The 288,358-nt window shown below is 37.4% G+C and overlaps 2 protein-coding genes and 1 non-coding gene across 4 annotated transcripts; 1 reads left to right on the forward strand and 2 right to left on the reverse strand.

Moving 5' to 3' along the window:
- The first annotated feature begins 9,411 nt into the window (after positions 1-9,411).
- SEMA3D (semaphorin 3D) lies at positions 9,412-242,110 on the forward strand. 2 transcript variants are annotated; one of them, XM_015095240.4, is made up of 18 exons: positions 9,412-9,786; positions 95,933-96,123; positions 114,914-115,074; positions 135,137-135,199; positions 145,039-145,158; positions 150,226-150,319; positions 153,909-154,034; positions 177,270-177,412; positions 192,956-193,070; positions 194,268-194,337; positions 199,125-199,269; positions 211,248-211,470; positions 213,362-213,450; positions 215,231-215,272; positions 218,134-218,291; positions 221,836-221,900; positions 230,741-230,877; positions 237,817-242,110. In XM_015095240.4, exons 2-18 carry the CDS (start codon positions 95,973-95,975, stop codon positions 238,240-238,242), a joined length of 2,328 nt encoding a protein of 775 aa, XP_014950726.2. In that variant the 5' UTR covers positions 9,412-9,786; positions 95,933-95,972; the 3' UTR covers positions 238,243-242,110. The 2 variants fall into 2 exon arrangements, with proteins under 2 accessions (XP_014950726.2, XP_060270966.1); XM_060414983.1 differs by lacking the exon at positions 9,412-9,786 and adding an exon at positions 86,022-86,060.
- LOC114114691 (U6 spliceosomal RNA) lies at positions 129,202-129,306 on the reverse strand. The gene has a single exon (XR_003589307.1). It is a non-coding gene; the product is annotated as a U6 spliceosomal RNA (small nuclear RNA).
- Positions 157,346-165,495, reverse strand: LOC132659731 (MLV-related proviral Env polyprotein-like). The gene is given in 3 exon segments (XM_060414984.1): positions 157,346-158,316; positions 158,319-160,404; positions 165,320-165,495. Coding segments are annotated over 2 exon segments (1,863 nt in total). The 5' UTR covers positions 159,607-160,404; positions 165,320-165,495; the 3' UTR covers positions 157,346-157,741.
- Positions 242,111-288,358: the final 46,248 nt, after the last annotated feature.

A 288,358-nucleotide genomic window follows, 5' to 3' on the forward strand; every position in this document is an offset into this window, starting at 1 on the left:
GTATTCATGAATAATCTGCAGGCAGACACTTTAACCTCTGAGCCACCAGGAAGCCTACTGATTAAAGTTAAGGAAACAATAAAATAATTCAGAAAATTAGCAAAATATAAAATTAATATATAGACAGCAATAGCCTCTACATCTGAGGCTTACCTGGTGGTGCTAGTGGTAAAGAACCTGCCTGTCAATGCAGGAGATGTAAGAGACATGGGTTCGATCCCTGAGTCGGGAAGATTCCCCCAGAAGGAGGGCATGGCAACCCACTCCAGTATTCTTGCCTGGAGAATCCCATGGACAGAGGAGCCTGTTGGGCTTACAGTCCATAGGGTCACAAACAGTCAGACATGACTGAAGCAACTCAGCATTCACACAACCTCTGTATCTATTAACAATACCCAGGTAGAAGATATAATGAAAGGAAAACCTAACTTATAATATCAGCAATAATGTAAAACAATGTAACATTAAGAAATATACATGGGAGTTTCCTGGCAATTAATGGTAAAGACTTGGGGCTTTCATGTCCATGAGTTCATCCCTGGTTGGGAAATTAAGATTTTGCAGGCTGAATGGCGCAGCCAAAAAAAAAGAAAAGAAATGTACAAAACAGTTAAGAGAAAAGCTTTAAAACATTATGGAAAGACACTGAAGTAAACTTGAACCAATAAAAGGATGTTGGTTGTTATTGGTTTGGAAAAGTCAAGATCATAAAGAGTCATTCCTCATCTTGCATGACTATTTTTCTATATGAATCTTAAAATCAGTTGGTTTACCTCTGCAAAAAAAGAAATTAACTATGAATCATACTATGTGTGTCTATCTCCTTTCACTAACTATTGGTTTTCTGAAGTTAATGTACATTGCTGGTATAGTTGTAGTTTATTTTTATTGCTCTATAACCTTCCTTTATGTGAACTGTCCACAATATATTATCTTTCCTATTGTTGAGGATAGTGTGCATGGTCTCCAAGTGAGACTATTTCAAATAATTTTGTCATGAACACTATTATATAGTTACTTTGATGAAGATATTCATACATTTTTTCTTGGGCTCAATCTATGCATAGAATTGTTGCCTATAGGGTATGGATACATTTAGGGTTTGGTAGATAATGCTAAAGAGTTTGCCAAAAAGGTTGTAAAAATTTACATTTTCATCCACAATGTATGAGAGTTTGGATTTTCCCATCCTTAGCAACTATTGGTATTTTGTCCTTTAATTTTGGTCATTCTGGTGGATGTGTAATGGAATCACATTGTGGTTTTAATTTGCATTTCCGTGGTAGCTGCCAACATTATTGGCCCTTTAAATACCCTTTTTTATGAAAAGTCTGCTCAAGTCTTTAGACCATTTTATATTACTTTGCCATCTGGCCTTTGGTTAGATTTAGTCAAGAGAAAAGTTTGTAGATGATCAATAGATGAGAAACAGAAAGGCTTTATGCTTCTGGGTCTCAAAGCAAGTTTTGGTAGTTTCTGGTGGCTGCAGGAGAAGAAATAGCAAGGTCAAAGTGTTTCTAACTCCAGCATCACAGAGCTAATATCTTTCATCAGCCCAGTTCTGGTCAAGGCAACACATTTTAGCAGATCCAATAGGACTGGAACACCACACTCAACAGAGACTTGCAGCTTTGGAGAATTAGTAGTATCTAATCTCTCAGGATCATTCTTTTCCTTTTACTCTTCCAGACCCTGTCCTTCTCTCTTTTGTTGCTCTTTCTGACATTTTTCATCTATTTCCCTATACTCTGATTTCCTATCTTAAATGTCTTTGGCTTGACAATTAAATGCTTGGATTGGTTTCTGTGTTCATAACTGGCTCTTAAAGGGCCTGAGAAACAGAAAAATAAAGTGACATATTTCAAGCATGTTCATGAAGTATTCTTAGTGATAACAAAACATTGGAAACAACTCAACTGGCTATCAACCTGAAAATGGATAACTCATGACATCTTCATACAATAATATCATTAAAAGCAATGAAAATGAACAAAACAACAGCATTCACAACAGGGAAGTTTAATTTTAGATACTGCTGAGTAAGTGAGTGAGTGAAAGTCGCTCAGTTGTGTCTAACTTTTTGTGACCCCATGGACTATAGGCCTCCAGGCTCCTCTGTCCATGGGATTCTCCAGGCAAGAATACTGGAATGGGTTGCCATTCCCTTCTCCGAGGATCTTCCCAAACCAGGGATAGAACACAGGTCTCCCACGCTGCAGACAGATTGTTTACCATCTGAGCCACCAGGGTAAAGAAAGTCACAGAAAATTATTATTTTTAGAAAGCTGTTACTATTGATATAAAGTTAACAAGAATAAAGCATCATGTATATTGTTTAGAGCTATAATCATAAGTACAGAAAAATGGCAGAGAAAATAAGCACTAAATTTAGAATATTGTTCATTTTTGTATGGTAGGCAACAGGATGGAATCAGGGAAGAGCACAAAGAAAAGTTGAGAGAATTGTAATTTTCTAACTCTTAGTTTAAGTGGCATATTCTTTACTATGAGTTCTATTTTATTGTGTATACATGTGTGTTTGCTATTTTTTCTATTTCAAATGCCACATAACAAAAGTAATTTTTAGAAAAGGCTTTTTTTGAGAGGGGAATGTGGCTATGCAGCACAGCTTGAGAGATGTGGGATCTTAGTTCCCTGATCGGGGATCAAACCTGCACCTGTGGCAGTGAAAGTGTGCAGTCCTAACCACTGTACTGCCAGGGAATTCCTAAAAAGAAGACAGTTACTATACACTCAAGTTTGGAGGCAGAAAACAAAATTCCCATTATATACATGATTATATATCTAGGTCTATTTTCTAGATTTCTAATTTGTTTTATTTGTTTATCTGATCTTTAACCAATACCTCACTGTTATCAACTGGCTATCAACATGAGAATGGATAACTCCCAATGCATTTAAACAGTAATATCACTAAAAGCAATGAAAATGAACAAAACAACAACATATACAACAGGGATACACAAATATAAGTTTATAATATTTTAATAGTTAATATTAGAAGATCACCATTTTTAATACTGGACATGCTATCAATCATACCATACTTACAATATTAACCTTTGTTAGTGTGGATCACTTATCTTTTATTATTATTCTTAATTAAATACTAATTTCTTGATAATTTTTAAATGGTCATGTTTTTGTCTTTTAAAATTAGCTCTATTCTTATAATTGGATATTTTACATATTGTAAAGTTAGAGATAATTTTTAAAATACATGTATTATCATAGGCTTTTAATGTAGATTCTTTTGGCAAGCACATGAATAAATTTTGGGAAGTAAAACTGCTTGCCATAGGTAAACATAATTTTACTGAAATGTCAAATAGAAAGAGAAGGCAGTTTTTAAATAGTAGTATAGTGGCTTATTATTATTCAGTAAATTAAAGTAAATAAAATTTAAAACAGTCAATTATTTGATGAATGAATGTTCCTTGCAAATGAAAATTCCAGTAAAGTGTGTCTATGCTTCAAGGGTCAGAATGATCACTGAACTAATAAACTTAAGCTATGCTATGCTTATAATTTACAAAAGCAATAACTCCATGTTAAACTGGGCATTTTGGAAAGTTGTATTTATTCTTCAATAAGTGAGATATAATTCAGTCTATTTCAGTAGAGAACTTGCTAAGCTAAGGGTGCAGATTAGGCCCACTCGCCTACTTAACACACAAGCAGATCCAGCCAAATGGAAAATGTGTGATTTAAGTCATTTTTTTTTTTGTATGTAAAATAATAACAATGATGGACTAAAGATTTAGCATTCTGGCCTGTTTTAAACCTTTGACATTCACTTAGTTACTAAGTTATTAAATGATAATGATAGCTGCATGACAGTCATCCTCTTGATCAGCAGAGATAATTTCCCACTAACCCCATCTCGACTGCTGTTTTAGGAAAACATGGCAGGCATTAAAAAAAATTAATACATTTGTTATATTTTCATTTTTGAAGAACAAGTAGGAGAGAAAATATGCAGAGAATGAAAATCAGGATTTTCTTAACTGTTATACATTTTACTTTTTAATGGAAAAATATGCATCATCCCACAGCTAAAGAAATATTAGAGGGATAAACACAGTAGGAAAGGAAATCATGAATTTTCTCCTATTTGTGGAAACTGATGGTTTAAGTTTATTCAACACAAACCTCACTATTTAGGAAAGAAATTCTATCTAATGCATTTATTTGGAAAGTACTTTTATAATATCTGTAAGGATCTGTGGGTTATTTTGGAAATTTTTCCATTTTTTAGGGATACTGATTTCGTTGTGGCTAAGCTACTGTTTAAGACCTTGAACAAAGCAGAAGTCCTGGAATGTCTTCCTGCTGTCTGCAGAGACCTGTTTTCTCCAGTTACCACACAAAGAAATAGTTTAATTCCACTTGGAATATAGGTATGTTTGAGTTTCAGGAAATAATAGAGCACAGTAGGTTAGTTGTGAACTAGAACAAATAAGCCACAAGAGGGCATATTTTTCTTGGTTTCATCACACTTAAATAAATAAGGCTTGCCTCAATTAGGTATCATAGGAATCCCTCCCTTTCTCCCCCTTTCTTAGAATACACTTGTGTCCACAGCATGCTCTAAGGGTGGAGTGGTGGTGGTATGAGGTATTAAGAAAAGCAAACTTAAAGATATTTTTTTCTTATATGATGTATAGGAAAGTTGTTTGCTTTCACTTAAAATATTTCTTTGGGGACGGTTTGTTTATATAAGAACATTGTTAAAAATAAAAAAAAAAAATTAGAAAAAAACAAAAAGTCATTTATTTTATTTTAAACTCCTCCATTCTGCAATAGCTCTGTGGAGTCCTATATCAGACACAGAAAGCCTTTCCAGCTTCTAGTGAATGTTCATAGTCAAGGAGGTTTTCTTTTCTGAGGTCTCAGGACTTGGGCCAAAGGGGTTGGGCTGTGTTTTTATTTTTGTTTTGAAGTGCATTCCTGCTGAATTTAATTATTCACCACACCCCAACCCAGCTAAGTAAATATAACCTTAAGATTCTGACTTAGAAAGGGTTTGAAAAATAACTGATTTTTATTTTTTCCAAAAAAAAAAAAAAAGGGCTATATAGCAGGGTGCTGTTTTGCAGAGGGCATCAAGGCAGCTAGGTGAAGCACAAGAAGCTAGGTGATCACTCCGTCTTCTTGTCTTTCATTTCCTCACGCGTAACATGAAGACTAGAGGACCTTTGAAGTCTCTCCTAACTCTGAATGTTTATGATTATGATGTTACAAGAGTTTAAAACACAAAGACATTACAGTTTCACATTCCAATTAACTAACTATAAACTATCTTCTATCTTTATTTGATGATGAGAAACAGGGATCCATTTACTTCTGAGAGATCTATGCCTATCTAATACTATGTGTAATACTGCATTAAAGGTGAAAGTCAGGTGTGTTCTTTTCCACTACTAAACATAATATAATGATCTTAATATGCTACTACCTAATGATCCAGTGATGAGTGAATTGTCATGATCAAATGAAACAGGTGTGAAAAAATATCTTCAGTTTATAAAGGGAAAGTATCTGATAGAAGATGAGGAGTTGGCTGAGCTGCTTTCAACTCATGTCATCACTTGTTTCAATTAGACATAAACTAACACATACCCCAGTTTTCTCATACGAGTATAACAATATCTTTTATCTGTTGGTACTGATGTGCTAATAGATGGGAAAATATTCATAAAATAGTATTTTAATTTATAAGGCAGAGAGGTTTTGTGTCTGACCAAGGTACGATTAGTTTTCTAGAAAGTGAAATCGCTCAGTCGTGTCTGACTCTTTGCAACCCCATGGACTGTAGCCTACCAGGCTCCTCTGTCCATGAGATTTTCTAGGCAATAGTACTGGAGTGGATTGCCATTTCCTTCTCCAGGGGATCTTCCCAACCCAGGGATCGAACCCGGGTCTTCCACACTGTAGACAGATGCTTAACTATCTGAGCCACCAGAGGAGCACTAAATGGCTTGGGTTTCACCTCCATTTCCTTGTCTCTGTACACAGAACTTTGAAGTCTCTTTTATCTTTTTCCTTTTAATTTACATAGCTTTGTCAACAGAAGATTGTACAGAAAAATACTTTCTGCTGAAAGTATAGTCAAAACCTCTGAGATTCTGCTAGATTTAAACTCTGGAGCCAGTAATTATCTTTCTCCTGTCTCCTGGGCAGAGGTAGCTATATGTGGAACTGGAAAAGCCTAGAATATACCTATTCTATCCTTTTCCATCCCTGCTACCTTCCTTTATGGGTTCTGAAATAGATAACGATTCTTGAAATTCTACAATTAGAATTTTATTCTTTAGCATTATTCAATATCAAAATGTAATCCTTAATAAATACTGTATTTCATATTATCTAATGTATATCTACTACCATAGAGTGAAAATGACTTTGATTCAATCTGTGAGCCCTAAGAAAGATGAGTGGTGTGTCACAGAGGAAGAAACTGGACACTCAAGACAAGTTTACTCATCCAAGCACCTGGAAGGAATTTTGTTTTTCCTTTTTTTCTTTTCTTTTCCCCCTCAGTCTAGAACAGATATAGCAGCACCAGTTAGGTAGTTCTGATGATACACACTGGCTTCCCTGGTGGCTCAGTGGTAAAGAATCTGCCTGCAATGCGGGAGATGTGGGTTCCATCTCTGGGTCAGGAAGATCCTCTGGAAGAGGGCACAGCAACCCACTCCAGTATTCTTGCCTAGAGATTCCCACGGACAGAGGAGCCTGGCTGGCTACAGTCCATAGGATTGCAAAGAGTCAGACACAAGGGACTGAGCACACACACATGATGAAAGACATCTCTTTCAGTGTAATTAGGATCATTTGCTGAGACTCAAAGAGTCACCCTTGAAGATAAGCTAAACTATATAACACACCTTACATTTTAATAAAACTTTCTGTAAATTACTTTTCATGTGTATGTGTGCATGTAAGTGTGTGCGTGCTCAGTCTTTTCCTACTGGATGTTATTTTAAGAATCCAGATTGGGTATTAACCAACACTGCAGGCCAGATTACCAAACTGCTTCAGATAACAGTAAGTTTCAAACTCTTAAAAACAGTTATAAAACCATAGTAGGGATATGTGGGATCCGTACCATGTGGGATCCTGTAGAGTTAGTAGAAATTTCAGAAATAAATTCAGTGACTAATTATTGTCATCACATCCACTGTTTTCATTAACTCATTTAACTCCCAAATATTTGTTAAGCATCCACCATATGCGAAACACCCAGAAGTATCGTGAGGATTACAAAGCCCTAGACACAGCTGAGGCCATTCATCACAACTGAGCTGTGTGGTTGACTCTGCCTGCTGTGTGCTCAGAGTAATTAAAAGGAAAGAAAGCACAGAACCCAGTTTCCAGATGTTGTCTTCTCATGGTATGTTCAGGATGCCCTAGAAAATGCAGTCTAAATTTGAACTCAGGGTACTTCAAACTAAATCAGTTTAATACAAATTCATAGGCATTCATTGTTTTAGGAGCTAGAGAAATAAGAACACAAAACATACATCTTGTATGGGATGCAGACAAATGCATAACTTAGTATGATATAACATGAAAGAGATGTATTTGGTAGTGAAATTAAAGTGCTTTGGAAAAACAGGAGGGAGTGACTATTTCTTTGGGGGTTTTGTGGAAAAGGTTGAGACAGTAGCAAAAGGGAGATGTCATTTAGCTTGAGTATATTAAGCTAGGATTTGAGACAGGAGGGAAAAAGGGGAAATCCAGAGTTAACCACAATTCTAGTTAAATACAACATTCTGGCCAACAAACTGACAAAATATTAGAAAATTAATAGAGTAAAAATCAAAAGCTACTTATCATGAACCCACCATGTGCAAAACTCTAATCTATGCTGGGGGAGACAAAAGTGGCATTTTGTTGTCATAGTGAGCTTGCAATTTGATCTGGGGGCAATGACCTAAACAACTAAAACAACATAAAAATATTTTAAAATGCAGCAAACATGTCAAGCATATGGTTAACTATAAAATGAGTGGTATGACACTGAATAGAAAGCATGAAGCAAAAAACATGGCTATATGTTGGAATAGTCTGTAAATTTTCCTGTATCCAAAGAGGAAAATTATGGGGTTGGTTGGTTGATGGTCAAAACCAAGGTTACAGTGATGGGGCAGTATGAGACACAGGAAAGAACCTTGGTTAGAGTTAGGAAACTTGAGTCCCTCCTAAGCTGGCTCTGCCACCAACCATCTGTAACTTAAAATGACTCATTTAGCTCTGGTGGCCCTCAGCTCCCTGAGCAGAGGAAGGCTGAATGAAGAGTCTCCTCCCCTAGACCAGTTCTTCCATTGTTGCCATTGTCTGCTCATTGCCCCCAAACCAACCTCCCCCCACCCTTGTCATTTGCCAAGGGAGCTCTGAGACCTTACAAGCTGTGCTCTTAAATCAAGCTGACAAATGCAGGACCCCGTGGCTGCTTTTTTTTTTCAGAGGTTCCACCCCAAGTCGGTTTTATGTTTCAGACTAATAAGTGCAAGGTGTGTAACCACGGGCCTAGAGTTCCTATAATAGTCACGTTAGCCAATAAGACCCAAAGTTTCAGGGCTCATCATTTGCACAGCCCTTCTCCATGTCCTTGAGGTCAGCCTGATAACGAATTCATTTCTAAAATCTGTGGAATCAAATCATTACTATTTCTGTATTCGTTTTCTTAAAAAGGATCCCAAATCCTCCAAATCGTGTGAGTTCCAGGCTCCACAAAACATAGATTCAGCCTATTCCTCATGCACTTCCAAGTTTTCTATTGCGTGACCAAGGTGTGTACAAATCTACAAAGGGAAAGTAAGACAGGAGTAAGTGACATAACTCTGTTGGTCTGATATGAGGTAAAGAGGAAAAAGACTTCACTTTCTGTGTGTGTGTGTGTGTGTGTGTTTGTGTGTGTGTGTTGTTTTCCTTCTGCTTGGTGCCAACCCTTTATTGGTGGGCTGATTGCTGTCGCTCATCTTTCAAGGCCACTAACAGGAACAGTAGATCGTAATTTTACAGACTGGAACACAGGTACTCTTTTAAGAGTCCTAGAGTTTCTGAGACAAGGTTTGTCCTGTTTCTTCCGCAGGGAGTCTTTGGAGACTTCATGGTATACAATAAACAGGCCCTAAATTCACGGAGGCGAGGGCTCAAACATCAGAAGTTCCTTTACGTACACAGTGCCCTGACCGGAAAAACATCCCCCAGCGCGGCTGGGGCTACATTTAATCCACGCTGCTGACAGCCCGCGCGCCGACGGGGATGGACTTCTGCACGCTGGGGAGGACTGGCGTGCGCACTGAGAAGGGGGGGCCAAGGGCTAGGGGAGGAGATCGGAAGGGGAGAGGTAATCCCCGGCGTTTTCAGCATCCTCTTTTTAGAAAGACTGAGTCTCTCCCGGGACAGCTGCTGCGGTCACACCACAAACTTAAAAGCCGGCCTCCCGCCCCGAGAGTGCCTTTCCTCGCCACCCTCGCCTCCGCTCAGCTCCAGCTGGTGCCTGGCTCCGCGCCGCTCCGGCAGGGCGCTTGGGGGTCAGCAGCGCCCCCTGCCTCCCGGCCAGTCCTCAGCGGCCGCAGCCTCCTCGCTCCACCAGGGCCGCCCGCGGCTCGGCGGCTCAGCCAGCGCTGCGGCTCAGAGGAGGTCGCACCGGTGTCCCGGGTCGCCGCCTCGCTCGCGCACCGCCTGCATCCCCTTCCTCTCTTCCTGAAGAGACAGCGGGCACCGAGGGAGGGAGAGAAGAGGTCGCGGCAGGTAAGGCAGATTTCGGGTCACCTGCTGCTCCTGTGGGAGGGTTCGCTGGGGACCGGGGCGTTCAGTAGGGGGTGACTGGATTCGGGGGTGGCCGAGGGTCTGAAGTGAGGATGCCGAGTGGCTGGGAGGTACAGAACGTTATGGGACGGATAGAGCTCTCCGGAGCTGACAGGAGTGGGTGCGCCGGGGGCCAGACGGAGAATCCGGCGCTGAGGCGCGGACGGTTCGGGCGCGCGGCACAGGGACAGCGTGGCGGCGGACGCAGCCCCCACACTCGCCACCACCGCCGCAGTCTCCTCAGCCCGAGCCGGGCAAAAGTTTTCTTCCCGGACGCGCCCGGGAACTTCTCTCGTTCTCTCGCTCCCTCCGGGACGCTGGCGGCCGGGAGCGCTTCGGAACGTGCCCCCTGGCTCCGCCGGCTGCAGGTTCATCCGCAGACGCGTCGGTGGGGACCGTCTGAGGAGGACTTGACCTGGGGCGGCTGCGCCCTCGCTCGCTGCTTTCCCGACGGGTCGGGGGAGGGGACGGGGAGACCGTGGCGGTTGTTTGTGTTGTGGTGCTTTTGGGGACGGATGGGCGACGCCTTTTACTCTGTGAGGGAACCGTGACGCTCCTTCTGACGGGAGCTTGCATCTTCCCAGACTCGGAGGGCAAAGTTGGAAGCAGACACCAGCCTCAAAGCTGGCTGACTGGGATAAGCGGTTCTTGCCAAACGCATTCTTGAGGGAGCCGGGCATCCCCCGGTAGCCTCGGCTGTGCTCGCTCAGAAAAGGCCCGGATTCGACTCCTGCCAGGAGTTTAACCCGGCTGATTTAACCCCGCGGTGTGTTCCCCAACCCCTCCCCGCGCGCCCGGAGTTCATGCGCTAATGGCCCGCCCTGGAAGCGCCCGGGCAGTTTTCGGCATCAGCTGATTCTCCTTCCCTCACGACCTAGTTCAACCTCGTGGGCTGAGTTGATTTGCTTGCTTCCCGGCGCGCGGAGGGGACCTGACAGGAGAAGAAGGAGGCGCCGCGCTCCCGCGACCAGGCTGGACTCGAAGGGACTGGACCGGAGCCGCGCGCCCAGCAGCTGCGGCCGCTGAGGTTGCCAATTCTAAGTTACCGAGACTGAAGTTAAATAGGCGAACTTTCCGCTGTTTAGACCCGAGTGAAGCGGTAATGAAAGGCAAATGTCTCTACGAGGACTCTTCTTTCCCCACCAAAGCCCCTCCCATCCTTCCTTAGCCTGTCAGTGCCATTTGCCAGAGAAGGGGCGAGGGGACCGAAAAGTCAGATTTAGCCGGAATGATTCTCCTCCCGTCGGTGTGTGTTGAGGGGGGTGTCCCTAACGGATGAAAAGGGTTGAGGGCGAGGTACACTGGATGAAAACCCCCCTCCGCCGGGGCTGCTATTGTGTAACCATGGCAACCGTCGGGGCAAGAGCGGTCAGAGCCTTCCGGGTTCTGCACGTGGAAAGAAAAATGTGAAGGGTGGGGAAGGGAGAGAATCACATGTCATCACTCCTCTGTTGCCTTCGCTTCTCCTGCTGTTCTGAGCCAGGCAGCTAGGAGGATGAGCAGGAAAGGTCTGGGTTGGGTGTGAGCAGCCCCAGCCAGCAGTTACTTTAACTCTGTCCCGCCTCAGAATCACTGAGGCCTGTACTAGCAGCTAAAGCTGGCCAGAGAAGCTATCGCTGATAGGCTACAAAGTGATGGTTCAGGTCAGGGAGATGGGAAAAGGCCTTGGCCTCTGGAAGAGAAAAGGCCAGGAAGTACAGGAAGGTGATGTGGGAAGAGATAAGAATAGGGTCAAGAGGTAGCTGAGAGACAATAAAAGGGTACTGATCTGGACTGCCAACATTTCAAATGGAATTTGCCCATTTATGAAGTGGAAAGCTTGTGGAAAAGGGAAGGGACAAACACATTGCATCCTAGGTATTTTGTACATTATCACCATTAATATTCTCAACAGCAGTATGTTTCTTTCTTTCTTTTTTTTGTACGCACAGTTTTATTAGGCTTTATATTAGTTTCAGTCAGTAACCTATATTGTGTGACTGCCATTTTCTGAAACCTCAGCAAGGTCTCTTGCCCCTTGATACGGTTACTACGATCGGATTTTTTCTCCCTCACAGCCAGTAACTAAGGGTTCAAGTATTGCATTTAAGGGCTTCCCAAGTGGCGCTAGTGGTAAAGAACCCGCCTGCTAATGCGGGAATTGTGAGAGGAGGGTTCGATCCCTGCGTCTGGAAGATGCCGTGGAGGAGGGCGTGGCAACCCACTCCAGTATTCTTGTCTGAAGAATCCCCATGGACAGAGAAGCCTGGAGGGTTACAGTCCGTAGGGTCGCAAAGAGTCTGACGCACCGAAGCAACTTAGCACGCATTGCATTTAAACTGTAGGTAAAAAATGTGATGCTTTGGAAAGATGCTTCATTAAGCCATGAACTCGCCATGTTTAGTTAGTTTTTCTTTTTAAAGAAAAAAAAAAAACAGTTAAAAATGTGGGGTGTCCCATTTTGGTTTTTTCAATTTTAAGAAAAATTATAATTCTTAAAAATGCTATTGGTGGTTAAGGGAGTAAACAAAGCAATCACTTTCCTTTTAGAGATGGGAATAATGAGATGTGAAGGTGTTAGCTGCTCTGTTCAAATGTAAGCTAGTAAGAGGTGGAGCTGAGACTGGAACTGTTTTACCTGGATGTAGGTCACCTTTTAAGAACTCAGGCAGCTTTCCATGACGCCACTTAAAGGACCTTTCTAAGATCAGTTTGATGCAGTATCTGTATATTATAAGTTACAAGGGAAAAACCCCAAGAATTTAAATGGGATTCAGGGTTGAAGATGGGTATAGGCCACAACAAGTGTGTAGAACAGAAATCTTATGTACATGATATTAATAATTCATATTTACACAGGTCATTGTGCCTTATAGGGAATTATTTAATAATGTTTATATAGGAAAAACAGAATGAAAAGGAACATTTTATCAAATAGTAACCCCTTGGCTGTGTTGAGAAAATTCTGAGGTTAATGAAGTTTTCCTTAGTCTACTCACTGCTTTCATGACCTGATACCTACAAACTTACTTCATATTTTGGCACCACCATTTCACCTTTGTGTCTGTGGCCCATTTACTTGCAAGAAGTAATCATTTGACTCCTGATACCTTCCTGCTGACTCTCTGAGAGGGGAGATTAAGGAAAAATGCCTGGCTATGCAAAATGTTTTGAAATTTTCAGAGAACTATAACCAACACCAGTAGAAACTAAGGGTAAAAGGTAAAGAAATAATTATATCTTTTCTTTTGCCTTTTTGCAGACTTTGTATTTAGTCTTAGATAATTTGCTCTATAATTTTACATGGGAAAATTATACACAAAGCTAAAGAGTGTTTTCAATCTCCTTTGTGTGTGAAGGGAGCTGGTAAGGGTGGGAGTGGGAATTATTTTTGGTGTCAGGGAGGGTCTGGAATATAAACAATTACAAAGGCAGAGGAAGCACATGTACTGTTCCCAGTGACAGGCTAACACATTAAATATAGGTTTGAACTTGAGTCACCAGGCTGAATTGCTCTCACATCTTTTCCAAAAGTAGGAAATATATTGTTTGGAGTTGGAGTTAAATTAAAACTATATGTTTCATGGTGCTCAGGCCTTATTCCTCTTATTGTGGTCTTTTTGCATTACATGGGTATTTGTTAACTATCAAAAGGTTTATCACAGACCTGAAATTATCTGAAAATGTCCTCTGGAATTGGCAGGTATCTCTATTGCCCTCTGTTTTCTGCTTGGACAGAGTTACTGGCTTAAGTCATCCCCATTTTTATTATTTAGAATATCAACTTATCAATCTCAAGGGGAAAACGTTCCAATGGGTGGTAATTTAATGAATACTAGTATGTCTTCAGATTGTTTGTTACAACTTCATTATGGAAAAGAAATGTGACTGAACTTTACTGTTCTGTTTGGGAGACATAATAATTTGGTGATACATGTTTTTTGGATAGAATTCTTGTCAATTAATAAATGATTTATTTAATAAAGATGAGTAACCATAGCTCTGTTTGAAAAGCTATTCTTTTTATATGTACCTGGAGCTATATAGATAACCTAAGTAAAGTATTAATCAATAAATTCAAGACTTGATAACATATTCCTTGAAGGAAAAAGAAACATTCATATTTGTGAAATAAGTAGTAATAACATTAATAATGACTGACCATGGGAAAAATTTGTTAATCCCACACCTTGTTACCTCAAAACTTAGTTAAAAAATACTTCTTTACTCTAGGAAATCTTGGCCAGAATTCCTTTTTATTTTTATATCTTCATCCTGCCTGTTAAGCTAATATTCTGAGTTTTTCAGTCATTTGTTTACTTACAATTTTCTTTATAATTCCTAACTGGATCAAAAGGACCTGGAAGTTAGAATTTGTCTTCTCTAACTTTTTATAACTGTAGGTTAGCACAATGCTAAACATATTTAGATACTTAACAAATATTGAAATCTAATTAATTACCAAGCAGTTAATAGAACGATTTTGAGTCACTTTGTCCCCTATAAAAGGTTTTTGCTTTTATACTTTACTTTCTCTGAGATTTTAGAAAGGAGAGTTTTCTCTTTTATATGAGTTTTAACCTTTCATAGAAAAAAAAGTTTGAGATGTGTAGTGTTTTATCATAATGCATAACATATAAGAGCAATGTAATGATCATATGAAATAGGGTTTATAAAAATACTTAGTAAAAGGTTGCATATTACAAAAAGTTATTTTATTTTTGAATTTATTATATTTTTTAGAAGGATCCAATTAAGAAATGAGAATCTGCATCATCTGTGTCCACCTTATTTCACCTTAACTTTAAGTTGTTGTTGCTGTTTAGTTACTAAGTTGTGTCTGACTCTTAGTGATCCTACGGACTGTAGTCTGCCAGGCTTCTCTGTCCATGGGATTTCCCAGGCAAGAACACTGGAGTGGGTTGCTGTTTCCTTCTCCAGGGCCCTTACTGACTCAGGAATTGAACCCACGTCTCCTGCCTTGGCAGGTGGATTCTTTACTGCTAAACCACCAGGGAAGCCCAAGAAATATAAAGCTAAAGCAAATTCACTGCAAACAAGAAATGCACTGATAAGAAACTGCAACACCTTGAAATTATTTTGAAATTTAAGTAATAATAATGAGGTATACTTAAATTATTAGACATTTACAAATATAAATGATTCAAGACAGTTAAATGTTTCAAAAAGTTGGAATATGTAATAAGATAGATTGTTCATATTTAAATTTTAAACGATTTTGGTGACTTTTAATTTATCATCATTAACATATGATCTTTTATCTCCATGTAAATAATAATGTTTAATTATTTCTAATAGTCATGAACCAGGATTTCGTTAACCAACCTTCTAATCTTTTGCTGGTAAATTTAGACAGTTTGCTCATTCTTTTGCCATGCTCAGTAAGCCACATGTATTACCCTCCTATAAAAATGTATAAAATAAGTAGAATTAAGTGATCAAGTATTCACAGAAGAGTTTGTGTTTCTCTGAATCTGTTATCCATTTAAATATATGGGGTCTTCTGCTTCAGAAATTAGAAATGACGTACTTTATGTCCCTTGTTTCTTCTGTGGGGCATTTAACATAATACTATAACTTCAACATGTTATGTTGTAACTTCAACATCTCAAGTATGTTCTAGTAAATCATAGGAAAATGGGAACACTTGGTGCATTTTTCTAATGAAATAGAATTAAGCATTATTAAATGGGGCCGTAACTACTAAGAACAAAGTCAAGTAAAACAAGTCTAGATTACTGAGCAGAAGAAATATACTATTATTACTTTCAGGGAAAATAAATAAAGTTGTATAGATATAGAGAGGTGATATTATTACTCTACCATCAGATAAATGTCTAATTTATTTTCCTGTATTAATTATGTACTTTTTAAATTATAGTATTGTATTTGGTCCAGAAATATATAGCTGGTCCAGAATCTATATAGCTGGTACCTAGTAACTAAGTTAAATATATGTAGTTTCAAGTATATTTGATTAGCAGAAATTAGACTAATACAATTTCTCAGTAGAAATATTATCTGGAGTTATGTTAGTGAAGAGACAGAGAAATAGTATAGTCTAAGTCTTTAACATCAACATGTGTGAACTGCATAAAATCAATGTCCAGACAAAAAGTACCCTCTTAAGTTAAATAGTCCTATAGAAACCTTTAAGACACATTATATTGACAGCTGAACCTATGCCTAATGACTTCCTAATCTCAAATTATACCTAAATAATTGTTTTCTTTGATGGAATGTATAAAATCAGTGTGAGGCTTTTACTTCTTTTTTGTTTTCTTTCCTTCTAAAGCCCAGTCCATGAATATGACATTCAGGCATTTCTTGCATTTTGGTATTTGCTATTGTTGCTTTCAGATAAATATTTGCTGTTTATATCTGAAATAATTGTTCTATGAAAGAAAGAAATGTGTTCTAAGATAAAAAATGAATTTTATTTTTTTTACTTGGAGGAGCACTCTCAATTTTGAAATGTGACACTTCATTTCAGAGAACTATTTGGAACCCTCAAAATTCTCAGTTTACTTACAGTGCTGAAAACAAGGTCAGTAGAAGTTGACAGTAATTTGCGTTTTCTTATTGAAATGGGGTATACATCTAAAAGAACTTTTATTTTTATATTAATGATTTTCGTTACAGATACACATTCATATCATTACTGAAAAATCAGTAAATAAGATAAGCATAAAGTAAGAAAATGTAATAAAAAGTTATCCATAAATCTGCTACACATAAATATATATGTTAATTCTTAGGTTAAACATGAAATTTATTTTTAAAATAAATGTTATATGTGACAGCTAGGGCCTAGATCTCATTTTCTAGCGTTACTGTCCCATAAAAGGAACCAGGGATTCTCAGAGAAATGACTGATTCTAGGACTGGGGCAGGAAATGTATGTGAGCCTGGATCATCTGGTGCCAAAAAATAAACAAGTGTCCCAAACACACATACTCTCACCATACCAAATATGCACGATGATAGGGGTATGTCAAAGAGATCTAGGAACCAGCTGAAAAAGTTCCCAATGGCCAACAGTAGAATAATTTGAGCAAAAACAAAAAACTATTATTGATTATAACCCAAGGTATAAAATACGTATCCATGGGGCATGCTAATATAAATGAATGATGAATAAATAAAGAACAGACAAATATTCCACCCAGTAGAACTTCAAATAGTTTATGCAAGTATCTGACCCTCAAGGATGGGGAACATATAACTCCTTACTTCTGAAATGAGCTGTGTGTGGTTACTTCCTCCAAAGAGTACTCAGCATGGAAAGGAAGGGAAAGAGTACTTTACAGTAAACAAGGTGAGCAGAGACCATATCAAGGTCAACCTCAACAGTCCTAAAGCATATTGGTAGTATGTGCCTTTGGTATGAAGGATGAAAGGAATACTCCCCCTTTCAACCTCTCTATTATATGTTCTATAACCCCAATAAAACTATGAGAAAAACATCAGACAAATTCCGAAAGAGGGGCAGTCTGCAATATATTTGACCAGCACTCCTCAAACCGGTCAAGATCATAAAAAAACCAAAGTAACTCTGAGAAACTGTTATAAGCAAGAAGTCAGAGAGACACGAACTAAATGTAACGTGGTGTTCTGGGTGAGACCCACAGAAAGAAAAAGAACATTAGATAAACACTAAGAAAATCAGAATAGACTTGGACTTTAGTTAATAACAAAATGTCAATATTGATTTTATTCATTATAACAAATGTCCATTCTATCTATCGTAGATGTAAAAATAATAGGGAAAACTGGATGTGGGTTCTAAGGAAACTTTCTGTACAAACTTTCTCAGTTTTTGTGCATCTAAAACCATTCTGAAAAATAACATCTATTTGTAAAAATTATACTTGAAAGCATATAGATTGACCATGGTGAGAAACTATATAAAAGGTGAACCATTCTCTGGTCAGAAAGGTTAATGTTGTTCAATTAAATGCTTACTTTATTCCCCTAGTTCAAGGTGGAACTATTCCACTGTTTTTTTCCTATTGATGCTAAATATAATAGATCTCATCATAATAAATGCATATTTTGAATGAAGTGTTCTTGTAATTACTTATTTTTCTAAATAAAATGTATTACTTGGATTAATAAAAAATTTTATATCACCATTGTGATCAGATGTCGTGCAAAGAAAGCTATGTATCAGTCATGTTCCATAAATCAGCCTTAAATATTAAAAGAGAAGGCACACTTTTTTCACACTTTCAGTTCAGTTCAGTTCAGTCGCTCAGTCATGTCCAATTCTTTGCGACCCCATGAATCGCAGCACGCCAGGCCTCCCTGTCCATCACCAACTCACACTTTAGTCTTTGCTATTTTATTGATATTGACAAGATCCATATTTTGTGCCAGATGTCTTTAGTTCTACATGATGATTGTGCTTTCAAATTCTTGCCAAAATGGCTCAATGACTATGTTCTTGTTTCTCTTCTTTGAATCTCAAGGACATCTACTACATTAAATATGTTAAAGATTATTCCATATCAAATGTTATAGGTATAATACACATATCATTGCTTATTTTAAAAATTAAAAAGTTACCTAAGGAGGCTTTTATATCCCTTCAAATTCCTAGAAATTGAGACTCATATATGTTCCAGAAATGTAGATATGTGTTGCCATTTCCATTTTTATCTGTGTGTGTGTTTTCAATTCTTTCCCTCACTTTACATATATACTTTCTATTATAAAATTCACATTATTCCTTCTATTCTCTGTGTTACAAATGGTTGCATATGTTTTGAAAGTCCAAGGATTTTTTTTTCCCTTTTAGTAAGTTTTCTTGCTTATGTGCTTAGTCACTCAGTCATGTCTTGACTCTTTATGACCTCATGGACTATAGGCCCCCAGGCTTCTCTGTCCATGGGATATTCCAGGCAAGAATACTGGAGTGGGGTGCTGTTTTCTGCTCCTGAGGATCTTCCCAACCCAGAGATCAAACCTGTGTCTCCTGCATTGGCAGGCTAATTCTTTACCACTGTGCCACCTGGGAAATCTCTTGTTTATAGTTGGACCAAAAGTCCTGTCATTTCACCTTTATACATGCTAATATCTTATTTTTTATCATATTTATAATTATTTAATAATTACCTGACTGTGCTTTGTAGTCAACTTTCTGTTGAATTTGTGCTCTACTGTGACAGTGGTTGAAAAGTTTAAACATGCTTTTTTTATTTGTCTTGTTTTTAGTTTGTATGAATCATAGTACACAAAGAAACACATTTCAAGAAGTTGTTTGGGAAAAATCATGGAATCCAGTCCCAGAATATGTGGCTAAAGAGCCTTTTTTTTTTTTTTTTTTTTGGTGATACCCCCCTGAACTTCCAGAGATTCAGGGACAATGTCTGAAAAAGACCCAGGTCAAATATGACTAGTGTGTTCTGGGCTTCATTGGAATCTTAGGTACAAGGTTTTGATTTTTGTTACATGGAAGGATTGAATGCAATTTTTTAAACGAGAGATCCTGCCTATGGTAATTCAACTCATTCAGAAATAAGAATGCAGAAATACAAATTCTGACCAAAACCTTTAGAAATGGTTTGCATAATTTGCATAATAGAGATGTGAAATTTATGCTTTTGCGTGGACTATCATTGGCTCTTTTTTTACTTCCTATCAATGTATTTTCAAGTAATTGATGACTTATGAATACATAATTATAACTAGGGTACTATTTTCCAAAAATCTTTTCAGATGAAAATAATCATCTCAAATCTCATCAATTGTGAGGTTTGACTCTCCTTATCAGAAGACAGGTTTTTAAAACAGTTGTGAAATTGTATACTTACTAACTTTATCCTTCACGTATATTCTGATTCAAAATTCACTCTTTTGGCCACACTGGCCTCTGTCATAGCTTCAAATATTTCCTTATCATGATCGAATTGAGGTGTTAGGTTGCTTTCCAAGCAGTTTGGTAGAAGGTTGAAGTAGCCAGAGTGTTCTATCTGTAAAAGTATTTGCATGATGAAATAGTGTAAGGTGAGTTATGTATATTTATAAAATGGGAAATTAGTATAAGTCAAGAAATTATTGTATCAACTTATGAAGACTTTTATCACCTGTAAAGCAGCTGTTCAAAAGCATTTGTACTGGATATACAGATGAGAGGATAACATTTCCCTTTCTTTGACTTGATTCACATTTCTCAGCGCCGTGGGGATTGTTGTCTTAGACTACACTGTGATGAGTTTTGGCAGAGAGTCTTCATTGTTCAGGTTTTTAAAAGGGCAAGTTTTTGGCAGAAGTAGCTTACATAGAAGAGAAATGCTGTGCTTACACATGTGCACTCAATAGACCCTTCAGAGAGCTTGGGCTAAGATCCTGGGATTCCTTACTTCACCCTACTCCAAGTCTCTGGATGTTGATTGCTTAGAGCTCTTTTGTTTTGTCATTATCACATAGGCCTTTTCACATTCCAGAAAATGGTGCTTTTGATCCATATTTCAAAACTTTTTAGAGTACAAGAAATTATCATTCATATCCTGTGCACTTTCACTTGAGACATTAAAAATTAGAATTGCATTCAGATCTGCTTTTCCTTAAAATTTATCAAACATCTTCATGATGGTTACCAATCATTCCTTTTATATTTTTGTAACTTTTGGTTATTTCTGATAATCAGAAACGACAATTTTGAATTTCTCTTTTTTCCATTACTTTATTTTATACAAACAGGGTTTAAAAGTATGCTTTATGTGGGTGATATATTAAGATGAGCAAAAGCAAAAATGTCTTGTAAATTCCCTAAATTAATAAAGAGGGCAGACTAGGAACAACCACATAGGCTTACAGTTTCTCTACTCTTTCCTCTTGGGACTTTGTGCTGATTTCTTCTTTCACTTTGATAGGTTTACCTCTTACTGCCATCACTTCTCCTGGCCCTGAACCAGTGCCCACTCCTCTAGGTACCCTCATGTACGGCCATTGAATCTTGCTTGAGAAAGTGCTTTTCACTTAAATTCTGCCCTCCTGTCTGTAAGATCTTTTTCAGTTCCGATAACTATTTCTCTCTTACTTGGACTAAGTTTCTCAAGAATAATGACCAACTAGTTGCTACCTTAACATTTTTCTCCATACTTCCATGCATATCACCAAGTCTTGTATGTAATAAGTACTCACTCAGTCTCTAATACTTGAATATAAATTATTCTATTCAGAACCCCTTTTTTGTTTTTTCCTCTTGTAACTAGTTTAGATGTATAATTTCTCATGAAGTTATTTTCACACACACATTCCTTCATTGTAAAGGTTATTTCACATATTCATATTACTCTTGATGCCTTTCCATCTTGAATTCCCTTTTCATCTTTTCTTTAATTGAAGAAGTATTTAATGAGTGCCTGCTATATGCTGGGCACTATACGAGTCACTGACAAAATACAGATGAGAAACCATGGCTGCAACCCTGAAGTAGGTGACTGTAATTCATTATCATCAAGGGTCAAATCAATCTTATGATATTAAATCCAAAAAACAAAGAGTCCTATTCATAGTCTTGGCCTTTTCTCTCTGCAGCCTTTTTTTAAATGATGTCATCCTCTCACCTTAACCTCTTTTATCTTTATGGAGATTATGCTCAGAGCATTATCTCCATCCCTAACTTCTCTCTCAGGTCCCAGGTACGTCACCACAACACTACGACCCCTGTGGGTTAGTCTTCATTGTTCTGCATTATGTGTAACAAGGAGATCACTCTGGAAACAGAAAGAGTCTTTGATTAGTGGAACTTTAAACTGAGGCTTTCAAGTGTGGGGGGACATGTGGTGCTGTGGTTAAGGTTATGCCCTATGGAAGCAGACAGCTGGGATTCAGATCCTAGTTCTGTCACCTCTGAACTGTGTGATTGACCTTTTTATGTCCATTTCCCATCTTTTAACTGGGGTTCATGAAAGCACTAGTCTCATGGGATTATTGTGAGATATAAATGGGTTAATATAGGACGATCAAATGTTGTAGTATACTGTGTGTTATCTTTCCATTATCCTTACAAGATGATGCAAATTACATATAGATCAGATTTTCACACATCTCCACGCTGTTCTGCTGCCTTGTTCCTTATCTGTTGGATTCCATTAATCTCATTCAGAAAAAGGTCCTTTGGTGACCTCCTTCAGGTATATTCCTGGATAAGAGAATGACATTTTAGGATTGACTGTTACCATGTCCTTCTTCTGCACAATAGTGTGTTTAAAGAAATATCATTTGCAGCATACTGAGACTGACTATGCTATAGGGATGTGAAAGAGAATCCAGGGAAAAGGAACCCTTTAATACTAGCTGTCACAGAAGCAGCAGCTGCTTATAGAAGCTAAACAGCAAGTAATAAAATCCTTTGGTGCCCCATCTAAATTTCCAAGTTTATTTTGTAGCAGTTCACCATTCCTTGGCCATCTACTACTGGATTTATAACACTGCACATTCCTTGAAGTGCTCCATTCCCAAATAAACAACACAGATTTGTTCAACAGCCTTCATATCCCCCTGCCTCTGACTTTTTTTACCCAGTACACAGATATTTCTTTAGCCCTCCAATGTGGGCCTACTGTCATTGTAATCCCCTGCCCTCAGCCTCCTTCCCCTGTTTGATCACTACCTTGTCCCTGCACTCTGCTAACAAGTTATTGCACTTGAAACTTCTTATTAAATGCTCTCACTACTTTGTGGTTTCAGAATATTCTATTTCAGTCCCGTTTATAAGGAGTGAAAGAAAACAGAATGACCTAATTCACTCTCCATCCACTAGAGGATTTGGAAATTGGCCCAGTGACAATCTCTTGTAGTGCAGTCTCATGCCCAAGGACTGGACTTTTTCTAGACTCTGTACTGGTGCTGAACTTGTTGCCATGATCTAGCTACCAAGAGGTCCCTGGATTCTTGCTCTCTAAAGGTTGAGCCTCAGGGGATCTTGAAGGAACCTGCAGTATAGCACTTATGGAAGAAAGTTGCCCAAGCGAAGCATCTTCCAAGGTGTAAGTTTAGGAAGAATCCAGGGACAAATGGGTAGCTCCTGCATCTAGATATAAGCAATCTAATATGCAAGGAAAACCTTTGTCTCAGGTTGACTCATCTTCTTGGCCCTTCTCTGAAATATAACTAGTGGAAGCAGCAAGTATGTTAATCAATGATATTTTCCAGAAATTGAACTTAAAGGTCACTTCAGCTTCTGAGCAAGTGGAAGTGAAACTGAATAATGTTCTAGTTATTTTATGGGAAAATACTTTTCTAATGCCATTTTTGGTATTGTTTCAGATTAGTCTATTCACATAGTTGGCTTGTGAATTTTCATCAATATATTTTATATAATTAATAATTAATAAATTATTTTCTACTATTTAAATTAATTATGAATCTTATATATATCATATTAATAAATATATGTAAGACCCTATTTCTACTTCACAGAAAATGAAATGCTTCAGAGATAGGATAAATAAGATTTACTTAAAATAATTTCTAAATATTTTCTAAATAATTAAAAAGCCTCTCACAGTGCTAATCCCAGGAATGTAAAGTGATTTCCTGTAGTTGCAAATAGATATAAATCAATGTAAAATGTTTCAAATATATATTTATATATATATATATTTTTTAGTGTGTGGCATTTTCTATTCCATGAATCTTAAGGATAATTTTATTAGAGCAAATTAAAAGAAGAAAACAATTTTAGAAGCTAGAACCCAGAGTCAATTTAGTTTGTTTGGTCTGGTTTTATAAATTTACTCTTACTTCTGTTGGCTTTTATTACTTTAGTGAGTAAATATTTATAAATCTCCTGGCTTGTTTTTTGATGAAATTTTAAGTAAGGGAGATAATTTACATTACTTTTCTAAGTATTTTGCTGGGGCAAGGGAGTTCCGTTTTCAAATGATTCCTTTTAGGTGTTTATGAGGACTAGCTAGGCTAATAGTAGTTTTCTGGGTAGTTTCAGGTTCATTAAAAAAGTGAGACCAGGGTGAAAGTAACACTTATTCCAGGTCTGTAGTTCAGGACTGAACACAGAGAAGGTGGAACAATCTAGGGTTTCTCATGTATGTTCTTCTTTGGGGGCCCTATAATTCCTGGGTTGTGTCTGATGACTCTCTCCTCTTGCTCTTTCACTGGTTCCCCTTTCTCTTCCTCCCACTTAACTGCCTTTTGCCCACAGTTCTGTTTTTTTTTTTTTCTGTCTACAGACTTTTCTGTCTACAACTCTCCTCATTTCTGTTATTATTTAGATGAGAAAGAACATAAATTATTAACCCTGACCTCTCTCGTGGTATTGATCCCTCTGCCAGTGCTTTTTTCAGTAGACTCTCCCAATCCCAAAAAAAGGCAACGTGAAAGAATGCTCAAACTACTGCACAATTGCACTCGTCTCACACGCTAGTAAAGTAATGCTCAAAATTCTCCAAGCCAGGCTTCAGCAATACGTGAACCGTGAACTTCTAGATGTTCAAGCTGGTTTTAGAAAAGTCAGAGGAACCAGAGATCAAATTGCCAACATCCGCTGGATCATCAAAAAAGCAAGAGAGTTCCAGAAAAACATCTATTTCTGCTTTATTGACTATGCCAAAGCCTTTGACTATGTGGAACACAATAAACTGTGGAAAATTCTGAAAGAGATGGGAATACCAGACCACTGACCTGCCTCTTGAGAAACCTATATGCAAGTCAGTAAGCAACAGTTCGAACTGAACATGGAACAACAGACTGGTTCCAAATAGGAAAAGGAGTACGTCAAGTCTGCATACTGTCACCCTGCTTATTTAACTTGTGTGCAGAGTACATCATTAGAAACGTTGGGCTGTAGGAAGCACAAGCTGGAATCAAGATTGTCGGGAGAAATATCAATAAGCTCAGATATGCAGATGACATCACTCTTATGGCAGAAAGTGAAGAGAAACTAAAAAGCCTCTTAATGACAGTGAAAGAGGAGAGTGAAAATGTTGGCTTAAAGCTCTACATTCAGAAAACGAAGATCATGGCATCTGGTCCCATCACTCCTTGACAAATAGATGGGGAAACAGTGGAAACTGTGTCAGACTTTATTTTTTGGAACTCCAAAATCACTGCAGATGGTGACTGCAGCCATGAAATTAAAAAACGCTTACTCCTTGGAAGGAAAGTCATGACCAACCTAGATAGCATATTCAAAAGCAGAGACATTACTTTGCCAACTAAGGTCTGTCTAGTCAAGGCTGTTTTTTCCAATGGTCATGTATGGATGTGAGAGTTGGCCTGTGAAGAGGGCAGAGCGCCGAAGAATTGATGCTTTTGAACTGTGGTGTTGGAGAAGATTCTTGAGCGTCCCTTGGACTGCAAGGAGATCCAACCAGTCCATTCTGAAGGAGACCAGCCCTGGGTGTTCTTTGGAAGGAAAGATGCTAAAGCTGAAACTCCGGTACTTTGGCCACCTCATGGGAAGAGTTGACTCATTGGAAAAGACTGATTGCGGAAGGATTGGGAGCAGCAGGAGAAGGGGATGACAGAGTATAAGATGGTGGGATGGTATCACTGACTCGATGGATGTGAGTCTGAGTGAACTCTGGGAGTTGGTGATGGACAGGGAGGCCTGGCGTGCTGCAATTCATGGGGTCACAAAGAGTCGGACACGACTGAGCGACTGAACTGAACTGAACTAGTCTAAGGCAATTAATCATCCATTTAATAAGCAGTTAAAATTCTTACTATGATCTCTTCATGTACTTTCTTCCAATGTAGTTGTGATTTTGTACACACAAATGTTGATCTTGTGATGGAAAGGCAGCACGGTTTGGAGTCACAATTTGTTATCTGGGAACACTTTTTATTTAAGTCTGTCAGTTTTGTTTTGCTCATATATTGAAGTGGGGTAAATGACAGCTCTGTATACAAAACACATGTGAGTATTAATTGAGAAAACATAAGTAAATTTCTCCTAGTATCTGATACCATGGCTATTTAATAAAGCAACACTGATAGTTTTATTTCTTCTCACTAATATACATTAAGCATATTTGACTGGTTACAAAAGCTTTGAAATGCCAGGGTTTCAGACTTTGGGTTTTATACTGGAGGCACATGGGAGCCACTGAAAGTTTTTGAACCATGAAATAACCCAAGAATTAGTATTTTAGGAAGATGAGCCTAGGAATAATTTACAGGGAGACCAACTAAGAGACACTTTGTAGATAAAATAAGGACTGGACTAACACAATGGTGTTGAGAATAGAAATAAGGGTGCTAGAGAAATACAGGGCTATCATATCATACTTTTACTCTGTTATTTGTGTATTTCATGATGTTTCCCTGTTATATAGTCAAAGCATTATTATTATAAAGTGAACTTTGCTCTCAGCCTGACTCAAACTATTTTATATTCCTCTCAGAACATAGATGTGTTAACATCTATGCAAGAAGTAACAGCTTACCACATATAAAGTATGAGGTCAGACTTGATCCCAGCAGGATATAAAATATCTCATGAATTTTTTTCCTGCTAAAGGAAGTTTTAAGTATTTCAGGTTAAGAAAATAATCCTTAGATATAGAGGATGGAGAGACTGTGTAGACAGCAACTTTCAAGCAGATATCACAGAACTGGAAAGAAAAACCAATAGAAATCTTAGCTAAATATTTAGTTTGTAAAATAAAAGTGCTTTCTTATTTTGTTTTCATGTATGTTTAACATTTAGCATCCAGTATTTCTCATGCTGTTTGTCTTTTTATCTTTTTTAAAAAATTCTCTTGATACTTTGCTATATTTCAGAAACTAATGCAAACTCACATTCTTCCTCCAATTAACAATTTAAAAAACATAAATAAGTTCAGTAACTTATTTCCCCATCACACATATTTGTATTTTATAATAAATTATTTTAATTTAAAATTCATATTATACCTCTGGCAAATCACCAGCTCCTAGGGTGAAGATGTATAACCATATTTGGTTCATTCTCCTTGACATCTAGCATAGCAATCGGTCTTTGTGGATCTGTAATTACAAGTGAAAAAATAAAATCAAGAAGAGCTTTGAGAGTTGAAAATAAGATCCTGAGTTAGCATTGGCAAACTGTTATTTTGTTTAAATAAATAATTAAATAGATGCTCTGGTTATTCTTTTTCAGTTTTAGTTAAATCTGGGATCATAGAATGATTATCCTTCTCTCAATCAAAAACATCTAAAATAATTCTTACAGATAGCAGTTGTTATTTAATTTAAAAAATGTTTAAGTGATAGACGAACTTTCTGTACCATTAAGATAATAACCTATGGAAATGGTCCAGGTCCTCTATTTTGCATCCTTACTATCAGTTTATTTTGACTTTAGATTATTTGCATTCAAAAGAATGTTAGGACAAAAATTACTATGTGAAAGTAGCAGACAACCTATTAGTTTAAAAATAGTGCTCCTAAAGTTCAGTTTTACATTCTAAGTAAATATATTGAATTTGTGTTTATCCGATATGGTATTTTGGCATTTCTCTAACATGGGTATATTTTATTAAAACTTATTTAAGAGAACTAGTACCTGAGGACTTTTGTTTTGTTTGTTTGAATTCCAACCTAGGAAATAGAGTGTGAGCCCGATAAATCATCAGTCTTTGGATACTTATTTTGAAATTCCTATTTTTAAAAAAATATAAATAGTAAAACAATTTTTGTTTCATAGACTCGTGACATTTCAGAATTTAAAAAAAAAAAAACCTAATTGAATGTCTAGTCCATCTTCTTAATTTTACAGAAAGGGCTGAAGGTGAAGTAATGTGAGTTCTTCCTTCCCTCCCTCTCTTCCTTCCTTAAACGTGAAAGAACAGCTTCTATATTCACAGATTGGAGCTGAATGTTTGGAGAGAAATGGCCCCAGGCTTGAGTAATTCATGATCCATGTATATAAGACACTAGTTGTAGTGTGTTCATAGGCGCACAATTGAGTCATCACAAAGCTGAGATTATAACTGAAGTCTTGTCCCTCCTAAAAGGGCAGACATGCTACTTTTCACTAATGCGACAGATGATTTAGAAAAATCTAATGCATGCTGTGAGAACTGTTGACACTTATACGCAGGCAAAGTAATGGCTCCTAGTAACATAATAATGACCATTTCTGAAATAATACATTAATTTTCTTATCTGATAATCAAAAACTCTGCTCCGGTTATGATCATTGATGCTAAACAGCTGCTATTGACCTGATCTCTGTCTATTTTAATTATTAAAAAAGGGTACATTTACAAAAGTGTACCTTATATTACTACTATAGAATTTTTAAATTTTTAAATTATAGATCTATGAATACACACTCACATATACATATATATGCATATGTCTGAAGAAGAGAAAATGTGTTATCCTCCAAAAATGCCCTTTTAGCATAAGGGTTATCTCGCTGGTTTTTGCAGAGACAACAGCTGTAGGAGAAGCTTTGAAAATCTTGTAGAGGCTAACCTTTTGTAAAAACAATTAATATTTATAAAGGAAATCTCCATTTGTAAGGGTTTTTGCTACTCTGTAAAAGATGATGCTGTGAAAGTGCTGTACTCAGTATGTCAGCAAATTTGGAAAACTCAGCAGTGGCCACAGGACTGGAAAAAGTCAGTTTTCATTCCAATCCCAAAGAAAGGCAATGCCAAAGAATGCTCAAACTACCGCACAATTGCACTCATCTCACACGCTAGTAAAGTAATGCTCAAAATTCTCCAAGCCAGGCTTCAGCAATACGTGAACCATGAACTTCCAGATGTTCAAGCTGGTTTTAGAAAAGGCAGAGGAACCAGAGATCAAATTGGCAACATCCACTGGATCATGGAAAAAGCAAGAGAGTTCCAGAAAAACATCTATGTCTGCTTTATTGACTATGCCAAAGCCTTTGACTGTGTGGATCACAATAAACTGTGGAAAATTCTGAAAGAGATGGGAATACCAGACCACCTGACCTGCCTCTTGAGAAACCTGTATGCAGGTCAGGAAGCAACAGTTAGAACTGGACTGGTTCCAAATAGGAGAAGGAGTACCTCTAGGCTGTATATTGTCACCCTGCTTATTTAACTGATATGCAGAGTACATCATGAGAAACACTGGGCTGGAGCAAGCACAAGCTGGAATCAAGATTGCCAGGAGAAATAGCAATAACCTCAGATATGCAGATGACACCACCCTTATGGCAGAAAGTGAAGAAGAACTAAAGAGCCTCTTGATGAAAGTGAAAGAGGAGAGTGAAAAAGTTGGCTTAAAGCTCTACATTCAGAAAACGAAGATCATGGCATCTGGTTCCATCACTTCATGGCAAATAGATGAGGAAACAGTGGAAACAGTGGCTGACTTTATTTTTCTGGGCTCCAAAATCACTGGAGATGGTGACTGCAGCCATGAAATTAAAAGACGCTTACTCCTTGAAAGGAAAGTTATGACTAACCTAGACAGCATATTCAAAAGCAGAGACATTACTTTGTCCACAAAGGTCCATCTAGTCAAGGCTATGGTTTTTCTAGTGGTCATGTATGGATGTGAGAGTTGGTCTGTGAAGAAAGCTGAGTGCCGAAGAATAGATGCTTTTGAACTGTGATGTTGGAGAAGACTCTTGAGAGTCCCTTGGATTGCAAGGAGATCCATCCAGTCCATCCTAAAGGAGATCAGTCCTGGGTGTTCATTGGTAGGACAGATGTTGAAGGTGAAACTCCAGTACTTTGGATACCTGATGCGAAGAGCTGACTCATTTGAAAAGACCCTAATGCTGGGAAAGATTGAGGACAGGAGGTGAATGGGACAACAGAGGATGAGATGGTTGGATGGTATCACCGAGTCAATGAATATGGGTTTGGGTGAACTCCAGGAGTTGGTGATGGACAGGGAGGCCTGGCGTGCTGTGTGGTTCATGGGGTCACGAAGAATCCGACACAACTGAGTGAATGAACTGAACTGAACCAGGAAAGATGACTGAATCTCAAACTCATTGCTGGAGAAGGTCCCGACTTAAATCTGTGTAACAATACCTTTGTTTACTGTGCTTTACCTGGTGACCTCCCCATAGATGGCTCCCCAATGCCCTTTATCTTTCTTCTGTCATTAGTTGAAGAAAGTATTTAAGGTGTGACCTTGGCCTGTTCTGTTGAGTTACGTCAATTTTCCTGGATATCCTCCATGTATACAGGAGGCATGCATGTTATTAAACTTGTTTTTCTCCTGTCAGTCTTTTTATTACAGGGGAAGGAGACCATCTCAGCCAAGAACCTAACTGAATAAACTGCACTCCACTATCTGCATTGTCCTTCTGAGTGAGTTTGTTTCCCAGAATGTGTGGCTACAACACTAATACTTACATATTATCATCATGATGAAAACATGGTGATCAAGATAAATTCCTGCCTTCATTCCTGCCTTCATCAATTTCAAGGGAGGAGTGTTACAAAAGGAAAGTTTGAGTTAGCATATGCTTTCATGTTATTTATTGTCATAAAAACTACTTTATACAAGAAAGTAGGATATGCATCTTCTGCCTCAGTGGTCTGATTCTTTCTTATCATGTTTTAAAAAATATATTTAATAAATCCAAAACTTTATTGTCACTTTATATCTTATCTTCTAACATGTTAACCATATATATATGCACATATACACATCAAATTATATTCTATATAGACTATAATGATATATATATACTATAACCAAATATATATATATATATATATAATATACTAAAGGATTAACATGTTGCATGATAGACATACATGCATATATATATACGTATGTATGTATGTATATATATATATATATATATATAAAATAAAAAGACTGACAGGAGAAAAACAAGTTTAATAACATGCATACCTCCTGTATACATGGAAGATATCCAGGAAAACTGAGGTAACTCAACAGAACAGGCCAAGGTCACACCTTAAATACTTTCTTCAACTAATGACAAAAAAAAGATAAAAGGCACTGGGGAGCCATCTATGGGGAGGTCACCAGGTAAAGCCCAAGATAGAGTCCTGCTTTCAAGATGGAGCCTGTTCTGTCTGCTTCCTCCTTCACTCCCCACTCTTGATGCTCTTAACTCATAGTATGAGCATCACTCAAAGGGATATATTGCACCCTGGCTCTCTGACCACCAATCTGGGAGAACAATGCAGACCTTTGGGTTACAAAGTTCATAATACATTGTAAAATGCAGGGTCCACAAAGCAGAACTGTCAAGGCAACTGTAACAATGGAAAATATAGTTTTCCACCAATCACCCTTCACCCAAGATAGGACCAAAGTCCAGAAAGGAATGTTTTCATTTGACATTGCTTTTACCTGATTTTTCATGTTATCTAACACAGCTGATACATTGCCAGATAAATCAGGAATATATACACAACATCCAACCTTGATTATAACACAGTTCCCTTCTTGAGCAGCTGTGAGCATGTCCAAAGCCATTCTATTTTGAATTACCATTTTTTTCATTTGGATTTGTTCTTCATTTCAGGCTTGGATGGCTTTAGCACTATCTAGGAGGCCCTGTTTTGTGAAATTAGCCAAGGCTTCTAATTTAATCATAGTATCTGTTGTCCCTATAGAAGGTGTGAATAAGGCAGCAATATACTCATACCATTGAAACACAGACCTTGTCCACCTAGTATGTAAATAAGGTAGATTTACCAGGGCTTGTTGTAGGTTAGGCTTTTGTTACCTCTATGAAACTGTTGTTTACATCAAACGTAACCCCATGACCCAAGTCTATTGACTGTAGATCTGGCTTACCAAGATAGCAGGAAGAGATTATGATTGACAGGAGAAAGGAAAGTCTCTTTTTGTCATACCAGAAAAGAACAGAGTGGTTTAAAATCTCCTTGGCAGAGCAGTGACACCCACCAAGGAAGTCCATCCATCACAGACAGAGGCATGGCTCCACGTAACCAGCAGTTAGAGGTGTTGTGAAAGTCCGCGTAGGAATGTGCCCATGAGATGAAAACGTCCTGAGTTGAAATGGAAGTTAAATTCAAAATCACGTTGATGAGGCCAAGCAGCAGGAGTTGATTATGCAGCTTCATCCTGAAGGGGCTCGTCCAGGAACTTTTCCTTCTTCTTCTTAAGGATGATCTTAGTCTCTTGAGGGTCATTGGGGTCCCTCTGCACAGTCCACTCAGCGTTTTCTGGGTCTGTGTGGTATGTTCTCTTCATCCTCATGTGGTGGATCTAGGGAGTGAAACCTGCAACTTTAACTGCTGTAGGGGTGGTTAGAACAGTAAATGGACCCTTCCAATGTGGAGCCAAGGAGTCATGTTTCCAGTCCTTGACCCACACCTGATCCCCAGGCACAAATTCATGAATCTGTTCCCCAAGGGGGAGCAGCACCCTTTCTTGTACAAACTTAGTTACTTGATTTATTACCTTACCCAGTTGTTCCATCTGCTGTGAAATCTCATCTCCCCTTACCTGAGGTAAATTTGTTGACACCTGTTTTATTAATGGGGGGGCCTCCCATTCACAATTTCGTATGGAGAAGAGCCATGGTACCGTGGGGTCATCCTGAGTCTGAGCAGAGCCGTTGGAAACAAGTCCACCCAGGAACAGTCAGTCTCTAAGATCCAGTTGGAGGGTGTCTCTTTAAGTTTCTGGTTGGTTCCTTCCACCATCCCAGAACTCTGGGGCCTATATGCTGTATGTAATTTCCACTTGATGTTTGAAGTTTTGGTTACTTATACTGAATCAGCTATGAAAGCCGGGCCATTGTCTGATCCAATGCTGGTAGGAAATCCAAATCTGGAAACTATCTCCCTAAGCAGGCACTGGGCTACTTCTGATGCTCTCCAGTCCAGGTAGGAAAAGCTTCTACCCATCCTGAGAATGTACATACCATGACCAGCAGATAATGGTAATGTCGGTGAGGTTTTATTTCACTGAAGTCCACTTCCAGGTGTTCAAAGGGCAGTGTGCCTTTTAGCTGAATCCTTGGAGATTTCTGTCTGTGCTGAGAGGCAGCATTGACCTGTGAGCAGGGTGTGCAGTTCTGAGATTCTGTCCTGCATAGGGAAGAGAGGCGGGGAACCAAGAAATATTTTTGAATTAGCTCTTCCAGTTTATCATGGCCTAGGAAGGTCACTTGGTGTGTTTGGCTTATCAGAGTGGGTGCCAGCTCCTCCAGTACCAATAATTTGCCACTTGGCAATTCCCACCATCCCTTTTCAGTCTCGATGGCCCCTTCTGCTTTGGCTAGTTGGTTTCAGGCTTCAGGGTATTTTGGAGAGTCCAGCGTTAGCTCAGGAAGCTCCACCAATACGAGAGCTTTAACAGGGGCTTCACTTGTCACCCCCAAGCCCTTGGCTGCCTGTTTAGTGGTCTTATCTGCCAATCTGTTTCCCCGAGCCCAGGGGGTATCCTCTTTTTGATATCCTCAGCAGTGTATTACTGCAACCTTTTCTGATTCCCAGGCATCATCTAATAGGGTCTTAATTTCTTCCTTATTTTTAATATCTTTTTCACTAGCTGTCAAAGGCCTCTCTCCTTATACAGTGCCCTGTAGTGTGGCAAAAGCATACCTGGAGTCTGTGTAAATGTTTGTCTTCTTACCTTTTGACAGCTGGAGGGCCTGGATTAGAGCGTATAGTTTGGCCCGTTGAGCAGAACAGTGTGATGGCAGAGAGCTAGCCTCAGTGATGGTTTCTTCCATGAATACTGCATATTCCGACAGTTGTTGTCCTTGTTTCACCAGGCTGGTGCCGTTGGTGTACAGGACCAAATCTGGGTCCGGGATTGGCTGGTCTCTCAAGTCAGGTCTGCTGGCATATTTCCTTGCAATCATGTGAGGACCCACCTCCTCCCACAGGAAGGAGAGTGGCCTGATTCAGGGCCTGGCAAGGCTCAATAGTAACATGTGGGTTCTCACATAACAGTCCCTGATATTGAGTAATCTGGGATGTTGACAGCCATATATGGGAGTCCCCTCGCAGGAGAGTGTTGACCTCATGTGGGACTTCTATGATCAAATCTTGGCCCAAACTCAGCTTTGTTGCCTCCCGAACCAGTAAGCCAACTGCAGCAACTGTCCGTAAGCATCCAAGCCACCCAGTGGCAACATTGTCCAGCCGTTTCAGGAGATAAGCCATGAGTCTGTCCCATGTCCTGTAGTCTGGGACAACACTCCCATAGGCACCTTGTCCTTTTCAGTCAGGTAAAGAGTAAGCAGCTTATATAGGTCTGGCAGGCCCAAGGTGGGTGCTGATGTAATTGTACTGGGTTTGAGTTCTATTATCAGTGGGATTTGTTTTGCAAGCGGTGTGTGTGTGTTTTGGCTGGGGTGAGGGGGGAGGGGGGGCTTGTCTTCCTCCCAGACCTCAGGGAATTGTTGAGTTAACTCTCTCTCAACTGTTTAGCTAACTCTCTCTCTCTCTCTCATCCGGTTTCCCTTCTGGAAGATCGTGCAACCTCCATTCATCTTGAGGGGTTACTGAGAAGAAGAGTAAATAGGTGGTTGATCCCACTTGAAAAGTGGGTCATTCATTGGAGGGAAAGGTCACTTGTGCCTCCAATTTAGCAAGTCACTTCCCAACAAAGGTACTGGGCATTCAGGGATGTATAAGAATTCATGAGTCACTTGGTGTCCCCCCATCTGACATTTTCAGGGTAAGCTTGAGACACAATGCATTTATCATCATCTGAGACCCAGCAGCCTCTGGCTGGGTCTATTGGCCTATAAAGTCTAAAGGCCTCGCACAGTCTTTCGCAGAATTCAGAGGGTGATTCACTTTCCCTTTGAATCACTTCGGAGGGTTTTATGATACTCATAGCTTTTTGGGTCCCCCTCTTGAGGCCTTGTAAAACAGCTGTCCAATCTCTCTCCAGGTGGCCCCTCCCTTCCTCTGTGTTACAGTCCCAGTTAGGCCTCTTATTGGGGGTGGCTAGTTCTGCCCACCACTGGAGGTTTGCAGCACACTCAGGTGCCATTTCTCTTAACCATTTTCTGAGCTCAGTTAAGATCCTGTGTCTTTCTTCAGTGCTAAAAAGGGAGACTAGTAGTTGGATTATATCATCCCATGTAGGGTGGTGGGTTCAAAAAATAGTCTCCATTAGCCTAATCATGGCTTGTGGCCCCTGAGTATGGTGGAGTGTGTCTCTGCCAGTTTAATATATCTGTAGAGGAAAATGGCTGGTAATACAAGGCTACAGGGGGCTGATGGTAGTGCCTGCATGCGTCCTGAACCAGAGGCTTTTGTAGCTCTCTGAGGGGCATCTGTAGTGGGGTTCTTTCCCCCTGTTCCTTGGCGGAGCACAGCCTCTGTCTAATTGCTGTGTTTTCTTCCCCCTTCCCATCAGTACTCACCAAGAGAGGTGGATACAACCTAGGAGGTCTGGCTGAGATGGAATTCTGGGGGCATTGACCAGAAGTTTCCATCGCTGGGATCGGAGCTTGCTGAAATGGCGGCTCTATGATCTCTGGGAGAGCTGGCGGAAGAGTAGAGAGTGCTGCAGGAACTTCACCTGACCTTGGATTGGGCGTTAAGGTGGCCTCCGGTCCTGGTGGAGCACTGGGAGGCAGGCGTGTCATTATCCAGTATGGGGGAGGGGTCAGGTCATCCCCGTCCAAATCCTATAGAATTTCCTTTTTTTATCAGCAGTCAATTTTTGTGCCATTAATATTTTCCCCTTTCCCTTCTGGAATACAGAACCTTGTCCAAGAAGGAGGGTCTTGAGCTAACCCTAGCCATGAGTCAATATGTGGATTTTGATCCAGGTGTCCTGGCTCTCCTGTGACTACTCTATAGACGGCTTCCACTATTTGTAAGTTCCTGGTGTTCTCTGGTGGCCATCCTACTCCCACAGGGGGCCATTCGACCTCACAGAGTATGTGGAGGTGGTTAGGTGTTATCTTCACCCCATAGTCTCCTCCAAATCCCTTTAAATTTTTAATCATGCACTCCAATACAGTTGCCTTAGATTCACTTCCCCCCATCTTGCTTACCTTCTCAGGCCTTCTTCTACTTTTCCTTTTCATTCTGTTTACGAAGTTCTCGGTACCCTATGTACTTCTGATATTTCCATTCAATGAAACACTTAAATTGCCATTCCACCTCCTTCTTTATTGGGGTGAGAAGAGCCTTACCTGCCTGATCCCAGAGGGGGAAGGCGTGCCTTCACCTGCCGGTCAGCACAGCTGAACCAGAATATCACATGGTCCAAGACTGTTTCTCCCTTAACTTTTAAAGTCTGTTCTGCCTTGGTGGACTTGATCAGGTGCAGATGAAAACTCAGATGGATTAAATATCCCACGTCCTAGGCCATCTCCGAAAAAGCCAATTCATGCTCACTTATGTATCCCACTCCTTCTAGCCTGACTATTCCGAGGGGGTCAAGAATTTCACAGCAGATGGGACACCTCCTGGGGGAGAGTAGAATACAAGCACACAAGGACCAAGTTTCTTCCCTAAAAATCCCCTGGCGATTGCTTTGTAATAATTTTCCCCAAGACGGCGTGGACACCACCTCCTAAATAACCTTCACAAATTTCCTTCCTAAGCTCTAACATACTCGTCAATCTGTGTACCAAGCAATCGCTGCCACCTGCCTATCCTAAAAATCCCCTGGTGATCGCTTGGTAATAATTTTCCCCAAGATGGCGTGGACACCACCTCCTAAGTGACCTTCACAAATTTCGTTCCTAAGCCCTAACACGCTCATTGACGTGTATACCAAGCAATCGATGCCACCTTTCTATTTCAGTCTCCTGTGGCTCTGTGCACCTTCTAGTCCCTCCCAGGGGGCTGATCAGGCCCCCTCTTCCACCCTGCCAGGTGGGTTCCTCCTCACCTGAGCGCTCAGTTCCCCTGCTACCTTTCACTACCTGCTAACATGAAAGGTCCTGGCATTGAGAATCAGAATCCTTCCAGAAGGGCGAGGCACCTTCCCCATTCTAGAAGATATGAGCCGCAAGGCCTCAGAGTAGTCCCAAATGGGACTTGTCTCCTCAAACTGAGGAGTTTCCCGGCCAATGCACCAAATGTTGTAGCCACGGATTCTGGGAAACAAACTCACTTAGAAGGACAATGCAGAAATGGAGTGCAGTTTATTACACCGGCAGGCCCAAGGCAGGGTCTCCTCTTAGCCATGGACCCCGACCAGTTTTTGTGAAAACCTTATATACCCTAAGTATATGAGCTCAAATCCACCTCCCCAAATTCTCTGAAACTAGTCTGAACAAAGGAAAAGAAAGATACAATCAAAGGTGATTCATATGCCTAAAATCCGCGGTTCATATGCCTTAAGCCTAGATATTTAACAGTAGACAATTATCAATAGACCTGTGGTCATACCCCCAATGAGCATAATAGAATTTATGATTCTATTTGGTTACACAGATAATTAGCATATTCTTTTAGGCAATGGAGAGTCTAGGTACGAGCCCTGGAGCTCTTCCATTGGGGGTGGGGTCTGCTTTTCCAGTTGGTATGTCGTTTCCATAGATATTGGGCGTATAGCTCAAAGTCCACAGTCTGGCCCAAGATGAGAGTCCTGCTTTCAAGATGGAGCCTGTTCTGTCTGTTTTCTCCTTCATTAGAGGAAGGAAGAATGATTCTTGTATAGGATGAATGTCTGTGAAGTGTTTGTTGTGATGCTGTCTTTGGTTTACGGCATTCAAGAAGGTTCTTCCAGACCTGGAAGTCTTTGATTTGTTTTCTTTTTCCTTATTCAAGTTTACACTGTGACTTCCATTGTTACCTCTCAATTTTGGAGTAACCTCACCATCCAAGAAACCTAAACCACAGGCTAATTGGAAGGTAACTTGCACTCATGCACATTCTGTAACTCATTTGTAAAGAGAGGCTTTCAATAGTAATTCAGCTATTTTTAAATAAAATAGGTCACTCTTAAACATTGTTACAAGTTATTCAGTATTATTTTCTGTTCATTACTCTGAACAGTTTGTTCTGACCAGCTTATATTGGTAGAAAGGACAAAGCTTTCTGAGGACTAGTGTCTAACTGCACATCTTGCCCTCCAAAATGCTACGTAGTAGGTAAGTTATAGGTCTTTTCCACATTTTTAAACATGAAACTGTTACAAAATGCTGTCAGAACATTCAACAATAGTGTAGACTTTAATCCAAAATAAATGTCCTTATCAAAAGTGTTCATGTTAACGGTATCCTTTGCAGTTACTGGTATATTGTTTATTGTTCTTTGTGGGAGGTAGCCTTATGTAAAATGCTGCCACTTTCCACTCATCATCTGGGTGTGAACAAAGAAAAAGAGATAACACTTTTACACAATATCATACTTTCTTGATGTGGTCACCTTTAATAATAGAAACCAAAAGAAACATTTCCCAATGTATTCATCATAATTCTACCAGGAAGCAGATGTGCAGTCTTCTTTTTCTCTTAATTGTGTATTTATTTATTGCATTACATCTTTCAGTCGTGTATATTTTCCTGTAGAGGGAAATTCCATCCTTCCTGGAATAATAATTTCCTAAGTTTTTTATGTATTTTTTTAAAAAACTGATGAGTTGATGTGAAAATACACTCTCCCTTCTTAAATGTATTGGTCTTTTGAGTGTATCTCTTTACAGATAGAGCTCCAGAGCTTGTAACTCTTCCTGAGGATATTTCTGTGTTATTGGAAACTCCCCCCACCCTCAAAAAAAAAAAAAAAAAAAACTAGTATGGGGAATTTTAGGGGAAAATAATCATATTCCTACTAAAATACAAACAAATGAATCTCCCACAGTATCTTCAAGGAAAATTATAGTATCATCTAAAGATGGAAATTTATAGTAACTCAACCTCCTATAATTCCAGCTCTTTCTTTTGTTCACTTGTGCTGAAATGATTTATGTCTCCATCAGAACATCTCAGCCTTGACTGTCCTCCATCTTTCCAGAATCTCTTGGTTTCACTTATCTATGTATACAGCCTATACCTCCAAACCAGGCATTTCAAAGAAATATTTTCAGCCTGCTATAACATCTCATATGCTGATATAGTTGATATAGTTTCCTATATAATGATGCATATATTTTTTAGACTCTTTGATTTCCACCTGGGTTTCTATTCATCTGAGTCCAGTGAATTATCTTCTGGATCATCAGCCATCTTTGCTGATGTATATTTCTCTGGGCCAAGTAATCTGTGTTGGTCTCAGAACAATGTTCAGACAACTTTGGACAAATTTGGTAATTTATATTCACATTCACAACACCTATTTGTCAAATTGCCAACATCCATTGGACCATCGAAAAAGCAAGAGAGTTCCAGAAAAACATTTACTTCTGCTTTAATGACTACACCAGCCTTTGACTATGTGGATCACAACAAAATGTGGAAAATTCTTAGAGAGAATTCTTAGAGAGATGGGAATACCAGACCACCTTACCTGCCTCCTGAGAAATCTGTATGCAGGTCAAGAAGCAACAGTTAGATCCAGACATGGAACAACAGACTGGGTCTAAATCAAGAAAGGACTATGTCAAGGCTATATATTGCCATCCTACTCATTTAACTTATATGCAGAGTACATCATGTGAAGTGCTGGGCTAGATGAAACACAAACTAGAATTAAGATTGTTGGGAGAAATATCAATAACCTCAGATATGCAGATGATACCACCCTTATGGCAGAAAGCAAAGATGAACTAAAGAGCCTCTTGATGAAAGTGAAAGAAGAGAGTGAAAATGTTGGCTTAAAACTCAACATTCAAAAAATGAAGATTATGGCATCTGGTCCCATCAGTTCATGGCAAATAGATGGGGAAACAATGGAAACGGTGAGAGACTTGAATGAATACCCTGAATATTCATTTGAAGGACCAATGCTGAAGCTGAAACTCTAATACTTTGGCTACCTGGTGTGAAGAACTGACTCATTGGAAAAGGCTCTGATGCTGGAAAAGATTGAAGGAAGGAGGAGGAGAAGGGGACATCAGAGGATGAGATTGTTGGATGGCATCACCGACATGATGGACATGAGATTGAGCAAGCTCCAGGAGTTGGTGATGTACAGGGAAACCTGGCTTGGTACAGTCCATGTGGTTACAAAGTCGGCAACTGATCTGAACTCACAACACCTATAAGCAATCATACATACAATGGTATGATCAGGTGTTTTGGCTGTAGTCTGTTATATGTTATACCCTCCTGTACATAAACCCCAACTCATATTTCTTTCCCTCTATGTCATAAAATGTGTAAAATAAAACAGGGTTTTACTTTCTTAACCTCTTTATTTTTGTTGTCACCAACTACTGACCTCAATTTAATTAACAAGAATCGTGAATAGTCGATGCTCTTGTTTAAAAGGAATGACCAGAAGTGGACTTAAAGGCTGTGAATTTTGAAAAATTGTTATACATATGCATCAAATTACTGAAAAAAATCACAAATGATGAAATCTTTGAGGGTAAGGCACAGTTTTCTCCTGATAATGTTATTCTTTCATCATCAACTGTACTCTCATATCACTATTGTCATTCATATCTTGTCCAGAGTGATGGCAAAATCCAATTCAAATGCCTTCAGTTGGTATGAGCTGGCTTTAATCTAACTTTGCTGCTTAGTTCACACTCATTTTAGCCACACAGAATTATGATATCACCTCTTTTCTCATGCCATATCTTATATGTCTCTTAAAATAATACCCATTCTCAAATTCCAGCTTAAATGATATCCCTACTATGAAATTTTCAGATTCTATCCATTCCCCTTCTATCTCAGTCAAGAAATAATTTTTAACAATTTGGTTCATATTTTATATCTCTTTTATAGCACTTACATTCTGCCTAAATTACAAACAAAATACAGTGGAGTTGGATCTTATACAGGTTATAAGTTCAATATTTAAAATCACATCTTGTCAATGTTGTCCTGAAAAGTCATTAAATTAATACATAAAATGTATTATACAGCATTTGTGTGCCACATTAGGAGCTGACATTCAGTCTGTCAATAATATGTAACACTGAAAGTTTTCCTTCTACATTGGATCAAGTCACTGTGTCTTCACTTCAGCACAGATGAAGTAATTGGCTTGTATTTAGAGTCTGTGTTGTATGAAAAAATCCCATGCCTCTTTAAACATGAAAATCAAATCCAGCTTGATGAGATGTTTAGACTATGAGAACTGAGAATGACAAAGGGGATTTCTTTTTTCTTGCCCTCAAAATTATTTTTAAAAAGCTAAGTTATCCAAAAATTTTTCCTATCATCTCGATTTTCATGACATTTGGTTGCATACTTTCCTGAAAGTTTGGGTCAGTAAGTAGATAGATAGAAAGAAAGAAAGCTAGATAAATGGAGGTTTGGGTAAAAATATACTATTTGGAGACTATGATGGTTTAGTTACTAAGTTGTGTCCGACTCTTGTGACCCCATGGACTGTAGCCAGCCAGGCTTCTCTGTCCATGAGGTTTTCCAGTCAAGAATACTGGAGTGGGTTGCCATTTCCTTCTCCAGGGGATCTTCCAAACCCAGGAATAAAACCTGGGTCTCCTGCCTTGCAGGGGGATTCCTGAATTGCAGATGGATTCTTTACTAACTGAGTTAGGAGAAAAGGACTATGTCATATTTTAAAACTTCTGTACATCAGAACAAACAACAGAGTGAAAAGGAAACCCATGAAAAAGAAGAGATAATTGAAAATAATATATCTGAAAAAGCTTAATATCCAGAATATATAAAGGACTCCTACAACTCAACACAACAAAAAACTAATTGAAAAATGAGCAAGGATTGAATAGATATTTATTCAAAGAATATTTAGAAGTAGCCAATGAGCATATGAAAAGATATTCGGAATCACTAATCATTAGAAAAATACAAATCGAAGCCATTGTGAGTTATCACTTCACATCTTAAGATGGCTACTGTCCAAACAACAGAAATAACATGGGTTGGTAAAGATGTAAAGAAATTGGAATTCTTGTTGCACTGTTGGTGGCAATGTAAAATGATCTAGCCTCTTAGGAAAACAGTACTAAGTTTTCATTAAGAAGCTGAAAATATAATTACCACATCATCTAGCAATCCCACTTCTGGGTATACATCGCAAAAACTCGAAAGCAGGATATCAAAAAACTATTTGCATATGTAAGCTTATTGTGGCATTATCCAAAATAACCATGATGTGGAAACAACCCAAATGTCTGTCACTGGATAAATGGACAGACAAAATGTGGTATGAGAAGGGGGCGACAGAGGATGAGATGGTTGGATGGCATCACCAACTCAATGGACATGAGTTTGAGCAAATTCCGGGAGATGGTGAAAGACAGGGAAGCCTGGCGTTCTGCCATCCACGGGCTCGCCAACTGAGTGACTGAACAACAGCAACAACATTGGAAAGTGATTCAGACTTAAACAAGAAGGAAATCCTGTCACATGGCAAACATGGATAAACCTTAAAGACATTATGCTAAGTGAAATAACCCAGTCACAAAAGACACATGGTATATTGTTGCACTTCAGTGAGGTATCTAAGTAGTCAAACTCACAGAAACCAGAAAGTGGAATGGTGGTTTCAGCTGCTGGGGGCAGGGAGAAATGGGGAGTTGTTCAATGGATGCTGGAGTTTCAGTTTTATAAGATGAAACAGTTCTGGAGATCTGTTTCACAACAGTGTACATATATATAGTAATACTGAGTTTTACACTTAACAATGGTTAAGATAATAAATTTCATGTTACTTTTTTTTTTTTTTACCAAAACTAAAAATGACTAAAGAATACTAACTTAAATAAATAGTTTAAATCTAGGATGCTTGGCATTATATGATGTAGTGGCTCAGTTCATATTATTCTGAAAGGCTTTGCAATAAAAGCATTGTTAAAAGAACAAAATTTTATTCAGATAGACCTTTGTTCAAATCCATGCTCTGCTGCTGACTAAAACTGCTTAATTTTTCTGAGCATCAGTTTCATCACATGCTAATCGGATTAAAAATAGTATCTACCTGCAGAAACTTGAAATGCATTGAAATTCAGCATACTGTAAGCCTTCAAAAAAGATTATTATTACTATTATTGATGGTTCCATTTAAAAAATAATCATTTGTAACTTACAGTGAAAATTCAAGCCTTCTTTGTTAGAAAAGCATCTATGACTTTGCTCATTTCAATTTATACTTGGAAGATAGGCAGTACTTTTTTTTTCCTTCCTACTATTTTTGAAAAGGCATTCAGACATGAAATGCTTGATTATTTACTTGAATGAGGATTGAAACACTTGGCTAGTTGAAGGCAATTCTGGGAATGAGAAAAAGGGCCCCTCTTTGAGTGATTGAAGCTGGATTTCTGAATTGGATCTTTCAAAAATAATGGGATTCTTTGCCCATTTTCCATGAATTTACATTTTTCATAGAAAATTGTCTTGGATCAGATAAATTTTAAGTAACATCTCTTATTTTTTCATTACTTTAAAAAATGCAGCCCTAAATTATCTTAATCTTTCTTACTCTCCTTAATATCCTTTCTGTTGGATATTTGATTCTTTCTATATTTAGTTTTCTATCCTGTGACTATTTTTAAAGTCTGTTTTTTTCAGATTCGGTTTCTTATTTTTCAAGTGTGATAAATATACTCTCATGAATTTTTAGAAATTTAGCTTTGTTTTACTGTTCACTTTCTCACAAGTACTATGTTCTTTGCTTGGCAAGAATTTTCTTACTAAGTTATGATTCTGTTGTGTGGTGAGTGATATTTTCTACTTTACACAGATAAAGAAACTGAGACATAAATTACATAACTTGCCCAAGTTCCCACCCACAAAGTGTGAAGAATGGGACATGGACCCAGGTGGTTTGATTTCAGAGCTCAGGCTCTCCAGAGCTGCACAAGTATCCTCATTTTCTCAAAGATGCACTTTCAAAGCAGCCTCTTTTTTTCCTTTTCTTTATTCTCTATATATTTTACAGTCCTACTCATTTCTTTAAGGAATATCCCCCTTCCCTTGAAAATGCAGATCAACATTTTAGAATGTAATGTGTTCCCTTGTGTGCTCCTACATTTCTTACTGCATCTCTGTTCTCCCAGGTCACTGACTCACTGCTGGGGATGTCCTTGGCCTCTTTGCCCTGTGACATTCAGTTGCTAACTCCATTCTTTTACTTCTGTCTTCCAAGGAGTCTGAACTTTTGAATGTTATTTTCCTTTCATTCAGTTCCAAAATGATGTTTCCCTCTGCTGAGTGTATTTCCTCTAAGCTACTGGAAACTTCTGTTGTGTAGATTGCTCCTTGGTGCATTTGGAATGAAGCTGCCAAAGTTCTTTTTGTACATATGCTTGCTTTTCTGTTCCTGGAAACTCCACAGAGTTTCCTCTCATTTTCTACGTTTTTCTTCTTCAAGTTTCACCTCACTCACCTAGTATACGTCTGCCATATTGTTTTCTCTCCACCCTAGTTCACTTCACAGTATCCTCTTGTTCTGAATGTTTCAATCTACCCAAACCTTCCACTGTCTTTTTATTGTGACAAGAGTTGTATTTTAATCATGCCATGCCATTCTGTGAAAACCAATGGCTACACATTCTGGAAACTTCAGCAACTAAGTTTTTTTCTTTCTTTTTTTTTTTTTTTAACCTGATCTACTTTATCTGTTTCCTTCATTTCTCTCATAAGAATCATGCTTTAATGATTTGCAAGAAGCTCATGATGAGGACCTGGCTTTACACAGTAATCACTCTTAAGTGAACTTTAAGTGCTTATTGGTGCTATGGTTGAGGACACGAATCATATAAGAAATCCAGGGCAACGGAAAGATCGCAGGGCATACAGTGAGAGGATCTGAGTCTTTGCCATTGGTGGTTCTTCTTGTCAACCTGATTTTAGCTTCTACAATATTTCCTCTTACTCTCAGCTTTATTTGTCACGTGAAGGATTAATAATACTTAACTCCAAAGGGGAGATTCAAATGAGACAAAAAGCACACACATATTTTATAATTTGGAAATTGCCATACAACAGGTACAAATTATTATTATATTGGCTTTCAAAGCACAGAGATGAAAGTTTGTCAAGCACATACCAATGTAAATAAAAATGAAAGGCAAATATGACTAGAACTGTATAAGGATTTCATTTATTTATTGTTTTCTCTCTAGCATCAGAAGTTTTCTTAAAATATCGACATCTTCATTTAAGGTTTTATTTAATAAAAGAAAATTTCTACATAGCCTTAAGAATATTTGAGTGTCTGAAGGTAGTAGGCAACATGCTTTGCTGATCTGAATATCATAATCCAAAAATAATACCATGTATGTAGTTCACAATTTCTTCATGTGATAGGATGGCTGTTCCAGTGCAGTTCATAGGGAAAACACAGATGGGTGGCAAGGACATGCATTGGCATGTGTTATTATGGATGAAGTTCCACCTGGAAATCCTTTGCTTTCTTCTGTGAGGAGTCATCTCACTCCCACAGAATTGGTGATTTCAAGGTTTTATATCTACCCACATGTCTAATTATACAAGTGATTAATTTACAGTTTAATCTTTAAAAATAGCATATTGCAAACCAACACATAGACTCACTAGAAGCCATATTAAAAAGATTTATTATCCCATTTTATTCCCTTATGAAAACTACTGAATTATTATATAGCATTTCAAGCCATTAATGAAGACCTTTATATGAATAAAATATGGAGGATAAAACTAAGTTTTTCAGTTCTTTTCAAAATGAGCTTGAACTGTTAACAGGATTCTCTCTCTGTTTTTTTTGTTTGTTTGTTTGTTTGTTTTTAAATTCTGTTGATTGCTTTGTCTTCTAGAATCATGGTAACCAACTGAGTGGTCAAGTTGCTTGTATCTTATGCATACAGACTGATACCAGCAGTTTCCTAGGACGTGCCTCACTCCACATCAGGTGAACAGATTTATCATTTGTATGTTAATACTTCCCTTCCTAATTTTAGGGTTGTCTTCTTTTCTGCCTTCTTGAAATTGTTCTCTGTGAACCTCTCCCCTTGGTTCCAGCTTGAATAATAATGGTTTTCCTCTAGGTTATTTATGTCCTTTGCCTGTTTGTAGATAGCTACCTTGCCCATCCACTTGTTGCTCTGCCAAGAAGTGCTTGTTTACTGCTTTAATCTTTTATCATAAATCATTTTTTTCTATATCTTAATCACTCTTCCATCATGTCTCTGAACTCCTTCCAGCTTCTCTGCACCTTTTGGATAATGAGGTGCCTGGATCTAAGCACCAGTTGCGGTCCTCCCATCAGTCCTGTCTAGGAGGGTTCCATCATATCCAGGATGATGTTTTCTTGTTCCTTTAGGTGCTCATTATGATGCCTGTCTCTACAGGCAGAGTCAAGTGCAGCCTCATCTTCCTTACTCTCCTGCAGCTCTCTTCTGGCTTATCCTTTTCCAGAGTGAAAATCCCAATTTCTCTCCTCTTCTCACTCTCATTTTCTTGCTTCTAGCTCTTACTATAAGTCTGTACATATCATTCTTTACTGTGTTTATTTTACTCATCCTGCCTGCCTCATGATCTAATTAATTTGTTTTATTTCCCTTTTTCTCTCCATTTCTTGGTTAACTCAACATCTTCCCAGTCCCACCATTTTCCAGTTGGTGCTGACAATAAACCATCCACCTCTTAGTCAAATTTACTTCCTTCACTCCTCCATTGTAAAAGATACTCTTATTTCCTTATGGTTATCTAACATCCTACCTTGTCATTTTTAGACAAATCAATCAGTAGCTTGGCATTATTTTACTAGGTTTGAAAATTTAGTTTTATCAGTTCCTCAGAGAATGAAGCTATATATTCTATTTAAGACTACTGTGTGGAATCTAAGAAAATGACATTTAGTTCAGTTTTTAACCCATAAATTGTATATTTTGGGGAAAGATATGATAGATCTCATGACTCTGAAATAGTTACAGTATAAATCATGGTTTGTGTTTCTTCAGTACCTGTTAATCCTTTCTTTCTCCACTGCATTCTTCCCTGTCCTTCCTACTTCCTTCCTTCCCTCACACCATGGTTCCTGAAGTCCTGGCATCTGCAGGATGATGTGAGCAGGAGAATGCTGTGCCTGTGATTCTAGACCCTGTTCTCAGAGTGTTGAACTGTGCAGCCACATCAAATCACTTACCTTGTCACTTGCGTCCTTATAGATAACAAGAGTGAGGTTCCCAAACATGACGACTGAGAATGAAGCAGCATTTTATTCACAAAGTGTAGGAATAGTGAGACAGAAATCCTAAATAAGGTTTAGGGTTGGATTGAGAAGAGCCTCAAAAAATTGTATGTGAAACAACAGAAGGCTTCATGCCAAATGAATTTCATCAAAACCTTCTACAGTATGAATATGTTTGTGTATGAAGGAAGAATTGATGTGAGGGAGGCTAAGAAAAGATGCTAGGGAAATATTTTAACAAACTAGAAATTAGGTAGCAAAAGCAGATAAGGGTTAGAGGTTGGAGGAAAATTTGAATCTGGTATTACGCTTTTGGGAAACAACTTTACAGTCAGTGGCTTGTCAGAGTCTTTCCACCTGGAGTGTTTTCATGGTTAACCAGACTCCTGAATGTCCCTCTGTGACTTGCTGAAAAAGAGTATTTGGAGATGGTGTCATAGAAACTGTAAGTGTTACAATCCCCTGAATTGCTTCATATGCTTATAAGTGGTTACAAAATCTTCAGGTGAAACAGTTGTCATTGTCACTATCAGTTAACTTTAGGGTCTAGTGTTAACAGGAAAAGGAGTACCTGAAGGAGGTTAATGGACCAAGAGATTAGGATCATGGAGGGAAAGACCAGTGGCTATGATGAATAAGTGATGTGGTTAACCAAGCAATAGACACAATAGGTGTGGTTAGTGGGAATGTTTGCAAAAGTTTAATTAAGGAATTCTTGAGAGACCTAGGAATTCTGAACTTCTGCTTTTAGAGGAATAGAAAAACTTCTGAATGATATTGCAAATCAGTGTGCTTACACTGATTTTTAAGCAAAAATTGAGAACAGAATATTGTTAGGGGAAAATATCCAAAGTATATAAATATTTTCTTGTTTTGTTCTCTTTTGTTTTCCCCAAAGACTGATGGCAACGTAAAGCAATAAATCAATGCTTTTCATTTATTTTGGGCTTCCCTGGTGGCTCAGATGGTAAAGAATCTGCCTGCAATGTGGGAAATGCACGTTTGATTCCTAAGAGAGGAAGATTCCCTGGAAAAGGGAATGGCAACCCACTACAGTATTCTTGCCTGGAGAATTCCATGGACAGACGAGCCTGGTGGCTACACTCCATAGGGTTGCAATCAGACACTGTTGAAGTGTCAGAGTACACACACACACACACACACACACACACCCCGGTATTTCAACATTAACTTTAAAATTGTTACCTCATTTGATAGTGATATGATTTATTTACTGCCACATTTTTAGTATTGGCTTATTTCAGCCATCTAATCAAATAAGAATTAATCTTTATTTCATAAAATTTTGTTGTGTTAGTCGCTTAGTCGCGTCTGACTCTTTGCGACCCCATGGACTGTAGCCCACCAGTCTCCTCTGTCCATGGGATTTTCCAGGCAAGAATACTGTAGTGAGTTGCCATTCCCTTCTACAGGAGATCTTCCCGACCCAGGGATTGAACCTAGGTCTCCTACATTGCCAGTAGATTAGTTACTATTTTTTTCTACAGGCAGATTATTTATTTATTATTACCAAATAAATACTGATTATTTGGTCTGAACCACCAAAATCTTCATAAAACGGAGAAAAAAAATCAAAACCCAGATCTTTAAATATATCTTACTTACAAAGTAGGCTTGTGTCAGGGATAATGAGGCTTTCTATATCTCAAAATGGCATTTATTCCTGAAGCATGCCAGCCTCTCAGCACAGTGACTTACTGTGTTTATCTTCATAAAGAAGAAAGTAAACTATTATGCAGACTCACTTCCATTTGGGAACCATAGTGCCAAGTGTTAATAGCATCATTATTTTCAAACAAAATGTGTTAGAAACATTACGTTTTTGTTATGGATTTCATGTGGGAATTTCCGTGAAGGGTTTATATTTGATAGTCTATAATTTAGCCACATGGCATAACTATTTTCTTACAGTACCTATTATGCTAATGATCTGCAGGGTAGACAGATTGGCCCTTTAGTAAAGAAATGTCAATTTCTTAACCTCTGATACCTGTCTTTTTGAATGTATCATTTATACTGATTGAATATGGGTGGTATTTTAGTGATATATTTGGAGGGAAATTTAAACAAACACATGAAGAAATGGAGTTTGCTGTTAAGTTGGTAAACATCTTAAAAATTTTTGGTATTGAATTAGAATGCCAGCAAGACCATAAGAACTAAAGAGAGACTTGATTTTCTTAAGAGAAAAATTTGGAACTTTGTTACATTTGAAAATCCACTTGTTCTTTTAGGTGGTGGAATCAAGTTCTAACATTCTATGAAATACATAAAAGTTGGAGACTGCTTTGCTGAATTAAGACTTCTTTATCTTATGGCATAGTATGAGGTATAAATATAGTAACACCTTATTTTGTCTACATGTAGCATTCCTAAGCTAATATATATAAACTTTATATATGAGAAGTTGATAATTCAAAACTACTAATCTTTAGAAGAAAAATCAATGTGATTGAATAAATTCAAATAAATTTGAACTTAAAAGCATATCAGGTAAAATGTTTGATGAGTTATATTGTTCACTCTTGATTTCAATAGCTCAGCATTAAATTGTTGATTAAGATGCCTCAGTTTTTAAATGAGAAATCAAAGACTGCTTACTTGTTCTCCTATAGATGCAAAAACTACTTTGTTAATGTCAGACTCTTTAATAATTTGCATTCTATTAATATTAAAGAGCTAACCTGCATTATAAATAAATATGAAAATAAAATAAAGCAATAAACCATCAAAATATCTAAAATGGATAACCAACAAGGTCTTACTGTATCACACAGGAAATTCTGCTAAATGTTATGTGGCAGCCTGGATGGCAGGGGAATTTGAGTGAGAATGGATATATGTATATATATGGCTGAGTTCCTTCTCTGTCCACCTGAAACTGTTACAACATTGTTAATCAGCTATACTCTAATATAAAATAAGAAGTTTTAAAAAATAAAACATGAATATCTGTAAATATGGTACACCTAGAAGGTAAAAAAGCTACAATTATATTTTTATGCTGTTTCAAATAATGTTTCACTAAATATATAACTCAATCATTTGCAAAATGTTTTTAACACCATCAGTAGGGGCTGCTTACTTATTTGTCTATAACTAAAGATTCATGTACTCTTTACCTATTGCTCTCTTAGGTTTCAGTATGACTAAGTGTTACCAGAGATTTAATATGCATCCATGGAAAAGAAATAACTAGTTGGCCCATCAGGGAGATTAATATTAACACCATCACCTCATGATTACTGAGCTCTAATGGACAAATTAACTAACCTCCTAGTGATTTAGTGTGCAGTAATAAAAATATTTTATTAGTTATTATTATGTCTTAGCAACATGTTTTTAACTTCTAAGAGAAGTTAAAAGTATTTCTATCATGCTGAATTGTTTAGAGGTGAAGTATATTGATAGCTTCATCTCACATTTAAAAACATCTTTTTAAAAAATCAGGTGGATTAGTAGGATGTGTAGATATGTGATAAAGGTAACATAGAAAACTATTAATCATTGAATGTTGCTTTACACTTTAGGTTTTAGAAATATTTAAAAATTTTTATAACAAAAATTTGGTAAATCATTTGTAACATAGACTATTACATCATTTTTGAAATGCAATCAATGTGATAAAATATGAAGGGAGCTGCCAATAATAACATTATATAATTCCTTATAAGTAGAAAGACAAGCTAGGCTATATTTTAAAATATGAAGTATATTTTTAAAGTAAATCTGAATTTTAGCTAAATTCCTTTCAGATGTATATGTTTCTTGAAAAAGATTTTACTCTTTCTCCAGATTATGTATTTAAACCTAATTGTTTTTTATGGTCATCTATTATTTGGGGCTAACCTAAAGTTATCACTTTGTGTTATATTTTAATCAATGGGCTTATTCACTTTTATAGTTCTCTCTGGTGCATTTATAAAGTGCACTTTATACTTCACTTCTACTTTCCTATAACCAAGGAAACAATATGCACTACTGTATTTCAAGCCATTGCCATCCCAACCATTACTTCATTTGCAATAAAAAGCACAAAAAAACTGGGCAAGTGCATTTCATGCAGGTTTATTTCTAAAGTGTTAATAAGAAAAAATGCCTGATCAGTGTTGGCACAGAAGTGGCAGACCCCCCACATGGCAGTAGGATTTGAGTATCTATCTTTCCATCGCCTCTCATCTATTAGTCCTTCCGGGTTTTGTTCCACTTTTTTTCTTTTTAAATAAAATATTTAACGTAAACTACCACAACATTGTTAATCAGCTATACTCTAAACACACATTAAAAAGTTTAAGTTAAAAAATATTTAACAGTCTGTTTACAGCACATGTTATCAGCCACTATGAATTATTACTATCTGACTTTAATTGGGAGCTTTAATTACTATATATCCTAAGAAAATGGAGTATAGGGAGAGTTTGGAACTTAGAGCTCTGTAACATCTGAACATTCCTCAGTTCAGTAGGCACAGGGGAGATAGGGGTCCAGGTGCTCAGTAGCAAGCTTTAGCGCTGTGTGCTGGAAAGGAGGAGGAGAGAATGGCCTCCTTGGGCTGAGTAGATAGAGGGAAAGGAGAGTGTCTGGGTGACTCTTCGCTACAGCTAGCAGTTTGTGGGTAATATATGGCCATACCACATGGCAGTATTCTTTATAGATATGGTCAGTTCAAAAAGATCTTGGATACAAATGACGATTGAATCTCTGCCATATAATTCTACTGGTATTTTTCACTGAAACAGTTTGAATGTAAAGTAATTATGATGCTTTGGCTCCTACTAATCACCTAACTTTTAATATCATCAAGATTAGAAATTACCTGTCAATAATTAGTTGTCTGTCTCAGAATCAGGGTCACAGCTTTGTGTTAATATACCAGTATGAACAAGTGCAAGTGTCTTAATTTCTGAGGCTACTTGAATTTGATTTCCATGGGCACCAATAGCAAAATATTGACAACTATGATAGGGCTTTCTATTACTTAATTAGGTTTATAGAATAACAAAATTTACCAAGTGCGTAGCAAGCATTTGATCAGTTTATCACCTGAATCAATATTTGTATCTGTTTTCTAAGATTTACTTTCTATAGAACTTACTTTCATAATGAAATTATCAATGTATATTTGAAGCCATATCACTAGTGTCTAATCTTAGAAATGTACTTTTAATATTAAATTATTATTAGCTCTGTAAATGCTCTATTGTTTCACTGTTTTCCAGGTATCATCAATAGCTCTTTCTCTCTTTTTTTTTTTTTTTACTGTACGATGTTTATACACACTGCTGAGATCATTTTCATCCTTGTCAACTTCTCCACAAACACAATACAGGTTTGTGTTGTGCTCATATAGTACTACTAGTCCTCTTTTTAGGCAAAAATACAGATATCTTTTGACAACCAAATTTAATTTGTTCATCTGAGATCAAATTTAGTTGTGAATGTTGAAATCTCTGTCATTTGCTTGTGGTTAGCAATTATCCTTTCATATACAGCTTTGATTTAGTTTAATAATCAGCGAGAGGTCAATAAACTCATTATTTACTTGTACATTTCAGTAAAATTTGTCCCTCAGGTGTTTGAAATAATCAAACCTAAGATCAAAAAGCACCCTCTCTGTAAACAAATAATTAGCTACATCTAAGTGTAGATGTAAAATAAAAAATAAAATGTAAGAAGAAAGAGATCAAAGTGAGGGAAGCAGGAAATTTTAGGGTGATGATATTTTCCTATATTTTATTATCAGGCCATAGCAACCATCCATACTGCACGTTTGATATTGTCAGGTTGTTTTATTTCTCTCCCTCAGTTTTTGTCCCATCACAACAAAAATGTGGAACGATGGACTAAAGGATTTAAAACAACAGACCAGTTCAGTTCAGTTCAGTTCAGTCCCTCAGTCATGTTCGACTTTCTAACCTCATGGGCTTCAGCATGCCAGGCCTCCCTGTCTATCACCAACTCCCAGAGCTTACTCAAACTCATGTCCATAGAGTTGGTGATGCCATCCAGCCATCTCATCCTCTGTTGTCCTCTTCTCCTCCTGCCTTCAATCTTTTCCAGTCTCAGAATCTTTTCCAATGAGTTAGTTCTTCGCATCAGGTCGCCAAAGGATTGGAGTTTCAGCTTCAGCATCAGTCCTTCCAGTGAATATTCAGGACTGATTTCTTTTAGGATGGACTGGTTGAATCTCCTTGCAGTCCAAGGGACTCACAAGAGTCTTCTCCAACACCACAGTTCAAAAGCATCAGTTCTTTGGTGCTCAGCTTTCTTTATAGTCTAACTCTCACATCCATACATGACTACTGGAAAAACCATAGCTTTGACTAGACAGATCTTTGCCAGCAAACTAATATCTCTGCTTTTTAATAAGCTGTCTCAGTTGGTCATAGCTTTTCTTCCAAGGAGCAAGTGTCTTTTAATTTCATGGCTGCAGTCACCATCTGCAGTGATTTTCGAGCCCAGAAAAATGTTTCCCCATATATTTGCCAGGATCATGGAAAAGGCAAGAGAGTTCCAGAAAAACATCTGTTTCTGCTTTGTTGACTATGCCAAAGCCTTTGACTGTGTGGATCACAATAAACTGTGGAAAATTCTGAAAGAGATGGGAATACCAGACCACCTGACCAGCCTCTTGAGAAATCTGTATGCAGGCCAGGAAGCAACAGTTAGACCTGGACATGGAACAACAGACTGGTTCCAAATAGGAAAAGGAGGACGTCAAGGCTGTATACTGTCACCCTGTTTATTTAACTTATATGCAGAGTACATCATGAGAAATGCTGGGCTGGAAGAAGCACAAGCTGGAATCAAGATTGCCGGGAGAAATATCAATAACCTGAGATATGCAGATGACAACACCCTTATGGCAGAAAGTGAAAAGGAACTAAAAAGCCCGTTGATGAAAGTAAAAGAGGAGAGTGAAAAAGTTGGCTTAAAGCTCAACATTCAGAAAATGAAGATCATGGCATCCGATCCCATCACTCCATGGGATATAGATGAGGAAACAGTGGAAACAGTATCAGACTTTATTTTTTTGGGCTCCAAAATCACTGGAGATGGTGACTGCAGCCATGAAATTAAAAGACGCTTACTCCTTGGAAGAAAAGTTATGACCAACCTAGATAGCATTCAAAAGCAGAGACATTACTAAGGTCCGTCTAGTCAAGGCTATGGTTTTTCCAGTGGTCATGTATAGATGTGAGAGTTGAACTGTGAAGAAGGCTGAGTGCTGAAGAATTGATGCTTTTGAACTGTGATGTTGGAGAAGACTCTTGAGAATCCCTTGGACTGCAAGAAGATCCAACCAGTGCATTCTGAAGGAGATCAACCCTGGGATTTCTTTAGAAGGAATGATGCTAAAGCTGAAACTCCAGTACTTTGGCCACCTCATGCGAAGAGTTGACTCATTGGAGAAGACTTTGATGCTGGGAGGGATTGGGGGCAGGAGGAGAAGGGGACGACTGAGGATGAGATGGCTGGATGGCATCACTGACTCGATGGACGTGAGTCTGAGTGAACTCCGGGAGTTGGTGATAGACAGGGAGGCCTGGCGTGCTGCGATTCATGGGGTTGCAAAGAGTCGGACACGACTGAGCGACTGAACTGAACTGAACTGAACTGAACTGATGGGACCAGATGCCATGATCTTTAGCTTTCTGAATGTTGAGTTTTAAGCCAACTTTTTCACACTCCTCTTTCATTTTCATCAAGAGGCTCTTTAGTTCCTCTTCACTTTCTGCCATAAGGGTGGTGTCATCTGCATATCTGAGGTTATTGATATTTCTCCCGGCAATCTTGATTCCAGATTGTGCTTCCTCCACCCCAGCGTTTCTCATGATGTACTCTGCATGTAAGTTAAATAAGCGTGGTGACAATGAACAGCTTTGACGGACTCCTTTCTCAATTTGGAACCAATCTGTTGTTCCATGTCCAGTTCCAAATGTTGCTTCCTGACCTCCCTAGAGATTTCTCAGGAGGCAGGTCAGGTGGTCTGGTATTCCCATCTTTTCAGAATTTTCCACAGTTTGTTGTGATCCACACAGTCCAACACTTTGGTGTAGTCAATAAAGCAGAAGTAGATGTTTTTCTGGAACTCTCTTGCTTTTTTGATGACCCAATGGATGTTGGCAATTTGATCTCTGGTTCCTCTGCCTTTTCTAAATCCAGCTTGAACATCTGGAATTTCATGGTTCACGTACTGTTTAAGCCTGGCTTGGAGAATTTTGAGCATTACTTTGCTAGTTTGTGAGATGAGTGCATTTGTGTGGTAGTTTAAGCATTCTCTGGCATTGCCATTCTTTGGGATTGGAATGAAAACTGACGTTTTCCAGTCCTGCAGCCATTGCTGAGTTTTCCAAATTTGCTGGCATATTGAGTGCAGCACTTTCACACCATCATCTTTTAGGATCCGAAATAGCTCAACTGGAATTCTATCACCCCCACTAGCTTTGTTCGTGGTGATGCTTCCTAAGCCTCACTTGACTTCACATTCCAATATGTCTGGCTTAGATGAATGATCACACCATCGTGATTATTTGGGTTACAATGATCTTTTCTGTACAGTTCTTCTCTTCTGTGTATTCTTGCCATCTCTTCTTAATGTCTTCTGCTTCTGTTAGGTCCATTGCCATGTCTGTCCTTTATTGAGCCTATCTTTGCATGAGATGTTCCCTTGGTATCTGTAATTTTCTTGAAGAGATCTCTAGTCTTTCCCATTCTGTTGTTTTCCTCTCTTTTCATTGATCACTGAGGAAGGCTTTCTTATCTCTTCTTGCTATTCTTTGAAACTCTCCATTCAGGTGGGTATATCTTTCCTTTTCTTGTTTGCCTTTCACTTCTCTTCTTTTCTCAGCTATTTTTAAGGCCTCCTCAGACAATCATTTTGCCTTTTTTTATTTCTTTTTGTTTTTCTTGGAGATAGTCTTGATTACTGCCTCCTGTACAATGTTACAAACCTCAGTTCAGGCATTCTGTCAGATCTAATCCCTTCAATCTATTTGTCACTTCCACTGTATAATCTTAAGGGACTTAATTTAGGTTATACCTGAATGATCTAGTGGTTTTCCCTACTTTCTTCAATTTAAGTCAGAATTTTGAAATAAGGAGTTCATTATTGGTGATTGATACAGAGGCCTGGCATGCTGCAATCCATGGGGTCGCAAAGAGTCAGACACCATTGAGTGACTGAACTGAACTGAACTGATCTGAGCCACAGTCAGCTTCTGGTCTTGTTTTTGCTGACTGTATAGAGCTTCTCCATCTTTGGCTACAAAGAATAATTAAAAAAACACACACACACCAAAACAGACTATTTACAGCTCAGTTAACATCACAGGCAGATGTATCTTTTATTAAACAGACGCTCCTAAGACATGGGACCAGTTTGACCCCAAAGGAGCAGTTCTCCCAGTCCCTTTTGACTTCCTCCTTTTTATACTTCCCATCTTTTCCTTTTGGTTGTGCCCTGCGCAAAATAGGGTTTGCACCCACCACCAATCAAGAAAGGAGATGCAAATGGGCAGCTGCAAGTTATATAATAACAGGCTCTGTTGTGTATGTCTTCCCATAATTCAGTATGCTATAATCAGATGTATTTATGTGTAGAATATTTATGAACCCTTCATGGACTCTTAACTTCCTAAGGTTACTTGAGGAAGCACTTGTAGTTAGTTTGCATCCACTGCGTGCCTAGGGTATGTGTGCAGAAGTTGGAAAGTCTCTGTGGTTATTTTTGTAGCATATCTATAAGCTCTCCTGGGTGTGTCTGGGATGGGGTTTAGAAGTCAGCTTGAATCCATTTTGGCTAGGCCACCCCTTGTTGCTCATGCCTAACATCTTACCTAACTATATAATTAGAAAGTAAATAAAACCATTTGGCACATATTTGTAATGGATTTACTTTGCAAATTAGTTTTCTGAACATTTTCATTGTTTTAATCCAAGTAAGCTAGAAAATTTGACTCTTTTTGGAGAGGTGCCAAAATTTGTCAGTTTATAATTTGAATTACAAGTTATTTAACATCTTTTATGGAGAAGGCAATGGTAAGCCACTCCGGTATCTTGCCTAGAAAATCCCATGGATGGAGCAACCTGGTAGGCTGAAGTGACTTAGCAGCAGCAGCAGCAAAATCTTTTAAGAAAAGTGTATCATGAAACCTCAAGATAGCCTAGTACCTTCAATTCAATATAACTGAATATGAAATGTTAATGCAAAAAGCATTATATGAGATGGTTTGGAGATGTAGAAAGAAGGTGTGCTTAGTCATTCAGTCGTGTCTGCCTCTTTGTGACCCCATGGACAGCCCACCAGGCTCCTTTGTCCATGGATTCTCCAGGCAAGAATACTGGGGTAGGTTGCCATGCCCTCCTCCAAGGATCTTCCCAACTCAGGGATCGAACTTGTGTCTCTTATGTTTCCTGCATTGGCAGGTGGGTTCTTTACCACTAGCACCACCTGAGAAGCCCGTAGAAAAGAATGGTATTCAAATAAAGTATAATAAATAAGTTAAAAACAGCATGCCTGAATGATCATCACACATATGCACAAATTGATAATAAAGCTAGATTTTAAAGCTTGAGCTCGATTTAAAGCTTGATTTCAATATTGAAATATGTTCTACTCTGATTGTTAAATCTTCTGACGAAGACTGTATACTTCCTGGAGTTGATTTTGAAAGTGATCTATTACTGTTTGTTAAGAACATCACACTGTTTTGTTTGTATGTTTGTTTTGTTCAGTTTTGCTTTAGTTTGGGATTACAAGATTTCCAGAAATTGTTTATATACGTGTAAATGTAGAGAAATTTACCTGGTTTTATTGAAGATTTTCAAAGTAAAAAATAAACGAGGGAAAGAGACAGACTATACAGAACTAAGAAGGGGAAGGAGAAAATAAACAAACTTCGTGAATAACCATTTTCTGTATTCAATTTTTACATAGACTTTCTGTGGCAATTTACTTATGTGGCTTTACTTTCCTTTTAGTCTCAATAATATTAGATAACTTCTAATTTCCTAAATGTGTGTTTATTTCTTTATTGTAGGTAATAGTGCTATTTATTTTCATTTGGCGTATGGTTGGTTAACAATGCTGTGTTAGTTTCAGGTGTATAGCAAAGTGATTCAGTTATACAAGTAACTGTATCTGTTCTTTTTCAAATTCTTTCCCCATTTAGGTTATTACATAATATTGAGCAGAGTTTCCTGTGCTATACAGTAGGCCCTTGTTGGTTATCTATTTTAAATATAGCAGTGTGTGCATGTCAGTTCCAGACCCCCAATTTATCCCTTGCTGCTACCTCTCTTCTCTGGTAACTGAATGCTCATTCTCTAAGTCAGTGAGTCTGATTTTGTTTTGTTAGTCACTTCATTTGTATCATTTTAAAAAAACTTCCAGTTTTAAGCAATATCATATGATATTTGGCTTTCTGACTTAGTATGTTAATTTCCAAGTCCATCTATGCTGCTGCAAATGACATTATTTCATTCTTTTTATGGCTGAGAAATCTTGCATTGTATGTATGTACCACATCTTCATCCATTCATCTGTCGACGGACATTTAGGTTGCTTCCATGTCTTGGCTATTGCAAATAGCACTACGATGGAGATTTCTTAAAAAGCTAAAAATGGAGATACCATATAATCCAGCAGTCCCATTCCTGGGCATTATGTGGAGAAAAATATGATTGGAAAGAATACATGCATCCCAATGTTCATTGCAACAGTGCTATTTAAACATTTGTATTGCTTGGCAATTGAAGGAAGTTCAAGTTGATATTAAGTTTTTCAATATATAACTTGGTTAAATTATTTTTTAAGACACTGGAAACATTGTTTTGAAATATTATTTTATCTCACATTTACAATGAAAGGAACTCAACAGGAAACAAACAAGCAAACAAAATAACACTGTCACCATGAAGGGAAGTCAGTGTGAAGAAAGTCAGCTTTGGATTGTCTCCAGCGGGGCTTAATTTGGTACCACAATAAGGACACTGTTGTTATACCAGGCTACTATCTACCTGGTGAACTTAGATATAAACTTGAAAACAACCACATAGAAAAGCTTCATTGACTATAATCTTCTGGCTACAAATCTGGCAAGAGCTAGAAAATACAGAAGAATGAAGGAGATATTAAAATAAAGCTTGAAGAGTCAAGCAGTAAATTGATTTGTATGTCGTATTAGCAAATTCTTCTGCAGATATAACTTGGTGGGTGATGCTACTTGTAGTGATACATTTTTAACTTTCCTAGAAAAGCACTTAGAATGAAAATTTCCAAAGGTTTTCAGTTCATAGTACCTTGGCTCAGTAACATTTCCATGACACCATTAGGCCAACAAATGCACAAAAAGCAAGAGTTCTGTTTATTAAATAGTCACAGTCATACAGCTTATTAGTTCAGGTGACTCAGACAGTAAAGAATCTGCCCTCAGTGCAGGAGACCTGAGTTCGATCCCTGGGTCAGAAGAATCCCCTGGAGATGGCAATGGCAATCCACTCCAGTATTCTTGCCTGGAGAATTCCATGGACAGAGGATCCCGGCAGGCTACAGTCCATGGGGTCACAAAGAGTCGGAAATGACTGAGTGACTAACACAAGCCACTTAACAAGTATTTATGTTCTGACAGCCTAAATTGAAAGAAAAAATAAAATTAATAGTTTCATTCTTAGATAACCATAATCACTTATTGATGGGTGTGTGTGTGTGTGTGTATGTATGTGTGTGTTGGGCACTGCACAACTTCTCAAATCTTGGAAACAAATTGAACACTGTCATCTTCATTACCTGTTCCACATGGATTTTTAGAAGATACTTGCTTTTTAATCACATGACCTGCTGAAAACCCAGCTTTGCACAGCTATGCTGCCCTTGAAAGAAACTGTGAAATACCTGGATTAGTAATTTGTAAGGATACAACATCTGTGTCTGACAGATGTTGAATGCTGTTGTGTTTACCTTGACATTTTAAAATATCACGCAGCACATTCTGTAAGCGCTCTTAGCACTCCAGGATGCCTTGGCACACAGTTTTGGAATCATGTAGACTATTAGATGCTAATGTGAATCATAGGCCCTGAATCTTAAAATTGAGAACTCAGAAAACCTCTGCCAGAGTGAAAGCTAAATGGAAATCACTGTAAAGCAAGCATTTTTTATTCTTTAACTTATATTATTCTTTAATCTCAGTTTTCTAGATTTTTTAGTCTAGTTATTGCAGATATTTCTCAAGATTCACGGTATAATTTTCTGTGACTTTGGAAGTTTGATGTTAGCAAATCAAACGACTGTACCAGCAGTCATTTGGCACAAATGTTGCTTATATATTTTAACAAAATAATATTATCAGAGTCTATTAGGACATTTTAAATTTTGACATGGCATTTTAAGAGATGGCATAAATGTTTTTCAAAGTTTCCAACTGCACATTTTTCTAACTACCTTTACTCAACAGTCTTTGAGATGTATGAGAGGAGACTTTCTATCTTCTCATGTGTGTGTCCTAACTGCAAATAAACCCTGGGGTGCCGTAAGTCAGGGGATTTGAACTAATTTTCCATTTTATCTCATTTTTTCATTTCAGTAACCCAGTTAACTATATAAACATTGTTTCCTTTTAAAAACAAATATCTTATAGAAATGTGTATTTAATCTTAGCTAAGGAACTCAGTGGATCTTACTTGGATTATTAGAAGAAATCAAAATGAGAATTTTTAAACTAGATGATGTTATCTCTTTCCTGAACAATAAACTATGAAAACTATCAGTGTCCCCAACTGAAGGCTCAGAATCAAAAACTAAAGCAAATTATATTAAAGTGAATTATCAAAAATATAGATCAATTTTTAAGTGAAAAGTGAAAAACAAAATATAATAATGTAGAGTTCTTTTTACATGTCTCTCACGGGGTGCTAATACTGACCATTCATGAAGATACCTCATTCCTATCACTGACATACTCATGATTTTGAATTCAAATTTTGAATTATTTTTTTCTCATCTGTTCATTTCTTTTGGTAGATCTAGATTTATTTATTTTTTTAATCCTAATTTCCTACCACCTACTTTGTTAATAAAGTTTCCATACTTGTAAGTAGATTTGCTGCTGCTTCTAAGTCGCTTCAGTCGTGTCCGACTCTATGTGACCCCATAGACGGCAGCCCACCCAGCTCTCCCGTCCCTGGGATTCTCCAGGCAAGAATACTGGAGTGGGTTGCCATTTCCTTCTCCAACACATGAAAGTGAAAGTGAAGTCGTGCCCAACTCCTAGTGATCCCGTGGACTGCAGCCTACCAGGCTCCTCCATCCATGGGACCTTCCCGGCAAGAGTACTGGAGTGGGTTGCCATTGCCTTCTCCGTCCAGTTGCCAACTCATCATAATCTCTGCTATGGTAACAATTAGCTGGAATCATTTCTTTTGGTAGATCTAGATTTTTTTTTTTAAATCCTTATTTCCTACCACCTACTTTGTTAATAACGTTTCCATATCTGTAAGTAGATTTAGTCATCATAATCTCCACTGTGGTAACAATTAGCTGGCTTTTATAGCAGGGATGACTGGTTTAATTTTTATTTAATGACTGAAATCATTTCTTATATACTTGATAATCAGTGTTTGAAGGAATGAAACCCAGAACTGGTGCTGGCAGGCTGGTTTGTCTGGGACCTTGTGAATTCTCTCAGCTAAAAATCTAAAGAGGTAAGTAGCACGGAATTGGTCATGTAAATGAAGTCTGTATGGCTGTATGGAGGGTAGTGGGAAGGGCATTTCACCTGTGTTATATATGCAAGACTGACTCTGGTTGTTCCATATCTAACTATAAGAGCAGAAAGCAATAACAGCCTACATTGTGATTTGCAATATCTAGATAACATCCCAGTTAGCTCAGTGGTAAAGAATCTGCTTGTCAATGCAGGAGACATAGGAAACGCCAGTTCAATCCCTGGATTGGGAAGATCCTCTGGAGGAGGAACTGGCAACCCACTCCAGTATTCTTACTTGGGGTAGTTCCATGGACAGAAGAGTCTGGTGGATGACAGTCTGTGGGGTTGCAAAGAGTCAGACACGACTGAAGTGACTGAGCACGCACACAGTGAAGTGAACTATTAGGAGAAAGTAACAATATGTAAATAATATGGTACTGGAAGAGACAATAATTTAATATTTCTAACTTCATAAAATTCTGTCAGCAAAATGTTAGATACAAGTGTGTGTATCTATATGTGTACATACATATACATACTTATATATGTGTATGTGTGTGCATGTGCTTTACTTATATGTGTGTAGGTGTGTACATGTGTTACCAGATGTTACATCTAAACAGATTGTGGCATTATATTTTTCATGATTGATATTGTATTGCTTTCTAGCTAGGTAACTAGTCACAGGTCTGTAGATAGAGACAGATTTACAGATATTTGGAAGTAGAGTTGTTGGACAGAATCTCTACCCATTTGCCTGCAACTATGAGTGAATAATGTTAACATTGTTGTATGCAGCACAACAAACCCCTCCTTGGAGAAATGAAAATGTTTACTTTCTTCCCTTACTTCATCCTAACTGCTGAATCAAATTGCCTTCTTTTGTACTTTCCATTCCTGAGGCTCTTTCCTTGCGGTTCAGTTCAGTCGCTCAGTAGTGTCCGACTCTTTGCGACCCCATGAATCGCAGCACGCCAGGCCTCCCTGTCCATCACCATCTCCCGGAGTTCACTCAGACTCGCGTCCATTGAGTCAGTGATGCCATCCAGCCATCTCATCCTCGGTCGTCCCCTTCTTCTCCTGCCCCCAGTTGCGGTGTTCATGTTAAATTTGCTACACCTCTGAGTACCCACCCAGATTTGCAACATAGTTTTTTAGCCTGCTTCAAAAGTTTGCTGCCTTATTACCAAAAGTATCTGAAGATTTTGATGTTCATACACACACACACAAATATATAATATATGAAAAGACTGGTTCTTGTCATTTCTCTATTTCTTTTATCTATGAAGTCTGCCACTGTGCTGTTTTTCCTTTTGAAAATATGACTAATTTATTTTTTATAAATATAATGACATGCTATTTTAAATGCAAAATTAAGTAAAGGATTTAAAAATAGTATGTGAAATGTGATGTCATATGTGCAGGTATACCTATATATACTGTAAAATTTTGGAATACAATACAAATATAAGGTAGACTGCATTATCTTTTTATACAAATTAGTTTTTCTTTATGTGTATGTGTTTTGAATCTCTGTTTGTTTTGTATTTGGGTCATTAAAAATAACTTCATTTTGCAAATATACTATAATTTCTCCCCAGTATAGGTCCTTCTCTCCACCAGATATTTTATAATTTTTTGTTATTAAAAAAATATTATCTTGCTCGATGAGATTGAAAGTTTCCTGTTCTTTCATGCAGGTTCTTTCCTATGAGTTGTATTTTCATTACTCCAAGTGTCCAGTAAAGTAGCCAAGTTAGTTTTTCAAATGTCAAGTTTCTCTGATATTTTGGACAGATTGAGATTTACACTGTCTATAAAATGGCAAGGGGAGAGATGTAGTTTCCTAATTTGTCATTCAATTCTTAAATACCTTTAGAATTAAAGATAAACAACAATAATAGCATAACATGCATCAATATTTTCTGATTATATTAGTTTGATTTAAGAAATGTACTTATGTCTACACCCTCCCAAAACAATAATATTTTGTTCAAATCATCACATCTGTGTCAATACTTCACAATTTTTATTTGGCTCCATTCATTCACTTACTTGTGATTTCTTTCATTCTCTATAATAAGTTGAACATGTCTTATATACCAAATATTATGCTAGAATAGGAATAAAATAAAGGATAAAAAGTAGAAGCTTCTAACCTCCTAATTCCTATACTTCAACAGAACCATTCCAGGAAGAGGTTAAAAATCTGGAAGATAGATTGTTGTGACTCTGTCATTTATATTGAACAATTCAGAGCCTTGAAGCATTCTTAATGAGGTTTCAAGGATTATATTTTTCTTCCTTGTCTTATAAACAAATAAATTAAACCAAATTAAACACTAATAAAAGCCAAGCTAGAACTGTGTATATTATCCAGCTGCTCCAGGATTTCCCTCCAAAACTTATTTATTCTCCTTAGTTAAGTACAGTGGTCACCAAAGCCAGGTTGATATGAAATAACAATTTTCCCACCTTTGAGATGGTTAATCAATGGATTGGCATAAAAGTAAGAATCCATGGTGAATCCTAATCAAATCCTATGAGATATTAATATCTGCTTTATGTTAATAATATGTTTCAAAGTAAGTGGTAAAGGGCATAAAGAAGATAAGCACAAACACAACTTTAATTTTGGACTCTAGACTCACATAAAAGTATTGAATATTTGTGTGTGCTTGCATGCATGCTAAGTCACTTCAGTTGTGTCCAGCTCTGTGCAACCCTATGAACCATAGTCCTCCAGGCTCCTCTGTCCATGGGGATTCTCCAGGCAAGAATACTGGAGTGGGTTGCCATGCCCTCCTCCAGGGGATCTTCCCAATCTAGGGATTGAACCTGTGTCTCTTAAGTCTCCTGCATTGGCAGTTGGGTTCTTTACCACTAACTCCACCTGGCAAGCCCGAATATTGCAGAATGACTCAAAAAATTCTATGTATAAATGCTTGGAAATCTTGATAAAGATCCTCACAGAAATTCTGGTGTTTGTGTAAATTGTGTTCATTTTTCTGTCATGTCAGTTCTGAAGTGAAAAATATATCTCTATGCTGGGAATCCCTTCCCCTCTATTTCATAGCAAAGCATGTTTTCCTCATCTGGGGACAAGCATAAAGGGTTCCGATCTCCATGTCTTTTACAGAAGATTCAAAGCTAGCTTTAATTTCACCTTTTATTTATTTAATTAATCTAAATTTTAAAAGGGGTACTCAATTCACCTATTCAAAAACTTTCATTTTTCGAAACAGGGCACATTCAGTTTCCTTTTTCAATTGTAAATTCTGTGAAATCTGAATACAGTCTAAGTATTTCTGATGAAAATTCAACATTCAAATAGAAAAATGCTGAAAGTGTAAAATGTGCAGCTGGTTTGGAAGATGTAGAATGAAAAACATCAAGTGTTTGGTTAATACTTGATCTATTGATTACATGTAAAAATGATATTTTAATATATTGGATTGAATAGAATATAAAAATTGATTTCATCTGTTACTTTTTATTTATGTGTATGTGTGTGTGTGTGAGTTGCCCAGTTGTGTCCAACTCTTTGCAACCCTATAGACTGTGGCCCAATAAGCTCCTCTGTCCATGGAATTCTCCAGGCAAGAATCCTGGAGTGGGTTGCCATGCCCTCTCCAGGGCATCTTCCCAAACTGGAGATTGAACCCAGATCTCCTGCAATGGAAGCAGAACTCACATGGCTGCAAATTTTTTTAAAGTAAATTTCTTGCAGTATATTTTTATTGGATAGAACTAGTATATATTTAGAACTGATTGTATTAAATATAGTATTACATTGTTGTTCAGTCTCTTAAGATGCGTCTGACTCTTTGCGACCCCATGGACTGCAGCACACCCAGCTTCCCTGTCCTTCAGTATCTCCCAGAGTTTGAGCAGACTCGTGTCCATTGAGTTGATGGTGCCATCTAACCATTTCATCCTCTGTCATCCCCTTTTCCTCCTGCCCTCAATCATTCCCAGTATCAGGGTTTTTCCAGTGAGTTGGCTCTTTGCATCAGGTGGCCAAAGTATTGGACCTTCAGCTTCAGCATCATTCCTTTCGATGAGTATTCAGGATTGATTTCCTTTAGTATTGACTGGTTTGATCTCCTTGCAGTCCAAGGGACTCTCAAGAATTCTCCAGCACCACAATTCATTATAATATTACATATACTAACATATTTTATGATATTTTTATCTCTATCTTGAAATTACTGTGATAATAAAACTGTTAACATTAACTTCAGAACTTATATGTCAGGTACTCTGGTAATCACCTTATTTTTATAGCTGACTGTATGAGTGTGCTATGTCATTTCATTTACATACCTAATTGCATGTAGCATTGTGATGGTGTGTAGTAGGTACCCATTATCATTCTCATGAATGAGTAATTTTTAAGATGCTTTTCTTCTAAGTAATTTTTGCTTCATGGATAAAGGTATGAGAGAGAGCTATTGAAAAGAGGGTTAAAAAAAAAGCTTTAACAAGTTGCCTTCTTTTCCTCTTAATGTTACTTTTGCTAATTAAGGTGGCAATATCTTAGCATTTGCTGCTAAAAGAGAAAGTTTTTTCACTTCATGGCTCAAGAGAGAAATATTCAGGAAAAAAATGTGTAAGATGGGTTATATTTATTTTAAGAAACTATCACTCAACCAAAAAGAGAAAAGGTTATTACATTCACATCATATTGCTTGTCTGGGAAACTTTCTAGTGAGAAAATGACCAGAGCCATAAAATTAAAGAAAATATTGACAGGGTTTTTTCAGATATTAAGAAATAGCAGCCCTTCTTTCCTTTCTTATGATGACTCTCTGGGATCTGTGAAACCAAACAAATATCAAAAGGCTTTATTCTTCTTTCTAAAAGTTGTCTACATCCTGTTCCGTGAGATCCATGATGAATGATAATTGGGAAAATGCTGTATTACCATGGAGAACAATTAAATAAAAATAGGACCACCATGAGATAGATTCCTTATTTCCCTGATGTAGTCTGTGTATTTTATAAATAAATTATGACATATTCAGAAAGTTTTTATTGTGGAATTTTAAATAAGGTTGTAATTTCATGTCTTGAAATAAATTTTGACTTTTAAAGTAATAAAATTCACATGGAAGTAACTCTAACTGATATTGAAGTTGTAGTTGAAACTAAACACTTTCTCAACACTTTGCTAGGTATTTTTGGCTCAAACATATGTTATGTTTGTAAAGAAATGACTTTTTAAGCTTTAGGTAAAGCATTGAATAATTAAAAAATTGAGAGACAAACACCCAGCAAATTGTGTTTTTTAGTGATGTTGTCATATCATAGTTTAGAAATTCTTATCTACCCAAACCAACTAAAATTCATTGCCAACTTCCATATAATTCACAGAAACACTGTTGTTGGTTTTTTTTTTTCTTGTTTTGGGGATGGGGTGGCTGTCATATTTATTTATTTATTTATTTATTTTTATTTTTTTATTTTTTTAATTTTAAAATCTTTAATTCTTACATGCGTTCCCAAACATGAACCCCCCTCCCACCTCCCTCCCATAACATCTCTCTGGGTCATCCCCATGCACCATGGCTGTCATATTTAAATGGTACATCAATGTATTAAAGCTCTGTTTAAATGCATTTCTAACTCTTTTCCTATTCTCTGTTTTTGAGTGCAAAGTGCACTGCACACATCATAAATTAATATGAGACCCCCAGTAGGGTCTCTCAGTGGCGACTTTATAAACCAGGCCCTTGTTTATTCTGTGTGTGGCCACTTTGGTTATTAGTAGGAGTTACACTGAATGCCTTTTCCCAGATTTATGAGACTTGGCACAAACCTTGAGAAAACAAAACCTCACTTCTCTCAATAGAAAACATTATTAGATACTAAATAAACATTAATTTAGGTAAACTGGTACTACTCAGTCCAAGAGGAAAATGCTTTTAGTTAGATTTCATTCTGATGGGTGAAAGAATATAAGAGGGGAAACTGCTTTATAGAAGATCACAAAGAAAGGACATTAATTTAAGTGATGGCTAAGATTGTTCTTAGCATACCTTCATGCTCATTCATGAAGGGCAGTGCTCCTCTGCCAGGGAGACATGCATCATCCTCTTGTCCCAGTGGAGAAGGGTCAGGAGAACACACAATCTTTTCAAGATTAGCACAAAATCCCTGATAGCACAATGATTAATTTTCTCTGAATTCCAACAAAGGCTTTGGGAAATAGGCATCCTGTGCAGTTAGTTAACACATGGGTTTTAAATAACTTGATAACATTGAAATTTATGAACAGGTTAAAGCATTTTTAAAAGGATAGCTTGAACCTATTTCTTGTCAACAATTAATGTCATAGAAAAAGGGAGGGATGATCTGCATGCTAGGTTACAAATGAGAGCAACACAGCAACTAGGTAAAGTGTATCACATGGAATTGGATCCCAATTTGGACAAAGTAATTGTAAAGAACAATTTGGGGACAATCCTGAAAATTTTAATAAGGGCTGGATATTAAATAAAATGAAATTTTATTAACAGGAAAATGGAGGTAATTAATTTATAAATACACAGAATATTTGATATGATCACCTTGTGATAAAATACATAGGATAAATGGAAAGATAAGTCAGATTTTTTTAACAGTGGTAATCTCTGAGTGGAGTGTGAATAGAAATAGAGATGTTTTTATTTTCTTCTTTTTGCTTGTCTGTAGTTTAACTATACAGTGTGCAAATATGCAACTTAAGTAATAATTACAATCTGTTATTAATAAAATAATTAACCAGCAGTAAAATTTGCCTTGATACTTATACTAAAATATTGTGTATTGTAAAATGTAAAAAAAACCTAGACATCAGTCATTGCTTTGGGTTATGTTTTTGTTTTGCGGTGTAGAATACCACAGGTCGTTTTAATGATACTAATTTTTTTTCTTGATAATAAACTAGTTTTACAAAGAACAACACTAGAACTTTGCTAAGAAATAATCATCAAGTCTCTTTCTCTACAGTAAGAAGACTAAAACAGGTACGTTCTTCTTTTGAGAATTATAAATGCATTTTCAAGTTTTAGGGTAACAAAACAAATACAAAACAGACTATTGCTCTAATAAAACTTTTTCAAACTCCTTTCACTCCCATCCCTGATCATGTTATGCATTCATTCATTCAGCATGAGGCCATTCCCTCAGGAAAACTTCTTGAAACTTAGATTGAGAAGGCTTGGCTCTTAATAAGGACACTGTGGTAATCAGAACCTGTTAGTATTGTGTTCATGTCTTGCAAGTTGTAGACTATAGATTCTGCAGAGTTAATGACAAAATTAGGAAGTAAATTAGAACTCTGTTGTAACTTATAGCACCAAATTGTATGCTGATGTTTGAAGTAACACCATGATGAAGACTATCTCAATTATTTTCTTTTAATGTAAGTGTCTTTTACGTATTAGAACAGAAAGACACCTTAAAGACCATCTTCACTAATCCCTTCATTTAAAGATGAGGAAACTGAAATTCACAAAGATAAAATAATTTGTCAACAGTCACACTGACATTTATTGACAGAGCTTAAACCAGAACTTAATTTATGTGATTTATACTATTGTGCACTTTTACTCTGTCACATTAAAAAGTTTTCCCTATTTGAGGAAGGGAGGAAAATGAAATTAATATACATTGTAGAAAATCATATTGAAGTTACAAATGAAAGTTTGATATTAAACTGATTTCTCTTGGAGGATCAGATATCTCCCTCTAAAAATTTAAGAACAGTAATCTCAGACACATTAGTTCAATTCTGTTGATGTGGTGTTTTTATTTTAGCCCATTATATAACATGTAGTGTCATATACTATCCTTCAATTTAATTAGTTCTCATGTTCAGGGAACATGTAACTATAGTAAGAATTATGAAGTCCAAGAAGTCATGTCTTACTCATCTCAAGATTGATTGAATATGAGATAAGTTGATTTTATTTTTAATCTGATTTGGATTTCAAGAAGAAATAATTGCATTCTTCAAAAATTTGTTTTGAATTTATCTTTTAAATTTTCATGTCAACTAAGATATTATGGTTTGTAACCACATCATGAAAATGCATTTGGACATTTTTATCATCCCACCTGGTATACTGAGAGAGGAAAAATGCCATGTTAAAAAAAAAAAGGAAGAATGGTCAGAGGCTATTTCTTTACACTAAGAAAATCATTCCCCTTCCTAGTTAAGGTAGAGGAAACGACTTTTTTTCTAACCCTCTATGCCCAGTAAGTACAAATCTCCAAATGAGAATTGTCATTGCTTTGAATGCAGTAACTTTTTTAAGGAATGGAAATGTTTTATTTTCATTAGTTTCTATGCATATTTTGATTTCTTTTTGATTTCTTCTGTGATTTGTTGGTTATAAGGAAATGGAAATGTTTTAAATGTTCACAGTTAAGCCTGCTTAATGTCACTTAAGTTGTCCCATTTAGATGGTAACTTCCCCATCCCAAGTCTTTATCTCTTCTGTTTTTCTCTATAACAGTTTCCACAATGTGACTTATTATATATTTCCTTTGTGTTTATTCCCTATTCTTTTTTCTAAAATACTGGTGCTTGTATTTTAGATACCATTTATCTGATCACCAAGGGTGATATTTTTCTATATTCACTCAGTATCTGGAGTGCCTGGAAAGGTGCTTGACACTTGGGACACTTAGAATGTGCTCAATAAATATTCTCTTGAATGAAAAGGTCAATTAATAGTCATCCACAGTAGTGGTTCAATTATTATTTTAAATCAGATAAAACAGAATATTCATCTCCTTATGTTAACAAATATTTTATATTCATTATATATTATAAATAATATCAGACATTTAATTTTACTAGTATATCAGTAAATATTTTTCATATATGTGCATTAGAATTATATGATACATTAATAGTAGCCTGCAGTAATATTTTAACTGCTCAATAATTTCAGCAGATAAAAAATTAATTGTATCCATTTTGATAATTCTTACTTTTTCTGCTGTGCTGATAATTTAACTCTATGATTTTAACCCTCACCTAGAGAAGAAAAAAAGAAATGATTAAGTTTGTTGTTATTGTTCCATAGTGGGAATAATTGCTTATTCTGCAAAAGCATTTTAAGTTACAGTGTTTATCATTTATCTCATTTTTTATAAAGAAATAGAATGTATGCCTTAGTCTAGCCACAAAATTGAGATAATTCTGTAGCATTTCATGAGTTCTAAGATGAATATTTTTTCCTGTTTTACCATCTCTAAAAACAAGATGGGTCATACAAACAATGGCATATTATAGTTTGACTGGCAACATTTTTTTCTTAATAATTTCGTTTCTCTCATTCATTTCACAATTGTTTAATGTCGTCTAACAGAAAAATGTACCACGTGTGAGCATATGACTTTTCTAGTGTTTTTAATAACTGTTTCTAGATTTCTAACGACTGCTATATTACTAAATTCTGTTGTTCATTTTACTTACAAGTTTATGTAGTGACATTTAATATCAAAAAATAAATGTGTTCACTTGCCATAGGTAAATTTATGGCAAATTTCTCTAACACTCTTGTTTATATTTATAGTATGTTTCAACAAAAGCAGCCTAGATATTTCAAGATGTCTCTTCATTTTCTTTTCTATAAATGTCCAACCATTTCAAATATGATTAGAAGCTATACTGACAATAATAATTATAAAAATGAATTACTCTTTTTGACTTTGCAATCTATAAGCTTTTTTGAGAAAGACAAAAATATTTTCAAAATCCAAGTAGTATGGTTATCTTGTTATATTAGTGTCATGTTATTGTAGCTTTAAATTGCTTGGTGAAGCAAAATTTCAAAACTTTATAGAAAAGCTGTTAATTTGAATAGCAGCTTTTTTGTATTTTATGCATCTATATTGAAACTTTTCCTGGATCTTTGTTCCTGTCTTGGAATTCTTGAATGATTATATCTGTGATACACTTGTATTTTCTTGAGTAAAGCTGATTTTTTAAATCACTCTGAGATGTTTTCACAAAATAATAGTCAATACTATATATACTATATGTATGGATATTGGGATACAATCTAGAAATAAAGGTTAGTGTTCTTATTGCTAATGAAGTTAGCAATGTATGTATGTCTGTTAGCAAATGTTTATATGGCTTTTTAATTTGGGGAAATTGGAAGCAATTCGTCATGACTAGATCTGCCATACTGGAATTTTAGACTTAGAAAATACCTTAAAATTCCAATGGTTCCAGATTCCATGTTTTGAAGAAAAGTATAGACAGACCTAGAGAGGTCTGTCTTCATTTGTTTGAACTGTTGTAACAAAATGCTGCCGACTGGGTAACTTACAAATACCAGAAATTTATTGCTGGCTGTTTTGGAGGCTAGAAGTCCAGGATCAAGGTGTCAGCATGGTTGCCTTCTAGTGAAAGCCCTCTTCCTGGCTCATAGCCAATGGTTTTTTCTTGTGGCCTTTCATGGTGGGAAGAGCTAGGGGGTCTTTCTGGAGCCTCTTTTTTATAAGACACTAATCCCATAAGTGAACTCCGGGAGTTGGTGATGGACAGGGAGGCCTGGCGTGCTGCGGGTCCTGGGGTTGTACAGAGTCGGACACGACTGAGCAATTGAACTGAACTGAACTGAATCTCATTCATAGGCTTCCCTGGTGACTCAGTGGTGAAGAACCTGCCTGCCGATATATGAGACATAGGCTTGATATCTCATCAGGAAGATCCCCTGGAGAAGGAAATGGCAGCCCACACTAGTATTCTTGCCTGGGAAATCCTATGGACAGAGGAGCCTGGTAGGCTACAGTCCATGAGGTTGTGGAAGAGTCAGACACAACTGAATGACTAAACAACAACAGTCATAACCTCACCACCTACGAAAGGCTCCATTTACAAACACCATTATCTTGGAGGTTAAGATTTCAACATATGAATTTTATGGGGGTGGACACATTCAGACCATAGCAAAGTCATATAAATTATCTGAGGAGAAAAAGCTTGCTGGTGGCAGAAACTGGCCTTAATATTGGGAATCCATGATGATATGTCTCTCTTCAAACTGATAGTCAAATATTTATTTACACCGTGATATTTTCCGTTAAAGACCCTTCCATTAAAACAAGAAGATATTGGTCAGCTATGGTTGCTGTTAAAAAGAGTGAAAAATTCTGAGTGTTTGACAATGGAATATCTTGGTTTTGCCTTTTGTGTTGATTGCTCAAAATGTGATTTAAACTAATGGAGTCATTCAAACAACGTAAGTGTTAATATTAGGTTCTAATATAACCTAATTATATTAGATTTGATATTTGTAAATTAACGTATATTTCAATGTTAAATGCTTTAAACACCAGTTTACATATTTAGTCCATATTCTTCATGTATTACATAGATCTTCTAACCTAATGCCATCTGTATAAATAAGTGAACACAAAATGAACAGTACTATAACTGCTGTCATATTTTGGTACAAGAGTGTTGAATGGTAGCATATCCTATAGTTTTAAGAATATGAATATTGTTATCTCAGATTAACTCGTAAACTACCTCCATGATGTACTTTTCTTTTCACTGACTAGAGTTACACTACATTTGTTGTGTTTACAGATACATTGTCTGTCAGCCATGAAATGAAATCATATTTATGTTTGCCCATTCTTTCTTTTTAAACTTCTAATCAATTCCAGGTTGATTGTATTATCAGATTTTTTGATCCACCTTTGTTAACAGTTTATTAACTAGTGCTTAAGGGATAGCATTATGTTTCTTCATCTCAGTAAGTCAGTCAGCTCAGTATCTCAGTCATGTCCAACTCCCTGCGACGCCATGGACTGCAACACTTTAAGCTTCCCTGTCCGTCACCAATTCCCAGAGTTTACTCAAACTCCTGTCCATTGAGTCAGTGATGCCATCCAACCATCTCATCCTCTGTAGTCCCCTTCTCCTCCTGCCTTCAATCTTTTCCAGTATCAAAATCTTTTCCAGTGATTCAGTTCTTTGCATCAGTTGGCCAAAGGATTGGAGTTTCAGCTTCAACATCCGTCCTTCCAATGAATATTCAGTACTTATCTCCTTTAGGATGGACTGGTTGGATCTCCTTGCTATCCAGAGGACCCTCAAAAGTCTTTTCCAACGCCACAGTTCAAGAGCATCAATTCTGCAGCACTCAGCTTTCTTTATAGTCCAACTCTCACATCCATACACGACTACTGGAAAAACCATAGTTTTGACTAGACAGACCTTTGTTAGCCAAGTAATGTCTCTGGTTTTTGATAAGCTGTCTAGGTTGGTCATAACTTTTCTTCCAAGGAGCAAATGTCTTTTAATTTCATGGCTGCAGTCAACATCTGCAGTGATTTTGGAGCCCCCAAGGAATAAAATCTGTCACTTTCCACTGTCTCCCCATCTATTTGCCATGAAGTGATGGGACCAGATGCCATGATCTTAGTTTTCTGAATGTTGAGTTTTAAACCTACTTTTTTACTCTCCTCTTTCACTTTCATCAAGAGACTCTTCAAAAAAAACAAAAAAGAGACTCTTCAGTTCTTCTTTGCTTTCAGCCATAAGGGTGGTATCATCTGCATATCTGAGGTTATTGCTATTTCTCCTGGCAATCTTGATTCCACCTTGTGCTTCTTCTAGCCCAGCATTTCTCATGATGTACTCTGCATAAAAGTTAAATAAGCAGTGTGACAATACACAGCCTTAATGTACTCCTTTCCTTATTTAGAACCAGTCTGTTGTTCCATGTCCAGTTCCAACCATTGCTTCCTGACCTGCATACAGATTTCTCAAGAGGCAGGTCAGATGGTCTGGTATTCCCATCTCTTTCAGAATTTTCCGCAGTTTGTTGTGATCCACACAGCCAAAGGCTTTGGCATAGTCAATAAAGCAGAAATAGATGTTTTTCTGGAACTCTCTTGCTTTTTCCATGGTCCAGCAGATGCTGGCAATTTGATCTCTGGTTCCTCTGCCTTTTCTAAATCCAGCTTGAACATCTGGAAGTTCATGGTTCACATACTATTGAAGCCTGGCTTGCAGAATTTTGAGCATTACTTTGCTACCTTGTGAGGTGAGTGCAATTGTGTGGTTGTTTGAATATCTTTGGCATTGCTTTTCTTTAGGATTGGGATGAAAACTGACCTTTTCCAGTTCTGTGGCCACTGCTGAGTTTTCCAAATTTGCTATCATATTGACTGCAGCACTTTCACAGCATCATCTTTTAGGATTTGAAATAGCTCAACTGGAAACCCATTACCTCCACTAGATTTGTTCATAGTGATGGTTCCTAAGGCCGACTTGACTTTGCATTCCAGGATGTCTGGCTCTAGGTGAGTGATCACACCATCATAGTTATCTGGGTCATGAAGATCTTTTTTATAGTTCTTCTGTGTATTCTTGCCACCTCTTAATATCTTCTGCTTCTGTTAGGTCCATACCATTTCTGTCCTTTATTGTGCCCATGTTTGCATGAAATGTTTTCTTGGTATCTCTAATTTTCTTGAAGAGATCTCTAGTCTTTCCCATTCTATTTTTTTCCTCTATTTCTTTGCATTGATCACTGAGGAAGGTTTTCTTATCTCTCTTTGCTATTCTTTGGAACTCTGCCTTCAAATGGGTACATCTTTTCTTTTTTTCTTCATCTACACCTCGATATTTTATTTTATTTGTAAAACATAACCTATTTCTCTAGTTCCTCATAATACTTAGGTTCTCTCTCACAAATTTACATATGTTTTTAGGTTATTAAAGACTATCATTTATGTTGTAGAAAATTTATAGACCCTTATATCCTCCAAATTCATTTAGTTGTTTGATAAATCAGAAGAGCACTTTTTATGTTTTCCCTTTAATTTGTTCATTTCTAATCAATCTAATAAACATTTATTAGGCTTCTACTTTGAGCCTAGTCAACTTCTATGAGATATTTAAGGTAGATTTGAAAGAATGCACTCTTTTTGTGTTTAAGCACCTTCTAACAGTTTTGGAGCGATAGGAGGTGTATACAGTTTAGGCCATATACAAGATAACTTGATTGTAAGTTAGTGTGTTAGAAGAAAATGTGCCATAGTGATCGTGATAGAGAGTAAATGTTTTGCCTTGGAATTTATCCATAAATGCTTTTTGGATGAGATTGGATCTGGGAGAGCAGGATATCAAACACAGGGAGAAGGAAATGAACATGATTTGGATGGCATGTGTTTCTTGACCGTCTTGCCTGGAACAGGGAGTACACATTGAGGAAGAGAGAGAGTAATTTATGTGAGGAAGGAACTGGGAGAGAGTTTATATTTTAAATTTGAGATGGCATTATAAAAGAAAACACTTTATAAAAACAAACACATCTGGAAATATATGTCACTCTCAAGATTGGAGTCTACAGATGGAATTCAGAATACCAATTGTAGTAACCCAGGCATATAGCAATAGCTACTCAGGGCTCCCTTTTGAACATGGAGTAGAAAAAGTAAATCCTAGACATAAAATAGCTTGTATATCACTAAATGACACAACTAACACTGATGACAGGCTTGTTTGCTAAGTAAAAAACAGACATACCTTTCCCCTTTCTTCCTGTACATATGTTTCTTCTTTACTTGATAAAGAGAAATTAGAATAGATCTCAAAACAGGTTTTCTGGTAACTGACTCTGTCCTAGATATGATTGAATAACACTAATCCTTGAGAAAACAAGATTAAAGTTGAAATAATTAACCTCTTTTAAGAAATACTTTTGTGTATGTTGTCTGTTAATTATTTTTATAATATCTATGTGCACTTTACTAGAACTATATAGTACCCCTGTTAGGTTGAAGACATAATGACACACGATATTTACATAAAAGAACTCTAACACTCTGAGTGGTTAATTAAATTCCTGAAGATAAGATATTCAGCTGGAGACAAAGCCAGGACTTCTGTGAGGCCTTAGGGCTTTATTGCTCTTTCTGCTACAATGTGATTCATCCTTGTTCCTGTTCTTTGTGTCCTTTATAAAATAATAGCTGGAGAAACTGACATACTAAAAAGACAGATTTTAATAGTAAAAGTTATATGGCAGAATTTATAAATAACAAATTATCAAAAATGTTTCTCCCAGTTGAAAATCTCCCAGGTAATGCACATTCATTTTTAGCAACAATAGAGCTTCCCAGGTGGTTCAGTGCAGGAGATACAGGAGACATGGGTTTGAGCACTAAGTTGGGAAGATCCCCTGGAAAAGGAAATGGCAACCCACTCAAGTATTCTTGGTTGGGAAATCCCATTGACTGGGGAACCTGGCAGGCTATAGTCCATGGGTCACAAAGAGTCAGACACAACTACATGACCGAGTGACAGGATGCATGCATGAAGGCATAATTTACCTTTCAATGGTAATGATTTTAGCCCTTTTTATAGTATTTGAAGTTAAAACATGCTTCTAGACACGTGTATACTTTAATTGCTTTAAACTTTATCATAAAATACCATTTATAGATAATAATTTTTCTTAAAATATATGAATTTACCAGTATGCCCTAAGTAGATGGGTGATATATGTGTCTGTTTTAAATGGTTCAGATGCGATATTTGAAAAATGAAAGTTGTGCCTACTTTACACTGATGCTTATCAGAGTCCATGGCTGTTAACCCTTTTTTGGTACTTATTAAACTTAAAATAGTAAGTTACACAGTGACTTTCAAAAAAGAGAGCTCCTTATTAGAGTAATGCAATACAAGAGTTTCATCGAAGAGTGCCTGAAAAACTGATTTTTTGAAGTGCTAAGGATAGGAAGGTATCTTTTTCTCATCATTTTATGATCAAGAATTATTTGTTGTTCTTTGACATTCCAATAGATGCATGCATGCACTATTGCTTTTGAACTTCACATTCTTTCCTGCCCAAGACAGCAATAATCTCTACATCTCCACTTTTTTTTCTGAGAGGTTTACATATTTTACCATTCCTATTCCTTTTTCATCTGGATATGGCTTTACTGAGGAAAATGTTTGTGCTGTGAATGTTTTAGGACTATGGTGGTTGTAAAGACAGAATGAGTATTTAAATATGTGCTTAATTTCTGCCAAGCTCAATTTTGTGCTTTGCCTTCTAGATAAAACAACCGTTAACATAAGGAGACAAGGGGTCAGTATAAAGGTGATAGTAAAAGAATCACATTAAAATAGTATTATCTTATTACAAAAGTTTCTCCACTGAGACCACTTGGGATACGGGGGGAGTGAAACTTAGTAATATTTTCCAAATTGCTAGTGGGCATTCGCTCACTTCCCAGTCATAGGTAGCAGCAGGATTCATTGGCAGACCATACCCCACTGGGGGGAATAGAACTATCCTAATATTCATCATAATGTCTAAGGTTTATTATACACATACTATGTAGAAAGAGAATTTAATGTTTAGTACTTAAAATCAAAGAATATAACAAAAGTTGCCAGTTTTTCCTAAATTTTGAAGAAATTCTTGTCTAGAGAGTAGCAAAATTAGAACTCACACACAGGTCCACCTGACTCCAGATTTCAAACTTTTTACTATTTCATGGTCCGTCTATATGCAGGAGTTTTCTGCGACATTCTCAGAGTGAAGTGAGAAAAATGCGATTCTGAAAATTCTTTGAAAAAAAGATACCCAGAAATACCAAGAATATCCCTGACCTGCTCAGTTATTTCTCTTGTTTTCTAGGTATGAATCTTTGTAGCAGACATGAGGTTCTTCTTGTTCGATCCCAAAGCTTCCATATGTTTCTGATACTGTTAAGTTTGTATAGACTTTTCGATTCTTCATGATATCACACACAGAAATGACATATGGACATTTTGGCTGCTTCATCACCGTGCATCATATAAGCGGGCTGCTAAAGAATAAAGAAAGAGGTTGGCTGCTTCTTTCATTTATTTAACACATTTATGCTCATCTCCTACATACTCCATGCCAGACACTGCGCTTGGCTTTGGGGATACAACTATGTATGTGATTCATGTCTGCCTTCATGTAGCTTAAAAGAAACATGTGTCTGCTGTTGAAAATTACACTTATTCTGCATGGTACAAATGCAGATCCTGTGAGAGGTAGGGAATGGCCTAAATATCATTTGGAAACATTTTTTAAACTGTGATTTTACCATACTATAACAGATTACTGATATGAATACTTTGAAAAACTACAGCAGTTATAATTAAAACTAAAGTTCCTGACATGCAAAAGCTTTCAGAAGTACTTTTAGGTTGATTTATCCTCAAAACTGTTTGTAAGTTCCAAGACCTTTGTCAAACATATTTAGTAACCCCAAACTGAGTCTTTTAAAATAAAAAGCATTTATTTTTCACTTGGCCTTTATTATTATTTTCTAACAATTTCCATATCCAATAAAGCAAGTGTGTTCTTCTGGTTAGGATTTAATTTTGGCAGTGAACATTGTTAGTGCTCAACAAACTGGAAGTTCAGAGAAAATAATGTATTATTATTCCTGTTTTATGGGATCTTACCTAACTGTGCCTGGAAAAAAGCTTACATTGTGGGATGAAAGTTGGGAACTTTAATGCCAAATTACACACATTTGCAAGCTTGACAGGGGAACATGGGAGTTTCCAGGTTTCCTCTTAAGTTTCATCCCCATTTAACATCTTTGGAAAAATAGTTGCTATGATAGTTCATGCAAAAGTGGAGGAACTGTAAGCCAGCCATTTCTGAGAGCTAACTATGTGCCTCACAAGGTCATCAGTACTTTCCATGAATGATCTCATCTTGTTCTTGCAACAACCACATTTAACAGGAACTGATAATCCTATTTTATAGATGAGGAAACTGAGATCGGAGAAATTAAGTTAATTCTTTCCAGGACATAAAGCTGATAAGTAGCAAAATGGATTACAACCCAAACCATCACCAGGCTGTGTTACCCTTGGGAGATTCAAGAAAGTTATAGTTACTGTAACACTTGATAAAAATAAATGAGGTTAGTTATTGAGGATGCTGAGAGATTATATCTAAAGAAAATTCTGTATTTATTTTAAAGTATTTATTTATTTGGATTCCTTGGGTCTTAGTTGTGGCATATGAGATCTTTGTTGTGTCATGTGGCATCTTTTGTTGGGGAGCACAGTCTCTCTAGCTGTGGCATGCAGGCTCCAGAGCATTCGGGCTTCAGTAGTTGTGGGACAAGTGTTCTCTAGTTGTGGCAGTCAGGCTTAGTAGTTGAGACAGGGGCTTAGTTTCCCCCAGAGCATGTGGGATCATAGTTCCCCGACCAGGGATCAAACCCATGTCCCCTGCCTTGCAAGGAAGATTCTTAACCACTGGACCACCAGGGAAGTCCTGTGAATTCTGTATTTTAAAATTCACACTCCAGTGTCCGTTTCACTTGTAAGTCAACCTCAGAGGTAAGAGGTGATATGATATTTTCTCTAAGAGAGAAATATATAAAAAATAAAATGAGTAAATGTCCATCTGTAGCTGGCTGCTCAACTCAGGAATCTCCTGCTTATTCTAATTGAGGCCAAAAAGATTTAGGGTGGTTATTTTTTACTTATTTATTTTTACAGTTATTTGTCTTTTATTTGTGTACAAGCTGCTCTGCCAGTAATTTCTGTGAGATCTCAGGGAATCACCATGATTGGTTACTTAAGCTTGAAAATGAATGTGTTACAAATGAGGAACATTCTACAAAGTAATGAATTAGTATAATTTAAAAAGATCAGTATTGTGTTGGAGACACAGACATAGAAGAACAGACTTGTGGACACAGGAGGGGAAGGAGAGGGTGGGATGAATGGAGAGAGAAGCATGGAAAGATATACGCTAGCACATATAAAACAGATAGATAGTGGAAATGAAGTTAGAGCAACCATGTTTTGCAAGCTGTTATGAATTTTAAAATATGCTTTATAATAAAAGAACAATTTCAGTTCAGTTCAGTTCAGTTCAGTCGCTCAGTCGTGTCCGACTCTTTGCGACCCCATGAATCGCAGCATGCCAGGCCTCCCTGTCCATCACCATCTCCCGGAGTTCACTCAGACTCACGTCCATCGGGTCCGTGATGCCATCCAGCCATCTCATCCTGGGTCATCCCCTTCTCCTCCTGCCCCGAATCCCTCCCAGCATCAGAGTCTTTTCCAATGAGTCAACTCTTCACATGAGGTGGACAAAGTACTGGAGCTTTAGCTTTAGCATCATTCCTTCCAAAGAAATCCCAGGATTGATCTTCAAAATGGACTGGTTGGATCTCCTTGCAGTCCAAGGGACTCTCAAGAGTCTTCTCCAACACCACAGTTCAAACGCATCAATTCTTCCGTGCTCAGCCTTCTTCACAGTCCAACTCTCACATCCATACATGACCACAGGAAAAACCATAGCCTTGACTAGATGGACCTTAGTCGGCAAAGTAATGTCTCTGCTTTTGAATATACTGTCTAGGTTGGTCATAACTTTTCTTCCGAGAAGTAAGCGTCTTTTAATTTCATGGCTGCAGTCACTATCTGCAGTGATTTTGGAGCCCCCCAAAAATAAAGTCTGACACTGTTTCTACTGTTTCCCCATCTATTTCCCATGAAGTGATCGGACCAGATGCCATGATCTTCGTTTTCTGAATGTTGAGTTTTAAGCCAACTTTTTCACTTTCCTCTTTTACTTTCATCAAGAGGCTTTTAGCTCCTCTTCACTTTCTGCCATAAGAGTGGTGTCATAGGTAAGTGAAAAAAAACTTGTAAAATTGATCTTGGATAAAATATAACTTATTTTTAAAATTTATGTTTATTTTACTTTTTTGCCATACCATGTGGCTTGTGGGATCTTAGTTCCTCAACCAGGGATCAAACTCAGGCCCTTGGTAGAGAAAACAGAGTCCTAACCACTAGACTGCCAGGGAATTCCCAAAATACACCTTTTAAAATGACTACTATTTTGTGAAGAAAAATTATTTTAATTAACTACTTAATACTTTATATATGTCAAAGGATGTCAGCATCTTATAAAATATGTAAACTTAAGTGGCATCATAATTAGAGTAATTTTTTTAAAGAAGGTGAAAAGCAAAGGACATTGCTAACAGTTTGTGCAAGATCATTCTATCCATTTTAGAAGCAAAGATGAGGGGTAGAAATGGAAAACAGTACACTGAATTAAATAGGCTAGATGGATAGACATATAAAAATTAAAACATATATGTAACATAGTAAGATCCAATGCAAAGGATTTATTTAATTATAGCATATGTCATTGCTATATTTTGAATATACCATTGCTTATAGTATGTTGTTTACTTCCATGTATCCCACGAGGTTATTTAAATTCTCTGTTTTTTCCTTTGAAACTAGAACTGTTTCTGGAAAAGAGACCAGGAGAAGCCTAATCCTTTTAATCTCTTGTGTGTGCCCATGTCCAACTCCTCACAACCCCGTGAACTATAGTCCACTAGGCTGCTCTCTCCACAGGATTTCCCAGGCAAGAATCGTGGAGTGGGTTGCCATTCTCTTCTCCAGGGGATCTTCCCAACCCAGGGATTGAACCTATGTTCAGGAAGGCAGATTCTTTACTTGCTGAGTCATTGGGGAAGCTCCTGCATTAATTTGGCTGCACTGGGTCTTTGAGGCATGTGAGATCTAGTTCCCTGACCAGGGATCAAACCTGGGCCTCCTGCATTGGGAGCGTGGTGTCTTAACCACTGGATCATCAGGGAAGTCCCTTTAATCTAATCTTTTAGTACAAGTGAAAATCTTAAGGTCAAATGTTATACATATTCACCAATGTTTATTCTATTTTGATTTTAAGGATTTATATGATGCTATTATTTGATTGGATAGTTATATTCTCTTTCTTTAAAAACAACATCATTTAATTTTTTATTGAAATATAGTTGATTTAAACAATGTTGTATAAATTATTGCTATACAGCAAAATGATTCAGTTATTCATATGTGTATGTATGTTTTTAATATTCTATTATAGTTTATCATAGGATATTGAATATAGTTCTCTGTGCTATACAGTAGGAGCTTGTTGTTTATTTATTCTACATATAATAGCTTACATCTGCTAACCCCAGCTTCCCACTCCATTCCTTCACCAGCTCCCTCTGCCTTGGCAGCCGCCAGTCCATTCTTTATGTCCATGATTCTGTTTTTGTTTCATATATAGGTTCATTTGTGTCATATTTTAGATTCCACATTTAAGTGATATCATGTGGTATTTATATTTCTCTTTCTGACTTACTTCACTTAGTGTGATAATCTCTAGTTGCATCCATGTTGCTGAAAATGGCATTATTTTGCTCTTTTTATGCTGTAACTTGTATACATAAACCAAGTCTTCTTTAGTCATTCATCTGTTGGACATTTAGGTTGTTTCCATGCCTTGGCTATTATGAATAGCACTGCAGTGAGCATAGGGTGCATATATCTTTTTGAAGATATATATATAGTTTTGTCTGCCTATGTGCCCAGCGGTGAGATCATTGTATCATATGTTTTTTGATCAACTTCCATATTGTTTTCCGCAGTGGCTTCACCAGCTTACATTCCTGCCAACAGTGTAGGAGGGTTCCCTTTTCTCCACATCCTCTTCCGGTTATTTGTACACTTTTTAATGTTGGCCATTTGCATGCAGAATTCCACGTATACAAGAGCCTGGTGGGTTACAGTCTACGGGGTTGCAAAGAGTCAGACATGACTGAACGATTTTCACATTTTTTTTTTTTTCATTATTACTGGTGTGAAGTGGTGCCTCATTGTCATTTTGTACTTCATTTAATTTAAATGAGTACCTTTGCGAGCACTCGAGACACAATTATATCTCATCCTTATATAACAAAATTCAGACCATACCTGCTTAAGCCATAGAAATGGAGTTTATTTGCTTGCATGGTCATTTGTTTGTTTTGGTGGCACCCTGTGATTTTTTTTTGGTTTGTTTGTCTTCATATTCTTGAAGGTTATACAATAGTTTCCTGAGATCTCTTTATTTTACAGGCCTTATGAACTGTAGGCATATGTTAAGATCGTTACTAAATGTCTTTAGAAAATAATTTGCTTTTATAGTTAAAAATAATTTTAATAGAAAATTAAGACAAATCAAATACAGTAATTGAAAAATGGCTAATATACACTGATGCTTACTATGTACTGGGCATGGTGTACATAACTTAATCCTTAAACAAATGAGTTAAATACTTCTGTAATCTATTTCAGATGTGACAAGTGAGACACAGTGAGATTCAGTAACTTTCCTATCAATAATCAGGAGGCAAGTGGCAGACCTAGGCTTTGCACCTGCGTGTTCAAGCACCATGTCAGTCTACTTCTGGAGGAATTATGGAAGATGTAACTGGGGATGTTTAGAACTGTAGGTAGAAGAAATGTAACAAGCAAGCATGTAAGGATAAAAAAATGAAAATTATAATACTGGCTTATACATACAAGTTATAACATTACTTTAAAATTATTTTTAGTGTTTTAATAGCAGAACTAAACCAAATGGGAAGGCATTGACTGGGTCAGAGTCTTGGGAACTTTTGAATTTCTGGTAGTAGCTGGTAGATCAGCTATGGCAAAATTCAGAGCTCTATTGCAGATAACTGTCTTCAGAGACCCAGCCCTTTTCTGGGCTAGCAGCCCCTACAATGAGCATGTACAGACTTATCTTGTAATATTCACCTAAGAAAAACTTGATAGTCATCAGTTGTTGAACTCAGTTTGCTAAAAATAAATTTTAAAATGTTAGTGAGTTTCACATTTAATTACATTAAAATTGTTATTTCTTTTTAACACAGTTGGGTCAATTATCATGAAATTAAAATCTGATATGAAGACTGAGTTTCTAAATTCTGCGTATGACTCCTAGTTCCTTTCACACACTGCTTATTTTTATTCCCAGATAGTGTTATGTTTATGAAGTTAATTATTTAAACTTTTCTCACTATGCAGGTGGATGCCTTACATTGTTAGAAATGTTTATTTCCCTTAGGCATTTCATTAAATAGTGAAGAAATAAATAAATTGTGTTAAAGTGTTTAGCACATGCTTTTGTTTTTTAAAAAAGTCATTTAACTTGTCTTAAGTGTTTTGATCTCAAAAGTACCTACATTCCTAGAGAATTTATGTGAATATGAAGTTCAGGGTCACATTTTTCCTGCCATATGCTGTTTTTCAGAATAAGAAGTTTGCTTTTAGATATTGATGGCTGCGTGCTAAGTCACTTTGGTCGTGTGCTACTACTCTTTGCAACTTTATGGACGGTAGCCCCCAGGCTCCTCAGTCCATGAGATTCTCCAGAGAAGAATACTGGAGTGGGTTGCCATTCCTTAATCCAGGGGATCTTCCCCACCCAGGGATAGAACCCACATCTCTTACATCTCCTGCATTGGCAGGCAGGTTCTTACCACTAGCGCCACCTGGAAAGCCCATCCTTGCTACAAGTGCTGCTTAAGTAAGCATCAGGAGAATATAAGATACCTCCATTGCTTTGAAAGACAAGGTATTTGAGGTGCACGATTATTTCAGCTGGTACAGAGACCATTGGGCCAATAAGTAAATTAGTTTGTTTATATAAAATTTATGTGTTTTCATTGAAGGGTCAATTTTTTAAAGGTTTAAATCCATTTATTGTCCACATAGCAGAAATAGTAGATCAGTATTGTAAAGTCTGAGAAAATCTTTATTGGGCATATAACTCAATATCTAAGTGAATAAATAAATATGTACATTAGGAAAGAAAGCTAAAACTTTCTATTATTTTTCAAAATATCAGTTTTTGATGCTAATGATATTCTTTAAAGTAATAAAATTGAGGAACCATTCGATAATAAACACATAGATAACTTTTTTAATTTCAAGAAAATATAATTGTTTTGCCTTCTTAATTACAGTAATTTCTACTCTGCTTTATTAAATATTTCATTAATTTAAGAATCCCCTTTTAAACTGCAGGGGGCACATATCAGAATATTTGAGGTGTAGGATGTTAAGTTTGAAACAACATTCAGTTTAAATACTGTACATTTATATTTTGAATACAAAATGCAGACATTTGACAAAATATCCTAGAATTCTCATAAAGTGTATCAGAATTCCAAAGAGTAATGAATCAGATTATCTTGGTCATGAAAAGATGCATGGATCAGAATGCTCTCTGGAAAATGAGAATATGGAAAGGAAAATCTTAAGCCTTTGAATTGAGGATGAATCACATTTAAAGACAAACTGACTGTGATTATGCTTTGTTACTTTTTCTGACCCTACAAATTGATAACCATTAGTACTTTGAATAGCCAGTTAATATGAGATTTAAGGCTAAGAAAGAAGACTAGTAAAGCCATTTACAGTCATATTTTATTAATTTTTTCTGTGTTTATTATTTGAACAGTTTGGACCTTGGAGACACTTGATTTCTTTACAACTTCTTACAGTGTAAGCATGGTTTTGCTGTTACCGTCATGTTCAAGAAAAAATCTAACCCACAATATTAAATCTAACAGGTTACACATGTATGTTCTGAAATCTCACTATTCTATTATTTTTTTTTTTGTTGAGTTGGATTCAACTGGGGTAAGATCCTAGAGGATTTAATCAGGCTTTAAGTGCAAGGCTATATAAGGCATGCAAACTCAAGTAACATGTAACAGTGGTTCTTTGTTGAGCACAGGTTTATTCAACAATATACTTTCAGTGTAGTTTAGAAATAGAAACATTATGTTTAAACCACTGCAAAATATAAGTGGAACTACTATAATTTATTCTTACTGAGTTTAGCATGTAAGTTTCCTTTTTCATTATTTCTGAAAAATCAGGTAATCTGTCATACTCCCTGGAATATATGAATTGATGAGGAATTCATGACATCTGAAGGCAGTTGTTGTTGTTTAGTTGCTCAGTCATGTCCAACTTTTTGCCACCCCACTGTCCATGGAATTTCCCAGGCAAGATTGCTGGAGTGGGTTGCCATTTCCTCCTCCAGGGGATCTTCACGACCCAGGAATCAAACCCAGGTCGCCTACATTGCAGGAAGATTCTTTAACATCTGAGCCACCAGGGACACTCAGGAAGAATAAATAGCTATTTATAAATGAAGAAATCAAGGATTCTTTTCCTCCTTTCCCAAACCTACACATACACACACACACACACACACACACACACACCCCTGAAAAAGAACCCTAAGTTCAGGTTTTTCAGGTATGAAGACTTATATTGTATTTTAATTCTTATCCTAAGTATAGAATCTAGTTTTTCACCATAATTATACATTCTTACCTCAGTGACTTTTGGAACAAATAGATATAAGTAAGACAAATTAATGAAGTTCAAATGTGAAATTTTATATCCCTTGCTCCTCAAATAATATCTTTGACAATTTACCATCCATCTAATAAGTTCTGGACTCTGTATTCCTTTGGGAAATGGCATAAGGCCTTCTTGAGTGTGAGATTATGTATTTGAATCTCTGATTTAGTGGAACAGTGTGTAAAACTCTCTCATAATCAGAACACTCCCTATTGGCTTCACATCTGAAGATCCCCAAGAGTGCTGTTTGTCCCAGTGCACATCTGGAACAGATTACGTGCAGTTAATTGGCTCCAGGTCGAGCTTGTTACAGACAGTAGCGCGCAGTATAACCTATGCAATTCACCAAATCCACCACTTTAGGTTAAATCACACCTACTTCTGTAATTCTTCCCAGATGCGGGATACACACACTTATGGGTACAAAACACACACACACACACATACACACTAACATACACTGGAAGATAGCAAAGTATCGATAGATTAGTGGAGAGGTTGTTGGCAATACATTTAACCCATAAGTGATCTCAATTAAAAGTTTAAAGGACGGTTGGGAGGAGAAAAAAAGAATTAGGAACAGCAGATTATAGATAGTGGCTGTTTTATAGGAGAAACATATATAAAGTTTTAAAAAACATTTCAGGAGGTTCAGAATTTTTGATATTTTGTCCGTCACCCTTAACAAATGTTTCAGCACGTGTGGGCACTTACTGGAATGCCACAGTAGCAAGGAAAGCAGTGCTTTGATTTTTAACTTATTTAACAATATTAATGAGTTAGGTAACAGGGAACAGTATGACTACTGTTCATTGAAAACCAAAACATCAATCTTCTTAACATAGTGTTGGAGGCACAGGGCATGTCTTAGCGATTAATGACCAGTTGGAGGAGTAGATATCTCAATACATAGCTAAGGGCCATTAACCCCAACTGGTCATTAATTCACAGGAAATGTCCTGTACTGAGGTCATTATTGCTAATAAAATGCACACACAGAAAGTTTCCTCTCTTTTGCCTGTGTACATAAACATGCATTCACACTACATGCACAGTTACATGTCATAAAAGAATAGTATTACACATGTCCAGAAGCGCAGGAAAACTAAACCTAATGAGAAATTTCATATACTTAAACTCTTTGTTGCTGTTGCTTAGTCACTAAGTTGTGTTCGACTCTTTTCTGACCCCATGGACTGTAGCCCTCCAGGCTCCTCTGTCCATGGGATTTCCCAGGCAAGAATACTAGAGTGGTTTGCCATTTCATTCTCCAGGGGATCTTCCCCACTCAGGGATCAAACCTGTGTCTACTGCTTTGGTAGTCAGATTCTTTACTACTGAACCACCAGGAAAGCCCTAGTTTAATCCTGACATTCAGCTAACCTTTCAGTCTTTTTGAAGACTGTGGGTAGGTGGGAGTATGCATGTTAGTATGGCAAAGCTGTGGATGTGCTGTGATCAGATACCCATGTTCTGCTAATACGACGATGCTGGGAAAATTGAAAATAACAGGCAAGTGGGATCAAAAAAGCACTGATGAAAATAGATGATAACAGCATTCATGGTCTAAGACTAAAGGCAGTGTGAATAACTGCATCATTTGAGTTCTACTATATTAGATATCAGAACAGGCATGAGGCACATTTAAGTGTTAGGCTGAACTACTCTTCGGTTTCCTCTCTCCTTCACCCACTGAATCATGCTACCTCCCTTACCCGTTGGTTTTGTTTTGTTTTGTTTTTTTTTAATCATGCTTCCAGCTGTTTTGGAACCCTTCACTGTGTATTATTGTCATCTGGAACTGTCTCTCCTTTTTTTTCTCTCCTTTTTTATTTTCTTTCTCTGTGAAACTAGCTTTGCCTTACTTAAACCTATATTAAACTCCTTTGATTGTCTTCCATAGCATCATATCAATATCTTGATATTAGCAGTTATTTCTTGAGAGTTTATTATTTGTATCCAATCAACTGCTCCTTTTAGAAAAGACTCTTATCTTTCTTCTCACCTTAATAAATGTTTAGAGATGAGTTATGGTGTTAGTGACCAGGAATATATATATATAATATATATTGTTGAGTGTATATTCCTTAAAAAATATTTTGTTTGCCAAGAAACACGTTTTTAAGGAGAATCTATAACACAAAGAATGTATCTGTGTTTTACAGGCATAAATGTAAAATTAAAAAGGTGAAGAAATAAATTTTTTAAGACACCAAGTAATTGAAAGCTCATATAATTTAAAACTAATTCTTATAAATTTTTCTGTAGACCAATTAAGTGTTTTGTGCCAACAGTGTATGTGTTGTCCTAATAGTTTTTATATAATATAAAACTTCAGTCTTTTAGAGTTTGTTTTTAAAATGTTATTTACTGAGGGACTTCATTAGTGTTTTATTCTAAAATATATATTTTTACTTAAATTATTAAAGCTAGAATTTTCATTAAGGGCTGCTGATAGTATGGATCTTTTATGTCAGATTGAAATTTCTGTTTTCTCTTAAATTATATCATTCAGTTCAGTTTAGTTGCTCAGTCATGTCTGACTCTTTGCAGCCCCTTGGACTGCAGCCCACTAGGCTTACCTGTCCATCACCAACTCCTGGAGCTTGCTCAAACTCATGTCCACTGATGCCATCAAACCATCTCATCCTCTGTCATCACTTTCTCCTCCCGCCTTCAATCTTTCCCAGGTTTGGGGTCTTTTCTAATGAGTCAGTTCTTCACCATGTGGCCAAAGTATTGGAGCTTCAGCTTTAGCATAATTCCTTCCAATGAATATTCTGGGCTCATTTCCTTTAGGACTGACTGGTTTGATCTCCCTGCAGTCTAAGGGAATCTCAAGAGTCTTCTCCAACACCACAGTTCAAAAGCATCAATTCTTTGGTACTCAACTTTCTTTATGGTCCAATTCTCACATCCATGCATGACTACTGGAAAAACCATATCTTTAACTAGACCCATCTTTGTTGGCAAAAGAATGTCTCTGCTTTTTAATATGCTGTCTAGGTTGGTCATAAATTTTCATGGCTGCAGTCACCATCTGCAGGGATTTTGGAGCCCCAGAAAATAAATCTCTCACTGTTCCCATTGTTTCCCCATCTACCTGCCATGCAGATGCCATTTGATTTTCTGAATGTTAACTTTTAAGCCGTTTTTTCACTCTCCTCATTCAGTTTCATTAATATGCTCTATAGTTTCTCTTCACTGTCTGCCATAAGGGTGGTGTCATCTGCATATCTGAGGTTATTATATTTCTCCCAGCAATCTTGATTCTAGCTTGTGTTTCATCCAGCCTGGAATGTCCCATGGGGTACTCTGCATATAAGTTAAATAAGCAGGGTGACATTATACAGCCTTGACATACTCCTTTCCCAATTTGGAACCAGTCCGTTGTTCCATGTCCGGTTCTAACTGTTGCTTCTTGACCTTCGTACAGATTTCACAGGGGACAGATAAGGTGGTCTGGTATTCCATCTCTTGAAGAATTTTCCACAGTTTGTTAAATCGACAGAGTCTAAGACTTTGGTGTAGTCAATACAGCAAAAATAGATGTTTTTCTGGAATTTCTTGCTTTTTCTATGGTCCAGTGGATGTTGGCAATTAGATATCTGGAAGCATCACAAAATGTCAAGCAAATGTGAAGAATATTTGTGGGGCATATTTGGTACATTATTCTTAAATGAGTATTTAAATCAACTTGATTCTTTTCATTTGTAGTAATCTTCTAAATCAAAGAATTAAATATGCACAGATTACACAAAGATAGAATAGTTTGGTACTTCCTACAGGTAATTAAAGTAACTGAGAAAACATAGTGTATTAAGCATTCATGTTGAACACTTCATGAATAAACAACATATAATCTGTAATGTATTCTTAGAATATTTGTCTTATGTATAAAATTAATACATATATAATTTGTTTTATTTCACCTTCCGAGACTGATTTTGACTTCTGAGATTTAAGATAAACTTAAGGAATCTTTATTCAAAGTCATTCTAATAAAAGCATTTTAATAAAGAGTTGATCTTCCATAAGAAAAATACTCTTAATAGACTTTCTCTTAAAATTAACCATATAGGCATATAGTATTTATTTTGATATTAAATAATTAGATAATTAGTAAAGTATAATATTTTTTCATTATGGCTTAACTTTCAGTGAGGAAGTACAGAAATTATTGATACTTGAAGCAGGTACCACATCTGGAATCCTTCCCAGAAGCAGGCAAAGCATTATTGCTCCTATGAGTTATGTCTTAGAAAATATTGAGGAGAGGGAAGACTTTTCAAGAGTTGAAAATAACTTGATTGTGACATAATGAAAAGCACATAAAATACTTTGGGGCTAAGGAGGCTGATTCTATCTAAAGTCTGGAACAAATGTTTTAATTCATCTTTTATTTGCCATATGACCTTGAGAGAATTATCAGAATGTGTACTTCAGTTTCCTCCTCTGTAAAATGAGGAAAATATATAATTACCTGTCTTTCTTGGATGTCACTAGCATTGATAAAAAATAAATGGAGGCATGTTAAAAATTTTAAGAGTATATTTGAGCAAAAATCAATCTGAATTGTGTGATACCAAACTGAAGTATCAACCACTAATACTGAAGAAGCTGAAGTAGAAAGGTTCTATGAAGCGCTAAAAGACCTTCTAGAACTAACAACAAAAAAGATATCCTTTTCAACATGGGGAATGGAATTCAAAAGTGGAAAGTGAAGAGATAACTGTAGTAACAGACAAGTTTGGCCTGGAGTACAAAATGAAGCAGGGCATAGGCTAACAGAGTTTTGCCAAGAGAATGCACTGATTTTAGCAAACACTCTCTGCCAACGGCACAAGAGATGACTTTACACATGGACATCACCAGATGGTCAATACCAAAATCAGATTGATTATATTATTTGCAGTCAAAGATGGAGAAGCTCTATACAGTCAGCAAAAACAAGACCAGAATCTGACTGTGGCTCAGACATGAACTCTTTATTGCAAAATTCAAACTTTAATTGAAGAAAGTAGGGAAAACCACCAGACCATTCAGGCATGACCTAAATCAAATCCCTCATGACTGTACAGTGGAAGTGAGAAATAGATTCAAGGGACTAGATCTAATAGACAGAGTGCCTGAAGAAGTATGGATGAAGGTTTGTAACATTGTACAGGAGGCTGTGATCAAGACCATTCCCAAGAAGTAGAAATGCAAAAAGCAAAATGGCTGTCTGAGGAGGCCTTCAAATAGCTGAGAAAAGAAGAGATGTAAAAGGCAAAGAAGAAAAGGAAAGATACACCCATTTGATGCAGAGTTCCAAAGAACAGCAAGGAGAGATAAGAAAGTCTTCCTCAGTGAATAATGCAAAGAAATAGAGGAAAACAATAGAACGGGAAAGACTAGAGATCTCTTCCAGAAAATTAGAGATACCACGGGAACTTTTCATACAAAGATGGACACAATAAAGGACAGAAATGGTACAGACTTAACAGAAGCAGCAGATATTAAGAAGAGGTGGTAAGAATTCACAGAAGTTCTTCATGACCCAGATAATGACGATGGTGTGATCACCAACCTAGAGCCAGACATCCTGGAGCCTGAAGTCAAGTGGGCATTAGGAAACATCACTATGATCAAAGCTATTGGATGTGATGGAATTCTGGCTGAACTATTTCAAATCCCAAAAGATGATGCTGTTAAAGTGCTGCACTCAATACGCTAGCAAATTTGGAAACAACCATTTCAACGGACTGGTTCCAAATTGGGAAAGGAGTACATCAAGGCTGTATATTGTCACCCTGCTTATTTAACTTATATGCAGAGTGCATGATGCTGAATGCTGACTGGATGAAACACAAGCTGGAATCAAGATTGCTGGGGGAAATATCAGTAACTTAAGATATGCAGATGACACCACCCTTAGGCAGAAAGTAAAAAGGAACTAAAGAGTCTCTTAATGAAGGTGAAAGAGGAGAGTGAAAATGCTGGCTTAAAAATCAACATTCAAGAAACTAAGATCATGGCATCTGGTCCCATCACTGGATGGCAAATAGATGCGGAAACAATGGAAACAGTGAGAGACTTTTATTTTCTTGGGCTCCAAAATCACTGCAGATGGTGACTGCAGCCCTGAAATTAAAATATGCTTGCTTCTTGGAAGAAAAGCTATGACACACCTAGACAGCATATTAAAGAGCAGAGATGTCAGTTTGCCAACAAACGTTCATCTAGTCAAAGCTATGGTTTTTCCAGTAGTCATGTTTGAATATGAGAGTTGGACCATAAGGAAAGTTGAGTAGCAAATAATTGATGCTTTTGAACTGTGGTGTTGGAGAAGACTCTTGAGATTCCCTTGGAATGCAGGGAGATCAAACCAGTCAATCCTAAAGGAAATGAGCCCTGAATATTCATTGGAAGGACTTATGCTGAAGCTGAAGCTCCAATACTTTGGCCAGCTGGTGAAGAACTGACTCATTAGATAAAGACACCCATGCTGGGAAAGATTGAAGTCTGGACAGAGGATGAGACGGTTTGATGGCATCAGCAACTCAGTGAACATGAGTTTGAGCAAGCTCTGGCATTTGGTGATGGAGATGGAAGCCTGGCATGCTGCAGTCCATGGGGTTGCAAAGAGTCTGACACAACTGAGCAACTAAACTGAACTGAAACTGAAAGTGGTTAAGAGCACTCCACTGATAGATGGATACTAGGGGAAAGATTTACCTAAAGAAACTTTCCAAAACAGGAAGATTATTTGATTGTCTATACCTTAAAGCCTAGTTAACTGTTTGATTGGTTGTTCTTAGTGTTATAAATTTGTACTTTTGAGGCATTTACAGGCTTAGGCTTTGTTCAGTTAGATAGGCTACATGGCACTAGAGAAACCTCAATCTAATGACATACTTGTTTAATTTATCAGCATTAGGTCATTTAATTTATGTAAACCAGCTTTTTTCTTCTCTTTCTTTTTTATTTTCTAAATTATGAAAGTAAGATAACACATTATAGGAGACTTGGAAAATATAGAACAAAGTTACATATAGTTCCTCTATATATTACAATTATTTTTTAAGTAAGTAAATTAAGATTTTTAGTTGGAGTTTCAATATCAAACTCACAAAAATTAATAGAATGAATATACAGAAAAGTAGAAGTATGTAGTAGACATGAAAAGCACCATGAACCAATTCAACGTAATTAAGAATTATCCAATTTTCACAAGATAGCAGGATACAAATTTTGTCCAAGTTTCCATAGAGTATAAACTAGGAGACACTGTAACATATCCAAGAACATAAAGGAAGGTGCAAAAATTTCATGGTTTAAAGCTATTGAAATCATATAGTCTGTTCTCTTGTTACTGTGGAATTATGTTAGAAATCAGTAGCAAAAGATATTTGAAAATTACCCACATAGTTTCAACTACAATGTGACATTTACCAAGGAGATATTTGACTTACCCATTTAAAGCCTCACTAAAGTTAGAAGACTGAAAAAAACACAGAGGGTGATTGTAGAGAAGAAAGTATTTAAATTAGAAATTAATATCAAAATGAGAGTAATATCAAAGATATTTTTAAAACTCCATGTATTTGGAATTTAAATGTCCACTTTTAAATGATGGATATGTTTGAAAAGCCATAACATGGAAGATTAGAAAATATTTGTAACAGAATAAAAATGAAATGGAGAAGGCAATGGCAATCCACTCTAGTACTCTTGCCTAGAAAATCCCATGGACAGAGGGGCCTGGTAGGCTGCAGTCCATGGGGTCATTAGGAGTCAGACATGACTGAGTGACTTCACTTTCACTTTTCACTTTTGTGCATTGGAGAAGAAAATAGCAACCCACTCCAGTATTCTTGCCTCTAGAATCCCAGGGACGAGGGAGCCTGGTGGGCTGCCATCTATGGGGTCGCACAGTGTCGGACATGACTGAAACGACTTAGCAACAACAGCAATAGCAAAAATGAAAAGGGTATTTATCAGAATTTGTTGCATGCAGCTGAACCTGCTCAATGCAATTAAATAAATATGGATTCTTGAATAGGGTAAAAAAACATGCAATGAACAGTAGCATAAGATTTTTACACCACTTTTTTTTTTTTTTTTTTTTTTACTTTTCTGAATGTTGAGTTTTAAGCCAATCTTTTCACTCTCCTCTTTCACTTTCATCAAGAGGCTCTTTAGTTCTTCTCTTTCTGCCATAAGGGAGGTGTCATTTACACCACTTTTTAAAAAGTACCAGTTCATGTAAATACTCAATGAATATTATTTATAATTATTATTACAAGACTTAGTTAGAAATATGTGAGTTTTGATTTATTCCATGTCTTAACAAAGACAACCAAGGCAGCTTGATTGTGGCAACCTATAATAACTATATCCTCTTTAAATTTTTTTCTTCTACAGTATTTTATATTCAGTGCCACCCTGTGTGGAGTAATATAGGTTGCAGGTAAGATTGCCTTGTCCCAGGTCTAAAATCTGTACTGGCGGCCCTGACCAGATCATGTTTAATTGTCCCAATTATAGGTAGACTTGGGAATATTTTTTGGTCAGAAACAAAAGAACTCTCTCAAAATGATAGCTTTTATTCAGTTTTACTTGAGGATCTTTCTCTTTGAGGAAGGGATGAGGCAAGAGTAGGCTTCTACCAGTATTCTTTTCTGACCACGAATCCATCAAGATACAGAAAGAATTGGTTCCTCCTATATTTGCATAAAACAACACAAACATTTTAGTAGAAGAAGGGATGCTAATTAACCTAAGTAGTTGAAGTTTTTGTTTTGCACTCATCTCCATGTCTGAATAAAGCCAGCTGTTTACTTATTACATTTTTATTATTCAGTTCTGATTCATTCCCCCTGCAACAATTTGTAAGAGCAGAACAAGAGAGAAGGAGAAATTATTTTTTTAAAAAACATACATTCAGAAAACTATAATTTACTAAGTACAGAGAAATCTGCAAACTGCTATATTAATAGTTGTTTTCTTCTTTTTAGATTCAGTTAACACTGTTTGAAAGAGAACATTGTTTTCATCATGGTTGTTACTAAAGATGAGAGACCAAAGTCCAGAAGCCACAATTTTCATCTTTTTCATGCCTTGATGATGATAAGCATGACCATGCTGTTTCTTCCAGTCATTAGAACTTCTAAGCAAAATATTCCACGACTCAAGCTAACCTACAAAGGTAAATGTGTCAGTGTTTTCCAGCCTCTCTTCTTTTATTTAGAAACGCATGCTGAGTTCAGTGAAATGTTTGTAATCAGTTAATAATAATATATTGTAGAACAAAAAGCCCAATTATTTATTTTTCTTGGTGAAGAAAATAGATGTAAAAACTGTCCATGTATACTTTCAGTTCTTTATTTACAAGTATTAACTATTGATTAGCATAATTAGGAAATTTTTATCCTCAAGTTGCAGTCAGCTTGTATTAAAACAAATCAGTCCCTAGATATGGTCAGGCCACTCAAGATGGTTTTTCTCTTGCTCTCTGTAAGTCTCCTGCTCAACCAGCACCCGCTTCACCTACATCTGCCAGACTCCTACATGCTTGCTTAGGCTCCAGCTAATGATTGTTCTAACTTTTAGCCACCAAGATAGCCTATCAAAGCGGAGGAAGGGGTTTCTGCTGATTGCCCTGGTAACTGATGAGCCAACCTGCTGTCAATTCTTTCTGTAAATGGTAACATCGCCCCACCTCCCTCCCCGCTACCCCCTAACCCCTGGCCTCTGGGAGTGAAGCCTGCTGCCATGTTCTGCTTTGGGGTCAGTCATAACCTCTGTGGGGTGTTGCTCTAAGATCTTACTTCAGACATGTAAGCTCCCCTTCTGTTAAACCACTGATATTTCTGTCGCTGACCCTGGGCTCGTTCTTTGGTCTTGAAGCTGGGCAAATAGAGGCCTCCTAGGCCTGCAGTGAGCAACCTAACACCCTAAAAATAGAAAAATTGTTAATTCCATACAGCTGCTACTAATTAGTTTACCCTTGGCATTTTTTAAAAACATTAAGATATCTTCAAAATACTAACAAACTAACATATCTTGAATATCTCAAGCATATACATATTTTATTGTTTAAGAAGTGTGAAAGGCTTAAAACATGAGAAAACATTTAATAAGTGAAATCTAATCACTTTTATATTAATTTAAACATTTAAAAGCAAAGTTTATATGCTAGTATTTAACCATCATGTTTATATGTAAGTGTAATATATAAATATATATATATATCGAGAGAGAGAGAGAGAGGATGTGCCGTTTCGTGCTTGAAGATTTTTTTTTCCTGGTATCCCCTTGGCCTCTTTAATACCTTAACTAATGAGAGGAATATAGGGGATTTTCCTTTATTCTGAATTTGGCAGGTAAAAATAATGCTGGCAGTTTTAATCTTTAAGATAAAAAGTTATCTTAGGTAATCTTTTAAAAGATAGCTTTTCAGCTCAAATTAAATATCAATACTAAAGCTAATTTGATGTTTAATGTAAGCATAAGTGGAATTATTTTATTACATACACTACACATTTCATATGTTGGTATTTGTTTTGAAGTTATATCTCATGAACAAACGAGTTAAGCTAGCATCATTATCTTTGAGTTTTTACATTCTTCTCAAATTGCTAGAACCGGTAAAACTAACCTATGGTTTTTAAAAAAATCAAGATATTGCTTTTGCATGGTTGAGGGATGATCATATGGAAAGGAATGTGAGAGGAAACTCCCTTGAATTATGGAAATGTTTTCTATCCTAATAGGGATATGGATACATAATATGGGCTTTTCACAATCCATCATATTGCACATGTCTGATTTGTTTGCCTGTTTTTAAGGCAAATGCCTCTACATTTACCCTAAGTTCCCTGATAACTAAGTTGGTAAAGAATCCTCCTGCAATGCAGGAGATCCTGGTTCAATTCCTGAGTTGGGAGGGTCCGCTGGAGAAGAGATTGACTACCCCACTCTGGTATCCTTGGGCTTCCCTTGTGGCTCAGCTGGTAAAGAATCCACTTGCAAAGGGGGAGACCTGGGTTCGATCCCTGGGTTGGGAAGATCCCCTGGAGACGGGAAAGGTTACCTACTCCAGTATTCTAGCCTGGAGAATTCCGTGGACTACAGTCCCTGGGGTTGCAAAGAGTCAGACACGACTGAGCAACTTTCACTTCACTTCTTCATAGAACAGAAAACAAATAGTAAAAGTCAAATAGTTAAAAAAATGTAGAAAGTTTGAAAATAGATTGAAGGGAAAAAAAAGGAAATATTACCTGGTTTCTGTGATACAGTGAATAATGCCAGAGCATTGTATTGATGAATATAAACATGCAAAATAGACTTGGAAAGAAACTTTAATAATAGTTAATGATTACTCTCTAGGATTCCTCATGAGCAAAGCGTTGGAATAAGGCTTGTGTGTGAATTATGTTATCCTCATCACCACCCTGGGAGGTGGAGATTATTACCATCTTCCTATAAATGAGGATACTGAGGTACTGAGAGATTAAGAAATTAAGGTCTCAAATTAGTTCGTGGCTCAACTCCTGAGCCAGCCTGGTGCTGCTGGGAGCCTGTGTAGCTATTCATATTTCTCACACCCTGGACAAGAGCTTTTCTTCCCTGAGGCACTTACCTACCTGACTGATTGTATGATTTCAGTTGTCACAATCAAATGGGTTGAAGAAAATCACAGTCTCCGTTTAAGATTACTCAGGAGCCAAAAGAGATTTACAGACTTGTGGGATTTCCTCCCCTCTGATAGTCTTACAGGAAGTAAAGATTGCCATTGTGCTAATTTGTAGTCATAATCAAAATTATGTATGATTAATTGTAAAATGTTAACTCAAATGTGGTAACTTGATCATTTGAAAATAATGGATAAGGTTCTAAAAATTAAACAGAATTAAAAACATTAATTTTAGGTAGCTGCTGGTAATTAGCTTATTCTTAATAAGAAAGTTTTGGGGAGCTGAATCTGTTTTTGTACTTGGAATACAAAGTACAAAAGCGTGTAAGAGTTTAAAATCTTGTTTTATTTATCTCTCTATATATTCTATATATTCTCACTTCTCCCAGCACCTAGTACTTATATAAAAGAACTGGTATAAATGTTGGATTCAATGCCATAAGAACTCTTCTTTTTATGGTTCTTATATTTAGTATACTTTATTTTTTAGGTATTTATTTACAAGTAGGTTATCTGCATTTCAAAAGCAGTAGCAAAGATTGAATGCAGTGAAGTAATTTAAAAAACCTCTGAGCTTACCCGTGTTACCCACACACACTCCCTCTCCCCTGCCCCTCCTTCCTCCACCACCCTCCAATAGTGCTCTGTGGCTGCTGTTAGTTATTCACTTCCAGGATATGAGGCTAGAAAATTCAGTTCCAATGAAAAGTTGATTGTAAATTTCAAAAATTATTCATTTTTATGAGCACAAAATCAGCTTTATTTTCCATAACTCAAGCTTCCTTATGTGCAGACCGGAGACACAGCCCATATCAGTAGAGTTAGCTACTTTGAACAGCTGCAAGATTATTTTACGGGATTTCTTAAAGGTCAACAGAAATATAATAACCATTTTATCTAAAGAATGCCCTTTGATAGACTTAGTTTTGAACCTCTGAATCCACAGGAGCTTGTTTGGTTCTTTTGTTGTGTAAAGAGATTCCCTCTCAGTTGAATATTTTGAATTCTTACATATTTATACATGCTAAATCAGTTTCTAGAGTAGTAAGTAAGGAACCTGGAGGTCAGGATGATCTGGGTTTCTGTATTTTGTGTTGTAAGGATAAAATATACATACATATATGGCCTTACAAGGTGGGCTTCTCACAGTGACTTGTATACTTTATACTGCAGATGTATTAGCTATAATTTTTGAAAAATGACCAACTTCAATCTTGAAATTAGTATAAACATTTTGTATATTGTTCTCCTGATGAAGAAACTTACACAAGTTAAGGATATTCATACCCAGGAATCTGTAGTATCTGCAGTGGTGTTTGGAAAACTCCTAAAGATGAAATAGGTAATACAGCTAAAGAGAATGTACAAAAGCTTTGGAAAAGGAAAAGCCGCTCTCTTTTGAATTTCTTTTCCAGATAGGAAGGCAAACACTAAACAGGTAAACAAATGAGTGGAGGTTACTTCAATCATGGGTTGTGCCATCCAGGATATAAGGCAAAAGACTGAATCCAGGATCCTAGTTAGACTTTATCATGTCTAAGTTTTAGGACACTATGAAGAACCTTGTTTTTATACCCATTTTATAGATAAGAAACATGAGGTCAGAGCTTGAAGGCCTTGCCCTAAAGCATGAAGCTGTTAAGTGAAAGAACTAAGTTGTGTGTTTCCATCTCTCTAGTTCAGGTCCCTGTTCTTGCCACTTTATGCCCTTGAAAGAGATATTGCATGTTCAGAAATAGAAATATCAAGATACATAAAAGAAGAAGAAAACAAGGCTTCATTATTACATCTTTGGCAATATGCTCTTTTCAGTAACTACCAAGAGTACTAATTATTTTTGCTCCTGCAAAACTTATATGTGTTTCTGTAGAAAAAAAATGCTTGATGTCACCCTTAAAATTTTCATCTGCTATTATACAAATAAACTTTAGTGTATTTGATAGAATAGTAATTTTGTTGAATTTCCTGAGGAATGAATGGATATCTATATGTTTTTTATTATTTGCAAAGAAATCTGTATAAATGTGAAATGCGGCATGTCTCAAGTAGAGATAACAATTTGAGGCATCTAACTTACTTGATTTGACTAGTCTAATATTGATTCTGTTCCTCTCGATTAAGTATAGCAATGAAGAAGGCAGATTCTGAAGCCAAACTGCTTATGTCTATGAGACATTTGGATGTTTACTTTCTGTATTGCAGTTTTCTAAATGCATTAATGTATTTAATAAGGATATTGTGAAGGTATCTTGATTCATGTAAAGCATGAAAAACAGTGTTTGACATAGTAAGCATTTGTCAGTTATTTTTTGCAAATCATTATTATCTTGCTAGGTATTAATGGTTGTTCCTAGACCACAATTTTCCCTGTGTAAACAAGTTTGAAAAATATTATATAGTTTCCTCCTGGGGATTTACAGCATATATTAAAATTGCCTCTGTTTATTCTCAGAGATTTTCTACTAGAGTTAGTTTCTCTTAGTCCAGTACCACCCACAGACTGTGAATTTATTGAAGGTACTTTCCAGTATTTTTATCTTCATCATATTCTAGTAGTTAACAAGCCTTTGGATCATTATTGACCTTGATAAGAGGAGTGTCTTTGAGTGGTCCGTAACCTTCAGAGTGGGTTAAAAGGAATCATAAAATCATTCAGAAGCTCCTTTCGAAAGTGGACATTTTTGTTGTCAAATCAATGATTTGCTCTGAATTTATCTCCCCTTACGTACATAGTGAACAAGCATAATCAATCTTATAGGAGGAATCCCCATATATACATGTATATATTTTTTCCCCCATGTGGAGCAAGTCATTGATACTTTAATTTCTAATGAACTCACTTGTTTTCCCGGACATATTTTCCCTAAACTGAGGCTGTGTGTGGGATTGGTTTTTGTCTGGCACATTCAAGAATCCTAAAGAAGACAGTTAAAGGAACAACTATTAATACCTAGCAAGATAATAATGTTCACAGAAAATAATAACTGACAGTATGGCTAAAAAGAGATGGAATGGGAGAAATAAGAAAAATGATTAAATCAGAGTTAACAGAAGGGAAGGAGGATCAGATTCTTTCACTGTTGCCATTGTTAAGACATTGGCTTTTAATCTGAATGTTATGGGAGTCCCCTGGAGAATTTTGAACACAGAGGTGACAGGATCTGACTTTCATTATTATAGGATCACTCTGGCTTCTGTATTGTATGCAATAAAAAGGAAAGATCAGGAAACTAGGGAGCTAAGTCTGAGAGGATTGTAATAATCCAGGCGGGAAATGATGGTCTGTGAGTCAGACTCCTTCTGTGGAGGTAGAAGAAGATGGGAAGGTAGAGCCAATACGGTTTGTTGATGGATTAGAAGTGAATGATGGGTTGGATGGGGTGGATATGAAGTAAGAGAAAAATCAAGCCTAACCCCATGGTGTGTGTTTGGTTTTTGATCTAAGGATGGAGTTAATATTAATTGAGATGGTGGAGATTGTGAAAGACTGCTGTGTGGGAAGATCAAATGGACATATATATTTGAGAAGTCTTTTAGATATCTAAGTGAAATGCCAAGAAAGTATCTGAGTGTATAATTTCTGGAGTTTATGGGCAGTGTCAGTTGGAGATATGAATTTGGCAGTTAGCATATATAAATTTTAATTCCTTAAGTCAGAGAATTAGAGAAAGAAGGAATGAGCATCAACATGAAGTAAAAGAAGTGCTCAGGTGTGGAGGAGCAAAATCAGAAGTTGTGGTGTAGAGGAAGTTATATGAAGAAAGTAAGAAGAGGACTCATCAGCAGTGCCCTGTTTAGCTCTGTCATGAAAGATAAGTAAAAATCAACATTAAATTTAACAACAAAAGTCTATTGTTGACCTTGATAAGAATAGTATCTTCAAGAATGGGAGCCAGAACACAAGCATGCATTCTGGGCTCAGGAACTGGAGATAAGTGTAGATAATTCTTTCAAGGGGTTTTCCTATAATGGAGACATGGGCAGTAGTAGCTGAAAGGACAATGAGATCAATAGAATGTTTTTTTTTCTCTTTTATGAGTAAAACAGCAACATATTTTTGTGTTAATTGAAATAATCTAGGTGAGGAATAATTAATGATTCAGGAGCAATATGGAATAATCCATACCCTATTGAAGAAAATAATGATAAGACTCAATTTTTTTTCTCTAAAATCAGGTTCCTTTTAGAACATAAGTTAATAAAAATGGCTTATTTTGCATAATAAACTATTACCTGGTTCATTATCAGTGTCAAATGTTGTCTAGGTGGAAAGAGATTAAATAGATATGAAAATATATTCAGTTTGATATAATGACACAGGTTGTAAATACTACATATGTTTAGAAAATTTATATGTAAGGATTTGGAAATAACTCAAAGATTAAATGATAACATCAGAATCACATAAGTAGATAATTAAAAAACTGATCTGTCTCCTGCATTTCAGTTCAATAATGTCTGTATTACAACTTGCCTGAAATCTAAAAGATTTATTTAGTAATAATTAAAATCTATTTTCTGGAGTAGGAAATGACAGCCCACTCCAGTATTCTTGCCTGGGAAATCCCATAGACAGAGGAGCCTGGCAGGCTACAATCCAATGGGTCGCAAAGAGTCAGGCACTAATGAACACACACACACACAAAATCTATTTAATAATATATGTAAAGCAGTTTTCTAAATGTAATTGATCTGTACAGGTTCACAGAGTGGTAGAAGTTACTAATATTACCATACAAAGGTATCATATAAAAAGTGTCCTGGAATTAAGAACAAATGTGAATCATTGAAGTCTGCACAGTCATGAGTGTCATCCCCACAGCAGGGTGGGGTGAAGGAGAGCTATATTATGAGACACTTTGATTGTGTCCTGCTTATGCATAAATATGGGAGGAACTTACAAGAGTATAACTTAAGTAAAGGCAAATTTTTCTGGTATTAAACCTGTTTTTTTGGTTAAAATAGATTTTTTTTTCTTTTAAATAGTGGGTTTACTATCTATAAATTATTGAGGAGATAAAAGTTTTTATATGCAATTGCTTTTTGTATGACTTCAATAACCTAAAATTTGGCTCTATTAAGGACTTCTTACAGTGAGGGTCTTTCAATATATGTGTAAAATATAAATTTATGGATACTTTAAAAATGAATGTCATTGGGTCTTTTTAACAAAATTTGATGAATGCCTCTCAAGAACTTGTAATATACCTTTTGCATCTTCCTAAGAGTCCTTTAAACATGCTGTTTTAATCCTATTAATTAAAAAGAGGCATAAATTAAAACTAAAGTGCTTTTTACTTAGAAAGATACTCATAAAGAGGTTTATTTCACTAAAGCCACAGTGAGCCAGATACAGTCTAGAAAATAAGACAAATATTTCAGTAATCCCAATGGAATGGTGAAGTGGGGGAAGTGATAGAAGTGTACTCAGTGATCTTAAAATATAAAATATAGCTGTAGTGGGTGATCGGGCTTAGAGTTAGAAGACCTAGATATGTTTTTACTCTCTCTTTGGCATGTACTGTTCTTACACCATTAAAATAGTTGGTTGCTCTTTCTGAGTCTAGGTTTTCTTATCTGAAAATTATAGATAATCCTTCTGGCTCTCCTTAAGGATCAAATTAAATACTAGAGGAGAAGCTCCTTAGATGTAATAAAGCACAAAATGGATATTATGATAGGCTTCAGAGAGAAACCAAATATATTATTGAATTAATTGAAGTAAGGTGGGAAGAAAATTCAAGGCCTTTAAAAATATATTTAGGTATCGTGGATATAATTTCTTCTGCCACAAATAATAGGAAGTTCACTTAAGTCGATAATAAATCATAACTTGTCTTTACATTTTCCTTCCAGGTTAATGGATATTAAATGGATTACTTCTCTTCTTTGTATGAGAAAACTGAGGGGGAAAAGTTTTATATGTCATTGGTTGAAACTAAGTAGGTCATTTATCACTTATAGCAATTAAGCTAGTTGTAAGTTAATCACATTGATCAAATCTGTTCATCCCTAACTTATTCTAACACTGTAGTATTGTACAGGAACAATAATAATTTGGCTATTTTGCGTAAATTAATACACCATCATTTAAGGGTTTGAGAGAAGCTCTAGTGTGGGGAAGAAAGAGTCCAGCACTTCAGAGCAATGGGCCCATGGTTTTCTTTAGAGTTTCTACTCCAACTGCAGTGTAAGTACCAGCAGTACCAGCATAAGTGAGGAACTCGTTAGAAATGCAGAATTTTAGGGCCTCTCTCAGATGCCTCAGTGAGAATCCATTATTTTAGCAAGAATCTGAGCTGATTTGAATGCATGTTAATGCTGAGAAGCACTGCTTTACAGTGCTTTATTTCTGAAACCACCCCCTGACACACACACAAACAGGAATACTTGGATGTCACAACAGGAATCTCTCATGATTACAGAGCACTAGAGCCACAGTGGGGTCTCCAAATGGCACATTAACCTCTCTGAATTATTAATAAGCTTACAATAAATTCTGATTTAAATGGAAGGTAGAAAAATCAACACAAACATGAATCACTCCTTTGAAAAAATCAGTTAAATGTTTATTAGACTTATGTGAAAAAAAGAGGTGATGAATTGCAGTGATGATTAAGACTTATTTTTATCTGCAAGGGCTTCTAATCTTTTTAAAGGATGGAATAACTGCAAAAAGATTGATGCCATAGTATTATGGTAAATAAATCAAAACACTTAAAAGAACTTCAGAGGAGGTTGGGTGTGAAATTGAACTTGGAAAATTGGAAGAAATTTAGTTTATTGAATTTAACTGTTTGTTGGCATTAGATAATTTGATCATGAAATTCTGACAATTCTAATTAGAGGAAAAAACAGAATATATAACTTCATGTGGATTGGAGAGGGATTGGCGAGGGATGGGAGCAGAGAACAAAGTTGTTTAGGAACCTGTTGCAGCAGTTTTGAGAAGTAGTAACATGGCTGTTTGCCTAGCTGACAATAGGGATAAATGTTTGAGGAAGAAGAATGAAAGATTTACATGAGAAAATCTATAAGGCTTTAAATTTACCTGGATGTTGATGCGAGGGAAATGCAATAGACTTAGAGGTATCAATTATTTATATAGGGGAATAAAAGAGTAAGGGAATAAGGAAGAAGAACTAAAAACGATTCTGCTATCCTGAGCCTGAGAATTCAGTCATGTCGTTAAAGTCATTGTAATTGGTAGGATGAGGTGGCTGAGGGGAAAATGACAATATCAAGCTAGCTGTTGGAAATTCTGAACTATGACTTGGGCGATGCAGTGGGGTTTTAGGTGTATGTTTTGAAATCATCAGTAGAGAACTAACACTTCATGAGAAAATGGTTATAGGAAACTAAATGGAAAAGCTTATTTCATTGTTTATGCCCTACTGCCTGAATTAAGGGGGCTTCCCAGGTAGCGCTAGTGGTAAAAAGCCTGCCTGCCAATACAGGAGACATAAAAGACACAAGTTTGATCCCTGGGTTGGGAAGTTCCCCTAGAGTAGGAAACGGCAGCTCACTCCAGTATTCTTGCCTGGAGCATCCCATAGACATAGAAGCCTACATAGGCAGGATACAGTCCATAGGGATGCAAAGAGTCAGACACCACTGAAGTGACTTAGCATGCACGCATGTTTAAATTAAGGAGGACATTATTCTATGACTATATTTTGAATCTCCCTCTTGCAATTCCATAAGCATATTCTGATTCAAATTCCATGCACATCTCTATAGAATTATCTTCCTTAGGTAAGAGAGAGGACCCTTTCTGGACAAATCCTAGAGAAAAGTTCCATGGATAACTGACATCTGTTTGTTCTAAATGAAAAACCAAGTGGACATTTCCCTGAATCAATGGAAATTAATTTTCAAATCAGATGTCATGCTGAATGCCCAGCATAATAAATGAAAAACAAAAAAGACATATTCAGGCCAATCATTTTAAATTTTATAATAGCAGAGTGAGGAGGGAAAAAAGAAAGAAAAAATAGAAAACAGAAGACAGTCAAAACCTTGGGGCACTGATGACCTGAGACTTCTAAACTGTGACTTTGGATATATGGAAAATTTCAAAAATCTAAGTCACAGACACTTCTGGAGATGTGCTCACCAAAATAAGAAAAGAAATCAAAGAATGAAGACATGAGATCCAGGAAAGATTGGAGTCATAGCAGGAGGGAAGTTGAAAAAAGTCTGAGAAAGTATTACTCAGGCCAGAGAACAGACAGTTCAGATTGGAGCAGGAGGAAGAAAGAGTCTAGGAGTGGGTATTCCTGGAGAGAAACAAAAACATATGACAATTTCACTGAAAATGTTATGGACACAGTTTTCAGAAGGTATGGAAAGGTTTGACCATGATCTTAATGAAGTCAAAGCAAATGTCACAATTGAGAAATTGTTAACAAAACCAACATATTGTTCAAGAAAGTAAGGATCATTAAAGAACAGTTTTTCTAAGTAGGGAAGAATATTTACCTTGTACTAATAATGGAATGATTAAATATAGCTTTCATAAAAATGGATATTCTATAATGTTAGGGACTTGGTTGGAGGGAAAGAGTTGGCATAAGAAATCTAAAATTCTCAGTTTCTGTAAATAATAATTCAATAGAAATGTCTGAGTGATTGAAAGAATAGTAGTGCATATATATTATTTGTAAATATGAAAATAAATAGAAAATAAACTAGTAAATATGTCAATAGATTCTAGATTGGAGGTGGACAGAGAATTGGAGATGACAGATGGGCTTATATATGCTTCTTACCATTACTTTTATATATGTGTGTATATATATATGCTTAACTTTGACTAGTGTAATTTAAAATTATTATTATAAAATATTATAAGTTAGTCTCATAACTCTGCTCTGTAAATTAACTTGTATGTGTCTTTGCTTGAGGAATTATTTGCTGTTGTCATATTTGTCTTGCTATTTGGAATCAATAATAAGCGATGTATTATAAAATAAAATGTATTGACATTTTTGAGTTTTTTTAAATTAAATTCACATTCTAAATTGAAAACAAATTTATTCTCACTTGTGACATGGTGTTCGATGTTAAGTATTCCTTGAAACTTGAGAAGGAATACATTCTCGATACCTTAAAGTGAATTAAGAAAGTAATTGTCAAAGTAGAATGTATCTTTCCTAAAATTATCCTGTCAAGTATTTCTGAGGCAGTTTATTCTGTCATTGCATTGTTCTTCTGGAAATGTATCAGTTATTTATAATGTTAGCCTTTTTTATAGGTCAGTAGCAAAGTTTATTATGGCCAAGCTTTTGAGAATTTAAAACTATTCATTCTTACTCAAAGAATTTAAAAGGAATCCATAATCATAAATTATGAATCTCACATGTGATGGATTATAAAAGGCATCTATTGTTGAAAGCTGGCCAAATAAGAATAAACCTGTGATTTAAAAGCATGGATGTAGATGAAAATGTGATGGTGTAAAATTACCACACTCCTATTCCACATCTTGTCCTGGAAAGAATGTAGCTCTGATGGTATAATAGACTTTACTTGTTCCTAGTGTATGTTTCCCTATGTGGTGTCACCTGATTTATTATTGATATAGATAATGATCTGTCTGAGACCTAATGAACAAAACGGTTTCCAACATTCCATTGCAGATGAGCAAATGAGAATTTGATTTCTTTTTCTTTCTGATTTGAACTTGCATTATTTTGCAAGGTAGAGTTAGACTTTTCATCTAGGAAAATAGAACAGTAATATATTCTTATAATTTAGTCTTTTTGTTGGGATTTTAAGTTTGAATAATATTCTTTTATATTTTGAGCAGTTAGCTATGGAGACTTAAGCTTCATACATAGAGAATAAGCAGTATGTTTGATAGGTGAAGGTAAGCGATCTTGGTCACCAAAATCTTTTCATATAGTCTCAGGCCTCAGAAAACCAATTGAAAGTCAGGTGGGGCCAGTTTAAGATGAGCTCTCTTTCCAAAGGTTAAATCCAAGAAAGAATTTTTGCCTTGCCTTGGACAAAAAGCAGGAGAAATAAATACAGGTTCATAGAGGGCCAAAGAGACTCAGTGAGTCACAAAATTAGGGACTAATTTTCATTTTGAAATGAACAGTTTGCTCTGTTTACTCAACTCCTGACGCAAACAGAGAACAGGCTTTGGGGAGGTTGTGAGATTTGAAGTTTGTAGTGAGGTTGGTTTGACAGCCAGAACATTTCTGGAAACTGTGGGATCAAGAGGTTCCATAGAAGGAGTCTTGGGAGACTGGCAGTCATGGAAACCCAGGGAATTCAGAAGTCAAGAGGTAGAAGCTGAATTTATGGAGAAGGCAGAAATGAAGACACCTTTATGTCTTTATTTAAATGATGTTGCAGAGAACACACTAGAGATGTGACTGTGTTCAAGAAACGTCAGAATAGCCCTAACAATATAATGGTTATTTCTTTGAAGAAAAAGATGAGCAAGTCGGGTAAGAATTTGTACTTTTCTGCTGAATATACTGAATGGTAGGGAAAAGTAACAGAGTTGTGTATATGTGTGTGTTTGTCTTTCTTTGATTCTTTTTTTTTGTTTTTTTTTTCTGGCAAGTGCCGAGTCCTAACCAAGGACCACCAGGAAATCCCCAGGGTGACAGGGTTTTGATCTGGATTCATTTTGGCTATAAGCTTTTTCTGCTGAGGAATTTGACTGGAAACTGACTTTGCTCAAAGGTGATTTTATTTTTACCCCATGAAAATCTGCCCTTAATAACTTTGATTTTCTTCTTAAAAAAAAAGGCTTCCTGTTAAGTGTTCTTTAAAGGATGTGGGAAGCCATTTTTTAACTATGTAGTCTTCTCAAGAGAGAGATTGTCAGCTCCACCCAGTTTAGAATTTCTGGCAATAAATGCAGGATTTCAAGGGTTTGGGATTTTGTTCATTTAATAGTGAACATTGAGGAAGTCTGTGTTGCCTAATCCTAAATTTGTTAGATTCCACATGACTGACCACTCCTTTCCTTTCTGGGGTGAAGAGGAAGAATGTAGAACATCAGGTCAAATATTTCTTCAGGCTGAAAGAACAATTATATGAAGGGACACTACAGGGAGATATAGACTCCTTTATAGAACAAGCTGTTGTTTCAAATAGGAGCAGGAACTGTGAGATCTTCCACCTTCCCCTCACATAGAGGGGCATGTGGCTGTGAGTCAGGGGGTTCATTGCTACCCTATTCCACCATGAAGAGCAAATTGGTTTTGTGAAGCCCACTTAACCATCCTGAACCTCATTGAATTGGTAATATAGAATTCAAACAGCATTATCAAGATCTCCCTTTAGCTCTAATTACGTTATACTGTATTTCTGTTTTTTCCCAAAGGTTAGAGACTACCTGCTCCAGGGAATAGAGCAATGGCCTGGAGTAAACAGATGAATGAGTTACTTGATATGTGTCCATTTAAGTTTGTTATTTGATATGTGTCTGTTTTAACAGAGTTCAATGTACGGTTCTAATGCCATAGAACTTCAGTGTTGGAAGGTGATCAGAGACCATTTGGTTTCTCTATCCACCATATTGGCAAGAGCTGTGTTATTTGGCTTGCTAATGAAGACAGAGAGGAAGCTCTTTCTATTTTACTGTTAAAAGTATTTAACAATCTACTACTGTGGTACCATTGTCCTTTGTCACAAGTACATTCTCAAGACTTCCCTGGTGGTCCAGTGATTAAGACTCCATACTTCCAATGCCAGGGGCATGGATTCGATCCCTGCTTGGGGAACTAAGATTGTATATGCCCTGTGGTGCAGCCAAAATAAATAAGGTCTTCAGCTACTAGAAGTTAAAAAAAAAAGATATATTCTCATTTTTTTGTTGTGGATGAGCATTTTCTCTGCACTAGGCTGTGAGGTCTGTAAGAGTGGAACTTGTTAGCAGAGTTTTTACAGCATATGCAGAGAACCTGGTGATCTTAGATGAGTCAGTTGTTTGCCTTCAGAAATCTAGTTTTATGAGGGTAGAGACTGACTTGTGTTAGAAGTGAGAAATTATTTTAAGTATGCTATTAACTCTATGTGGGAGACATACAATTTATCTGTGCCTTTGGTAAGATAACAGGAGATGTTGATGAACTCTGGATATACTCTTAAGCAATGCAGACATACATACAAGGGGACTGCCTGATGGTGTTAGTGGTAAAGAACCCACCTGCCAATGCAGGGGATCTGAGAGACTTGCAGGTTCAATCCCTGGGTCGGGAAGATCTTCTGGATAAGTGCATGGCAACCCACTCCAGTATTCTTGTCTGGAGAATCCCATGGACAGAGGAACCTGCTGGGCTACAGTCCATCAGGTTGCCAAGAATCGAATACGACTGAAGTAACTTAACATGCAGGAACATGAATACAAATATAGGAAAATACTGTGCTCTTTATAGGAGTTTTGAACCACAGAACCATCCTGTTGCTCTGTAATGGTTTCTTGATTATGGATTGTGAACATCTTGTCTGTGTCATCATTCAATTAAAATCCGTCCTGTGCAGGATTTTCATAGTTAAACTAGTAAATGATTAATCATAACTTTGATGTATTTATTTCAGAAATAATCAACTGTAGATTTTTCAAGAATCTATTGATAGAACAAGAATGGGAATTTGAGGCCCTGGTTGATTGAGTGAGATTACAAACTGAGAACAAGGTGATAGGAAAATGAACTGCTAAAAGAACAGGAGTGATTATGGTGGCTTAGGTCAAAGGTTTAGGTAGGAAGAACAAAGAATGTATTTAGGACCTAGAGGTCTGCAGAAAGGTGGGGCTGGTTAAGTAAGTACAGAGCAGACCCCCTCTGAATGGCTTTTATGAAGCAACCCATTCAATCCACCACCAAAGTTGGGGGAGGGGGAAAACAAGATGATGTCTCTGTTTAAAAGAACTATAAACTGTGGACAATTTAAAAAATTATATGCCTAAGACTTGCTGGTTTAAGGAAAGAAAAAATAAAGCTTGGAAATATATTGCCAAATTATTAGTCTTTAACTTGCATGAGTTTTCAGCCGCAGAGCCAGCATTCATATCTGATTCCTAAAATCCTGAGAGTATATCAGTTTTAGGTGTTAAGATACAGACTCTGGATTTAACTTTTTTTTTTCCTAGGCTTTTGTTGATGATCCCGTGGAAACAAAAGTGAATTTGCTTGGTTTGGCAGAAATGCGAGAAAGATAAGCTGCTTGGGGGAGAGGGAACCTGTTCCATTCCCTGTCCCAAGATCTTTTCAAAATGTGTCAACCTGAGAAATTTTCATATGTAATGTCTGAATCTAATTATTTACTTTGGCTACTAAGCAACGGTAAAGCATGCTCTAATCGGTTTGATGCTAACATTGTCACAAGGCAACATTAAATCATTTTGAAATGATAATACTTAAGGTTAGTCAATATTTTTGCAGCTGTTTTTTCCTAAAACTAAACCCGATAAAATTGGTTATGGTAAAAGAAAATAAAGCAAATGATGATGTCCTTTATTTTCCTCATTTAAGTAGACAGAAAATGAGATGCAATATCCTAAACATCTTCCTCCTCCCCTTAGTACCACCATAATTCAGGGACTTACCATCTTTTAGAAACTTTTGGATAGTCTCTCTGCCCCCGTGTTTCCTGATTCTCATCCATCCTGAACACAGCAGCTAGACTTATGTTTGTAACGCTAAGCTATACTCTTTATCACTTTCTCTGCATAAAATATTTTATTGGCTTTCAGTTACATATATAATACCTAAGCTCTGCAGCCTAACGGCTTACACAGTGACTACTTTGAGACAGCCTAATTTTTTTACTGCCCCTACCTCTTCTCTCTGTTCCAGCATACTGAACTACTGCAGGTCCACACATATTTATTAAGTTCTCAATTTGTCTCAGACTCTGAGCTGTGTGCTGGGGGTTCTAAGATAAGTAAGACCTGGTCTTTGACCTGAAGGAACTCATACTCCATAGTAGGAAATGCATTAAACATGCAATATGTAAGCATAATATAAGATGGTATATACCCTGGTACAGTCCATTCGAGTGGTCCTCTACTTGGAGTAAAATGTTTTTTATATTTTTCCTATAAAGCTTCTGTCTACCCTTCAGGAATGTTTGTAAATATCACCTCCTTCTGTAATTAACTGATAATTAATTGCTTGAAAGATCTGTTAACATTTTGTGTATACTTCTATTAGAATTTATTTTGCTTGTATTGTATTGTCTATGCCTATCTATTTGTATATGGATCCTTGAGCCCCTAACAGCGAGGCTCAGCCATCCCACAACCTTGTTTACATGCTTAATACTTAATACTTTCTAAGCTTATAAGTATTTGTAGACAAAATAGCTTTTTAATGTTATTTCAAAATCATTTTAAAAAACACAGAGATGTTCTAATCTTCATGAGTCAGATTTAATGGAAGATGAGATGATACTCCTTAATAGAACTCATTTGGTCCAAACCAGAGTTTAATATTCAAAGTAACACTATTTATTGAACTTCTCCTATCTTCAGGACATTGTTCTAAGAACTTCATAAAGTTACCTCCTTTAATCGTGGGAATTATGAGTTGGGAACTATGACTTCCTTTTTATAGATTATAAATCATTATTATAATAGCTAATAGTTACACAGCACTGCCAGGCACTATTCTAATGCTGGTCATATGTTTACTCATTATTCTTCACACTTTCATGATTTATTACATTGTTTCTATCCATCATTATTCCCATTTTATAGATGAGAAAACGAAGGCAGAGAGGTTAACTTTCTTGCCCTAGATCATATAGCCAGAATTGCAAAGTCCAGTAAAATGTAATGGACTTTAATAAGTGACAAGTGATGTTATTTTTTTCATGTTATTTAATAGTCTAGGGTTGCAGAAAATGAGAAGGCATGATTAGTACTTGGAGAAAAAAATATTGAAAAGATTTGGGTTCCTGTAAACTCAGAACTGAATTTAAATTTATTTCCTTTTTTGTTTGTTTTGTTTGGCCATATCACATGGCTTACGGATAGTTCTCTTAGTTCTCTGACCAGGGATTGAACCTAGGCCCTCAGAAGTGAGGCCCTCATCCTAACAATAGGCTTCAGACCTAAATTTGAATAGAAATGTGTCTATATCACAATCATAACTGAAAGACTTAGGCCTTGTAACAGCCCCAAAATAAATGGATACTGGGACTGAGGTTATATTATCAACTTTGCCACTGTTGTTTTGTGACTTTAGGGCATGTGACTTCATCTTGATGGAATTAAACACCTTCATTTATAAAATCATGAATTGTCATAAATTAAGTTTTAAGGTCCCTTCTCATTTTGTAATTCTGATTCTATCACTGGTTCAGGATCACATCTCCTTCAGGTCTCCTTCAGACTTCCCTGGTGGCTCAGACGGTAAAGCGTCTGTCTACAATGCGGGAGACCTGGGTTCGATCCCTGGGTCGGGAAGATCCCCTGGAGAAGGAAATGGCAATCCACTCCAGTACTATTGCCTGAAAAATCCCATGGACAGAGGAGCCTGGTAGGCTATAGTCCATGGGGTCGCAAAGAGTTGGACCTGACTGAGCGACTTCACTTTCACTTTCACTTTCAGAATTCATTACTTCTATGTTTACATCTTCCTGTATATGTGAACTTTGTGTGTGCATGCTCAGTCATGTCCAACTCTTTGTAGTCCTATGGACTGTAGCCTGTCAGCCTCCCTGTTCATGGAATTCTCCAGGCAATAATACTGGAGTGGGTTGCCATGCCCTCCTCCAGGTATCTTTCTGACCCCGAGGATCTTTATGACCCAGGGATCGAACCAGTGTCTCCTGCATTTCCTGCATTGCAGGTGGATTCTTTAACACTGAGCCACTGGGAACTAGGCAGTGTGTAATCTTCCAAACATGGATATCATAAAAAGTAGAAGGGGGGAAAAAATGTCTGAGATTTATCATATATTTAGTTGGCTGCTCCCTTTGTGTATATTGATCATTTGATCAGTTTGCAAATCTTACTGTAGCTGGATGCATTAATTTATAACTTAAGAAGGCAAACAGGATTGTGAAAAATTTTGTATTTATTGCTTTTCTTCTAACATGTTTTATATTTATTTTGATAATAATATAAACACATCAATAAAATAGAAGTATAAGTTGAATCTTTCTAAACAAGTGTGTGCTAAAATCTGTCTGTGGTTTGCATATATATAAATTGGAATTTTCATGATGTATATATGCATTTACAAAGTGGAATGGTGTGTATATGGAAGCAAATAAATATTTTGCTTAATAAGAATTTTTTTTTTCTATCCTTTTTATTTTCCCATAGACTTGCTGCTTTCAAATAGCTGTATTCCCTTTTTGGGCTCATCAGAAGGACTGGATTTCCAAACTATTATGTTAGATGAGGAGAGGGGCAGGCTGCTCCTGGGAGCCAAGGATCACATCTTCTTGCTCAGTCTGGTTGACTTAAACAAAAATTTTAAGAAGGTCAGTTTATTTCTGTCTAGTTGATTGGATGCACTTATTTTCATCTATGCTCCTTTCCATCTCTTCCGTTTTAAGTGATTCAGCATCAAATGCAGTAGGTCACGTGCATGTCAAAAAAGAACATATTAAAAGAACGTATTGCCTCTGATACATATTTCTGGATTTTATGGATTTAAACACATATGCATGCTTTTTGTTAACACTGAGTGTAATACTAAAACCTTTGAAAATATGAATGAAAGGTATGAAAAGTTAATAATGGATGCTAACAGAAATGCAAAGTTTTAGATTTAAAAACTGGAAATGAGTTATTCATGAAGTATTAACATTTATATCTGTAGCAATTATTATAAATTTTTAAATTAATTTTCAATGAACATATAAGCATACTTTAAAATAATAGTATGACTCCGGTAGCATGTTAAACCACGCTGTCTTCTCCACATTCTAATTTTACATTTAAACAGGTTTCTTCTATGAATTACTCACATTCAGATAGTAAGGATGAACAATGCCTCAATTATGGGCTCATTAACAACAATCTTACCACTTAAAGAAATATATACTCAAAACTCAAAAGCAATTACTATTGTATTCTACATTTTCAGCTAGCATTGTGATACGCAAAGCAAGGATGGCCACACTGTCTTAATTATTATTAACTAGTATTGTAACTTAGTAAATATCAATATCTATGCAAACAAAAATGGATATCAAGACTAGAGGAGTTGAATGACTCATGATAAGACATACGATCATTCTGCATCTGTAAGGTATACTTGGTTGTTTTTTCTTTCTCTTCTTTTCTATTGCAAAAGAAATACTAGGAACCATTGCAAGGTTTCAGGTCAGTAGTTCCCAATACTGTATTCTTGCCTGGAGAAGTCCATGGACAGGGGAGCCTGGTGGGCTACCGTCCACAGGGATGCAAAGAGTTGGACACAACTGAAGCGACTTAGCATGTACACACTGAGTTAATAGAGACTTCATCCCATTCAGAAAGAGTTATTTATAGGTCACTCTTGGACTTTGAAGCTTCACATAGCTTTCACCTACAATGACCACTTTAACTTAACCCTCTAATTATGAGGCACTTTTAATAACTAAATAACAGTTGTTCCACTATTTGAATATTATCAGCACCAAGAGTTTTAGTCTACATAGGCAAAATATTTGTCACCATATGCGTTACTATTGCTTAATGAGCACGTGCATTAGAAATATTGTTTTTGCTCTTGTAATCATTTAATTTTTAAGTAGTACTTCCACACATTTTGAGGCCCACCAAAGGAAAAGGAATACTTTTTTAATAAATGCTCAGGTATGGTAAAGAAATAATCTTTGAATGCAAATGTATATGTGTGCCTTTTGTGTAATCTGTGTTTCTAGAAGAATGAGCACTACAGTATTGCCTGTAGTTCTTGACTTGTGTCAGTCCAAACACACAAACTCATAAGGTTATCTTATTTTTTAAGATGAGTATTATTCTATAGCCTAGATATTGTTTATAGTAAGATAAAATAAACAGTTGTGTGGTAGAATTTGAAAAAACTTACCTTTCATTCTGCCATTAAAGCTTCATTCCATTTATTCCTTTTTAAAAAATATGTTTATTTATTTGGCTGTCTGGTCTTAGCTGTGGCACATGTAATCTTTAGTTGTGGTGTATGAACTCTTAGTTGTGACATGTGGGATCTAATTCCCCAACATTGGGATTGAACCTGGACCTCCTGCATTGATAGCATGGAGTCTTAGCTCTATGCTATGGAAATTCCCTTATATAATAACTGGGAAGTCCCCCAGTTCTTCTTAAGGGTGTATTTTTTCCCTTAGGAGTATGAGTACTTAAAATAATTCCTAGGAGAGGCTATAGATAATATCAACTAGTATCTCAACATCAGTAAATATCTTTATGGCTCTTCTTACGAAAGAGGCCAAAGGAAATCTTCAACTTTGTGGTTTTGCTTTAAAAGACACTACATAGCTAACAAAGCATTTTTCCAAATATGTCTCAGTCTTAGAATAATAACAAAAAGCGATTCATACTTTTAAGGGAATTTGTTCTGGTGCTGTTCTCTGCCTTCAGAGATTGGAAAGGGTTGGAAGAATAAGTCCATTTATCTGAACTGAGTGTATTAGATCATTGCTTAAAATAAATTCTGATAGCTAACTTCCTCCTCTGGCTATTTTAAGTAAATCTCTCTTTGGCTATATTCCATGCTTGAAATGTGCTAATATCTAATAAAATAAATGTTTATGAAATATTGATTTCCCTTATGATGTTATTGAAATAAATGGTCATTTGAACATACTATAAAAGTAGAGTCTATACTAGAGACTTTCTGTTTAACTGACATTTATCTTTGTAAAATGAACAATTCATAAAGAGGTTAGGTATGCAAAGGTAAGAATTTATGTTTTTATAGGTATCCACCTTTAAAATTTATATAAATCATGTCAATTCTAAAAGGTTCTTACTCCACAGTAGCAAGTAAGTGTCAAGATGTAGTAGTTGAGCAGTGTTTAGACCTACGTGGTTTGCGTTGGCTCAGTGCCCCTCAGCAAAAATCCAGACTCCTCTGTGGAAGAAACCACACATGCTGGGACTCTGTGGGGCTGAAGGATTTCCTTTGTATTCTTTATAGAGTAAAGCAATCTACAACACATAATTGAGCTGTGAGTGACTGGTTGGGAATTTTTTCCTCTGGGAAGTTTAAAAAGAAATTGTGTAGAAAGTATCCAGTTGGAGTATCAAAATTTAGGATATCTGTTTATTTGAAGTTTTTGTACAAACAAGGCTGTGCCTACTGAAATATCAGCCATTGTCATTTCATATTTGCCATAAGAATTTAGAGTGGAATCACTAAAAGTAGTAGCAAAAAGTCATTTCATCATAAATATTTAATAATATTCTTCTTATGATCTCAACTCTGTTCAGACTAGATTTTTGAGTCTTTTATAATAAATGAGGCAGGTATATGAATGGGGCAGGTATATGATCAATAACGTTTGAGAAAATAGCCGTAGGAGGAGAAAGTCGAAATTAGACCTTTCAGGGCATTTTCTCTATCTAGAAAGTCAAAATTAAGTAGACCGAATTTTTTTTTCAAATTCTGGCATTTAGATAAGAGGGTTAAGCAATGCTTTTTTTTTTTTTTTTTTTTTAATTTCTACAGAGACATAATAGACTTAAAGGCAAGTATAAGCATTACCAGGGACATGATATCCCAGAGTTTAAGGAGGCTTTTCCTACAGTTGATCTGTTGTTTAGTCGCTAAGTTGTGTCTGACTCTTTGCAACCCCATGGACTAGCTCACCAGGCTCCTCTGTCCATGGGAATTGCCAGGCAAAGAATACTGGAATGGGTTGCCATTTCCTTCTCTAGAGGATCTTCCTGACCCAGGGATTGAACCCACATCTCCTTCATTGGTAGGTGGCTTCTTTACCATTGAGCCACCAGGGAAGCCTGTAGAGTTGGTCCATTGGTCCTCTATTTAGTTCAGAAATGTGAATTTCTGTGAATTTCTCTCAGAAGGTTTGAAACAGATAATGCACATTGATTTGATATTCCCTTCCCTCAACCCTAGATCAAAATGGAGCAATCAGATCCATTCAGAAGGGATCCCATTCCAAGGGCGGAGATCTGGATCTATATTTAATCACTCCCACTAGTTTTGTTGTAAGTTGAGTTCCCCCAGAAGCCAACTGTGAGATGAAAATTAGCTTATAGAGTATTTGCAAGGGAGGGTTTCTTGGGATCAACACACATGAGGGTATCACTAAGGAAGTAGCATTAAACAAAGGGAGAAACAAGCTCTGTTGCAGTTTGAACAAAAGCCTCAGCTGACAGACCATGCTGATAAGGTAGCAAACATTTCAATATTTTCATCTAGTGTAAGTGATAATACCATTTTTCAGCTTAATTTATCTAGTAAAAGAGAATATCCATTCTCTCCCCATCTCATCCATTCACCATGACCATTTATGTTATCGCTTAGAAAAATAAGAATCTGATCATATTTCTTCTCTGTTTATAGACTTCTGGCAGTTCTCAATTTCCAAAGAACTTGCATAAACTACAGGATTCTGTTGACTTCTAAGTCCTTCCCATCCATTTCTACCCTGTTTGGTCTCCGTTTAACCCACTCTTCCTTGTTCTCTCACTAGCATTTTACTTTGTTTGCCTCTTTCTCTTTCTTTTATTCTAACTGCCATGTTAGTTCCTTCCAAAATAATTCCAGTTTTGTACTTTGCTACAATTTCCTGAAATTGCCATTCACTTGCTTGCTCATCTCACTCTTCATTTTTGAAGGCATTTATCTAATTTTACTCTTTTACTGCATCCTGTTCTCCAAGGGTTCCTCATCCTCAGGAGACATAACTATCTTTGTGTTTACTAGAACATTTTATATATTTGTTGTTTAGTCGCTCAATCATGTCCAGCTCTTTGCAGCCCCATGGACTGCAGCATGCCAGGCTTCCCTGTCCTTCACCATCTCCTGGTGCTTGCTCAAACTCATGTCCATTTAGTTGGTGATGCCATCCAACCATCTCTTCCAAGGAGCAAGCATCTTTTAATTTCATGATTGTAGTCGCCATCTGTAGTGATTTTGCAGTCCAAGAAAATGAAGTCTGTCACTGTTTCCATTGTTTCCCCATCTATTTGCCATGAAGTGATGAGACCAGATACCATGATCTTAGTTTATCAAATGTTAAGTTTTAAGCCAGCTTTTTAACTCTCCTCTTTCATCTTCATTAAGAGACTCTTTTGTTCCTCTTCACTTTCTGTCATTAGGATGGTGTCATCTGCATATCTGAGGTTATTGATGTTTCTCCCAAGCAATCTTGATACCAGCTTATGCTTCATCCAGCCTGGCATGTCCCATGATGTACTCTGCACATAATTTAGATAGGCAGAGTGACAATATACAGCCTTGACGTACTCCTTTCCCAATTTTGAACCAATCTGTTTTTCCATGTCCAGTTCTAACTGTTGGTTTTTTACCTGCATAAAGGTTTTGCAAGAGGCAGGTAGGGTGATATGGAATTCCTATCTCCTTAAAAATTCTCCTAAGTTTGTTGTGATCCACACAGTGTCAAATGTCCTATCTGATAGTTATTATCATCCATTTGTATAAATATATCCCGCTTTTAATAATACACTTCTTGAGTGGGGGAACTATTTTACATGCACTTTTGATTCTCCTTTAAACATTGTACAGTGTCTTAGCCATAAAGAATACTTAATAGTGTTTCCTCATTTTTTTGAGTTGGTAATTTTGTTATCTTCTTTTGAGTATGAGACCAATATATTACTCTTTAATCAAATAGTGTGCTTTCCACTTAAAAGTCACCTTACTTGGGCTGGTTTAAAAAAAAAAAAAGACATTAAACTATAGAATAAGAGTGTCCAGAGTTTGAGTGGCTATATAAAAGATAATATCATCTGCTTAGCAATAATATGAATGATCTGGTTCTTTCTGTGTCTTCTGTCTGCCATCACTGATGTTGGCATTACCCTAAGGTTTGTAGAAAGGTGGCTGTAGCAGTTTCATGGGCCACATCCAGACAAGGGAATACAAAAGAATAAAAAAAACATTACTTACTATGTCTCATTCTTAGGATCAAGGAAACCTTTTAAAGAATTCTGCCTTGCACCTTGGCCTAAGCATGTCAATTCTAAATCTTATACTTGAAAGAGAGTGGGGGAAACTATGATTTGCTTACATCAGCCAGCTGCTTTAGAAGGAAGACGTGTTCACAAATCGGTCACTTTGCAGACATGGAGGAGAAAGCAAGTTTTCTGAAAAAAATAATTTTCTTAGGGGAATTTTTCTTATTATTAACATAGATTTCCATAGGCAAACATGAAAGTTTTCTCAGATAATCAAAGACTGTGTATTTTCTCTTTGGAGGAAGTTATAAAGATTAGCTAGTTCTACAAGGAAATTATCTGGAAGAATTTATTTTTCTTTCAGGAGATATCTTGGAAAATATTCACTGCAAGTAAAAATCCTTGAAATAATTTATTTTTCTGCACACTGTATGGTAAAAAATGAAAAACCTGCTAACCTTTACAAATACTTCTCTTGCTTATGTAAGAGTTCATTTGCCTCTATAAAACTTCTCTATGATTATTTAATCTAAGCTTTTAAAATCTAATCTGCTGTAGCTTTTTTTCAAATCTGCTGATATCCTGTAAGCTTTTTCCCTACAATATTGTTAACTGTTGTTTGGGTGATACAGTCAGTAGGGAATACATTACAATTTAACTCAGAGAATTAAAGGCTATATCATGATTGTGTAGTACTAAATTTTCACATTATATGCTAAATATTTAATGTACAGATAACATATTTTTTTTAACAAATCAAGTAAGTAGACTTAAGAATCCTTGGGAATATTACCTGACAGAATTATATCTAAAGTAATTTTGGCTTGAATGATCTAGTGTTGAAACCTATTTATGTATTTGTAGAACTAAAACTTTGAATAATTTTTAGCAACTGAACTTTGAATAATTTTTTCTTTTGGCCTTCTACCTAAGTCAGTTTTTTAAAATCTTTTTCATAGAAAACTTTGAGTGTCTATTATTGATGCTAAGAACGTGGTGTGAGTGCATGCTAAGTTGCTTCTGTCGTGTCTGACTCTTTGCAACCCTATGGACTATAGCCATAGCATGGGAAAAACTTGTTTGAGAAATGGGGTAGAAAAAAATCATTTCTCCCCTCCACATGTAAATTTCTCATGTGTGCATGCTAAGTTGCTCCAGTCATGCCAGACTCTGTGATCCTATGGACTGTAGCCCACCAGGCTCCTCTGTCCATGGGGTTCTCTAGGCAAGAATACTGGAGTCGGTTGCCATGCCCTCTTCCTGGGGGTCTTTCCAACCCAGGAATCAAACCTTCCTCTCTTAACATATGCATTGGCAGCTGGGTTCTTTACAACTAGCGCCACCTGTGGCCTCAGTTGAACTAGATTTCTCTGCCCTAATCCTTAACCTATCCCATCTCTAGAGTCAGAGGAATTTTAATATAGTTCTTGAAAAAGGTGGTCAACTGTAGACAGACATTTATATCCATTTATCATTCATTTATAAGTGATGCGTGAGAAACCTGTTCAGTGTAGGCATCATAATAATGAAAGTGTTTGACAGTTGTACTGTATGGTTTAAGGACCTGTGGCTTCTAAACAAATTATCCTGAACTACACAGTATCTGTCACTTTGACTACAAATGAACATTTTCCACCTCAGCCAGCCTTAAGTAGTCCTAGCAATAATTCATGTAAAATCCAGAGCTCTCTCTATGTAAACTTTAGCAGTAATATATACAAGCTAAAAGTCTCTCACTCTCTCTTCTCACTCTTTCTTTTTAATGGAATCATAGTTGACAGTAAAAAAAAAAAAAAAAAATCCAATACTCTGTTTGGTTATGTTATTTAGTTGGCTTAATTTAATGAATTGTTGGGATCCTTCTATCTGAAAATGTAACTCATTTTGGAAGCAGTTCAAACCATGCTTGGGCGGAGTTAGTCTCTAAACCAGCATGCAAGCAAAAAGGTCACAAAGGGAATGATTTATTAAGCTAAGTATGGCCTTTGTATCTATTAATGAAGCATTTTTTTCTTGGTTTTCTTTTGTTTTCTCTCGTTTTTTTCAAGTAGGCTATAGAGGCTGATGAATAGACCAATGAGAAACAAGCTTACTCTGAAACTACAGTTATTATTTATTTCACCTGCTAATCTAACAGCAACCGTTATGTCAACTCATGGAGCATAATAATAAACAACTTTATTTTACCTCCCACAGTTCATTTCAATCTACTCTGTGGGACTCTGTTATCTCCCTGGACCCGTCTGACTTCAGCAGACCCCATCACTTTCCAGGTCACTCTTGGGTAGTATACAATTGTTACCCAGCAGTTAAAAGGTCCATTCTCATATAACAGAGCATTCAACCTCATTTAAAATTCTCCCTGTTTGGGCATGCCATGGGAGGGAGGGCAGGCTCTCAAGTAGGGAGAAATTTAGAGGCTTCTTCACTCCTGACTCTGCTTAGCGCACCTCCTCTTTTGTGAGCTGTTATACTCAGTGTCTGACCCTCTAATGTCATATCAGGAGGAGGGGAGAGAAAAGGGGTTCAGGGAAGTACCTTTTGCCATCACCAGAGAGACCCCACTTCTCATCCGTCTGGCCTTGTCAGACGTTAAAGGGTGACTTTTCTTTCATAAGCACCATTGTGAGTTTCTGGAATGTCCTCTTTCTGGAGTTTCTTCTCTTGCAGTTCTCTGGATACAAGTGACTGTATTTCTGCTCTACCAGTGTGTTCTGATTCTCTATCCTGAAGCAGGTTGCAGTCCCATCAAATGTTAACTTCTAAAGTCTTTTCAATCTATAGTCTTAAATAGGATCAAGGGGACTTCATGCCCTCCCATTTTTGCATGAGCATGGCTCCCACCTGTCCCCTAGGAAACTGTCATGTGTATTTTCCTGGACACACTCTGGAATTTCAGGTTGATATCAGTATGTCCCCTGAGCCTGGCCTCTGCTTTTGCTGCAACCTGTCAGTCTCTCTCTTATTCTTTATGCATTCATTCACAATGTCCCACAGCAGCGTGTTTAACAGCTAGTGCATCTTCAGTTGTGTTCAACTCTTTGTGACCCTATGGACTGTAACCTGCTAGTCTCTTCTGTCCATGGGATTCTTCAGGCAAGAATACTGCAGTGGCTTGCCATTTCCTCCTCCAGGGGGTCTTCCAGACCCAAGGATTGAACCTGTGTCTCTTATATCTCCTGCATTGACTGGTGGATTCTGCACCATTAGTGCCACCTGGGAAGCCCCCAGGTACATCTTGAGGTGCCATCAAAGCTGATTCCCTGGCATCTACTCCTCACCCTAGGGCTTGTAAGACACATGATACAACTATCTCGGAGAAAATATCCTTCTCAAGGGAAAAGAAAAAGCGGATCCAACTATTTTATAGCTTGAACATAGATGTTCTATATGATTCTTGGCCACCTACTTTGAAGATTTTTTGCATCCTGAGCTAACATGTCATTTTCAATTTTTTATCACCTAAAATTTATTTTTTAATACCTTGCTCTACTGTCTAAGTCATAAAATGAGCTTTTATTTTTTTTTCTTTTTTAAATATAAATTTATTTATTTTAATTGGAGGCTAATTACTTTACAATGTTGTATTGGTTTTGCCACACATCAACATGAATCTGCCACGGGTGTACACGTGTTCCCCATCCTGAACCCCCCTCCCACCTCCCTCCCCATAACATCTCTCTGGGTCATCCCCATGCACCAGCCCCAAGCATGCTGTATCCTGCGTCAGACATAGACTGGCGATTCAATTCTTACATGATATTATACATGTTTCAATGTCATTCTCCCAAATCATCCCACCCTCGCCCTTTCCCTCTGAGTCCAAAAGTCCATTATACACATCTGTGTCTTTTTTCCTGTCTTGCATACAGGGTCGTCATTGCCATCTTTCTAAATTCCATATATATGTGTTAGTATACTGTATTGGTGTTTTTCTTTCTGGCTTACTTCACTCTGTATAATCGGCTCCAGTTTCATCCATCTCATCAGAACTGAAATGAGCTTTTAAAAGAATGTTGCTTTACCTCCAAATGAAACAGGCAAGCTCATTGTATATCATTCCTGATGTATACACTCTAGAATTATAGGAATAATGGAGAATGTCAGTATCCTTATTATAATTTACATTTTGGATAGTAATAGCCTTATTCAAAACATTTGCTGTTTTACATCTTGTTTCCCATGTTTTTCGACAGTATTTCTGTGGGGTTCTAGCAAAGCTAAGTCATAACTGAGAAGCTAATAAATGAGAATGCAGGACATGCAGTGATTCACTTTTAAATAATCTAAACATTAATCTTCAAATAGTTTAATTTCACTTTGAGGCAGTGCTTATCTTTTTCCCTTGTTATTTATTTAATTAAAAATATTTTATCTTGAAACTGACATGTGTCAAAATTAAATGCTGTACATAAAATGTTCGAAGAATTGCTATGTTATCTAATCAAAAGTGAAGACTGTTAACCGGGCCCCAACAGAAACCTGTTAGCTAAATTTACAGGGTTTAAGGCAGAAGCAGTTTAATACTTAAAAATTTTTTATGTTCAAGATAGTTGAACATAATTTTTTAGTTCAAGGTATGTTGATGTTTGTTTTTAATGTAAAAAGCACTAAATATGTTTCTGGCAGAACCAAAGGAACTTTGCCTATGGGTTTTAAAATGAGAAAGCAATATATCAAAGCAATATAAATTTTATAGCCTACCTAAGAGGATTCCATATTTTTATGGAATAACTTGAGACAGTTTCATTTCACCTTGCTAAAGTTAGATCCCCACAGTTATGAACTTTAGATTCTTTCAGTTATTTAACCAAAAAATAATCAAAACTATTTAAAAGGAAACATTGGATAAAGATAAAACCCTTAAAAGCTAGAACTCAGACACTCTAAGCAGCTTGACTTTCTTTTTTACCTTATTGTTCATAGTCATTCCATGTTTATAAATGTGACAGTTTTTTTCTTCTTCCTAACAACCATAATGTAATTTTGTATTATTTTTTTCCTTATTTAACGTGAAAACAAGGTATGTAATTACGAAAATTAGATTACTTGAAATTTATCAAATTATGCTTCTGTTTTTAAGCACTTTGACTAGAAAAATTATAATTAGTTTCTAATTTTAACTACAATAATTTTCAGTGGAATATTTAAACACCCTTTTTTTGTATAGCATGAAAGGAATTTATTTTCCTTTCCTTAGGGAAGCCTAAAACAGGAGGGTTTCTCATACATGGGGATCCTGTACTTGCTTGCTTTATATTGAGTATAAGCAGAAATGCTTTTATAAATCAGAGTGACCTTCTGACTATTTCATTAACTCATTTCATGGCTGAATAAGACATTCTCATCTAATGTGTGACCCTGGAAGTCTATTATTTGGGGGGAAAGACTCAGAATAAATAACTTTTCAATTAAAATCAAGTTATTGATGAAAGAAAATTGCCACTCTTTTCTTAGTTAATACTTGAAATAAAGAAAATATAAACCCTTGGAAACCATGTGGACATCCCAATAAATTAAGTTTTGGTATAAGGCGCCCTGCTTAGTTTCATGGTGATTAATCTGCTCCTATTGCCTGCAGAACACATGCTGTCTAGTCATCAGAGGTGGAACAATTGCCTCGTTCATGGATGGGCTGGCTCCCCCGCCCGGGTGCTGATGTGCAGGTCCCATCTGGTCACTGTAATGGACTGTCAGGATGTTGTCAGACTGCTCAGGCCTCTGCCAGAACTCTGACAAGAACTCTTTCTCTGTCTCCAGTTTTACAGGAAACTGTAGATCACGTTTCAATAATTTTCAAGTACTTATTCTATATGCGAAGCTGTGCCAGGTGCTAAAGAGGGTAGAAAGGAAAAGTGATGTCCCTGGTCACTCAGTATCAGTGGTTACTTAACTTTAATGAGTCATATACTTGTTGAAGAAGATAATGGAGTCTGTGACTTGTATTCCTTACAAAATTTTGGAATCTATCCACAGTAGTAATTGCACCACAAATTCAAAATTACCAGCCTATCTGTGGATGTCTTAAATTTCCTTTTGATTTGTATAATACAAAAGCTAATTCTGCAGATAATGCTAAGATAACAGTTGAAAGCGCAGCATTAGCTGCTAACAAGTGATGCAGTAGAGACTTGAACTCCTGTCTTGGGAGTCCACCGCAGTTCATTGCTCTTTATGCCAGGCAAAAGTCCCAAGCTTAATCTGCTTGCAGAAAGAAAGGGGCAGATGGATGTGATAAGCATGAGTGTATCGGAATTCAGAAGTAGGCAGTAGAAGAAAACTAAATGTATTGGTAAAAGAGGCTTTGAGACGAGTCCTAAAACAAGAAAGGGAAAGACAGTTCTTACCCAAGACTTACTTCATGAGGAAAGCTATGTGCCCAGATTAGACCCAAAACTTAAGAATTTAAACTTCCCCTTCTGTAACAGTTTCTATCCTAGCCAGTTTGAGATCTATGAGCTTCACCGCTGGCCCTCCTGTCTTTATTTCCAGCACTTTGTTCTTTCAGCTTAGGTCTCCTACCTCTCTTATGTCCTGGGAACCCAGACTCTGGAGTAGTCACTGCTCCCTCAATTGTTCATATCCTTGTGTCATACAGCATTTAGAACAGCATTTTCCCAACTTTTTTTACAACCATTCAAAAACTTGGCTCCTGTTCTTTAACAGAGATGGCCACTTGAATTTTTAAGACTGAAATTTTGTCTTTAATTAGATTTTATGGACAAGTTGTAACTTCCTCTTGGTATTCCATTCAGCTGTTTTGACATCTCTAAATTAGGGCAAAGGGCATTTGACTGACCTTGCACTTGCTAACTTGAGTCAATTAAATTGCTTCTCCAAAGATGAAACAAACAGCAGATATAATTAGCATTTCCTTAGGATGTTGTTATAAGGCCTTATCATTATTTGAATGTTTCTGTAACTTGCCTACGATTAACTAATTAAAAATAAAGTGCCTGACATTTCACCTTACTAAGTGATAACTCTTAATAAGTTATATAGCTTATAAATGAAACTGTAATTGTTAGAGACATTGCAGCATTTTACTGTGAGCTCCTCCTGCCTATTTGTATTCAAAGTGAAGTAAATATGCTTCAAAAAAAAAAGGCAAATCATTTTGGATTTTGGAAAGAGATAAGCAAATATAGTCTGCTTATGATTGTGTACAATTGTGCTCATTTCGCATGCTAGCAAGGTAATACTCAAAATCCTTCAAGCTAGGCTTCAGCAGTACATGAACCATGAACTTCCAGATGTACAAGGTGGATTTAGAAAAGGTAGAAGAAACAGAGATCAAATTGCCAACATCTGTTGGATCATATAAAAAGCAAGGGAATTCCAGAAAAACTTCTTCTACTTCTGCTTCATTGACTACACTAAAGCCTTTGACTGTGGATCACAACAAACTGTGGAAAATTCTTAAACAGATAGGAATACCAGACCACTTTACCAGACCACATTACCTGCCTGGGAAACCTGTATACAGGACAAGAAGCAACAGTTAGAACCAGACATGGAACATGGATTGGTTCAAAATTGGGAAAGGAATTTATCAAAGATGTATATTCTGATCCTGCTTGTTTAACATGTATGCAGAGTACATCATGCTAAATGAAAGGCTGGATGAATCACAAACTGGAATCAAGATTGCAGGGAGAAATATCAACAACCGTCAGATATGCAGATAATACCCTTCTAATGGCAGAAAGCAAAGAGGAGTTAAAGAGCCTCTTGATGAGAGTGAAAGAAGAGAGTGGAAAAGCTGGCCTAAAACTGAACATTCGAAAACTAATATCATGGTATCCAGTCCCATCACTTCATGGCAAATAGATGGTGGAAAAGTAGAAACAGTGGCAGATTTTATTTTCTTGAGTTCCAAAATCACTGTGGACAGAAACTGCAGCCACAAAATTAAAAGACACTTGCTCCTTGGAAGAAAAGCTGTGAGAAACCTAGACAGCATATTAAGAATTAGAGACAACACTTTGCTGACAAAGGTTCTACTACTCAAAGCTATGGTTTTTCCAGTAGTTGTGTATGGATGTGAGAGTTGGACCATAAAGAAGGCTGAGTGCCAAAGAATTGATGCTTTTGACCTGTAGTGTTGGAAAAGACTCTTGAGATTCCCTTGAACAGCAAGGAGATCAAACCAGTCAATCCTAAAGGAAATCAACCCTAAATATTCATTGGAAGGGCTAATGCTGGGAGAGATTGAGAGCAGGAGGAAAAGGGGGTAACAGGAGATAAGATAGTTGCATGGCATCACTGACTCAATGGAGATGAGTTTGAACAAACTGTGGGAGATAGTGAAGGACAGGAAGAGAGGGAAGCCTGGCATGCTGGAGTCTGTGGAATTGCAAAGAGTCGGACACAACTCTGTGAATGAACAACAAAGCAAATAAAATCAACATAAGGTTAATAGATCATAGGTTCTATTGTCTCTCTTCAGAGTAGTAATCTACATTCTGTAAATCTGAAAGAAACAGGTATATACCTTTGTACTTGTTTTTTAAAGAAATATGTAGCCCTTCACAAAGTTACATGTCATCCTCGTGTAGGGAGCATACTAGTCTTTTCTGTATACTTCCAATTTTAGTATTTCAGTGTCAGGTGAACAACAAAGGGGCTCAGTCATACATATGCATGTATTCATCTGCTCCTCATCTCCTAACAACTCAATTATTTTCCTTCCTTAGTAAAAATTCTTAAGTCACTGCATAGCCTCTGTGCTGAATTGCTCAGTCATGTCCAACTCTGCAACCCCATGGATCGAGGCTCTTCTGTCCATAGGATTTTCCAGGCAAGAATACTGGAATAGGTTGACATGGTGCTGACAAAGTGAGCACTACATATATCTATTTAGAAGTTAGTATCCGATCCTTTCAAGTGTTACAGGCAGAGATGAATCTTTTGGAAGTGATCTATTTCAATTATGAAATACTTTGAAGACAACATAAGCATACTAACATGGTAAGTCAGTAAATTGTTGAATATGGAAACTAACTTATCAGACATACTTGTTTTAAAACATTAACTCATAAATTACCATTTTCAAGTGGAGACATTTTATACAGTTATTTACTTCTCTTCTTTCCCATGTAGTTTTCTGTTATTGGCTTGATCTCTAAGATTAGCACTCAAATTAAAACCAATTTGCAACCCCTAATTATTTTGTAGTGGTTTAATTAGTAGTTTCACCCTAGGTAATTACGTTGAGAAAAATTCTTGGGCTCATCTGGATCCACAGAAAAGATCTGTTTGATTTCTGATGTCTGCCCTGCACACGGATGGCAAGATCAGCTTTGTACATATTTGAGATCCTTCATGTCTAGGCTCCAAGGTCTGGAAGAGTACTCCCACCAAAATGAGAGCCTTAAGATCTGTGTCTGGTACATCATACAATGTTAGTTAAAAACTAGTGTTCTGTGGGAATATTTCAGGACAACTGAAATAAGGCAGTTATGCAAGTAACATCTCAGCTTCTGGTATGCCTCATATTGATAAGTGAAAGAAAAATGTCTATGGTTAATTTTCTAAAGGAGTAATGACAACTGCATCAACTTTTAGAAATAGAGTATGTGTTTTGTTTGCCTTGCACATGCAGCTCTTAATATGGTATGATGCTGGATAGGCAAAGCTCCAAAGTGCAAGAGAATGTGTATGTCATTTTACTGTTAATAAATTCAGTGAAGGCAGTGAGAGTATTAATAATCACTGCTGTAAAACTTTCCCATTACCTAATGATCAAGAAAGCCTTTTATAGAGATTGTGGACTTTGTATCTTTAAGTATGAGGTGTGATTTTTGTCTGAGCATGAGGTAGTTTCAAAGTATACTACCTGGGCTATTGAAATAATCTCAAGATCTCAGGTACTTCCTGGGCTTTTGTGTAAACCATGTTGATACTTGAAACTATATGTGAAATACTGTATCTCCAATCAGAATTAAAATCTCTGTCTCTGTCTGTAGCTCTTTTTTTCTTACAGTTTTGTCCACTCTGTACCTCTCTACACACACGTACACACACAAACATACTCAATTTCTCATATTATATACGTCACTTCAAAAGATAATTAAAAAACAAATACGTTACTTGAACATATTTCTGCCAAATCTATGTAAGTATGTGTGGAAATTTTGTTTCTTTGGCTTTGTTTTTATATTGAATTGCATGAAATTTTGCTGCTTTGTGCTGGAGGCGGTCACGGCAACCCACTCCAGTATTCTTGCCTGGAGAATCCCCATGGACAGAGGAGCCTGGCGGACTACATACCACCCATGGGGTTGCAAAGAGTAGGACATGACTGAGCAACTGAGCACAGCACAGCACATTGTTTATCAACAAAGGGATCAAAGTGAATATTAAAAAAATAAATAAATAAACCTTATTCTAATGACTAGGTAGCAAGTAAAAGAAAATTTCACCATAAATGATAATTAAAATGATTGCTTTTAAATACTGGCACAACTTCAGTGATTTTTTTTCCCCCTTTTAAGTAAATGTTTAGAGTCTGAAAGATAATCAGATATCTTCTAGATTGTTATTCTTAAGATAATTCTATTTGTGATTCCTAAATTCTTGACAGCAATATGTCAAAATAAGCCAATATAATTTCAACAACTTTATTTTTATGGCTTGAATGTTTTCTTAAGAAGTAAAATTGTCTTTATGATACTATCTTAGAATTCCTGTGGAATAACAATAATGACCTAGGGATAATTTCTGTTTTTTAACAAGTTTTAGGCTTTATGGAATTGAAGGAGAATCATGAAAAGTGAGATAACATTTTGGGGAAAAATTCTGCTTTGTAAACAGACATTAGAAGATTTATTAATATTGGCTTTTGAAGTCCAACAAATTTTCAGTGCTTGAATATCTTTGTATAGCATTTACCCACTAATCAGAAACTCAGTTCTTGGAAGCTTGTCATTTTAGTATTAATTGCTTCATTTACTAGGGTGACATAATTCAGTTTAAAATTGTATGACTTAAAGTTAATAACTGAAAATGTACAATTAAACCATTTAAACATCTTTTAAAATTTGTGCCCCTTTACAAAGAGAAAACAGAATCTTCAATTACTATTTTACTGTCAAGTCTTTAAGACACAATTAGAGCTGAAACTATTCAACTAAACTGTTATATTAGAGTTGAAACTATAAGATCAAGTAATTTAAAATAACGGCTCAGAAGTCAAGACTGGTAGGGACTTTTTTTCCACATAGTGCTTCTAGGGCTCCCTGAGCATCCTGGCCCCATCCTCTGTGCTCCCTTCTCCCTAGGTTTATATGTCTGGTGGAAATGCCATTACCCTGTTTACAGAACTGTCTTCTGACTCATATTGTAGACCTCAGTGCCACACCTTATCAGGTAATACAGAAGCCCTTTCATAGTTATGTGTTTAATGAACAAATAAGTAATGAACAGTAAGTAATCTGTGCTAACCTTGGAACTTTGATTTAGACTTCAAAAATGATAAAAAAAGAGATGGCTTTTATATTTTATCAATCTTTAGATAACTCCTTTTTGAAGCTCTTATAAATATATTAAAAATCAATTTTAGAAACATCATTTATCTCATAATTTACTTCAACTCAAGCACTGAGTACATTGGTTTAAGGTAAAAGAAAGAACCCAGTGATATTCTTTGTCTTTTTTTTTTTTAAGTCACACTTACTATGAAAACAGTCCTGTATTTCCTTTTTTTTTTTTTTTTTTTTGAATAGTACTAATACCAGTAAGCTATTCAGGTCTGAACAAATCTACAAATATTTATTCTAAATTTATCTCTGAAATATGATTAAATCTGACCATCATATAAAAACAGAAAAGAGCAAGATCTGACATACTGAAAGGATTCAAAGAAATATTAATCTAGATTAGAGACCAAAAAAAATGAGCTAGTGATTAAACAAGTTGACACATTGTGGATATGCATTCTGTGTACCATTTATTTTTATTCCAATGATACAAAGTTATCCTTTGTAAAATCACTGTTGCGCAAAAGAATCAGCAAATGTAGCTTTGCAGTATTGCAAGATGAAAGAATTCTTGAGATTGTACAAAGTGCATATATGTAACAATACTGAACTATATGCTTAAAATAAGGCGATACATTTGATGTTATGCATATTTTATCACAATTAAGAATAATAATAAATAATCAGCAAGATAAAAGATGATATCTTGAGCTTATAAGTTCAAATATGAAACAAAGATTCCATAAATTCAAGATTCCATAACTTTAAGGTGTTATTCAAGGTGTTATTTTTAAAGGGACAAGAAGTATACTCAGTTCAGTGTTTTTGCTGCCAGTGACTAAAAATAAAAATAAACAATAAAATAAAACAACTCGAAGAAACTCTCAAATTTCCTGATAGCTAAGCTACAGTGTTTTATTTTTGCTCTTTTTTATATTATATTTGCTCTTTTGTATATTAATTGATTTAGGACTTCTTAATTTCAGATTGATGACAGACTGTTGTTTGTCATCTGGTTTATGCATGGCCCATTTTGATTCATTTACTAATTTACATAATTAAAAACAGCTACGAAATAAACATCTGAAAACACACCATCCAGAACAAAAGCTAAAATCTGTAATATCCTGGTCTTTTTTTTACTGGTAATCTTTTTATTCTTACTAGTCTTGTATAATCATCTGTCTGAATCCTGTATTCATCACTCTTCTGCTTTCTTTTTATTTATTTATCGTATGTACATACATACATAAAAAGTGCCTTTTATTTTAGTTGTTTTTAACATTATTCTAAGGAGATTATGCTATTGGTCATTTTGAGGAATATACTTTTTTCACTAATAATGAAATTTCTGAGGTCCATTCATACTGCTTTTCATTGCGATAGTCCATTCATATTTTATTGCTGGCTGTTATTCAAAACGTCAGACATGCAGATGATACCACTCTAATGGCAGAAAATGAAGAGGAACTAAAGAGCCTCTTGATGAGGGTGAAGTAGGAGAGTGAAAAAAAAAACCAGCTTAAAACTAAATAAAAAAATTAAGATCATGTCATCTGGCACCATTACTTCATGGCAAACAGAAGGGGGGAAGGGCTTTCAATGCAGAGGGCTTGGGTTCAATCCATTGTCAGGGAACTAAGATCCCACATGCCATCCGATGTGGCCAGAATTTTTTTTTTAATTCTCTAAACGAACAACCTTGCTTTATTTAAAAATCACAGTAATTACATCATATACATCTATTCAAAGAATATAAGTGCTATTCTATGTTCTCTTTGTTCAGAAATATAAAACCCTGATATCTGACTATGAATATAATATCATATAAACATTAGTGACTTCTAAATCATTTGTTCAATTCCAGGTTTAACAAGACTCTTTCAGTGTATTCCCTCAGGATATTTTCCTTTTCCCTCACCTATTAAAATATTTTTTGCTAACATTGATGAGAAACATAATGAAAGTTTGTCAGGAACTCTTGGAACATATAAGCTACTCAGAGCTTGACTTTCTTGTTTCTTCTTGCCTATAGCTTAACAAAGAGCAATTCTTTCTGTAAGCTAATGGAGTATTACAACAGTTTTAGGCTTTATTTTGAAAAACTTCCTGGAAGAACTTCTAAAGTTCATTAAAAACAAGACAAATTATTTGTGGTAAATTCAGGACTGTTCAAGCTGATTAAAAGTGATCAATCAAGGAGCCTACTGCCTTTGTCTGTATGCATTTCCTCAAATGATATTTATTATGTAGTGCTTGAGACCACCCCCCCGCCCCTCCCAGTTCAAGGCACAGACTTTGGGTCATGCTTTGGCTCTGTTGCAAACCAGTCTGATGGCCCTCGACTTGTTGTTTAATGACTATATGAAGAAATTTTCTGACCCCAAAATGGTGAGAATAAGCATAGCTATTTTAAAGGTCACTGAAAGATTTAAATAAGATAATGCTTATCATCCTATTTTAATGTTTAACTAAATGAAAGATGTGTCTCAGTTTTATATGTGTTAAATATTATGAACAATTTGACACTGGTCTTTGACTTGAAGTGATAAATTATGCTTCTGATAGAGAGCCGTTTCTTATACCTCACTGAATGTTTATAGTGCACTACTGCTCTGAGCAAACAGAGAAAAAGCAGGCTAAAAAGAATCTCTTAACTATAGCAAATGCTAACCTGAAGTTCTGTTGAAGTCACAATAAGAAGTTATACCACATGATTTATCTATTATTAAATACATTTCAGAAGAAATTATAATATTGACAGATAGAAATGAATGTTTCTGACAGTTTTTTCTTATAATCTTTTTAGAATGATTTTAGAAAATATTTAAATCTCAAAATTCTTAAATCATAGCTAACAATATGCTTTTGGCTTGATACTCACTCTTTAATTTCACATCCTTTCCTAATTAGAATTGTAGGGTGTTTTAAATATTCAGATTCTAACACACCTTGAAATGTTTTACAGATTTATTGGCCTGCTGCAAAGGAACGGGTGGAATTGTGTAAATTAGCTGGGAAAGATGCCAATGTAAGTATGAGACTTTAAAAAATATCTTTGTTAAACTGGTACTGATATGATAGCAAATATTTATATTAAATTTTATTGAATGAATGGCATTAGTGTATTATTTTTACAACCACACTAATAGTCTGTGTAAAGATTAATATGATATAAAATATTTCTACTTTGCCAAAATGAATGACATTATTCTCAGAAATTTAGAAATACTACACTTTCTAAATTGTTAATTCTGATTGTATTTTCTTCACAAAAAAATACCAAAAATACATTTTAAATATTTAAAAATAAACTATCAGGAAATACTATATTTCTAGAATTGTGTATTTTTATTTAATCCATGTATTTTGTGAATGCACACAAAATCATCAGTTGTTGTAGCATTACAAACACACACTTGATATTTAATTTTGGGTGAAATTAAACTTATAACTACAAGAATTCTTTCAAAAGTAGGCATTATAGAGATACTAAGAAAGATCGATTGTCTTGCTTGCTCCGTCCAATTGTGTTGCCTGTTTAAGCTCCTGAGATGCTAAGGCTTTGACCACCTCTTCTCATCTGAAAGTTCTGATTCAGGTCAAATTCTCTGGATTCTGCCCTGACTTCTTGCATTGTAATGATAGGGAGCATTGCTCTTCTTTGGAAAAATAAGTCACCCCCTGAATATAACTCGAGATGACAAAGTTCCAACTTTGGGCAAAAGCATGGACATCGTGAGGCTTCCTTTGCATCATCCTGGAATGTTTCCCCTCACCACTATAACCCAAAAATATTAAGCTGAGAAGTACCCTTTTATTTAATAACAGCAAATAGTGTGTGTTGTATGATGGCATAACTAGATTAAAAATGTCTCACTTTAATATTGTGATAAAGGTAAAGCAACATGACATGTTGCTTAATAAATTTAAGGGGAAGCTTAGAAGCCTACCAATCCAAAGTGAAAAATGAAAGTGAAAGTCGCTCAGTTGTGTCTGGACTGTAGCCCACCAGGCTTCTCTGTCTGTGAAATTCTCCAGGCAAGAATACTGGAGTGGGTTGCCATTTCCTTCTCCAGGGGATCTTTCCAACCCAGGGACTGAACCTAGGTCTCCTACACTGGAGGCAGATTCTTTACCATCTGAGCCAGCAGGGAAGCCTCATAACAACTGACTTATTCACTCATTTGTTCATTCATTTACTCAACAAGTATTAAGAGCCTAAATATGTATAGTTATATTATTGAGTTATATTGATCCATATATCCGATTATGGATCAAAAATATTTCAAAAAAGAAATTCCAGACAGTTTCAAAAAAATAAACTTGAATTTACTGCCTTCTGGCAACTTTTATATAGTATTTACATTGTATTTACAATTGTTTATATTGTATTTATAATTGTTTATGTATCATTACATAGTACTAAGTATTATAAGTAATCTAGACATAAAGTATATGGGAAAAAGTATATGAGATAAAGTATATAGAGGTTTTTCTGCCATTTTATATAAAGGACTTGAGCATCTTCAGATTCTTATATCTGTTAGGGTTTTGGAGCCAATTCCCTGAGGATACTGAGGGACGATTGTCCTACAAAACAAAATAATCAAAATGAAAGAAACTTTTGGTTATGCCTGATTTTGTATTCAATCAGTGTTAAATGTGATCTTTTCGGGCACCTAATATTAGCAGAAATATATCAGGGAGTGTTTGTTTCAAATGCAACAGGAAAACATTTTTATATTTATTTTACTAGAAATGAAAGATTAAACTAATTTAGAATATATTCTTCCTTTCATGTCTCTAATTTCTTCACCCTGTTCAGTGTCAGGTACCCTGGGAGCAGGTGCCCAGGTCTGAAAAAGCCACAGTACTTTTTTTTAACTCATGGGGAAAATAGATGCTTTGGTTATGGTTTTTCAAAATCATTTCGTTACATAACAATAGAAGCTTATCATAAACAGTGTGAACATTTCAATGGTTTGTATTTCACTAGTATTGAGTGTCTGATGAAGAGGCAAGAAGGAAAAGGCTATTTTAAATGTGCTACAATGAAATAGTGTCAGTTTTCCCATGGAATAGATGAGGGATAAGCTCTCAAGGTCAGACAATCAGTGAAGGTGTTAATTGTGTCCGTGTTCTCATTTCAGTATGTTCACTAATTCCAGTTATATAGTAACTCAGTTGCCCCTCTTATTAAGTTAAAGAGTGATAAACTTTTTTGATGGTAGTGTCCTAGATAGCACATAAGAACCAGTATATGGAATCTATTCTTCCAATTCAATTGTATTTGAGAGCTGATAATCACCTCTAACACCTACTGTTAACCTAGGATTAGAGGTTTGGGGAGCTTTTCTGTTTTTACTGAAGTCAGTAAAGTTTACTGTTGAAGTATGTAGGAATAATAAAAGTGTCTGTCTCCTTTTTTAATTTGTCCCTTTAAAATAATATTATATTTTAGAGTTAATAAGAATAGGTAACATATTTATAGTACTTACCATGTTCCAGGAACTGCTTTCAATGCTTTTATACCTATAATCTTGATTAATCCTGAAGACAATATATTAGATTTTATTATTATTCCTCATTTTCCATATGAGAAGACTGACACCAGAACAATTAACTGACTTGCCCTATATTATGTATTCAGTAAATAGTGAAGCCAGGAATTAAATCAAGAAGGCTTGCCCCACAATCTGTGCTCTTATGAAATACTATAATCTACACATGAAGATTTGAGTTTTATATGTAAGGTCTACAAACTGAATCCCTCAAATCATTTCTTTCTTCACTATCACCATAACACAGATCCTCATTTTACATCATTACATAGATTTTGGTCAACAGAAAACTGAGACTAGTATGTGGTTTTATTATCATCTCTTACTACCTTTGGCGTTACCCTCTCTCTCCCTTCTCTAGTAATTTTTACCTATTTCCCAAGAGTGTATTGAGAATTAACAAGTGTTTAGAAAGACTGTCCCTTTACACAAAGGTACTATATAACTGAAAAATAGTGAATTATTTACCATAATGAAAGTTAGCTAGTTGGTGTGCAGAGGGGGTGGAAGAACAGGATACAAAAGAGAACTAGTCTTCTTGCTTGAGTACAGTCCACAGTTTTAATCCAGGGAAGGAAGAGGCGACAGACACTATTTGGTCTATTTTGTTTCTGTTTAGAATATTATTCAACAGAAAGTCACTAGAGAAATGGCTGGTCCGGCAAAGAAAAGTGGGGTAAACAACTCAGTCCTGGCAAAAGAATGGATGGGGTGTGGGCAGCCGGGGCTGTTCGTCAGCTTAACTATCAGGGCACACAACCTTGTCAATAGAGACACTGCATAGAGTTAAAGGATCTTCCGTCTCTAACGTTCTCTGATTACATTTACTTTCCATTTTAAAGAACATCTAAAAGTAAAACAAAGTGTTCATTGCAGAAAGTTTGAAAACTATATAGATTCACTGTAAATATTTCTTTCCCCATGAACATTACCCAGAGATAGCTGGTGACATTTTGATGTTTATTCTTCTATCTTATCTGTTTACTGTTTTTCAGAATGAAATCATTGTATACATAGTCCCTTAAACATTTTTTTTTCACTTCACAGACTGCCATGAGCATTTTCCCATGTCATTAAATTCCTTTTTATAACACTACTTTTAATAGCTGCACTGCATTCCTTTATATATTATTTCATCAATCCCCTATTGTTAGAATTTTGATATATATCCAGTTTTTACTATTGTAAATGATGCCACACATGAAAAACCTTATATATAAATATTGTGAACATCTTTGGTTATTGGGTAGAATTACTGGTCAAAGGATATAAAATATTTTATGCATTGTAAAATGGCCCTCCAGAAAGTTTAAGCTTCTTATACCTAAATTAGCAATACCTGCTCTTAAGAGGGTATATTTCCCAATACCCTTGCTAATATTGTATACAACATATACTTAATGCTTAACATTTCATTCATTAATACATTAATGAATGAAATAAATATATTTAATTTTTGCCAACAAAAACAAAATTATTTTTATTGCTTTTAGCTTGAAGTTCGTTCGTTACTATAAGCACTAAATATCTTATCTATTTGTAAAATTAAGATTTATATTCATGTATGATTACTTTGTGTCACACTCATGTAAAAAACGTCCTTTCCTAGTTTTCCTATTAGGTGTTTAGACTTTTATAGGCACATCTCTCAATTTTTTTCCTTTAATTATTTTTTTTCCCTTTCTACCATAGGTGGTAAAAATCTGTTAGATTTTTTGTTGTTGTTGTTAAATCACTTTTGAGAGAAATGTGATATCTGGATTTTCATATACTTATTCTGAAGTGTTAACAACATATTAAAATTTTTTAATATTATAAGACCGAAACATCTTTGCAGACTGAATTTTAACAGAGGTCTACCTGACAAACCTAAGATGTACCACAATGATAGTTCAGTTCAGTTCAGTTACTCAGTCATGTCCGACTCTTTGCGACCCCATGAATCACAGCACACCAGGCCTACCTGTCTATCACCAACTCCTGGAGTTCACCCAAACTCATGTGCATCAAATCAGTGATGCCATCTAGCCATCTCATCCTCGGTCGTCCCCTTCTCCTCCTGCCCCCAATCCCTCCTAGCATCAAGGTCTCTTCCAATGAGTCATCCCTTTGCACCAGGTGGCCAAAGTATTGGAGTTTCAGCCTCAGCATTAGTCCTTCCAATGAATACCCAGGACTGATCTTTAGGATGGACTGGTGGTTAGATCTCCTTGCAGTCCAAGGGACTCTCAAAAGTCTTCTCCAACACCACAGTTCAAAAGCAACAATTCTTTAGCGCTCAGCTTTCTTCAGAGTCCAACTCTCACATCCATACATGACCACTGGAAAAACCATAGCCTTGACTAGATGTACCTTTGTTGGCAAAGTAATGTCTCTGCTTTTAAATATGTTATCTAGGTTGGTCATAACTTTCCTTCCAAGGAGTAAGCGTCTTTTAATTTCATGGCTGCAATCACCATCTGCAGTGATTTTGGAGCCCCCCAAAATAAAGTCTGGCACTGTTTCCACTGTTTCCCCATCTATTTCCCATGAAGTGATCGGACCAGATGCCATGATCTTCGTTCTCTGACTGTTGAGCTTTAAGTCAACTTTTTCACTCTCCTCTTTCTCTTTCATCAAGAGGCTTTTTAGTTCCTCTTCACTTTCTGCCATAAGGGTGGTGTCTTCTGCATATCTGAGGTTATTGATATTTCTCCTGGCAATCTTGATTCCAGCTTGTGCTTCTTCCAGCCCAGCGTTTCTCATGATGTACTCTGCATATAAGTTAAATAAGCAGGGTGACAATATACAGCCTTGACGTACTCCTTTTCATATTTAGAACCAGTCTGTTATTCCATGTCCAGTTCTAACTGTTGCTTACTGACCTGCATATAGGTTTCTTAAGAGGCAAGTCAAGTGGTCTGGTATTCCCATCTCTTTGAGAATTGTCCACAGTTTATTGTGATCCACACAGTCAAAGGTTTTGGCATAGTCAATAAAGCAGAAATAGATGTTTTCCTGCAACTCTCTAGCTTTTTTGATGGTCCAGCAGATGTTGGCAATGATGTTGCCAATGGATGTTTCCAGCAGATGTGGGTGGATGTTGATTTCTGGTTCCTCTGCCTTTTCTAAAACCAGCTTGAACATCTGGAGGTTCACGGTTCACGTATTGCTGAAGACTGGCTTGGAGAATTTTGAGCGTTACTTTACTAGCATGTGAGATGAGTGCAGTTGTACAGTAGGTTGAGCATTCTTTGGCATTGCCTTTCTTTGGGATTGGAATGAAAATGGACCTTTTCCAGTCCTGTGGCCACTGTTGAGTTTTCCAAATTTGCTGGCATATTGAGTGCAGCACTTTCACAGCATCATCTTTCAGGATTTGAAATAGCTCAACTGGAATTCCGTCGCCTCCACTAGCTTTGTTCATAGTGATGCTTTCTAAGGCCCACTTGACTTCACATTCCAAGATGTCTGGCTCTAGGTGAGTGATCACACCATTGTGATTATCTTGGTCATGAAGATCTTTTTGTACAGTTCTTCTGTGTATTCTTGCCACAATGATAGGCATGTGGCAAATGATCAAAAAAACTGAGGATCACAGTATTCTGCAAAATATACTAAACACAAAGACTGACCAGATTCTTAATCATAAGTGTCTTTTCGTGTAGCACCTAAATAAATTAATATAAATGATTACAATTCAGTTATCAGAAACACATATAAAGCTGTATTGGATTTAATTGAATTACATATAAGATTAGGGACTTACAAGTACTTCCGTTTTGCTAATATTTTTCCAAGTATTAAGGGGAAACAAGTTATAGATGTTAATACATAGACTAATAGGTATTTGTCTTTTCTCTAAGTATTAAGTTTTATATTTGTTTCATTTATTTAGCTAAATATCTATTTATATATGTGTGTAAGGATGTGTATGGGGCTTCACTAGTGGCTTAGTCATAAAGAATCCACCTGCCAATGCAGGAGACACGGGTTCAATCCCTGGGTTGGAAAGATCCCTGGGAGAAGGAAATGGTAACCCACTCCAGTATTCTTGCCATGGAACTCTTATGGTGTAAGAAGCCTGGCAGGCTACAGTCCATGGGGTCACAAAGAGTTAGATAGGACTTAGCGACTGAATGAATAGCAACAACAGAAAGAAATGTGTATAAGGGTAGATGTTGAAATGAGTAATATTACTTGAAAAAATCAGCAAGCCGGTGTGTGTGTGTGCGCATGCTAAGTTGCTTCAGTCGTGTCCAACTCTGTGCAACGCTATGGACTGTAGCCTCCAGTTTACCCAAAAGTCAGTTCTGCCCAAAGTTTTCTGATTCATTGGAAAAAACCCTAATGCAATTTCCCAGCCAAGAATACTGAAGTGGGTTGCCATTTCCTTCTCCATCGGATCTTCCCAACCCATTTATCCAACCTGGGACTCCTGCATTAGCAGGCAGATTCTTTCACCGCTGAGCCATTACTACTATGTGTGCATGTGTGCTAAGTCGCTTCAGTCCTGTCCGACTCTGTGCGACCCCATGGACTGTGGCCCTCCAGGCTCCTCTGTTCATGGGATTCTCCAGGCAAGAATACTGGAGTGGGTTGCTGTGCCCTTCTCCAGGGGATCTTTCCGAATTCTCTTAAGTCTCCTGCATTAGCAGGTGTTTTCTTTACCACTAGTGCCACCTGGGAAGCCCAGAAGATTGGTACTTGTTTTTAATTCTGTCTTTTTCAGTCTGTCTTATAGTGGAGAGTTGAGGAGGTAGGAAAGAGAGTAGGTAAAAAGCATAGTAAGGAAAGAGAAATTCAATTTTCCTCCAAGGTTGAATATATCACTCACTGAGTTGAATTGTTTGATCATGTGCAACAACCCTTACCATTGTGGCAATAGCTATAAATTAGTCAGCTTTCAGGGAAAATTAAAAAAGCTGCCTCTCAGAGTTTTCTTTCTTCATGCCTCACAGAATTACACCACTCTTAGTAGCTATGCAGGTTGCTAAGTGAATTAAATCAAGTTAATTATTGCTCGTGCTTTTTAAGCAAAACTTAATGAAACTTGTGCACAAAAAGAAAACACAGAATCTTTGAGCCTTAAAAAATGTTATAAATTAAAAGAGAAAGACTTTTGTTTCACTTGAGGCACTAGTGTTTGGCTGAAATGACCACCCTAGGCAAACTTTGAAATAAGAGACTTTATCTTTTAGAATCTCTTCCCACATTTCTTTCCTTCAGGCAACCAATGTCTTTTCATTGCCTCCAGTTTTCTTAGAGAACTGCCTGCCATCAACTTCATCGACTATTGTGTCTGACTATTTGTGACCCCATGGACTGCAGCACACGAGGATTGCCTGTCCCTCACCATCTCCTGTTTTCCCAAGTCCCTCACCATCTCCTGTTTTCCCAAGTTCATGTTCGTTATATCTGTGGTACAATCCAACTATCTCATCCTCCATCTCCCTCTTCTCCTTCTGCCTTCAATCTTTCCCAGCATTAGGGTTTTTTCCAATGAATCAGAAAACTTTGGGCAGAACTGACTTTTGGGTAAACTGAGTCAGAAAATTCAGGATTGTCCCTACAGTGTTCTATTCCATGGCAGTCCAGTCTGAGAGAAGGGAGGAATTTCATAAACAAATCCTTGGTAATATCTCACCAAGTCAGGAACTAGCATAATGGGTTACTTTCCAGGGCTGGCTGCATCTTAATAAAGTACTCCCAGAAAAGTTAAAGGATGTGGAATGTTTTAGGTGTGATTAAGAGGTTTCTCTTTATCATCACTCAAATTATATCTCCTTTGTGTGTGATGTTTCACTCTGGGCCTTATTTGCCTTTTTAAACAGTGCTGTGTCTCACAGTCTCTAATCTCTTAGACTTTATAATTTATAATCTGGAAAGGCAGTTGTTTTATTTCTTTATACAAATATTTATTTCAAACTCTTGTAAAATTACTGTGTTAGTCGGCTTGAGCTACCATAACAAAATACCATAAACTAGGCTGCTTTAACAACAGCCATTTATTTCTGACAATTCTGGAGCCTGGGAAGTCCAAGATCAAAGTGCAGGCCGACTTCGTTTCTAGGGAAAATTCTCTTCTTGGCTCATAGGTGGCCGTCATCCGGTGGTTTCTGCACAGGACAGAGAGAGTAAGAGCAAGTGCCCTGGTCTTTTCTTATAAAGGCCTGAATCCTATCAGGAGGATTCTAACCTCCTGACCTCTTCTAAGGCTATTGCAATTGTTCAGTTGCCAAGTTGTGTCTGACTATTTGTGACCCCATGGACTGCAGCACACAAGGCTTGCCTGTCCCTCACCATCTCCTGGAGTTTTCCCAAGTTCATGTTCATTATATCTGTGGTACCATCCAACCATCTCATCCTCCATCTCCCTCTTCGGTTTCTGCCTTCAGTCTTTCCCAGCATTAGGGTTTTTTCCAATGAAGTGACTTAGCAAAGCAAAGCAAAAAATATTTATGGAAGAAACAGAAGTTCTTGGAATAAGCTGGACTTAAGCTAAATCTTAAAGGCTCAGTTGCTGCTGCTAAGTCGCTTCAGTCGTGTCCGACTCTGTGCGACCCCAGAGACAGCAGCCCACCAGGCTCCCCCGTCCCTCGGATTCTCTAGGCAAGAGCACTAGAGTGGGTTGCCATTTCCTTCTCCAATGCATGAAGGTGAAAAGTCGAAAGTGAAGTCCCTCAGTCGTGTCCGACTCTTAGCGACCTCATGGACTGCAGCCTACCAGGCTCCTCCATCCATGGGATTTTCCAGCCAAGAGTACTGGAGTGGGGTGCCATTGCCTTCTCCATAAAGGCTCTGTAACATTGAAAAAAATGGAAATAAAGTGGCAGGGCATTCTGGAAAATAAGAATGGAATAATATATAGGAAGACATCTGTGTTAAGTGTTATGTTTACTGTAGCTGATTCAGTTGAAACTGCACACAGTAAGATCTATATGGGACAGAAAATGAAGGAACATCAGAACATAATATTTGGTTTGGGTTTGGTTCTGTAGGTAATTCTTGAAAGTAAGTACGGATACCTCTTTCATACTCTGTATATATTCATTCTGTAGGTCCCACTGAGTCCTACTGTAGAAATGTGCATTCTAGTACTCTGGTTACTTCAAAGCCATAAAACTTCAAAGAAAGCTTCAAGTCATAGTTTCTAATTTGTTTTGTCTCCTTTGCTAAGTCAGGTGTTAAGCATTTCTCATAAATCTTATTTTTATTTTAGCACTTATTTTTGATGATTAATCTACTTGGAAAGTAGGTGGTATGAATGATACCTTGAAATACCTGAATTATATGCTAATGCTTTTATGTTTTTTATGCCCAATAGACAGAATGTGCAAATTTCATCAGAGTACTTCAACCCTATAACAAAACTCACGTTTATGTGTGCGGAACTGGAGCGTTTCATCCAATATGTGGATATATTGATCTTGGAATCTACAAGGAGGTAATATTGTGAAATAGCGTGAAAACAATTTACTATAATAGCTTATTACTTACTGCCTATGACATAAAATAAGTAGATTTAAATATAAAAATTGAATCATTTTCTGTATGAACTAAGAACTTATGTTTCCAACCACTTAATAGATTATCACCATTTTGATTATCTGCTTTATCCACCTAATAAAAACTTCTTCTATTAAAAGTTTTCTAGTGACATGATGAAAATTAATAGTGTAAAATGTTGAAAGTACTTGTTTTCTAGGCTCTATGTACAGCTTTATTTCCTCTTGAGCTTCCTATATAACTAGATCTATTTATGATGTTGCTGTTGGTAAAGATTTGTTTCCTGTAAGACCTTGTGACAGAATGGTATCTTCTAAATAACTTAATTTTTCCCATCCGACAAATTTGACCTGTTGCATATGTTTACAATAGCAGACACTAAATATAGATAATTTTAATGATTTTCTTAAAATTGTATAGTTAGTTGTTATCATACTTGTTATCATACTGGACTTATTTCTGCCAGACCAAATTTGCATAGTGGAAATGTAGGAAGTATTAATTAGAAGTAATGCATTCCATCTATCAATGAGCATTTCCATAAATGAGAAACATACATATTGCAATAGTTTAATCAACATTAATTTGTTAGAGTACTTTCTTTGTGTCATGGACTGTGCCAGGCATTTTACATGGATTGTTTCTGGAATTTCACAACACTCTTAATGAAGTTTGTATCTTTATAACTCCCATTCGCAAATTAGTGAAAATAGAATCTCAGTGGAATGAAATAACATGCATAAGATTACCCAGCTGATAAATGGCCTAGCAAGGAATTGAACCCAAGTAGTCTATCTCAGGAGAAGGAAATGGCAACCCACTCCAGTACTACTGCCTGGAAAATCCGATGGACAGAGGAGCCTGGTAGGCTACAATCCACTGGGTCGCAAAGAGTCAGACACAACTGAGCGACTTCACTTTCACTTTTCAAGGGAGGAAGAGGAGAAGGCAATGGTAACCCACTCCAGTACTCTTGCCTGGAAAATCCCATGATCAGAGGAGACTGGTAGGCTGCAGTCATGGGGTCGCGAATAGTCAGACACAACTGAGCGACTTCACTTTCACTTTTCACCTTCATGCATTGGAGAAGGAAATGGCAACCCACTCCGGTGTTCTTGCCTGGAGAATCCCAGGGACGGGGGAGCCTGGTGGGCTGCCGTCTATGGGATCGCACAGAGTCGGACACGACTGAAGTGACTTAGCAGCAGCAGCAGCAGTCTATCTCTAGAGCAAGCATGCCCATCTGAGCTTTAGAATCTGTACTCTAAAGCATTGCTTTGTATAGCTTGATGGGTTACACTGTCATCCTTATGTTTATGTATATACTTCTTGTTACTAACCACACATATTTTAAGGAAATTTGGATGTGTGTTTGAAAGTAAAGTCTGGGCTCATAGTACAGGTTTCTTTGCATTGATTTAACTGATTCAAGCAGAGATTAAACCCATAACTGTGGCTGGATAAATTTTTCTCTTTAACCAACTTGTCTAACCAGCCCAGACTCAATGGTTTGACAGTAAAGCAACCCTGATAGTTAAATCTCTGAACCACTAGGAGACTTGGCAACTTGAATCCATCATTCTTTGTTGCTGGTGTAATGTTCTCTTGCCTGGCTTTGATGAAGGGTAATATATAACAGTGGCTCATAGCATAGGGTGTAATTATATGAGATAGCCCCACAGCTTGAATGTATTTTGAGGCCTGGGGCTAAAGGCCAAACTCCCAACCTGCTGAGGGATGCAAATAATGTTCTTTAACTTCTAAAACTCACAAGTACTAAAAGGGAATTTAGAAGGAGCTAATTACTTAGCTTGAAACTGTCAAAAAGCCCTGGGGCTATCAAACTTAGAGGTTCTGTGAATGAGAAAGTTATGTGAACAGGGGTATTAAGCCTTGTGAGTTTTTCACTAGTCAGGAAGACAGGTAATTGTATGGCAACACTGCCTGAAGACTGTCCACTTATGAAATGAGTTATTAGTCCCAGGATTCACTGTCCAGCTCAGAGGGAAGGCATGACATTCTCAAATAGATAAGGTTGCTTCTAAGATGACTTAGAAGGGGGAACAGTAATACAGAGATGGAGGAGAGAAGGGTGTAGAGTCCCCCTTCTTGGGGGACACTCTTTTGTGTTGGGGGCAACGAGAAGAAAGAGGAAGCAGCTGAAATGAATCCCAGATTTCTATCTTTGGCAATGAGCTGGAGAATAGTGTTATTTATTGAGGTGAGACAAGTAACAAATTTGTGGGGAAAATGGTGAGTTAGTTTTATACATTCTGCTTTTGAGAAATGCTCTTTAGGTCATGCCAAGTGGGCAGTTGGATCTGAATTTCAGGACAGAAGTCAGGGCTGTTGACAACTACTGAGAATTTGAACATGGGGAGCCAGAGTTTGAATTATGGCCCCTGTCATTTACCAGCTCCATGGCCTTCTGCATATACTTTCTAAGCTTCTGTTTATTCAGCAGAAGGATGATGATAATAATAGTAACTCACAGAGTTATTTTAAGAATAAAATAAGAAAATGATTGCGTGGGCTTTGGCATATCACTTGCTCCATTCTGGTCACTTAATATTCAGCTGTATTAGGCAACAAGAACACAGAAAGGTAAAAAGGCAAGTATTTCCAAAGTATGTATATAAACTTTATTTAAAAATAATGTCTGCCATCTATCTGTCTACTCTGTAATACTGGGGGTGCCTGATAGGTTTTTAATAGTTAGCTTGGAAACATGTTCTTTCCTTTGGAATCTCCCTTTGCTACTGCAAACCTCATATTTAAATATTAATAGTATTCATAATTAATATCATATTAACAACTTTGCCTAGTTGTTGTGATGATGAAAATTTCCATTCTTATCTTCTTCTGTCTGTATTTCAACAGTATTTCTCTGTGTGTAGTTGGGACAGGTGCTTTTTGTGTAATGAATTAGGTGGGACCAATCTTATAAAATTAAAATTGTCTCAAAAGTTAAAATGTCATGTAATTCAGTTTATCTCAGGAAGTCCATTGTATCAGCCTTTATTTCTGACATCATTTTCCTGTTGGTGTCCTTGACTCTGGCTTAAGGAAACCTGCTTTCCTGCTCTCTCCTTTCTCCAGGAGATTATAAGGGAGACCTTGTCCTTAGCTTCCACAGATAACAATTTTATGGGCTTATCTTGAGAATTTTATGAAATATTACATTTTGACAACAGGAGTCTGTACAATTATAAGGATTTATCTAGGACTTTGCATCAACTATGACATTGTCCCAGATACTTTCTTGGGTTTTCTTTTTTAGCTTTTTACGATAATCTTCTGGCACACCAGAATTCAGTTTACTTTTTCCCTTTACAACATCCCATTATAGGCTTTAGAGTCAACAGTTCTGTTTGACCTGTGGAGAATAATGTGCCCTTAATGATATTTAAACATTCTTAAGGGCTGTGTTCTGTAGGTGTTTTTTCCTGACATATCTCTAGCCCCATCCACAGTTGGGAAACATTCCCTAAAAGTGTTCTCATTGGACTTTTTTCATGCCTAGGCGCCACTATCACAACTTATCATTAGCTGAACTGTTCTAACTAAACATACTTGAGCTTGATCATGTTACATGGTCATGGTGAGTCTATAAATTAATTTCAGCACATTTTTAAATCCATGAATTTGAAATCCTGAGGTTAGATTTGTTAAGAGCATGAACTTTGGAGACAGCCCCGAGTTCAAGCTCTTCCTCTGCCTCTTATTCATTATGTGATACTGAACAAGATCCTTCTCCCTTTTACTCTCAATATTCCTTTTGTAAAGCTGGAATTCATAAAGTAGCCACGTCTTTACATTTATGGTGAAAATGCAGTGAGATAATGTACATGAAATTCCTGCTCATGGTTAGTATGTATTAACATTAAATACAATTAAGGTATTAAAGCTTATTTTCTTAAAACTATTAAATAGCAATCATTATTCATGCTATTTAAATTAGTATTGCTATTTTTTAAATAAGGCAGTAGTTACTGTTAGTATTGTTTAAAAGAAAAAGACGTGAAATGTCACATCATACAAAAATAATAATCCAAATAATCAATTTTTTTTCTCTCCCTTTTGCTTCTTTGCTTACTTTCTAGATAAGTGGCACTGGATGATCCCTTTTAATTGCATGTGTGTTCTGATATAATTCTGTAGATATGCCTTCTAGAGAGAATGTCAGAAATGCTGAATTTTGCTAGTGCGTTTGTAGGCTGAATCATCAGTCTTTTTGCTGGATGGTAGTGTTGTTGTTGTTATGAAACACTCAAACTCATGGGGCCATATTCATTATACATTCATATTTTTCTTGGAAAGTTCAACCTAAGATTTTTTTTCCCCTGACTATTAAAAGTCTGGCAATGCCATTCTGTCTGTGGCCACTATTATAAAAATAAATGTTTCTGCCAAAATAACTGTGTGGCTTTAATGTGCATAGTGTTTTCATAATAGTGAAAATACTACATTGGAATTTTTTTTGCCCACATGTATCAGTAGCTCTGAAAATGAATTGCCTGCCTTACAACACTTTTATGTCACTAAAATTACAAAGTATCATAAGGCTTAAGTAATGTGGTATAGTTGCAGATGCTTAGGTAGATAGACCATCATAGTCCTGAAAGTATGATTATTAAATTTATTTCTTAGAGGAGGAAACTGGCTTATTAGACTCAATATTAGTTATTAGACTTAAGAAATAGGATTGCTTGATAGTGATCTTGATGATGATAGTGGTCCAGGCTCAATGAATTGATGAAGGCATTGAAAAATTCATTCATTATTATAATTACTACTTAGGGCAAATGGAGATCAAAACATGGGGAATTGAGTCTCGACAGAAATAATATGTGTGGAAGAGTTAAGAAGCACAGTTTGATGTGCATGCTATATGTTCAGTTTTTGTTGAATTAATGAGTTAGAATTTAGTTCTTATCTCCTACGTTCTTGATGATTCTGATATTTTTTTAAAAAATCACACTTGTGTTAATATTTCTCTTAACAGGAAGTTATTTTCAAACTAGACACACACAATTTGGAGTCTGGCAGACTGAAATGTCCCTTTGATCCTCAGCAGCCTTTTGCTTCAGTAATGACAGGTAAGAGCAGCAAAGGATACTTCTTGCTTTTAGGTGTTTTTCTAAAAAGATGTGTGTAGATTCAACCACACTGTCTTAGTGAGTTAAAGATTATTTTGGATTAATCATCCACTGACTGTTTGGTGGTAGTTTTTTAGTGTCACGTCTCTCTGTATTTAGCTCCTTACCCATAAAATGAGTCTCCATTAATCCTTAATGTCTGCACAGTTACATTTGAAATGAACTTCAGATTGAAAAGGCTGAAATGTATTTAATGCAAAAGACATTCATGTGTGCTATAATTTTACATATAGATAACTCAGATTTTCTTATATTTAGCTTATATATCCCTATTTGGTTCATTATGGCAGTTAAATTTAGCAGTTCCTTGAACATAATATATTATAAAATATATTGAATATTTGAGTGGGAGAAGTAATAATAAGATGTAAGTGGATAAATTAATAAGACAAATAAATCAAACTATAGAGCACAGACAATAGAATGTTATAACTCCTCAATTTCACCATAACCTGATTGTATTAATAGAAATGTGAAATTTTTGCTGGCACATTCAGTTTTCTCTTGCTTTGCATACATCATAAATTCTCTTATGGGGGGAACATCATGTTTAAAGAAGGTGGTACTGTGTGGTCTGAAGTCTTTTCTGAAGACTATCAGCATGACCTCTGACCTCTAAGTTTCGGCCATTATAAGGACTACTTTTGTCTTGGTTTTGTTCATGACTTTAGTCTTTTTATTTAGCTTGTCCATCAGGTGTTTGAATAGACTATCAAGAGTGACACACCATGACATTTTAATTTTCACTTTGTGAGAACCAGTGCTCTTCTTTGAAGTGAAAGTGTGTGTGTTTTGAAAATTATGTGACTAATGTTCAGTCATTATCCTCAGAAAGTGAGGTCGATGATTTGTGACTGATCTGCTAAATGGAGTTGACACACCTTTAACAATAGACTGTAGACATTGGTGACCCCTGAACCTCTAAGTAGTTTAAGTACAAAGAAGACGGTTTTAAAACCTGGATATAAAGGTCCAACTTTTATGTTGAAATATACTTTATTTTTTCCTGGCAAAATAAATGTTTGCAGTTTTATATTTCAAATTAATGGTGTATTTCCTTTATGTCTCTACTGATGATGATGTTTGGTTCTTCTATTTTTAAAAATTTTCCCCACAATTAAATATTGTCTTGCACTATATTTTTTAAGAGATGGAATCAGTACCATGTCTACATTTACTTTATATAACTGGGAACTTCCCTGGTGGTCCAGTGGTTACCACTCTGCCTTTCTATTGCAGAGGGCACAGGTTCAATTCCTGGTCAAAGAATAAGATCCCACATGTTGCACTGTGTGCCCCACCCCCCCAGAAAAAATAGTTGTAGTCTACATAACTGAGTTTATCTCTTTTATGTTTATGTGTGTGTGTATCTCCCCGCCCCCCCATCTTTGGAAACTGACGATTGTTATGAATAGTTAGATTGGTTGTCTCACATAGTTCACTAAAAGTCTTATTTCAGTGGATGTAATTGGAAGATTTTGAAAATATCTGAATCACTTATGCAAAGGCAGAATTTTAAAGATATGTTTCTGAGAGAATTGAGTTTTAGTGATTGTAGTTGTTCTTATATTGGCTTTAAAAAATCTAAATGCTCTGTAGAGATTTAGCTATTTTTTTAAAATTTTAGTCTGTTAAGTGTAAACCAAAGTAGTTGAATATAAAGATTTATTGAAACAGAAGCTTAGCTTCTAAAGGGACAACATGTTCTACTATGGGGACTGCATTCTTCCTGCCATACCCCATCCCCAACAACGTGCTAACTTGCATCAGGAACATGGACCACCATTCCCATTTCCCCTCTCTTGCCCTTGCAAACTTTTCTTTCCCCTTCTCCCACCTGTCTCCCTTCTGTCCTTTCTTCCACTCCTCTCCCTCATCTTAAACTCCTCTGCCCTCTCTTCCTCATTCTTTCCACTCTCCATCTCCTTCCCCATCTCTCTCTGCCTCTGGCACCCCTCCTTCTCTTCTCTTCTCTATCCCCTGTCTCTGGTAAGACATGGATATCCACTTTACACAAATAACAGGACAAAGAAGTTTGGTATATTTAACTTATATGCAGAGTACATCATGAAAAACGCTGGGCTGGAAGAAGCACAAGCTGGAATCAAGATTGCCAGGAGAAATATCAATAAGCTCAGATATGCAGATGACACCACCATTATTGCAGAAAGTGAGGAGGAACTAAAACGCCTCTTGATGAAAGTGAAAGAGGAGAGTGAAAAAGTTTGCTTAAAGCTCAACATTCAGAAAATGAAGATCATGGCATCTGGTCCCATCACTTCATGGGAAATAGATGGGGAAACAGTGGAAACTGTGTCAGATTTTATTTTGCGGGGCTCCAAAATCATTGCAGATGGTGACTGCAGCCATGAAATTAAAAGACGCTTACTCCTTGGAAGGAAAGCTATAACTAACCTAGATAGCATATTGAAAAGCAGAGATATTACTTTGCCAACAAAGGTCCATCTAGTCAAGGCTATGATTTTTCCAGTGGTCATGTATGGATGTGAGAGTTGGACTGTGGAGAAAGCTGAGTGCCGAAGAATTGATGCTTTTGAACTGTGGTGTTGGAGAAGACTCTTGAGAGTCCCTTGGACTGCAAGGAGATCCACCAGTCCATTCTAAAGGAGATCAGCCCTGGGATTTCTTTGGAAGGAATGATGCTAAAGCTGAAACTCCAGTACTTTGACCACCTCATGCAAAGAGTTGACTCATTGAAAAGACCCTGATGCTGGGAGGGATTGGGGGCAGGAGGAAAAGGGGACAACAGAGGATGAGATGGCTGGATGGCATCACCGACTCAATGGATGTGAGTTTGAGTGAACTCCAGGAATTGGTGACGGACAGAGAGGCCCAGCGTGCTGCGATTCATGGGGTCGCAAAGAGTCGGACATGACTGAGAGTCAGACACGACTGAGCGACTGATCTGAACTGAAGTGAATGGCCACATCTTTCCCTTTTCAGAAATTCCTTTTTATCAGAACTATTAGAAACATGATTAGCTACAAGGAATGCAACATGTTATAATTACAAAGTATGACTTCAGTGCTGAAAGCTCCCTTTCAGCAGAGGTTAGGCAAAGAAAAGTTGTGGTCACTGAGGCTATGTCGGTTAAGTAAATACTAATTACACAATCCATTCCTCATTATGGTGTTTACTTTTTAAATTTGTGTGTGTGTGTTGTTACAAAGAGCAACTCCTAATTATGACATATCTTTGAATTATTTGTGAGGAGAGGGAAAGAAGAGGAGCTCCTCCATAACAGAAGCTAAATGCATGTGTAATTATTAATTCAGGAGACTTTGGCCTTTTTTATATTTAAGTATTTGGAATCAGCTTACCAAAGTTTATTGAGTTATCTTTTCTTCAGCTGAGCAGATTTTTCAAAATCTGAAGGGGAAATTTATAAAACAATACATTCTGATGTAAGCAGTAAGCATCTTTGGTTTCATGTTGTGAAATTGGTCTGTTTCAGTAGTGTCTGCTGGTAAACTCTTAGAAGTCCTGTGTATTCTTTTCTCCCTTGCAGATGAGTACCTCTACTCTGGAACAGCTTCTGATTTCCTTGGCAAGGATACTGCATTCACGCGGTCCCTTGGGCCTACTCATGACCATTACATCAGAACTGACATTTCAGAACACTACTGGCTCAATGGTTAGTGATTTTTGCACTTTTGATTTTTTTGCCTTTGCTTTTGAGTAGATAAGAAACTCTGGATTGTTCGTTCAGATTTGTTTTGGAAGTTATGTAGCTCAATATATAAAATACATTTGAAAGAGTTCATCACTGTGTTAGACAGATCTCTAGGACTTATTGCGTATATAATAATAATAATAGCTGACATTTATTGTGCTGTGGTCCTTGACATTATTCCATGCTCTACTTGATTTTTAAAAATATTCACAATGTTTTAATGTGAGGGATGTGTTATTATTGTTATGTGCTTTTTAAAGATAAATAAACTGAGGTAGAGAGAAGTTGAGTAATTTGGTCAAGGTCTTAGAACTTGCCAGTTGCTGAGCTGGAGTTCAAGTTGGCAGTCTTTCTCCTATAGCCTATTTTTTAATGACTAAGCCAAATACTAATACTGTCTATGAACATAATAGAAAGGGGTTAGATTGTAATGCTAACTTCTTTTGCTGAAAAAAATAGTTTTTATTTTGGTTAAAATATGTCTCTCCAAAATTTTAAGCATATTGATATTAGTTTGATTATTTTTGTGTTTAAGGTCATACAGCATTTAGAGTTTCTAACAACAAAAAAGACCTCCTGAATGAATTTATTTAATGGAAGGAATGGTGAAAGCCTTTTTTTTTCTTTTTCCTTTTGCCCTGCTGCCTTCCAACAGGTCAGGTTTTTATCATGATTTTCTACAGTTTTCCAGTTAACATAGGAACTTACTTCACCATATGGCAGAATAACTTAACACTGCTATTTAAGCAGGCACACAGCATTTCCCATTCCCACTAAAACCCATAAATATTAGGTTTTAGTGGAGGAGGCCTGGATAGAGATTTCCTTGGGGCTATCTATGTATCTCTCAGTATCATTCAAGCAGTGACAACATAAACAAAAGGGAAAAACACTTTTAAAACATTTCTTTAGTCAAAACCTCCAGATCCATTTGTTTACACAACAGTGTGATCCATTGACCAAGAGAGAACCCTATTAATAGAGTAAACAAACTTAGAATATCCCCAACTAAGTGATTACTGTTAACTTCTTAACACTTGTGCAAGGCAGGACCATATCCTTGAATATTGTGAGGTTTTTGTGGCAATAACTTGGTTTGAGAATGACTCCATAGATTTTACCAGCAGAAAAGCTTAGTTATCTGTTCAGGTAACAAAATAGTATGGCTTTAAAGTCAAGTATAAATTGTATTTCCCAGTCTTGGGATGGCAAATGTCATCATATTGCCACTCATTTAAGAGATTATTCTATTTTTTCCTTACCGGTGGAATGTTCAGAAGAAATCAGCAGTATTGCTAAGACAATAAATGTGAGAAATATGTATTCAGCTTTTATTTGTCTAGCATGCTGTTCTTAGTGCTATGAGAAGAGATTTACAAAGTAGGAAACGTGTTGGTTTAACTTGTTACTGATGAGCAGCTTTTAGGTCCTATGATATACTGAATGCTGTTCTGCCCATTGGGCCTGCAGGGATTATAGGGGAGGGTCGCCGACCTCCTGGATGATGAATGCCCAGAACATCAGAAGAGATGGTTGATGGGACTGAAAAGCTGTGAATGTTTCCTGAAACTATTTTGAAGTTATCTATTATTTAATTTTTTATTTCAGTTTTTTATTTTATTGAAGTATAATTGATTTACAATGTTGTATTAATTTATGCTATATAGCAAAGTGAATCAGATATATTCAATATAGCTATTGAATATAGCTCTCTGTGCTATACAGTTGGAATTTGTTGTTTATCCATCCTGTATATACTGGTTTGCATCTCCTAATCCCAGACTCCCAGTCCTTTCATCTCCCACCCCTCTTGCCCTTGGCAACCTGTTCTCTATGTCTGTGAATCTGTTTCTTTTTCACAGATTTGTTCATTTGTGTAGTATTTTAGGTTCCACATTTTGCTTCATATAATAATCTGTAGTTCCATCCATAATGCTGCAAATGACATTATTTCATTTTTTTTAATGGCTGAGTATTATCCCATTGTGTATAAATATACCACATCTTCTTTACCTTCTTTATCCATTCATCTGTTGACGGGTTTAATTCTTTTGTTGTGTGTCTTTTTTTTAAGGTATAATTGATAAATAACATTTCACCAGTTTCAGGTGTACAACATAATAGTTGATACTTGTGTATATTGTGAAATGATCACCATAATAAGTCTAGCTAACTTCTGTCAATACCTATAGAGAATTTTCCTTCTTGTGATGAAAACTTAAGGTTTACTCTTAGCAACTTTCAAATATTCAACAAACTGTTATTAATTATAGTCATCATGATGTACATTGCATCTCCAAAAGTTACTTATTTTATAACTGGAAAGTTGTATCTTTTGGACTCCTTTTACTAATTCCCTAATCTTAACCAGAGAATCATATCTTTGTTTTTTATAGAGATAAGTGATAATAATAGGAAGGGAAGTAAGGAGGAGGACAAAGAGAGAAGGGCCATTACACCAAAGATAGTAAAATCAGGTTCAATTCAGTTCATTCGCTCAGTCATGTCCGACTCTTTGTAACCCCACGAATTGCAGCACGCCAGGCCTCCCTGTCCATCATCAACTACAGAACAAAAGTGGTGGCAGTGGAGGTGGATGTGGGACTATACAGCAACAAATAATTAAAATAGAAGATATTGTTTGGGAATAGAGAAAACCAAGGATATGAGCAAGAATGCAAGGATATGAGCAAGAGAAGATTTGGGGTACTAAGAAAACTTTGCAATTATGGAAGTCAGTGGAAAGGAAGTAATTGGAGGGAGAAAGTAGAAGTCTCACTGAATTGAATGCAGGAAACTGATGAAGAATTAGAATTATCATTTATACTTGTAGAATGTTTAAGGCAGATTCCTTTGTCCTTGTTGTTCAGTTGCTCGGCTGGGACAGATTCTTTGTGACCCCATGCACCGTGACACGCCAGGCTTCCCTCTCCTTCACCATCTCCCTGAGCTTGCCCAAACTAGTCCATTGAGTCAGTGTTGCCATCTAACCATCTCATCCTCCGTTGTCCCCTTCTCTCCTGCCTTCGATCTTTCCCAGCATCAAGGTCTTTTCAAATGAGTCAGTTTTTCGTATCACCTGGCCTAAATATTGGAGTTTCAGCTTCAGCATCAGCCCTTCCAATGAATATTCAGGGTCATTTCCTTTAGAAGTGACTGGTTTGATCTCCTTGCTGTCCAAGGGACCCTCAAGAGTCTTCTCCAGCACTGCAATTAGAAAGCATCAGTTCTTTGTGTAAGAAATGCCATGGGAAGAAAGAGCCACCTCTATGGACCGTTGGTGAAGGCCTTTATTGGGCGGTCGCTCTCGGGCAGAACTCCCGGGGGCAGGTGAGCAAGGAGACAAAGGGAGTCTGCAAGGTAGGAGAGGTGAGGAAAGGTTTTATAGCTAGGGCCGGGTTCCCATATAAGGAAGAAAGCGCGGGTTTCAGCGGTGTCTAAGGGCTCCGTGTCAGCTTCCTGATTGGATGGCTTGGTTCTCGGCCCGCCTCCTGGGCTTGTCTGCGGCTCTCTGCCAGGGCATGTCTCGACATGTCCGACCTTGCCCTTACCTTTCATCCCGGCCTTTTTGATATAGGACAAGGGGCGCCGATTCTCTCTGGCTACTTCCTGCTGAACGGGGGCAACGAGGGGTAGGGTATGGCCGGGATGACAGGGGGCGTCCGCCGTTAATCTTGCGACGGAGTGCTTGTTGGGAGCCCTTGGTACTGCTGTCGCAGCACCATCAGCTGGACCGTGTTGAGCCGTTGTTTGATGAAGGCCAAAAGCTTATTTAGGATACAGGGCCCGAAAGTCAGGAGCAGCAGGAGAATGATGATCGGTCCCATCAGGGAGGATAGCAAAGTTGTCAGCCAAGGGGCTCTCTGGAACCAGGACTCGAACCAGCCCTGCTGAGCTTCCCTCTCTCTCCTCCTGCGCTCCAATCCCTCTCTTACTTTAGCCATGGACTCTCGAACCACCGCAGTATGGTCAGCGTAGAAACAGCATTCTTCCCTGAGGGCTGCACAGAGGCCCCCCTGCTGCAAAAAGACCAGGTCTCGTCCCCTGCGGTTTTGTAATACCGCTTCAGAAAGGGAAGTCAGGGACTTTTCTAGGGCCATCATGGACTTTTCTATGCGGGCGATGTCTTCGTCAATTGCGGCCCTCAGGGTGATGAAGCCCTGATGTTGTGTGGTCAGGGAAGCAATGCCCGTGCCCGTTCCAGCTGCCCCCAGGGCGAACAGCATTGCCAAAGTAATAGCTGTAAGGGCTCCCTCTTATGTCTAGGAGCTGGGGTGTCTCGGTCCCAAAAGTTGTAGAGGACCTCTTCTGGATGGTATGTAATCTTGGGCACTACCGCTACCATGACACAGAATTCCCTGCTCTGGTTGAAGACAGCCAAGTGGAGGCAGGGCGTTAGTCCAGTCTGTGAGCATACCCACCACCCCCCGGTTTCGGGTATGACATAGGTCTTATTGGTGAAGTTGGTATCATCACCAGTCTGGGCGCATAAGGTTTGTTTATCTGTAGGAACCGTGCCTAAGCAGGTTCCCGAACCCCATACTTCTTTCATGGTAAGGCCCACCTTGCGGTCTTTCCAAGAGCACTGCGGTGGGTAGGAGAGAATGGATAAGTTGTAGGTAGCATTTAAGCCCACGGCCTCGTAGTAAGGTGGATGTAGGGTGTAGCAAAGCCAGCAGGATTGGGTCACGTTAGGATTGGAGCGGTTGAGGGCCTTGTAAGTTTCTTTGACCAAGGCCCACAGGGGTTCCTGGGTCTCTGATGGGTCAGTCCGGGTCAGCTGAAGGGAGGGTGTATGGGTAGATGAGGTCACAACACCCGTGGCGTTTGTCCCCTGTGGTGAGGGGCTGGGAGGTGCAATGACCTGGTTGGGCCCCACAGCATGTGTCTGAACAGGTTCTATTGTCTGACTAACAACCAGAATTCCCCCTGGCTTTGCTTCAAACCACTCAGCATAGAGTTGGAAGCCCCATGATAGCCCGGATACCCAAGACCTCTCCAGTTTGGCCACTTTCTGGTTGAACATTACTTTCACCTGAGCAATTGGGCTCCAATGCGGCCCCCAATGCCGCCCGGTATAATCTCCGAGCAGACTTTGGTAACCTTGGTCCCAGGGCCCGCGATAGGGCTGGACAAATGAGAAATTGACTAGGTCCCGGTTCCCGACCTCCCATTTCCATCTCCCATCGTTGGAGGTCACACAGCTCCAGGACCAACAGAAATAATGTTGCAGCCCCCCACAAGTTTCCCACTTATGTGTCTTTAGGTGTCCAGGACATGCCCAGAATCCAAAGTTTCTGGTCTGGGCTGCTGTCCAAGTAGTCTTTATAAGGTCTTTGAGGTTGAAGTACAGATCTGGCCACCACGTATTAGGGGGGTGGATTCCGGTGGTCAAATTGAGTACCTCGCGAGTCAGTCCATTCCGGAGTGTCCAAGTGATCTGAAAGGACTGGTGGGGGTTTTGACTGGTGTGTCCCCCTCTTTCCAGGACCCCCAGTACCCCCAGAGCAACCCAGAATAGAGAGCCCTGCATTGTTCCTAGGCTGGGGTGAAAGGGGTGAGGCGGACAACCAGCCTCAGGGGTCCCATAAGTATGGAGCTGGTAAGGGTGTCCCAAGGGAATAGCACCCCTGGAGTAGGACAGAGCTGCAATCGTCAGTTATTCGGGAATCGACGACAGAGGGGTTCGGGTGATGGTCAGTTTGGTTGGCCCTGTGAGGATGGAGCGGTAGGAGTGATCGGGAGAAGGGGTCAGGGCCGGGGCCACCCCTGTCTCTGGGAGACCCGGGGGAGCTCGTTTGAGTCGGGCCAGGTGATACCAGGGCTCGTGTCCCAGGAGTTTGGCTGCCGTAGGGGTGGTGAGGATGACAGTGTGGGGCCCCGTCCAGCGGGGCTGTAGTGGGCGGGGACTCAGGGTTTTTAGCAGTACCTGATCTCCTGGGGCCAGAGGCGAGGTGGGCCCCACGTCGTCTGTCGGTTGCGGCAGGACCCGGTCTGCATGTTCCCTCAGCAAGAATCGTAGGAGGGAGAAGAGGGGGAGGTACCCTGCGAGTGGGGGAGCCTCTCCCTCAGGGAGATGAGCCAGGAGATAGGGCCTGCCGTAGAGCAGTTCAAAAGGGGTCAAACCTGTCTTGGAGTGTGGTGTGATGCGAATGCGAGTGAGCGCCAGAGGAAGGAGGTCGACCCAGGACAGCCGCAGTTCTGAGGCAAGCTTGGTCAGATGTGTCTTGATGATGCCATTCACCCGCTCTACCTTGCCTGACGATTGGGGCCGGTAGAGGATGTGGAGATGCCAGTCAATACCCAGGGCCGCAGCCACCTGCTGAGAGATCTGCGAGATAAATGCAGGCCCATTGTCAGACTGGAGAGAGTTTGGCAGCCCAAATCTGGGAATGAGATGGGCCGTCAAGACCTCTGCCACTGCTGCTGCCATCTCCCGGGCTGTGGGGAAGGCCTCGACCCATCCTGAAAAGGTGTCCACCAAGACCAGCAGATAGCGGTAGGTTCGATGTCTGGGCATGTGGGTGAAGTCTATCTGCCAATCCTGCCCGGGCATATGTCCCCTCAACTGGTGAGTCCCCTGTGGGGGTCAGAGTCCTCCCTGGGAAGAGGTAGAGGCACATGTCAGGCAGGAGCAATGGACAGCATGTATGGTCTGTCTGAGATGTAGGGGGGAAAAGACAGGGCTGAGAAAGGAAAAGAGAGCCCTTGGTCCGATGTGGAGGGGTATTGTGGATTTGGGATATTATGGCCTTAGCCTGGCGCTCAGGGAGCACCGGTTTATTATGGAGTAATATCCATCCCGACGGGTGCCTCTGAGCCCCTTCTTGCGCCAGCAAGGCTTTGGCTTCCTCGCTGGAATAATCTGGGTTGAGGGTGGATCTCAAAGGCAGCAGAGGCTCAGGGGCTTGTTGTAAGGTAATTTGTTGAGCCACTTGATCTGCCATATTATTACCCAGAGCGACAGTGTCATGGGTATTTTGGTGTCCCTTGCAGTGTATGATAGCGACCTCTTTGGGCAGGGATTGGGCATCCAACAGTCGAGTAATGTGGGGGGCATTACAGATGGGGGATCCTTTAGTGGTCAGGAAGCCCCGTTCTTTCCAGATTGCCGCGTGAGAATGGGCAATCAAGAAGGCATACTTGGAGTCTGTGTAAATATTGGCCTTCTTTCCTTCTGCCAGGTGTAAGGCTCTAGTTAGGGCTGTTAGTTCAGCCTTCTGAGAAGTCGTCCCGGGTGGCAAGGGCTGAGCCTCCAGGAATTCCCGGGTGGTTACCACAGCATAGGCCGCCCTTCGGTTTCTATTGGGATCTTGCTTTGAGCTCCCATCGACAAACAAAGTTAGCTCCGGATTTGGTAGAGGTTTGGAAAACAGGTTGTGGGGTGGTTGCATGAGGGACTCAAGGACCTCCGAGCATGAGTGGGTTGGGGGTTCTGAGGAGAGAGAGAGTGAGGGTAGTGAGGAAAGCGGGTTTAATTGTGGGGAGCGGCCCACGGAAACCTGAGGATTGTCCAGAAATATCAGGTGAAATTGTTGGAGCCTGGACTCGCTGAGTTCAGAAAGAAATCTAGAGGCTAAAAGGTCACCGAGACGGTGAGGTGAGAAGATGGTCAGGGGTTGGCCATGAATCAGCTTTTTAGCATCGGCGTACAACGTTGTCGCCGCCGCTAGTGCCCGCAGGCAGGGGAACCATCCTCTGGCTGTGGGGTCAAGTTGTTTGGATATGTAAGCAATAGGCAGCAATTCGGGGCCAATCGGTTGCACCAAGGCTCCAAAGGCTATCCCTCCCTTTTCATCAGTGTATAGATGGTGCGGATAGTTGGGATTTGGGAGAAAGAGAGGGGGTGCAGCCAATAGGGTTGAGCGTAAGGCGTGGAAGGCCTGAGTCACTTCGGTGGGGGGAAGACAGCGGCCCTGTGGGAGTCTCTTTAGCTGCCGCATATAGAGGTTTAGCCAGGGTAGCTAATTTGGGACCCAGTGTCGGAAGAATCCTGTCAGGCCTAAGAAGGACAATATCTGGTCTCCGTCGGTTGTGGGGCAGATGGACCTGAGGAGGCTACACCGGTCTGCTGTCAAGGCTTTAGTGGTCGGAGTGATTTGGAGGCCCAGATAGACGACAGAAGTCTGAGTCAGTTGGGCTTTGGATTGTGAGGCTCTGTAACCCTGGGAACCAAGGAAATTGAGGAGAGTTGTAGTATGTTGTCGGGAGGTCTCCTCTGAGGGGCTGCAAAGGAGCAAGTCGTCTACGTATTGGAGGAGGGTGCTAGGGCGAAGCGGGCATCTGGCCAAGTCCCGGGATAGAGCCTGCCCGAAGTAGTGGGGACTGTCTCTGAACCCCTGAGGGAGTACGGTCCATGTGAGTTGTGTGGTCAGCTGGGTGTCAGGGTCAGTCCAGGTGAAAGCAAAAAAGAATTGGCAGTCGGGGTGGAGTGGGATGGTAAAAAAGGCGTCCTTGAGGTCAATAACGGTGAAATGAGAAGTCTGAGGAGGTATGGAAGAAAGGAGGATGTAGGGATTAGGGACAAGTGGATGGGCAGGGATTACCACCGCGTTGATCAGGTGGAGATCCTGCACTAGCCGGTAGCCTCCTGAAGCCTTCCGAACAGGGAGGATAGGCGTGTTACAAGGGGAGGTCGTGGGGATCAGGAGACCCTGTCCCATGAGACAGTCGATGATGGGCTTTAGCCCTCTGAGGTTGCGAGTGGATAAAGGAAACTGGGACCGGGCTGGGAAACAGGTGGGGTCCCTTAGCTGGATGAGGACTGGAGGGTGGTGCCGAGCCACCACCGGTACTCGGGTGTCCCAGACCTCAGGATTAACAGAAGGGGTTGGAGGGTCAACAAGTAGCATTAGGAAGGCCCCTGACGTGGGAGCCGATGCTGGAGCTAGCTGAAGAGTGGCCTTCAGTTTAGCCAGTATATCTCTTCCCAAGAGAGGAGTAGGGCAGGAGGGGATAACCAGAAAGGAGTGGGTAAATAGACAGGATAGTGGCTGGGTTTGGAGCGGACACGAGGGTTGGCCATCAATGCCCATAACCGAAACCTGGGAAGGACGTAAAGTGCCTCCGAAAGAGGGAAGGACCGAATAGGTAGCCCCTGTATCAACCAGAAAATTGATGGACTTACCCGCTACCTGGAGTGTTACCCTGGGCTCAGCTTGGGTTATTGGGGTCCCCGAGTCTGGGCGGCATCAGTCATCGTTGAAGCTCAGCAGCTCCAAAGCCGGAGGAGGGCAAGAGGTCTCCCTGGGGTGCTCTGGTCCCCGGCCCCTAGAGGTCGAGGCCCAAGAGGCCTGGGGACAGTCACTAGCCCAGTGTCCTCGTTGTTTGCACAACGGGCACGGCTTGGAAGGAGGTTGCGGATTGGGGCACATCCTGGCCCAGTGCCCTTCTTGGCCGCACTTGAAGCAGGCCCCCGGAGGGGGGTTTTGGGACCCCGAGCCCGCTGCCGGCCGCAGGGCCGCTACCAAGGCCTGGGTTTGCTGGTTTAGGAGGCTTGCCTGAAATTCAGCCTTTTGCTTGAGCCTTGCCTTTCAGCTGGCCTCAGCAGTTTCCTCACGGGCATTGTAGACCCTAAAAGCCATCTTTACCAGGTCTCGAATAGGGGTCTGAGGGCCGTCCTCAGCCTTGGCCAACTTTTTTCGGATATCGGGGGCAGACTGGGAGATAAAACGATTGGCCAAGGTGGCCGCCCCGGTGGGGGACTCAGGTGACAGCCTGGTGTATTGGACGAGGGCCTCGGTCAGCCGATTAAGGAACATGGCTGGGTTTTCGTCGGGCCCCTGGGTCACCTCATCTAGTTTGAGGAGGTTTACAACCTTATGAGAGGACGTTTCCATCCCATAGAGGATACACTCTATCATATAGAGTACTTGCAGCTGGCCATCACCCCCTTCCTGGTAGTTCCAATCAGGGTCAGTGTCAGGAACCGCCTGAGCCCCCGGGGGGCGCTCGGGGGAGGGGTTGGCATAGTGCCTCTGGTTGGCCTGAGCCTTGGCTGCCATCCAGATGGCCTGCCTCTCTTCGGGGGTGGTGGTAGACCCCAGGATGACATATATGTCCTGCCATGTCAAGGCGTAGGCGCGGGTCAGACCAGTTAACTGCTTAATGTACTGAGTGGGGTTGGAGGAGAAGGAACCCAGTTTGGCCTCAATCTGTGCTGTCTTGGAGGGAGAAGGGGACATGGACTTGAGCTAGACCCTCAGCTCCAGCTACTTGTCGAAGAGGGAGTAGCGGGGCTGGGGGAGGGAGAAGGGAGGCTCCCGGAGGGTTGCTGTGGGAGCGAGTGTGGGAGCTAACCAGAGAAGGGGAGGGAGTGCCGGGGGAAGAGGAGGATACAAGATAGGGCTAAGGGCCGGAGGATCTGGGGCCAGTGGTGGAGTCTCGGGGGCGGGAGCGGAGGTAGGAGAGTCCGGAGTGGAGGGAGAGGGGGCAGGAACCGGAGTGGAAGGGGTAGGGGCCGTGGGAGAGGTATAGGGAGGAGGGGCCACCAGATCTTCCGGGGGAACAGAGAAGGCCGAGGACTCAGAGATGGGAGGAGCTGGTTTGGCCCGGGAGGGTGGAGTCGGGGGAGCCATGGTGAGTAGGATTTGGCTGGGAGCGCATGTGGTGCACAGGGTGGGGCGGGAGCGCAACACCCAAAAGGCCTGAACATAGGGGACCTCAGACCATTTTCCCGTTCTCCGGCAGTAATTATCCAAATCACGGAGGACGTCAAAGTCAAATGTCCCTGTGGCTGGCCACTGTGAGCCATTATCTAGGGGATACTGAGGCCAGGCTTGTGAACACAGAAAAGTGAGCTGCTTGGAGCAGATATCTCCCTTTAGTTTTAGGGTCCGCAGGTTAGCCAGCAGGCACTCTAAGGGGGTGGAATATTGGGGATCGGGTTTGGAGGCCATCGATCCCATGGCGACCACCAAACGGAGACTAACCCTCGCTGCCCGAACGTCTTCGGGTGCCAAGGGAAGCCGGGGATCCACACAGCCGTTCGGAACATCTTCCTCCCGTACTGAGGGACGGAGGAAGGCCGAAGCCGGAGGGTCCGTACAGCCGTTCGGGACGTCTCCCTCCCGAGCTGGGGACCGAGGAAGGCCGAAGCCGGAGGCCGAAGCTGGAGGTCTACACAGCCGTTCAGGACGTCTCCCTCACGAGCTAGTGACCGGGAGGACCCAGTACGTGGCCACTGGTTACAAGGTCCTAGGAAGTGGTCGCCAGGGAGGGCGGGCTCCAAAGCCGAAGGGACTTACCCCGTATCCTGCTGTCCGGGGGGTTGGTCAGCCGCCTGGGTCCGGGGGGCTACCGCGGCGGTGGAGCTCGAGGGGGCCTCAACGGCGAGTGCCGGAAGCCCTCACCTCAAGCCCCACGTTGGGCGCCAGATGTAAGAAATGCTGCAGGAAGAAAGAGCCACCTCTATGGACCGTTGGTGAAGGCCTTTATTGGGCGGTCGCTCTCGGGCAGAACTCCCGGGGGCAGGTGAGCAAGGAGACAAAGGGAGTCTGCGAGGTAGGAGAGGTGAGGAAAGGTTTTATAGCTAGGGCCGGGTTCCCATATAAGGAAGAAAGCGCGGGTTTCAGCAGTGTCTAAGGGCTCCGTGTCAGCTTCCTGATTGGATGGCTTGGTTGTCGGCCCGCCTCCTGGGCTTGTCTGCGGCTCTCTGCCAGGGCATGTCCGGACATGTCCGACCTTGCCCTTACCTTTCACTTTGGTGCTTAGCCTTTTTATGGTCCAACTTGCACAACTGTACGTGACTTCTAGAAAAACAATAGCTTTGACCACATGGACCTTTGTTGGCAAAGTAATGTCTGTGCTTTTTCATATGCTGTCTAGGTTTGTCACAGCTTTTCTTCCAAGGAGCAATCATCTTTTAATTTCAAGCATCTTTTAATTTTCATAATAAGAGGGATGGTATAACCTGGTCTGCCTTGGACATTTTCAGTTTACCTTTGCTGTTCTTTAACTCTGAGGTGTCCAAATTTAGACATAAATTACAGCTCTGTTTCTGTGTAACTTTATTACCTAAGTTTAAATAATCACCATCATTTCTTTGTGACTTTAGTCAAACTTTTCTGAGCATTTAAATTTTTTGTCTAAAAATTTGGCATAAATTCTCTGGGGAATTCTCTGGCAGCTCAGTGCTTTCACTGCTGAGGGCCCAAATTCAATCCCTGGCCAGGAAACTAAGATCTCACATGCTGCGTAGTGCAGCCAAAATAAATCAATAACACATTTAAAAAATAAAAATAACAATTTGGCATAATAATAGTATCTGTTCTCAGGGTGTTACAAGACTTAAATTGTATAGGGAAGTCTGATGAAAGACAATTGTAAAAGCAATTCAGTGTCAATATTGTCATCACCCTCATTGTCATTATTCCTGAAGGTGAGAGAGGCAGCAGGTGGGACTAAAGACCTGGGTGCTCTGATTCTCTGACATCTGTTTAATACTTAGCATTTTTAGATAGTAATCATCTGTTCTTCCTCTGTCTCTGTAATTCTGTGATCTTATCTATTCTAATAGCTTTAAATGTTTTCTCTGTTTTAGTGTTTTCTCAAACTTTATTTTCAACCTTTTCCTGTAACTGTGCTGTGCTGAATTGCTTATTCATGTCCCACTCTTTTTGACCCCATGGACTGTAGCCCGCCAGGCTCCTCTCTGTTCAGGGGGATTCTCCAGGCAAGAACACTGGAGTGGATTGTCATGCCCTCCTCCAGGGGATCTTCCCACCCAGGGATTTAATGCAGGTTTCCTGCATTGCAGGCGGATGCTTTACCATCTGAGCTACCAGTGAAAGTGAAAGTGAAGTCACTCAGTTGTATCCGACTCTTTGCAACCCATGGACTGTAGCCCACCAAGCTCCTCTGTCCATGGGATTCTCCAGGCAAGAATACTGGAGTGGGGTACCATTTCCTTCTCCAGAAGATTTTCCAACCCAGGAACCAAACTGGGGTCTCCTGCATGACAGGCGGATTCTTTACCAGCTGAACTACCAGGGAAGCCCCTTCTTTTAACTAAGTTCTCTTAAAAATATTTATTTGAATGTCTTACATTTTCATCTCAGTTTAAACAAAAGGAACTAGTTGCTAAATATGGGAATAAGATACCTAAGCCTTGGCCTTGATTGTGCCATTAAAATCATTTGAGATTTATACAAGTTGTTTAGTGACCTTTTGCTTGAGTTTCTTTGAATAGTAAATAGATGCAGAAAACAATAATAGGATTTAAAATCTAAAAGCCTGGGAATCTAGTTCAAAATTTTCTTGTTTTCACTTTCTAAACTGCCCTCACCTATTTCCTGATTTTAATCTATCTTAACATTCTTAATTTCATCCACCACGTAACCTTGAAGTTATCTTTAATTTCTTCCTCTCCTTTATCTCCCTTTATCTAATCTATCACTAAGAGCCTTTACTTCCTTCAAAATATTGGTTGACCTTGTTTTTTCCATGGCCTCCATCTTTCTTTAGGTCTCCATCACCTTGTCTCTGTTTTATTGCCACTATTTTGTTTGTTAACCCATTTCCCTATATCTGGTCTCTTATGCTTCAAATTAATTTTATATAGCTTCCATCCTAGTCATTGTTATTAGGCACTTTTAAAGTATTATCTCAGTTAGTGGTATAATTTTGAGAGAATTACTATTTCCATTTTACAGTTGGGGGTAGATTAGAAATCAGATTAATAGTCTGTGGTGAGACAGTTATTGTGTGATTGAAACTCAAGTAGGTGTCTCTAGCTCTAGACACTTTATTCTTTCTATTGTACGATACAGTCCACCAATCTAAATTCTCACCTTGTGGTTGCCCATCTGCTGCTCTTGCAGCCTCATTACAATCAGGGTCCATATCTCCATGCCATGTTGAGCAACAGCAAACTGAAGATGTGCTTGTGGAGACCATAGCAAATAGAGAACATGTGGGTTAGGCAAGCAATGTGGAAGCCCTACACAGTTTAGCCAATATTGTGAACATTTGCTAAGGGATAGTCTGGAGAGATGGAGAAGGCAATGGCACCCCACTCCAGCACTCCTACCTGGAAAATCCCATGGATGGAGGAGCCTGGTAGGCTGCAGTCCATGGGGTCGCTAAGAGTCGGACATGACTGAGCGACTTCCCTTGCACTTTTCACTTTCATGCATTGGAGAAGGAAATGGCAACCCACTCCAATGTTCTTGCCTGGAAAATCTCAGGGACGGGAGAGCCTGGTGGGCTGCCATCTATGGGGTCGCACAGAGTCGGATACGACTGAAGCGACTTGCAGCAGCAGCAGCTGGACAGAATCAGAAGAGCACAATGTCTCAGTAGACTCAGTCTGTCAGAAGCTTCCTGGTGCAAGGAAACTATGGCAGAGCAAGCGAAAAATGACAAAAACTATATGAGATTCTTGTAAAGACAAGCTAAGGGAAAAGATTGACTTTGTTGGGGGGACATTTCTATTCTCCATTTTCAGAAGTGGCCATTTTCCAGATACAGTCAGCCTAGTATCCAAAGATAGAGGTCAGAGGAGTCATCTGGATAGTGTCAGGAATATAGGGAGACAAAAAAGCAATGGTTGTTAAAGGAGCTGTGTTTGGGGGTTAGACATTATCTTATTCAAACTTTACATTACACAAATTGAGACTCAGTGTGAAGAAGGGATGTGTTCAGGTCTCCAACTGCTCGGTCCATCCTTCCCTTACAATATCAAACTTCTGACAAAAGTATCATATCATGTCTCCTGAATTTGGGTGGCAGTTATGGAGATAAAAACTGTTTCCTCTTTAAACTGGACCTGACACAGCCAAGTTGCTGATCCAGGCTACTTGCTCCAAAGCTGTTCTGTCCAATATGGTAGACAGTAGCCACTCATGGCTATTTAAATGTAAACTAATTAAAATTAAATAAAATTTAGTTTCTTAGTTACTCAAATCATATTTCAAGAATAGCCCTGTGGGCTGGAGGCTACTTTATTGGACAGCACAAATATAAAATATTTCCATCATCACAGAAATTTCTATTGGACAGCACTGGTCTAAAGTGTCAGTCAGTAAGTCAGTTCAGTCGCTCAATCGTGTCCAACTCTTTGCGATCCCATGAATCGCAGCACACCAGGCATCCCTGTCCATCACCAATTCCCGGACTTCACTCAAACTCATGTACATCGAGTCGGTGATGCCATCCAGCCATCTCATCCTCAGTCATCCCCTTCTCCTCCTGCCCCCAATCCCTCCCAGCATCAGAGTCTTTTCAAATGAGTCAACTCTTCACATGAGGTGGCCAAAGTATTGGAGTTTCAGCTTTAACATCAGTCCTTCCAATGAATACCCAGGACTGATCTCCTTTAGAATGGACTGATTGGGTTTCCTTGTAGTCCAAGGGACTCTCAAGAGTCTTCTCCAACACCACGGTTCAAAAACATCAATTCTTCAGCGCTCAGCTTTCTTCACAGTCCAACTCTCACATTCGTACATGACCACTGGAAAAACCATAGCCTTGACTAGATGGAAAGTAATGTCTAATTGGCAAAGTAATGTCTCTGCTTTTTAATATGCTATCTAGGTTGGTCTAAAGTGTACTTTTTATTAATTATATACATAGCATAATCAGATAGTGTAATGTCACATATCACAGTGCAATCCACAATCATATAATACAATGTGTAAATTTTCTTGACTACTTATTTAGCATGTAGATGTGAAACTCACTCTGGGGTTTTGTTCAATTACTAAGAACTGACAGGTACTTGATATTTCAAATAATGGGGCCAGTGTCAATGTCTAACTACTTTCCTTTATATATTATTGCATCATTCATTACTTTGTCTAATCCAATGCCAGAAGACATAAGAAGTATGACTGCTGATTCCTTCTTTGAGAAATGAATCCATCTATTAAATCCCTCACCAGGAGGCTGCAAACTTGTGAAGGTGAACCCTATGGCTGTTCTAGACAAAGTCTTAGATACTTCCACACTTTTCTTTATCAACTTAATCTTAGAACATTTAAGGAAAGCTACAAGTCAGAGGGTTACTCAAACACATTAGACGTTTTTCATGAGAATTTTGAGATAAAAGTAAGAAGTATGACCATTCGGATAATGAAAACAAACAATGACGCCTCAGTTGCATATGTTTCTGTTTTCTTTCCTGGAGTAGATGAGAACTTTTGTTTTAAAATTTTTATTTCCAACATGTGGAGACAGTTTTCATTTGAAGTTTCTCTTGGAGTACTCTTGTCTATAAATTGTTTTTCCACACAGAAGGATAACATTTTTCAAAAGTGGTAGGAAAAAGACACTACAAGAAGAAATAAAGGAAAATAAGGAACTCACTATGTCTTAAGTCCTGTTGTAGGTGTACTCATCTGGGTGAAACAATGTTCATAAGGAGAAATGAAAGTGATGTGCTTTCATCAGGCCATATGGATTTATGCCATTTTCATTTGGCAGGGTCTCTTGATGTCATGCTAAAAGTTAGGTTGTGAAAATGCACGATTTCAAACTCCATCACTATTAAGACATGTGTTTCAAATGCCAAATGGGAGAAATGTACTCTAATAAAGCAGAGGTGTCTCTTGGTATGAATTTAAATTATTTAATCCAACTATGCATGTCATATACTGGTGAAATGATATCTATTTTTACATAAACTTGGCAACAAGTCAGAAAAGAGTTTCTATCATAAAATACTAACATCAATATTCTAAGACATAGGACCTCAATTGAATCTGTGAGAAAGAAAATTCTCTTTCTTAAAACTGGTATTTATTTTTAACTCAAAATTACTTATTATTTAAATCACAGAATAGTGTACTGTTGGATACTAATGCTTTTTTTTCATAATTAGATTTCTTCACATAATAATAAATATTTGGCTTAAATACTTCCACCATTTAATTTGTTTACAGTACTCCCAAAATAATTTTCTTACAGTAATAATCTTTTACATGTAAAAGAACCAATACTTAAGAATCCAATATCAATCCAAAACCACAGTCACTGAATAAACACAGTAAGATCATCTATGTTATATATTAGTTGAAATTTAAAAGAAATATAACTTGGAAAAACATGTACTCTATTTTGCCTCACTAATATTATAAAGAAATTTCTGGAATGGGGACTAGTGTCATACTTTAACTTTTGACCTTTTCAAATGGCAATACCTAGCAACAACACCTGGATAATGTTTTGCATAGCCAAAGAGGCTCTTCTGTGCATTTCTACAATAGAATATGAATTAACATGTTTATTTGTATTGCTTTCAGGCAGAGTACATTCCATTCTGTTGTAGAGCTGTGTTTTGTTTGTTGAATTCAGCAAATAAGAGAACACCAATCAGCCCATATAACTGCTGCTTCCATCTGTGTGTCTGAGGAAAGTTTTACAAACAACTCTTTCTCTCACAGTAAAAATCCTTTTTACTTGTAATGATTTTCTGTTTTAAATCACTGAGATCTCTTTTTCTCTCTGAAGAGAGAAGACTGCAAATTTTGTACCACTGTTATTTTTAAAACTATAAATTTAGCTCAATCATGAGCTTCCATGGTGGCTCAGACAGTAAAGAATCTGCCTGTAATGTGGAAGACCCGGGTTTGATCCCTGGGTTGGGAAGATCCCCTGGAGAAAGGAATGGCAACCCACTCCAGTATTCTTGCCTGGAGAATTCCATGGATAGAAGAGCGTGTACAATCCATGGGGTCGCAAAGAGTTGGACCTGACTGAGTGACTAACACTTACTGTGTTATTTTTAAAAGTATAAATTCAACTCAATCATGGCAGTAGTTCTGATACTAAAATTACAAAGGGTCATCAGGCTGCATGGAGATAACTTCTACTTAAGTTCTTTTAAGCACTATGATAAATTCTACTTGTGTCGTCTCCATTTTAAGCTTATGTATTTGTTGAGATAAAACAAGCCAATTGTATTCCTATAATTTCTATATCAGTTCTGAAATCCTAGCTGTCCAAGGGACTCAAGAGTCTTCTCCAACACCACAGTTCAAAAGAATCAATTCTTTGGCCCTCAGCTTTCTTTATAGTCCAACTCTCATATCCATACATGACTACTGGAAGAACAATAACTTTGACCAGATGGATCTTTGTTGGCAAAGTAATGCTTTTTAAGGTTGGTCATAACTTTTCTTAGGTTATGCCTAAGCTTGGTCATAACTTTTCTTCCAAGGAGTAAGTGTCTTTTAATTTCATGGCTGCAATCACCATCTGCAGTGACTTTGGAGCCCCCCAAAATAAAGTCTGTCGCTGTTTCCCCATCTGTTTGCTGTGAAGTGATGGGATCACATGCTATGATCTTAGTTTTATGAATGTTGAGCTTTAAGCCAACTTTTTCACTCTCCTCATTCACTTTCATCAAGAGGCTCTTTACTTCTTCTTCACTTTCTGCTTTAAGGGTAGTATCATCTGCATATTCAAAGTTATTAATATTTCTCCCAGCAATCTTGATTCCAGCTTGTGCTTCATCCAGCCTGGCGTTTCTCATGATTTACTCAAGTTAAATAAGCAGGGTAACAATATACAGCCTTGATGTATTCCTTTCCCTATTTGGAGCCAGTCTGTTGTTCCATGTCCAGTTCTAACTATTGCTTTCTGACCTACATACAGATTTCTAAAGAGGCAGGTCAGGTGGTCTGGTATTCCCATCTCTTTCAGAATTTTCCACAGTTTGCTGTGTTCCACACAGTCAAAGGCCTTGGCATAGTCAATAAAGCAGAAATAGATGTTTTTCTGGAATTCTCTTGCTTTTTTGATAATCCAGTGAATGTTGGTAATTTGATCTCTCATTCCTCTACCTTTTCTAAATCCAGCTTGAACATCTGGAAGTTCGCAGTTCACACACTGCTGAAGCCTGGCTTGGAGAATTTTAAGCATTACTTTACTAGCATGTGAGATGAGTGCACTTGTGTGGTAGTTTGAGCATTCTTTGGCATTGCCTTTCTTTGGGATTGGAATGAAAACTGACCTTTTCCAGTCCTGTGGCCACTGCTGAGTTTTCCAAATTTGCTGGCATATTGAGTGCAGCACTTTCATAGCATCATCTTTTAGGATTTGAAATAACTCACCTGGAATTCCATCACCTCCACTAGCTTTGTTCGTAGTGATGCTTCCTAAGGCCCACTTGACTCTGCATTCCAGGATGTCTGGCTCTAGGTGAGTGATCATACCATCATGATTATCTGGGTCATGATCTTTTTTGTATAGTTCTTCTCTGTATTCCTGCCACCTCTTCTTAATATCTTCTGCTTCTGTTAAGTCCATACCATTTCTGTCCTTTATCGAGCCCATCTTTGCATGAAATGTTCCCTTGGTATCTCTAATTTTCTTGAAGAGATCTCTAGTCTTTCCCGTTCTTTTTGTTTTCCTTCATTTCTTTGCACTGATCACTGAGAAAGGCTTTCTTATCTCTCTTTCTGTTCTTTGGAACTCTGCATTCAAATGGGTATACCTTTCCTTTTCACTTCTCTTCTTTTCACAGCTATTTGTAAGGCCTCTTCAGACAGCCATTTTGCTTTTTTGCATTTACTTTTCTTGGGGATGGTCTTGATCCCTGTCTCCTGTATAATCTCACAAACCTCCATCCATAGTTCTTCAGGCATTCTGTCTATCAGATCTAATCCCTTGAATCTATTTGTCACTTCCACGGTATAATCCTAAGGGATTTGATTTTGGTCATACCTGAATGGTCTAGTGGTTTTCCCTATTTTCTTCAGTTTTACTCTGAATTTGGCAATAAGGAGTTCATGATCTGAGCCACAGTCAGCTCCTGGTCTTGTTTTTGCTAGCCGTATAGAACTTCTCCATCTTTGACTGTAAAGAATATAATCAATCTGATTTCGGTATTGACCATCTTTCTGGTGATGTCCATGTGTAGAGTCTTCTCTTGTGTTGTTGGAAGAGGGTGTTTGCTATGACCAGTGCATTCTCTTGGCAAAACTTTATCAGCCTTTGCCCTGCTTCATTCTCTACTCCAAGGCCAAAGTTGCCTGTTACTCCAGGGGTTTCTTGACTTCCTACTTTCGCATTCCAGTCCCCTTTATGAAAATGACATCTTTTTTGGTTGTTAGTTCTAAAAGGTCTGTGGGTCTTCACAGAACCATTTTAGCTTCTTCAGCATTACTGGTCGTTGCATAGACTTGAATTACCATGATGTCAAATGGTTTGCCTTGGAAACAAACAGAGATCATTCTGTCATTTTTGAGATTGCATCCAAGTACTGCATTTTGGAGTCTTTTGTGACTATGGTGGCCACTTCATTTCTTCTGAGAGATTCTTGTCCATAGTAGTAGGTATAATGGTCATCTGAATTAAATTCACCCATTCCAGTCGACTTTAGTTTGCTGATTCCTAAAATGTCAACATTTACTCTTGCCATCTCTTGTTTGACCACTTTCAATTTGCCTTGATTCATGGACCTGGCATTCCAGGTTCCTATGCAATATTGCTCTTTACAGCATTGGACTTTGCTTCTATCACCAGTCACATCCACAACTGGGTGCTGTTTTTGCTTTGTCTCCATCTCTGCATTCTTTCTGGAGTTATTTCTCCACTGATCTCCAGTAGCATATTGGGCACCTACCAATCTGGGGAGATCATCTTTCTGTATAGTTTCCATTTTATTCTTTTTTTGTCCCTGTCTAATTATGAATACTTTGTATTAAAGTCTTCACTCCTCCTGTCCATCCATGCATCCGCATGACTGACCTAGGGTTAATGAGTCCTGTCTATGTTCTTTTCCTGTATATGAAATGGTAATCTATGGCAGTGACTCTTAAACAAGAATTTTTACAAATCCTTGTAAAAATCACCTATGGGGTTTTATTTATTTCATTTATATATTTTAAAAATATACATGCCAGTGCAGTAGGAGATTTGTATCCAGATCAGCTGCATTGAATTGAGGCATCTGTAAATTCAAAAAGGTGCTATATATTATTATCAATACCTGATCTGTGCCTGTGGAAACCCACAATTGGTTGTCCTTTTCTCTACTCATTGTTCCAATCTTTTCAAGTCATTGGAAACATCAAGACTGGCCCTTCTTCTTAGCCATATCTTGGCCTTCTGTCAGTATTTTCTTTATCCAGATTGTAACTGAACAAAGAGTCAATTTTTGCTCACTTTGTGTTCTTTGATCCTAGAAGTTTTTCTTGTTCCAAGTGCCTTTGCATATAGTAGTAATCAAATATATCATTACTTTTCATGAATATGCTGAAATCCTAATGCTACATTTGTAAGAAATTTTATTTGCACAGAAAAATTTTTTTAAAGAAAACATGATAAATTTAAATCAAAAATTAATTTGTGACTAAAAAGAATTTTAACTTTGCTCAGATATTCAAAACTATTTGTGATGTATCAACAATTTAAAAGCAGGGCTGGAGGGAAAAACAAAAAGCCTTCTGTAGAATTGTTAATGGAACTTGCTAACTTAAGATTAATTAAAAAAGAAAATTTTTTAAATGCTATGTGATTTTCTATAAATTTTTTTGTGTAATTTAGAACCATATCAAAGTGAGATTATTGAGAACATAAAAATCCACTGGAGTTCTAAGTTCCAGGGAAAGAACAAGGAAATGACAAAAAATAAAAGGGAGAAAGTTCATGCAGATTCTTCCCACCCACCCACCCCAGTCTTTTCCTCTTAAGGTTTCACATTTAAGCAGAGAAGAGACTGGATGGGAGACCCAGGGTTGACCCAGAGAGGCTGGGATGATAAAGACTGAACTACTCATCACTTAGAATCAAACTTTAACTTTTGTCTGTTGAAGGAGTCTTTTGTGAAGTCTTGTTTGCTGGGCTATTGATCAACTGTTGTATATTTGCAGGGGCATGGTTTTTAATACCATGGGGTACCCGGCAATCAGGGCCCTGATCAAAACAAAAGCAATGTTACTTTTTCACCTCCTACTTATTATATTTATTTTTTGGGAAACTTTGTTTTCTCTCATTCCTGCTTCTACTTCCTAAAGAGTGCTCATTGCTTTCTTCCAGGCATCTTGTATATTCTGCTTAATTGAAGTCCTTTATTCCTCATTAACCAATTTTTGTCTTTCCTCTAATCAAATGATTTTTATTAATCAAAATGTTTATTTCTGAACTAGTATCATCCAATAACAGATCTGTTACTCCCAGATCTGTATGTTGACCATATAAATGGTTAACTCTCATTTATATAAAACTAAGACTTAAAAGGCCAAGTACTTTTTAAACAAGGCATTAGTAACCCAAATTGACTTGTCACTGATGCAACTGCAAAGGAGTTAATTGTATTTCCATCATTTTTTTTGCTTGATATGCATCATGGACAATTTTCCCTGCCAGTACATTTAGAACTGCTTCATTTTTAATAACTACATGTTATACTATTGATAACAATTGTGTGAAAATGCTCAATTTTCCATCATTCTCTTGTTTGTGGCCCTAATAATCATTATTATTATCATCCCAGTCATTTTAATAATGAATAACATTTATTAAATCCTTATTATGTGGCAGACACTACTGGATAGTAAATGCTTTACATGTATTAATTTACTTGATTATCATATTAGTGACCCTAGATATGATGATATTGGTAACCTCATATTAGGTATGAGAAAATTGAGGAATAGAGAAGTAAAAGATTTTTTGTGTAAGGTCACCTTTCCAGTAAGTGGCAGAGACAGGATATAAACTTGGAAAGAGTGTCCTCAGAGCCAACACTGAAGTCAACCCAAGCATTTTACTGGTTGGTTGAGTTTTTTTGGCAGTTACACAAGCTTCAGCAAATAACATCATAATATATCAAAATCTGAGATATGTTTATAGTTTTTCCTGACCTCTTCATAATGGAAACTGATTGAAAAACCGATCATAAGAAAGGAAAATATAAAAGTCCAATCATAAACAAGGAAAGTATAAAATCATTGACTCTCTAGGTTTGAAAAAAGGACTTTATGTGTAATTCAGTTGAACTGAGATAATTGTGAATCTCAGCCAGTCATGTTCTCCCCTGGTCTCTGGAGTCCTAAAGAAATTGTTCAAAACTTCTTTGTGCGAATACCTGGTCCTACTTTGTGTCGTGTTTATTTGTGTATATGCCTCACTTCCACATTTCATTCATGTTTTTTATTCTGCTGCTAATTGTTTTACATACAAAAGATACCAGTATTATTGTGGCTGAATTATTTCAGTATTTTAATGTAGAGCTTCTTTTCTTCCAAACAGGAGCAAAATTTATTGGAACTTTCCCCATCCCAGACACCTATAATCCAGATGATGATAAAATATATTTCTTTTTCCGTGAATCATCTCAAGAAGGGAGTACTTCTGATAAGACCATCATTTCTCGAGTTGGAAGAGTTTGTAAGGTATGATATATTTATTTTACTTTAGTCATATGTGTATATGTATGAATAATTAACCATGTAATTTTGAAGTTAATCCCATTATTCATAAATGGCAGAGTAAATTCATGTTATCCTATACATATAATTTTTGAGATCCAAAAGGGAAAAGAATTAAAAATTTTCCAATGTTAAAAATTATTGTTTCCAATCCCTGAGCTGTTTGCAGGTTTGAGTTAGCTCTGCTTGGCAGTTTGCTCCTTTTTATTGGTGGGCTATACCTCTGCCAGCTATCACTATTGCCAGTAAGACCACTGCATTGTCCTGATCCGTGGACATTAAAATATTTTGTACATTAAATAATCTTATTTTTAAATAGATAGTAGCAGCATCACTAGCAGAATCATATCCCATATTTTTTAATCAAAACACATCATATATAAAATTATATATTTTTACATAATAAGTTGAAAATGTAGTTATAATATTACTATTTATTTTCTAGAGCATTAATCTAGATTAGGTTCTGAGAGAAAAACATGATAAGAAGGAAATACAAATAAACCAAAGAGGAAAACATTTATTTTGAAGAAAACTGAAATTTTTAATACTGCCATTTTGTGGAAATTACAAGAAAACAGAAACTCTATGAAACACTTCCATTTTGTGCCATCAAAGCTGTCATGTAACTACAAGCTTTATAGAATAAAAATACTACTGCGATCATACTTTACAGCATATTCTTTTGTTAGTGTGGATTCATCTTCACTAAAATCACTTTTCTTAAATATCCAGACACCTTCGGCATTAACTCAGTTATTAAGAGGAAGAGCTGTTAACTTAATAAATACTCTCAGTGGGAAGGTTTCTTTGGTCTTGTACAAACTTTTCATTTTCTTCCATCTGAGCCTATCACTTTTTTTTCTCAACCTGTGCCCTCAGGCTTTTGAACACTTCCAGGGACAGAAATACAAACCTTCATTGCCCTTAAGAGTGCTAATGAAAACACAGTTTTTGAAAGAGACCAAACTTGTGAGTGCAGATCATTCTTTATCTAGTGTCCTAGCCAGTAATGCTGTCTCCCATTGATCCCTTCACCCCCAGGGGACAGTCTCTGAAAAGCATCCTCATTCTTTCAGAGTCTTAAGAATTCACAGTCATTTCTCTTGAAGTCTCTCTCCTGGAGATGAATGGCCATTGCTTGGAGTAGTCATAGTATGTGAGTGTACTGAAGCATGCCTTAGCACAACAGTACCCCAGCCCGGAGGCTGTGCTGTGGATGGACATCATTTGTATACATGAACCATGATAAGTATGTCACGAGAGATTTACAACAGTTAGATGTATTTTAAGAGTCACTTTGTGATGAACACATATAACAAGTATTAGCTTTGCGAACCAGTCCAATACTTATTTCTTGATAGGTCGATTCTATTTAATAGAAATTTGTTTATAACAAAGTCATGTTTTTACCCTCATATTAAATATACTGAAAGTTAACTTTAGAAGTGAAGAAATACACAGGTTGCCCCATTTATACATTTGTATTATAAAAATATAATCTAGACTTTAAGTATCAGCATGGGTTATTTTATTTATGAACAAACTCCAATAGAACTGAAAAAACAGAGACTGAAATATGAGTCTTTCTATCACAAAAAACTTCTGAGACCACACAGCAAGATTTTGCCATGCTATTACGTTTGGGTAAAAAAGCTAACAAATTGTGAGATCAAATAAGAATGTGAGATGGACGAATTTCCTTCAAAAAAATGAAATAGAGGTTATTCTTAAATTGCTGCATCTCTTTACTCAATCCCTGTCTTCAGTTAGCACCGTCTTCAAAATTTCCTGCTACACGTATGATCCACTGGTCAATGTTTGCAATATTTGGTTCTAAATGCATCTTTGTAATTTCTTAATTTCTGTCCTGCCTTGTCCAAGTTTCTAACTTACCTAATAATTTAGGATTAGCTTAGTAAAAAGTGAGCACTCCTAAGATTTCACTGGCAAGATTAAAAATGATTTGAAATCTTAAAAAAAAGTCCTGCAAAAGAATAACAAGTTTAATTTTAAAAAATAGCTATTGAGCATCATCATGGTTGCTATTATACATTATTTTCACACACAAAATATTTTTGTGACACTTTTGGGAATATATTTATTCCTCTGTTTCATTTTTTTTAATCCAAAAGGTTATTATAATACTGTTTTTCTGTTTTCAACAAATAGTAACATAATGTATGTCTATGCTGTGAAACAAAATGATGTTCAATTAAAAAAGATTTAAGAAGGAAGAGAGCATGCTAGAGAGAGTTAAGACTAACTGTGTCCACTGTACTAAATTTACAAAGCTTTTCAGTAACATGAGCTTTTCCTGAGTATAAAGCTTTTCCTTTATACTATTTGTTCCACCAGGATATCCTTATTCCACAAGGATATTTTTTAGGAAATACTAAGATTTTGTTGTTCTTGTTGTTATTGTTTTGTTTTCTTTTGGGGAGGCTTCCTTGGTAGCTCAGCTGGTCAAGAATCTGCCTGCAATGCAGGAAACCCCAGTTCAATTCCTGGGTTGGAAAGATCTGCTGCAGAAGGGATAGGCTACCTATCCAGTATTCTTGGGCTTCCCTGGTGGCTCAGGTGGTAAAGAATCTGCCCACACTGCTGGGGACCTGGGTTCAATCCCTGGATTGGGAAGATTCCCCTGAAAAAGGGAATGGCTACCCACTCCAATATTCTGGCCTAGATAATTCCATGGACTATACAGGTCACAAAGAGTCAGACACGACCGACAGACTTTCATTTTCAGTTTTACCTGAGAACCTTCAGCCCAGTAAAAAACTGTTGACATTTTAAGAGCTCCCTACCTCTACAGCTACTAAAGTAAAAGTTGTTTTATTGACCTGACAAAGGAATTACTATTAATGACTAATGACTAACCACTAATGACTGAGTGGTAGAGGGACCAGATATCAAATTGCCAACATCTGCTGGATCACTGAAAAAGCAAGAGAGTTCCAGAAAAACATCTATTTCTGCTTTATTGACTATGCCAAAGCCTTTGACTGTGTGGATCACAATAAACTGTGGAAAATTCTGAAACAGATGGAAATACCAGACCACCTTACCTGCTTCTTGAGAAACCTATATGCAGATCAGGAAGCAACAGTTAGAACTGGACATGGAACAACAAACAGACTGGTTCCAAATAGGAAAAGGAGTACGTCAAGGCTGTATATTGTCACCCTGCTTAATTAACTTATATTCAGGGTACATCATGAGACATGCTGGGCTGGATGAAGCACAAGCTGGAATCAAGATTGCTGGGAGAAATATCAATAACCTCAGATATGCAGATAACACCACCTTTATGGCAGAAAGTGAAGAACTAAAGAGCCTCTTGATGAAAGTGAAAGCGAGTGAAAAATTTGGCTTAAAGCTCAACATTCAGAAAACTAAGATCATGGCATCCAGCCCCATCACTTCATGGCACATAGATGGGGAAACAGTGGAAACAGTGTCAGACTTTATTTTGGGGGGCTCCAAAACCACCGCAGATGGTGATTGCAGCCATGAAATTAAAAGACGCTTACTCCTTGGAAGAAAAGTTTTGACCAAACTAGACTGCATGGTAAAAAGCAGAGACATTACTTTGTCAGCAAAAGTCTGTCTAGTCAAGGCTATAGTTTTTCCAGTAGTCATGTATGGATGTGAGAGGTGGACTATAAAGCGAGCTGAGTGCAGAATAATTGATGCTTTTGAACTGTGGTGTTGGAGAAGACTCTTGAGAGTCCCTTGGACTGCAAGGCGATCCAACCAGTCCATCCTAAAGGAGATCAGTTCTGGGTGTTCACTGGAAGGATTGATTTGAAACTGAAACTCCAATACTTTGGCCACTTGAGGCAAAGAGCTGACTCATTTGAAAAGACCCTGATGCTGAGAAAGATTGAGGGCGGGAAGAGAAGGAGACCACAGAGGATGAGATGGTTGGATGGTATCATCGACTCAATGGACATGAGTTTGGTTAGACTCCGGGAGTTGGTGATGGACAGGGAGGCCTGGCGTGCTGCAGTTCACGGGGTCACAAAGAGTCGGACATGACTGAGCAACTTAACTGACTGACTGGTATATTTTGATTGGCAGGGAAGAGGTTTTGGAAATAGGCAAAAATTACACCAAAATGAACAAAGAACTGTTTACATGATAAGGGTGAATCTTTTTGTAACCAATTCCTTTATTATTTTATCATTTCATTATTTCAATAACAAAACGTAAGTTCAGTGCAAACTGCAGTACACTATATGCTGGGTGATAAGTAAATTACTGTCTATCTTCTTTAACACCTTACAATACAGGTGAGGGTAATTGAGATACAAACAAATAATCACAGTGTAATGTGGTCAAGGTCAGACTGAGAACTCTGTGCACTCCATGAAGCCTAATAATTGAGAGGTAGGAGGACTACACCAAGGGCAGGAAAGGAGGATAGGCATTTCAGGTAGCCTTGTGACAAAATACATTTTGTTTACAGAACAGTGATATCTTGTTGTCAGTGGAAACTGAGAGATGGTGGGGAGCAATGTTATCTCTTAAATTGTGGTTAATTGGAAGATAAACAGTATTATGTTCATATTAAGGAGTTTCAATTCTATCATTCAGACAATGAGAAGTTATAAATGTTTTTAGGAAGAGAGGTGACCTCTAGGTATTTAGCAGTTCTTTGAGGAATGCATCTGCATTGAGAAATATTTGTGACTGAGAGACCTGTTAGGTAGTTTCCCAAAGAAAGTAGGAATGAAGAGATATGGGTAAGTTCAAGAGATATTTTTAAAATAGAATGTTTGTTAGTTTCTAAAAGGTCCTAAATTTGCTACCACTCTTATTAATTGCCTGGTGTAGAAAAGGATTGTCCAATAGAACTTTCTGCAATGATGGGAATGTTCTATATCTAAACTCTACATCATAGTAGCCATGTGGCTATTAGTGATCACATATGCCTAATATGACTAATATAGCTAAGGAGCTTAATTTTTGGTGTTATTTAATTTTAATTAATTGCAATTTAAATAGCCTTGTATGGCTAGTGGCTACAATATAATATAGACTATCAATACATTCATTTACTTAACACATTTATTGGTAACCAGCCCTCTACAGGGCATTTCTAAGCAACAGTTTGATAGAAGTTTTTAAAAAATCACACTTGGGCTCACTGAGCTTATAACCTAGTGCATGATATCTGAATGAAACAAGAAAGCACATAGATTAACACATAATTAGAAGGTATGATAAATGCTATAATGGAAAAATCACAGGGTGCAATTGGAAAAATAAGTAAACTTAAGATTGGAATGGAGGGTCTTTCTGAGAAATTTACTTTTGAATCAGATGATAAAAATAATTAGGAAGTTGCAGAGCAAAGGTGATAGGGATGATGAAGAACATCACAGGCAGAAGGAAAAGCGCATGTGAAATCTCAGAGGTAGGAAAAAACACTTAAGAAATAAAAAGGTTTACTGTGATTGGAGCAAAACAGATGCATTGAAAATTAGCAGGATAGAGGTCATTTCCTTTTAAACCATGTATAAAATTTCACCAGTCTTCAGAAGTCTTATTTCCCCGACCACAATTAGAATTGACTAATACTGCAGGTATTGACTCCATGATGTTATATGAAAGGCTGCAACAACTTCCTGTCTTACTAGATCCTCTATGCATTTTAATTCTCCCTTACTGCTGTTCCAGAGACCTTGATACTAGTCATGTAGACAAGAGACTCCTATACTCTTAGTAACTGTGGTTTCCAGAAGATAAGGCACATATTAGGAAAATGCACAAAGAGATACATCCTGATATTTAAGATAAGAAACACCAAGAAAAGTTTATGGGCATAAATTTTATATTCGGCCATATTGAACTTGATGTTCTCAGTTATGCTGCCATAATAACCAGTTGAAAATATAAAACCTGAGACTCAGTAATGTCTAGATTCATGAATGTGGAAATCACCAGTGTATTGGTAGTTCTTGAAGTCATGGAAATGTCTGAAATTGCCCAGGAAGATTTGTACTACAAGATCAAAGGGCAAGGACAAAATCCTGAGGGACAATAACATTTGAGAAAGAGCAGAGTGAAATGTCCACAAAGGCACTGAGAAGAAATAGTTTGATAGCAGATAGAGAACTGGACAAGAATGTTGTCACAAGTCAGGGATAGAAACTGTCTGAAAGAAGAAAGCAGTTGTCAGTAATGTTAGATACCAACATGTCTGACATTGTCAGGTATAATTATGACTAAAATTCAGGTACTAGTTTTGGCAGTAAGAATATAATCAGTAACTTTTGCCCAAATGATACAAATAATTTGCCCAATTTAAAGTGAAATCTAGGCTTACATCTCTGCTGTACTTTTTTTCTAGCTCAGTTTCTTGGCCTAGATAATGAGGACAGTCAATTCTTCCCTGACTGGTTTACCACACAAATGAAAGGCTTGAATGGGATCACATGAACTTGGATATGACAGATACAGAGAAAAGTACTAGAAAACAAAGGCTACTTATACAGTGTTCAAGCAGTTAACCATCTAAGATATTGACATGTAAATAATGTGAGTACATGATCATACTGTCTTAAGTTACATGTCAAAAATCATGTATGCACACATGTCATATGTACACACTTTTGGAGTCATATCAATTAACTGCTTAGAAGTGTAAGATAATAGTGTGTGTATATTGTGGGGGGTTTGGTGGTGCTGAGAAGCAGATTAGTTACTGAGAAGAGATGGTATTTTACTTGTTTTAAATGTTTAAATTACTATTATTACTTTCCCATCATTTTTAGCAATATTTGTGCTTTGAGGATGGATCTTATTTCTGCATAGAGTCAAAGAATTTGCAGACATCTCCTGGTAGCTCAGATGGTAAAGAATCTACCTGCAATGCAGTAAACCTGGGTTCAAGCCTTGGGTTGGGAAGTTCCCCTGGAGAAGGGAATGGCAACCTGCTCCAGTATTCTTGCCTGGAAAATCTCATAGACAGAGGAGCCTGGTGGAGTACAGTCCATGGGATCACAAAGAGTCAAACATGACTGAGCAACTAATACCCACTGGTGAAAATTATGTGAACAATTTAAACAGTGCAAATTTTAGATAAGAAATAGGAATGAGAGATTCACTAAATAGTAAAGAAACTCACCTAGAAGATAATTTCATAGGGTGCTGTTGATCAATAACAGCCTCAAGGAGAGTAAGTACCTTCATTCAAAGAATCTCTTCAAACAGAGTATGATTATCATTATAAATGGCAATAAATCTAATGAATTGTTTTCTAGTAGTGTCACTACTTTCTAGTCAAACTACTTATTCAGTTTTCTCAAATTTAAAATAAGGTGTTTAGTCTAGAGTGTTTTCTAAAGTCTTTACCAGGCTCTATAATTCTTGGATTTGAACAGTCAGTATTTTCAAGTACTAAATGGTGCACCTTGTACCCTGGACTGCTCACATGATGGTAAATTACACAAATCTTTGCGGTGAGGTAATAAATGCTAACTGAAAGAATAGGTGAAACTGCATGAAATAAACCTTCTGAAAAGATTTATGTCTATTTACTTTGCAAGCTAGTCCTTTCTGATGTGATGTTTATTACTGTGTGTTTGTGTGTCTGTCTGTCTGTCTGTGTTTCTTTTCAAAACCCACCCTGTAACATGTGGAAATACCAGTCACGTTAGTGGATCTTGCTCGCAACTTTCTGCCTCAAGTTTGTTTTGCATTATTTTTGGATTCTATTCATTTAGCTTACTTATGCTAGCCCACTCCAGATTCCAGCTGCAGGTTGTGCCAGCTCACTTTTTGTCCTGCGGTATTTCCTTTTGTCCACGCCAGGAATTCAGCTTGGATGGACCTTTCACATAACTTGCCTGGGGGTCTAATTAATAGCCCTTTTGCTTCGATTCTACTTGCATTGTCTATTTTGATATATGGTCCTATTTGGACAATTACTGCCTTTGAAGATTTGTGTTTTTAGGCTGATGACACTTTCGTATGTATTGATCTCCCTCTTGTGTGTGTGTGTGTGTGTATGTGTTTTGCTTACTTACAGCTTGTCGCTTACAACCTAATGAGAGATTTAGAGCCCAGAGATACAGATGTGCTTTTGCATCACTTCCATCTGTTTTCCTGTCAGAAATTCCTAGGCAAGGGTTTATATTGTTGGCTATAGCTTTTTTTACTTTTTTTTAATTTAATGAACTCTGATCCTACCTGAAAAAGACTGCTGAATGTGCCTAGATATACCTAAATTTAATCTGTTAAATCTTCTTAGACAGTGATTTTTTGAAAACAGTGTATTACCCGAGTCCTGCATTTCTAATAATCTTTTTGAAGTAGTTAGAAAAACATGTTCTCCATTTTGTTTCTCCAACGACAAATCAAAAACGATCATCTCTAAACACTAGAGTTCTTTTCAGAAAAAAAAAAAAAAAAGAAATTTTTGTCTTGAAAGCCTGTTCACAAGTTATCCCTTAAAAACCACTGTGTTCAATACCTGCCATCCAAGTTTTTGTTTGTTTTTTCTACTCCCCTTTGAGATATTCAAGTTTCCCTAGTTTTGCTTCTTTTACTACCAAGGTATTTCAAGATTATTAGTAGATAAATAGAAGACTCATTATTATTTTCCTTCTCTGCTTTTATTTTTAGTGGTCATAACTTGTTTTGCATCTCTATGAAATAGTTAAAGGAAACACAGTTAGGACATATTTTTGAAGAAGTCATATGCTGAAAAGGAAAGTAAAACATAGTTCTCTCATTTGATTCAGTGGGTTTCACATCACTATTTTCCATGAGTTCTTTAATGTATTAGAATATCCTTATTTAAGCTCTTCCTTGCAGTATAACAGTGTATTTTAATATATATGGTATGTCTTTCCAATTAGTCTCCTGGGAATCTTGTGCTGGTTTTGACTTTTTATTTCTACCACAGGATGATCATAGTTTCAAGCTTCTAAATAGGCCATCCTGCATTTGGATTACCCGTATCGTTGACATATATAGCCTATACAGATCATCTATATTAAGTTTACAGAGTTTCTAAATTTTGTCCCTAGAATAATTCAGTGAAGAGTGAGGCACCCAGAGAGAAATACATTAAACAATTGCTCTGAAATGTTAGTTACTATGATTTTATCTCCAGAATTTCCTCGTGCAAATGGGTGATTTGAAGCTATATCTCAACACAAGATTATTTAAAACCTGCAAGGTATAACAGTTATTATAAATGACAAATCAGATACAGAATATGAGTGATGTTTTAAAATATTATTCAACAGGCATTAAAGACACAGAAGTATTAACTTGCCTAAATATTTTTGAATTTGTAAAAAGGATCAATAGAAAGCCTGTATGTTTGTCTCAATGTGATAGTGTCAGTTATAGAAAAACAAATGTTTTGTATTTTAATATTTAGATCGTACTTCAGAAGAAAGTGGGTAGTGTTAGTTCAAGATAAAATCTCTGAGTATAAATGTTATCGACAGCTAGAATGGTGGAGAGGGGTTCACAAACATGCATAGATTACGGTTTTTAAAGTGCTTCAGGGAATTGCATTCTCTTGTCTGCACAAAGAAGCAGGAGAGTTCCATTAGGCAAAATCACTTTTAAGGAAAGGAGAATTTATAACCTCTGACTTAACCATCAAACTGTTTTTAAGATGTTTATTTATTTGAAAAATCTGGTGTCCTTCAAATTTAACTAATTAATATGGTTACAGATTTCTGAATGCACATCTGTATTTTAATTGAATACACTGTGTTCAATGTTCACAAATGTCTTGAAGAGTTCATTGATTTACAGAATCTTGAGGATTTAAGAGCATAGGAGATGAACAGCAGTTAATACACTAAGAGCTTCTGTTTCTCAGTATAAAGGTGAACCTGACAATATTTATAAAGTGTTGAGAGATCCTTGGAGAGGGTGTTATACAGAGATAAAATCATGTTTAACAGATGAACCCAGCATAGTTACCTAAAGGTCAAAAGATACACTCAATAAAAGTTCATGTGTGACAGCTTGTAGCTACTCTATGTGTCCATGTAAGATTTATATGGACTTGAGTTTGCTGTGACAGAAGAAGGAAAATGGAATCACTATTAACCTGCCTCCTGGCTGATCTCCCCATTAGGAGATTCCAGGATTAGAAGATCATAGTATTTTATAATATGCAGCTATTACCCAATCAAATGATTCAGAGATACTCTATTTTAAACTGCACAAAGATTGTGAATTGTTTTTCATTTAAAAAATTTTTGGTTTTGATTAATCACTTTAAAATTAAGAAATATGGCAAGCATGTAAAAAAAAACTATAGAGAATGAAAAAACAGGCACCTTCTACACTCACTACCCACATTGTACACATGTGGTTGGGCTTGTTTACATTTAATTTCATTGCTGCTTTCATCTGCATCTTTGTGGAGAGGATGGCAAGGCTCTTGGCAGTCTGACCACAAAGAAGCTGTGGAGTGGAAACACACAGAACTGACCAATGACTAAAAGCTGCTGATTTTGACATCTCAATAATAAAGCTACAGTGTTAGTGAGATAGTTGTGTTCTTTAGAACCTCACAAAAGTAAGCAAGGAGGTGACAGTTTAGTACAAAAGTGGTTACTTCCCTTTCAGCCCTCTTCTGGGCTTAAAGTTCTCAGGGGGGATTTTGTGGATTTGCAAACAAATCCAGAGACTGAGAGCTGGCCCACAAAATCAGTCAACTGACACTTCTCTGCAGGAGAAATACAACTCCTTGTGAACTGAACTTTGCCATCCCAGGTCATGCTTCTGGATGTCTGTAAGAGTTACTATCCAGTCATTAAATGCTTATAATCCATTCCTGAGAGCTATTATCCCAGAAACTATACTTGTTTTCCCATTGACAGCAGGTGGCTTTCATCTTTGACCTGGATTTTTGTGTTTGTTTTTGTGTGTGTGTGTGTGTTTGTTTTTATCTTTTTATTCCTTGAGAGGCCACGCATGGCGGCTCAATTGGTAGGCAAGAACCTTTAAAGATTCTTTTGCTCAAAGTACTGCAGTTTCTATTTGTCAGATTGAAAAAAAAATATTCAGGTACAGCATAAATCTCTTTTCTTTTCAACAAATTTGGAACTAAGAGAATAGGTAGAGTTTTTGATGGTTTGTCTTAAAATATGGGTGATAACTGCAAATATAAAGGGGACAGTGTTTGAAAATGAGCCATTTCTTGTCACTTTTATCTCATAGTATGTTGAAAAGAGAATGTGATTGCCCATTGTTACGATGAAATAGTAATGTGTACAGTGTTAAAGTAATGTCATGGAGCAAATACTTGATACTATCTGCTCATTCACTTAGAGAAATCATTTGGATAACTGCTAGGGGTAAAGCAGTGAACCAAACATGATCCCTAGTATTGTAGTTATGATAGTCAATCTGTTTCTTCATGCACGTTGAATCAATACTATTTTTAGTATTTATTACTGGCTCCCAAAATTTACAAATATAAGTGATGATAATTTTATAAATATTATAAATATGTAAGAAGAATGCATTAAAATAGACCTTAGAGTTCTGCTTAGTATAACCTAGGCTCTGCTAAAATAAAGCAAAGGCTAGGTGTGAGAATTTAAAAAGACTAAAGGTCATTAAAAAATGAGGAGATAACATATGTTTAAATTTATTTAAAATCTTTCTTTCTGAATAATTACAGATAACATATTTTTTTTCCCCCACAGCAGTATACTGTGCATTATACAGAATTCATTATTACCTTAGGAGGAAGCATTAATATTACGGAGAAGGCGATGGCACCCCACTCCAGTACTCTTGCCTGGAAAATCCCATGGACGGAGGAGCCTGGTGGGCTGCAGTCCATGGGGTCACTGGGAGTCGGACTTGAAGCATTAATATTAACATCTGGGTTTATATTAAGTGATCTGAGGATATTAGCAGTATAAGTAAAAACTATGTCTAGGAAAATCTGCCTTTGTATCTGCAGACACTGGAAATCATTTAATAGCTAGCTGAAATATTTTTATTTTTGAGCAGTGATACTCAAATGATAGATGTGGGTTCTATCCCTGTGTCAGGAAGATCCCCTGGAGAAGGAAATGGTAACCCACTCCAGTATTCTTGCCTGGGAAATCTCATGGACAAAGGAGCCTAGTGGGCTACAGTCCATGAGGTCACAAAGAGTTAGATACAACTTAGCAACTAAACAACAGCAGTTCAAGTAATAGAGGCACAGTATACAAAATATAAATTTAAGAGCAATTACAGTCATGTTTGCTTCTAGAGGGTTATTATATAAAATATGTATTCATTTTCTTTCACATCTTTGCTAATTATTAAATCTTTTAGTAATTCTTTATTATGTACTAAATTATATACAGACACTTTGGTCTGGTATCAAAGCCTTCCTTGATTTTACCCCAGTTTACTTTGTAATATTTTCCTCTATTTCAGTTTATCCCAGTCTTCATCTAAACCAGATTTGTCCTGGTTCACCTTACCCATCTCTGTTTCTCCAATTGTTCTTTGCTCCTCGTTTCCAGCATCTAGAATGTTTCCGAACCAATCTCTGAATGTGTGAATCCACCTGTAATCTTAGACAATATTAAATCTTAGTAGTTCTGTCCTCATTTTCCTAACAAATTTCAGAGGAGGCTCAGATTTTTTTGGCATTTATCTCTATTTTTATCTGTACTTTTTCTAAAGAGTTCTGTCAATTTTATCTTGTATTTTTATTCACTAATTATTCAATATATTTTAATAAATACCTGACAGTCAGGATGTTAGTGGTATATTTGGAGTAGATGCTGGATAAAAGAATAAGAATACATTTTCTAATTAGAATTTAAAACTCTCAGAAAAATCAGCTAGAAGTTACTTTGCTTTTTATTATTGCCATGTGTTAGTGGTTCTATATAGTGTCAGTGGCAGAATATTATTGCCAGAAGAATCTTTTGTTTGTCCAAGTTCTAAACAATTGCTGTGGTTACCATTGTGTTTCTATTACGTATATTTACATGTATATGTATAATCAGCCTCCAACACACATGAACTCAGCTACACACATTTCAAGGGTAAGCTCACATTGAGGGAATGCCCTGGTGGTCCAGTGGTTAAGACTCCACACTTCTACTGCTGTGGGCCGAGGTAAGGACCTAAGATGCCACAAGTTTCACCATGAGGCCAAAAATAAAAAGGAAAGGGTAGGTTCACACTCACTTGGAGTTATTTAAAACTTATAACATTGAGACAATGTAAGCTGTGAGGTGTGACATTTTGTTCATTAAGTGCAAACTTGAGTTCATACTGCTTATTGATTTTGAATGTATTTAAAATTTTAAATTATTTTTTAAGTAGTTTGTTAAAAACCTAAAGAATTCAAGCAAATAATAATTACTCATCTATATGGAGCTATACTTGAACTACTTCTGCTGTTTAGCAGAGATGGATGTGAAACACCATTCACTTACTCTGGGTGTCACAGTACACCCTTGGTGTTGGATTTAAAGACAGCTCTGGTCTCCAGTCTCAGGGACCTTGCTTGCCCTGTTAGCTCTGCCACAGATCCTTTAGCCTTCTGAGATTTGCTCTGGTCTATTAGGACGTCATCTGAGAATCTAGATTTCCATATTACCCGTGTTAAAACTCAAAGTGATCTCTTTCTCCTGCCCTCCCTTTCCTTTCCTCCTCTCCTTTTCTTTCATCAAAAAAAGCAACTATTTGTTGTGTATGACTTTGAATTCTCCTGTTTGGAGTTGTCATTTAGATGCTTTTCTCTAAATTAATTTTCAGAGATTAAAGAACCACAGAGAAATTAGTTCTAGCTATTCAGACCCGAAATTTGATAGTGAACTATTTATTAACTTCATAGTAACATAGCATGAAGGACAAATTTTTTTATATAATTTATCTTTACATGGAAATATAGTAATGGAAATTATGGCTTCATAATTTTTGAAAGTCAAAATTAAGTACTGAATGCATTTATACCATGAAAGTCTTATTTATTTATTATAAGCATAGCAGATTTAGTTGAGCCAAATAAAAAATCATATTAATTTAGTGTTCACAGAGACATATTAAATTAAAAATAAGAAAAATATCTTTTTATGGTGAATTATTGAACAGCATAACCCTGTTTATTCTCCCTAATTGATTTAAATGCCTACATCTTGCTAAATGTCTAAAGAAATATATTTTTTCAATTTTTTACTGAGGTATAATTGGCATACAACATTAGTCACAGGTATATAACATAATGATTTCATATTTGTATATACTGTAAAAGGATCACCACAGTAAGTCTACTTAATGTCCATTATCATATATAGTTGCAATGTTTTTTACTCTTATCAACTTTCAAATATGAAATACAGAATTATTTATACTCACCATGCTGTATGGTATATCTCCACATCTTATTTTATAATGGGAAGTTGGTACCTTTTGACCTCCTTCCCCATTTCACTCACCTACCACTAAAGAACATGGTTAATGAAATATTTCAGAATAAAACAGTCTGGAAAAACATCAGTTAGTATTTAAAACAAGATTGCTTTTGTATGTATGCTATTATGTGTATGTTATTTTGTCTTGCATTTAATTAGTGAAGTCGCCCAGTCATGTCCAACTCTTTGCGACCCCATGGGCTGTAGCCTACCAGGCTCTTCCGTCTGTGGGATTTTCCAGGCAAGAGTACTGGAGTGGGCTGCCATTTCCTTCTCCAGGAGATCTTCCCCACCCAGGGATCGAACCCAGGTCTCCTGCATTGCAGGCAGACACTTTAACATCTGAGCCACCAGGGAAGCACGCATTTAATTAGTAGAGTACTAAATTGTACCTTAGTCATATGATTTAGATGAATAATTTGCATCCTTTAGAAGTACGCTTTGGTATGACCTAAAAATAGCCTTTTCCAAATTTAGTACTCTACTAATCAAATTTAGTAGTCTATGCATTTAATTAGTAGAGTACTAAATTTGGAAAAGGCTATTTTTAGGTCATACCAAAACATATTTCTAAAGGATGCAAATGATTCGTCTAAATCATATGACTAATGCACAAATCAGTGCTAACATTTATTGAATACAAGTTGTCTGGCCTTTGCTAAGCACTTGACAAAATTTTTTCCATTTAATCATTGAAATAATGATATCTCAAGGCATTTATCATATTTTGTCAATGAGAAAACAGAGACTTGGAGAATTAAATTGCCTTTTGTAAGTCATAGAGAGAAAATTGGCAGAGATGGGAGTTGATTCCAAGCCTGTATTATTTACTGTTGGCTTGCACGCATCTGCTCATTCAGCAGAGCTATGGTGTTTACACTGTACATTTAACTGTGAAAAAAGCATTTAATGTTGAAGGACAAAACTGCCTTTTCCCTCCTTAGAAAATTCGAGGAGGTAAGCTCTTGAATTGCTTACAAAGAAAGTAAGCAATGACATCAATAAGACACTACCTATAGTAACCACCAGTTTTAGTTGGTGATAAAATCATGTTGGTAAATCTGTATCTTATTTTTTCTTTTTTCAGAATGATGTAGGAGGACAACGCAGCCTGATAAACAAATGGACCACTTTTCTCAAGGCCAGATTGATTTGCTCAATTCCTGGAAGCGATGGGGCAGATACTCATTTTGATGAGCTTCGTAAGTCACATGTTTCTTTTCTCTTAAAAAAAAAAAAAAAAAAAAAAAAGAGTCTTACTGCCTAATTAAGAAATTTAGCATATATTTTATTTTAGCCCCAAATACCTGATTATAAAGCCCAAGACAGCTTGCCGGAGTGGTACTTATTACATTCCCACACACAAAAGAACATGGGTGCACATCATAGTGAAGCAGTTCCCTTCTTTGTAAGTGTCCTTAAAGTTATGATGGAAACTAAACTGTGGTCAGAAATGGACACTTATGAGCTCTGGGATCCCACAGTCGATCCATTCTTCATGCAGTCTTTTATCTGGAAGGAGCCACCAGCTGTAGGTAGCAAGAATGTGGGCTCCTCGTTCTATAGATGCCCTCTGCTGGAGATGCCCTGAAGATCTGGTGAACTCTGTCCCTTCTGACTTTCTAGTAAAAAGAATATGCCAAGAAGCATTAGATTCTTCTCTTTCATTTCCCTTCTCTACTCCTCTGAGTGTGATGCTAGAAGGAATTTGTCAGTTGGATATAAAGTTAGTATTAGCTTTTACCTTTTGATTTTTTTTGTGGTTTTGTCATGCAATGTAAAAATGATATCACTGAATAATTTTTGTCAGATTGCATTTAAAATATTAAAGTCTATGTTCAATATTCATGGATGATTTCTCATGATATATATAAGCATGCACACCTCTTAAATAATATTTTAAGGGATATTATTTACACTGCTTTAATAGCAGTGTTGAACAAGTAATTACACTAGTAATACTGCACAAGAAATTCACTGCTCCAGCTGTTTTCATAGTTAACAAATAGGTAATTGAATTACTAACAAGCTGGGGCAGTTACAAGAAAACACCTTGCTTTAACACTGGAGGGTAAAAATAACCCATTTTTACTTTCAATTCTCCATCAAGTCACATACACTTAATAGGAAACAGACATGGAGCTTATCAAGTGAACCATCGCATCTACAGGTGATTGAAGTAAACAACTCGGAGGTTAAATGTTCAACACAATGCCAGATAGCTAGTGAGAACTGGACCTTTCCCCTTAATTTCTTTTGTCATAAAGTAATGACTGTCACTGTTATCTTAATTTTACATACTATTTAGAGTCTCAGAAATATTGCATTATTAAGGAAAAAGCAAACGTGATATTGAGAAATACAAATTACAGTGAATCGTTATTTTTTCCCATTAATAGAAGACATTTACTTACTCCCCACGAGAGATGAAAGAAATCCTGTAGTATATGGAGTCTTTACCACAACCAGGTAAGTTAAAAAAAGTACTGTAATCTTTCCAGAGAATTGATATATGTATGTAAGAAAATAGTTGTATGTTCTCTTTGACCCTTTCTTTTGTATAAAAAAATACACATTTTTTTCATTTTACTTTTTCATATAGTGTTTCCTAGATATCAATACATAAAATGTCTCTGTTCTCTTTACACCTGCAGAGCATCCCCTATACTGACTACCACAGTTTATTTAATCAGTCCCCTGTACAGACATTTCCATCATTTCCAGTCCCATGCTAATATGCATAATAGTTCGGGGACTAACTTTGTACATGTGCTATTCCCTGTAGGAGCAAGTATATCTCTGTGAGCTAAATTCCTAGACTAAAGTTACTGGATACAAGGGCACATGCATATATTAATCATAATAAATTGGTCGAGCTGCATGACATAGCGGTAACACTAACAAAATACAAAATACTGTCCAGGCTCTAATCAGGAGATGACACTCTTGACTTTTAAAATGTCTTCACATGGACTTACTTGCACTTCCCCTTTACAAAGATGGGAGAGTGGCTGTTACTATCAACACATCATCATTGCTCTACTAACTTAAGCAGAGGAAGTTGGTATTAAATGTGTTTGACTGAAGAAGAGTAAGTAATTGCTAGGACAAGAACTGAAGTTGTTTTCCTAACTTCTGCACGTGTATTCTTATCTTCCTTCTGCTTAATGCTATCCTATATTGTCACTGAGGCTCTGTGACTTCCTTAAAAGTTCTCCTAGCAGCCATGATCTGAGCCACAGTCAGCTCCCGGCCTTGTTTTTGTTGACTGTTGCCAAATTCAGACTTAAATTGAAGAAAGTAGGGAAAACCACTAGACCATTCAGGTATGACCTAAATCAAATCCCTTATGAATATACAGTGGAAGTGAGAAATAGATTTAAGGGTCTAGATCTGATAGATAGAGTGCCTGATGAACTATGGAATGAGTTTCGTTACATTGTACAGGAGACCGGGATCAAGACCATCCCCATGGAAAAGAAATGCAAAAAAGCACAATGGCTGTCTGGGGAGGCCTTACAAATAGCTGAGAAAAGAAGAGAGGCAAAAAGCAAAGGAGAAAAGGAAAGATATAAGCATCTGAATGGAGAGTTCCAAAAAATAGCAAGAACAGATAAGAAAGCCTTCTTCAGCGATCAGTGCAAAGAAATAGAGGAAAACAACAGAATGGGAAAGACTAGAGATCTCTTCAAGAAAATTAGAGATACCAAGGGAACATTTCATGCAAAGATGGGCTCGATAAAGGACAGAAATGGTATGGACCTAACAGAAGCAGAAGATATTAAGAAGAGGTGGCAAAAATACATGGAAGAACTGTACAAAAAAGATGTTCACAACCCAGATAATCATGATGATGTGATCACTAATCTAGAGCCAGACATCTTGGAATGTGAAGTCAAGTGGGCCTTAGAAAGCATCAGTACGAACAAAGCTAGTGGAGGTGATGGAATTCCAGTTGAGCTGTTTCAAATCCTGAAAGATGATGCTGTGAAGGTGCTGCACTCAATATGCCAGCAAGTTTGGAAAACTCAGCAGTGGCCACAGGACTAGAAAAGGTCTGTTTTCATTCCAATTCCAAAGAAAGGCAATGCAAAAGAATGCTCAAACTACCACACAATTGCACTCATCTCACATGCTAGTAAAGTAATGCTTAAAATTCTCCAAGCCAGGCTTCAGCCTTATGTGAACTGTGAACTCCCTGATGTTCAAGCTGATTTTAGAAAAGGCAGAGGAACCAGAGATCAAATTGCCAACATCCGCTGGATCATGGAAAAAGCAAGAGAGTTCCAGAAAAACATCTATTTCTGCTTTATTGACTCTGCCAAAGCCTTTGACTGTGTGGATCACAATAAACTGCGGAAAATTCTGAAAGTGATGGGAATACCAGACCACCTAACCTGCCTCTTAAGAAATCTGTATGCAGGTCGGGAAGCAACAGTTAGAACTGGACATGGAACAACAGACTGGTTCCAAATAGGAAAAGGAGTACATCAAGGCTGGATATTGTCACCCTGCCTATTTAACTGATATGCAGAGTACATCATGAGAAATGCTGGACTGGAAGAAGCACAAGCTGGAATCAAGATTGCAGGGAGAAATATCAAGGACACCACCCTTATTATGGCAGAAAGTGAAGAGGAGCAAAAAAGCCTTTTAATGAAAGTGAAAGAGGAGAGTGAAAAAGTTGGCCTAAAGCTCAACATTCAGAAAACGAAGATCATGGCCTCTGGTCCCTCCACTTCATGGGAAATAGATGGGGAAACAGTGGAAACAATGTCAGACTTTATTTTTTGGGGCTCCAAAATCACTGCAGATGGTGACTGGAGCCATGAAATTAAAAGACGCTTACTCCTTGGAAGAAAAGTTATGACCAACCTAGAGAGTATATTCAAAAGCAGAGACATTACTTTGCCGACTAAGGTCCGTCTAGTCAAGGCTATGGTTTTTCCCGTGGTCATGTATGGATGTGAGAGTTGGACTGTAAAGAAGGCTGAGCGCCGAAGAATTGATGCGTTGGAACTGTGGTGTTGGAGAAGACTCTTGAGAGTCCCTTGGACTGCAAGGAGATTCAACCAGTCCATTCTGAAGGAGATCAGCCCTGGGATTTCTTTGGAAGAAATGATGCTAAAGCTCCAGTACTTTGGCCACCTCATGCGAAGATTGGAAAAGACTCTGATGCTGGGAGGGATTGGGGCCAGGAGAAGAAGGGGACGACCGAGGATGAGATGGCTGGATGGCATCACGGACTCGATGGACATGAGTCTGAGGGAACTCTGGGAGATGGTGATGGACAGGGAGGCCTGGCGTGCTGCGATTCATGGGGTCACAAAGAGTCGGACACGACTGAGCGACTCAACTGAACTGAACTAGCAGCCATGAAGCATTCTCAAAGAATATTTAGACCTCACTTGATCTTATTTAATGATAACTTTATTTAACTCAGTAACTTAGTAACTTACCTTTGACTCCATTCCAAATGCCTTTTATTCTCGTTACTTATTACTGCCTATATTACAGTCTTTGAAATACTTTTCACTTTTTCCATTGTGCTGCTGTCAATCATTATGAATGTATATTGATTGCAGTATTGGAGGAATTGTCAGTGTTGGCATTAGCATATGGACAAGTGGTATTCCTGCCTCCTTTTGAATAAATTATTAAAATATTTTGTAGGCAACTTACGTTTTCTGAGAATTTACTGTCATTTAGTTCACAATACTTTAAGTATAAACTTAAATGGACTTTTGGCTCAGAATATATCAGAAAACAAAACACTACTTAGTTAATTATAAAATATAGGGTGGAAATATTTAAATACAAGAATAGAGAGGATATGCTTGGAAGCTGCTATTTTGAACTCCATTTTTCTGCTATTATAATAATTTATATCTTAACTAAAAAGGTGCAGGAAGAGCACGTGCCTATACTTATTCAAGTATTTGAGCCCTGGTTCTCTTGACATCTTTTCATTCACAGAACTTTCTTTAAAGTCACTGTGCATTTCACACACAAGGCATAGACATGTGCCCGGGAAATACAGCCCCAAGATAGTTCTCTTTTTCTACTCTCAAGTTTTTGCCCTCCCAGAGTGTGAAGTTACAAGTCAGCTCTTTGTTCTTGGTGTACTTGATTATTTTATTTTTAATGCTGCCATGACGAGTGAGGTAATGTCGGGATGCAAGTCACATCCTTGATCCAATGACAAGATATAGTTAATCTGCAATAACACCAATACCATTAAGCATAATTCCTTTAAAGTATCAAAGACAGATCATGTGATCATTAGGGGGTCATCATTTCCCTTCGTAGCAGCTAGTTTTCTCCCAGCTGCCTGTTCACCATCAGATCCCAATGCTTCCCATTAATGTCATTCCAAGAATTATTAATGATTGAGTTACTCATGTTAGAGAATCCTAAACTCATTTGTGTACTGCCAAGCTGAGCCTCTTAGAGTGTAAATGGTGATCTTATTTTTAAGAACACAAATCACTATAAGTTTTAGATTCAGAGAAATGTTTTTTAATTTCTAGAAATAAAACAAAAATGAAATGTCTGCCAGTGCTAACAATTTTCATCATCAGTTTGAGACAATGTGTTGAATTCCCATGGAGCTTTTCTGCTCCTGAATTGGACATGTCCCCTTCCTGTGTAATCGTGATGAATTTTAAGCATCAGATAAATTACGTAAACTCAGAAATCCAAAAAGGGATGAAAGAGATTATTTCAGTTTTAATTAATAAAAATTATATGAGGAAATTATTAATAGCCAGTATTTATGGACATTCATTTTAAGAAAGCAGATAGACAAGATATTTCCATACCTAAATATTCCTTTTTATAAAAGTAGGTAATTGTAACTCTTAATTTTGTAAGTTCCTTAGAAGGCATTATGCTATAATAACTTCAAATAAAATTCGAGAGTATGTGAATAAATGATACTATTTCTTACATAGTCCTGTCTATCCTCAAGTTTTTCTAGGTGATTCCTATTGTCCATCAGATATCAATATAGATGCTGTCCACTCTCTGAAAACTTACTAGAGACCTTGAACTGGGTACCCATCTGTGTGTATAGTTTACTATAATTACTATAGTTATACTATAGTTTACTATAATTACCTGTAATATAACTGTTATCAAACATTATTCAGGATTATTTGGCTATAAGCTCCTTTAAGACATAGGCTCATTTTGTCTGCAGCACCTGTCGGATAGAATGGACCAACAAATGACTGGATCCTGTTGCTTTCTTTCAGCTCCATCTTCAAAGGCTCTGCCGTGTGTATGTATAGCATGGCTGACATCAGAGCAGTTTTTAATGGTCCCTATGCTCATAAGGAAAGTGCAGACCATTGCTGGGTGCAGTATGATGGAAGGATTCCTTATCCCCGACCTGGCACAGTATGTATTGAACTTAATAATCAAAATATTATTTTAGGTCCATGTTCTCTTCCTAATTCTAATAAACTACGTTATTCACCACAGCAAAATGCACGGTGGTTTTAAAATAACTAATTATTTACAGTGATGTGTTAAAAAGTCTGACCTTTACTGGAACTTAACATTTTTCTTTTGAGTAAGAATTGTAAGTACTACAGCAAATAATGGGCTGTATGGTAAGGAGCAAACTACCCTGGGAATATAGTATTTATCCTCAAATTGTCAATAGAATTGTCAAAATGATTTAATATCTAGAATGACAAATATTCCAAGTTAGGAGGAAGTGCCAAATAAGTATTTATTCCTCACATACAACTCTGCATGTAGCTAGAGTCTTCTAGTCCTTACTTCTATTTTAAAAAGACTATACATCACTTATAATTGTTCTTTTAACTTATATTTTCTCTTATTCTGCATTCATTTTTATTATGTTGCACTTTAGAATTTGTTTTAGATGTGGAAAATACCTAGGAAACACTTGGGTCCAAAATTTTATTCAAACAGCATAAATTATGTTTGGAACAGAGGTGAAAAAAGTAGAAATGTGATTTAGAGTTTATGCATCTGTTTAAAAAAAAACCTTTGTAGTTAAAATCTGTATGTACATGAAAAATGGAAGGCTTTTGTTTCGTTGATGTGATTAAAACAGTTATGTTACTATTTTAGGACTGGTTAATTGATCTAATAGAAAGGGAAAATGCCTTTTAAAAAAGATTAATTCATTATAAATATTTCTACGAAGAGCACTAAAATAATCATCAAAATCTCAGAAAAGTTACTGATTTAACCCATCTAATTCTAATGAGTTTTATCTTTTCATATGTTTGTTCTTAAAGAGGAAACATCTGGTAGCCAGCTTTCTGAGTTCTCTTTTCATCTTCCTGTTATATAATCTAATTAAATTGGGAAAACATAGTTTACCGCCATGTCTATTTTCCCTTTCAAAATTCCTCAACATAAATTTATTTCATGGATGTTTTCTGGACTGATAAGGAGTAATCACAACTTTGGAAATGAAGTTTTGCATGTAACATTATGGTTTTCAGTGTTCACTTTTTAATTTTCTTTGAATATCAGAGCTGTACTTGTTCTTTTTTTTTTAGACAGTAACATAGGGTGTAGGCACTCAGGGTGTGCAGGTTCTCTTCTAAAGGCTTTACAAGTCTTTACAATATCATCTTTATGATGACTCTGTAAAGCAAGTTCTGTTGTTATTAATGTCATTTTACAGATGAGCTATATCAGACACAGGTAGGTGCAGTAACTTGCCCGAGGTCACGAAGTTTGTGAGTGTGCAGCTGAGTTTTAAACTCAGATAAACCTGTCGGCAGAATCCAAGCTCTTAGTCCTTGTACTCTGACACTATATTAAAAACTTGTTATGTTAAATTATATCTATTTTCCTCTTGCATGGGAGATCTTTTACTGGATATACATGCTATATATATGTATAGATAGAGATAGGGCTTCCCAGGTGGCCCAGTGGTAAAGAATCTATGTGCCAGTGCAGGAGACAAGAGACATGGAGACAGAAAGAGTCGGACACGACTGAGTGACTACACACAGACACATATATAAAGCCCTGTATGTATAGGGCTTCCTTTGTGGATCAGATGGTAAAGAATCCACCTGCAACGCAGGAGATCTGGGTTCAATCCCTGGGTGGGGAAGATCCCCTGGAGGAGGGAATGGCTACTCAGTCCAGTATTCTTGTTTGAGAAATCCCATGGACAGAGGAGCCTGATGGGCTACATCCATGAAGTTTGAAGGTTTTATTTATTTACTTTGAGGAGGATAGTTAAACTAAATTTCCTCTAGCTGAGAAAATCTTATGACATATGCTCATGGTCTCATAGTTTGTGAAGTGAGACTAGGATTAAATTTACATTCACATAATTCTAAATCAAATATCATTAACCTCCATGCCATTCTGCCTTCAAAGTGATAAAATCAAACAACACAACAGAACCTTACATTGTTTCTCCAGGGATCAATCTGTTCTCTACAAAAATAATGAAGTGTTGAAGCCTATTGCACTTGTCATTTCTTTTATTGTAATTCAGGGAACACGGCTTACTTTAATCAAAAGCATGGCTGAATAATTTGCTTTCTAGGAAATGTCAGGAAAGTGGCTTACTGAAAGCCACTTTTCACTTAAGTTAAAAATTTTAAATAGAGTATTTTTAAAACTGCCTTTGCAACTTATATTTTCTCAACCATGTTGCTATTAAGATTGAATTCTAAGTTCTCTCAGCAGTGCCTTCTGTTGACATTATCACTCCAGTAAATACACACGGGAACTTTCTGTGTGCCGTAACTACTTATTTTTCTTAGTTTAACAGACTTTTGTACTTCCTGTGATAAAAAGTCAAACCTAAACTCGTAGCCTTATGGTGATATCACTGCTCTACAATGTTAATGAGCCTGGCAACTCAAGAATGCACAAGACTCGCTAATGGAATTCCTGTACTTCAAGTGATTCTTCTGCCCTCTGGTGTCCAAACAAAATCTCTGAACAAATTATATTTTGTTCAAATGGGCCTTTTCAACCATTATTGAACTACTGGGTCTTGATAATAAGTTCAAAGTGAAATACAGTATGAAAGAATCCACCAGTGAGTGATAATAGGTCAGATATAGAAACCAGATTGAGATCAAGCCAGGAAATAGCAGAATCTGGGAAAGATTTGTAATAGCAGGAGATTTTGTTTCTTACATTTATTATTAAAATTTTACTCTGTAGTTTTATTCTGTGTGATGTTTTTATGTGTTGTGTGTGTGTGTGTGTGTGTGTGTGTGTGTGTGTGCGCGCGTGTGCTCGGTTGCTCAGCTACGTCTGACTCTTTGTGGTCCCATGGACTGTAACCTGCCTAACTTCTCTGTCCATGGAAAATTCCAGGCAAGAATACTGGAGTGTGATTTCCTGCTCCAGGGGATCTTCCCAACTCTGGGGTGGAACTTGCGTCTCTAATGTCTATTGCACTAGCGCTGCCTGGGAAGCCTCAATGATTTATGCATAAATGTTAACAATACGTGTTTATTTCAATGTGAGCTTCAGTTTTTAAAACAGTCTCTTAACAAAAAGGTGAGAAGAAAGGATTTTTGAAAACAATTTACTGTGGTCAGAACACTTCTTACCAGATTTCTAAGTGTACAATACTGTATTGTTATCTACAGGCTGTAATGTCGTAGAGCAGCTCTCTAGATTTTACCCTGTGTAACTGAAATTGTATACCCACTAATTGGTGACTTACCATTCTTCACTTCCCCAAACCCCTGGAAACCACTGTTCTGTTCTCTGCTTCTATGCTTTTGACTATGTTATGGGGCTTCCCCAGTGGCTCAATGGTAAAGAATCTACCTGCAATGCAGGAGCCATCCCTGGGTCAGGAAGATCCCCTGCAGGAGAGCATGACAACAGTATTCTTGCTTGGAGAATCCCATGGACAGAGGAGCCTGGTGGGCTATAGTCCATAGGGTTGCAAAGAGTCGGACACAACTGAAGCGAGTTAGCACTCATGAACATGTATATATATATATGGAATTAAGCAATTTTTGTCCTTTATGACTGACTTATTTCACTTAGTGTAATGTTCTCCAAGTTTATCTACAAGTGGTAGGGTTTCCTTCCCTTTAACACTGAATAATATTCTGCCCTATATATGTACCACTTTAAAAAATCCATTCATCAGTTAATAAACATTAGGTTGTTTTCGCATAAGATCTGAAGGGTTGCCAAAAAATTAAAAAGTAAAACTAACACACGATCCAGCAACCCCACTTCTGGATATTTATCCGAAAGAATTAGAATTGGAATCTTAAACAGAGATTAGCACTCCCATGTTCATTTGCAGCATTATTCACAATAACCGAAATGTAAAAAGTTTTTGAACTTAAAACATGTAAGGACTATATGTTTCACTACTTTTGAAACATTCTCCCATGGTTTTTAAACAATTTCTAAACCTCTATTTTTGTAAAAATAACAATTCATTTTTAAATTACATTTTCTCCTAAATAGTTACCATTTTTATTGTTAAATGTCTCAGCTTTAATTTTAAAGATCAAACTTACATGTGAATTTCCCAACTAAGGCTTCAGTTTTTGGTGGGGAGCAATAAGATGTACTTATCCATATTGCCTTTTAATTTCATAACTTATTTTTATTATGTGAATATTGGTGAATGAGAAATACATTAAAATTCCCATGAATAGCTTACACATCAGCAAAACCCATTCTTTCTTTGTGTATAAATACTAGAAAGAGGTGATGCAAATGTTAACTCTGAAAATATCTGAATTCCTTGTTTCAAGGAGATATTGTTATCATATAGTAGGATAATAATACATAATGACAATAATTCAGTTTTTAGAGCAGACAGGCTATATGCATTGGTGCTTCACTTATTATTAAAATGCTTGCTGAGAAATTCCAACTTTTACATTGGTCCATGTCCTTAACAGCATGGGTTTGAAATAAAACATGGAATTCATGAGTTCCAAAACTCACCCTATTTTCTCTTCCTGATCTACCTAAAATATTTGGCCTGAGCAATGACATATTTCTGCAAAACATTGTTTTTATAGAGCTGATGATTCTTAGAATTGTATATCTTCACAAATTTCCTAAATTAGATGTCTTCATGAATTTCCTAGGTGAAGGCGATGGCACCCCACTCCATTACTCTTGCCTGGAAAATCCCATGGACAGAGGAGCTTGGTAGGCTGCGGTCCATGGGGTCACGAAGAGTCAGACACGACTGAGCGACTTCCCTTTCACTTTTCACTTTCATGCATTGCAGAAGGGAATGGCAACCCACTCCAGTGTTCTTGCCTGGAGAATCCCAGGGACGGGGGAGCCTGGTGGGCTGTCGTCTATGGGGTCACACAGAGTCGGACACGACTGAAGTAACGCAGCAGCAGCAGCACCATGAATCTCCCAAATTAGATCTATGTAACTTAGACTAGCCCCATTAAGTAAGGATTTTCTGATTATCTGCAGAGAAAAAAGGGTTTTAAGATTGATTCAAACATAAGGGTACAAAAAGAAAAATACTTCAAAAAAGTATCCTAAACTTCCTTTCTATATTAGACTTTGAGTGCATGTACGCTTAGTTGCTCAGTCATGTCCATGCCCGACTCCTTGTGACCGTTTGGACTGTAGCCTGCCAGGCTTCTCTATCCATTTGATTTCCCAGGCAAGAATACGGCAGTGGATTGCCATTTCCTTCTCCTGGGGATCTTCCCTACCCAGGAGTTGAACTTGAATCTTCTGTGTTTCCCAAGTCTCCTCCACTGCAGGCCAATTCTTTACCACTTAAACTACCAGGAAAACCATAGACTTTGAATCTTACCAAATGAGATGAAAAAAGTAATGGAAGAATCCCCTCACAGTGTTGCCCTATCTTTTCATTTATGCATCTGATAAATGTCTAAAACTTGGTTGCCTTTCCTTTGTTTTAAGCTTTCCTAATTAATTTAAAGTATGTGGAAATCTTTGGGGAAATTAATTTTGTGTGTCACTACCTCATAGATGCCTCTCTATCATGTTAAATTCACAGTTGCATTTTTTTCCCCAATATTTGTTCACAGTATGGTTTTCCACTTACTGGATAACAAACTGTTACTCTATTACCACTTCTAAATTACCAAGAATATCTTTAATTCTAATCCTTCTAGGTTTTTTATTCTGGAAGGGAGAAGCAGAAGCAGAACTAGAACCTGGGCCTCCTGACTCCTGGTTCCTTAATCTGATACACTGAGGCGAGCATATGACAAAACATCTCTCTTTTCCCTTTAACTGTATATAGGACATGTTTCTCTGACAGGGTCAGATTCTAACAAGTCAATCTTTCCAACTGGCTTTCAGCCTTCTTTTCCAAAGGGCCAGCATTCGCTTTTAAAATAAGATTCTCCAAATCCCAAACTATTGACTGTGTTCAATCAAGTTTTTTTTTTTTTTTTTTTTGTATAGAAATCTAAAAGACAACCTTCAAAAACAAGAGATTTACCTGTCTCTACCTCTGGCTCTTCTAACTCTTAAATTGAATATAGCATCTTTCTTGCTCAAATATGTTATAAACTAACTCTCAGAGTAATAAAGGGGCTAGGATGGCACCTATTAAATTTGCATGTTTTACTTTATAAATAAAAATCAGACTGCTTTACACATTTAGCTTATTTTTCCCATTTTGCAAAAAATGAAAGCCCAGTTCAGTTGTTCCCCATGCCATGTTTTCCCTTGCACTGGGTCATCCCTCTGGTTTGTTTAAAAGGAAATTGCAACCTGCAGACAAAAGGTTTAAGCAGCAGGGGGAGAAAACTTGTAACAGCTGTCTGGGGCCCACCAGGGGGCCAAGTTCTCTCATTGGATAAAACCCATTTTTTCTCCTCTTATCCATTGCTTCCCACTGCACGATTGAAAGCCCTCTACAAACATGCAGATGTGCCAAGCATAACATGATCACACCTAGTCCGGGTGGCAGCCTGCCAGGGAAGATAGGCGTGGAACCAGGGTTCACTAATGCGGGGTTTACTCTTTCATCTCAGAGCCGCCTACCAGTTCCTTTTCTCCTCTGCACTTGTGCTGGTATTGTTTCCAGCAAGATACGGACATTTGAGAGTTTTGAGACTAGCTCTCTGCCTATTTTTTACCCTTCAAATTTTAAACTTAGAGTTTTTCTAAACAGTAGGTGGAGACACAGATAAGTTCCTTGATTTATTTCTTACAATTACAGGAGCTAAAGTGATGGGGGTCAGGCAAATATTAGAAAGCTGGGGGCAAAAATAAATTGCCCTCTACAGTATATTCAGATGGACTGAGTCAACAGGTAGAACTTAAAGTACATACGTACAGAGAAAACTTGGCTAGATTGTGAATACCTGGGATGTGTGGTTGCAAACGGAAAATCTTCTAGGACTTGTGGAAGGAAGATAATTGAAGATGGTTATTTAGATGGAGCATTTCCCCACACATTATCTTTCTCTTTTATGGAATTCTTCACTAGTTTCTATTTACCTGCATAAGATGCTTGGCATCTCAAGTTATTTTTAGATCTCTGTGTGATACAGGTATATGATATCAAAGGGGAACATTCCCCTGGTTTTTAACATACTAAAATAACAATATTTGGTTCAAACTGTACTGTCTTAAACCTCAGGGAGTATCTCTACCAAATCACTTTCATTTGTGAAAGCAGAGTGGAGACACAGACCAGAGAGATCACACACAGCAACTTATAGGGTAAAGATCTTATCCAAACACTGGCTGCATGCCATGAGGAAAAGCTGCCATATGAAAAAAATACATTTTCGAAGATCATTTTATAATAGGCAATAGAAACCAGATTTCCTTTTATTTTTTTCTTAGATTTTAATATACTTAAACCTTTTTGTCAGAAGGTGAGCAAGAAGGAAGATTTATACTTGTTTTTTGATAAATGGTCATAGCTTCATTTGCCTCTACTTTCTCACAGTAAAATTTCTTATAATTTGAATATTTGACATAAAATCTGGCTTGAACAGTACAACATATCTTTTGAAATATTGGCTACTCTGTGATTGTAGCTACTCAGTCAAAAGAGCTGATTTTCTTAAGTTAGAGAGCTGTTTTAAAGATGTAATGCAGTCAGAAATCTTGCATTTGCTTTGATTTTAATGATAGACCCACCAGATAGCACCACAGGAGTTTTAAGCTATAAGCCCACTATGAATGGCCTTTGACTGAAACATGCAGCCTATAATTGGGCAAGAGCTTTGTATCATTTGAGCTCCATATCCACTTTGACTTACAGCTTAATCTGCTTAATACAGGGTTTCTTCCATTATCTAGTTGACAGATTTCACTTGGCTAGGAGCAAAGTGCTAGAAACAGTGACTAAAGATACATTTATAGATTCAGACCACCAACCAGCTAAAAGTATGCTCAGTAAGTAACAAATGGCTAACATTCTAGGACATTTCTAACCTCTTTAGTGCAGATCTGGGACAAGACAATAAAACTAATCAAGAGAAGATCAGTTTCTTTTCACATCCAAGATTTTTATGACAGATAAATATATTCTTAAGTTATTTATGGAAAATCATTAACAGATTTTTTTTAATTACAAGTTCTTTGATATTTCTTATAATTTGGTGAGCTTTTACGATTTTATTGCTGTAAATTTAAGGTCAAGGTCATTTATTGTGACTAACTCTAGTATGTTTAGTTCCATAGAATGACCCTGGTGAATGCTTTGACTGAGAAATACAAATTCAGCCTTGACAAGATTCTAATTAGTGTAGTGATAGTGAAGTCGCTCAGTTGTGTCCGACTCTTTGCGACCCCTTGGACTGTACCAGGCTTCTCCATCCATGGGATTCTCCAGGCAAGAATACTGGAGTGGGTTACCATTTCCTTCTCCAGGGGATCTTCCCAACGGAGGGATCGAACCCGGATCTCCCGCATTGGAGGCAGACGCTTTAACCTCTGAGCCACCAGGGAAGTGCTGGATATAAATAACTCGGTTCAGTGCAGATTATGATTCCAATTTGTTGAAGAGCTAAAATATGGAGAAAGCAGGACTCTCTTATAAACTTTCCTAATATTGCTCATTTTCTTTTCAATGCTTTCATCACATAGCTAAATTTTTTCATTCCCCAAAGAAAGGTATTAGCCTATTAAGAATTCAAGTGTAATAACAGCATTGTTCTGAGATAAATTCCTAAACTAATAAAATAAAGTAGGTTAGTTTGTGGGAGGGGAGATATTTGATGAAAAAAAGTCAAATATGAAGCAATTCCCTTTTCATATTTTTGGATAGAGGCACATCGAATTCATTTAATTTGTAAAATTTTTACTTTTACCACCAGGGGTCAGTGTACACTAACTATTGAATTAGTGGATGCCAAAAGGCACACATGAAGAGATGTTAGACAAGTGAAAAATTCCCTGAGGGTTTCTCCACAGATCGTTTAGGGGAAGAGCTGTTGAATTGCTGAATTGTTCACAGTAAATTTTCACACCAGTTATGAAAAGCTAAATGATTATAATGTCAAACTATTAAAGCTGTTTTACAAGTAATTTTATGACATGTTGATTTGTTACATTTTTATTTTTTAACAATCATGGTTTTAATTTAAAACTGAAATTTTACATTAATTAAAGGAAGTTGAAAATAATGGTGTTTATAAATCACTTTCTTTCAACTCAAATTTCATGTACCTTTGTAAAAACTAGAGCTCATTTTGGAAACGTTAGAAAATACAGATAAATGGATAGAATTTAGACATTTCTTTCGAACGTTAATAAGCAGGATACTTTGTTTTGTAAGGATCTCTTTGATGACCATTAGCCATTCCACCTGCCAACAAGTTAAGACAGTTGTCTTTTGACTTTTGAAGTTAATTCAAGAAGAGACCAGTGTAAAAGACAATAGAAATATCTATCGTGGTGGTTTTATAGTCAGTTTTCTGAAGTTATACTTCTTGGAAGAAAAGATATGGATGGGAATTACCAATTTTCACCTATGCTAACACAACCAAAAAAGACTGTTTCAAAAACTGGAGCCCAAATGGACATGGGTAAAAAATTTAAAATGTGTGCACTATTAATGTTTCATTGAGGTATAATTGACATATAGCATATTAGTTTCATGTGTATAACATAATTTGATATTTGTATACACTGAAAGAAATAGTATGGACCTAACAGAAGCAGAAGATATTAAGAAGAGGTGGCAAGAATACACAGAACTGTACAAAAAAGATATTCACGACACAGATAATCACGATGGTGTGATCACTCACACTCACCTAGAGCCAGATATCCTGGAATGTGAAGTCAACTGGACCTTGGGAAGCATCACAATGAACAAAGCTAATGGAGGTGATGGAATTCCAGTTGAGCTGTTTCAAATCCTGACAGATGATGCTGTGAAAGTGCTGCACTCAATATGCCAGCAAATTTGGAAAACTCAGCAGTGGCCACAGGACTGGAAAAGGTCAGTTTTCATTCTAATCCCAAAGAAGGCAATGACAAAGAATGCTCAAACTACCGCACAACTGCACTCATCTCACACACTAGTAAAGTAATGCTCAAAATTCTCCAAGCCAGGCTTCAGCAATATGTGAACCATGAACTTCCAGATGTTCAAGCTGGTTTTAGAAAAGACAGAGGAACCAGAGATCAAATTGCCAACATCTGCTGGATCATGGGAAAAGGAAGAGAGTTCCAGAAAAACATCTATTTCTGCTTTATTGACTATGCCAAAGCCTTTGACTATGTGGATCACAATAAACTGTGTAACATTCTGAAAGAGATAGGAATACCAGACCACCTAACCCGCCTCTTGAGAAACCTGTATGCAGGTCAGGAAGCAACAGTTAGAACTGGACATGGAACAACAGACTGGTTCCAAATAGGAAAAGGAGTACGTCAAGGCTGGATATTGTCACCCTGCTTATGTAACTTATATGCAGAGTACATCATGAGAAACGCTGGGCTGGAGAAAGCACAAGCTGGAATCAGGATTGCCGGGAGAAATATCAATAACCTCAGATATGCAGATAACACCATTTTTATGGCAGAAAGTGAAGAAGAACTAAAGAGCCTCTTGATGAAGGTGAAAGAGGAGAGTGAAAAAGTTGGCTTAAAGCTCAACATTCAGAAAACTAAGATCATGGCGTCCGGCCCCATCACTTCATGGCAAATAGATGGGGAAACAGTGGAAACAATGGCTGATTTTATTTTGGGGGGCTCCAAAATCACTGCAGATGGTGATTGCAGCCATGAAATTAAAAGACACTTACTCCTTGGAAGGAAAGTTATGACCAACCTAGACTGCATATTAAAAAGCAGAGGCATTGTCAACAAAGGTCTGTCTAGTCAAGGCTATGGTTTTTCCAGTAGTCATGTATGGATGTCAGAGTTGGACTATAAGGAAAGCTGAGCATCGAAGAATTGATGCTTTTGAACTGTGGTGTTGGAGAAGACTTTTGAGAGTCCCTTGGACTGCAAGAAGATCCAACCTGTCCATCCTAAAAGAGATCAGTCCTGGGTGTTCATTGGAAGGACTGATGTTGAATCTGAAACCAATACTTTGGCCACCTGATGCGAAGAGCTGACTCATTTGAAAAGACCCTGATGCTGGGAAAGATTGAGGGCAAGAGGAGAAGGGGACGACAGAGGATGAGATGGTTGGATGGCATCACCGACTCAATGGACATGGCTTTGGGTAGACTCCGGCAGTTAGTTATGGACAGGGAGGCCTGGTGTGCTGCAGTTCATGGGGTTGCAAAGAGTCAGACACCACTGAGTGACTGAATTGAACTGAAAGATGATCACAATAGGTCTAGTTAGCATCAGTAGCCATCCATAGTTATTTTTTTCTCTCTTGATTAGAACTTTTAAAATTTATTTTCTTAGCAACTTTCAAATATGTAATACAGCCTGTAACTAATAGCCACCATACATCACCAGGACTTATTTTATAGCTAGAGGTTTATACCTTTTGAGCCCTTCACCCATTTTGCCCATCCCTCACCTCCAACTTCTGGCAGCCACCAATCTGTTCTCTGTATCAACGAGCTCTTCTGTTTGTCCCATTGTTTAGATTACACATATATGGGATCATACAGTATTTATGTTTCTTTCTTTGACTTATTTCACTTAGCATAATGCCCTCAAGGTCCATCTATGTTGTTGCAAAAGGCAAGATTTCGTTTTTTGTGTGGCTGAATAATATTTCTTTATAATATTTTAGAATATTTTTGAAAGCAAAAACTTGATTTAAATACACTCACGGTGAACTGTATTTATTTATATCTCAATGTGACTTCATGTTGATCCTACTGACCATTCATTTAATATTACCAGTAATAAGCTCTAAAAACTTTGAAAGTAAATGAAAATTTCTCAGGTGCATGAATAATGTCTTTACTCCCTGCCTCGTTTCTTTTCAGTGTCCAAGCAAAACCTATGACCCACTGGTCAAATCCACCCGAGATTTTCCAGATGATGTCATCAGTTTCATAAAGCGGCACCCTGTGATGTATAAATCAGTATATCCAGTTTTGGGACGACCATCATTCAAGCAAATCAATGTGGATTACAGACTGACACAGATCGTGGTGGATCACGTCGTTGCAGAAGATGGCCAGTATGATGTGATGTTTCTTGGAACAGGTATGCTAGGACCAGGTTATACTTTCTTTCACATGAATTTTTCATTAGACAAACAAAAAATTCAGAAAAGTCTACTGATCAAAATCAAAGTGAGTAATTAGTTCATACCTACTCAATGTTTTTTTAACTTGCATAACAAGTGGTTTTAATTGACCATCATACCTATCTCCCAGCCTCCATTAGAGTTACGTGAGATTTCAAAACATATTTCTATAATACAACTGCAGTGTGCCTGCTATAGATGAGGTGCTCAATACATATTTGCTGAATAACTGTGGACTAAAACAAGTAGGCAAAGAAAAGTATCTCTATCTTCAAACTTCACATTTCCTTCTTTCTACAGAGATATTTGACAAATCTACCCCAAAGGATCCCTTCACCCAGTTTTGAGAATCCCTAACTTAGTTGACATAAGATGGCTTTTCAAAAAAGTTAATTATTAATTTGTAAAGAATTTAAAGTAAAAACTTCTTGGTAATTATTTTTCCTGCCCTTGAATTTTGTGGATTAATTATTCATTATTAGAACTCATTTAATTTACTTTTTGATTGACAACTCATTAAAATGATTACTTTTTCTAGGAAAAGAAATATTATTTATTTGGTGCATTTCAAAAAAGTAATATCTAATAATGTACTGTGAATTCTAATGGCAATGAAAATAGCATGTATTTTTAAAACAAAAGCACTGCATCCTGGATAATGTTGTATAATTTGATGGATCAAGCATTGCATTAAAAAAATAGAAATTTGATGAGTTTTGAAGAAATTGACACTTTTACTGAAAAAGGTTTTAGGACTACAAAACAATTTTAGGCTAACTTTATTTCTAAAAGTGTATTGGTTTTACAAAAGTTAGGTATATTAGGAAGCATCTGTGTGACAGACTCAAAGGACTTTCAAGCACTCCAGTTGTCAAACCTGATTATGCTGCAGATGGTGGTACCAAGGCCCAGGGAAGAAAAGTGGCGTTTTCCCTACTACTGAAGCATCAAAACCTGAAATAATTAGTTTGTGATTAATTCTAATGAGTTTACCTCTGAATTGCATGGCCCACCCAAAGCTCATTCCTAGCTCTTCAACATTTCTGAGTCAGAAAAGCCATTTAGCCACTAGGTGGTACTACCTAACTTTTATTGAGAAAATTATAAGGATACGGAGGTAGACTGATTTCCAAATATGGTATTTGGAAAATGTATATTTAATATTTTTCAAAGATTCTAGAATCATTTAAAAACAATTCACGCTCTTTTGTACAAACTGGATTATTACCATACATGTTTATATATTCCAACCACAGTGCTCAGAAGTTTATAAGCAACTATTTTTAATTTATTTTTATATAGGTCAGTCTAGACATTAATCTCCAAATGGAAATTTTTTTCTTTTTCTAAAATGTTATTTTGATCATCTTTCTGTAATTACATGCCACCTTGTGGAACTGCAATGTATTATTAATCTTGTGATAATTTAAAATTCTAAAATAATTTTAGATAAAAACTTTACTTTCTAACCCATTAATGTTTCTGTCAGTTAAATACATTTGATTAGTAATGGCCACTTTTCTCATATAGATACCTCTATGATGTTTCTATTTATCATTTCAACTAAGTTTTAAAGGAGACATAGATATTCCTGTGCTAGGAATACACTCCAAGTATGTGTCTTTTAATATTTTCTTTATAAACATATGTTCTATGAGCTGAAAGCTATAATATTTCAGAAGAGAATCATATATTAATACATTAAGCTTTATTTCTTGCATGCTTTATTTAACCTGATTTCTTGAAAGGCATTGAGAAAAAAAATGAGGGGAACAATGTGACGGTTGGTAATAAATGTTTAAACATTGAAGTAGAAACATAAGGATCATGGGTAATGTATTTTTTCAGACATTGGAACAGTCCTAAAAGTTGTCAGCATTTCAAAGGAGAAGTGGAATATAGAAGAGGTAGTACTGGAGGAGTTACAGATATTCAAGGTAAGACTTAGGCCAGAGTTCTGGGAGAAGAGACGGTGAACCCAAGCAGTTCTTATATGGGATGTGTTTGTCTCAATATATCATCACTTTTTCTGGAGAAGTCTCTGCAGTTAACTCCTTTATTTTTTTGTTCCCTTAAGTGAAGGAAAAATGTTTAAAAAGCAACCAAGAGTTGGACTCATTTTCCCCTGTAGAATATAACTGAGCTTGGTACTCCTGGGACTACCCCTTATGACTGAGTTTTCCAAGCTTATGCTCATTCAAATCACTACAGTAGATGAAAGCCTGGGATCTGTTTTACTATCCAGATGCTTTTCTGCTTTATAAATTTTACTTTTCAGTTTTTCCTCAGTTGAATTTGAGAAAACTGAAAAGTGTATAAATCATGTTTCCCAGTATTTCTATAAGAAAAATTTTTTTAAGTTGCATGATAGTAAATCTTATGTATGCTAAGTTCCTGTCAATCACCCAAAAACTTAGTAGATCTAAAATAATAGTTCTCCAGATTTGGGGAATATCCTTAGACTTTTAACAGTAAATCTGAATTGTGGCATTCTTTGTAGATGTTCAGTGAGATTCAGTTCAAAGTTATTTTCTAAAAATGAAATTAGAAATAAAATTGCATTTCTTAGAAGAGCTTTTGAAAAATATGCTGGGTCTTTTGTAACATTTTTGTTGAGATAGCTATATTAAAATATACTGTTTCCATGTGAACATCTATTGTCATAAAAGAGAGTAGACCCTCCACTGTGAGGGGCTCAAGTTAATTAACATGCCGGGTTCCATTGGTTCCTGTTTACAAGATGATACTAGTGGTCCAGGAGTTAACAAAAACAAGACCTGCTGTCTGCCATCTACTGAAAACAAAGCTTTGGATAGTTCCTGAGGGAAAAGTCAATGTCAAATATACGTGTGAACCTAGAGGCCAAAAATAAAGCCCCCACAACACATGTAGGCATGTTAGACTGAGTCTATTCAGTGGCTGTTAGTTTCAAGAGGAATTGTTTGGATGGATTCCACTCTTAAGATTAAATAATGAACCTGTCTGCTTAATTCATTTTAAAAAGGTATTTGATAGAACTTCCTCATTTAACATTTTTCTTTTCATTTCTTTCATATATTTCCTTAAATTTTTTATATCTATTTTGAGAAATTAATATATAGAGAAAGACTGATGATAGATGAAAAGAATTTTAATCATCCCATCATTCTTAGTTTGGGAACTTTTCTGTTCATATATTAAATTTAATATTGCTTGCATAGAGATGTATTTCCTACAAATAAAACTTTCCTCCCATGAAATTATACACATCATGTTGTGTAGGGTTCTATAAAGCATATGCTCATTCACAAGGAGCACTATAACTCTTTAGAATTCTGCTACTTGAACAAGTTTTGAACTACTGATCTAAGTGAGAGCAGAAAAAGGCAATAAATAATTATGGAGATGTTCTTGTCAACACTAGTTTGAATTATATGGAAGCAGTTAAGATAAGCAAAGTCAGAAGAGGGAGAAACCTTATGGGTAACTGGGAACAATTTGCAATGCAGAATGCCTTCACATATATTTAGGTAATTTTTCTTTAATAAGAAACTATTTTGATAATTTTCATTAAGGTTGAATCACTGTACATGGGAAGGAAATAGCAGACATTAAGATCTTTTTCTCTTCTATATCACAGAGCCTTGAAGTTTACTCCAATTATCTTTGGTACAAGATAAAATATTGGCTACTATAAAAGACTGTTCATGATTATTAACAGTTAATTTCTATTTTCAGCATTCATCAATCATCTTGAACATGGAGTTGTCTCTGAAGCAGGTACTTTCTAACTTTTGTGTAAAAATTAGCCACAAAAGGAAGACTGTTTGGATCAAAGTTTGTTTTAGGGAAAATCCACTGAGGCAGGAAGTTAAATTATAAATCTATAAAAAGCTTTAGATTGTTTCTTTTATAACTGATTATTGGGCATTGTTTCAGCCTTGCCTTAGGAGACATGGAACCCAATTTCATTAATTGAATAATACATTCTCCCTTTCTTTGGCTCTTGAAAATTGAGCTCACTTTCCCAGTCTCATGAGAATGCCATTCTGTCAAGGCTGTAAAGTAATTCATGTAACAATAGAATACTAGCACTAAACATTAAAAATGGTTTTTAATCAGGGAGTGTAGGAGTTAGACTACAGTGGCAAACAGCCCAATAGTTAACCTCCAACCTTCCATTTAATATCTTACTCCAGGAGTCAATTTCCTCAACAGTAAAGTTAGAAGAATAATATCTACCTCCTAATAAATTGGATGTTGTACGCAAAATTCTAGACAGAGAGCTGGTACTTTCTAAGTGTAAAATAGATGGTAGCTAATGATAACAATAATAATATTTAATATGATGTCACAGTTCTTGGATATGATAACCCAAACCCCAGTTGATTCTACAGGTTCAGATTTGCATTACCATTCCTATACATACTCTTGATATATAAGTAAAACACATGATAGATAATATGTTCAACATTAAGTTGCTGCAAAAATTGTCTTAATCCATAGAATAAGTATACTTAGTATAATACAAGGATTATTAGGAAAATATCCAAGTAGATTTCTTCTTCAGTCTTTTCTGTTAGTTTGTTCATTCATTCAACATTTAGTTCCTGAAGGCCTGCTACTGTCCTTGGAGGGTACAGAAATGGATGAATGGCATAAGTCTTCATCTCTAGAAGCTCTTGTGGAGCGGACAGGCAAAGGCACATGCAAACACAGTAGTGCAAAAATGGAACCATGTACTAGGGAGACGGAAAAGAGAAGAGCTGGTGGAAAAGAGGATCAGGGGAGCAGGGGGAGGAAGCTAAGAGAAAGACAACTTGAGCTATGAAAGCTCTTGCAGTTAATCAGATAGAAAGAAGGATGAGATGGACAAGCCAAGTAGAAGTGGGGAACATTTGAAAAGGTATAAAGAGTGAAAGATTGTAACTTATCCTGGTAAATTTGTGTACAGTTGGAGCAAAGAACATACCTATCCTTATGGAGCAAGGAGGCTAGAAAGGAACCTGGGAAAGTAAAACAGCAGAAGAGTAGACACATCTTTGCATGGATGCCCTCCTGAGAAGATTAACATGTTTATCCAAGACAGTGAAAACCTTGAAAGATTTTAAGCAGGAGGGTGTCATGGTAAGATTTTCCTCTTAGAGAGAGCAATCTGGTGTGGCAGTGTGGAAGATGGATTGAGTCCTGGGGTAATAGTAGGACACTTACAAGTGATCCTGGAAAGAGATGATAAGGACTTGAGACAAAGGCAGTGGAGAGGGAGGAGGAAATAGATTAAGAGTTCTGTATGAGAGAATGGAGAGATAAGGTGGCAGATGGAATGAGAGTGAAGGACGATTCAGAGACAACTCCCAGATTTGCGCCTTGGGTGACTGGGATGCTGTCTCTTGGTCAGCTAGGGTAGGAAGTGACTTCCCTGGTGGTGCAGTGGCTAAGACTCCATGCTTCCACTTCAAGGGGCACAGGTTCCATCCCTGGTTGGGGAACTAAGAATTCCACATGCCACACAGCTAAAAGAAAAAGAAAGGTAGGGTAGGAAGCATAGATTTTAGGAATCAGTATGTGCATATTTATGTTGTTTTCAAGATACCACTGAGTCTTTGTACAGGAAGAAGAGTAAAGAAGAGAACTGAAAAGAAGGAAACCCAACATTCACTGCAGAGAAAGGAGTCATCAAACGAAACAGAAATCTTAGACAGAAATAAAGAGGGAGAACAGGAGAAAAGGAAGAGTTTCAAGGACATTATAGAAAATTATATAGTAAAATAAGTACTAAACAATATATGCATTTAGCCTCTTGGAGGTCTTAACTGGCAGATTAGTGGCTGGTAAGGATATAAGACAGATTGCTATAGGTAGAGTACACATCTGTTATTTGTGCCAGTATCTATTTCTAGATTTTTTCCCCCTCCATTTAAAGTTTGGTATGTCCTCTAGACTTGACCACATGTCATTTGAAGGCACAGATAATGGCTTGTTGACTTGTATGATCCCTCCCCTCTGCCACCACCACATGTCCTCAAATAAATTCATGTAAGGATGTGAGGATGTGGTCCCTTATTTTCAAAATGTAATTTTATTTGCTGAGTTGTCAGTATCCTGCAGGCTTTTACGTATGATACAGCATCCCACAAGCCTCCTTAATACTTTCTTCGCAATGATACCAAATACTTTCTCTCTCATTTATAACTCATTTTCCTTCAGGGATCCATACTTCATTAGCAAATGAAATGGTTAGTTAAAACCACAGAAAAAGTTCTAGAAACTTCCTTTTGGTCATTTCTTATGGCAGGAGAAGACCGATGGTGTTGCCTATAGCATCTGTGCTTGATATAGTCTACCAAAGTATATTTTCAACTATTGAGAAAGAATTTGACATCTTAATTCCTCAGTCTAGCAGCTGGTTTTTGACCTTCTTAAATTACTGCCAAGGTTACTCCAGCTCTGTAGAATGCTATCCAATTCAGGATCAACACCTTCAGATCACCATCCAGCCAGACTGAAGACTGACTTATCTTATTCTTCCTGTGGCAACCGAGGAGACAGATTTAGATCTGTGACATGGTATTCAAGAAAGGGAAGTTCTTAAGACTAGACTGAAAGATGCTTCTAATGGATTTGTTTTGCCTGATTTGCAGCAACAATTGTATGTTGGTTCCCGAGATGGATTGGTTCAGCTTTCCTTGCACAGATGCAACACTTATGGGAAAGCATGTGCAGACTGTTGTCTTGCCCGAGACCCCTACTGTGCCTGGGATGGACATGCATGCTCTCAATATGTGCCCACTTCAAAAAGGTGAGCAGCACCTCACATTAAGAGGAAGCCTTCCATTTTACATGATGAACAGTTCATGTGAAGTTGTGAGTAAAAGTTGGCCAATTTCTCTTGTAGTTAGTTTAAAGACAAAACATACAGGAAACATGGTCTGTGGTAGGGATATTATAACCTAAGTGTTTTATAGTTTTTCATAAAGCTAAATTTAAGGAGGATAAAATTCAATGTTCTGAAGTCTAGAAATGTGAAGGTTTTACCAAACCAGGTTTGTCCAACACACAGCAAGCCAGTTGTGGATATGCCAAGGTTTGCAGCAGAGAACGGGGTTTATTCATGAGGCAGTCAAGCGAGAAGACAGGAAACAAGTCTCAAATCCACCTACCCAAAGGTGAGGGACCCAGGATGTGTATGAGATAAACCTGAGACCTGGGGAGCCTGGGAAAGGTAATTGGAGATAGAAAAGGTGAGGTAAGCAATGGCCTGTGCAGATGGAACTAAGCTACAGGCTTCTTCTTGGGATGCATGCTCAGAGGGTGGATTTTGGCCTCTGATATCAAAAGGTAACTGGACACCCTCACATGCCCAGAGGGAAGGCAAATGTCTTAACTGGCTAGAGCTCAAACAGGACACAACCAATTCCAACAACTTGGGCAAAAAGTTCATTGTTCAGGTTACCTGAGGCTTGGAGATATGCACCTTTTTGTAGCAACAATTAAAGCAAGCTTGATCAATGAAGCCAGTTACAGGTTTAATGGATATAACTGATAACTCTTGATTTCACAGCTTTAAAAAATTCTGATAATTGTTTATATCTTTTGCCTTCCTCTTTGTCAGAAAGCACAAAAAGTTTGCTTTCTTTGCTATTCTAGCCTTTGTACATTCTTCCTTTCTTCCCTTGTTTATAAGTATGCATATACTCATAGTTCAGTTCAGTTCAGTCGCTCAGTCATGTCCGACTCTTTGTGACCCCATGAATCACAGCACGCCAGGCCTCCCTGTCCATCACCAACTCCCAGAGTTCACTCAAACTCACATCCATCGAGTCAGTGATGCCATCCAGCCATCTCATCCTCTGTTGTCCCCTTCTCCTCCTGCCCCCAATCCCTCCCCGCATCAGAGTCTTTTCCAATGAGTCAACTCTTCGCATGAGGTGGCCAAAGTACTGGAGTTTCAGCTTTAGCATCATTCCTTCCAAAGAACACACAGGGCTGATCTCCTTCAGAATGGACTGGTTGGATCTCCTTGCAGTCCAAGGGACCCTCAAGAGTCTTCTCCAAGACCACGGTTCAAAAGCATCAATTCTTCGGCACTCAGCCTTCTTCACAGTCTAACTCTCACATCCATACATGACTACTGTAAAAACCATAGCCTTGACTAGATGGACCTTTGTTGGCAAAGTAATGTCTCTGCTTTTGAATATACTATCAAAGTTGGTCATAACTTTCCTTCCAAGGAGTAAGCATCTTTTAATTTCATGGCTGCAGTCACCATCTGCAGTGATTTTGGAGCCCCCCAAAATAAAGTCTGACACTGCTTCCACTGTTTCCCCATCTATTTCCCATGAAGTGATGGGACCAGATGCCATGATCTTCATTTTCTGAATGTTGAGCTTTAAGCCAACTTTTTCACTCTCCTCTTTCACATTCATCAAGAGGCTTTTAAGTTCCTCTTCACTTTCTGCGATAAGGATGGTGTCATCTGCATATCTGAGGTTATTGATATTTCTTCCAATAATCTTGATTCCAGCTTGCACTTAATGTATGTTTTTGTAATACTGTAGATTATATACAGCCCACAGTACATACCAGTGATTATGTTGAATTTTGCTTTTACTCCAACTTAGCCAATTTCTGCCACCCAGATATGCTTAAATATCAAACTATGTCCCACTGTTTGTAACTTATTGCTTTATGTACTCTTAAAAGTAATGTCATTATAGGCCAACAGTACCCAGGCTAGGAATTTATTTACAGACACACAGGCAAAAAAGTACCGCAAATTATATGTTTGTTCATTTCAGCACTGTTTTCAATAGCAAAATTATTGGAAACAACCTAGTGCCTATTAATATGAGTTATGGTGGCTGATATATTAAAATATCATTATTTTAAAATGTGGTTTACAGTAATACTATTTATTAAAGTATCACTCAAATTATATTTTGTTCCAGGTTAAATGTCAGCAAACTATATATATATTTTTTTTTAATCTGTAGGTCTTAACAAGATAGCAGGTGAGCATACAATAGTCCTACTACTATATATGCACTTCTATTTTTTGAAAGTTAACTGATCTGTTAAATTGTAAATTCTAGTATCTCAGATTGAATGTATAGTACAAAAACAGACACAATGCCAAGACCTTTTTATATTCCCTGAAATCTCTGAATTGAATTTAAGTTTAAAGTAAAAAGTCACAACATTTTTGTTAGTTTTTCACAAAGAATATACTCATCCTAGGTAATCTTTGGACCATGCTTTTCTTTTCTAGAAGCTAAAAAACAAGAATGCTCATTAGTTGGTAATGAACCTTCAGTTTGATGAATTGATCCTGTTTCTTATGAATCCAAGATTTAAAAGCATTCTTGACCTTATGTACCTTATACCATCATATTTTTTTCTTTTTGTATTTCCCAGGACTGTATCTCTGATCTTGCAGACATGCCACTGTGATGTTCTCCCTTACCTAACATAATGTTTGTGTGAGCCAAAAAATGTGTATGATAGATGAATCTTCCACAAGACTGTCATCCAGTCAACGTTTCCCTTAAGGAACACTCTAGTATCACAGAATGTTCATTGTGACATCTGTGATCTCTGATGTGGCAACATAAAATAGCCAAAGCAAATGAAACTGCACACTGAGTGTAAGATTTATTTATCTTAGATGTAGCAGATTTTTTACTATACAATAGTTATTATTTTCTCTTCAGGAAAACATGTGACAATAATGTACAAGGCCATTATTTTATTATTACTATCATTAGCACCACTATGAGAGAAACATTGTGAATTGTGTGTGTCAGTAGATAGAAATAACATCTAGCCATTCATGCCATTTCAAACTTGTACTTATGTTTCAAATAATATTTATCTTGTTGTTTAATCACATAAATAATGAATCTTCATATGATAAAGCATTTTATACTTGTGTGTACTTTCTTACCCACTGACTAAAGCTCTTTTATATCTTATTTCTTTCCACTGACTGACTGAAAAAAAGAAGATACAAATAGTTACCCCTCATTGGCTGTAAATAAAAACTGGAGTACATTTGTTTTCAACCTGTTGTACTGAATAATTTGTCAAAACCAAAGAAACATTGTGATGGCTAAATAAAATTCAGATCATCTTATTGCTAAAACAAGATCCATTCTGTTAGGACTCTACCTAACTAGTAGTACTTGGATTAATGTTGCAGTGATTGGAATACTGACCTGCATATAAGTTAAGCAGTGAAACAAGTACAGTTCTGCTTCTGCTACTGTTATTAGTATTAGATGTAGACTTTTTATATTCCAGATATCATGCTTGAAGTTCTAAACCGCTTAATCCCTTTTCTATAGGCGAGCTAGACGCCAAGATGTGAAGTATGGGGACCCAATCACCCAGTGCTGGGACATAGAAGACAGTAAGTATAGGTCTGCTATTCTTTACTCCCATTGAAAACTGTAAGCCTAATCTTTGTGTGTCTTTTTTATTATATGACTTAAAACATCTTTTGTGTAGGAAGATCCCATTTTGTGTAACGCTTGAGCTCTGGAAAAGCAATAGAAAGTTTTATAAATCAGCCCCCTGTTCACGTGCCTAAGTGAATATAAATCTTTGTTATATTGTTATTTGTTTCATATGGCTTTTAAAATTCCTATACCTTTTCCCTCCTTTTTTACTTCCTTGTCCATCCTTGTAAAGTTTGAAACTGCCATTAGAGATAAAGCAGAATATAGTCCAAAACATATGGACATTTAGACCGTCCCAGAAGAGACCCTCCAAGAAAAGTTTGATAAAAGGGCTGGACTCATTGGAAAGAAACTTTAGGTAGCCTGTGCATTATTTGTATTCACTTATTAATTCAGGTACCATGCAATCAGTAAATATTTATTGAGTTCCATGTGCATATAATTGACCTGGTCATACTTTGAGACAAAGAGACTCCTTAGATAACTTACACTTCTTTGGGGAGATGTCATAAGGTACAAATCGTGATGTGGGAGTTTAGGGAAAAAAAAAGACCAGTCACCAGAGGCTGTATTATTCAGAGAAAATGTCATAGAAAGGAGGATCTTGAAAGTCTGAGTGTGAGAAGGGAGGAGTAGAAAATTGAGAGAAAGTCTGTTGAGTGACTCTGGTAACAGAGAATACAATCTGTAAATGTATATATTCCAGAGCTTTAGTTACTTTCCACTCTCAAGCTCTGCCTTCAGGTAGAAAATATATGCACACAGGAGCATGCACACACACAAACATACATGCAACTGGAGGAAGAACGGAACTGCCTTCCTGTCCTCACATTGTTAGTAATCACCCACCACTGAATAAACAACCCACATTTCATAGTCTGTGACTGGTGGTCTGGCAGAGTTTTCTTAATTTAAAAACAAAGCAATTGTTTATAATTTAAAATATCATTCTTCGGAAAAACAAGTTCTAGTCCAGAATAGGACATTTGTTTTCTTGTTCCAGTGTGCAGGTGACTCACTGTAACAGCCTGTGTTTTATTTAGCAATCATTACTGCGTACTGTGCATACATTTTATCACATGTGCATATGAGATTAGCAGGGACTGTCTTAGGTATGATGGATACGCTCAGGAGTAAAGAATCCTCCTGCCAATGCAGGAGATGCGGGTTCCATCCCTCAGTCAGGAAGATTCCCTAGAGAAGGAAATGGCAACCCACTCCAGTGTTCTTGCCTGGGAAATCCCATGGATAGAGGAGCCTGGCAGGGCCACAGTCCACAGGTCACAAAAGAATTGAAAACAACTTAGCGACTAAATGACAACAAATGAACAAAAAAGAAAACAACCTGCACATTCAGGGATTTTAAATTTAAGTGTGTGTTAGGGGAGGGAGCGAGCAACAAACATAAAAACAAGTGAAATATATGCCATGTTATAAGGCCTAAGGCACTCACAATCTCTGTCTTCGCTTCATCACATCCCCTTCTTGTTATGCTCCATTGTACGTTGCCTTTTCTAAGCACCATCACCACTCTAAGTCCAGTTTTTGTCAAGATCACCAAGTGATTTCCTCCCTTGCCAAATCCAATGCACACTTTTTAGCACTCATTATTACTTACTCTCTAGCTCCCTTCTCCCTGAAACACTTTCTTCACTTGGCTTCCATGCAGTGGTGCAGTGATATGCTGGAGCCAGTTCTTATGGCCCCATGAGAGCTGATTGTTTATTATGTAGGAGATTTTTGAGCTGGTTTTAAACCATTGGTACCTTGAATCAGCCATGGTGGGAGTTCTTATACTAGAAAAATCAGCAAGCACTACAAATCAGGGCCTTGCATTTACAGAGATGGTCTCCCAGCACATGTATGCTTCATGGCACCACATGGAAAACTTCTGGTTTTTCTTTTACCATATAGGCTTCTCCTTCTGAATGTTCTTAACTTTCCTTTTCATTCTACTACCTAAACATTCCGTCTCTGTCTATTCATTCCTTAACACCATCCATTTCAATACTATCAGAGGCTTTTTTTTTAATTGAAGTATAGTTGATTTACAGTGTTGTGTTAGTTTCTGGTGTACAGCAAAGTGATTTAGTTATTTTGTTGTTGTTCAGTTACTAAGTTATGTCAGACTCTCTATGGCTCCATGGACTGTAGACTGCCAAGTTTCTCTGTCCATGAGATTTTCCAGGCAAGAACACTTAAGTGGGTTGCCATTTCCTTCTCCAGGGAACCTTCCCAACCCAGGGTCGAACCTGCATCTCCTGCATTGGCAGGCTGATTCTTGACTACCTGAGCCATCAGGGAAGCCGTATATATTTATTCTTCTTCATATTCTTTTCCATTATGGTTTAACAGGATATTGAGTATAGTTTCCTGTGAAATACAGTAGTTGTTGTTGTTCAGTCACCCAGTCATGTCTGGATCTTTGTAACCCCATAGACTGTGGCACTCCAGGTCTCCCAGTCCCTCACCATTTCCTGGAGTTTGCCCAAGTTCATGTCCAGTGCATTGGTGATGCCATCGAGTCATCTCATCATCTCACGCCCTCCTCTCCTTCTGCCCTCAATCTTTCCCAGCATCAGGGACTTTTCCAGTGAGTCAGCTGTTCCCATCAAGTGACCAAAATACTGGAGCTTCAGCATCAGTTCCTCCAATTAAGGGTTGATTTCCCTTAAGATTGATTGGTTTGATCTCCTTGCAGTCCAAGAGACTCTCAGGAATCTTCTCCAGCACCACAGCTGGAAGACATCAATTCTCTCTGGTGCTCTGCCTTCTTTACGGTCCAGCTCTCACAACCTTATGTGACCACGGGGAAGACCATAGCCTTGACTATACAGACCTTTGTCAGCAGTATAACATTTATGCTTTTCAACACACCGTCTAAGTTTGTCATAGCTTTCCTGCTGAGAAGCGATCATCTTCTATAGAGTAGAACCTTTTTTTCTTAATCCGTTCTAATATATAATAATTTGTATCCACTATTCCCACAACCTCAATCCATCACTTCCTTATCCCCTTCCCCCTTGGCAACCCTTAGTCTTTTTTCTGTGTGAGTGAATCCGTTTCAAAGATAAGTTCATTTGTGTATTATTTTAAATTCCACATATAAGTGACATGTGGTATATGTCTTTTTCTTTCTGACCTACTTAGTATGATAATCTCTAGGATCATCCATGCAGCTGCATATGTCATTGCTTCATTTCTGTTTATGGCTATGTACTAGTCTATTATATATACACGTGTGTGCATGAACATTGTGAACATCTTCTTTACCCATTCATCTGTTGATGGACATTTAGGTTGCTTCCATGTCTTAACTGTTGTAAATATTGCTGCTGTAAACATTTAGAGTATGTATGCGTGTGTGCTAAGTTGCTTCAGTCGTGTCAGACTCTTTGGGTTGGACTGTAGCCCACCAGGCTCCTCTGTCCATGGGATTCTCCAAGCAAGAATACTGGAGTGGGTTGCCATGCCCTTCTCCAGGAGATTTTCCTGACCCATGGATTGAACCTGCGTCTCTTATGTTTTCTTCATTGGCAGGTGGGTTCTTTACCATTAGTGCCACCTGGGAAGCCCATGATCTTTTGAAATTAGTTTCTGAAAAGCACTAGTCTGGCTCCTATCTCAGCCCTGTCTGCATTTGTTTCCTCTGTACCTGAAGAAATCTTTACTTCAGGTGTCCACATGGCTCTATCCTCATATCATTTTATTCTGTGATTGAAATGTTAGTATCAGTGTTAATTTCTTAGAGACACCCTTTCTGACCAACCTACCTGAAATACCTTTTTTCCCTATGCCAGCAAATTTGGAAAACTCAGCAGTGGCCACAGGACTGGAAAAGGTCAGTTTTCATTCCAATCCCTAAGAAAGGCAATGCCAAAGAATGCTCAAACTACCACACAATTGCACTCATCTCACACGCTAGTAAAGAAATGCTCAAAATTCTCCAAGCCAGGCTTCAGCAATACATGAACCGTGAAGTCCCTGATATTCAAGCTGGTTTTAGAAAAGGCAGAGGAACCAGAGATCAAATTGCCAACATCCGCTGGATCATGGAAAAAGCAAGAGAGTTCCAGAAAAACATCTATTTCTGCTTTATTGACTATGCCAAAGCCTTTGACTGTGTGGATCACAATAAACTGTGGAAAATTCTGAAAGAGATGGGAATACCAGACCACCTATCCTGCCTCTTGAGAAATCTGTATGCAGGCCAGGAAGCAACAGTTAGAATTGGACATGGAACAACAGACTGGTTCCAAATAGGAAAAGGAGTACATCAAGGCTGTATGTTGTCACCCTGCTTATTTAACTGATATGCAGAGTACATCATGAGAAACGCTGGACTGGAAGAAACACAAGCTGGAATCAAGATTGCTGGGAGAAATATCGATCACCTCAGATATGCAGATGACACCAGCCTTATCGCAGAAAGTGAAGAGGAACTCAAAAGCCTCTGGATGGAAGTGAAAGAGGAGAGTGAAAAAGTTGGCTTAAAGCTCAACATTCAGAAAATGAAGATCATGGCATCCGGTCCCATCACTCCATGGGAAATAGATGGGGAAACAGTAGAAACAGTGTCAGACTTTATTTTGGGGGCCTCCAAAATCACTGCAGATGGTGATTGCAGCCATGAAATTAAAAGACGCTTACTCCTTGGAAGAAAAGTCATGACCAACCTGGATAGCATATTCAAAAGCAGAAACATTACTTTGCCAACTAAGGTCCGTCTAGTCAAGGCTATGGTTTTTCCAGTAGTCATGTATGGACGTGAGAGTTGGACTGTGAAGAAGGTTGAGCACCGAAGATTGATGCTTTTGAACTGTGATGTTGGAGAAGACTCTTGAGAGTCCCTTGGACTGCAAGGAGATCCAACCAGTCCATTCTAAAGGAGATCAACCCTGGGATTTCTTTGGAAGGAATGATGCTAAAGCTGAAACTCCAGTACTTTGGCCACCTCATGCGAAGAGTTGACTCATTGGAAAAGACTCTGATGCGGGGAGGGATTGGGGGCAGGAGGAGAAGGGGACGACCCGGGATGAGATGGCTAGATGGCATCACAGACTCGATGGCCGTGAGTCTTAGTGAACTTCGGGAGTTGGTGATGGACAGGGAGGCCTGGCGTGCTGCGATTCATGGGGTTGCAAAGAGTTGGACGTTACTGAGCAACTGAACTGAACTGAACTGATCCCTATTATTCCCTAATCTGCTATTTTTACTTGTACTGCATAACACAGCCAGATACTATATTATCTATTCATTCACTTGATTACTTTGTTTCTGTCACTGGAATATAAAGGTGGTGAATTTGCCTGCCATAATCACTAATATATTCCCTACATTGAAAGTAATGCCAGTGTGGTAGGGAAAAAATAGTAAGTCTGCACCATACTTAGGTGAAGCGAGGGATATTCAGAGGGATAGCCCTTGAGCTGTTCCGTAAAGAAACAATCACACTTTCCTAAGTAGATTAAGTAACAAGTATTAAAATCAGAAAGGACTCACATAGGTTTGGTTAAGTTCGTGACCGTCCCTATGTTATTCTACGGAGTTTGTGTTTACCCTGTAAGTGATAAAGAACTGTTTTATATTACTAAGAAAAGTTGTTTTTAAATAAAAGTCATTTATTTTGGTAGTTTGGTGATTGATCGGAATAGGAGAAGTCAGTGATAGAGAATCAATTGTGGAAATTAAAGTAGAAATTAAGAGGGTATTTTCAAACTAAGGGTTTTCAATCTCAAAGAAGAGAAAGGGTCAGATTTGAACAATTGTTTTAGGTAAAAAAGAGAGGAGACGAGTTACTTATAACCCACCATAAATATGCGTTGCATTGACCTGGTAATCAAGTTTTGAATAACTGGCAAATAGATGTTTCCTTTCTTCCTTCTTTTGTTCATCAATTGTTATATACTATGATATTGCACGGTTATTAATGATAGTGTTAAAACAATGTTAACTATTTATAATCTTGCTACACTGACATCAGTGACATGTCCTAAGTGTATTATGAAGAAACATTCCAGATATTTCTCTATGAAAAAAAAGATTTTTTGCCTCCAATCTGAAAGATTAAAATATTCTTTAAAATTATTTTACACTTAAATGAAAGAGACATATTCCACTCTTTAAAAACATTATTGCATGCAAATTTTTCACCTTTAAAAATGGATAGTAATGAAACACTTGTGAAAGTGCTGCACTTCATATGCCAGCAAATGTGGAAAACTCAGCAGTGGCCATAGGACTGGAAAAGATCAGTTTTCATTCCAATCCCTAAGAAAGGCAATGCCAAAGAATGCTCAAACTACCACACAATTGCACTCATCTCACACACTAGTAAAGAAATGCTCAAAATTCTCCAAGCCAACCTTCAGTAATTCATAAACTGTGAAATTCCAGATGTTCAAGCTGGATTTAGAAAAGGCAGAGGAACCAGAGATCAAATTGCCAACATCTGTTGGATCATCGAAAAAGCAATAGAGTTCCAGAAAAACATCTACTTCTGCTTTACTGACTATACCAAAGCCTTTGACAGTGTGGACCACAACAAACTGTGGAAAATTCTGAAAGAGATGGGAATACCAGACCACCTGACCTGCCTCCTGGGAAATCTGTATGCAAGTCAGGAGCAACAGTTAGAACTGAACTTGGAAAAACAGACTGGTTCCAAATAGGAAAAGGAGTACATCAAGGCTCTATACTGTCTCCCTGCTTATTTAACTTATATTCAGAGTACATCATGAGAAACTCTGGGCTGGATGAAGCACAAGCTGGAATCAAGATTGCTGGAAGAAATACCAATAACCTCAGATATGCAGATGACATCACCCTTATGGCAGAAAGTGAAGAAGAACTAAAGAGCCTCTTGATGAAAGTGAAAGAGGAGAGTGAAAAAGTTGGGTTAGAACTCAACATTCAGAAAACTAAGATCATGGCATCTGGTTCCATCCCTTCATGGCAAATAGATGGGGAAACAGTGAGAGACTTTATTTTTGGGGGCTCCAAAATCATTGCAGATGGTGACTGCAGCCATGAAATTAAAAGATGCTTGCTCCTTGAAAGAAAAGTTATGACCAACCTAGACAGCATATTAAAAAGCAGAGACTTGACTTTGCCAAGAAAAGTCCATCTAGTCAAAGCTATGGTTTTTCCAGTAGTCATGTATGGATGTAAGAGTTGGACTGTAAAGACAGCTGAGTGCTGAAGAATTGATGCTTTTGAACACACACACACATATATGTTTAAATTTACAAATAGAAAAATTTAAACTCAGAGATAAACATTATTGGAATATTCAGTAAATTAATTTGTAGCAAAACTGATGTGGTGATGACTTTGTGTCAAAGGGTCACTTTCTGCTGATTTGAAGATGGATTTCATATAATCAGCTCACTATTTCGCTTTTCCAGTTGATTTCACTAATTTAATGTTTACTTAATTGACTAGTTCTTTGGTTGAATCCATCTAATTGAATTTCTCCCAAGCCCTTGCCCTGTCACCTAGCAATCAGCCTGCATCCTCTCTGCTTTGTTCATGAACTCCCTTTGCTCAAGAATACAGTCTCTGTTACTGTGAAATGATGCATTTCTTTCTTCTCTGTGATGGGCACTGGTGATCTTCCTGTGCATTAGGAATTTATTATCTGAAAATCGTGGCTATAATCTGTTGAATTGGCAGAGAGAGAGTGGATAGACTACAGATTTCAAGTGGAATTCATGCATTTTGATGGTTAGATAAGGTTAATTCATAATAGGGTCAGCATGCTTGACTTAATCTTTGCTGGTAAAACACAAATAAGCTCAAAAGAAGTTTTGAAAAGAAACCTAACAATTGGATGCATGTGCATTCATGCCATTTGCTGATAATTCAGTGTGCTTAGATTGAAGATTCACTTAGGTCCCTTAAGCCTTACTCTGGTTTATGCCTAAAATGCTAAGTGGCCCCATCTGCAGAATTGAGACATCTGAATATACGTTGAAAAAGTGCATGTTTGGGCCAGGCTGAGAAGCCGTCATTTTTTATTTGATCAAATTTGATCTACAGATCTTAGATCACACATGGGACACAGCCTTTGGGTACTCTGGATGGAATGTATTTCAGATGGTGCAGTTGATTTACGAGAAGAAGGTGTCTGAGACACTGATCCTTTAGCCTCCCATTAACTGTCTTATTGCAGATGCATGTGGGGCTATAATATCCCTCTTTGAATAAAAGAGAACCTTTTGGGGGTAAATAATATCCTGATTCAGAGTATTAGAATATCCAATGTATTAGTGTCATCATAGAATTTCATCAAGTATAGAGAAGTACACTTACTTTTCTGATACTGAAATGTCATATGGTCATAACATACGGTTTGTGGTCAGCCCTGTGGACCAGTTCATAATGAATTTCTCTTTAAAGGTGAAATAAATTGCTCTTGCAGAACTATCTACAAAATTGGTTCTATTTTCTACAAATTAAAAGGTTTAAAGTTAAAAGATGTTGAAGTTTATTCAGTGCAACTCAAAGAGGCTCAATGTTAGTTATATCTTGTGAATTCTTATTTTAAAAAAGAAACTTCAAAAGTTAATATATTGATGAAAGAATAAAAACTGAAATGCTAGGATAGAGTTTAAAAATCAATCTATTTGTATTTTACTCATAGGTAGCAAATACTATGCTATGAATTTCATTTCTCTTTAATAATGTATATGAATCTTTCCCTCATGGCATCTGTTCTAAATCAGTCTATTTTCCCATTGCTTTTAAAATCAGGTCAAGGTTAATCTCCTATTCCATGTTTGCTTTCCAGGCATTAGTGAAGCTGCTGATGAAAAGGTGATTTTTGGCATTGAATTTAATTCAACCTTTCTGGAATGTATACCTAAATCCCAGCAAGCATCTATTAAGTGGTATATCCAGCGGTCAGGAGATGAACATCGAGAGGAGGTAAGTTATAGTCATCAAAGAAAGATCACCTTGAGGGAAAGAGTGTAAAACTTACATCAAATTTAGGTTGTGAGAGAAAATGTTCAACTTTTAGTGCCAAATGCAGTTCTTATCCCTACTTGATAATAAGGAAAGTAAAATTTTATACTCTGGTATCCAAGGTAACAATGCCTTTGAGAGACAAATAGCCCAATTTAATGCAAATGTGTTAATGAAATACATTTAGAAGCAGACAAACAAATGTACATGATTCTTCCTCAACTTTTTGTTTTTCATAGATTCTTTATATTTTAGAACAATTCTCGATCAAGAATGAGACTTTCTCTCACAGTAGCACAATGACTAAATTCTAACTCACATTGTATTCAGTTTAGACTATAAAATGAAACATGTCAAATTTGTACAAAACTGGAAATATATATCGTATCAGATTGTCACATGAATAAGTTGTATAAGTATCTACCTTTTCACTCTAGTGTCTTAAAATTAAATCAACAGAGAGGGAAAAGTAAATATGGCTGCTCTACTTTTGACTTTTCCCTGTTTCAGTTTTTCTAACACATATATGTGTTTAAAACATATTACAAAGATTTTGTGAGATAGGTAAGTTATACATGTTACTGAATTTAATGAGATGAGTTTGGGTCGTCTGAGAAATTGTATATTAATATTATTTGAACATCGTGAAACAGGTTAAATGACAGAATATGAGAAACCAGTGATAATCTAGAATTCTAAAAGTACCAGTATTAAATTAAGGATAATGTAATTGTAATGGAATGAACACAGGGTCAGAATTAGATGAGTTGAGTAATGACTCTTTGGTAATATTACTGAAGTCCCATGGGCCAAGATTTTCTAAGGTAAATAAAAAACACAAAAGTTCCTGTCAAAATAAAATGAAAAAAAAAAACAAACACATATGAGAATGTGAATTTCAAAGCAGAGGATTACTCACAAGTGTAAAATAATTCATATAACATTGCAGACACTCTCTGTCTGGAAGGATGTGTAAAATAGGAAGTAGCACTAATGATGTGTTCACCCTGACTGCTGAGGGTTTCCGAGCAGGTGGTGACTTCTTTAACACTCAGTTTCTCTGCCATATGAGTAGGAGGACCAGATGTCCTCTAAAATATCAGCCTTCTTGGTAACTCTATAAAACATTTAAATAGGATATGTAATCTGCCAAACATTACTGTGGAATTATGGTTCTCAACTTCAGGCTGTTTTGCTCCCAAAGTATTCATATTTTTGGCTGTTGTCACTGCATGAGGGGAGGATGCTACTGGCGACTACTAGGTAGAGGTCAAGGATGATGCTAATCTTGGTGCAATGCTCAGTCCCTCACAATAAATAACCATCCAGTCCCACCCAAATATCAGTAGTGCTGAGGCTGAGAAAACTTGGAGTCAAAGAGCCAACTTTTATGGTATGGTCCACTGTTAAACTAAGAAGCTGTTATTCTCTTCATCTAAGAATAATTTCTCTATCAAAGTATTGACCCTTCACATATTTAATACTAAGGGAATAATTGTCTCATGTCCTTATGTCATAATTGTCCTTGTGTCAAATACGACAAACAATTGTCCTTATGTCAGATTCTCTAATAAAACTTGATTCTTGTTGTTATATCCAGAAGTTTTAACAATATGACACATCCATAGTTATACTAAGTGTTTAAGAGTCTCATTGTTTACCAATATATAGTAAAGTTTTATCTGATGTAAAAATGATATAAATTTGAAATATAAAGCATTTATTATTTATCCATGAAATATTGGAAGGACATTAATCTGAATTTTTTAACATTCAGGTGTTCTTTTAGTTACACTACAGTATTTTATTTTTGAATATCTCAAATGACTATTTTTAGTTTTAGTCAATAATGTTTGATGATTTGTTTTCAGTTAAATATAAAATTTTAATAACAATTTTATTCCTCCATGACAGATTTAATCCAACTTTTAAAAAACGTTGAACTCTTCCTGGGGTGCCCTGCCAGTTTTAGATACATACATTTGCCTATGCATGTTTGCATTCATATAGTTTATATTTCCAGAAAAAGCTGTGCATTATTTTAATGCACATTTCAACAGTTTATCATACAATCATGGTGGTACCGAGCTCCATAAATTTCAATGGAGCAGAAATAATGTATTTATTGAATTATACTTAAAATATTTTAGCTGTAATGTTTCAACTGATATTTTCATCTATCTTTGTAAATAGGCAGTTATTCACTGTCCAGGATATGCAATACTGCTTCCTGAGCTGAGGAAAGGGACAAAATCCAGACTAGATTTGAAGCATTTTTCCCAGCAGGATACCCTCTGCTCTTTACCAAGAAGGTCACAGTTTGAAATCTTTCCTCCACTCAAAAAAAAAAAAAAAAAAACAAAAAACAAAAAAAAAAACAAAGCCTGAGGGAAGGCCCAGGATCCCCTGTGGCACAGAGGCTGTCACCAGGTTATTCTCTGCCAGGAGGAGAACGTTTCCTTGCCGAGTTGTTTCACAGTTGGGTGCTGTTGGGAAGGTCATGAGTCAGTTGTCTGCTGACTTTCTTATAGAGCTGTTCTTGAAATTGATGATGTTTATGCTATAACCAGCAAGTTAATTGACAGTCCCCAAGCTTCTATTGAGCTTTTGAGATCTGAATAAATAATACACCATTTGTGATAGTAATTTTTTCCGTGGATTTTTAAAATATTTTTAAAACACCTTCAAATGTTTGTATGTTTCTATCTGTAGGTCTTTATTTTTATTGCTTTTATCATAAAAGCAATATAAATGGTTTTGAAAATACAGTAACATATAAAAGACTATGAGATCACAAAGTGTAGATAATCACACATATATTTTGATCTCTATTTCAGGTTTTTTTCCTACTAACCATTACACTATCAGCAATTTCCCCTGCCATTCAATTGTAATACACAATTCCTGTCCCACACCCTTGCCAGCCTGATGCCACAATCATCCAGTCACGTTCCATGTTTTATTTAAATAGCTTGTGTTACCTCTTAAAGTAATCAATTTTTCTTTAGCTAAATCTTTCTCTACTTGTTTGTTTTCTTAGGACAGATTCTTAAATGTAAAATAAGTGAGTTAAAGACTTTAATATTCTTACAGCTTTGGATAAACAACTGTATATTGCTAATTTCTCATCAAAATCACCATATTGGCAAACTGCCTTACCTATTACTTGCTTGGTTTATGTTGATACAGTCATTTAAAAACTTTAATAAACCCTTTATATATTTAAATAGTAACATTTAACATTATGCATAAGTAACTTTTTATTATGTTTTATATCTCTGAAATTCTTTTGTGTGTTCAAATCACACACATTTGGACACTTCTATTGATTTATATGATTTCTCTTTGTGCTTAGAAGTTCCTTCCCCAATAAAAACATGTACATATTTTCTCATCATCTTATGATTTTACTTTTACAATTGCAATTTTTTTTTTTTTTTTGGATTTTTTTTGGCCCTACTGCATGGCATGTAGGATCTCAGTTCCCCAACCAGGGATAAACCCGTGCCTCCTGAAATGGAAGCACAGAGTCTTAACTACTGGACTGCCATGGAAGTCCCTACAATTACAGTTTATATTTTATATTTACATTTACTCCAAGATATTAATCAAGAATGAGTTATGTATTCATTTGATTTTTCTCTCTTTTAAATAATGAGCCAGTTGCCTCAGCACTATTTTTAATAAGTCTTCATCTATGTTTGTTGAAGGGAAATACTCTTGAAGCCTTAGTCACTTCGAAGACACATGCTTTAGCTATGAAAGACCTGACAGGTGAATTATCTGCAAAGGAATTACCATTAGGTTGCTATTATCAGAGAATCAAGTCCCTGACCTTTACCTGATGCTTAATACCTAACTGTCCTTTGTCCCATTCCATGTTTCTCTTTTCATTTTAAATGAATTGCCCTTCACTGAAGATGTACATTTAATAATGCCAAATATATTATCCTTGTTCACATTAGGCAAATGGATAGTCGACCCGAGTTCAAGCGTGGTTTTGATTTGTAAGGCTGAGCAGCTTTTACATATCACTAGAATGGAGAAAATTCTATGAGTTTAAATCAGTGGCCAGAGATTACATTATCTCTTTGTAGAGGAGCTGAATTTTCTAAATTGACTGTGCTGACATTTCACTGTCGAGATACAGTCTGCATAATGCATCCTATTTCAGCATGGAATGAAAGCATTACAGAGAATGAGAATGTGAAGGAGGCAAATGTTAATCAACCACTTAATTTCTGGGTCACAGATTTCTATCTCTAGATTACAAAAATCCTATGAAAATATATCAATTAAAAATGTTTTGTTAGAGATACCATTTCATTAAAGACATATTTTTGAAATTTTAGGAAGACAAAAAAAATCCCTTAAATTATCTCATAGAATTTAGATAAATCCAAAAAGAAATTCATTAAGGCAAACTTTTTATCTGTAGGTCAAAAACCAAAGAAAATGTAAGCATTCCATCAAAGAAAGGAAAAGTGAAGGACCCCGATGGGGTAATGAAATGCCAGGTGTTTATGAAACCCTGAATCCTGTAGGGACTGGAAAGGAGGGAAGGGGGCAAGACTTCAGAGTAAAATAACATAAACAGGACATAAAACAAGAATAGCAAAAATAATGATAAAATGTTGTGTAATATGTGTGAAATCACAAAGTCATCATTCCTTCCTGTCAGAAGGTTGAAAAGAAAAAGTAAAAGTATTGAGTCAGAGCTGTAACAATCTCTAAGAGTCACATTAAATGCAGTTTAGCAAGACAGGATGGACGGGACACATGTATACCTATGACCGATTTATATTGATGTATGGCAAAAACCATCATAATATTGTAAAGCAATTATCCTCCAGTTAAAACAGATAAATTAGAAAAAAAATTAGCAAGAATACCAGCTAGAAAAGAAAATCCAAAGGTGAACTGTAACTGAAGTCATCCACTTTGATCATCTTGCTATTAATAATAGCCACAGGCCATTTTCCATTAAATCACAGAAGTAAAGCTTCAGAACATCACCTCTCTAGCAGTATAGCAGTAGTCTATGATGCTTCTAATAATACTTCACATTTAACCTTCAAAGAGCTTTACTTTTAACCCCCCCCCCCCCAAATACACCATATGCTGTGTCACCAACTTGATAAATGGGAGACCAATCAGGGAAGATAAATGAATACTCATAGGAAGTAGAGCAGAAAGGAACCAGAACCTAGGCTATGGAGTCAGAATTTCAGTTTCTTGATCTAAGATGTATTTAAATTAAAAAATAATTCCTACAATAAAATTATTTAAAACAAAAAATATATAGTACAACTTAAATTTGAGATTATTATTTTTGTTTAATCTTTTAGAGCTCTACCAATTCAAATTCAACTTTTACCCTAGGCAGGAGGTTTCTATAGTTTCTAAGAATATAAATGAATTCAACATGAGTTTTATTACAGTAGCATTTTAAAATGTCTGGGCCTTTAGAATAAATCCATTAGAAAAAAAAAAGAAAAAAGAAACTACACACCAACTCAACCAAATAGGCAAAGTAAGGGTAACAAGCAAACCCCTGATGGTGTGGATTCAGTGTAGAGCAAAGGCAGGGCTGGAGACCATTCGGCCTCATTAACCAGGGATCTGAGCTGTGACCTGCCTTTGGCCTCGTGTGGTACCCCGCCAGCTGCACTTCTCTGGCACAGAGGGTGGTTGGCCATATACTTGTGAGTTAACTGGGCTGGTAGCCAGAGATGTTTCTTTTCCTTTTCTCATATTTCCAGAATAGGGGGATTTTTTTCCTACATATTTTTCACATAAAAATGCAAAGTATAGTCCACCCACTGTGAATAAATTTAATTTAGCCGTCTTTATGCCTCTTTGATTTCCATCAGCTCAAAGTCCACAATACAGGGGCAGATGTGTAAACTGGGAAATCTTCCAGACTTCTTTGTTGTTGTTGTCGTTATTCTACTTAGTGCCGAGCCCACTCAACAATACTCCACATTAAACAGGGCTCTTGTGTTGGTAAACATGCCTCTAGTTTATTGAAGATAGGTTCACTATTCACACCAGACTGGGGGCCAGGCAAGCTTAAACATCTGAATTGTCTTTCTGTACTATTGCTTCAAAGAGCAAAGAGCATCACATTCCAGGGGAGTGTCTTTTTTGTTCATTGAGCTTTCTCACACTCAAAGTCACATCACAGTGTTATAGTATACTGAGGTATCAGAAGTATTTTCACAGATGACATAGTCTAAACTATCATACAGACACACAGTATCAACATTCAATTCATAGTAAAAAGAGAAATTCAGCTTTAAATGTTTCTAACCTTCTGACTATATGGTCTTACTTAGTTACAGCTCTAACATCCCAAAGGCTGTGTCCTCCATGCCTTTCCACTTGACTTTTAACAAGTCACCACTTATAGTTTCCATATGCTATTCAGCTCATTTATTTGGCAGTATCTAGAAAAAAGAGTAAATTCCTTTCAGAATCATTCTTTTCTACATGATAGGTAGTAGTGTGCACTATAAGCTCTTTTTCTACAGAGTGACTGCCAATGTTACATTCTAGTTCTAAAATTCAGATACAAATCAGTGTTCTTGGAATACCAATTAGTATGTGGAATTTCTTGTAAAGATGGTCAGTTTATAGTTTCCAGGTTTACTTCATTTTCATGATTTTTTATTCCTATCTGTAGATTGGTAGGAAAAACTAATTATATTCCAAAGATTCAGTTAGATATGATCAGATGCAACTATACATTTCTGGGGGCAGCTACTTGAGCTGAATTTTTCACTCTCTTCCACGATGGCTGACAGTATTATGCTTAACGACAGAGAGATGGGGACTAGATAGATCTTTTAGATTCATCTCTGGCTCTCATTTATTACCTACCTTTTTTCAACTCTGCAGGTAAAACCTGATGAAAGGATCATCAAAACAGAATATGGGCTACTGATTCGAAGTCTGCAGAAGAAGGACTCTGGGCTGTATTACTGCAAAGCACAGGAGCACACTTTTACCCACACCGTAGTGAAGCTGACTTTGAATATCATTGAGAATGAACAGATGGAAAACACCCAGAGGGCAGAGCATGAGGAGGGGCCGGTCAAGGATCTGTTGGCTGAGTCAAGGTTGAGATATAAAGACTACATCCAAATCCTTAGCAGTCCAAATTTCAGCCTAGACCAGTACTGCGAACAGATGTGGCACAGGGAGAAGCGGAGACAGCGGAACAAGGGCAGCCCAAAGTGGAAGCACATGCAGGAAATGAAGAAGAAACGAAATCGAAGACATCACAGAGACCTGGAAGAACTTCCTAGAGCTATGGCCACATAGTTTTCTATTTAATTTAAAGAAAAGAACTCTTTACCTGCAAAAACACTGTTGTCTGTTTTATTCATCCTTACACGAACTCATAAGAGCTTTCCATGGAGTTTTGCTAAAGCACAAGAACAGTAATCTGAATAAGACTATATGGTGGATATGGCATTAGTAAGAGTGAATCATTCATCTGAACCAGTTTTCCAAGAACTAAAACTTATACCTGCAAAGTATCAGAATTATGCTTTACACTTGTAAATGTAAAACAGGGGCTTTACACTTGTAAATGTTTTATATTCTGAGTTTTTGAATTTATTATGTAAATAACTGACATAAGAAAGCATCAGATTTGACATTGAAATAAGGTGCTTTATATCCTTTGCATGGCCTTTAAGCATGGAGTTTACCATGCAGTTGTTGCTTTATGTTCTTATGAATGGATATGTCATTCCACTTTAGAACTGGCTGCCTGGTGGTAGAATTGGAGGGAAGATGCAAAATACAGCTCACAGTATCAACAGGAACTTTCCCAGTGAGCCATTTGCTCTTGGTGTATGGTTTGGAGATTTGGAGAGGTGCATTACTCCTTTCAGACCCCAGGGGTTACAATTTAGTGTCCTGCAGCATTGATTTACTGAAGGGCATAAATGTTCCTCCCAGAATTCCTTGTGACTTGTCAGGATAACAGGTTCACAGAGAGAACTTGGTGCTCAGTTATGTGTTTTTAGAATATATGCTGAGCTTTATAGGGACAGAATGCTTAATAAATATTTTAATAGGGTATGGGAAAGCATTTTAATAAAAGAAAACATCACTAAGTATACTGCATCCTATTGGGGGTGGGGGCACGCAGATGGGATTTGTTAAGAGAAAGAAAGACAGCCATAAATTCTGGCTTTGGGGAAAACTCCCCATAAAAAGGAAGAACAATCACAAATACAGTGGATGAAAGGTAATGTGGCTTTATGCACTGGAGTATAAGTAGCTGCCAATTTGTAATTCATCTGTTAAAAAAAAAAAAAAAAAACTCTAGATTGTAAGAAACTGCAAGCAAAAGCCTGAGGAAAAGTTACATTTTCTCAAGGATCATGGGAAGAAAGAACACAAATTTATATACAACCAATGGATTTCAGTGTATACTGCCTCTCTTTCTTCTAAAAATTTCATCATACTCTATAAATTATTTCTATTTAGTGTCTTTATTCTCTCCTAAATAATGGATTATTAGATTTTATTTGAGTGAATAGGAAAAGACAATATATACATATATATAGAGAGAGAATTAGATAGACAACAGTCGTGGGGAGTGGGAATACTATGTATTTGTTAAATAATGAAATGCAAAAATTTTTACAACGGAAAGGGTTAAATTAACTCTTTGACATCTTTTTCTTCACAAACTTTTTTGCATTTCTGAGATTATATGATGTATAATCTCATTGTTTTAGTAATTTAATAATAAATAAGTCTACTGCATGTAAAGAAAACAAACTCACATTAACATTTTTCACGTTTTGTTAGTGCTTTCAAATGTTTCCAATTTGACCTTCCCTCTCAATATGTATGGTATGTTTCCTGCCTGTTTAAGAAGGACTCACCTTTCCTTCATACAATTCAAAACCCTTAGCCTTCTTCTGTTTTGCCTTTCACGCCCTTTTTAGTGTGAAATGAAAAATTAGTCACTTCCTCACACAGAAGGCAGCTTTTCAGAAAACTAAATAGCAGACATTGCTCGTTTCTCATGCATTGTACGTGTCTTGAAAGTAAAAGCCTCTGAGAAGGCAACATATTACAGAGTTCAGTATCATGTCTGTTCCTGGATTTATGCTCAAAATGTTCTATCTTACACTCATTGTACTTGCGTTGCTTACTTACTCAAAGAAGTCACACTGATCTATGATGTTAAGTCACCTTTTGATAGGATACTCATAAACATTTGTAGATGTTTTACTATAAGGAAAACTTAAGGAAGATGGTTTTTTTAAGTGAACCAGAACAAATCACTCTATTAAAAAGTAATCCATAAGAATAGTTCGAGCAAGATCAGACTGCTAACAAGAGTGTTTGAAACTATTGATTTGCTGGCTTAAAAACTTCCCAGAACTCATAATAAGCTCAAAGCATATGAGTATGTTTTTTAAAAAGATCTCCAAATATGTGTATATTAGACAGTAATGATCAAATTACAGATTGCTTTGAGAGAATTATATGAAACTCAAGTGTTAGGATTGACTTGTGAAAAAAAATTTGGTTTTCATCAAGATATGAATGTCCAAGCCATTTTTTAATTAATTCTTTCTTAGTTATTCAGAAAAAAGTTAGGAATTTTAATGGACAGCTAAATTTTAATGGCTGGTTTGGATCTAAATCTATTAATTTATGATAATTACTTAAATATGTTTGAAATATTGTTAGTAAAAAAGTCATGTAATAAAAATTTTATTGGCAAAGATTTATGTATATTTATATGAACAAGACATGTAAGCTGCTACATTTAATTCTTTAATCTTTTTTTGCCTAGAACACTTAGGGGAACAGTGTGAATATATTAAGTCTAGAGATAAGACACAGTGTATACTTCCTCACCACTGAAAGTTTTTACCAAGTTTTCTTTGAAATAATGAAAAATAAAATTATAGTTAATAGTTTCAAATTTGCTAAAAACTCAGCTTTTTACAGAGAGGTCTTAAAATGTCTGTGTTTAGCCTTAATTTTATGGGTTTTTCCCCCCATGTTTTGAATACATGTCTCTGACTGATATTCATCATTTGAATTTCATTCCAGCTAAATCTGAATTTCATGCTGCTGAATCCTAACTGTGCATTCATTTACATTCAATGTATTGGGAATTTTAAGTTTGTTTAGAAATTGATAGTCTAAATAATTAGTGTAGAACCTATTATTCCACAGAAAGCTCAAAACACCACGTTCACATTATTTTAAAAAAAATTTTGAAAATCGACCAAATTATTTAAGAAATGGAAAATAGAGAAAATTAGAAATGTGCAAAAGCCACAACAGTAGTGAAAGATTTATAACTCACACCATACCTCACAAATCCATTAGCTAAATACTACTTACCTACAATATGCTGCCTGCAAAATGGGTTTACTCTTGAATTGTTCTTTTGGTCTTTGTTTCAGTTCTTTATATGCTATTAACTTTTGTTTCTGCTGAATTGTATAAACTCAAACAAAAAATACGTTTACAGTTGCCAGTGCCTGTTTTTCCACATTGTATTGAAAATTAAAATTTCAAGGACAATTAGACAGCCTCCAAATGTCAACAAAATGTTAAACTGAACAAAAGCATTAAACACTGATATTTTAAAACTTAAATATATCTCATGAAATATAAATAAAAGTGGAAATGAAAGCTGAAACAGCTTCCCTTTATAATTTGTTTTGGACAAAATGTTGGAATTCATTAGCCTTATTGGGAATGGAGAATTTAGAAAACAGAGATATTTAAAATGTTTTTATAGAAATATTTTTCTCACAGTAAATGACAATATTTAAATAATTTAATTTGCATTTGAGGTTAAAAAAAGATCTAAAATTCCAAGATTGGACACATTAACAGTGCAAAGACAGGAACATATACATGACTTATACCTCTCATTTAAATATTTTGTCATATTAAAGTATTTATGGTATGTTTGAAATAGGTGATTTGGGGGGGAAGGGCAAAAAATCTGTCAGTTAATTATGTAATTTAATTCTTAATAATTGTAAGTGGTTAGCAATCTACATTGAATTTATAGTTTTGCTATTCTAAAAGAAACGTAGTCTTGTAATCTAAAATAATTGCAAATTGCTAAATGTATATTTTGGTTGTATTATAATAAAATACAAACATTAGTGTTTTATGATTATAAACAGAATATTGGTTTGTGTGCAAGTTTTGTTTTCAGACCCTAAACATGATAACCAGATTATACACATAGAATCACAGTGACTCAAATACAAAGGAAAATATCTCCTACAAATTTTTAGTAGATATATTTTACACTGTAAGTATGCAATAATTTCCCTTATGAAAAAAAAATAATTTTCTCTTCCCAATCATTATAATTATATACTTAAGCTTTACTGTGATTTAATTTAGACTTGAGTACACTGAATTAATATTACTACTCAAGTAACAAATTTTATTTCCAATTACCATTCTATGAAAATTAAAAATAGTTATCTGTATGCTTAGCTGTATGAATTTAAATTTTTAAAGGCATAAGTTGAGGTTTCTGATTTTGTTTTATAAAGAATGTACTTGAGTTTCTTTTAGAGACAATTACATTTCTTATTGATTTGGTACACCCATATAGGATATTTTATATTTGCAAATAGATAATATTATAATATCCCAAACCTGTAATGAAATAACTTGTAGGGATGTTGTATAAAGAAATGTCAAGTTTTCTGAGTGCTTTGACAAGCTTCAAACATGAGAATTTATGGTAATGTGTATATATAAAATTTTTAAAAGATAAAAAAATTATATAAGGTCCTCTTAAAGAGCATGGCCAAGCTGTTACTATAAGTAAAAATACAACCTAAGATTTAAAACTGAAAAAATTCCACGTGTATTTGTTTAACTATAGTAAGACATGGGAGTGATCCTGAATAAAAAGGAGACAGAAGTTTAGCATTTGAGAATCAAAAATGTCTCTAACCACACAACTTGTTATCTGCATTAGTACGATTTGCTAGTCCAGGAAACTCATGCCTAGGATGATGAAAATGTAAACAACTATTTTTTGCTTCCAAAGCTCATATACTTTTCACTTGTGTATATATTAGTACAAACAAATCTTGGAAGAGGGATTTGACAATACTCAGTTCAGTTCAGTCTCTAGTTGTGTCGACTCTTTGTGACCCCATGGACTGCAGCACACCAGGCCTCCCTGTCCATCACCAACTCCCAGAGTTTATGCAAACTCATGTTCATTGAGTCAGTGATGCCACCCAATCATCTCATCCTCTGTCATCCCCTTCTCCCACCTTCAATCTTGCCCAGCACAGGGTCTTTTCAAATGAGTCAGTTCTTCACATCAGGTGGCCAAACTTCACAGTTTCAGCTTCAGCATCAGTCCTTCCAATGAATATTAGGACGAATTTCCTTTAGGATGGACTGGTTGGATCTCCTTGCAGTCCAAGGGACTCTCAAGAGTCTTCTCCAACACCACAGTTCAAAAGCATCAGTTCTTTGGCGCTCAGCTTTCTTTACTGTCCAACTCTCACAAACATACATCACTACTGGAAAAACCATAGCTTTGACTAGATGGATCTTTGTTGGTAAAGCAATGTCTCTTCATTTTAATATGGCTGTCTAGGTTGTTCATATAACTTTTCTTCCAAGGAGCAAGAGTCTTTTAATTTCATGGATACAGTCACCATCTGCAGGGATTTTGGAGCCCCCAAAAATAAAGTTTGCCACTGTTTCCACTGTTTCCCCATCTATTTGCCATGAAGTGATGGGACTGGATGTCATGATCTTAGTTTTCTGAACACTGAATTCTAAGCCAACTTTTTCACTTTCCTCTTTCACTTCCATCAAGAGGCTCTTTGGTTCTTCTTCAATTTCTGCCATGATGGTGGTGTCATCTGCATATCTGAGGTGATTGATATTTCTCCTGGTAATCTTGATTCCAGAGTGTGCTTCATCCAGCCCAGTATTCTCATGATATACTCTGCATATAAGTTAAATAAGCAGGGTGACAATATACAGCCTTGACATACTCCTTTCCCAATTTGGAACCCGTCTGTTCTTCCCTGTCCAGTTCTAACTGTTGCTTCTTGACCTGAATACAGATTTCTCAAGAGGCAGTCCAGGTGGTCTCGTATCCCCATCTCTTTCAGAATTTCCACAGGTTGTTGTGATCCACACAGTCAAAGGCTTTGGCATAGTCTATAAAGCAGAAGTAGATGTTTTTCTGGAATTCTCACTTTTTCAATGATCCAACAGATGTCAGCAATTTGATCTCTGATTCCTCTGCCTTTCCTAAACCCAGCTTGAACATCTGGAAGTTCACGGTTCCTGAACTGTTGAATCCTGGCTTGGAGAATTTTGAGCATTACTTTGCTAGTGTGTGAGATGAGTGCAATTGCGCTAAGGTTGAACATGCTTTGGCATTGCCTTTCTTTGGGGTTGGAATGAAAACTGAACTTTTCCAGTCCTGTGGCCACTGCTGAGTTTTCCACATTTGCTGGCACACTGAGTGAGTGCAGCACTTTCACAACATCATCTTTTAGGATTTGAAATAGTTAACTGAAATTCTATCACCTCCACTAGCTTTGTTCATAGTGATGCTTTCTTAAGGCCCACCTGACTTCGCATTCCAGGATGTCTGGCTCTAGGTGAGTGATTATACCATTGTGATTATCTGGGTCATGAAGAACTTTTTTTATAGTTCATCTGCGTATTCTTGCCACCTCTTCTTAATATCTTCTGCTTCTGTTAGGTCCATACCATTTCTGTCCTTTATTGTGCCCATCTTTACATGAAATGTTCCCTTGGTATCTCTAATTTCCTTAAAGAGATCTCTAGTCTTTCCCATGCTATTGTTTTCCTCTCTTCTTTGCATTGATCACTGAGGAAGGCTTTCTTATCTCTTCTTGCTATTCTTTGGAACTCTGCATTCAAATGGGTATATCTTTCCTTTTCTCCCTTGCCTTTTGCTTCGTTTCTTTTCACAGCTATTTGTAAGGGCTCCTCAGACCACCTTTTGTCTTTTTGCACTTCTTTTTTCTTGGGGATGGACTTGATCCCTGCCTTCTGTACAATGTCATGAACCTCTGTCCATAGTTCTTCAGGCACTCTGTCTCTCAGATCTAATCCAATGAATCTATTTCTCATTTCCACCGTATAATCATAAGGGATCTGATTTAGGCCATACCTGAATGGTCTAGTGGTTTTCCCTACTTTCTTTAATTTGAGTCTGAATTTGGTAATAAGGAGTTCATGATCTGAGCCACAGTCAGCTCCTGGTCTTACTTTTGCTCACTGTATATAGAGCTTCTCCATCTTTGGCTGCAAAGAATATAATTAATCTAATTTTGGCATTGACAATCTGGTGAAGTGCAAATGCTGAGTCTTCTCTTGTTGTTGGAATAGGGTGTGTGCTATGGCCAGTGCATTTTCTTGGCAAAACTCTATTAGCCTTTGCTCTGCTTCATTCTGTACTCCAAAGCCAAAATTTCCTGATACTCAGGTATTTCTTGACTTCCTACTTTTGCATTTCAGTCCCCTATAATGAAAGGGACATCTTTTTTTGCATGTTATTTCTAGAAGGTCTTGTAGCTCTTCATAGAATCATTCAGCTTCAGCTTCTTCAGCATTACTGGTGAGTGCATAGACTTGGATTACTGTGATATTGAATGGTTTGCCTTGGAAACGAACAGAGATCATTTTGTTGTTTTTGAGATTGCATCCAAGTACTGCATTTTGGACTCTTTTTCTGTCTATGATGGCTACTCCATTTCTTCTAAGGAATTTTTGCCTACAGTAGTAGATACAATGGTCATCTGAGTTAATTTCACCCATTCCAGCCCATTTCAGTTCACTGATTCCTAAACTGTTGACGTTTACCCTTGCCATCTCTTGTTTGACCACTTCCAACTTGCCTTGACTCTTGGACCTAACATTCCAGGTTCCTATGCAATATTGCTCTTTACAGCATCAGACTTTGTTTCTATCACTAGTCACGTCCACAAGTGTGTGTTGTTTTTGCTTTCTGTCTCTTTATTCTTTCTGGAGTTCTTTCTCCACTGATCTCCATTAGCATATTGGGCACCTACCGACCTGGGGAGTTCATATTTCAGTGTCCTATCTTATTTCCTTTTCATACTGTTCATGGGGTTCTCAAAGCAACTGTACTGAAGTGGTTTGCCATTCCTTTCTCCAGTGGACCATGTTTTGCCAGAACTCTCCACCATGACCCTCTGTCTTGGGTAGCCCTATACGGCATGGGTCATAGTTCATTGTTTTAGACAAGGCTGTGGTCCATGTGATCTGATTGGTTAATTTTCTGTGATTGTGGTTTTTAGTCTATCTGCCCTCTGATGGAGAAGGATAAGAGGCTTATGGAAGCTTCCTGATCAGAGAATTTTACTGAGGGGGTAACTGGGTAAAACTGTGTCTTGACAATACTTGAAATTTAAAATGCATGTACACCAAGATCCAGTTTTTCACAATTAAGTATATTCTTGAGAACCTTCTCCACATGTGCAGTAATAGACATTTTAAAAAATACTTATTGTAAGATTAAATATAATAGAAAAAAGAGAACAATGTCTATGTTCTACAAAAGTGACTGAAGTATAGTCACTAGATGGATACAGAAGTTTAAATGGGGGGAGGGGGAGAGCTGCATGCATCTATAAAGAAAAATTTAAAAAACAGTGTTAAAGAAACAGAATCCCAAAGTATAGGAACACAAAAAGAATTATACTGGATTTTCAAGTTGAAAGAAGCAAATGATACTGCTTATGGATACATACATTCATATGTAAGCAGTAAATATTTCTGGAAAACTTAAACACTATATTCAGAATATATTTTCCTCTAAGAAATAAGAGAACGAGGACCCAGGGACGTATGGCTATTTCAATAAAGTATTATTTCTCTAAAAAAATATAAACTCCATATTATATGCTGCATATATTTGCTGTAACTAGTAAATTTAAGCATTAGCATTTCACAAAGTTGTGTGTTAGATTTATAATTTAAATATATTGTTCAACATAATTCTACATGCTTGAAATATTTCATAACAAAAATAGATGAAAGATTTAAATTGCAGTAAAAGAACAAAGTACTCAATAGTAAAATCTAAAAAGAGATGGAAAGAGAAAAGAATAACATATAGAAATACTAGATATGGAGCCATCATAATAGATGCAACCTTCCAGTTCCACTGACTTACATTATGGACTTTCTTGGACACCCTGATTATTTTAAAAATGTGACAGTGAGGACCTTGTTTGGCCTCAGGGACCCTGGAATAATGTCTATTTTCAAAGCAATACCTTATTGTTATGGAAATGCCTAAGGCATCTAGGATATCAAACCCTGTGTTTAATGTGCCAAAGGACTCCAAACAGCTGAGTTGGCCTTTCTTAGAATGAACACTGTTTAAGGTTGATATTTAAAATATAGAGTTTCTGGCTTACATATCAAATTTATAAACCAACTCATGCTTTTTAGGTAACCTGAAGAAATATTTATATCTTGTTAAAGGCCTTTAAATGATCCCACAAATCATTATCTTGTTTAGGAAAATTTCTACATTAATATAACATACATTTTTAATCTACTGTTGATGTTTTGCTCATGTGTAGAGAAAGGCAAAAATTTAGCCCAACATTTTTGCCCTTTGCAAATTTCTCAGTTTTAATGGACCCTGTTAATGAGGGGCTAGTATATTTACATATGCACTGTAGGAGTAGAAGGGGGCATAGTGGAGAGTATTAAATTAAAGTACATAAACTTGAATAAGAAGAAAATGAGACCAATTTACCAGGTAGGAAGTTATCATTTAGCATCAGGAAAGGGGTTGTTTCATGGGCCATATCCCTCTAAGCTTTTAATATATTGAAACAAATTACTATTGGGCAATTATCTCCAATTATCGAGTTTAGTTATAATTACAGCCCTTTCCCACAGGTCATTTTTACTACTGAAAAACAAATAAAAATGTTGAATCTCCCATGGCAATTTGTGTCATTGTAGTTAGTTTTTAGAAACATTTGGAAGCAGTCTTAGGTTTCAATGCTCACAGGCCAAGTTAAGCATGAGAATAACCATATCTTAGGTGTGGAAATTATAGAAAGCTGACCACGAAGGCAAAGTTCTGATTGTTAGAAACTTTATGATTCAGACTAGATAAAGATCTAATCCTGGAGACAGGGAATGACATTTTGGTGTTTTTAACCAGACATGATATAATAATATTTTCATCAAATTAGCATTTGAGAAAAAAAAAGTGAAAAATTACCCCTAAATTTCCATGTTTTGCAACTGGATAGATGATAGCTAAAAGCAAAACAAAACCAGGAATTATAGTGAGGAAAGGAGGTTTAGATGGGAAGATCACAGTTTCAGCACTGAACACTGAATTTGGATGATTTGAGGAGTGCATGGTAGAGTTTGATATATGGGCTTGATGCTCAGGAAAAATGAAAGCTGAAGTTATTTGTGGCTATTGGTACAGATGAAAATAGTGTAGTAGGGAATGCAGTGAATATAAGTGAGCTAGTGGTCAACTTAGCCTAAGTTAGTGTGTATCCTGGTGTGAGTTATCATTAATTTCTCTAATGAGATGAGATATCCTAAGGCATCAAACAGCTTAAAAATTTATGAGTTTTTCTTATATCTTCCACAGGAAACTTAATTTCTGGAAGACAAAGTCTCTATTCTTCATATCTAGTGCAGTCTCTAGCAACTTGTGAAACAACTTTTCTGTAAAATTTTCATGATTCATTACTGGAAGCATTTTCTAAAATTCCTACCCCATGTACTTCTTTTAGCTCCTCTCGGCCATGCTCTGTGTGCTGCCGGTCTGTTGCGATGGCGAACAGAGCACGGCCGAGAGGAGCTACCCCACATCCAAGGTCAGGGGTAGAAGCTGGGAGGACCCCATGCCCGACGGGCAGCAGCCAAGAGGAGTTACCCCATGTCCGAGGTCAGGGGCAGCGGCTGAGAGTCCCAGGTTGCGACAGTGCAGGAACGGCCAAGAGGAGCTACCCCAGTCTGAGGTCAGGGGTGGCAGGCAAAAGAGTTACCCCATGCCGGAGGCCAGGGGCAGCGGCCAGGAGGAGCTACACTGTGTCCGGGATCAGGGGCAGCAGTTGAAAGGAGCAGCCGAGAGGAGCAGCCAAGAGGAGCTACCCCAAGTCAGAGGCCAGGGGCGGTGGCCGAGCGGAGCAACCCCATGTCCAAGGAGCAGTGGCTGCATAGGCGCAGGAGGGCCTAGAGGAGCTATTCTACCTTCAAGGTCAGGAGGGGTGGCGGTGAGGAGATACCCCTCATCCAAGGTAAGCATAAGCAGGGGCACTTTGCTGGAGCAGCCATGAAGAGATACCCCATGCCCAAGGTAAGAGAAACCCAAGTAAGATGGTAGGTGTTGCAAGAGGGCATCAGAGGGCAGACACACTGAAATCATATTCACGAAAACTAGTCAGTCTAATCACACCAGGACCACAGCCTTGTCTAATTCAATGAAACTAAGCCATGCTCATGGGGCCACCCAAGATGGGCAGGTCATGGTGGAGAGGTCTGACAGAATGTGGTCCAGTGGAGAACGTAATGGCAAACCACTTCAGCATTCTTGCCTTGAGAACCCCATGAACAGTATGAAAAGGCAAAATGATAGGATACCGAAACAGGAACTCCCCAGGGCAGTAGGTGCCCAATATGCTACTGGAGATCAGTGGAGAAATAACTCCAGAAAGAATGAAGGGATGGAGCCAAAGCAAAAACAATACCCAGCTGTGGATGTGACTGGTGATAGAAGCAAGGTCCGATGCTATAAAGAGCAGTATTGCATAGGAACCTGGAATGTCAGGTCCATGAATCAAGGCAAATTGGAAGTGGTCAAACAAGAGATGGCAAGGGTGAACGTCGACATTCTAGGAATCAGCGAACTAAAATGGACTGGAATGGGTGAATTTAACTCAGATGACCATTATATCTACTACTGTGGTCAGGAATCCCTCAGAAGAAATGGAGTAGCCATCATGGTCAACAAGAGTCCGAAATGTAGTACTTGGATGCAATTTCAAAAACGACAGAATGATCTATGTTCATTTCCAAGGCAAACCATTCAATACCATGGTAATCCAAGCCTATGCCCCAACCAGTAACGTTGAAGAAGCTGAAGTTGAATGGTTCTATGAAGACCTACAAGACCTTTTAGAACTAATACCCAAAAAAGATGTCCTTTTCATTATAGGGGACTGGAATGCAAAGGTAGGAGGTCAAGAAACACCTGGAGTAACAGGCAAATTTCACCTTGGAATACAGAATGAATCAGGGTGAAGACTAATAGAGTTTTGCCCAAGAAAATGCACTGGTCATAGCAAACACCCTCTTCCAACAACACAAGGGAAAACTTGACGCATGGACATCATCAGATGGTCAATACTGAAATCAGATTGATTATATTCTTTGCAGCCAAAGATGGAGAAGCTCTATACAGTCAACAAAAACAAGACCAGGAGCTGACTGTGGCTCAGATCATGAACTCCTTATTATCAAATTCAGACTCAAATTGAAGAAAATAGGAAACACTGCTAGACCATTCAGGTATAACCTAAATCAAATCTCTTATGATTATACAGTGGAAGTGAGAAATAGATTTAAGGGCCTAGATCTGATAGATAGAGTGCCTGATGAATTATGGATGGAGGTTCATGACATTGTACAGGAGACAAGGATCAAGACCATCCCCATGGAAAAGAAATACAAAAAAGCAAAATGGCTGTCTGGGGAGGCTTTACAAATAACTGTGAAAAGGAGATAAGTGAAAAGCAAAGGAGAAAAGGAAAGATATAAGCATCTGAATGCAGAGTTCCAAAGAATAGCAAGAAGAGATAAGAAAGCCTTCCTTAGCGATCAATGCAAAGAAATAGAGGAAAACAACAGAATGGGAAAGACTAGAGATCTCTTCAAGAAAATTAGAGATACCAAGGGAACACTTCATGCAAAGATGGGCTCGATAAAGGACAGAAATGGTATGGACCCAACAGAAGCAGAAGATATTAAGAAGAGGTGGCAAGAATACACGGAAGAATTGTACAAAAAAGATCTTCATGACCAAGATAATCATGATGGTGTGATCACTCACCTAGAGCAAGACATCCTGGAATGTGAAGTCAAGTGGGCCTTAGAAAGCATCACTATGAACAAAGCTAGTGGAGGTGATGGAATTCCAGTGGAGCTATTGCAAATCCTGAAAGATGATGCTGCGAAGGTGCTGCACTCAATATGTCAGCAAATTGGGAAAACTCAGCAGTGGCCACAGGACTAGAAAAGTTCAGTTTTCATTCCAATCCCAAAGAAAGGCAATGCCAAAGAATGCTCAAACTATCGCACAACTGCACTCATCTGATAAGCTAGTAAAGTAACGCTCAAAATTCTCCAACCCAGGCTTCAGCAATATGTGAACAGTGAACTTCCAGATGTTCAAGCTGGTTTTAGAAAAGGCAGAGGAACCAGAGATCAAATTGCCAACATCTGCTGGATCATGGAAAAAGCAAGAGAGTTCCAGAAAAACATCTATTTCTGCTTTATTGACTATGCCGAAGCCTTTGACTGTGTGGATCACAATAAACTGTGGATAATTCTGAAAGAGATGGGAATACAGACCACCTGACCTGCCTCTTGAAAAACCTAAATGCAGGTCAGGAAGCAACAGTTATAACTGGACATGGAACAACAGACTGGTTCCAAATAGGAGAAGAAGGACGTCAAGGCTGTATATTGTCACCCTGATTATTTAACTTATATGCAGAGCACATCATGAGAAACGCTGGGCTGGAAGAAACACAAGCTGGAATCAAGATTGCCGGGAGAAATATCAGTAACCTCAGATATACAGATGACACCACCCTTACGGCAGAAAGTGAAGAGGAACTCAAAAGCCTCTGGATGAAAGTGAAAGAGGAGAGTGAAAAAGTTGGCTTAAAACTCAACATTCAGAAAACGAAGATCATGGCATCTAATCCCATCATTTCATGGGAAATAGATGGGGAAACAGTGAGACTTTATTTTTGGGGGCTCCAAAATCACTGCAGATAGTGACTGCAGCCATGAAATTAAAAGACACTTACTCCTTGGAAGGAAAGTTATGACCAACCTAGATAGCATATTCAAAAGCAGAGACATTACTTTGCCAACTAAGGTCCGTCTAGTCAAGGCTGTGGTTTTTCCAGTGGTGAAGTATGGATGTGAGAGTTGGACTGTGAAGAACTCAGAGCACCGAAGAATTGATGCTTTTGAACTGTTGTCTTGGAGAAGACTCTTGAGAGTCCCTTGGACTGCAAGGAGATCCTACTTGCCCATTCTGAAGGAGATCAGCCCTGGGATTTCTTTGGAAGGAATGATGCTAAAGCTGAAGCTCCAGTACTTTGGCCACCTCATGCGAAGAGTTGACTCATTGGAAAAGACTCTGATGCTGAGAGGGATTGGGGGCAGGAGGAGAAGAGGATGACAGAGGATGAGATGGCTGGATGGTATCACAGACTCAATGGACTTGAGTGCGAGTGAACTCCGGGAGATGGTGATGGACAGGGAGGCCTGGCATGCTGTGATTCATGGGGTGGCAAAGAATCAGTCACAACTGAGTGACTGAACTGAAGTGTACTTCTTTTAAAATCAAATTGGTAAATTGAAGAAGGTCTATTTTCATTTTTGAATGTTCATCTATTTTAAACAAAACCATTAGAATCCAGAGTTGTGGGTTTTTTTTTTTTTCCTTTGATTCAGGTGGACTCAGTGCCATAATTTACAAGGTTTAAACTGGTAGAAAGAAGGTCCATATAATTTGTAATAAATGGTTTGTTTAAACACAAGGACTTTTAAAAGGTCATTGAAGAAATCTTTATAGATTTAAATTAATAGCAGAATCAAAATAATGGTAAATCAAATAGATTTACCTGACAGATATTGTTTGATAATCATACCTTAAATTATTTTATTTATGCCATAGCATTTCCCTGTACTGTTTACATTAAAGAACACATAAGTCCTAAGTGAAATCTTCTTGGAAAATCGTTCTACTAGAACTTTACAGCCCAGCATTAAATGAGAGTCAACCAAATTTATAACCCTGTTTATCCATTTTCAATCCTGTTTATATTTTCTCAAAAATATAGTTTAATTAGGCATATTCATTACATTTACACATTTTATCAAAAAGCAAAAATTTCTTTGACTTAGAACTATTAAGATGTATTGCTCAAGATGCATCATACATATATTTTTTAAAAGTGAATTACTGGCTGAGTAATACTCCACTGTGTATAGGTACCACAGCTTTCTTATCCATTCATCTGCTGATGGACATCTAGGTTGTTTCCATGTCCTGGCTATTATACACAGTGCTGCGATGAACATTGGGGTACATGTGTCTCTTTCTATTCTGGTTTCCTCAGTGTGTATGCCTAGCAGTGGGATTGCTGGGTCATAAGGCAGTTCTATTTGCAATTTTTTAAGGAATCTCCACACTGTTCTCCATAGTGGCTGTACTAGTTTGCATTCCCACCAACAGTGTAAGAGGGTTCCCTTTTCTCCGCACCCTCTCCAGCATTTATTGCTTGTAGACTTTTGGATCACAGCCATTCTGACTGGTGTGAAGTGGTACCTCATTGTGGTTTTGATTTGCATTTCTCTGATAATGAGTGATGTTGAGCATCTTTTCATGTGTTTGTTAGTCATCCGTATGTCTTCTTTGGATAAATGTCTATTTAGTTCTTTGGCCCATTTTTTGATTGGGTCATTTATTTTTCTGGAATTGAGCTGCAGTGGTACATATACACAATGGAGTATTACTCAGCCATTAAAAAGAATACATTTGAATTAGCTCTAATGAGATGGATGAAACTGCAGCCGATTATACAGAGTGAAGTAAGCCAGAAAAAAAAAAAAAAAACACCAATACAGTATACTAACACATATATATGGAATTTAGAAAGATGGTAATGATAACCCTGTATGCGAGACAGCAAAAGAGACACAGATGTGTAGAGAGGACTTTTGGACTCTGAGAGAGAGGGAGAGGGTGGGATGATTTGGGAGAATGGCACTGAAACATGTATACTATCAAGTAAGAAATGAATCGCCAGTCTATGTTCGATGTAGGATACAGGATGCTTGGGGCTGGTGCATGGGGATGATCCAGAGAAATGATATAGGGTGGGAGTTGGGAGGGGGGGTTCATGTTTGGGAACTCACGTACACCCATGGTGGATTCATGTCAATGTATGGCAAAACCAATACAGTATTGTAAAGTAAAATAAAGTAAAAATAAAAATTTAATAAAAAAATAAATTAAAAAAGTGAATTACTGACATATGATTTTCATTTGGACCCAGGATAATATATGTAAGTAGAGCAGAAACCAACAGAAAACCAGCAGAAAAACAAGCATTGGCTCTGGCAAAACTTGGAACTACTTGCTCTCTTTGACTATATAAAAACAGAAGCAAGCAACAATCCTTTCTTATGGACACTTAATATTCATTAATGCTATTCATAAATGCATTTACAGAGCAGTATTTTACATTTCTAGTGAAGAAATCTAATTAAAAATAATTATTTCTGAGTATGTAAAAAGTTGTTTGAAATTTTATATGATGCAGACGTATATCTGGGGAATCTCAGTAGGAAACCCACACCAAACACATTTAGAAATTTTCCTTTGTTTTCCACTTAATCTCACCAAGGGAATGACTGATATGAAGTGGTTTGTTGCATCTCTTGAAAGATGACAAGTTGGTTAAGGTTTGATTCATGCTTTTCAATGTTAATATTATGGTGTGAGGGATGGAAAGGACCAAAAGGAAATAAAAATGTGCTCACTTCTTGTATTACTGGTAGAAAATGAAGATATTGATAGAGTAAGGAATCAGTAAGAGTGAATTAATTGGCATATGGCTTAAGGATAACTTCCATAAATATTAAAAAAGAGAGAGAGAGAGAGAAAGAACTGGGCTCCATTCAAGTTCAACATAAAGAAGTGGGAATTTATAGCCAAGAAACAAGAGAGTTGGGCTCAGTGGATAGAAAACTACTAAGACAAACCAGTGGCTAAACTGACCTGGCAGGATCTTTGCTAAAACTGGGTGACACAGATCCAACAAAGATGGACACTGAGGTCCAAGATTAAATCAGTTCAGAAGAGGCCTTCAAGAAGCCTGACTAAGGTTTGATTAAGGAAAGCGGTTTTTTGTTGTTGTTGTTGTTGTTAGTGTGGCATCCCCAAGGCTAGGATACGGGGTAGTGAAGGAGGACGGAATACACATGTGTACCCTGTGGCAATCACATACATCTGCTTGAGGTTCCCTGAAATTCAGGAAGCAGACAGAATCATGGGCCTGAGGCCTCCATTTATACTCTTGCCCCAACCCAGCAAATATAATTGGGCTTCCCAGATGGCAAAAGTGGTAAAGAACCTGCCTCCCAGTGTAGGAGACATAAGAGATGCGGGTTTGATCCCTATGTTGGGAAGATCCCCGTATCCTTGCCTCGAGAATCCCATGGACAGAGGAGCCTGGCAGGCTACAGTTTATAGGGTCACAAAGAGTCGGACATGACTGGAGCAACTTAGCATGCACAGCCTAGATATGGGGATAAAATAAACAAGCGAGTAAGCAAAGAGAAAGAATTTGAATGAGCCAATGATAATAATGTGGATGCACTATGCACTGTGACCCACTCAAGCCTCTGTCGCTGAACACACGAGAGAGAAAGAGGGTTGCATTTGTGCAGACCAAGAGAACACAGTCACTTGCCTACTGGTCCATAGGAACATCTACTGCTTCATGGACAAGAACACCCTTCCATGAATGTAACTGGAAGAAGAGGGCTGCCTCCGGTGAAGGCACTCATGGTCCCGATTCCTCAGAGAGTTCTTAAGATTGCTATGTTTTCATTGGAATATGGCTTTTGTTTTAGTTAATCTGTTATGTTTTGTTTTTACTTAATCTTTGAAATATACATATATATATATATATATTTTAACCTAGATTTTTCCAAAATACTGGTCACAACCTAAAATATAGTATTTTTGGGGAAAAGGTGATTTGAGTTTCAAACTGTGGAACCCAATAAATATGAAAGTTACTAATACCCAGCAATTACTGAATGCACACAGAGTGCCAGCTACTTTACAAACATGGTCTCAGTTAATGTTCACAACAAAACTTAGATGCAAGAATTATTATTCACATTTTTCAAAAGAAGAAGCTGACAGTAGCAGAAAATAGTGATGTGATTTGATGTCATTATAGATATTACAAAGCTGGTACGTGACAGAACCAAGATTTACATCCATTCTGTCTGATTCTAAATTCCAAGTTGTTAACAGTAACAGTCATGTCTCTTAACCCATTTCCAAATTGAAAATGTCTATAATAAGTATTCTCATTACTGCTACATGGAGATTTAATTTTGTTTCTATTTATTGCTGCTAAGTTGCTTCAGTCATGTCCGACTCTGTGCGACCCCATAGACGGCAGCCCACCAGGCTCCCCCGTCCCTGGGATTCTCCAGGCAAGAACACTGGAGTGGGTTGCCATTTACTTCTCCAATGAGAAGGAAATTTCTATTTATTAACAGCTAATAATTATAGAAGCTAATATTTATTTAATGCAATCTTCATTAAATTCTCTTAACAATATAATGAAGTAAATACTATTTTACCTTTATTAATGAAAAAACTAAGAATTCCAGAGATTAAGTTTTCCAATGATATTTTCGTTATTTTACACATAATTATATAGACACAGTCGGTACTAGTTAAAAGGAATTTAGAAATACTAATTTGTTTAATTCCCACAACCTCATGTGAAATAGGATTATTTTCATCTAGATTTTACAGATAAGGAAACTTAAGGCACAGAGAGGTGATATAACTTGTCAAAGCCACATTGGGTGGATTGGGTCTAAATCATTCTGTGTTCCCTTGCAGCTGCAAGGTGATAAAAGCAAGCAAACCATGATGCTAAAGCCCAACTCCTAAACTATGTTCTGAGAACATCTGTATTACATTATTTCAGTGAAGAAATTATACTTAGGATAACTTAGGTAACAAAAATTAAACAGTTATACTAATTTTAATGTTGCAGTGTAAGAATTCTTATTAATTGAATTTGTTTTTTCTTTTCTTCTGAGACAATGTCCATCCTTCTCATTCTTTGGATTAATCTCAAAGATTTGGAAAATGCCTTCATGGAGTTAGGAAATAGCACTGAATAAACTGGGTAGTAGCTGGGACACAGGTTAAAACATTCATGTTCATAAATTCTATTAGTAGTGTTACAGTTATTTATTCATATTTGGAAAATTAAAGCCTTCCTTTTTATAAATAGTTACTTTTGTGTTTTAACATTACCCTTTCAACTAAGATCAACTGTGGTTTTTAGAGTGAGTATCAAATAAATATCAAACGAAGATTCCTTTTTACATCTGAGAGAGTCTGTTGGTCAAAAGTTAACACTTTTCTGCTTAGAAGTAGAACTTAAGTGAATTATGGCTCCATTTTAGGAGGGATATTAGACAGAAAACCTTTGCTAGAAGCTCAGAGGATTTCAATCCATTTTTCCTTTTGGCATAGATTGCTTTTTCTCCAGGGAGCCAAGTCTGTAATCAGGATATATGTCAAGTAACACTATCAGCCGGAGCAGGCTGTGCTTTTCTGCAGAACAGCATTTGTATACATTCTGTGCTGACCAAGGTGCAGGACTGGTTGCACCCAAACCATTGCACACAGGAGAGTGGAGTGAATTCCAAAAGAAAGTTGCAGGCAATTACTATAATGAGTATTTATAAAGAAAATGAACTAGAGAGAACACCTTGTCCTAAAATTTTGACTGACTAGGAGCAAATATAGAAAAAAATAAAAGATAAGGGAGGGGTGAATAATAATGTTCTAAACTGTAAGTTTCTGGTGAGTGAAAGCCTGACAGTTTTCCACCAATATTTTGTTTTTTTTTTTTAATTTCAAATTGTCCTCCGTCATTTTAACACATTGTGAATTAATATGTACTACATAATCATCCAGTATTATAAAGAAAGAGTGAAGTAACACAGTTTTATTAACTGTGTTTTATTACCGCAGTTCTGTTTGTATCTTTACTTTCCCCTTGGACCTTACTTTTGAACTGGAGATATCCCTAAAGCAATGGGATTAGACACAGTTCATCAGGAAAAAATCTCCTAAGAAACGGAATCTAAACTTCTCAGGGGTGTGTGTGTGTGTGTGTGTGTGTGTGTGTGTGTGTGTGTGTGTGTAGGGAATCTTTACTCATTATTCTGACTTATTGTGTTTCAAAGATGTGTGAGGGAAGAAAGAAATCTGGCCATGGAAAAGAAAGCAAAAAGTGCATGAAAATGTCAATGCTTTTCTAAGAGGACCTTAATATGCTAGGATGTTAACAGATACCTCTCTCTTCCTCTTTCTGAAATCATCTCCCATATGATTTTCATAGTTTTTTCTAGCCTTGTAAAACCCTACAATATCCTTCCTGGTGATGGGTCCACAGTTTAGCCAGTCACAAATGTTCAACCACATATTTATTTGACTAAGTAGACATAAAGACATGCACTGAGTGGTAGGTATCAAGTTATGTTAGGTTGCATATTACACTCATTTATATATACGTAAAACATGCCCACATCTAATAGATGTTATGAGATTTTGACATAAAAAGAATTAAAAGAAGTCTAGTGATCAGAGAAGGGCAATGGAATAAGATAGAAAGGAAGATGGAATTGATGAGACAAATAGTAGAGATTATGGCTAGAAAATTAACATGGAATAAAACCTGGATGAGAAGCCAAGTGTAAGTAAGACCAGAAAGTGTCTCATTATATGGCCCTCAAGTTCTGAGATTGATTTGGAAGTGACGCAAACACCAGAATCTGGGGTTGTACATGTGAGATAGGGAGAATTACATTACCTAAACTGTAGCAGAGTTGAGCTTCACTGGTGCTCAGATGGTAAAAATTCTGCTTGCATTGCAGGAGGTGTGGGTTTGATCCCTGGGTTGGGAAGAGCCCCTGGAGGAGGACATGGAAACCCACTCCAGTATTCTTGCCTGGAGAATCTCCATGGACAGCAGAGCCTGGTGGGCTACTGTCCATGGGGTTGTAAAGAGTTGGACACGACTAAAGGGCTAAGCACACAGTGGAGTTGAGTGAGCAAACACTTCTTTCTTCTCCAGGAAGAGAAGTAATCCTCAGCTGGAAGGATCCCAGGGATGAAAAATAATATGTAAATTAAATAATGGTACCTCTTACCTCCAGGGGACAGGCCTGGAGCGACTGTGCCAAAGGTGAGAAAGAAGGAAGGATGGGGCTACAGCCATGGAGATGACAGAGATCCTAAGTTCTCGCCTTCATCACCGTTAGATTCAGACTCAGGTTTTCCAGGAAAACCAATTGAAACATCTCTAGAACGTTTGCCTAGCATTAATTCTTTCTCCTGCAAAATAACCAGGTCTAGTCAAGTTTCCACTCATTTCCAGGTGTACTTAATGGTCTTGACAATGTGATATGGAGTTGTTAGAAACTCTCCTCTGACAATAGAACAATTCCTGTCTTTCATCCACTACGATGTCTGACACTTCTGTTTTTAGAAATACGAAGGGTTTTCCAAGGATAAATAGTTCTATCTCTTTTTAAATTAAAATATGTTTAATTTATTTCTCAAAGGAAAAGAGACTCAGCTACAAATTTGTTCAACCTCCCCTTATCTATATTACACCTGTACCTATTCTTATCCATTTAAACTGTATTTTAAAATTTGAAGCTAATCTGTCCACTTATGCTCTTGACCTCGTCCACTTCTGTCTTCATCAAGAAATTCAGTCAGTTCAGTCACTCAGTTGAGTCCAAACTCTTTAAGACCCCATGGACTTCAGCATGTCAGGACTCCCTGTCCGTCACCAGCTTTAGGAGTTTACTCAAACTCATGTCCATTGAGTCAGAGATGCCATGCAACTGTCTCGTCCACTGTTGTCCCCATCTCCTTCTGCCTTCAATCTTTCACAGCATCAGGGTCTTTTCCAGTGAATCAGTTCTTCACATCAGGTGGCCAAGGTATTGGAATTTTCAGCTTCAGCATCAGTCCTTCCAATGAACATTCAGGGCTGATTTCATTTAGGATGGACTAAATGAAATTTAGGATGGCTGTCCTTGCAATCCAAGGGACTCTCAAGAATCTTCTCCAACACCACAGTTCAAAAGCATCAATTCTTCGGCGCTCACTTTCTTCACAGTCCAACTCTCACATCCATACATGACTACTGGGAAAACCATAGCTTGATTAGATGGACCTTTGTTGGTAAAGTAATGTCTCTGATTTTTACTAAGCTATCTAGGTTGGTCATAATATTTCTTCCAAGGAGCAGGCGTCTTTTAATTTCATGGCTGCAGTCACCATCTGCAGTGATTTTGGAGCCCCAAAACATAGAGTCTCTCACTGTTTCCATTATTTCCCCATCTATTTGCTGTGAAGTGATGGGACCAGATGCCATGATTTTAGTTATCTGAATGTTGAGATTTAAGCCAACTTTTTCACTTTCTTCATTCACTTTCATTAAGAAGTTCTTTAGTTCTTCTTCACTCTCTGCCATAAGGGTGGTGTCATCTTCATATCTCAAGTTATTGATATTTCTCCCAGCAATCTTGATTCCAGTTTGTGCTTCATCCAGCCCAGCACTTCTCATGATACACTTTTGCATATAAGTTAAATATGCCTGGTGACAATATACAGCCTTGACATACTCCTTTCCTGATTTGGAACCAGTCTGTTGTTGCATGTCCAGTTCTAACTGTTGCTTCCTGACCTGCATACAGACTTCTCAGGAGGCAGGTCAGGTGGCCTGGTATTTCCATCTCTTTCAGAATTTTCCACAGTTTGTTGTGATCCAAACTGTCAAAGGCTTTGGTGTAGTCAATAAAGCAGAAATAGATGTTTTTCTGGAACTCCCTCACTTTTTCGATGATCCAACAGTAGTTGGCAATTTGACCTCTGGTTCCCTGCCTTTTCTAAATCCAGCTTAAACATCTGGAAGTTCACGGTTCATGCACTGTTGAGCCTGGTTTGGAGACTTTTGAGCATAACTTTGCTAGCACATGAGATGAGTGCAATTGTGAGGTAGGTTAAACATTCTTTGGCATTACCTTTGTTTGCAGTTGGAATGAAAACTGACCTTTTCCAGTCCTGTGGCCACTGCTGAGTTTTCCACATTTGCTGGTATATTGAGTGCAGCACTTTCACAGCATCATCTTTTAAGAATTGGACTACTCAACTGTAATTCCATCCCCTCCACTAGCTTTGTTTGTAGTGATGCTTCCTAAAGCCCACTTGACTTTGCATTCCAGGATGTCTGGCTCTAGCTGAGTGATCACATCATCATGATTATCTAGGTTGTGAAGATCTTTTTTGTACAATTCTTTTAAGTATTTTTGCCTCCTCTTCTTAACATCTCCTGCTTCTGTTAGGTCCATACCATTTCTGTCCTTTATTTTGCCTGTCTTTGCATAAAAAGTTCACTTGGTATCTCTAATTATCTTGAAGAGATCTCTTGTCTTTCCCATTCTATTGTTTTCCTCTATTTCTTTGCGTTGATCACTGAGGAAGACTTTCTTATCTCTCCTTGCTATTCTTTGGAATTCTGCATTCAAATCGGTTTATCTTTCCTTTTCTCCTTTGCCTTTTGCTTCTCTTCTTATCACAGTTTTTTGTAAGGCCTCCTCAAACAACCATTTTGCCCTTTTCATTTCTTTTTCTTGGGGATGGTCTTGATCCTGCTTCCTGTACAATGTCACAACCCTCCGTTCATACTTATTCAGGCACTCTACCTATCAGATCTAATCCCTTGAATCCATTTCTCACTTTTACTGTATAATCATATGGGATTTGATTTAGGTCATCCTTGAATGGTCTAGTGGTCTCCCATACTTTATTCAATTTAAGTCTGAATTTGGCAATAGGGAGTTCATGATCTGAGCCACAGCCAGCTCCCAGTCTTGCTTTTGCTGACTGTATAGAGCTTCTCCATCATGGCTGTAAAGAATATAATGAATCTGATTTCAGTATTGACCATCTGGTGATGTCCATGTATAGAGTCTTCTCTTGTGTCGTTGGAAGAGGGTGCTTGCTATGACCAGTGCATTTTCTTGGCAAAACTGTTAGCCTTTGCCCTGATTCATTTTGTACGCCAAGGCCAAATTTGCCTGTTGCTCAGGTATTTCTTGACTTCCTACTTTTGCATTCCAGTCACCAGAACTTACTGCATCAAATTTCAACATTACTTCTTTCTTGACTATAGTCTCTGGTTATATCTCTTCAAGTCTCCTTTCTTTTACAGGGTTCAAGATGATGTTGCTATAATTGCTGTACATATTTCTTCCATTTCCTCGTATTCCTCAAATCACTCAGTTTTCCTATGATAACCTGTAATGTAAGAGGTGATAATTCCAACATACACTTATTATTTTTTATTATTTACTCTTTCTACCAACTCTGACACTGATGATTAATAGTGAATTCTTCTTGAATTAATTTCAGATTGGTGTGAAATTCTGAATTTTGAATTTGAAATTTGAAATAGTGAATTCCTAAAATAGTGAATTCTTAAAATAGTGAATTCTTCAATTAATTTCAGATTGATTTCTTTCACTTAGTAATATGCATTTAAGTTTCTTTGATTTTTTTTATGGCTTTATAGCTCATTTGTTTTACTGTTGAATAATATTTGACTGCTTGGAAGTAGTATAGCTTATTTATCCATTCACCTACTTAAGGACATCTAGGGGGCTTCTACATTCTAGCGATTATGAATAAAGGTGCTATAAACACCTGTATTCAGATTTTTGTGTGGACTTAAGTTTTAAACTCTTTTGTTTTGGGTCCGTACCAAGGAGTGTGACTGCTGGATGATGTGGTAAAAATATATTTAGTTTTGTAAGAAACTGCCAAACTGTTTTCCAAAGTGGCTGTACCATTTTATATTCCCACCAGCAATGAGTAAGATTCCCTGTTTCTTCACATTTTCACCAGCGTTTGGTGTCACTGTTGCACAGTTTGGCCATCCTAATCAGTGGGCAGTGCTGGCTCATTGTGGGATTCTTCATAGGACTGAATAACTAGACAGTCCAGAGAAAAAGATCGTGTAAAGGCTGGAACTGGTTTTACATTGTATTTACATGGGAGTTAGGTAGGAACTTGAAGAAAGATTTTGACTATATAGAAAGGAGAAGCATGCTAAGGAGCAACATACATGGAGAAAGCTGGGAGGAAGCTTCTGTTTCTTTATACCACATGTTATCGGGTTTCTTGAAGACCCAGAAATCCATGTGTCACAATCAAAGCAAGAAAAATAAATAGGTTTCTTTTATGTACACTAGAATTTGATAAATTTATCTATAGTGTTTGTGATACTGAAATAAACACTTTTTTATAACAAATAATCATGAAGCATTCCCTGTGAAAGCACTACAACAATGCAATTATTGCACAAGATGATTAAATTAATCCAAATTTTATCTTGATTTGAAAAAATAATTTTCTGTAATGGAAATAATCAGATTTTCAAGCATATTTTACTTTCTGAGTTATTACCAATTTGGTAAAAGTTCACTTACTATTCAATGTACCACATAGTTTAAAAGCCTTTAGAATAAAGTTTCAAAAAGTCTTTGCATAAAAACAGCGTTAATTTTTTCCTGAATCAGTCTTTAACAGTTACAATCATACCTAGTTCTGTTTAATGAGTTAGGTGCTCTCATAATGGTTTACCACCAATCCTTTGCTCCAAGAAACTAATATAGTCTGTATATTATTGGAATGTAAAATTTGATTAATAGCAAAACTACTTATTTATAAAAAGGACTTCAGTCAATGCTTTATTCTGAGTAGGCAGTAGATATATAAACATTGGACTCAGATTAAATGCACAGTTGTGGGAATGAAGAGAAACATGTTATAGACTAACAAGAGCTTTTTGACCATATTTTGCTGACTATAATCAAAGATTTAAACAAAATCATTCAACTTATATTGATTCCTATCACTTGCATCATTTAGTTTATGCTAAAAGAGAGTCAAATATAAACAAAGCTGCTGAATAAAACAGCAGCTTTGGCAATTTTGGACTCTTTACTTGATTGGAAGTTCATTAGACAATGAAACAACTCTTTAATAAATTAGAAAATAGTAAAGATACAATATAATTCTATATAGATACGTGTGTTCAACAATACTTATCTAGTGTTGGTATGTGTACATCTTTGAAGTGTGTGATGTGGTGGAAAAATTAGGCTGGAAATCATGATCCTGGGTGCTATTCTGGGAATTGACTCTAATAGAAGAATTCTATCAGATGTCTTTCAGAAAAATGAGAATGTGTGGATAAATAGAGTATTCTTCTAGAAAATATTAACAGGTATGAAACTGAATATAAGTTTAGGAAATACTGTATTTTATATCAGGTCTTAAAAATCCACAGTGTATATTTATAAATGAGACTCTAAAAAAAGGCTGCAATTTAACTTTCAGGGGGACATGTGTTTAACAAGTTTAGTTGAACATGAAACACATTTTTTATGTTATTTTTAGACCCATTTATAAGCCAGATGACTTTCAAAGTTTTTCCTCATTTTTTTTAAAGTACATGATTGTCTTTCTGAGAGCACTTAGATAACACACCAGTTAAAAGATATCTGTCTTTATCAATGGCATCTAAATTCATGAGAAATGACAAGAATAGAAATGATTTTAAGATATTTTGCTTTGATCAGGCACTGATGGATATGGAAATTGTGGACTCCCTATTTTACTTGTAAACCGTGTTTTTCTGAGCATGTCACGGAAATGCCTACATTCTTTTAATAACATTCACTGGGATCAAGGACAAGTGATTAGGATTTTCAGGATTGGAGGAGGGAGGAAGTTTGAAGCATTAGTCAGCTCAGTGGCTCAGTCATGTCTACTCTTCTGAGACCCCATGGACTGCTTCCATGTCCATCACCAACTCCGGGAGCTTGCTCAAACTCATATTCATCGAGTCGGTGATGCTATCCAAACATCTCATCCTCTGTCGTCTTCTTCTCCTCCTGCCTTCAATCTTTCCCAGCATCAGGGTCTTTTCAAATGAGTCAGTTCTTCACATCAGGTGGCCAAAGTATTGCAGTTCCAGCTGCAGCATCAGTCCTTCCAATGAATATTCAGGACTGATTTCCTTTAGGATGGACTGGTTGAATCTCCTTCCAGTCCAAGGGACTCTCAAGTATCTTCTCCAATACCTCACTTCAAAAGCATCAATTCTTTGGCACTCAGCTTTCTTTATAGTCCAACTCTCACATCCATACATGACTACTGGAAAAAATATAGCTTTGACTAGATGGACCTTTGTTGGCAAAGTAATGTCTCTGCTTTTTAATATGCTGTCTAGGTTGGTCACAGCTTTTCTTCCAAAGAATAAGCATCTTTTAATTTTATGGCTACCATCTGTACCTTCTTGGGCCCCCCCAAAATAAAGTCTCTCACTGTTTCCATTGTTTTCCCATCTATTTGCCATGAACGATGGGACTGGATGCCATGATCTCTGTTTTTTGAATGTTGAATTTTAAGCCAGCTTTTCACTCTCCTCTTTCACTTTCATCATGAGGCTCTTTAGTTCTTCTTCATTTCTGTCGTAAGGGTGGAGTCATCTGTGTATCTGAGGTTATTGACATTTCTCCCCACAATCTTGATTCCAGCTTGTGCTTCACCCAGCCCAGCATTTTGCACGATGTCCTCTGCATGTAAGCTAAACAAGCAGGGTGACAATATACAGCCTTCATATACTTCTTTCCCTATTTGGAACCAGTCTGTTGTTCCATGTTCAGTTCTAACTGTTGCTTCTTGACCTGCATACAAATTTCTCAGGTGGCAGATAAAGTGTTCTGGTATTCCCATCTCTTGAAAAATTTTCCACAGTTTGTTTTGATCTACACAGTCAAATGCTTTAGAGTAGTCAATAAAGCAGAAGTAGATGCGTTTCTGGTATTCTCTTGCTTTTCTGATGATCCAACGAATGTTGGCAATTTAACTTTAACTTGATTTAGCTTCTATTGATTAAAGTCAGGTCAGCAGGTTTAAAAGTTGGCTGTCATTAGATAAGTGTATGTTGGAATGCTGGGCTCCATGGCAGGACACCTGAGGCTTCCCTTAGGGTACTGAGATCATTTTTAAGTCTATATACTACAATCGGTTCATATCCTATTTCAAAAGGGAAATTTGCCTGAGAAGTTTGGGTGATGAAATTTTGCAGCAAGTACATTTGCATGTGGAAAAAAAAATACTCCTGGAAGATATATCTTTTCTCTTTCATTCTCTAGAAATCACAAACATTTCTCCAGATAACAGAGTGAAATGACTATCTCCTGAAGCAACTATTCTCTCCCCACCAGCTCCCATTGAAATTACCAATAGAATATAAATACATCAGTGTAGAAAGCTAAAGAAGTCTATTACAGAAGACCTCCCAGAAATTTCAGAAACTGTTATATCTAGACAGATGGGATAAGTTTAAAGGAAAGTATGGTAAAAACACTTGGAATTTTCCCTTTATTATTACAAACTCCATTAATATCACCTATACATAACAGAAACAACAAGGGCAATTTAACGTGGGAAGGATTATCAATCCAAAAATTAGATAGTTGGGGGCTACCCTTGATTTGTGCAACCAAGCCAGACTGCAGACCCTACAAGGCTCATTTATGCCACAGGACAGGATAGCTTCATAGGAGATTCCATGCTGTGACTTCTCTGACTCTTGACTCTGTCTTCATTCCCCAAGTGAGAGCTCTGACATTACAAAGTAAAATCACAGTAGCTCTGTTTTCCTTCTCGCTTTAGATAGATCTGAAGATTTCAGGAAGAGACCCATCAATATCTGACAGGACTTTCTCATCTTCCGGCTTGAGTGTGAATCAGTAGTCTCCATAGAAAAGGCTTAAAGGGAGAAGCAAACAATAACAGGAGAACATGAACTATAACCCTATGAATAAAAGGATTCTGCACTGAAACAGTTGGAGGTCTGGCAGTCGTAAGCTGGTAGCCGGACCTAATGTTTCCAACCGTGCATAAATGATGCTTGCAGAATACTACTATACCTCATTTTATTATGATTCACTTTATTGCCTTCAGCAGATATTGCATTTTTTTACAAACTGAAATTTCATGACAATTAAGCAAGTCTACTAAGAGCCACGTTTCTAACAACATTTGCTCACTTTGTCATATTCTGCTCTCTGTGTCACATTCTGTCAATTGTCACATTTCAAACTTTTTTGTTGTTACCATATTTGTTATGGTGATCTGTGATCAGTGATATTTGATGTTACTACCTGACTTGCTAAAGGCTTGGATGATGATTAGCAACAACATATTTTTCAATTAAAGGTACAGACATACTTTTTTTAAACAATGTTATTCCACACTTCATTGACTACAGTCCAGTGCAAACATCCCTTTTATATTCACTGAAAAACTAGAAACTGCATATGATTCATTTTATTGCAATATTCACTTTGTTGCTGTGGTCTGGAAAGGAACCTGAAATATCTCAAAGGTATGTCTGTATAAACAATACTCAAACCGGCCACCTGGTGACTATGGGGAAAAAGACAGATGAGGCCACTCAGTGATTATGCCTGAAACAAGACAGAGACAAGGATACCCAGAACTATAAAAATAACAGCCCTTCTGCTAATTATCACAAGGGACAACGGCTTCTTTATCAATGACAACTTTAGCTTGACTTTAATCCTTTCTCTTTCCAGATAAAAATGACTGAGACAACTGTAACTGAACGGCTGTTTCCTGAGAGTAATCACTCCAAAATGGACCTCCATTTTCTCCATCCCTTTGTGGAATCACATAGTTCAAACTCTAATATTACAATAAGCATCGCCCACCCCCCTAAACTTCTCCAGAAAATCCACATGTTGATAGCAAGGCAAATAAAGTGTGTTTTTGGAAGTCATGCCTGATGGGCTTTGATCCCAGTTTGACTCATCAGAGGCTGTGATTCTATATGAATTAGTTGGACAAAAAAAAAAAAAAAAATCAAAACAAAAATGGCAACACTAAGGATAATGGGGAAGAGAAAATTTCAGATTTTTTTTTATTTTTTTCCTTTTCAAGTTTATTCAAGAGAATATAGAACTCTGAAACCTGAGCCAATTGATAAAGAGAAATATGAACCAAAAGGAGATTTCATGAAGACAAGAAGCAGAATCCATAAATTTAAAAGTAAAAGGTGGTCAGTGACCGCTAGATTGGAGATTGCCTAAAATTAGCTGAGTGAAAGAGGACAGTGGAATGCTGAGCAGACATAATGATATAAAGCACACAGTGGAGGAATGAGCAGGGATGGAATCCAGCACCTGAAACCTGTGCCAAGCAGCAGGTTTTACGAAGCTGGATCCACCTAAAGAAGGGAAGCATTTTTACCATCCCCCTCTTCAAAGCACCATCTGTACAGAATACAGAAAGGTTAGAATATGTAAATGACAGACCTGAAGAAAAGTATATTTCAGGCATATTTCATGATTTAGGTTAGTGCTTCCCATGCAATGGGCCACAACACAGGCAGGTTGTCAGAAAATCAACTGCTCATCCTCTGGGCACCCCTAGGATCTGGAGTATGCTGGAACCCTGAAAGTCAATCCTCTCCAGCTGCAAGTAACCACATCTATTCATCCCTCCTTGCCATACATTTTATGAGCCTACTGTGACATGAAAAATTATGGAATCATTGGCCTTGAACAATTCACTTTTCAGTCAAGCAGTACTGATCATGGTGTGCTTAGTTCTGTAGAACAACTGGACAAAAACACTAAGAACCCTACAATTTTTCCAGTTTTATCGTCTCTCCTGCCTGTGAGTTCAGTTGCTTCATTCGTGACTGACTCTTTGTGAGCCTATGGGCTGTGGCCCACCAGGCTCCCCCTGTCCATGGGATTCTCTCCAGGCAAGAGTCCTGGAATGGGCTGCCATGCCCTCCTTCAGGGGACCTTCCCAACCCAGGGACTGAAGCCGCATCTCTACACTGAAGGCAAATTCTTTACTGCTGAGCCACCAGGAAAGCCCTATTATTTGCCCTACTACCACGCAGCTCTTGTCTTCTATCTTTCTCTCCCTCCTCTTGAGGAATCTTGTTAGGTACTGAACCTAGACTCTTTATAAATATAATTTTGTTTATTTATTTAATTTTGTCTGTGTTGGGTCTTTGTTGCTGTGCATGGACTTTTTCTAGTTGTGGAGAGGGTGCTATTCTTCATTGCAGTAAACAGCCTTCTCATTGCAGTGGCTTCTCTTGTTGCAGAGTACAGATTCTGGGTACATGAGCTTCAGCAGCTTTATAGTGCAAGCTCAGTAAAATGGCATACAGGCTTAGTTACACCTTGGTATGTGGGATCTTTGTTTCCTGGATCAGGGATCAAATCTGTGTCTCCTGCATTGGCAGGCAGATTCTTTACCGTTGAGCCATTCTTTACCATTGAGCCATCAGGGAAGCCCTGGACTCTTTCTTTAGCAGCCTTCACTTCGATTCCTTAAAAGGATTGTATTAAGATACATGGATCAACAGCCCACAAAATTCCTAAAATTGTTACTGGCAAGCAAGCATCATCTCATGGCGGCAAAGAAGAGAAACACTGTGCATAACTTCAGCAAAAAAGGAATGAGTGAACTGTAAGCAAATTCAGATCGATGAAGCTTAGTAAATTGCCTTAAAGTAGGAGAAGGGCTGTTTGGCCCTATTTAAATTTTTGTAGTTGGATGTAGAGTTCTATTGTGCCCTGTGGCTTCCCAGGTGGCCCTAGTGGTAAAGGTTCTCCCTGCCAATGCAGGAGACACAATGAGATGTGGGTCCAATCCCAAATCAGGAAGGTCCCCACTCCAGTATTCTTGCCTGAAAATTCCTTGTACAAAGGAGCCTGGCGGGCTATAATCCAGTGGGTCACAAAGAGCTGGCCATAACTAAGCACACACATATACACACAGTGTGTCCTATTTAGAGATTTTCTGAAATAGAAGTTGTGTTCTAGAAGTTCAGATGTTCTTAGAAAATTCCAGATATAAATTCCTTATTTCAATGTTGCTCTCTCCTATTCTACTCTTTCTGTTCTAGCTCCTTTTAATGGGATGTTACTGCGATTGGCCATTTTCCTGTTTATGATGTGCTCAATACAGTGTCTGACACATAATAGATGATAAATTAAGGTGAGTTTCACTTTTCTTAAATTTTCTGCTTGAGTAGATCTATCCCCAAGGTTCTTCTCTCCTATCTAGTCTACCAAAAATTTTTCCTGGACCTTTTCTCACACTTCCTTCTGTATATAATCTGGGCTGACATTGTTCACAATTCTGGACTTCATCACATTTGTAATTTAATGGCACTGCCAACTTCAACTATGCTTTTAAAATACTAAAGGCCCAGTGATTACATTTCAAAACAAATATGTTAGGCCCATTGTTTGGAAAAGTTATCAAATCCATAGTTCTTTTTCTGGATATAATGTTATTCTAATATTCACCCTTCATGGAAGTCGTTCCAAATAATTAGACCCAGAGTCTTTTCCTTTTACACATCTCTTCACTTAGCCACTTGTCCAAATCCTATATTAGGAAAGTCAACAAAGGGAAGAGATAAAAACCCATTTCTAAGCTTTTAAAGTTTTGCCCTGAGTTCTCTTGTGAACTAGGATTCAAAACCATATAGATGCTGCTCCCTTTAAGATAAAAAGAGATACTGTTACCCCACATGGAGAGTAAATCAAAATAAATCTAAGACCCAGAACAAGATGAGCATTAGCAAGAGACCAGAGAGCAAGTTTGGAGAATCTGAGGATTAGCCAATTGCTCCCTAATGTCAAACCAAGACCCAGTAGAAATAATCATTCTGACATCTGACAGAAGTCAAAGGTCAAGATTTAATGTCACCATAGTCTGATTCCCCAACTTCACTGAGCAGGTGCTTAATAAGACAAGATTATTTGTTATGTTTAAAGAGCTCAGAGCAAAGTAAGATGTAGAATCACAAGAGAGAATGATTCCTGGCTCTTTTATTCTGGTGAGAACACTGTAACCTTTTTGTTAATGACAGTTATGTTAAGGTCATTACTTTGTCATAGTTGATTTCTCTGCCTAAGGAAAATACGGAATGAAAACATATTATATTACACGGAACTAGTAATGTCACTGATGAGTCTTCAACGATTATGAAGGATAAGAAAGAATTTAGGGTCAGCAGAAAGAGCTCTGGGTGATCAGAGATAAAAATGCATTTAACTGAAATTTCTAAGTGAAAAGTTTGCATAAAGCAAGCAGAAATTTTCACACAACCATCACAATTTATCCATGAAAAGAGAATAAGAGCAAGAAGGAGATAGAAGAGAGAGTTAGATCTTTCCACCACAAATGTAAATAATGCTGTGACCATAAGAAGTTTCAGTTAATGAGAACTTCTTTAAGCATAACATCAAGGACTTAAAATATTTCTTAGTAGGACTAAATTTTTGTCCTTAAAAGTTATTTATATAAACAAGTTTAACACTGAAACAATTGACAAAATGGGCAGGGGCTCAGGAATCCAAAGTGCCTGGGTTTGTAGCCCATGTTCCCCACTTACTGAAGAACCCTTGCTTGAGCATGTTTCTTAAATTCTGTATCTTTAAAGTAACAGTACACGATTATGAGAATTAATAGTGACAACCCTCATGAAATAAATACCTTGTTGAAAACTGAACCAACACTCAAGAACACTAGTCTCCAAGTCTCTTCAAATTTATGCCCTTGTGTATTTTCCTTCCATCTTGAATCTGCTGGCTCCATGATTCGCATTAAATAACAGTTATCTTTAAACAGCTGCTGTCTATGGGGTCGCACAGAGTCAGACACAACTGAAGCGACTTAGCAGCAGCAGCAGCAGCATTGAAATAGTACAGAAGTGACACTGTGCCTAGTCTTACATCTAATCCTTAAGAGGGTCTGGAAGTTTCTATGTTGAGCTCTGGGGAGCCCTGAACCACAGATATATTAAATCTGGCCATCTTACTGGAGAGACCAGAAGCAGAGATCCTGAGGCTTCAGGGCAGGAGAGAGAGGCCTCGTTCAGCCTGGTCTTCCAGCTCTCCCGGCCAAAGAGCCAGACCTGTGATAAGGCCATTTTGGATATTCCAGCCCCAGTGGTTCTGTAACACCATCAGCATGAGAGACACAAAGCAAGAATAGAAAATTATTGCAAGGTCAACTCAAAGCATTATGTGATATAATAAGCTATTGTTATTTTAAGGCAATAATTTGGGGGGAAGGGGTAGTTTGTTATACAGTAGACCATAGAAACCAACAACAAGGAAAACATTTGGAGTTATCCTGTTCAGCGAGGTTAAGCACTTGAAATGTAGCTTGCAAGCCTGAGAAATGAAATTTTGAATTTTTTTAAATTGCGCCTCACTTTTCTTCTTGATTTTCTATTTTATATAGGAGTAGAGATGATTAATGACGATCTGATGATCTGACATGATGAGCTGGTGATTTAGAGCAAAATTCAGGCTTTAATTAAAGAAAGCATGGAAAACCACTAGTCCAGTCAAGTATGACCTAAATCAAATCCCCTATGAGTATACAGTGGAGGTGATGAATAGATTCAAGGAATTAGATCTGGTAAACAGAGTGCCTGAAGAACTATGGACAGAGGTTAGTAACACTGTACACGTGGGACTGACCAAGACCATCCCAAAGAAAAAGAAATGCAGGAAGGCAAAGCGGTTGTCTGAGGAGGCTTTACAAATAGCTGAGGAAAGATGAGAAGTAAAAAGCAAGAGAAAATAGGGAAAGCTATACTGAACTGAATGCAGAGTTCTAGAGAATAGCAAGGAGAGACATAAGGCCTTCTTTCTGAATTATCTGAGCAGGCCCTCAATCCATTACAAATGTCCTTATACGAGGCAAACAAAGAAGACACACATAGAGAGAGGAGGAAGAAGCAATGTGATCACAGAGGCAGAGATTGGAGTGATGCCGCCACAAGCACAGGAATGCAGAAGCTGGAAAAGTCAAGGGACAGGATATCTCCTAGAACCTCTTTCAGGAGAACAGCACTGCCAATTCACTGAGAAATTAAAACAATGACTTTGACAGTTTTGATAGTACCAGTCAGGTTTTTTTCCTCACATGCCCTCTATCGAAATTTGGCTGATGTTTTTCTCATCATTAAAATGGGGATATGCATTCCTGGGAGGAAAACCACAGAGATAAAGTACACGGTGTATCAAATGCACATACTATCAACATGATTTATCACTGCTGATATTGACCTTGATCATCTGGTTCAGGTAGTATTTCCCCACTATTAAGTTACTCTTTTTTCCCCTCCTTTGCATACTGTATTCTTTGGAAGGTATTGTGACAAATCAAAATAAAACTTATAATCAAAAGGGAAGGAAGAGATGGCCATGAGAGTTTCTGAAAAGAAGGCATAGATACTGAGTGGACTTGGAGAAAGACAGATCAATAACAACCATGATTTAAACTGGTGGGATTACACTTGAGAAAGAGGGGAGAACTCTACTTCTCTGAAACAAGAAGAAACAAATAAAAGAGAGGTAAAAGAGATAGACACTGATTAGGTAATGCAAAGAAAGACTGAAGACCTCATAGAGGTCTCTTCTCAAGAAAGCAAAATTTACTTCAACAGACATTGAAATTTAGTATATATCAGACATTGAACTTAGATTCTGAATAATCCAAATTTAGAATATTTAATTTGTCATAAGGTTTCCCTCGTAGCTCAGAAGATATTTATCACTTGAAAATGAAGAATATCATATGAATAAGGTATAAAAATAAATATGGCAATGTAGGGATATTTTAAAAGAGCAGGAGAAAGTAATATTCACATCCCTCTGAAACTCAGGAAAGTTTCCAAAGATTAGCTGGTATTTGAGAGAAAAACCACTAACCACAAAAACTGACATGGTAGAATGACCTAAAAATAATTGTCAAAATAGTTCTCAACTTTGCAGTTTCTGAAATGCTATTTGTCACTGACCCAGAATTGATTAGACTTGGGGATAGAATTCAAGCCAAGAAAAATCATAAAAATATAAACCAGACTGAAAAGTATTAATTATATTGAGAACTAAAACTGTCAGACAAGCTCTATATGGAAAGGTTATGTGAAAAATTGAAATCTTAAAAGATTGTTTGATAAACTTTGAATGGGAGAATGGAGTATTTGTTTTTTACATGGGTTCAATGTGTAAGATCATTAACCTGGCAAGCTTCAGTTGCATGGTCTGTGAAAAATGAGAATAGAAATAGCTCTTACATCAAAGGATCAAATGAAGGAAGGCATGCTCAGCACAGGGCCTGGAACATAATAAACTCTCAGGAATTATTATCATTACTATGACTGCTATATTTGTTTAGTCATCAATTTCCTTCCTTATCCTGGTTTCCTTCAAGATGGCAGCCATATCATACTCATTTATGCCCCTCAAGTGGCCAACAAAATACTTGTCATCAAGAAGAAATGCAGTAATCAGCTTATTCCACTTAATTAAAAAGGAGCTGATTATGTCAAAGAACAAGAAATAAAAATAATTTAGAAGTTGATAGAAACAATGTGCTTCAAATGAAGTTGCTCCTTAAAAAAAAGAGGAAAACATAAAATATTTATCCATTTGAAAAAATATCTTATTAAAAGTAATTTTAAGGCTCTTAAAGGTATAGCTAAGAAAACGTATACAAGAAAAAGTTGTAATTCCCCTTGTAGCAATGCTATGTCCTGTTCTTGATTAAATGGAAAGAAGGACAAGCATGAGGGAGTGAGGTTGGGATAGCTGTGGTTTGGAGACTAGGTTACTATTTATAAGTAAAGAATGGAAGAGAAGGTGTCATAAAGTTAAACTAGGGAGGTCCAGTAATAACTAAATCATGGGATTGTCTCTGTGGACTGACTTAAGCCCTTTAACAACTTCTCTGTTTTATCCTCTCCATCTGTTTTACCAGACCATCAGGAGAATTATTTGGTTAATGTTGAAGACTATATTTATCAGCTCCACAACATGTCTGTGATTTAATGATGAGAGAGCTCTAAATGATGCCGTGGGAGTATCACAGGGACCAGCAACAGCGTTATTGTCAGTTGAGTCTTTCAGAGACCCACAGGACAAAATATGATATGCCATACTCAGAGTACTTGGAATTGTGTTTCAATAATTATTTCTCCCTTTTACTCCTCCAAGGCAATTGAGTTTTATACTTTGTGGGCTTCAGAAGCAATTTGGTTTTTATGATGGTAGAAATTTAGAGAGGTCTCAACATTATCCTGAAAATGATTCTTTCAAATAGAAATTGTAGTGACACGATGCACTACAAGTGATAACTTTTCTTTCTAAGGATCTAAGAATATGAATTCTTTGCTTGAAATCCTTGTCCAAGATCTTTCTCTTTTCCTTTGGTAAAAGAAACAATATCATGTTTAGTAACCTGACCCTAAATTACAGACTTGGAAGCCTTTAATATATCAAATGTTATTAACTGAATTTATTTTCTAAAGGCCATACAATACAGAGTAATTCAGAATTTGAAATAGTGTATTTTGAATAAGTGAAGGAGAAAAGAATTTCCTTTATGATTCAGGGTTTTATACAGTCTGCATTTTTAATTTCATAATAGGTATCACCCTGACTCAGTGCAGATGATAATACAGCTCAGTATGCTTCAGCACACCAGTGATTTTCAGATCTAGAATATTAACTCAGCGCCTTGTAACCTGCAACTAAATATCAACCTTCCTATTTTAAAAAAGGACCATAGGGGAGAAAAATATTCCAATACATTCTTAATCAGCATACAATGTGTCGGTCTTACAATGAAGCCTGGTAAATAAAATCTCCTCTAAACTGAAACCTGCATATGAGGTAAATCAGTTTTTTTTGGTCAGTAGGGTACCATTTGGTAAATTACCTCTGTTCTTTTCTACCATGAGAGATTGATAGTCCCTCATGTATGTGAGCTAGTAATGCTCAACATGCATTAGACTCTTCTGAATTGCTCCAAGGATCATGCCCCTTTTGAATAAAACTGAAAATATTATTAATGGATAATTTAGACTTTAGGCCTGGGGCTAGATTCATGCTGTTACTTGGTCAGGATATTGGCACTTTCTCTTCTTTAATTTATGTTTGCACAACAGTGACATGAGCTAAGCTCAAATATCCTCCCAGAAATCTGGCCTGAATCCCTCTTTGTGTGGGTTTAATTTGCACCCTTCAAGGTATTTCTGTGTATTATAGTTGCTTTCATACCAGGTTGAATGGAATTTCAGACATGATTGAAAGGAGTTCTATCTTCATAATTCAAAATAATCATGCCCCAGCTACGTGAATGGAGCTCTCTGGGTGGTAATCCTGCAGTTAATCCTCTCACTTGAAAATGAAAACATTCATTTGTGATCTTTATTGAAGGTTATCATGTCTACAGAGCATGTGTTTGGCGTGACTTCAGAGTATGGTTCCAGTAATTTCTACTGTGCTGTATATTAATCATGTCAGTGCAGGGGCTCAGTCTCATGTCAGAATCAAAAACAGAGTCTTCATGTTTTCCAGTGTGGAGGAGGGTGATGGTAACCAAGCAGTCCAGGAAGGGTCAGCAGGCTCAGAGGAAGCGTCATAGAAAATGGGGATTAAGAGACAGATTCCCTTCCCTGAATACTAAATACTGTCTTTTTTTTCCCCCTCTGTACTAACAGAGGGGCTTGCAGTCATCATGGACTTGGATATCACTTCTGGAAAAATTAGTACACTCAATCTATGTGTTCCAACATAAATGTCACAAATCAGCATCATTTATTCCTGTTGTCTCATCCAGTCAACTCAGTTCCTACTCCTACCTCCCCTTACTCTCACCATGCAGATTCTGCCTCCTGCCCAACCACCCTCCAAAAACTGCTATAAGTTCTAGCACATTAGTCAGCTCTGGATCATCATTCTTACAATAGTGATTACTTGACTGGATTGGGGATTCCCTAGTGGCTTGGTGGTAAAGAACCCACCAGTCATTGTAGGAGACACGGGTTCGATCCCTGGGTCAGAAAGATCTCCTGGAGAAGGAAATGGCAACCCACTCCAGTGTTCTTGCCTGGGAAATCCCATGGACAGAGGATCCCGATGGGCTACAGTCCATGAGGTAGCAACAGAGTCGAACACAACTTAGACTTAGCCATTAAATAGCAAATAACAAACAACAATAGTTGAATGGATTATTGGAATTTGAATTAGCCATTTGACACACACGCTGTGAATGTGTGTGAGAGAAAGAGGTTCCCCTTATCTGCTGCATACCATTTTCTTTTTCTTCCCTAGGGTTCTATTGCACTTTCTTGTTCTTTCTCCCTTCCCTAGTTTCCCTTACTCTCGGTCTCTGAATCTCCTTCTCTTTGTCTTTCTCTTTTTTATTTCCTGTCTCTTTAGCTTTCTGTCCTTTTCATTTTCACTCTTTTCTGCACTCTCTCACTCATTTTTTTCTCTCTCCAATTCTGTTTCCTCCCCTCCATCTCTTTTTAAACTTGAATTTCTCTAAATTTATTTTCCTTGCAATTAAATAGAATGATGGTTTTTAAGCATCTTGTAAGACAAGCAAGCAATCCAAGTTTATTTTTTAAGTGATTATGCTGTTTTGGGAGATTTCCTTTGCACCTCACAAATCACCCCCACTTTATCTAAGTGTAGGCAGGAACAGCATTTGTGATGATGCCTTTTAAACACTGGATATTAAAGGCTCTGCTGACCTATTTTGAAAAATGGCGTGAACTGTTAGCAGAACTCTGATCTATTTTCAGATGTGAGAATGGAAATTGTGAACCCTGAGAAGCCTGGTGGTATTACTGTTAAATCATTTGTAACCCGTTAAATGGTATAGTGATGGGGGTGCCAGTTCCTTCAGCAGTATTCCCTTAATATTTCCAACTCTCCAAGACTTTTCATAACTGCTTTCTCAAAAAATTTGAGTAGTAAGGGACATAAAATGTAGAAATTTGGAATTCAACCTTTGATTTGAGAATTCACTAAATAGAAGGGAATGTGTGCTCTTGCAGCTATTTTAAGATCTGAGGACAATATAAGAGAAGTGAAACCTCAACACTGTGTATGATGCTGTAGTTTCACACATGGTCATTTTAATGAGACTAAATTATCACCTGCCTAAAAAAGTAATTGGTTTAAATAATCTAAGGTTATTTCCTTTCCTTTACCGAAATTACTCTGTTATATTGTTTTTCCTGGATTAAACTTTATCTCAAAACTATACATTGATGCAAACAATAGTTTATAACATTACATCTACATGTTAAACTGTAATAAGAATATCAACCTCATGTACCTACCAACCAATTTGAGAAATGGATCACTTGACTAAAACATAAGCCCCTCTGTAATCCTGGTACAAATTTTAGTCTTTTTCAACCCATTTTGTCCTTCTGGCTCCCTGCAACCCTTCCCCCCATCTCCCATATGTCCCTGCCTAGGATGTGAGGCAAAGGAGACTATAAGGAAAGACAGTATTCATCCTTCCCTTATTCTCATCTTATGGTTTTCAGTGTTTTACTACTAAGCATGACTGATGTTGAAGTTGAAACTCCAACGCTTTGGCCACCAGATGCGAAGAGCTAACTCATTTGAAAAGACCCTGATGCTGGGAAAGATTGAGGGCAGGAGGAGAAGGGAACAACAGAGGATGAGATGATTGAATGGCATCACTGACTCAACGGACATGAGTTTGGTGATGGACAGGGAGGCCTGGGGTCACAAAGAGTCAGACACTACTGAGTGACTGAACTGAACTGAACTGATGATATTTGCTCTGATTTTTTTTTTTATTGATGTCTTTGTATCAGAATGAAGAAAAAAGTTTCCAAGAAAAATCACAAAAAACTTCCAAAAATAGAATCCATAAACCATCAGAATCTTTTAAAAAAATTCTTTCTGCACAGTATACTATTGAAAGAGTGTATGAATCTTCTTGCTAGATGAAGGACAAAGTATTATATTAATTTATATTTAACTTAACACACAGTATACTTAGGGGATTATCATAAACTGACAATATTTCTCATTATATATTTTGGTACCATGCCAAGTTTGACATTAATTGACAGTTATTCTGACATATAAATAAATCAGCAATTTTTTTAAAGTCCTCAGTGACAAAGTAATAAGCCTACATTCATCTGTGCATGGATGATAAACACATTATTGATGTAGCATGTAGAAAACAAAGAAGTGTGGTGCAGGTTTGGGCCAAGTGGAATGAAAATGAATTATGAAAAAAAAAAATAAAAGGCACAACAAAATTTAAAAGCCAATGATTTAAATTCCTGTCCAGGCATGAAGGGTTGGAGTAATTTTCTATCAATCAAACATTTCCAAAATACAGCCATCTGTCAATCATCAACTCAAAACCCTAAGGATATTTAACTTAATGCAGTAACTTACTGGAATTTTTCCTTTAACTGTCAGTGATATTTAAATATATCCAGGAGTCATGTATAGATGTGAGTCGGACCATAAAGAAGGCTGAGCACCAAAGAATTGATGCTTTTGAACTGTAGTGCTGGAGAAGACTCTTGAGAGTCCCTTGCTTGGGCAGCAAGGAGATCAAACCCCTCAATCCTAAGGAAATCAACTCTGAATATTCACTGGAAGGACTGATGCTAAAGGTGAAGCTTAAGTATTTTGGCCATCTGGTGCAAAAAGCCAACTTGTTGGAAAAGACCCTGATACTGGGAAAGATTGAAGGCAAAAGGAGACGGAGCTGGCAGAGGATGAGATGGTTAGAGAGCATCACCAACTCAATGGACATGAATGTGAGCAGAGACAGTGAAGGACAGGGGAGCCTGGCATGCTGCAGTCCATGGGGTTGCAAGGAGTTAGACACAACATAGCAATCAAGCAGAAACAATATTTGAATTGTTATTAGCGTCTCATTTATTTTAATTTAGAAAGCCACTTTCTAATAAGATTGAATTATGGAAAAGTGGGAACTGGCACTCTCTCTGCAATAATTCACCTGCTTAATGGTATACAATATGCAGGAAAGTAATGTTTTCACCAAACTGTCAGTGGATAAACCTGGAACTACTTTTATATCAAGAAAGTGGATATACAAATGGGCAGCGGCCAGATCATATATGACAAAGACCTCTGACTCATAATCTGAGTTATCAGCAGGATCAGCAGGAAAGGCAAACCATAAACCATGGTCTCTGCAGCCCAGAACAGACAGCATTTTGTCAATGAGTATCAGCTTCCTTAGTTTTTATCAACCAGTGAAAGTCAAACGCGCTCCTCAATGAACCATATAGAATTCTGCACTATAGTTAACCTCATCTAGCTTCCCCTTGCCAACAACTTTCAAGCGTATACATAAAGCCTCCTTCTCCCTTTTTAAACTATAAAACTTTCTTTGGGTCTCTGCCAAACCAAAGTGATGGTGGCCAGCTCCTTTGTAATAGCCAGCTCTGAATAAGTAGCCTGTTTGTTCTCATTTGGTGGTCCTCATTTATTTCTACCGCACATCTCTCTATAACAAAGTATGTTAAATATTCACTGAAAAATATAATAGCAGAACATTTTATTCTAATTTTTTAAATATTTAAAATATCTCATAATATCTTTGAGGAGATATCTAGGGCCAGTGGTAGATTAATCACATGCATTACCTACTTTCAATGACCACTCATTAAAATGAACTTTCATCAATGAAGAAAATGGTTACTGAGCATTAGCAGACAAGTTATCTCCGTAGATTTCTAAAAGACTAGGTGAATTACCTCATGGGCACTGTGGAGGACACTATAGTCAAGTATAGAATGGAAGAAGCATGTTTCTCTGAAGTCACAAAGGCCTTAATAAATGGTCTTATGCTCAGAAAAAAAAATTTTTTTCCTATACACACTAAATGAACTTTGCCAAAAGATCTAAGGGATCTAGTGTCCCCAAATAGAGAGGTCTGGGTTTTTGAACTTAAAACAATAATAAGTGACTCTCTACCCTTCTATATTTATCTGAGGAGTACCAGATAAATATAAACTGTTCCTAACTGGCACAAACAAAAGGGAATTCTATTGCTGTATAAGATATAATAAGTCCAGGCAAGACCAAATTTCTCATTACAACAGGTAGGAAAAGCTGATTAAATTACAAAGTTCCTATTACTGTTTAAGGCATGAGAGATCTGTAGAGTGAAAGAAGTCCTGACTGGCTAAAATTCCAGAGATATGCTCATCATTCACATATAAGCTAACAAGAAGCAGCTTATTTCCTTCCATGGTATCTGGTGATTCTGAGAATGGATTTAGCAAGTAGCCTTTAAGAGGGGAAAGAAAATCCAAGAAAAGCTTTTAGCAGCTTCAAAGAGAGAGTAACAAAACTGGGTATTTCCAGGTCCCAACTGAGGAGTGAATTCGTGAAGAATTTGCTGAAGTCTAAAGGTCATGGAACAAATAAAGCTTAGTCTGATAGGAATGTAATCTGCCTTCTCATATTAAGCAGAGATTCTGGATTTAAGGTGTTAAGCAAAGAGAATGATCTTGACAGTTTTCTTGGTTGTCTACACCAAACGAATTTGAAATTGCAGATCTTCCTTGGTATGTTATAGAGGAAGGTATGCAAAAGCTCATAGAGACTGGAAGCCTGGAGTAGATTTATCATTTCAGGTCAGCTCAACCAGTAAAATGTTCTTGCCTGCAGAATCCCAGGGATGGCGGAGCCTGGCGGGCTGCCATCTATACAGTTGCACAGAGTCAGACATGACTGAAGCGACTTAGCAGCAGCAGCAGCAACCAGTAAAAGCATCTGCCTACAATGCGGGAGGACAAGGGTTCAATCCCTGGGTCAGGTAAGTCCCCTGGAGAACAAAATGGCAACCCACTCCAGTACTCTTGCCTGGAAAATCCCATGGATGGAGGAACCTGGTAAGCTACAGTCCATGAGGTCGCAAAGAGTTGAACACAACTGAGCGACTTCACTTTCTTTCAACCATCCTCTTAATATGTCCCCTGGGAGTGTCTAGTGGACACTCTCTTTACAAAGTGTTATAGGACTACATTGTTGAGCAGAGTCCTGGCATCCTACAGGAGTTCTGTGGAGGCTGTTCTCCACTGGCTAGGGATACTTTCAGAATGCCATTGACCTGGACTCTGTGAATTCACAATGGATGATGGGCCCTGACAATGGAAGCCAAGTAGTGGCACTTAATCACCACAGAAAAGGTGACTGTGGTGACCACGATGGGCATCGCAGTCAAAGCAGTAATTAAAATGGCTTTACCAGCTGATGTTTTTGCCTTTGGCTAATTGGCCCTGATTTCCCTATAACTGAAATAGATGGCATTCTACAAAAATCTTACTTGATTTATATATATAAAAGCATTCTAAATCTGGTTAATGTTAATAGAAGTCTGACTTGAATTAACAAAATAGAGAGCTATAATCCCTCCACCAATTCCTATACTTGATCCAGTTCACAGACTCAGAACCCCTAGACTATATGAGAGGGCAAGACCTCTGGAAGAAGGACCTTGCTATAATGACAAAAACATACCATAAATCTTCCTCCTTCTTCAAAGAACTTCTGGCCATTTTTCAGAGTGACTGCACTTGTAAAGGGGGAATAAACAAACTACTCACGGATTACTGAGCACTGACTCTGAACTGACCCTAATTCCTGGAGACACCAAACACTAACACCGGCCCAGCAGTGTGAGTTGGAGTTATATGGAAGTTACATGATCAATGGAGAGTTGGCTCATGTCCATTTCAGGGTGAGTCCTGTCTGTCCATAAATACACTCCAGGTTTATGTTTTTGTTTTTTGATTCATCTGGGATTCTTTGCTGGAATAAATAAACTTAGTAACTAGTAGAATCCTTACATATGTTCCTTGACCTATGGACTTGGTGAATGTTGGGAAACTTCTGCAGCCAACACTCATAGCAGATGGGGGATGGGTGATCCACCAAGTAAAGGGGATCTGCAGATATTTCTAGGTGGTTGGGTATGGGGATGGACCCTGACATTTAAATTATTTACTTAAATTTTATTTTCATCTCATTCCTTTACATCCTCTTATCATTCCTTTCCATGTTTGAATTTTATTTCCATTGGATCAGTCAGTCAGTTCAGTCGCTCAGTCGTGTCCGACTCTTTGTGACCCCATGAATCGCAGCACGCCAGGCCTCCCTGTCCATCACCATCTCCCGGAGTTCACTCAGACTCATGTCCATAGAGTCCGTAATGCCATCCAGCCATCTCATCCTCCGTCGTCCCTTTCTCCTCCTGCCCCCAATCCCTCCCAGCATCGGAGTCTTTTCAAATGAGTCAACTCTTCGCATGAGGTGGCCAAAGTACTGGAGCTTCAGCTTTAGCATCATTCCTTCCAAGGAAATCCCAGGGTTGATCTCCTTCAGAATGGACTGGTTGGATCTCCTTGCAGTCCAAGGGACTCTCAAGAGTCTTCTCCAACAACACACTTCAAAAGCATCAATTCTTCGGTGCTCAGCCTTCTTCATAGTCCAACTCTCACATCCATACATGACCACAGGACAGAACATAGCCTTGATTAGATGGATGTTAGTTGGCAAAGTAATGTCTCTGCTTTTGAATATACTATCTAGGTTGGTCATAACTTTTCTTCCAAGGAGTAAGCGTCCTTTAATTTCATGGCTGCAGTCACCATCTGCACTGATTTTGGGGCCCCCCAAAATAAAGTCTGACACTGTTTCCACTGTTTCTCCATCTATTTCCCATGAAGTGATGGGACCGGATGCCATGATCTTCGTTTTCTGAGTGTTGAGCTTTAAGCCAACTTTTTCACTCTCCTCTTTTACTTTCATCAAGAGGCTTTTTAGCTCCTCTTCACTTTCTGCCATAAGGGTGGTGTCATCTGCATATCTGAGGTGATTGATATTTCTCCCAGCAATCTTGATTCCAGCTTGTGTTTCTTCCAGTCTAGCATTTCTCTTGATATACTCTGCATATAAGTTAAATAAGCAGGGTAACAATATACAGCCTTGACCTACTCCTTTTCTTATTTGGAACCAGTCTGTTGTTCCACGTCCAGTTCTAACTGTTACTTCCTGACCTGCATACAGATTTCTCAAGAGGCAGGCCAGGTGGTCTGGTATTCCCATCTCTTTCAGAATTTTCCACAGTTTATTGTGATCCACACAGTCAAAGGCTTTGGCATAGTCAATAAAGCAGAAATAGATGTTTTTCTGGAACTCCCTTGCTTTTTCCGTGATTCAGCAGATGTTGGCAATTTGATCTCTGGTTCCTCTGCATTTTCTAAAACCAGCTTGAATATCAGGGAGTTCACTGTTCACATATTGCTGAAGCCTGGGTTGGAGAATTTGGGCATTACTTTACTAGAATGTGAGATGAGTGCAATTGTGCGGTAGTTTGAGCATTCTTTGACATTGCCTTTCTTTGGAATTGGAATGAAAACGGACCTTTTCCAGTCCTGTGGCCACTGCTGCCAAATTTTCTGGCATATTGAATGCAGCACTTTCACAACATCATCTTTCAGGATTTCCATCTGGAATCCCATCCAGATGGAATGGGAAATTTCCAATTTCCAACTGGAATTCCATCACCTCCACTAGCTTTGTTCATAGTGATGCTTTCTAAGGCCCACTTGACTTCACATTCCAAGATGTCTGGCTCTAGATTAGTGATCACATCATCATGATTATCTGGGTCATGAAGATCTTTTTTGTACAGTTCTTCCATGTATTCTTGCCACCTCTTCTTAATATCTTCTGCTTCTGTTAGGTCCATACCATTTCTGTCTTTTATTGAGCCCATCTTTGCATGAAATGTTCCCTTGGTATCTCTAATTTTCTTAAAGAGATCTCTAGTCTTTCCCATTGTGTTGTTTTTCTCTATTTCTTTGCACTGACCGCTGAAGAAGGCTTTCTTATCTCTTCTTGCTGTTCTTTGGAACTCTGTATTCAGACACTTATATCTATCCTTTTCTCCTTTGCTTTTCACCTCTCTTCTTTTCACAGCTATTTGTAAGCCATCCCTAGACAGCCATTTTGCTTTTTTGCATTTCTTTTCCATGGGGATCATCTTGATCCCTATCTCCTGTACAATGTCAGGAACCTCATTCCATAGTTCATCAGGCACTCTATCTATCAGATCTAGGCCCTTAAATCTATTTTTCACTTCCACCGTATAATCATAAGGGATTTGATTTAGGTCATACCTGAATGGTCTAGTGGTTTTCCCTACTTTCTTCAATTTGAGTCTGAATTTGGTAATAAGGAGTTCATGATCTGAGCCACAGTCAGCTCCTGATCTTTTTTCTGTTGACTGTGTAGAGCTTCTCCATCTTTGGAGAAGCTTTGACAGAATGTCGTCCACTGGAGAAGAGAATGGCAAGCCATTTCATTATTCTTGCCTTGAGAACCCCATGAACAGTATGAAAAGGCAAAATGATAGGATACCAAACTAAAATGGAGTGGAATGGGTGAATTTAACTCAGATGACCATTATATCTACTACTGTGGGCAGGAATCCCTCAGAAGAAATTGAGTAGCCATCGTGGTCACCAAAAGAGCCCAAAATGCAGTACTGGGATGCAATTCCAAAAACGACAGAATGATCTCTGTTCGTTTCCAAGGCAAACCACTCAGTATCTCGGTAATCCAAGTCTATGCCCCAACCAGCAATGCTGAAGAAACTGAAGTTGAACAGTTTTATGAAGACCTACCAGACCTTTTAGAACTAACACCCCAAAAAGATATCCTTTTCATTATAGGGGACTGGAATGCAAAAGTAGGAAGTCAAGAAACACCTGGAGTAACTGGCAAATTTGGCCTTGGAGTGCGGAATGAAGCAGGGCAAAGGCAAATAGAATTTTGCCAAGAAAATGCACTGATCATAGCAAACACCCTCTTCCAACAACACAAGAGAAGACTCTACACATGGGCAGATGGTCAAAACCAAAATCAGATTGATTATATTCTTTGCAGCCAAAGATGGAGAAGCTCTATACAGTCAACAAAAACAAGACCAGGAGCTGACTGTGGCTCAGATCATGAACTCCTTATTGCCAAATTCCATGGGATATTTTATACCAATTATAAACAATTCAAAGATAAATGAAATTCTATCTTTGAATCTGACCTTAAGATAATACAGTAATGGTTTCAAAGCACCTTTTTAACAATTCCTATTGCATAAACTGAGGATGCCAATGATTCAACCCAAAACATAATGCCTCATTCTTCAGAAAATGTGGGGTAACTGATACCAGTTGGTTTTAAAATGTCTTGAATCTATTACAATTCTCATTATTTCTCCATGTTTCTGCTGATATTTGTATTGTGTGATGAGAGCAAAAAGGTCTGCAAACATAAAACAGAACCATTATGTTAATACTGAGAAATCACTTGGCTCAACTCCCTTATTTTAGAGATAATATTGTGGACACACAGAAGATGATGAGTTGATGAGTTGATGGAGTTGACAGATACTTAGAAAAACTAGGACCCCCCCCCCCCAAATGCTGTGCTGTGTATTTAGTTACTCGGTGGTATCTGACTCTTTATGAACCCATGGACTGTAGACTACCAGTCTCCTCTGTCATGGGAGTTCTCCAAGTAAGAACACTGGAGTGGGTTGCCAGGACCTCCTCCAGGGGATCTGCCCAACCCAGGGGTCAAACCCAGGTCTCCCTCATTGCAGGAGGTTTCTTTACCATCTGAGCCACCAAGAAAGACCAACTACTGTGTTGCAGTCCCCCATTTATCCACTTTTCACAAATTTATGAAGTCTTAATTTTTAGACTGAAAATGTTTGTTTATTGGGCTTCTCTGGTTATCTGTTATGCTCTTATATATCAGGGAAGAGATAAATAAAATCAAAGAAGACTCATTTTGTTGCAATGAATATTCAGTTAGTTGAATATTAGAAAGAAATGATGGGATGATTTATTTATCAAAGTTTTCATTAAAATACATATATATATATACATTTCCCCCCACCCCCGCCCCCCAGGGAAGGGGAAAGTAGATTGTAGGAACTTTTAGGATAGGATGCAAAATTTCTATTGTACATATCAGAAGAGAAGACAAAGTAGGAGCTTGCTCGACCCAGAGATAGCCAATAAGGCTAACTATGCTACAAACTAGTGGTCAATTCCAGGGAGGTTGAATAAAGAGAGGGGAAATTTACTGATTAATATATCTAATAATAAGCAGGGTACAAAAATGTGTTAATCATACTCTGCAACAACATGTATAAAAGTAAATAATATTTTTGTATTTACCTTCATATATGCAAAATATCTCTGCAAGGATACATAAAGAATTGATTATATGAGTTTCCCCTGACAGGAAACCAACTGGTTGGAAAGAAGGAGGAATGAAGAATCTCCAATATATACTCTTTGTTAATCTTCATTTTTAAATCGTTTAAATTTTAAACCATTTAAATGTGTTGTCTACCTTAATTTTGAATTATGAAATGAAGGTAGAGCTCCAGATTAAAAAATTATGATGACCATAGTATTGAAAACTTTATATTGGTTAACCACACACATATGACTGATATTTTACACACATCATCTCATTTAATCTTTACCTCAGACTTGGGAACACTGAAGTTTGATGAGGTTCTCTTTATAAGTTTTCTGTAGGTTTCATTCTGTGTGAGAGACAGCTATAGCACTAAACAGTTGCTTTCAATATGAGACTAAAAATTGAATATCCCGACGAATCCTGCCTACCAACTGGCATTACAATTTCCCCAACTGTTTTTTGGTGAACATTGCATGTTAGCAAATCTATATTCTAAAATTTGATTGAGATGGACTAAAATAGAAACAGTATGAGGTACCCAAGGAATCAATCAGAAAGACTGAATTGTGGATCCAGAACCTTGTTGACTGCAGTTGCAGAATACTGCCAGTGGATTTTGACCTAAAATCACTCTGCCCTTGGTGTCTTCCCTCTCCTGCCATTGAGAATGATCTTCAAAGCAGAGAATTGGTTTGTGGCATGTTAAGAGCCATGTGGAAAGCATTTTCCTCACTGACTGCTGAGATTGAGTGTGAGCTTAAGTTTACCTTTTGAAAAATCTTTATATCATTTAGCAGATTGCCCAATATTACACTTTGCAAACAGAGATACTCATACAAATTCTACACATAATTCAAACATTATGTTTATAAGAGAAGCAACCTAGAATTGAACCAGTGTTACAATTCTATAATCTTGCTTTATATTTTGTTGAATATCTGAAAGGAGATATTTTTCAAAGAAACTTCAAAGGTTGTAAATAATT

This window comes from Ovis aries, chromosome 4 (genome assembly GCF_016772045.2).
Source record: "Ovis aries strain OAR_USU_Benz2616 breed Rambouillet chromosome 4, ARS-UI_Ramb_v3.0, whole genome shotgun sequence".
NCBI classification, from domain to species: domain Eukaryota; kingdom Metazoa; phylum Chordata; class Mammalia; order Artiodactyla; family Bovidae; genus Ovis; species Ovis aries.

Bases quoted from the DNA above. Each gene is read 5' to 3' on its own strand.
- SEMA3D (XM_015095240.4), top strand. From the start codon at position 95,973: ATGGTTGTTACTAAAGATGAGAGACCAAAGTCCAGAAGCCACAATTTT. The intron at 145,159-150,225 runs GTAATATTGTGA...TTCTCTTAACAG, and splicing joins ATCTTGGAATCTACAAGGAG to GAAGTTATTTTCAAACTAGA. The intron at 221,901-230,740 runs GTAAGTATAGGT...TTTGCTTTCCAG, and splicing joins GTGCTGGGACATAGAAGACA to GCATTAGTGAAGCTGCTGAT.